At 35.2% G+C, this 288358-nt stretch overlaps 1 pseudogene; it reads right to left on the reverse strand.

Moving 5' to 3' along the window:
* Nucleotides 1-26126: 26126 nt before the first annotated feature.
* On the reverse strand, nt 26127-26725 carry LOC144303956 (glutathione S-transferase P pseudogene; annotated as a pseudogene).
* Between the last annotated feature and the right edge of the window lie 261633 nt (nt 26726-288358).

Here is a 288358-nt window from a genome sequence, read left to right on the forward strand (position 1 = left end):
GACACCCAACAATCACATTTAGTATTTTCACTCATGCTTTAAAAATTCACTTTTAAAAATTTTGTGAAGTTCTTCAGAATATTTGTGGGAAAGCAAGATAATATTTTATAGTCTCAAGTCCTAACCTAATTGAGCTTTTGGGTTTTTCACTAAGACATGGTTGGAGGAAACGGATGATAGGTTGTTGCTTTTCCATTTGGTTCTCATTTGAGATGTAATCAAGATAGCTGATAAAGAGTCCTATCTCCTGAGTCACAAAGACTTAAATTCTCTCCCAAACTAGCACATATTAACAACTATTTAACATTTGTGTGTGTTTCACTTTCTGTAAAATGAACATAAAAACACCTAATTTATATATGTTTTTGTAAAGATTAGATTAAATAATCAAATATGAAGTGATTAGAAGATTTGAGACAAAAAAAGACAAAAAACTAAATAATGATGGTGTTGATGATGATGATGGCTTTATGGATGAGAGTCAATCTTATTTTGTAATATATAAATAACATTGAATTTTTGGGTTCCTTATTGGTTGTGAAATATACTTATTATAATCTTTAATTACAAATGATATTAAGTAGCATTTATTAAGTACTTTATTTTTTAATGAGGTCACTTTATATCAGAGTTCTGGACTACCCACATTTTTGATCAAATGTTTATTGTTTAATTCTGGATTGTGGAAGATCACACATAGTTTCTGGCTGTCTAGGTAGAGGAGCCCTAAATAGCGTCAGATTAGCAGGAATCATAACATTTTAGTATTTTTAATAATTAAATTTAAGTGTTTCAATATTTTAACAATGCATATCAATTGAATTTCTGCTTCTTTACTATGGGATGGCAAGATTCCAGTTGGTATCTTGGGAATTGAAAAATTGAAATGAGTAGAGAAAATATCCAACCAATGATAATTAAAAAGAGGAAATATTTTTCAATCACTTTTGCCCATCTTTATTGGAAAGGAAAAAAATCTGTTGTTCATTATGACCTGAATGTTAGTGTTTCCCAAAAATTCATATTGTGAAATCCTAATTCCTGATGTGATGGTATTTGGAGATGGGACTTTTTGAGAGCAATTCTGTTTAGATAAAGTCATATAGATAGGGACCCCATGTTGGGATTACTTCTTACGATAAGTGGAAGAGACACCAGAGCTCTTTCTCCATCTCCCATAGGAGGACATGGCAAGAAGACAGACATCTTCAAGCTAGGAAGAGGCCCTGACCAGTAAACAAATGGGTTGGCACCTTGGCCTTGACCATCCAGTTTCCAGAATTGTGAGAAATAAATGTTGTTTAAGTCACCCAGTCTATTATGGGCTTGCTTGCTTTTTTCTTTCTTTCTTTCTCTTTCTTTCTTTCTTTCTTTCTTTCTTTCTTTCTTTCTTTCTTTCTTTCCTTTCTTTCTTTCCTTTCTTTCTTTCTTTCTTTTTCTTTTCTTTTCTTTCTTTTCTCTTTCTTTCTTTCTTTCTTTCTTTCTTTCTTTCTTTCTTTCTTTCTTCTTTCTTTCTTTCTTTCTTTCTTTCTTTCTTTCTTTCTTTCTTTCTTTCTTTCTTTCTTTCTTTCTTTCTTTCTTTCTTTCTTCTCTTTCTTCTTTCTTTCTTCTCTTTCTTATGGCACTCTGACTTGATTAAGACACAATGGTTCATTTGATGATGTGCTTTGTTTTTTTTTAAGAGCAGATCAGATCAGTTTCTCCAGTATCTGACTGTTTAATACATGGCCTGTACTTGACTGCAGGTGAGCAGCAATCATGAACTCACCACCTCAGTAACTAGGAAGGTGCACCTTTGTCTTTTCACTAAAGATAGTGCTGCCCTCACTGTTGTTGTTTAGAAATATAATTATTATTTATAAGTTGTATTTTGGCTATTTGTAGTATATGGCATCTGCTTCTGACTTTCTACAATTTCAATGCATAAGTCTAGACAGAGGTTATATGTTCATTACAAATTTGAACTTTTTTGTGTATTTTCCTTAAACCAAAGCCTTCTGTTCTTTCTTCAGTTAGAAGTTATAATGCTTTCAAAAATATCTTCTCCACTCATTTTGTCTTTTTCTGTTGGGATTTCCATTACACCTATGATAGCAAGAATTCCTAATTAATCAAGTGTTTTATGATATTGATATCAGTGAGCAATTGTTTTATCCCCTGAAACAACAACATCATACAAATAAAAATTATTCATTTAGAAATGAAAATAACTTCTTTAGGTTTAAATTTTAGGGCTAAAATTTTTATTTGCCTCATGTTGAAGAATCTGAATTGCTGGACTTGCATCTGAATAAGTAATAACCTGATTCAATAGAAATCAGTGACCAAAAATACTATAAATATTTTGAAAATCCTTAGTGCACTAATATCTGATATTCTATGAAAAAATAAGAATTGTGAACATGTTTTGAATGTAAATGGGACTTTTGTATTATTATTTTACAATATTTTCTGTAGTGGCTAGTAGATGTAAGGGTGGAGGGAGAAAAAGAAAGAGAGAAAGTCATATATATATGTGTGTGTGTATATATATATATGTACATACACATATATATGCAGATCACCACTATATTATTGAAGTTTAAGGAGACAGGCAATATATATATATGAGTGTGTGTAATATAAAATCTTTCTATTTTTTACTCTGAATGTTTATTATTTCTTTTCTATGATTCCCTCTAAGAATCTTTGTGCAATGTTGCCCTACATTTTCACAGCTAAGGCAGCCTCTTTGCCTCTCACAGCATGATTTCTAATACAAAGCTCAGAATCATGAGCTATATTCTGGTTTGACCCAGAAAGCTTTGACATTCAAAGTCAGAGTGGCCTGAATGGCTCAGTCAAGATTCAAGTCTAAATTAATTGGGAAATTTGATTATAATGACACTTGAGGGAAGAGATCATATATTGGACTTTTTTTATTAAAATGGTAGCTATATAATTTAAATGAATAATTGTTAATAAAATAGCTAAAACTAAAATGTGTTCAGATTAAATAAATGAAGTAACCTCTTCAGTCATCCTAGTGTTTCAGAAATAGAGCCAATTGCTTCTGGAATGAAATGGGCTTAAAATGACTGGAAGACAAAAAATATGAATGTGTAATCATAATTATTAGTATAGTGCTGAGATGAGTGCATATAGCTTTTAGTTTTATATGAATTGAAATAACTCAGATACAGAAGTATCATCAGCATGTATGGTGATATTTAGCACATGTGATTGCATTGAATTACATAGGCATCTTTTATTTCCTTCTTGGGATATTGCTAAGTATGCTGTTAAGAGTCCAACTTTGCTTCTTGTTCCAATAAAGCACATCGGGTCAAGAGATTTAAAGAATTAGCAAGAGGCAATTTTGTAGCTTTTGCAGTGGCCACCCTATGTTATAATTCAGTATCACAATAATCTACTTAATAATGTTTTGAAGACAAGTGATTTATTTGTAAAAACTGATGTAAACTTTCAAACTCCTCAAATTATATCTATCTGTTTTTATGTAAGAACATTATTCATTCATTTAATTATTTAACACACACAGAGATTCTAAATTAGTCATTGGATTTAAAGCTGACAAGACAGACATTCTCCCACTTTCCTCCACAAAACTCACTCTACTGACAGAACAAATTAACCTTCATTATGCAATTAAGAATTTGATTTCAGTTCTGTTAAATGCTACATATATGAAAATATTGCCATGAGAGTATATAATGGGGAGCTTTTCTTGAGGAAATGACAACTTAACTAAACTTTTGAGGAAGAATAAAAATTGAATCCGGAGAGACAGAAGTGTTTGAAAACCTGCAAAGTATAGGAAACTGACTATAAAGGAATCCTGAGGTGGTTAAGAATATAGAATGATGAAGATGATAAATCAAGGATCATGAGGCTAGTAAAGAGATAAGAGGTACATATGAGGCAGTGAGAATAACTGGTCCAGGTCATGCTGAAACTTGCAAGTTAATTTAAGGGTCTACTTATTATCTAAATTGCAATGGAGAATTAATGATGATCTTTAAGCAGGAGAGTGACGTACACTTTTCTTTGAAAAAATGTCACTTTCCTGTTGAAAATGGATCAAAAAAGGGCAAGAATAGATCTTAGAGGACTGCTTAGAAGAGTCTGCACTAGTCCAGGTGAGCCATGATGATAATTTGAACTAAGAAATGGAATGATCAGGGCTCTGGGACAATAACATATGAATGAAAAAGGAGAGGGGACGACCAATGATTATTCCTAGTTTTCTAGCTTAAGAAACTAATACTATGGTGATGGCTGTTAACTAGACTTTGTGGTTATCATTTTGCAATTTATACAAATATTGAATCATTATATTATATACCTGAAACTAATATATGTCAATTATACCTCAATAAAAAATAATCAATGTTTTTTTAAAATTTTGCATTAAAAAATTCCTAATACCATTTACTGAGATATAGAGTCCTGAAGGAGAACCAGATTAAATGGTTGGGGAAGATGATAAATTTAGATTCAGGCATGTCAAATTTGAGAGGCATCTTCAGGGATCCCTGGGTGGTTTGGCAGTTTGGCGCCTGCCTTTGGCCAGGGATGTGATCCTGGAGTCTTGGGATCGAGTCCTACATTGGGCTCACTGCGTGGAGCCTGCTTCTCCCTCTGCCTGTGTCTTTGCCTCTCTCTCTCTCTCTCTCCCTCTCTCTCTCTCTTTGTGTCTCTCATGAATAAGTAAATAAAATCTTAAAAAAAAAAAAAAACAAACCAGAGACCTCTTCACATCTGCTAAGATGACCAGAATAATAAAAAAAAAAAAATCATATAGTAAAAGTAGTGGTGAGGATGTGGAGAAATAGAATCTAGAATGGGAATATCTATAAAGGCAGAGAGTAGATTCGTGATTTTGGGGGGCTTAAAGAGTAGATGGGGAAATAGGTAGGTGATGGCTAAAGAGTATAAGGGATTAGATATTCTCAAATTAGATTGTAGTGCTGGTTGTTCATATATGTGAATATACTAAAATCTATTGAATTGTGCACTATAAATGAATAAATTGCATTATGTGAATTGTGTCTCAATAAAGCTCTTTAAGAAATTTGAGGGGTCTATCAGCTATTTGAACTCAGGGAAGAGGTCTTGCTAGGAGAAATGTATTTGGGATTTGTGAATACATTGTAACTGAGATTGAGGTACCTAGATGGTTCAGTGGTTGAGCATCTGCTTTGGCTCAGTTATTGATCCCGGGGTTCTGGGTTTGAGTCCCACATCAGGCTCCCCACAGGGAGACTGCTTCTCCCTCTACCTATGCCTCTCTCTCTGTGTCTCTCATGAATAAATAAATAAAATATTTTTAAAAAACAGATTGTAACTGAGATTGTGAGTAGAGATGAGAAAATTTGAAATTAGGATTAAATATGGCTAATAAATGTCCTTGTCAAAGTTCTAACATACATAGTTTGGGTCAACAACAGTGGGTCAGTAGAAAAGACTACAAAGGAGCAGTGAGACATGAAGTTTGAAAATAAGGTTGTGGGATTGTGGTTTCAAGGGCACCAATAGAGTGTGTGAAAGAATATGTGTGAACAGTTTGGAATGAAATTTAAGGTCAAGTAGAATATGGTATGAAAAATATCTATCAGATTGAGTGACTCAAAGTCATGATTACTTCAGTTAGGGCCATATTGTGCAGTGTCAGTGGAAAAAGCTTCAGGAAGCAACAACAACAAAAATTCACTGAGCCATGTGTGTAGGGGAGGATACGGTGATAATGACAGTAATTCTCTTTGCTGTAATAGGGAGTGATTTTAATTAGAAGGTAAGTCAGGATGAAGAGTATTATTATCTTTAAACTGGAAAAATGCCAGCATGGGAGCAGCCTGGGTAGCTTAGCAGTTTAGCACCGCCTTCAGCCTGGGGCATGATCCTGGGGACCTGAGATTGAGTCCCACATCGGGCTCCCTGCATGGAGCCTACTTCTCCCTCTGCCTATGTCTGCGCCTCTCTATGTCTGTGTCTCTCATGAATAAATAAATAATATCTTTTAAAAAAATGCCAGCATGGTTAAATGTGGATTGGAAAAATCCCATAAAGCTAAATATGAAGAAGATCCAGGATCTATAAAGGAATAATCAATATGAGAGGATTCCTGAGAAGGAAGATACATGATTTGGTTTAGATCACACATTAAGTTCTGATCTTAAATGATAATGCTTATACACTGGGAAAAAAAGACCTCTACATGTTGGTCATTGGTGAAATAGGGTTTGACTGAGCACTCACTATTTGGAAATTAGATTGATTAAAGAGCATTGCTACTAAATATCTGTCAGTGTTGGTACCTATTAGTTTCTTAGAACTTGATCTCATAAATACATAGATACATAAATAAAACATAATTAAAAATAAAAAATTCAACTTTGTAAGGGTCATCATTAAGGGAAAAATGGTAGAATACTTTCAAAAGAGGAGAGATATGAGGACTCTTGTAGGAAATAGATAGATAGATAGATAGATAGATAGATAGATAGATAGATGATGGATAGATAGAGAGTATATTATATGCACTTTATAAATACATTTTTGCTCTGAAATTATTTCTTTTATACATATATATTGAATGAATGACATACTAGATGGTGTTTTCTATTTTCCCAAGAAATTAATCAATAAAGCCTTTAATAATAAAGCTACTAATGCTATCCTTTATGAATATTACAGTAATTTACATCATAGTAAATGAAATTGACTCATAGCCCCCTTGTTCAACTCCACTTATGCAACTCTCAAGTTTTATTTGATTGTCAAAACTGTTTTTTTCTTTAAGATTTATTTATTTATTTGAGAAAGAGAGAGAGCATGCACAGAGGGGTGGAGGGAGATGGAGACAGAGAATCTCAAGCAGACTCCCTACTGAGTGTGGAGCCCAACATGGGGCTCAATCTTATGACCCTAAGATCATGACATAAGCCGAAATCAAGAGTTGTATGCTCAGCTGAGTCACCAAGGCACTGCTGATTGTCAAAACTTTTAAATGAATAATGAAAAGTTTCATTGTTTATGTATTTTTGTATAAAAAATTCAAAGTCTTCTCAATATAATAAACAAAAGAGCCAAAACCAGACAATCAGAGTTGTCATCCATGACAACTTATTCCACATCTATATCAGTTTCCAGTGGTCAGTGTCCCAGCAAAAAATTGTGACAAATCTGATAGCTTAAAACAACAGAAATCTATTCTCTAATGGTTCTGGACTTTAGAAATCTAACCTTAGGTCCGATGAGGTGAAAGTGTGGTGTTAAAAGGGTTGTACTTTTTCCAGAAGCTCTAGGAACAATCTGTTTCTTGCTTCTTCCAACTTCTGATTTTTACCTGCATCCCTTGTCTTATGGCCACATCACTCCAGTCACTATTTGCATGGTTACACTTACTCCTCCTCTTTTGTGTGTACCAAATTCCTCTCTCTCCCTCACATAACAACACTCTTCATGACATTTGTGATCCACAGAAAATCCAGACTAATCTTTTGAGAGACTACCATTAAAGGTAACCATCACAGGCCCCAGATAATAAGGTGTGATATCTTTGGGGGCACCATTTATTCAAGGAAATCATCTCCAATCTACACTTTTAATACGATATCTTAACTACTCTTCGTATTTTCAACCTCTCCCATTTCTGTCTTTGCCAGTCCACAATACGGCTTTCAAAACTGTATTCAAAAGCAACATCCTCATTGCTCTGAGAGAGTTTTGGTTTTTAATTCAAGTATAATATTTACACTCTTGGGTTAAGACTTAGTTTTAAGCATCAGAATAAAGTTTCAATATATTCTTTAACATCATAAAGCTCCTTTGGATTTGTGGTGTGGCCCCTGTTGGTTTAGACGCACCATCTTCTTTCATTGCGTTTTCCTTGCTTACTACTACAGGGAAAGCAAAATTTCTGTGGCTCTTTATTCTTGTCCATAAACTCTTCCTTCTGTTCAGAATGTTTTCCCACAAGTGATCCTCAGAGCACTTCTCTTATGTCTCCCTTATGCCTCATCAATTTCCCTTCAAACTATATACTTATCTGAATGTACCATAAAATTCCATCTTCCAAATACTTATAAAAGCTTAACTGGATTTGTTCCTTAAAAAAAAAAGGTAATAAATTTTATCATTTTAAGGATTTGCTTCAAAGGCAATTATAACGTTAGTTAGGAATATTTTATTTTAGAATAAAGTTCAGTATGGGGCACCTGGGTGGCTGGGTGGTTGAATGTCTGTCTTTGGTTCTGATTATGATCCTGGGGTCTTGGGATTGAGTCCATTTTTGGGCTCCCCACAGGGAGCCTTCTTCTTCCTCTGCCTATGTCTCTGCTTCTCTCTCTCTATGTGTCTCTCATGAATAAATAAACTGGGTCCTAAATAAATAAATAAATACATAAATAAAGTTCAGTATAACATATTAATAACAATGACACCACAATAAACCAAAAATCAGTGTTTAGTTTTTTTGTTTGTATAGCTTTTATTATTTGTAATGTTACATGCAATATATCATATTTATGACCTCATTTAATCTTCCTTCCTATATATGACATCTCCATTACATTGATGAGCAAACTTAAGAACTCTTAGGTAACAAACAAACAAACAAAAAACACCTCCCTCAGGTAATTGGTAGAAGAGGTGGTGTTTGAACACAGATAATCTGGTTCTAGAGCTTTCTCTCAAGTACTTCACTATGAAGATAAGAAACATTGTATTCATGCAGGCTCACATTCTGGACCATCAGGGCAGTACTGATTATTCCCAATATTGTAACTGAAACACATTCAATAAAGAGCCCTAAGAAAACTAATTATAGTTAAATATGATAGACTCTAAGTATTAGGATTTAATTTAATGTAATTAAATAGAATTTTAAGTAAATCTATACATTAATAGCTAATATTTGTATAGTTCTTCATACTTTATAAATAGGATCTCATATGATTGTCACCACAAATATGTAAGAGAAAGAAATCTTTTTGTTTACCAAGTTATAAATAAATGCATTAGACTCATTAAAGAGTTTAAGAAGTTGGACCACAATGGTTGGACACCAGAATCCTTCTCTTGCACAGTTTACTGCTTGACAGCTTTAGGAACTGTAACTACTCAACCTATTTAGAAATCCAGAAATTTCAGAAAAAATGTGAAGGAGAAACCACAATTCTTTTTTACCTTACTTCAGCTTCTTTTTTATGCTTCTGTTCAGCCTTGGATATAGGAAAGAAAAAAGCATTGGAGATGGTTCTACATTATGAGGGTAAAGGATAAGAAGAGCTCCCAAGGAACAGTGATCACATTTGGCCCAAGGGATACATAGACTGGTGCCTGCCTATCTCTTGTTTCATTTTCTTGCAGATTTTCACGTGAGAGGTTCATATAGTGCACAATTCCATGTACAAGTGAGGGAGAGCCCCTTTCATTTTTGATCTGCTAGCTAAGCCAGTTATTGCAATTCATATCCAAAAACTATGAGCAATCAAATGTTTAAGTGTTTCTCTTTGAAATTAACTCATATTATAGACCCTCCTGAAAGAGATTATTGCTGATGGCATTACCAATTCTCAAGAATGGGAATTTTCAAGCTATCTTTTTCATTAATGTGGGTAATAACATACAACTCTCACTTAAAATTTTCTCGATTTACTGAGAAAATGGAGAAAAGTATTTCTTTATTGACCTTTCTCTTTCACAGTTTAGAAAGACTCTTTCAAACACAGCTTGACCTTGAACTAAAATTAAAATATTATTTAAATAACATTGATTTTTTTATTTTTTATTTTTTTTAATAACATTGATTTTTATATATAAATGGATATTTAAAAATATTTTATAGGCTGCCATAACAAAGTTCCACAAAATGGATTAAAACAAGACACTATTGTCTCACAGTTCTGGAATCTAGAAGTCTGAAATCAAACTGTAGGTAGGGTTGATTTCTTCTGAGAGCTATAAGATTAGGATCTGTTCCAGGCCTCTCTCCTTGCTCCTGGATATCATCTTTGTGCTCACCTGCATTCTACCTGTATGTAAATCTGTTTCCAAATTTCCTCATTTTTTAGTGACCTAATTTTAAGTTGATTTCTTCTGCAAAGACCAAATCTTCAAAAAAGTTCACATTCTAAGGATTAGAAAGTAACACAATAATTTTGAAGAGACACAATTCAACCCACAGTACCCATTTATAATATTTTTCTATCCTGGCTTTCTATTCACATTTTTTTTTTTTTTTGCTTTTAGAGTTGGTGTTTATTGATGGAAAAATGCTTACACAGTTATGAATGAATAAAAGCTGCTATTGTTATTGCTGTCAATATGCTATTGTTGCTGCTGCCTTCTTTTTTGTATATTTTTTTTTATTGGAGTACGATTTGCCAACATATAGTATAACACCCAGTGCTCATCCCATCAAGTGCCCCCCACAGTGCCTGTTACCCAGTCACTCCATCCCCCTGCCCACCTCCCCTTCCACTACCCCCTGTTTATTTCCCAGAATTAGGGGTCTTTCATGCTCTGTCACCCTCTCCGATATTTCCCAATCATTTTCTTCCTTTCTCCTATAATCCCTTCAAAATTTCTTATATTCCCTGTATGAATGAAACCATATAATGTTTGTCCTTCTCTGATTGACTTACTTCACTCAGAGTAATACCCACTAGTTCTATCCATATTGAAGCAAATGGTGGGCATTCATCATTTCTAATGGCTGAGTATATATATATATATATATATGCCACATCTTCTTTATCCATTCATCTGTCAAAAGACATAGAGGCTCCTTCCACAGTTTGGCTATTGTGGATATTGCTGCTATAAACATTGGGGTGCAGGTGTCCAAGTCTTTCACTGCATCTGTATCTTTGGGGTAAATCCCCAGTAGTGCAATTGCTGGGTCATAGAGTAGCTCTATTTTTTTTTTTTTTAAGATTTTATTTATTTATTCATGAGACACACACACACAGAGATAGAGAGAGAGAGAGAGAGAGAGAGAGAGAGGCAAGACACAGGCAGAGGGAGAAGCAGGCTCCATGCAAGGAGCCCGACATCACACTCGATCCCGGGACTCCAGGTTTACGCCTCCAGCCGAAGGCAGGCACTAAACCGCTGAGCCACCCAGGGATCCAAGTAGCTCTATTTTTAACTCTTTGAGGAACCTCCATACAGTTTTCCAGAGTGGTTGTACCAGTTCACATTCCCACCAACAGTGCAAGACGGTTCCCCTTTCTCCACAGCCTCTCCAACATTTGTTGTTTCCTGTCTTGCTAATTTTCACCATTCTCACTGGTGTGAGGTGGTATCTCATTGTGGTTTTGATTTGCATTCCCCTGATAGCAAGTGGTGCAGAGCATTTTTTCATGTGCTTGTTGGCCATGTCTATGTCTTCCTGGGTGAAATTTCTGTTCACGTCTTCTGTCCATTTCATGATTGGATTGTTTGTTTCTTGGGTGTTGAGTTTAAGAAGTTCTTTATAGATCTTGGATACTAGCCCTTTATCTGATATGTCACTTGCAAATATCTTCTCCCATTCTGTAGGTTGCTTTTAGTTTTGTTGACTGCTTCTTTTGCTGTGCAGAAACTTTTTATCTTGATTAAGTCCCAATAGTTCATTTCTGTTTTTGTGTCCCTTGCCTTCGTGGATGTATCTTGCAAGAAGTTACTGTGGCCAAGTTTAAAAAGGGCGTTGCCTGTGTTCTCCTCTAGGATTTTGATGGATTCTTACCTCACATTTAGATCTTTCATCCATTTTGAGTTTATCTTTGTGTATGGTGAAAGAGAATGGTCTAGTTTCATTCTTCTGCACGTATCTGTCCAATTTCCCCAGCACCATTTATTGAAGAGACTGTCCTTTTTACAGTGGATAATCTTTCCTCCTTTGTCGGATATTAATTGACCATAGAATTGAGGACCCATTTCTGGGTCCTCTATTCTGTTCCATTGATCTATGTGTCTGTTTTTGTGCCAGTACCACACTGTCTTGATGATCACAGCTTTGTAGTACAACTTGAAATCCAGCATTGTGATGCCCCCAGCTGTGTTTTTTTTTTTTTTTTTCCAATATTCCCCTGGCTATTCAGGGTCTTATCTGTTTCCACACAAATCTTAAGATGATTTGTTTGAACTCTCTGAAGAAAGTCCATGGTATTTTGATAGGGATTGCATTGAATGTGTAAATTAACCTGGGTAGCATATACATTTTCACAATATTAATTCTTCCAATCCATGAGCATGGAATATTTTTCCATCTCCTTGTGTCTTTCTCAATTTCTTTCAGAAGTGTTCTGTAGTTTTTAGGGTATAGATCCTTTACCTCTTTGGTTAGGTTTTTCCCTAGGTATCTTATGCTTTTGGGTGCAATTATAAATGGGATTGATTCCTTGATTTCTCATTCTTCAGTCTCATTGTTAGTGTATAGAAATGCCACTGATTTCTGGGCATTGATTTTGTATCCTGCCATGCTACCAAATTGCTGTATGAGTTCTAGCAATCTTGGGATGGAGTCTTTTGGGTTTTCTATGTACAGTATCATGTCATCTGTGAAGAGGGAGACTTTGACTTCTTCTTTGCCAATTTGAATGCCTTTTATTTCTTGTTGTTGTCTGATTGCTGAGGCTAGGACTTCTAGTTCTATGTTGAATAGCAGTGGTGAGAGTAGACATCCCTGTCATGTTCTTGACCTTAGGGGAAAGGCTCTCAGTTTTTCCCCATTGAGAATGATATTTGCTGTGAGCTTTTCGTAGATGGCTTTTATGATGCTGAGGAATGTTCCCTCTATCCTTACACTCTGAAGAGCTTTGATCAGGAATGGATGCTGTATTTTGTCAAATGCTTTCTCTGCATCTATTGAGAGGATCGTATGGTTCTTGTTGATGTGATCTATCACATTGATTGTTTTATGAGTGTTGAACCAGCCTTGCATCCTGGGGATAAATCCTGCTTGGTCACGGTGAATAATCTTCTTAATGTACTGTTGGATCCTATTGGCCAGTAACTTGTTGAGAATTTTTGGATCTGTGTTCATCAGGGATATTGGTCTATAATTCTCCTTTTTGGTGGGGTCTTTGTCTGTTTTTTGGAATTAAGGTGATGCTGGCCTCATAAAATAAGTTTGGAAATATTCCATTCCTTTCTATCCTTCAGAACAGCTTTAGTAGAATAGGTATTATTTCTTCATTAAACGTTTGATAGAATTCCCCTGGGAAGCCATCTGGCCCAGATGTGACTTGGGACGTTTTTGATGACTGCTTCAATTTCCTCCCTGGTTATTAGCCAGTTCAGGTTTTCTATTTCTTCCTGTTCCAGTTTTGGTAGCTTGTGGTTTTCCAGAAATGCATCCATTTCTTCTAGACTGCCTAATTTATTGGTGTATAGCTGCTCATAATACGTTTTTAAAATTGTTTTATTTCCTTGTATAGGTTATGATCTCCTCTCTTTCATTCATTATTTTATTAATATGAGTCTTTTTCTTTTCTTTTTAATAAGGCTGGCTAATGGTTTATCATCTTATTAATTCTTTCAAAGAACCAACTTCTGGTTTTGTTCATCTGTTCTACAGTTCTTCTGGTCTCTATTTCATTGAGTTCTGCTCAAATCTTTATTAACTCTCTTCTTCTGCTTGGTGTAGGTTTTATTTGCTGTTCTTTCTCCAGTTCCTTTAGGTGTGAGATTAACTTGTGTATTTTGAGTTGTTTTTTTGTTTTTTTGTTTGTTTGTTTTTCAATTTTTTAAGGGATGCCTGTATTGCGATGTAATTCCCTCACAGGACTGCTTTTACTGTATCCCAAAGATTTTGAATGGCTGTATCTTCATTTTCATTAGTTTCTAAAAATATTTTTAATTCTTCTCTAATTTCCTGGTTGACCCATTCATCTTTTAGCAGGATGCTCTTTAACCTCCATGTGTTTGAGTTTCTTCCAAATTTCTTCCTGTGATTGAGTTCAAAGCATTGTAGTCTGAAAATATGCAGGGGACAATCTCCATCTTTGGTATTGGTTGAGAGCTGATTTGTGACCCAGTATGTGGTCTATTCTGGAGAAAGTTCCATGTGCACTTGAGAAGAATGTGTATTCAGTTGCATTCGGATTCAAAGTTCTGTATGTATCTGTGAAATCCATCTGGTCCAGTGTATCCTTTAAAGCTCTTGTTTCTTTGATGATGTTGTGCTTAGAATACCTGTCATTTGCAGAAAGTGCCTTGTTGAAGTATCCCACTGTTAGTGTATTATTATCTAAGTATGACTTTACCTTGGTTATTAATTTATATACTTAGCAGCTCCCACATTAGGGGCATAAATATTCATGATTGTTAGGTCTTCTTGTTGGATAGACCCTTTAAGTATGATATAGTGTCCCTCTTGATCTCTGACTACAGTCTTTGGGATAAACTTTAATTTATCTGATATGACAATTGCTACCCCAGCTTTCTTTTGAGGACCATTTGAATGGTAAATGGTTCTCCAACCTTTCATTTTTAGGCTGGAGGTGTCCTTAGGTCTCAAATGAGTCTCTTGTAAACAGCAAATAGATGAGTCTTGCTTTTTTATCCAGTCTGAAACCATGTGTCTTTTGATGGGATCATTTAGCACATTCACATTCAGATTAACTATTGAAAGATATGAATTTAGTGTACTCATAATACCTATTCAGTCCCTGTTTTTGTGGATTATTTCTTTGGGCTCCTCTTTCTTTTACAGGGTCCCACTTGATATTTCTTGCAGAGCTGATTTGGTGGTCACACATATTCTTTCAGTTTCTGCCTATCTTGGAAGCTCTTTATCTCTCCTATTCTGAATGAGAGCCTTGCTGGATAGAGTATTCTTGGCTGCATGTTCTTCTCATTTAGGACCCTGAATATATCCTGCCAGCCCTTTCTAGCCTGCCAGGTCTCTGTGGAGAGGTCTGCTGTTAATCTAATATTTCTACCCATATAATTTAAGGATCTCTTATCTCATGCTGCTTTAAGGATTTTCTCTTTATCTTTGGAATTTGCAAGTTTCACTATTAAATGTCGAGGTGTTGAACAGTTTTTATTGATTTGGGGGTAGGGGAACCTCTCTATCTCCTGGTTCTGAATGCCTGTTTCCCTCCCCAAATTAGGGAAGTTTTCAGCTATGATTTGTTCAAATATGCTTTCTGTCCCTTTGTGCCTCCCGGTGCTCTCTGGAACCCCAATTATACATAGATTTTTCCTTCTGAGGCTATCATTTATTTCCCTTAACCTTTCATAATGGTCTTTTGTTTTTCTTTTTTCCTCAACTTCCTTCCTTGCCATCAACTTTTCTTCTATGTCACTCACTATTTCTTCCACCTCATTAACCCTCATCATTAGGACCTCCAGTTTGGATTGCATCTCATTTAATTGATTTTTAATTTCGGCCTGATTAGATCTAAAATCTGCAGTCATGAAGTCTCTTGATTCCTTTATGCTTTTTTCCAGAGCCACCAGTAGCTTTACAATTGTGTTTCTGAATTGGCTTTCTGACATCAAATTGTAATCTAAATTCTGTAACACTTTGGCAGAGAGTATTGTTTCTCATTTTTTCTTTTGTTGTGAGTTCTTCCTTCTAGTCTTTTTGCTCAGTGCAGAGTGGCTGTATCAGCAGACTGAGTCAAGAATATCAATCAAGTAAATTTCACCCTAGATGATATTATGAGGTCAGAGACCAGAAATTGAAAACAAAAATCAGAACAAAATAAAACAAAAGGACCACTAAAGTGAAAAATAAATTTTAAAACAACGTAGTAAAAAATAAAATGCCAAGAATCTCAAAGAAGAGAGAGAAAAAAAGGAGAGAAAAAAAGCAAAAGTAAAGAGGGAAAAAAAAAGAAAAAAAAAGGAGAGAAAAGGGGGGGGCTGGGAGATGGTGGTGGTGACAAAGTTGTAGTGGAGGGAGAATGTAGTCTACTTGAGGCATTCTAGAGGGTTATCCTCTTGGTTCTGAGTATATTAAGTTCTGTATGTTAGAAGATGCTCAGTCCCAAATTAATATAAACCAGAAATATTTGTAGAAGGCCCCAACATTGACCACCAAAACATAAATGAGATAAAAGAGGGGGACAGAATGGTAATGAGGAATCTCAAAGAATGGACCAGCACGGTATTCCACTTGGTTCTGGGTGCATGCTGCTCATGTTTTAGAAGGTATTAACTTCTGCCATTGTAGAGCAAAATGAGGCAAAGAAAACAAAAAAAAAAAAGCAAAAATCCCATATCCAATATATCTCCCAAAATTAAGCTGCTTATGTTGAAGGGAATCTAGAAGTAGAAAATATATCTAGGACCTGTAATTGTAGAAATATGAAAGTCAAAAGGAAGAAACATAAAAATGAAGAGGTGGTAAAATATTGTAGTTAAGGTGGGAAGAGAAAAAAATATTGGGAATTTTTAGTCTGATATAAAAACGTGTTGTATTGGAAAAAAAGGGGAAAAAAGATGGGGGGTATCCTCTAGTTCTATATACTGTAAATCCCTCAACTTCCCCAGTGCTTTCCATTGCTGCCTGGTCAAGAACTTGCTCTTCCCCTGTCCTTACAGCGGGTCTTCTGGGGGAGGGGCCTGCTGTGCTGATTGTCAGGTGTGTGCTCCTGGGGGAGATGCCCTGCCCCCTGCCAGGTGCATCTTAATGCAATCAGAATCTATTAAAAACAGACAACATATATAATGTGAGTAAATTACTAAAATATAGCAAAATCAAAACCCACAGGAAATCAATATATATTATTACAACTAGAGGACATATTATAAGAGCAAAGAAAGATAAAAGGGTGAAACTTTTCCATGGATGTTGGGAATTTTGCTAAACATCAAATAAGCAATCTTTTTCTAACTGAGGGAAAAATACCAATGAGACTGAATATTCTTCTGATTATTCATCTCTCAGCTGGAAATATGATTCTTATAATTACCAGTTTGAGATGAAAAATTAAAGCATCTGTTTTAATGGTCCTCTCTCTTAGACGATTAGATTTATTAGCATGTTTCTGTTTCTATGTTTATGCTTTATTATACAAATAAATTTAAACCTATATGTTCCAGAGTCTTTTTAACTTTGTTGAAAATTCTGTTTTTAATGATATTCTGATGGCTTTGGAAGTTTTAATAACTTTCCTTGGATGTTTATATATAACACATTCTCTTAAAGATAATATATTTTTTCCTTTCACTACAGTCTATACTCAATCTCCAATTTTATCTGACATTTCATTCATTTTTTTTCAGAAAGGTTTACTGAGCACCTATTATATTCCAGATACTTATCCAGATACTAGATAAATAACAGTAAACAAAATTGAGAAAACATTTCTCTTTGTTGAGTTTCAGTTACCATTTGGGTAGACAGACCACATACAAATAGCTAGTGAACTAATTATGCAGCATATTGAGAGCTTTTACATACTATGGATAAAAATAAAACAAAGAAATTGGATTAAGAAGTGCTGGTTTGTGGAAGGGCAGTTTATAATTTAAAATAGATTCTCAGGGAAGTCATCATGAAGGCATTTGAACAAACATTTAAAAGAGCTAATAGAGCAAGTCATATGCAGATTTGGGGGTGTGAAAGAGAAAAGTGTCACTAGTGGTCAAAGGGTCCAACCTGTGCAAAGGTCCTGAGGCTGAGGAACAGCGTTGCAGCCACTGTATTTAGAGTGGAGCAGACAAAAGAAGGGAAATTAATGATGAATGATGAGATTGAGAGTTAATGGAGAAAATGCAGAGGAGTATAGATAGTTTTCAACTTCTGCATAATGTGAAGGAGTTTCTAAGTTATACTAGCTCAGGGAGATAAGCATCTCTCTTCAAATATAAAGATAGATTTCAATCATCTTTATCTCCTACTCCAGTTACCAACTTGCCACATTTAGCTAGCCCTTCAGAAAAGCCATTCCCAGGTAACAGAATCACAGAAAATGTTACAGAGAGTGCAGCAATAGGGAAATTAATTTCCTTAAATGTTATTATTTTATTGATTACATGACTGCAAAGATTATATACTTATTGCTGCCATTCTAACTGGCAGCAAGGGAAGAAAATTGCACATTTGAATTCTGAAGTTTGAATTATTGAGGCAAAAACTCCTGAAGTTTTGCAGCTTTTAGATCAGTTCTGGAACAATGATGTGACCAGAAGACATTTAAGACAATTAACATAAGGCAAAATTTTAAGAATGAGAAGCTTTATTAAGAATTGTCATATTCAGAAAAGACTTTCCTTTTTTTTCTTAGTGAGTTGTACTTTGTGGTTAATATCAAGACAGTATTATAGTTATATATTGATATTATTTATCATTTGTTATGTGTATGTTTAAGATAACTAGTACATTACATACAGTTTATTTCATAGATTTTTTGTTTTCAGTTTTAAACATATATTTTGTGGGTCTAATATGAAATCCCATAATGAAGAGAAACCTTTTGTATATTATTAAAAAGTACCTGCACAGTTTTAAACTAGTAACTGTGATCAGAGCAGCTGATCAGTCTGGAATAACTTTTGTGGAAAGGTTTTCAGCTAAGGATTCTTCTGTCTACACGGGTCTACTAGTGGTTACAAAGACAAAATAAACCTCACAATTTAACAAACAAAATCTTATTTGAAAAAAAAAAAAATCTTATTTGACAGATTTGCATCCTGAAAACTTTTGTAAGTAAAAATGCAATCTCTGAAGAGAGTGATGCTTTTCCTATCTTGGGGAGCAATTTTCAGGGGAGTTATTTTTCAAAGAGCTGGGATTCTACAAAGATACTTTCCTTCCCCCCCCAAATTGGTGAAGCAATAAAAGAGACTCAGGAAAATGTTTATTGAGTGGGTATTATTCTAGTAATGAGAACAGAATTACTTTTCCCAAATTGAGAAATCAGCCTGTAGTGAGTGCTTGAACCAATTAGGCCAGATAGGAAAGACCATGTGTAATACCTCATTATATTATGTATGTACTACTTGCTAAATTCAGCCTCTTTTAATCTTGTTAGTCAAAAATATCCTTCCCATTAGACAATTTATTTGTTATATCTAGTCAACTTTTTTATTGAAACACGAGTTAAATGCAAAGAGAGTGCCTTTTCAGCAAGATTTTAATGTAGTTTCTTGCAATGGAAGAATGAAAGCCACACACTTTACCTGCTACTGAGTACAATTAAAGTATAATTAGAATCTAATGGATTTGCTGAATCATTTAATGATGAATAACATGTAATTCTGCATACTGTAAAAGGTATCTAATTGATATACTCAATTTTAGTAGCCAAATGAATACACTAATATAAGGTAACATTTAAGGATTGTCATACAAACCAGTGAATAATATGATAGTTTCAAGACTGACTGCATATGCCTACATAATCTTTTTATTTATCCTCTTTAAGGTGGAAACTGTAGTTCCTAGAGTGGAAAGTAATATTGTCTACCATAGGATACCTTTGGTTTTACAATAAAAACATTCTAAATGCTAGGATGAAATGCTTATTAAAACAATTCAATATCTTCTTCATAAGGAGCTTGAAATTATTTGTAATTTTAGTTTGATTATATTTTATATTATCAATTGTGAAAATCATTTAACCACTATGGGTGGGTAAATTAAAAATATATAAAGTACACACAAATAAAACACTGTAGGTTGGGCAATTTTGCAATGTGAGACTATAAATATGCAAGACTACTTAGCAATGTTTCACTTGGTGATTAATTGAAAGAGCTGATGTTTTATGCTAGTGAACATGAAACAATGGAGTTGAAAGGAGAGAAATATTTGGAAACTTGTCCCTTCAATTTAATTATTAATATTATTTTATTGATATTTTTGCTATCAGAACTCAATTCATAGATTTGAAATATGTTCCAGATATAAGATGATCTGTGTGGAACTGTTGCTGTCTCAGGTGCTCAGTTGAAATTAAATAGACATATGGTCTCTCTATGAAACACTTCTCATGGATTGGATGATTCAATTTTTCAACATGTTCCTGACCTTTTCAGCATTTGACCTTCTGAGTAATGTTTGTGCCCATGATTTGAATCTACCCAGGATAGTTTTTTTTTTTTTAATTTTTATTTATTTATGATAGTCACACAGAGAGAGAGAGAGAGAGAGAGAGAGAGAGAGGCAGAGCATAGGCAGAGGGAGAAGCAGGCTCCCTGCACCGGGACCCCGACGTGGGATTCAATCCCGAGTCTCCAGGATCGTGCCCTGGGCCAAAGGCAGGCGCTAAACCGCTGCGCCACCTAGGGATCCCTACCCAGGATAGTTTTGCTTGTCATCACTCTATTGTGTTACAGACTTTGGATCCATGACCATATTTCTGATTTTATAATCCCAGGAACAAATACAACATTCAACTTAGTTGTTGCCAGGATGTTTTATCTTGATCAAGCCCCTGTAAGATGTATCTTAGTTCTTGTGATTGGTAACAGGGCAACAAATGGATCAAATAAGTTAACTCAGGCATATCCATGATGAATGGCCAATAGTTAGATCCATTAAGGGATGTGAAAACAAGCAAACAAACAAACCAGTAAACTAGAGATCTATTTTTTTCCTTAGCCATGATACCAATTTTAACAAAACAAAAACTTATCATCAAGAAATACTTGTGGTTTGACATCAGCAAATTGTAGTTTGGCTTTCTTCATGTGTTTACTTCATAAATACATTCTTGGTACATTTTATGATGGTGCCATGCTGGTTTCCAAATAGTGTGTCAAACTTCTGACCTAGGCAATATGGCCTAGATATGATTTTCTCAAGTCTTCCTCACAAAGTAGAAACTATAAATCCTGGAAACAATGTAAAAGACAACCAAGTGAGATTTTTAAATTGTATAAAGAGGAAGATAAGAATGGTTAGGTGCCATAGACTGGAGGAGGAACTGAGCACCAGAGTGCCTTCTAGGCCCAACTTTCCTGACTTCCAATTTAGCAAGAGAAGGCAACCCAGATAGGCTCGTTTCTGCCCTCCATCTCTTGGGAGTACTCTCAACAATGCCAAGGAAACATAATACCAAGAGATCACCTGGGAGTGCTGCTGATAACATAGCAGAGATATAAATACATACAATAGACTCTCATTTTTCTCATAAGTGTTATAAATCTTATTTGATAATTCCAACAAAAATATAGCAATTTCTGATACTTAGGACAATGATGTTTAAAATTGGGATCAGATTGCAAGTAAGATATCTACAGTCATTTGAAGTGGTAAAATATTATACCAGTGACAATACTATGTCAATCTACATGTGTATATTGTAATACACATAGAAACCATTAAAAATATATACAAGAGGCACACTCAAAGATACTATAAGTAAAACATGATAGAATTCCAAAAAATGTTCAAGTAACCTATAACAAGGTAAGAAAAGCAAAATGAATCAGTATTTTGTATCGTTTGGGTAAATATCCTTTGGGTAAACACTCTGATGTTTATAACAGTGTTATCAATAATAGCTAAATTATGGAAAGAGTTCAAATTTCCATTAATTGATGAATGAATAAAGAAGATATGGTATATATCTCTATCTCTAGCTAGCTAGCTATTATCTATCATCTTTATATGCAAACACATATACAAAGGAATATTACTCAGCTATCTAAAAGAATGAAACTTGCCATTTGCAATGATGTGAATGAAGCTGGAGTGTATTATACTAAATGAATTAAGTAAGGCAAAGAAAGATAAACACTGTATGATTTCACTCATATGTGGAATTTAAGAAAGAAAACAAGTGAACATAAGGGAAGGAAGGGGAAAAAAGAGAGGCAAGCAAACTATAAGAGACTCTTAACCAAAAAGAACAAACTAAAGGTTGATTGTGGGAAGGTGGGTTAAATCAGCAATGGGTATTAGGAAGGATACTTGTTGTGATGAGTATGGGTATTATAGGTAAGTGATGAATCGCTAATTTCTACTACTTAAACTAATGTCACACTATATGTTAACTAACTAGAATTTAAATAAAAATTTAAAACTAAACAAAACAAAAAAAGAAATGAAATGGAAGATCCAGAAACAAAGGAAAGAAAAAAAAACCCAAATTTTAAAATGATAGTCTTAAAGGTAATAAATCATTACCTTAAGTATAAATGGTCTAAATATACCAATGAAAAATAGAGATCAGCAGACTAAATTAAAAAAGGAAAAACAAAGAAAAAGGTCAAGGTCTAGCTCTGTGTTTTTTACAAAAAAAAAACACTTCAAATTCAACAGCGTTTGTAGATTGAAAATTAAATGATGGAAAATAATGCCAAATAAATATTAATAAAATAAGGGGGGATGGCTATATTATTTTCTGATAATGTAGAACTCAAAGGAAAACCAATTAGTACTGACAAAATGGTACATAATAAAAAATAAAATACCTGATCCAGTAGGAAGACATAGTGATCTTAAATTTATACACATCAAACACCAAACCTTTAAAATGTAGAATGCAAACTGATAGCTGATAGAACTGAAAGAAGAAACAAATAAGCCCACAATTTTATTTAAGTATTTCAACACCCTCACTCTAACAAACTATAGAACTATTAAACAGAAAATCAGCAGTGTTATAGAAGATCTAAGCAAGGCAATCCACCAAAAGGATCTAATTAACATATGTAGAAACACCATTCAACAAAAATGAAATATACATATTTTTCCTCAAGGTGACATTGAACTTTCACTAAGAAGACCCTATCTGGAGCAATAAAAAACCTGAAAAGCTTAAAAGAATTGATTTCACACAAACTATGTAAAATAAATCAATCTAGAAATCAGTGCATGATTTGCAAGACAACAGGTGCATACCTAAATGCATGGAAATTAAATCATAAACTTCTAACTTCAGAAAAACTCTCAAGGAAATAAGAATATATAGAACTAAATGAAAATGAAAATATTAAGTTATGTGGGATATAACTAAAGCCATGCTAAAGAGAAAATTTATGGCACAAAATCCTTACATTGAAAAAAGGAAAGGGTCTTAAATCAATTATAGTAAGTTCCTCCTTTAAGAAATAGGGAAAGTGGGTAGCCCAGGTGGCTCAGCGGTTTAGCGCTGCCTTCAGTCCAGGGTGTGATCCTGGAGACCCGGGATCAAGTTCCACGTCAGGCTCCCTGCATGGAGCCTGCCTCTCCCTCTACCTGTGTCTCTGCCATTCTCTCTCTCTCTCTGTGTCTCTCATGAGTAAATAAATAAAATCTTAAAACAAAAAAAAAAAAAAGAAAGAAATAGGGAAAGTAAAAGCAGAGTAAACCCAAGCAAGCAGAAGAAAGGAAGGAACAAGATAACAACAGAAATTGATGAAATTGAAATAGGAAATCAGGAGAAAAAATCAAATAAACAAAAACTGAAAAAATATTAGTAAGATTCATTAGCATCCTAGCAAGGCATACAAAAATAAAAAGAAAGAAGACACAAATCATCAATATCAGGAATTATAACAAGATTTCACTAGAGATACTGGTCTACAAAAGAATATTAAAAGTTAATAGTAGGGATAACTTTAGGCTAATAAATTCAACAACTTATAAAAAATGGGCCAATATTTCAAAATTCATAAACTACTAATACTCAAGCAAGATGAAATAGATAATTTAATTTTTTTTTTTTTTTAGATTTTATTTATTTATTCATGAGAGACACAGAGAGAGAGGCAGAGACAGGCTGAGGGAGAAGTAGGCTGCATGCAGGAAGCCTAATGTGGGACTCCATCCCCGGACTCCAGGATCATGCCCTGAGCCTAAGGCAGACGCTCAATGGCTGAGCCACCCAGGAATCCCTTAAATAATTTTTAATAATCATTAAAGAAATTGAGTTTCAAAAAAAAGAAAGAAATTGAGTTTCTAATGAAAATACTGAAAAAAAAAACCCAACCTCTGAGCCCAGATAACTTCATTAAGTCTACTAAATATTTATAACAGAATTAACACTGACTCTATACAATCTTTTCCATAAAATAGCAGAGAACATATCTGAACTCATTTCACGAGCTTATCTTTATCCTGATAGAAAAATCAGACAAAGGCAATATAAAATAAAGAAAAAGAAAGAATGAGAGAGAGAGAAGGAGGGAAGAAAGAAGGAGAGATAGAGAGAGAGGAAACCAACCTATCATCCCTCATAAACTTAGCCACAAAAATCGCCAACAAAATAAAAACAAATCCAGCAAAGTATAGAAGGACATATCCACCTTGATCAAGTAGAATTTATTGCAGGTATGCAAGCAAGACTAGCTTAAGATTTAAAGGTCAATGTAATTTACCATGTATCAGGCTAAACTGGAAAAAATCATATGATCATATAAATTGATAAAGGGAAATATTTGCCAAATCCAAAGTTTACTCATGATAAAAGAATGGTGCAAGCTAAGGATAAAAAGAACTACCTCAACTTGATAAGGAATATTTCCAAAGAATCTTCAAACTTAATGGTAAAAAGCTGAATACAAATACTGTGTGATTTCACTCATATGCAGAATTTGAGAAACAAAACTGATGAACATAGGGGAAGGGAAGTAAAAATAAAATAGGATTAAAACCGAGAAGGAGGCAAATCATAAGAAAGTCTTAACTAGAGAGAACAGAGTTGCTGGAGGGGAGGTGAATGGGGGATGGGGTAACTGGGTGATGGGCATTAAGGAGGGCACTTGATGTAATGAGCACTGGGTGCTGTATGAGACTGAAGAATCATTATATTCTACTCCAAAATTAAGAAAACACTATATATCAACTCACTTGAATTTGAAAGAAAAGGGAAAAAAAGAACAAAGCAAAATGCGGATTCTTATTCTTATTTGACATAGTCCTAAAAGTTCTACCCACTGTAACAAGTCAAGAAAAAAACATGAGAGACAAATAGATTGGAAACCAAAAACAAAATGTCCCTATCTGCAGATGGCGTGATTGTTTACATTTGAAATCCAAGGGATTTATAGAAATGCCTAGAACTAATACATGAGTTAAACAGGTTGCAGGATACAAATCAATATGTAATTATCAGGTTCACCTCTATATAACAGTAACACTGTGAGAACCAAAACTGAAAACACAACACCATTTATAATTGTTCCCTAAAATGAAATATTTATGTTTAAACTTAATAAAGCATATCCAGGGTCTGTAGGATTAAAATATAAATACATATTATAAAATATAAATCTTAAAAAATGATGAAAATAATCAAAGGAAACCTAAATAAATGGAGAGATATGCTATGCTCATGGTTCATAAAGCCCAACAGTTCTCCCCAAACTGATCCACAGAGTTAATGTAATTGCTATCAAAATCCACACAAAGTTTTTTGTAAATATAGGCAAGCTTATTCCAAAGGTTATATGGAAAGGGAAAGCATAGGTTCTGGCATCACTCAATCAATGTTGAAAAAAGAAGAATCACTCTACACAATATCAAGGCTTACTATTAAGTACAGCAATTAAAGTATAGTATTGTTGGAATGGTAGACACATACATCAATGAAACACAACAGAGAACCCAGAAACAAACCCACAGAAACATGCCCAACTGATTTTAAAAAGATGCAAAAGCAATTATTTGGAGGAAGTATAAACTTTTATTTTTTTAAATTTTTTTATTAATAATAAATTTATTTTTTATTGGTGTTCAATTTGCCAACATACAGAATAACACTCAGTGCTCATCCCGTCAAGTGCCCCCCTCAGCGCCCGTCACCCATTCACCCCCACCCCCCGCCCTCTTCCCCTTCCACCACCCCTTGTTCGTTTCCCAGAGTTAGGAGTCTTTATGTTCTGTCTCCCTTTCTGATATTTCCTACCCATTTCTTCTCCTTTCCCTTCTATTCCCTTTCACTACTATTCATATTCCCCAAATGAATGAGAACATATAATGTTTGTCCTTCTCCGATTGACTTATTAAACTTTTAAATGGACTTAATGAAGCAATTGGGCAATACGGCACTCATAAATTAAAAAAAAACAAAAACAAAAACCTGAACCTAAACCTCATATACTATGCCAAAAATTAAGTTGAAATAGATCATAAATTTATTTATTTATTTATTTATTTTATTTTATTTTTCTCATTTGAGAATTTTATTGGTCAAGGAGAAAGGAAGTCAGGCAGCCCCCCAGCTTCCCGCCCAGGGTTCCACAAGCTCTCACTGCTTCCTGTTGCCATTGATGCTCCAGGGACTCTGGAATGCCTTGAGCTTGGGTCTGGTGCTGAGACATGCCACATACTGAGAGCAGAGGGAAGGAGTCCAGGCAGCTGGGGCCAGGACCTGGTGAATCAGCAGGAAGTCCACAAAGGAGATCTGGTTGCCCACGATGAATGCCTGGCCCCCCTCATTCTGGGACAGAGCGTTTCAAAAGGCTTCAGGTAACCTGATAGTGCCTTCACATACTCCTCCTTTCCTGCCTCGTAGTTAGTGTAGATGAGGAGGATCTATTTGCAGTGGAGATCCTCTACAACATCGTTCACTACATCCAGCAAGGCTGCCTCCTGCTGGTCCTTCCTGTAGAGCCCAAGGGAGTGGCCCAGGTGTCCTAGGATGGCATTGGACTGGTACAGGGTGAGGTCTCCTTCCTGGAACTTGGGGAGCTGCCCATACAGACAGGAGACCTTGAGTGAGTCCTTCATCCCTGTCTCCATGGTCACCACCTCCTTCTTCCAGCTCTGGCCCTGGTCAGCCAGCAGCATGCGCATGGCCTCACAGTGCCCTCAAACAGGGAAGTAGATGGTGGTGTAGGGTGGCATGGGGGCAGCGCAGGTGGCGGTGGCAGTAGGAGTGGTAGCAGCAGCGGCAGCCTAAATAAATTTCAATGTAAAGCCAAAAGCTATAAAACTTAGAAAAACTCACAAAGGAGATTATCTTCAGAATGTTGGTATGGGCCAGTCGTTTTTAGACTTGACACCAAAGGTAAGACTGATAAAAGGAAAAATTGATAAATTAAACCTTATCAAAATTAATTTTTTGAGTGGTACATTTGTGGTGGGAATATAAGATGGTACAGCCATTCTGGAAATCAGTTTTGCAGTTTCCTAAATAAGTATACATGTAATTTCCATATGATCCAGTAACTGTTCTCTTGGGTATTTATTCCTGAGATATGGTTACTTATAATCATACAATATCTGTACATGAATGTTCACAACAACTTTATTTATGATTGCCAAAAACAGAACAACTCAGATGTCCTTTTTTTTTTTCAGATGTCCTTTACTGAATGAATAAACTGCTTCATCCATACCATGAAATACCAATCAGCAATAAAAAGGACTGCCCTAATTATACACTTAATAATTAAGGAACTATACAAAGTGAAAAAGCCCATCACAAAAGGCTATAATACTCTACACTTCAACCTAATGACATTGAAAAGGCAAAATTAAAGAAATGAAAAACTATTAGTGATTGCCAGAGATTAGGGGCAAGAGTGCATGTGTGTGTTTGTGGGGGGGGGGGGGGTAGTGTTAGAAGGTAGAGGATGGAAGAGTAAAGTATCCCCCCAACTGAGAAGGCACTTGGAGACCAGAAAAGGAATCAGGACACTGCTTCCAATTTATACAGAGTTTTATTCAGAGTAACTTACTGACATAGGGTGATCTGGTGGAGGATAATCCATGGCAGCTGCATACTTATTTTCCACAAAGTCCAGGCCTTTGTCCACAGATTTTATAGAGCAAGTGGCATTGTAATGAAATCAAAGTGTTCCCATATTCAAAATGTTTGCCTGCACTTAATTGGCAGCTTGCATTTAATTAGATCTTGTGGCACCATCTTTGCATTAGGAAGGGGAAAGACTTCATTATCTTTAACAAATTCATGGAACATGAAAACATGTCTCCCCACATCGCAACCTTGGCAGGCATTTCCAGGGTATGCATATTAATACCCAAGGCCTGGACACATAGCTCCAAGAGCTCACTGGGCAAACATGAACAAGATGGAAGGCCAAAGATGGAGTCAGTATTGTCAGCACTCCCGCAGGGAATGAATAGATGGATAGAGAGAGGAGGGCAGATGATAAGGGAAGTTCAGTATTAACAGGCCGCACGAGGAATTCTTTTGGTGATGCACAGTTCTGCATCTTGATTATAGTAATGAATTAACAACTGCACATTTAATAAAATTTACAGAATTAAATATACACATGCACACACATACAGGTAAATAAAACAAAAATGGGGCCATCTGAGTAGATCAGTATATTGTATCAATGTCAATATATTGATTATGTTGTACTGAAGTTTTACAAAGTGTTATAATTCACAAAACTCTATAAGGATAAATGAGACCATTCTGTATTATTTCTCAAAATTTCACATGAATCTATAATTTCTGTCAAAATAAAAAATAATTAAAAAATATATGTCAGCCCCTGAGAAGCTTATGGTCTAGAAAGGAACACAAGAAATGAATAATGCTATTATATACATAACATAAAGGAGAATGTATTACAAAAGTGTTGTGTAGAAAGAAATGTCTTCCGTCTATGTCAATTGAGTGATGATTTTTGAATGTCAGGAAAATTTTGCTATTTGGAAATTACAAATGGATTAGAAATACAGGTAGAGAAACATCTGAGGAAAATTGCGTTGGAGGTATAGTAACTTACGTAGATTATTAATTTGAGGTGAGTATCACAGACAAAGTAGTGGTCAAAATTAGGACTAAAGAAGAGAGAGGATATTAAAAATCAAGGTTTTCTCTTTTGCAATTTAGACAATGTTTAACTGTTAAATAATCATGAATGGATGAGTAAGACAATTTGCATGGTATTCTAGGAAGATTACATAGGCATAAATATGAAGGAAGAAAGAAATAAGAAGTGGGAATAGAGGGGGAGGAAAAAATAAGAAGTACCAACATATTTAAAAGCTATGGCATAGTCCATGGGTGTGCAGTGCATTCTCTAAAAGGGAGAATGGAAGGTGCATTGTGAGCTGTTGAGGTGGTGGAATCTGATCTGATAGGGGTTTTTATTGAGAGAAACAGAGAGGTAGGTCTTATAATTGACTCTGTGGTTTTAAATCTTAATGAATGATGAGAGTACTATCAGAAACAGGGGGTACAGAGTTTGGGGAAGAAAATAAGTTTCCTTATGATTGTGTGATTAAAATGCCTGCCATACATCCAGCTAGCATTGTCTATGGCAAGGTTTCTCAACCTTGGCATTATTGACATTCAAGCCACATTGTTCTTTGCTGGTGGGGCCTGTCATGTACATTACAGGATTGTTAATTGAATGAAGTTGAATGACCCATACATTCTAATAATAAGGTAATCAACTTTATGAAGTCATTCTAGATCAGGGAGGAGAAAAATGTATTTGCCAATTTTAATTAAAAATTCAAAAATTTCACCATAATGCAAATGTTTGGGACATTTCTATGACCTACCTTTAAGTTACATTACACAGAAGTATGCTCTTAATTTGATTTGGATATTTACTTTTTGAAAGCCCTTAAGACAAAGTAAGAATAATAATGGTACATTGCAAACAGTATTTATTCTAAGATTCTTTTTTTAAGTTTTACTTTGTCCAATACTTCTATTTTGATTTCTTTTAGTTATTATGAGGGAAAAATTTATTGTTTCTTCCCAAATGACAATTAATGTTTCTTGAATTCATTCTATTTAGGCTATCAAGGATTTGAAGTATCTATAACTTTAGAGTTATGGAGTCTGGAAATAAATTTCAAAAGAAAAAAAAAGGCGTCAATCAGCACTCAACGTTTTTAAGCTTCTGTAATTAAGGCAAAATAGTCCATGGGCTATTATAGATTTTAATAAATGAACTAAATTTTATAAAGTATGTTATAATGAATATTGGCCCATCTAAAATATTGAATTTGGGAACTTTTCTAAGGAGACAAAGGACTCAATCTGTTTTCATAGCCCCAGGTTTCCCTGTAGAACAATAGCCTCAACAGTTCTACAAACAAACAAACAAACAAACAAATATTATTTTTAAAGGAGAGGGAGTGGAAACTACTTAAACTAAAATTGGAGTTACATGGTGTAAATTAGCATATTAGCAATTCTGAGAAGTTTTACAATAAAATAATATGTTTAAGTTTGTTCAAATTACTGTGTTGAATTCTTTAAATACACTGCTAGGATTTTGCTGTACTAGTTCTATATATACATACGTGGTACCTAGTTTCATGTTATTTCTCCTATATCTCTTTACATAGAAATGGGGCCCTTTTTGGTCCTCAGTCAATGTTATGAATGATTCTTCATGATAACTGAAAGTAATTACCAAATGTGCTTGCCATTTTGTATTTTAATGTATCTGTTTGTATTTCCTAGATAGACAATGGACTTTTTAAGGGAAGGAGTTATTACTTCTTCACCTTTTATAATACCACCCTACCACAAAAAATGCATGTGGTCGAGTATTATTCAGACATAAGTATGTCTGCAGCTGTCATGTGGTATCCAGAACGCATCTCTACCTCACTAAAGAAAAGAACATTTTCAAGATCCTTTCATTTTTTTCAGTAGATTAGAAGATTGGTAGATTGAAGTATACAGTCTTCTATTCAAGTAAAAGACTAACAATGCCCAGATTACTTGATTAGTAAATGGTTGTGAAGAAAGCACAGATATATGTGTGCGTATGAGTGTATGTGTGAATGCCTGAGTGTGTATGTGTATGTGTAGTTTGTGTGTGTTTTCTTGGTGCTGTTATCTAGCATATTGCTCAATCTTGGCTGACATTATTTTCTTTTTAAGATTTTATCTATTTATTCATGAGAAACAGATAAAGAGAGAGAAAGAAAAAGAGAGAGAGAGAGAGGCAGAGACAGAGGCAGAGGAAGAAGCAGGCTCCATGCAGGGAGCCCGACGTGGGGCTCAATCCTGGGTCTCCAGGATCAGGCCCTGGGCTGAAGGAGGTGCTAAACTTCTGAGCCACCCGGACTGCCCTTATTTTCATTATTATATATATCAATGTTCTTACTATGTTTACCAGTGATTCCATACAAGGGCACAGAACTCTCTTCTACTACTAAAATATGCTAGTAGAAATTGAAGCTACCTAATACATTAGATTTGTATGTCTAATTTCTCAAAACTAAAGAAAACAAAAATATTTCAACTTTATGAGTCATTCTGAATTTCAACCTTAAAAAAAAAAAAAAAAAAAAAAAGAATATGACCACTAGAATAGCCTTTACTCCAAAAGAGAAAGTCTCCTTTAAAACACTTAGATGTACAAATGGGATGCTAGTTTATTGACTTCCATCTTGTTTTTTTTGATTTAATGAAATTTTTACTCAAAGAACAATATAAACTATTCATTTAAGAAAGAAAGGTACTATATTCTCTGGCAAGAAATTTAAGTATTAATGAACTTATTACCTTAGTGATCTACACATGAACACATATTTTCAGTGAGGTTATAAACTATAACATCTGAAGCTGGTGTTAACAGAGTAATTAATTGCTTTTAAAATACAGACTTTTGTATTTGTATCATGTTTTTGCATTTGCAGTTTTCATGTTACTTTAGTTGCAGTTTCATATTTATTTCTATAAACACATATTTCAAGTAATGGGTGGAAATTAAGGCAGCCAGATGGCTCAATGAACTATATGAAAGAATAGAAACTCAGAGATACAATTTCCCTACTTTGATTCTCTGTCATATAACCTCAGATATAAGATGGTGATCTCAGTTTTGTAGGTTCCTGTTAGGTAACTGTTATAAGTCCAGGATTTTCTAGGACATCATTGGAGTTATTTGATAAACATCACAGATAAAAATTATGTCTAATCTATATTCTGATGCAGAGTAAGCATGAATCTTATATAGGTCTATATGTAGAGGTCCAGGATCATCACGAACATCATCATTTAAACATCTCTATGTGATTTTAACTCCTCCACTCAGTCTTTAAAAAAAAAATATAAAACTGTACAGGTGCAGAAGCAGTTGGCAGCACCAGGTTGGCAAATTAGTAGGCCAAAAAGGGCAGGAGCAAGAAAGCATAATACATGGGTTTCTTAAAAGCAGTTTCCATCCATTAACAATGAGACAAACACAGATGCAAGCAGTTTCCATGGCAGATTCCATATAAAACTATAAAAAAGTGTCATTACTCTTGACACACATGGGGTGTCTTTAAAGTTCAAGGTTAGGGCTGTAATCCTACTTCAGTGCCTGATTATAGGCAAGTCTTATGTTTTCTGGGCTTCTGTTGCTTCCTCTCTAAAACAATTAAAAGAAAGCATGATTCAGAGGATTGGTGTGAGATTTTAATGAGATAACACACGTAATGCAGCTGGAATATAAATTCAAAGAATATTAATTCAGTGGATATATTTATGTGCTAGATACTGTGCTAGATACTGTGCTAGATGGTGAGACACAGTGTGGAATATCTGTGTAAAATGATTTTTTTAAGTAAAATAATTCCTGGCTTTCAGCTGGGCTTATAGCCTCCAGGAGAAAGATCACCTTTCCTTGTCTCTTGCTCCTTCTGCTAACCGGAATGAATGTTGATGATAGCTGGAGCTCAAGTAGCCATATTGAATCATTAAATGTATTACACATAATGAGAATGGTAAAGTAGCAAGATCAAAAGAACCCTGCTTCCCCAACTGCTGTGAAGCCACTGTGCCAGTCACAAGCTAACATAACATGAAAGTAGGGTATACCATGCAAGGAAAATACGCTATCATTTTTAAGTATTCTGGGTTTCCTTTCACTTGGCAATGCCCACTTTACCTGATGTTGTGAACCAGCTACTCTCTGTCTTCATAGAGCACATCCGGTGAAGGAAAAAAAGAAATAGAATAAAATTTATCTTGGCTATTTCTGAAGCCCCAGAGATCTGTGTGGTCTGGAGATCTGTATTAGATCCTGTGTTGATGGCTATAAAAGCATTTTTCAGGACTGGACACAAGACCCTTGGAATCCAATCATTTCAGAATAGGACCGCTGAGAATTTAAAGATTTCACAAGAGGCCAGTCTCAGGCACCAGAAACATGACTCTCTGCTGCCTCCCTTGGGTATCTGAGTTGGATGGGCTTTTGCAGTTAGTTCATCCCACAAAATGCAGTGGAGGCCGTCAGACAATCCAATGTGATGAAGGTTTAAAGAATGTAAGAACTGGCAATACTTGAAGCTGTGAGAAGTAGTTGCGGATCAAACTGTGTATTCTTTTAAGGAGCTTAAAAAGTAGGCAGAAATAAGTATGTTGATAAGTGATATAGTCAGAATGTTTCAATAACAGAGCACAGATACTGTGCAATGGGAAGAGTGTAGTTGGTTACGGGAAGCCGATAGAGAGGCAGTTCTTGTGCCTCCACAGCGCCACTTTTGATGGATCTCTTTCCCTTGATGTTATAAGGGTTGACCCCCTAACTGACTTCTAGAAGAAAACAATTGTATGGAAAGTAATAATTGGCTTTGCAGAAGATAATTACAGTTAGTTCTCAGAAGGAAAACAGGACCTAATAAATCCCAGACAGATTGTTCCAGTACAGCAGAAAAATATCCAATCCAGCAAACACAAGCTAGTAATCTTTCAATATAAAAAGAGTAATGAGAGAAGCAATTCAAATACTAGAAACTGGAAATGGAGAAAGCAATCACCAAATAAACATCCATCTCTGAACTTATATGGAAAGTCTTAAAAATGATCCAGGCTTCGTAAGACATGGGTTAGGTACTGATTTGCTCAGGTTTCAGGCAATCAACTTGATGATACAGATGACAGATTCCTGAATCCAGCCAAAGTCTTCCTGATGCTTGATTTTGTGCTCTAAGGGCCTGGGAAGAGAAAGCACGTTATCATTAATTTTTTTCTCTATTTTTTTTTAACTTATAAAATGATGACAGAAGTACACAAATATAAAAAAATAAATAAATAAAACAGCAGCAGCAAAGCACTGTTGAATTTAAGGTCTCCAATACATTTGCTTTTCCAACCTGATTTTGTGTCCATTCCCTGTCACTTACTCTCTTTTACCCTGGCCCTCTTTCAATTTTTCAAATATTCAAAACCCCCTTTCAATGCAGAACTTTGCCTGCACTGTTCAATTTGCCCAGGATGGTTCTTTCTCTAATTCTTTAGTTGTCCATACTACTCACTGAAGCTTTAGCTGACCTCCTTAGCTTTAGCTTACCTCTGTCCTCTAGTTTCCTATCTCTTATTTCTTATTTTCCCTTACTGCACCTGTTTGATTTCTTTTCACTCTTTATAGAACACAATACTCTGTTTTCCATTTGACTTTCTACCTTTCTTGGCACTCCGTATGCAGAAGTGAGCACAGTGTCAGCAGAGAGTAGTTATTGGTTGAAAAAAAATTGAGTAAAAAGTATTGCATTTGTCTTTTCCTTAGCTTTCCTGAAAAATACAAACTATAAAGTCATTTAGGATGCAGTGATTAAGGGGGCACTTGGGTGGCTCAGTTGGTTAGGTGTCTGCCTTCAGTTCAGGGACCCTGGGATCCAGCATCCATGTCCAGATCCCTGCTCAGCAGGAAGTTTATTCTCTCTCTTCCTCTGCCTGCTCTGCTCCTTCTGCTTGGGCTCTCTCTCTTTTTCTAAAAAAAAAAAGAAAGAAAGAAGAAAGAAAGAAAGAAAGAAAGAAAGAAAGAAAGAAAGAAAGAAAGAAGGAAAGAAAGGATATAGTGATTAAAAAGCACTTCTTAAGAAGAAAATTTTAGTTGTGTTGTCATTATGATGATTCTAAGGTGTATACGGAGTGGTCAGTAACCTTTTGATCATATTGATAATTTTAAAAGGGAGGGTTTTTTTTTTCCCTTAAAACAATCTCATTTGTAAGATTTTTTTCTGAAAAGAAAGTATTCTCTTTAATGAACTCTTACAAAGTAGTCTGTTTGCAGTTGAACACTTACTTCTAAGCTATTGAAGTAAATAATTTCTTTTCTTGCCTGACTTTGAATAAACCTGTAGGTATTTGAGTAAAATAATGTTCTGAAAATAACTTTCTGTTAAAATGAATTTTGTATGTTCACTCTCTATACACTAAGTGATTATCATGCAAGTTAAATAAATATTTCTAGTAATTGAGCAAATAAAGTCAGGTTCAAGGACAATTCAAGTAGTTGATAAATGTTATTAGAGAAATTAAAATGAGGAGCCCCTGGATGTCTCAATGGGTTAAGTGCCTGCCTTGGGCTCACATCATGATTTCAGGGTCCTGGGATGGAGCCCCACATTGGCTCTCTGCTCAGCAGGGAATCTGCTTCTCCTTCTCCCTCTGCCCCCCTCTCTGCTTATGCTCTCTCTCTCAAATAAATAAAAAACATTTTTAAAAAGAGAAAAATTAAAATGAGCATATAATATTTATAATTTTTAATTTTTCCCTATGTTCATGCCTAAAAATTAACAGATGATTATGTCAATAATTTCAAGGCTATCAGGGACTGATGTTTAACAAAGTTAATTGCACATAACGGATGTACTTTAGACAATGGTTTAGGTGTTGTAGGGGCCATGGTCAGTCCAGCACAAGGTGGGCCATTTTGGCATAAAATCACTTTTGTCTTAAAAACAATCAAAACCCATCTCTTTACCTACCCTTCGACTGCTTAAGAGAATTTAGGTAGAAGACCTGCTCCAAGAAATGAGCTATCATGATACATAACTACAAATTAGGTGCGGTAGGCAGGGAGGACCTTACCAATGTTCTCTCGCATCCATTATTTCTGAGTGGCCTAGAAAACATTTGTGTACCAAATATTTACTCTTTTTCATCTTCTTGTGTATTGAATCCCTTGCTTTAAAATTCTAGACCTTTTTCTCTTTCTCCTTAGGTCAAGAATGATATATGCACCTCATTTTGCTTGGCTATTTTTGGAATTTCTATATCTGTATAGATTACCCATATGTATGAAATTAAATTTGATTTTCTCTTGTTAATCTGTCCCATGTCAATTTGATTCTTAGTCCAGCTAGAAGGACCTTGAGGGGCAAAGGAAATTCTTGCTCCCTAACTGTCACATTAACTTCTAGTCATTCTATAGTATGACTTTAAAAGCTATTAAAAATAAGACAGATTTTGTGAGTCAGGAAGCACAAAATACACATTCCATGTTTAATTCACAGGAAAATATTTCATAAACCTTAAATAGAAAGCAAATACATTCTTTAACTATGCTATGGCCTGTACTAAGTATACTATAAATAAAGATGATAAATCTCCATACTGTAAAATTAGTGGGCTATGTGTTTGGCAAATAGAAAATTATTCAACAGATAATCAATAAAAATATATATTGCTTTTCTCAAAATATCTGCCTGCCTATAATACATACCCCTGAAAGCCTTAGTATTGTGCAGGTAACTGATTAACTATGATCTTCTCAAGTGACCTTAAGGAGATATCAAAAACAGGAAGACCCAGAAAACCAGTTAAGTGGAGGCATGCAAGCATTATTTTTGAATAATCAGATATGGTAGAAAATATAATGTATTGGAAAGACCTACGACTCTTTCATGTGTCTATGTGAAAGTCAATGAACCTTATTTTTTTATAACTGATCAAATTATACCTTGTGACACACATTTGGAAAACTGCCTGGAAGCATGTATACCCATACCCCCTTTTGGCATATAATCCCTTGTAAACCAAGTTTCAAACCAGTTCTTCAGAGCAATCTGATATATTGTCTCTATGCCATACTCCTTGGTAAGGCAATGAAAAAACTATTTATTATCCAGGTTTTGACTCTGGCCTTTTATTCAGTTGACAGTATTAGAAACTATAATACTTACTTTACAAAGAATAAATGGGTTGAAACATTTAACGTTTACATGTTAAGGAAAGCCTTTTTTTCAAAAGATTTTATTTATTTGAGAGACATAGGGGGCGGGGAGAGAGAGAGAGAGAGAGAGAGAGAGAGAGGAGTTGGGTGAGGGGCAGAGGGAGAAGCAGACTCCTGCTGGGCAGGGAGCCTGATAAGGGACTCCATCCTAGAACTCCAGGATCATGACCTGAGACGAAAGCAGCTGCTCAACCACTGAGCCATCCAGGCGCCCTAGGAAAGACTTTATAAATACAAATTACGTCATTAAAATCTGCAGTTTCATTCTAAATTAAAAACTGATATAGATGAGAATTTATTTTAAGAACTAAATACATGGTGATAAGTGTAATATAAATAAATAGCATAGAAAGGTATTCTAAGACTTATTTCTTGGGGACATCCTTTATAATTATGTCATCTGACATTCCACAAGATTCTTTACATCAGAATAATGGAATCATCTAGAGAATTAGATATTTCAAGAAATTACTACATTACCAGAAATGTTTTAGTAACACCCTTTCATGTTTCTTTGTCTTTAAAGATGGTGATTCATGCTAACTGCATGATTGAAAGAGGGACATTTTGTACCACAAAGTCTCTGGAAAGCAATGAGTCCTCTGGCATCCTTAACAACATGCTTTGTTTTGAAGATAATAAGGATATTACAAGCCATTTGGGTCTTTTGTCTAAAAATTCCCGCCAGAGGCTCCTGAAAGCCACTGCGGTTTTCAGGGAGGGCCTGATTCCTGCAGAGCCCAAGTCTGGTTTTGCTGCTGCATCAGCTGTTACTCATGCTTTTTGGGTCCTGTGTGCCACTCAGGGGGAAAATACTCGATATTATGAGAAATCCACTCACTTTTGGTGCTCTCCATTGGGGGGAAAGTTTTGATCAGCTTTTCAAACTAAGATTCTTTCCGAAATCCTGAGCAAGGTGACATACATTACCTTGCCATGCCCAGACCTGAGTAGAAGTGAAACAGAACTAATAACTGGCATATGGTAATGGTTGGAAAGACCACATTAAATGAATATGGTGAAATATGATACTTTTTAAATTTTCAGAAGACCGATAATGTTCCATCAGGAAAATTATAGTTGAGTGTTTTGCTTGAGGTGACAAAATTTAGTCTTTTGTAATGACCCATAATGGACAACTGGCTTGAACAAGGAATTCCTTTTTCTTAAACATGTCATTGCCCTGCAATTAGAACAAGATGATATATCAAGGGGAAAATATTTCAGTGACATTGCCTTACCTGTTGTAAATTTATCCAGTAGAGTTTATGACTGTAAAGCACATATTAAGAGCCAACAGAATTTTTTGAAGAACTGCTGGGGAATATAGACGAAAATTATCTGAATTCTGAGCCTAAAGTCTTGAAAGTAATCAGAAAAAAAATCCACACTATTGTTATAAAAATAGAAATACCTTGGTATAGATATAAGAATGGAATAGCCAATTATGTATTAGTTAAAGTTTTCAAAGCTGGCAGGAAAAATAAATAAGAAAGTGTTTTGCCATTTATGCATGTATGTATAAAAGCTTAGCTAAATAAGACTATACAAATTAACTGAACATCATCTAGGAGGTTCAAATACTTAAAAATACAGGAGAGAAGGATATAAGATAATTTTGGCAACATAGCTTTAAAAATTTTGTAATAAAAAATAGTACACATACAGAAGTGAGCATATAGTTTAATCAACTTTTTTATACCCAGCATCTAAGTTCAAAAATTATTAACACTTGGCCAATATTATTGCATCTATACCACTTCCCACATCATACACTCACCTGTTGCCATAAGCTTAATGACACTTTTATAGGATACTGTGACTTTAATGACTACCTTTGATTTTTTTTTTCTAGTACACAGGATAAGTTAGATACATATATATATGTATATATATACACACACACACATAATACATATATTATATACACACCCATTACTATGTACTCAATACTATCAGAAAAGATTTGCGTTAGAAAAACTTCAGTGTTTTGTTTTTTTAAAACGACAGTGTTTTAAAATAAGCCTTTTAAATTACTTTAAATACGTAGTAGTAAATAATAACATAATTATGTTCTTGACATAGCTTAAAATAGCTTCTTCTTTATGAGATTTGTGAACTTTTCTATTCTATTTTGAGCTTAAATGTTATATAGTCCTTCCTCTTACAAGCTTTCTGAGGAATACCTAATGGGATTATTCAGGTATATTTTAAGTCCAAGGACAAGAAAGCACACAATTTCAAATCCCAATTCAAGTCGCACAAAAGATTTCTGATTTTTCTAGCATTTCATAAGGCAGACAGAAGATAATGAGGATTCTGAATGTCAGGAAGATATTAACTGATTGATTTAAATAAGTTAATAAAACCATTATGCTATTCCAACCCCATTACTCCTTGTGATCCACACATTAATGTAACATATATTGCTGAAGACTGCAGATGGGTGAGCAGAAGATTGAAAAAAAAAAGTGAACCCATTAGCCAATCATTTGGCTTAGTTTATTAACATGAGAATTGTTTCTGATCAGGAAATAAAAATGAAGCACATGGTTTATTCAAGATAGTACTTGGTTCTTTGAAAAGCTCTAGAGCTATCTATAGAAATTATTCTTGTTTCTATGCATCTTGAGGTAATTTTATACCTGGAAGGGATTATTATGGTTGGATTAGCTTAAACTTTATAGTAAGTATTAGACATGTTTTACTTATATAGTTTAGATACAAATGTACTTGCAAGAACACAAATCATCAGTGTGATAAATTTTTCAGTAAATGAAAGGCACATTAGTGTGAACCTATTCAATGACAAGTGAAATTTTTCAATATGTAAATATTATTATCAACTTGCCATATAAAGCATTATAACTACCTTGCTGTTTTACAAGGAATCTTACAAATATAGAACAATCCCTTATTTTGTTATTAATACTAAAAATGCCAGTTGCATTGCCTTTAATGTATTAAAGTTAAAATGTTACTATTGTTTATAGTGGTTTCAAAACTCAGGCATTATTTAAGAAGAAGGGAAGTGGGTTTGGCAGGGAGAATTATTTCAGATGAGGGTCAACCAGAGAAAAACTGGTTCTAAAATTAGGCTTCAAGGAGAGAATGCCGGTGGGATTTACCCTGACGATATTAGAATTGTAACATCTCCGAAGGCCCTGGGAAAGTGTGGGTTTCCCTTTACTGCAGATGGCATCCTCTGCAGTCCTGGGATTTTTGAGAAAAACATTTCTTGGTTTAATTTCAACAGTATGCTAAGGAGAGATTAGTAGAGCAAAAAGAAATAAAATTAGGAAAAGATGAGGCTGCTAAAAAAGGTAGAGAAAGAAATAGAGGAATATAAAGCAGCATAGAGGAAAAAGAGCTAGTAAAAGAAACTTCTGATTTTGGCACTAACAAGCTATGTAACTTTGGAGGCATGATTTACTTTATCTGCACAAAATACCTCTGTTTCCCAAACTAACAGCTTCTCCTGAGGGTTCTACACAATTAGACCATTTGTGTAAAGTACCTGTACACAGTAGGTACCCATCAAATAGTAACTGTTTGCTATATGCCTATTCCAATGTTCAAAAACACTTTTGTATTCTTAACAATATATTTTTCTTTTAATATTTTGTTTATTTATTCATTTTAGAAAGGGAGAGTGAGTGAGTGAGAGAGAGAGAGAGCATGCACACAAGGGAAGGAGGAAAGGGAGAGGGAGAGAAAGAATCTCAAGCAGACTCTATGCTCATAAGGAGCCTCACTCAGGGCTTGATCTCATGACCCTGAGATCATGACCTGAGCTGAAATCAGGAGTTAGCTGATTAACCCACTGAGCTATCCAGATGCCTAACAATATCTTTGAGTTAACTAATGATAAAAGAAATAAATCCTGTTAATTTATAACAATTCATCACTATGAATTGTGTGTCTATGACACAGAGTAAAGAAACCTCATGGCTTTGAACTTTTAATATAGATACAATTTCATGTCTTGATTATATTAGCGGGACTCCAAAATTGACATCTGATTATTTAGATAATTACTCTCTATTGGAATTTGAGAATTCATGCATGCTCTTTGGATAGAATTTCTGAAGTAAGGAATTGCCAAGAACCTAAGTTCTTAAGCCTTTAGTGTGCTACCAGGAAATTACATAGAATATATCCTTTTTTTATAAATTGATGCCGAATCTCGTAATCCATGTAGATGCTCAACAATTACTATTTCAACCTTATAATCTTGAAATTTAGATGAGGGAGATGTTCTCTTCCCCATATACTTTGCATTCACACAGTTGGAGTCCTCAGTTACTATGGTAAGCACCACTCTAGAAGTACCTTCACAGGAAGTACAATATAAGATCACCCAGCCTCTCATCAGAATGATAAAAATGTCTCAGAACCAGCACGTACAGTACTGATCAAGCAATGAGAAAAATGCCTAGAATAATCTTATATCTTTAGGACCTTGCTCTGTGAATCTCTGGATTCATTGAGCAGTTTCAAGCTCTCTAAGAGGGATGAGTCTTTTAAGCAATGCCTCTGCTCTTTGTTTTACATCTGTGAGTGTTTTGTTTTCTTATTTTCTTACTGTGCTTTGTAAATTTATTTGAGCGAACACCACGGTACCTGGAGAGGAACCGTCTTTGAACTAGCTTGGTTTTAATAGTTATGCTCTCTCAAGTGTTTAAGCTATTCTGACTGGCTCTTGTGAGTTTCTTGGCAATAATATAGTTTGCTCCTGGAGTCTTCAGCACCAATGCTGCCTGCTGACAGAGCCACATGGCTGATTTTGGTTACTCTGGCCTGGCAGCATTGATATGTGAAGGGAAGAAGAGATATTAATGTGGCCTAATATGGCCCACTCAGCCTGTGTTTCTCTCAACATCTATTTAAAATGAAAATGTACCAGGATATTCAAGTGCATGTGGAAGGGGGAGATAAGATGTGTACAGGAAACATAAGGGATATGATCTCTAGGTTACTTCCAAATAAATGACTACTTTTTTACCTTAAACTGGAAGATATGCCATGATATGTTTATTGGGAAGTTCATGCTGAGGCATGAAATATGCTGAGGCATATTTTTCCTCAAAAGATCATAAAAGAGCTCCCCTGGGAATGGCAGAGTGAATTCTCGGAGAATTTCCGAAGGTTATACAGTAAAATCTGGGAAAGTGTCCTAATCACTGTCCTAATGACTCACCATATTCTTCCTTCCTTTCTCGTTGTTGTTAATGCTCATTTTATGTAAAAATCTCAACTGGAACTAACTAGGACATCTTTAGGGTAATGTGAGTTTCTAGGCAATAGTAATTTTCAATTAAAATTGCACAGTGTACCAGTGAATTGAAAGTCAGCTACAAGGACGATATATGATGGAGTTTTTGGTTTCTCTAATCAACCTCACACTGCATGCTTCTCTTAAAATTGGCAACAGGTTTCTGGTCTGCTCTTGGGTTTATGCCAAGGTGTTTGTAGAGGGGAGACAAAATCTCCCCAGGATTTAGGCTCAGGTCTCCTCAGGCTATCTAGAGGCCTGCGTAGTTCTAGATAAGAGAATAAAGCACTTCAAAGAGCTAGGAATTCATCAGCTGGTCTGGCTGCAAGCACGGTGTTGTCACTGAGCAATTCTGTTTCGGAAGCTCACTTACATTAACTGGAATGAAATGAGACAGGCTCATTTAATTCCTGTGTGTAAAAGGCTCTTGAAGCACAGTTTAAACCAGTTACTTTGTGATGTCATAAAGCGAAGGGGCTAATTGAGCTCATTGGAAAGGGAAGGCCCCTCCCTGCCCCTGCAAAGAGGGATTGGACTGGCCTTTGAAACAATTTCCTTATGTCTTATTCATACCTTTATAGTGTTACACTTTGTGCCATCCATTATCACATAACCAGAGTGTTTAACCTCTCTCTTGCATCAGTGCTATTTGTAATGGAGGAAGCTCTTTATGGAATACATGATAGTTTAATTGTTCTGTGAACCAATGGAACTTAAGGTCTTACTCTCATTCTCTTTATACTTCAGAAAGACATTTCTACATTTGAGCAACAGCATTAATTATCATATAAATAATTCCAGAAAACAGACTTTTCTTATGCTGATGGATTTTGACTAAGTACTCAAACACCAAGTAAATACAATAAACCAAAGTATTTCTTGGTTTTCAGGTTTCTAATCTAATTTCTAATAAAATTTCTAGTTTTATTTTCCCTAACAACTAATAAATAGGTGTGCATATATTTCCTTCATATGTTTCTATTGGAATTAATTATTCAATAACTTTTATGTAAAAACAACACTAAATCTCATTTTCAGATTTCAAGAATAAATTTGCACAAAATAGGTCTACTCATTATTAAAGTTTGAGAATTGTCTTGAATAAGTTTATTAACAAATGTTATCCATTTCCTAATTAAATGACTAGCCAATCAGAGTAATCAATGTATACTAATGATAAGGCTAAAAGTAAAGTCCCAAATGGGTTTAAATCTATGACTCTAAACTCAGGATCATCTGTTGTAATGATTAAACCATTTGCTCTCTGTATATCAGATACTAGCCCATTAGCTTAGTCAAAGATATCGAAAGCTTTTCTTCTACAGGCTGTTAGTAAAGCAAATAAAACATTTCTCTATGTTATTGACAAGCTCTTAATGGATTTATTCATTAGACACAGTGACCCTTCAACTAAGCTTTAGTCATGCAGAGACAAACATTAAGAGCATTTGAATATCTCTGGTGTTGATTAATATATGATCCTGCATGAAGGTTAAAGTTGTTCAATACATTCAAAATATATTTTGTGTCTGGATAACTCAATAATAACAATTTAATTGTGACTTCTTTAGTCGTTTTCGTGAAAAGAAAACTGAATTTAATAAAAAGCAAAATTGAAAATCTATAATGCTTTGCAATGTGGTGGGAATATTTTTCTTAAATATGGATTTAAATGGAGAAAGGTTTCTAAATAGGTGGTCGATACAGAAGGATTTAAATATGAAAGAGAACAGTGATTCAGTTACTTACTAATGTTCCACATTAATTGAGAGGGCATTGATAGATAATGCTGACCACCATAGATATTCTCTGTCTAGATGTTGACCTTAAATGAACTGATAGCACTGTTTGTAATACAAAAATTTAGAAATAGCCCAAATGTATATCAACAGGAGAGCGGGTTAAATGATCATCTGATCATACAGTGATATATGACAGTGACAAAAGAAAAAAATATACTATTACATACTAATTTGGAAGAATCTAAAAAATTTCTGTTGAAAGATAAAAGCAAAGTACACATTAATATACATAGTATGATCCCATGTCTATAAATGGTACAACCAGTTGAATTTAAGGAATATATTTTATAGAGATGCATATGAAAATGTTAAACTAAGTAGTACAACAAGATCATAATGGAAGATATGTCTAAAGCCCTTAAGTATATGCCAGCTATTTTAAAAAATACAGTATATATATTTTTACCATTATTATTTTTTCCAATTACAGATGGAAAATGGCATACAGAGAGACAATGACATACAGAGAGATGGCCCCCAGCCACATAGCTATAGAGTAGAAAATCCAGGATTTAAATCCAGCAGCCATGCTCAGGAGGTTGTGCTCATTCACTTTGTTCTACAGCTGAGGGAGAACGATTAACAGAAAATTCACTATAACATTTACTTCTTGGAAAGGTGACAGAAATGGGTATAGCATGCATTTGATTGAAAAGAACCGAGAGAGGGCTTCAAAGTAATGGTAATATTTCTGTTGGATGGCGGTTATACATACATTTTTTTCATTGTTTTTCTGTTTGTTTTGTTTTAAAGATTTTATTAATTTATTCATGAGAGATACAAAGAAGGAGGCAGAGACATAGGCAGAAGAAGCATGGTCTCTAATCAGAGCCTGCTGTAGGACTTAATCCCAGGACTCTGGCATCGCAACCTGAACCAAAGGCAGACACTCAACCACTGAGCCACCCAGGTACCTCCCTTTTTATTGTTTTTTAAACATACGCATATCTTATATACAGAGTTTATAGAATTTTTATAACTTTAGTTATGCTTATCTAATTTACAGTTAAAAATGCATACCTAAAAACCTTTCCACTTTCAGCTTAATTCATCAGAATTAATCGAAGTATTGTGGTAATAAACTTTTGACTATTTTACTACAAAAGAAATAAAGTGTTTAAAATCAATACATTTTGTAATCAAATTCTCCTGCTATTTGGGTTTTAATACATTTTGTAACCAAATTCTCCTGTCACTTGGGTTTTAATAGTGCATTTTTTTAACCCTGAAGGTTGATGAGAGGAAAATTACTAATGACAGATTTAATGCACGATAACATTGAAAGGAAGAAATGAAAAGACACATATTAACCTAATGCTTAGTATATGCCTGAAAACTAAGATCAGCACTTCACATATTGTTTCTCAGTTATTTCAAGTTAGTAGAAAAATCTGTAAGGTAAGAGTACGTAAAAAATGATATTAGCAGCAAATGTTAATTGAGCACTTAATATATTGCAGACATTTTGATTGGTGCTGGCATATATGGTATTTTATGTCACGCTTACATGAAACTGAGAGAGAGGTGTTTTATTATCTCTATTTTTTAAATTTTTTTAAATTTTTATTTATTTATTTTTATTATCTCTATTATTCGGATAAGAAAAGGAGGCTAGAATAGTTTAGGCAACATTTATTTTTACTCAATTATCAAGTTGCTGAGCTTAAGTTAAAGCCCAAAGAATCCTTATAATTCCACAGGCAATGCTCCTGATCACTATCCCCATGATTTTTTTTTAGTCTTTTTTATATGTAAATTTTGATCACATTAGAGTTGAAAGAATTTTACAATAAACACCTATCATTTTAATCTTCTTGGGCTGCCATAACAAAATACTGCAATGGCTGGCTTAAACAATGAAGTTTATTTTTTCACAGTTCTGGAGACTGGAAAGTCCAAAATCAAGTTTCAGTAGGGTTCAGTTTCTGGTGAGGTCTCTGTTCCCGGCTTGAAGACAACCATTTCTTTCACATGACCTCTTTCTGTATGTACATGAAAAGAATGAACACGTGTGCCACAGTGAGAGGCAGAGATGGGGAAGAGAGACAGAGAGAAAGAGAGAGACAGATACAGAGACAGAGAGACAGACAGAAAGACGGAGAGAACTGACTCATGTGATTATAGAGGCTGAGAAGTCCTCAGATGTGCAGTTGGCAAGCTGGTGATCCAGGAGAAACAGGGGGTAGTTCCGATCTGAGTTCAAAGGCATGAGTACCTGGAAATGTGATGGCATAAATTCTAATCCAAGGGCAGAAGAAGGCTGATGTCCCAGCTCAAAGAGTCAGGCAGGTTGAGTTCCCTTTTATTTAGTCCTTTGTTCCACTCAAGCTTTCAACTGATTGGATAAGGTCCACTCATATTAGGCAGAACAATCAATTTTACTGTTTCTCAATTCAAATGAAAATATCATCCAGAAACACTCACAGACACACTCTAAATAGTGTTTGACCACTTTTCTGGGCACTTTATAGCCCAGCCAAGTTGACATAAAATTAACCATCATCCCATTTATTCCAGCCCCATTGTTGAAAAGACTGCTAAAAATCAGATGACTATGTATAAATAGTTCTATTTCTGGGTGAAAGAAATACTTATTATATTTATGGATTCATTGAATTCAAGGTGCTGACTCTTGCTTCTTTCTTTTTTTTTTTTTTTTTTTTGCTTCTTTCAAAAAGCTCTTTAGTCTATTGAGGATAGTGAGAGCAGAAAGGGCCAATTGCCAAGTAAGACTCACAAAACTTACCCAAGGATCAAAACTGACTAATAATAAGTAAGAGGCTTGCACATTTTTAAAAAATAAGTGGACAGAAGGCAAATATTTTAGACTTCACAGGCCACACATGGTCTGTATCATACATTTTCTTTCCTTTCCTATGTTTTTCAAACAACTCTTTAGCATCTGGGCTATTGTTTGCTGATCCCTGATTTAAAGGAAACAGGTAATCACATATCGCCGAAAAATGAAGTCTGAAAACTTTTTATACAACACTTTAGGTCTGTATTTCCTTCGCTAAAATGCACTTCAACGTGGATTTAACATATAGGATAGCTGAGTTACCCATGCATGGCATTGCTCACACAAAGGGGACTAATTCATTTATTAAAAAGTCATCTCCATTTTATACTCTAATAATTATATAGCTGACACAAATGAATTTCAGCAGACGAAATGGAAAAATTACAACCTAGATAGAATACACATATCCTGCTAAAAGCATTTTAGTAAATATCACCAAGAGGTCTGGTGGTGTGTTTGCAAGTTGAGTTTGGAACATTTCCGTCTTTGTCCAGATTCTCTCCCCACTTGTGGCCAAAGTGGGAAGAATGAATTAAAGACTACCTACCATTCCTTGCTTTCTAGCAGGATTAAAGACAGTTGGTTATTGGTACTGAAAAGACCTGAGAATGGTTTCAAATGATAGAAATATAATGGAGATCAAATGAGAAATTATGAAAATGAGTAACACAAGATCTTTGAGAATCTATGGGTAGATAAGGTCTTAGCCTTGAGTTGGAGAAGGTTTATTTTTCTTCAGCAACTAGCTGAAGGGAGAGTGAGTATTTGTTTAAATATAAATATATTTATATTTAAATTTATATTTAAATGTAAAGGGATACTCTTGCATGCATAAAATGACAAAGGTATATTCATACTGGATAACCTTGACTGGAAAATAACCGTGGAATTTGTGTATCTGCTACAAAGGAAGAGGGAAGAATGAATATGGGACTTGAGAGAAGTAGAAAAGTTTGGAAGAAACACTCTAAGGGATGAGGTAAGCCACCAAGAAGCTAAAATAATTAGCGGTTGTGGTTGCTTTATACTAGTCATAAAGGAATGAATAATGATCACCTATTGTGATTTCATATATTCAAATACATTGTCTGAGAATTTCCAAAAAAAGGACAGATCAACTACATCTCCTGAAATCTAATATAGCCACATTTTCCTTCAGCACTGAAACAGATTGCTATTTGTTTTTAGAATTGAAATCTTGCATTTTGGGAATATGTTGCATGACAAGGATCTTTGACTAAAGTTCCTCATGTCATGTTTACTCCAGGGAAGAGACCTAGTTGGTAGAATGGCTAATGGAACCATCCATTCCATCTACCTTATTCTTTCTTTCTCAAGCAAAAACATTTCATTTTGAGTAAGTTAAATACCCAGGTAATGAGACTCTATGATTCACACAAAGACTGAAACTGATGATATTCTGATTTTACAGATGAGGAAATTCATGCTCAGATAATGTCAGTACCTTGAAAAAGGCCAAATTATTAACAAGTAGTAGAGCTGGCATTTCAGTCGAAGTTTCTTTGAATCTAAAGATTCTAAAGATCTTGTTTTGTTTTATTTTTTAAAAACCCTTGGCTAATATTTTGCAGCTTTTGAGTAAAAGATGAAAAAATAGAGATGACTTTGACTAGTGATTGATGAAGAGAACAAAGAGACTTAAAATGACATTGGTTTTTAGAGTGTTCAACACATTGATGAAATCACTTATTTTAGAATCCTAACTAGTTAGGGAAAAAAGGGAAGACTAAAGTGAACACATATAGGACAACTGGAAAGATCCAGAAACAAAGGGTCAGTAGTGTTCCATACATATAAATTGAACTAACTCATACTGTGTTTCCATGGGAAACTGACAAGAACAAACATGAAGTTGAACTATAGAATACCATGTAAGTGAAGGTCAGTTTTAGTTAGAAGGAGTTGAATAAAGTTCAGTTGTACTTGAAAAACTAGATTCACCCATGAGGGCAATTAGTGTTGTATATATTGGAGGCTGTGGAAGTGAGTCGTCATTTGGTGGCAAAGGACAGAAACATTTTAAAGCAAGTTTATGTGAGCTCGAGTTTTAGTAAAAGACTTATGAGGAACATCACATCCCCCTACTACAGAAATTATAGCCAAAGATCATGAAGACTAGAACTTCTGAAATGTTTGTCAATCATTTCACTACATAAATGTTTACGGATTTTGACATTTTCTACACACACACACACACACACACACACATTCTGGCAATGCAGTCACTAAATGAATAATATTTAATACTTTGAAAGTTATTTCTTTGAGATAGAATGAGATTTCTGATTGGTGGGATTTTACAAGTTGATTCAAATAAAAAGCTGTGAAACAACTTGTCATCCACAAAAAGGATTATAAGACATCTTCAAAGTGTTCTTTACTGACAGTTGTGTGGTAAAAGGGTGTAATGCTGAAATAATTAGCAATAGTTACAAATTAAAGAAAATCAGAGGGGATCAGTCCCTCTCTTCAGAATGTGTGGGAGACCACAATACACTGTGGATTTAGCATAGTTTTCAAAAAACACTCAAGGCTACTAAAGTGAGAAAGAGGTAAGAAATAACCTTAAATGCATCTTTTTAATATGACTTATCTGTTGGAGAGTTTTATTTCAGGCAGGCTGTGTAAAAAAATGAGAGAATACAGGGATGGGCTAGTATTATTGTTTTTTATTAATTTTTATTATTTTTTTTAGTGCATTTCCTGCCATGAAAGTGTTCTAAGAGAAACAGAAAATACATTTCTAGTTACAGTTGAGTGTATTTTCAGGAATGATTTTCAAAACTTGAAAGAAACTTCAAAGAGATGTAAATACAGTGCTCTGTGCTCTCCCAGCTCCCCTAAGGTCAGTTTCTTGGCACTGTTCTTTTCAGTCAAGACGATTGTCTTTGCCAGGACCAGTCTACTGGGAGACAATTGTGCGTTGGGCAGCTGCCTCTTCAGTGAGAGATGTGTCTCTTCTGCAAATCTTTTTCTTGTATCTTCTCAGGAATGAGAAAGCTGTCCTCTAGTTGTCACTCCATATGTTATGCCATATGCTAATTTGACACAAAGCTGTATTGCAGGCAAGTTTGTTTCTCCAGGACTGGACAGGACAATAAAGCCATGCAGACATGGGATCAATTTCAGACCCATGAAGTGGGGCCCACTGGCTATTTAAGCTGTAGTCATTAGGGGTGAAATGATGATTTGGAGCTGGTCAGTCAGTCTTATTTTGGGTCTAATCTCCGAAAGCAATCGATATGTTCTAGTGATAGATGCAACACTCACTTTCATAAAAATTCTTTGTTAGAATTCTGACTTCAAAGGAAAGACTCCCCTAATAAGAGGGAATAAGCTATGTTACACCTTTTTATAGGCAGATGTAATTTGATAATGACATTATCCAAAGGTCTGCTTCTCAGGCAAACTTGAGATGTTGCTGTGGAGTTGTTCTTTTCTGCATGGATGGGAAATGAATTTTTTAAATTAAAGATAAACAAGAATGCACTTCAGAAGTGTTTTGAGAAAATATCCTGTTTTTTAATCTTTATCCAACTATTTGTGGATGTGTAGCCACCTTGCGACAATAATGAATGATATTAAAGGAAACACAGAGAAGCAAATAAGGAAAAAAGTCAAATGAATAATTTTTCCTCCTTTAATGCCCCCACAAAATCATTAAAGCAATTGGAAGCAGAATGAGATTTTAAGAACAAGGACTCATGATGAGTTCCAAAAACATGTGATTGTCTCCAGTGAAAACAAAACAGACTTCATTATTTTAATCCCTGGGGAGAGTTTGAAGAAAATTGACCAAAAAATGATAGAAACAAAAAACAACGCAAAACTTTCCCCTTTCACTGTTAGGAATGTGAGAAAATGACTACATTTGATTTCATGGGATACTAATAGGATGGTGAAAGTTGTGACTATTCCTCTATATCTCACCATAATTTTCCTCAGAGAATTTCTATTGTGATGTATGTCCTGGAGCAGCTGGCAAATTTCTGTTGTGATGTATGTTCTGGAGCAGCTGGTCTCAGACACATCTGTACTTGCTCACTGTGTCAATCAGCCATTTGTAACAGGAACTAGGCATTGAAAGTCACATGTATGGTATACATATTAGAGGTAGTGGTGTTTAATTAAAGCAGGATGATGAGGATAATGATGATGATGTGTGTGATTTCCTTAAGTTGGGTGAGGGAAGTTGGCTGGGAAGGTTGTACATGGTTTTGTTGTACATGTTTTGCTGGTTTTGTTGTACATGTTTCTATTTAGGGACTATTCAGTCTTATAGATTCTGAAATTCAATTTTTCTGAGCTCTACTAGGGCTTATAGGCTTTGTGGATTCGATGCTGACGAAACTCTCAAGGGACCAGTGATAAACGGCAATGTCAATTTATTTACAGTGGAATATTTATCTGGCCTTCCATGGCTTCTCCAGTTTGTCCAGTGGGAATATTAGCAATCCTCACTGGGAAAATGTTTACCAGAATTAAGCTAGACTGCTCAATAATTTGGCCACCTAAGGGGAAGAAGTACAGTTTCAGAGTACTCTTAACCCATCCAAATAAGTCAGTGTCCTATATCACAAGTGCCATAGTTGAAATCTTTTAAATAAAATGCTGAGAAACCGAGGCATTTGAGTTTGGAGCCTCTCCTATCTTCCTTAACATCATCCATCCTTCTCATTTCTTGTTTGATCTATTTGTTCCTTTACCATTGGGTAATGCCTGGTTCAAAATGCCCTTTCCTTAACCATCCTTTGTCCTGTATCCCTTGGCACTGCAACACTGAACTCCTCTCACAAGATTCCTCAGAGCTGTATCTAAATGTTAGGGCAGAGCTAAAGCCATGGCCATGTGAATTCTGAGGTACACAGTACTAGCAACATCGCAGTCTTCTTCGGGGTGTCTTCAAAGAGATGGAATGAAGTCAGAGGATGAAATTTAAGGTCTTTCATGTGTAAATAACTTCTTGTGTTTAGAGAATGGGAGATTTTGCTCAGCAACATGGGACAGTAATGCTGTAGATATATAACTACAGGGGAAAGAGTGAAGGAATTGATCATTCTGGTCTACTCTGTTTGGGACAAACTATTATGAGTATTTTGTCCATTTCTAGCAGTCCCACTCATTCATTCATTTATGTATTCAAGCATTAAGCATATGGTGTATTCCAGTCAAAGCATTAGCTTTAAGTGATACAAAAGTTTAAAAAAAATAGCTTATGCCAAAGATCTCACAAGTTATGAGGAGGAAAGATAAAAATGGTATTACAAAAACCACCATAATCATCATAATAGTATCTACTCTTTATTTATTGGTACCTACTTAGTGTCATGATCTGTTCTCATTCCTTTTATAACTCTTTTAGCCTTATAACAACATATGCTACTATTAATACCATATAATATGAAGGATCTTTATCCCCATTTTACAAATGAATCACAGAAGCTAAGTAAATTGCCCAAGGTCACATAGCTTTTAATTGACAAATGTTGGGTGTTAATTCTTGCCTATCTAACTCTGAAGCTCATACTCTTATTCATAATATTAGACTTTTAGAAAAAAATTATAATAAAGTGCTATATAAAATATATGATAAGGAAAAGAAGGAGATGGTAAGGGTTCTTGTTCAGGAAATTTTCCAATCAGGAGTCATGACAGGAATTGAAGCTTTGAAATGCCTTAGGTCAGAAGATAAGACAAGGCAAAGAACAGGGGGAGAGAGAATTTAACCTCTTAAGAGAACCACAAATAGTTCTGTATTCCTGAACTTTAAGGAAAAGTAAAATAAAAAACTGAAGAGTTAGGCAAAAGACAGATTCTAGAAGTCTTGCATGTTTCCATAAGAGGCTTAAACTTTGTCCTGTTAGCAATTAGGAGACATTAAATAATTTTAAAGCAGGGAGACATACAGTATGGGTCTGAATTTATGTCAACATTAAAAATAAGATTATCCCTTACTTTCACAGTTGGAAAATATAAATATATAAATGCAAAAAATGTTTTAAATTATGTTTTTCCCACTCTTGATGAAGCTGGTATATTTTTATTAATTTAGAAACACATTTATATCCTATATTATGCTTGATAAATTAATTTAGAATCATTGCTTTATTTAACTGTATCATTTCTCAACTTTCTACTCAGTATCTGTGAGATTAATAGCAAATAGATCATTTGAGATGCTTTTTGAGTTGGCTAACTTACTTTTTCCTGAGCACATCACTTCTACAAAAGTTGTTTGGATATAATACATTGTGAATCCATATTTTAAGTTGTCATTGAAAATTATTTTCCAGCTACAAGACCCCAATTTCTTAAAGGAAAATATCTTATAAGCTAAGACTGAAAATACGGCTTAGTGTATATCTAGAATTTACACTTATTTATTGCATTTTTTTATGAATGGTCATAAACTCACTTATGTACAATTACATAGAACCCTTGTAAATGTTATATCAGAACTTCAGGAAATATTATTAAATTTACCTTTATTATTAATTCTACCTTTTATTCAGTATGTTTTATGTGCTCCACATTTTAAAGATTCCTCTATACACATTCTTTCACTATTAAAGCCAAGTCATTCTAGATTTAAGTGACATCTACTACAGACTCTGTCATATAGAATGTACTCAATGAATCTTTTATGATTGAACAAATAATTCTTCAGATATAGTTTCTAGTAAGAGTTATTTTCTCAAGTACTAATGTATGTTTAATTGCATGTTTTTTACTCACTTGTTATGTACCATCACAAGCTGGCATGAAGCAGGACACAGGACTTATATGTTTTGCAGCTCTAGAAAAATTTGGTTTTGCTAAATTTTTGTCAGACTTTAGAATTTGGATCATTTCATGAGTGTGACATGGTATTTCTGTATTGCTTTAATGCATTATTTCCTGCTTCCAGTAATACTGGGCATGTTTTTATCTTTATTGGCAATTTAGATTTTCATTTCTGTGAATATTCTTTTTTTTAAGATTTTATTTATTTGACAGAGTGAGAGAGAGTACAAGCAGAGGGAGCAGCAGGCAGAGGGAGAGGAAGAAGCAGTCTCCCCGCTGAGAAGGGAGGCCAATAAGGGTCTCAATCCCAGAACTCTGGGATCATGACCTAAGCCAGAGGCAGATAGATACCTAACTGACTAAGCCACTCAGGTGCAGTTATTTTTCTTTCATCATTTATCTGCAATAATGTTTCACATATTTTGGATTTAGATTCTTTGCCAGTTATGTGTTTGAAATATCACTGGCTGGGCTTTTTTTTTTAAACTTTGTTCACCATGTCTTGTATTGAAGAGGTGTTTCTACTTCAATGCAGCCAAAGATGCAGAATGTTATCCTTTGCAGATCCATCAACATTTCAATTAACTGGCCAATTACTAATCTTGTCATATGGATATAGATGGGTAGACAAAGTGAAAAAAGAAGCAAGTGCATTACAGATTGAGTGATGAAGAATTTCATATAAAGATGACTAAAGGGGGATAATACACTTAAATGGAGAAATCATGGGATTATTTAAATAGTTTTAAGGAAACAAGCCATGTAAGTGCAAGGCATTGTTAAACAAAAGGATAAAAAATGCTATACATCGTTCAGAGTGCACACATTAGTTACCCTTTTCGTTTTATATATTGAGTACCAGGGTTCTTGGTTGTTTAAATGTCAGATATTTTCTTTGATGTTCTTTGACATTTTCTATAAACCTAGAATCCATTTTTTTTTAACAGAACAAGCTTAGATTGTGAAATGTCACTTGCTATTACTTTCTTGAAATACATGACTGAATATAGAGTGTATCGCTGTGGTGGTTGGTATATGTAATACTGCAATGGGCACTTGCAAAACATCTTGCATGAAGAGCTAATTAAATTTCTTGGTAGCTAGATAAAAGTGGTGGCCTTTATTAAAATTCATTTCTTAACCAGAGAAAACTCAAAGAACAAAGAGTCTATTGATAGCTGGTAAAAACAAATCTGACAAAGATAAGCATATAAATACTGTTGTTACGTAAAATGAGGATGGTTTTTCTCATCTAGTCCCACTCCAAGAACAACTTTTTATCTATGTCATAGAATTCATAATACCTTTGTGTGATTTACCTCTTCTGATTCTCAAAGCTTTGTACAATTGGTTGTATAATAACCACTATCCCCATTATAGATCTAGGAAAACTGAAGCGCAAGAAGTTGAGTGACCTGGTCATAGTTAAGGTTCAGTTAGCTTTTAGCTGGGCACATGCAGAATTAGTACCCAGATTTGTTTTTAGTCTTTGTTTTTGTTTTGCTTTGTTTCATTTTTCCTTTTATCTTACTAGATCCCTAATCTGTATATTGGGTTCTTGATGCTCTAGATGAGCTATCCCTATATTCTTTTTTTTTTTTTAAGATTTTATTTATTCATTCATGAGAGACAGAGAGAGGCAGAGACATAGGCAGAGGGAGAAGCAGGCTCCCTGCGGGGAGCCTGATGCAGGACTGGATCCCAGGACCCCGGGATCACGACCTGAGCTGAAGGCAGACTCTCAACCCTGAGCCACCCAGGCATCCTAGCTTACCCCTATATTCAACATACCAGTCTGGTATAAATGCTAACACTGATTGGTGGAGAAATGCACAATGCTTTTAGAGCGTGTGTGCAAAATTCATTGCCATTATTTCTTTCAAATTGTGATGTCTAATCTTCCTCTACTGAAATATGGACAAGCTTTGGGTAATCACTTCTGACCAATAGAATATGGCAGAAGTAATGCTGCATGACTTCCAGGCTAGATTTAAAAAAAAGCCACATAGCTCCCTATTGTCTCTCTCCCTTATGACCATTGCTCTTGGAACCTATTGACCATGCTGTGAAGAAGCCAAGCAGCCACATGAAATGTACCAGTGGAGGAGTTCTGGCAACAGCCTTAGCAGAGGTCCGAGCCAATAGCCAGCATCAAATGCTGTGTCAGTGTGTAAAGGGACAGTGAACTGATTTCAGCCTCTGAACCTCTGAGTTGCTCAGGTTGATGCCAAGTATAGCACAGTTAAGCGGTCCCCACCAAACCCATCCCAGATCATAGATTTGTGAACAAAATAAAAGCTGTCGTTGTTTTAAGACATTAAGTTTTGAGGTGATTTGGGTACAGTGAATATAGCAAACAAGGATATGCACTCTAAATTTTGTTAACATTCCCTATATGCTGCCACTGTCCAAGGTGTTGTGGATGAAGGAGGAAGCAAAGAAGAAAGGAAAACAACATTTGCAGTTTGCACACTATGATCTAGGAACTGTGATTGTGGAAACTTGTGTATATTATCCTCAATAATTTTCAGAATAACCCACAAAGAAAGAATAATCATTATCTTCAATTAGCAGAAGAGAAACTGAGGAGGAGCAAGGTTAAGAGATTTACTTTGGATTATATAATCGGTTAATTGTAGAACTAAGGTACAAGCTTATTCTTTGGAACTCAGGGTTCTGTCACAAGGTAATTATAATGTGCTAGCTGAATCTGAGGATCCTAAATTTAAGTTAAGTTTATAACTAATCATTAAGTATTATAAGAAGTGCCATTACAAAGGTATATATGCACAATGCTTTAGGAACACAGATGATAGAATGATTCTTTATTCTGATCTCTTTTCCAGAATGAATGAAGATTTCTTCTTGTGTTTGCATACAAGCTAATAGGGTTTGGGAAGAGAAAGATTCCAAAGAGCACTCAGATTAGAAGGAGAAATATGACAAAGTCATAGAGATGCAAAGGACCTGGGGACAGGGAAAAAAAAAACAAACTAGAGTTTGGGAACACAGGAAATGGGAGGGGGAAGGAGGGATAGTGGGGGGCTGTGCGGGGGGGGGGGGGGGACTGGCGGCGGGAGGGGGGGGCTGGCAAAGCTTTATGAGATAAAGGAGCCAGGGAAAGAGTTGGGAAATACTTTATTTCTCAAGACAAGGCATTTGCATCTTATTCTAGAATTTAATAGGTAGCTGGGGATGTTTAAAACAGGGAAGTACTTAATCAAATCATTATTCTAAAAAGCCAGCTTTGGTTGATATGTGAAGATATTGTTTCAATGGTTAAAACCAGCTAGGAAACTAGTGGAATAATCTGTGTGAGAAATGAAGAGGCATTTAAATAAAGGGGAAGTAGTTGGAATGAAGAGGAAAGAAGTGATTCTACAAAGATATAATGATTTTGAATTACATTGAGTATGATTTGGATGATTGATTATTGATCCTGGGTTGGATGGATGGTCCTTGATTCCAAACAGAAGGTAGAATAAGGGGTTTTTGTATAAGTGGGAGATTGAGATCATGTTTCAAAATGTTGAATGAAGGAAATTTAGAAAAAATAGTCAATACAAAACTAAAAGTTTAAATCAGCCCAAAAGTCAAATTCGAAAGGTGTATATTTGGATGTTGGTGGAAGGAAAAGACAAGAAAAGAATGAAAATGAATGAAATTACCTAGTGAATACTAAAGGGTGAAGGCAGAGAATATGAATGTGGGGCAGGGACGATCAGATTACTACTTAGGGAGCTCATATTAGAAATGAGCCACTGGGATAGATGCTAGAGAGAAAAAGGAGAAACAAAAGAATGGCTTTTTGAAATCCAAGGAAAAGGAAGGAGTTTAAAGCAGGATATGACACAGACAATTTGAGTAGCATATATGTCAAAAAATAGCCATTGCCTTTAGCACGTAGGAAAAAATATGGAAGTTAAGTTGTAGAAGAAAGTGGGAATTTGAAGAGGCTGCACAAAGGTGGCCTTGAAACTGCAAAAAGGCAAAGATTAAAGAAAAAAGTCAAGACCAGGAAGTTGCTTTTGTTAGGCTCATGCAAATTAGCACATCTAAAACATAACCTGTTCCCTCTTTCTCACATTGTTAATCCTATTGTTTGAGCTTAAAAGAAGTAAGTATAAAACATGAGCAGATAATATCAAGAAGTCAGATGAAAATGAGGTTAAGGAAAAACAGGAAGTAAGGAAATTCTGACAACATATACAGATACCTCTTAAGAGTTTGCTGACGGGAGGAACAAAAATAGGGTGGTAGCTCATGAAAGATATGAGATCAAGAACTGTTTGAAATTAAAATTTATTTCTGCTAACAAGGGTGATATGACATTGTTTTTTAATATAAGTAAGTGCATATGTACATGTATACATATATATACGTATACACATATGTAACTTTATGTAAGTATATTTTATTTAGGGATATGTAAATGTCTTCCATAAACATACATGTATACTAATGTGCATTTAAAAACTGCATATAAATGTATATATGTATCTACATACAAGTATAGTATATACATATTGTCATAGACTGAATGTCTGTGTCCCACTCCCTCAAATTCACATATTGAAACCTAATTTCCAAGGGGATGGTACTTAAAGATGGAGCCTTTGGAGGCAATTATGTCATGAGGGCAGAGCCCTCTATGAATGGGATTAATTCCCTCATAAAAGAGACTCCAGACGATGTGAGGACGTAGTAAGAAGATTGGTATCTATGAACCATGAAGCTGGATCTCATTAGACATCATATCTGCCACTTTGAATTCCTAGCTTTCAGAACTGTGAAAAATATGAATTTGTCATTTAAACCACCCAATCTGTGATATTTTTGTTATAGCAGCCTAACGAGTTTAAGATCTGAATATACATATCAATATATATGTATATGTATGTATACATATATTAGATTTATTAGATACATTTATTAGATATTAGATATATTAGATATTTCTTAGATATATCTAATATATAGGATACATTAGATTAGAGTTATTGGGTGGAAATGGCACAATAGAGTGGGGCAATTGATATGAAACACAGAATAGAACATGCTGGAGTGAGAGTCTTGAATAGTTAACAGAGGACAGAATAGGTTATTCTGTATAAGTAGAGGACTGGGCTTTACCTAAGAGTAAAGACAATTCCTCCAGGTCCTCAGGAGGGAAAGAAGGACAGACTTATAAATGGCAGAGAGGCCTACAAATGTGGTGGCAGATGTGGAAGTTGTCTTCTGATGGCTCTATTTTCTCAGTGAACTTGAAATCAAGGTAATACCTGGAGTGAGAAAGGGAGAGACTTGTGTTAAAATTTTAAAAGAGAGGGCAGGCCGGGTGGCTCAGCGGTTTAGCGCCACCTTCAGTCCAGGGTGTGATCCTGGAGACCCCGAATCGAGTCCCACGTCAGGGTCCCTGCATGGAGCCTGATTCTCCCTCTGCCTGTCTCTCATGAATAAATAAATAAAATCTTAAAAAAAATTTTGAAAAGAGAGAAAAAGGAATAAAATAGTGAACTGGAAGAGTATGAGTGTGCATAGACTGGAGAATGTAGATAAATTACTGGGACTTGTCCCTCATTGGGACAAATCCTCTAAGAACAAGGACGTGCAAAGGAACATCTGGGAAAGGTTAGAATGTACAGGATTCTGTCATGATTGATGATAAATGTCAAAGAGTACTCTGGACTGATTTTAAGAGTTTGAATAGAAGATGTAGAGGCCTTATAGAATGAGAGTCCTGATGATAAGAAATGATCCAGAAATGTGAGGTTTCCAATGATACGTTATAGACTAAATTGTGTGTCCCCCAAAATTATGTGTTGAAGCCCCAACCCATAATGTGACTATATTGGACATGAGGCCATTACAGAAGTAATTAAGGATAAATGAGGTCATAAGGTTGGAGCTCTGATCCATTGCAATTAGTATCCTTATGACAAGGGACAACAGAGTGTTTACTCTCTTATTCTCATCCTCCAAGTGATGACACACCATGAAGGCAGCTGATTTTGGTGCCTACAAGCCTACACCTACAAGCCAGAAAGAGAGATCTCACCATAAACTGAATTGGCTGCCACCTTGGTCTTGGACTTCCTAGCCTTCAGAACTATGAGAAATAAATTTCTGTTGTTTAAGCCATCCACACCGCAATATTTTGTTGCAGCAGCCCAAGAAGACTAATGTATGATCTCTGAAGTAAATAGGAATGAAGAATAGGAGAGTTTCAGAAGGACCATCTCCATGCAAACTGCTTTGTGTATGTGTGTGTGTGTCGTTATAAGGAGTTCACTTAAAAAATATATTTATTTATTTATTAGAGAGCAAGAAAGAGAGAGTGTGTAGGAGCTTGGCATGGGACACAGAGGGACAATCAGACTCTTGGCTGAGCACGGAGCCTGATGAGGGCTCTATCCCAGGACACCAAGATCATGACCTGAGCAAAAGGCAGACACTTAACCAACTGAGCCACCCAGGCGCCCCTATAAAATATTCACTTTATTTTTATTTTTTTGTTGAAATATATTAGTTTCAGGAGTACAATACAGTGATCTGACAATTGTATATACATCACAAAATGCTGATCCTAGTAAGTGCAGTTACTTTACTATCTGTCACTACAGAAAGTTATTATAATATTATTGAATATATTCCCCATGCTGTACTTATCATCGACATGGCTTATTTATTTTATTTATTTTGAAATTTGATGTGTTCCTCTTAATCCCCTACACCTGTTTGTCTTATCACCTTCCTTACTCCCGCTCCCCTCTGGCTAGAACTAGTTTGTTCTCTGTATTTATGATGTTTATCCTTTCAGTTGTTGCTGTTCATTCACTTGTTCATTTGTTTTGTTTTTTAGATTCCACACACAGATGCAGAATGTGAATCCTGAGGCTGCAAGTACTGTGGGCAAGAGAGAGGCAGGGCTTTGTGAGAAGCCATGAGTCTTTGTTTCTCAGCTTATTTCTGCTCACGCTGCTATGAAGGCAGAAGAGAAAAGCAGATGTTATAGGTGCTCCCCTTATTTCTCGCTTGCACTCATGGTTGCTGTGGGTGCTAACCCAACAGATTTCTACTGCAAGGGCCTGTGACTCTGCTTGCAGGGTTCTTTGAGCTCTGGAAAGCTCTTGGCCCTGTAGGAATACATCAGAAATACTGGGATGTTTGTGTTCCTCGGAGTGTCTCTCAAGCACCAGCTGATAGGAGTTGGTGACTAAACCCTCCAACTTTTGTCTCTGTGTGAGGCACCTCTGCAGACTTCCCTGTGAAGTCTCCCAGAAGTTCCCTGTGGGATGGAGTTGAAGTTGTGCAAAATGATAACCCATTTGTTAATGCCTCCATACTGGCTTCCTCCCCTTTCCTGTCTTGTTTACCCACCCCCCTATGCTGCTGCCTGGGATCACTACTCAAACAAGCTATGTACACTCAGGTTCTGCTTCTGGAGAAGCACAAAGACACCATTTTATATTAATTTGTAAGTCATGGAAACTATTTTTATCAATCATCAATGAAAAGTTATAAAAATGATATCCCTTTTAATCTAGTTTTATCGTGTTTCCCATATTAGACTTGTAGGCACAGGATATTCTATAATTTCCTTCTTTGATTGGGGTACTAGGATTGGGATACTAGGAGTTTCTCATTATATGCTATAGTGTATGTCAGCAAATGAAAAAAGACAGTTATAAATCCAGTAAAAACAAATGCAAAAAGGAAAGTAAGTATAATGTAGAAGGCTACTTGTCCCAAAAGTAATTAATACTTAGTTATCACTATAGAAAATTAATCTCAATCTAATGAAAAGCTCCGTTATAATTGTAGGGCAAGGATGGGGAAATCGTGGAGATCCCCTATAAAATCTCCTGTAACACAGCTAACTTTCTAGTTTCTTTGATTGTTATTTAAAGCAATAAAGAGGGGACACCTGGGTGGCTCTGTGGTTGAGCGTCTACCTTGGGCCTAGGGCATGGTCCAGGAGTTCCTGGATCCAGTCCCACATCCAGCTCCCTGCAGGGAGCCTGCTTCTCCTTCTCTCTATGTCTCTATCTCTATCTGTGTCTCTCATGAATAAATAAATAAAATCTTTAAAAAAATAAAAAATAAAACGATAGAGAGGAACTCTTTAAAAAAAGGGTACTTACTGCCTGGCTGGTTAAGTTGGTAGACCATTTGGCTCTTGTTCTTGGGCTTGTGAGATGCATGCAGGGATTACTTTAAAAATAAAGAAAATTTAATGAGCGTGCTTGGGATCCCTGGGTGGCGCAGCGGTTTGGTGCCTGCCTTTGGCCCAGGGTGCTATCCTGGAGACCTGGGATCGAATCCCACGTTGGGCTCCCGGTGCATGGAGCCTGCTTCTCTCTCTGCCTGTGTCTCTGCCTCTCTCTCTCTCTCTCTCTCTCTGTGTGACTATCATAAATAAAAGAAATTTAAAAAAAATTAAAAAAATAAAGAAAATTAAAAAAAGATAAAGGTAGAATGATTATCTCTGAGGAGCAAAGCTGGGAGGACAATGAGCAAAAGGGATACAGTAATTAATTTTTTCTATCAACGTATTAGTGCTCTGATTTCTAGGTGTGTATATGTATTTATGAAACAATTGAAGTACATAATAAAGATTCCACTGTCATATATATTTGTAAACATTTGTACCATGCAGAGAAAGTGAAGTTCTTTCATAAGAATGTAGACTGGAAGAGAAAATGGGGGAGAAGGAGATAGAGAGGATAGTCTAGGGGGAAAAGGAGATCTGAAACAAGAATGCTTGTTCTCCTGGAGCTTTCTCATGATTATCATTTTTTCAGTTCTTATGTTTCCCAAAATTGATTATTCAATTCTGCAGTTGTTGAAGACCCATTTCTTAGATATCCAACTAGTTGATAGGTTCCTTCAGTCAAGGGCGATGTTTTTCTTTACTAAGAAGAGAAATCATCAGTCTTCCTTAGGTCCTTGACCTCTCTGACTATTACTCTATCTCCAATCTTCTTTCTTCTGCAAAGCAGTTCTACGACTCAGGGAAGAACTCTGACATTTTTCTACATTGTGTTGAAACAAGTGCACCTTTACTTTTTAAGGCTATCATTGATGTAGCTATTTCATTTTATTTTATTTTTTTTTTTTAAGATTTTATTTATTTATGATAGTCACACAGAGAGAGAGAGAGAGGCAGAGACACAGGCAGAGGGAGAAGCAGGCTCCATGCAGGGAGCCTGACGTGGGATTCGATCCCGGATCTCCAGGATCACGCCCTGGGCCAAAGGCAGGCGCCAAACCGCTGCGCCACCCAGGGATCCCTGATGTAGCTATTTCAAACTGCTCTTTTTCTCATGTAAGCAATTAAACCCAGCATTTTTTCTTTCTTTTTTATTTTTGAGCCACTTAATATCTCCCAGGTTTTAATGTCTCTTCTTCCTGCAAGCCTTCTTCCCCATTGTTGTCAGATGATGATAAGTGTGGGAAAACCTTTCATAGTAATCAAGAGAGATTACTGAAGTGCTAATGTCCTCTTACACTAATTAATGTGCTTAGCTTAAGACATACAAAACTCTACTTTCCATACTTAAGAAATGCTTCAAACATTGTCTACAAAGCAGAATTATTTAATAATAATTTTAGCAGATCTGCAGGCAGAATGTTCCCACCACCACTGAACACCAATGAAGGGTCAGGAAAGAAAGGAGAGATTTTTCTCTTTGCCTCTCTCTCCTTTCTTTTCTTCCTTCCTTCCTTCCTTCCTTCCTTCCTTCCTTCCTTCCTTCCTTCCTTTCTTCCTTTCTTCCCTTTCTCTATGTTTCTGCATTCAGGGCTAATATAAATGTCAGGCCTTCTAAATATATACGAGGAAAGTTAATATGTATTACAAATAAAATAACACTTCTGTAATAAATGAATGCAAAGGCAGTGAAAGAAACCATTTTTGTATCTAATTTATGCTTCCTTAAGTTTAAACAGGCATTTTTGGAGGAGAGTAGAAAGTTGCATTTGAAAAATGGATGTTTTTTGTAATGTTAATCCTGCATAAACCTAATTTTTCTTATGTAAACATTTCCTTTCTTTTTTTTATCATTTAACCATTTTAAGTATAAAATTAGCAGTCATTAAATACATTCACAACGTTGTGCAGCCATCACCACTATTAATTTCTAGAACTTTCTCATCATCCCACACAGAAACTCTGCATCAATTAAACAATAATTTGATTTTTTTCTGTCAAACTCTCAAAAATTCTAATATAAATATGTGGAATTTGAGAAATTTTGAATGCTATCTTCATGAAAAGAAAGCCATAAATATAATTTAATCAAAGAAAATATTCCCCTTTGGCAACTTTCAGAATTAAAACATATATTCTGGTAATACAGGAAAACTATATTCTGGTTTACATTTCTTATATCTTGATAAGAATTTTTCTTAATGGAAATAAGTTGGTTGTACTCTTTAGCTATCAGTTTTGCATTTTTTAAAAAAGATTTTATTTATTTATTCATGAGAGACACAGAGAGAGAGAGTGAGAGAGGCAGAGGCACAGGCAGAAGGAGAAGCAGGCTCCATACAGGGAGCCCAATGAGAGACTCGATTCCGGGACTCCAGGATCACACCCCGGGCCGTAGGCAGGCGCCAAACCTACTGAGCCACTCAGGGATCCCAAGAAGCAGGGTACATGCAGGGTGCCTGATGTGAGACTCAATCCTGGGACTCCAGGATCACGCCTTGGGCCAAAGGCAGGAGCTTAACCACTTAGCCACCAAGGCATCCCAGTTTTGCATTCTTGATAACAATTACCATTTCAATGGACAGAAGTCCTAGGCAGCCTTTTATCAACATTGTTCTTATGCCTATGGAGTAGATTTATTTTTCTCAATTGAGCTTTCAAGGTAGACTTTAAAAGATAAAACGGAACAAGTGGGTAGTATTCAAGAGGACACAGATGTGGAGTTGCAAAGACATTTACCTTATTTTCTAATTGGAAAGATAAGTCTCCAGTCAAGATGTGATTTAGAAAGATGTTTCCTCTGTCAGGCAATGCTGAGTGACATGTACAGTGATGTTTGAATCATATCCACTATTGCACAAGGACACTGCATTTTTAAATAATCTGTGAACGGCCATTTCCCCAAACAGAATAAGTTAACTATGTATATACTCAAAGCCAGATACAGGGGATAAGGGTTTTCAGACCTGATACTTCTTTCCATGGAGAGAGTTCACTTTTCCTGAGTCCTATCTGTACTTAATATCTATAAGGCCACTATAGCTACTCTGATCTTTATTAACTGAGAATGATTTTATGTTAGTAGATCACGTGATTGACTATTTCAAGGCAGCTAATGACAAGTGAGACCACTTAAACACCAAAATTATTCATATACATAAAGATGTTTAATATCCACATTTCATTTCGTTATTTTTCTTTGTGTGGAAAAACAAAATCCTGGCTTCTTTCTATCAGAAAAATCACAAATTATATTCAAGGTCAATAAATGATAAAGGAGAATTAGATGAAAGATTTCAGGTTTCCATATGAACCTGAATAGTAGATTTAAATTCTCATAGATGCAAATATCATAATATATATGCATAGTATATTTATAGTTATTTATACTTATGCCTTGTCTATATAAATATGTAATTAGTAATGGATATCTGTATAAACAAATATATTAATAATCTCTACATGGGAAGCTTTTGTGATTCTAAGAATTTTGTACTTGATATGTAGACTAGATGGTTCTGTAAGTTGTATTTAGTTATCTTTTAGAATCAGTGTTGTAATGGATGTCACTTTGAGTGCATTGAAAGAGGAGTCACAGGTAACATCTAACATGTTGTTTATATAATACTTTATGATTTATACTAAATATATTTAATGGCTGTTATGTAATTTATAATGTAACCTTGTCCATGTCAATAGTATTAGACACCTTGAACATGAATGCCATTAACTGAAAATAAAACACAATTGATTTTAATTCTTTCGGTTTTGCATTTTGAAAACCACAAAACACCTCTTGATTTTTGCAGTTCAACACATTAGCATCTATTGTGGTTGAATGAGTACATTTTCAATAAGAAACGATGAATTATGGAGCCTTTTCAGTGGTGACTTACAATAAGCAATAATTCATGAAATTTATATTCTTTACAATCTGTTTCCCTCCTGTGATATGTGAGTTGGTTGACATCTCCTACAGCCTGCTTAATCTTCTGTAAATATTTGCAAGTCTGAATTATTGGTATGGATTTTGATGCTACTCAAGAAGAAGAAAAAGACCTCAAATGACAAGGGGAAAATATATAAAAATTAATAGGAAAATAGGTCATTTTACCTTTTTAGTATACCTAATGCTTTGTATTTGAAAAGATATTTCTTGAATATAGATAACTAAGGGGTTTGTTTTTCTTTTTGCTCTTGTTTACTTTATCAAGCCTCTTAGAACCAAAAGAACTTTTAGAGAGAAAAAAATAACACTGCTGCCTTTAACATTTTCCAAATTATACAATCTGTAATGTCGTATAAGTTTTTGATCCTCATCCCTCCAGTGAATATAGTAGCATATTTTGATTTAATATTTGAGAAAATTGATGTACCATTTAACAAAAGTCAGATTTGTTTGTATAATGTAAATACTATTTTTTAAAGAGGAATAATTTCATTTCCCCTTTTGAGAAGAGCTCATTCACACTGATCCACCACCCAATCACAACGGATGGTTCCTTCCTGGTGCCAATATCCAGTTTAAATATCTTCATTAGTTATTACATGTAACTAATCAACAATTGCATGTTCCCAGGCCTGAGTTTTCTACTAAGAATGCCTTAAGAGCAAAGACTGTGTTTGTTAACTTTATCATACAAAACCTATATTCTTCAGCCTGTGGTATTGCAAATCCTCCTGATCAAGTTCCTGGCTTCCACCCTGCGCCTTTTTCAATTGGCTAAAAAGAAAGTCAGATCATGTTACTGTCTGCTCATACTCCATGCAATGGTTCCTCCTTAAGACTAAAAGCCACATTCCTTATCAAAAACCTTTTTAAAAACCTTTTTAAAAAACCTTTTTAATGTCACCCTGGTGCTGCTGTACTCTCATCTCCTATACCCTGTCTCTCATTTACTCTGTTCCAGCCACATGCTTCTTCCATCTATTTCTTGAATAAGTCCAGCATACTCTCACTGTGTGGACTTTGTATGGATTTTTCTTCTTCCCCCAAAACACTAATCCCAGGCATTCCTTTGGTTAACTGGTTACTTCAAAATTGTGCTCAGATGTCACATTTTCAGGGAGGCTCCTCTTGACCACCTCATGGACTTGCAATTTCACCCCTCACCTTCCTCCCTCTCCCCACCTCTCCTGGACAGTACTTGGATTCCTCAGCCACACTTTTCATCTTTTAACCATCATATTATAGGATTCATGCTCACCTGTTATTTCTGTTTCCCTTACCAGAACCAGGGTCTCGCAGCAAAGGAATTATTTTTTTCTTCTTTTTGGTCTGTTTTGTTTTCTGACATATTACCTTCACTGGTACACATTGAGTTTTCCCTAAATGTTTCTTCGCTGTCAGACCAGCAGAATAAATGGAAAGAAAAGGTCAAATAATGGTCTAAACTATATTAATTAACTAAAAGAGCTAGGAGTCAAAAACTCCAAGAAAAGTTTATATCCTTTACAAATATATCTGTAGTAGCATGAAAAGTCTAGTTTTGCATGTTCATAATCTTAATATTTATCTGGCATAATGTCTCTTCTTCCTAATTTGCAATTTTTACTTCTACAAGTTAAAAAGATTCTGTCATATGTGTTGTTTCTTCTCAAGGACAGCACAACCTCTCAGAGGAAAACTCAGGCCCCCGATGTAATACTGTTTTTGCCACATCAGAAAATTGTGGGGAAATAAATAACTCCGGTTTCATCATTATGATAGCTAATGGCTTCAGGGATGACCTGAAAGCAGACAATATGGTCGAAACGTCATCTCCATCTGTGTCTCTCCTGTCAAGGGAAATCGGTTTACATCATTTCTTATTTCTTCCTTGGTCCAAATGACAAGTAGCTCATGCAGTGTTCAGCCCTGAACTTCAATGACTGGTAGAAGATGATGGACTGTGAATTGATAAGCGAATCTAACTTTTCTTCAGAGCCACCAAACTCACAGAGGTACTCTGCCTCCATCAATTGTGCTCTACGTATCTGAGTATATGTGCACAGAAAACATGTGTGTGATCTTCTCTGGAAACCTGTCAGAATAGCTTGAAACATTGTTTTCATCATGATTCAGAAATGATTTGGAAAATAAGAAGACAGTACATAGATAGAAATGATGGATTAATGGGCTGTCATAAAGGCATTCTTTCATGAAAAGACTTTAAAGATTTTTCATAGAGCAGATGATTGCCACAGGAAAATTGTAGACAAAGCCAAACCTTATATAATTTGTATTCCATCCTTTGCTTCATTGTAAAATATCAGAAGATTTTCATGCTCTACTTCTGCAGTGAGATATGTGCCCTGAACTATCTTGAGATAAAATCATCATTATTACTAGTATCATCATCAGCAGAAATAGCTATGTAAGTCCTCAGTTGTAGATGGTGTTGTGAATGCTGCAGAATAGTGTGGCTCTGCAAACTTAAAAAGCTGCAATAAGACAAATGTATAAAATAGTACCTATGCATAATACAGAAAATAATAGTGCATGGGCACCTGTGTGACTCAGTGAGTTAAGTGTCTGCCTTCAGCATAGGTTATGATCTCAGGGTCCTGGGATTGAGTCCTGCATCTGGCTCCCTGCTCAGTGGGGAGTCTGCTTCTCCCTCTCCCTCTGCCTGCCCCCACTCATGCGCACATGGTCTCTCTTTCTCTCAAATAAATAAAATATTTATTTTTTGAAATATTTTATTTATTCATGAGAGACACAGAGAGAGAGGCAGAGACCTAGGCAGAGTTTGGAGAAGCAACTCCACCCCCCTCTCCACTCATCTCCTGGAGCCCCATGTGGGACTCCATCCCAGGACCTCAGGATCACGACCTGAGCTAAAGGCAGGCATTTCAAATAAACTCTTTAAAAACAAAAAGAAAATAATAGTGCAATCCTTACTTACAGATGGGTTGGAATGCAGAGTTAAGATTACTTTTTAAAGTATCTTTAATTTGTGTAGTAATATATTTGCATGGGGTTGATGATAACTGAAATCATAATAAAGTCAAAGTATCTAATAATGTCCAACATGCCTAATAATATCCATTTGTTCATATTATTCTGTGGATATATGATTTAAATTTGACTTCAATAGAGCAAATAAAATCCATGATCCAAAGAGAAAAAGGATGACAAGGGACTCTATTACAAAAAAATTATATTTATAAACTCCAATAGTCTTCATTTACATGTAGAAAAATATGGAGTAACAAATAACTTTTACAAAAGTGAATAGTTTGAGGGAATTTGAAGGTGGTGCGCCTGGGAAATACAATAAAGCACAGTGATCTTTGTTAAATACTATGATGTGGCTTTTATTCATATAAATTGCTAGATTAGTAGCCAAGTTGAGAAAGAGCACAGGTTTCTTATAACCCACTGAGGTGACTCAATTCCATATTTTGTATTATGTTAGTAGCAAAATATGATGTTAATTAAATTTTACTCTTAGAAATGAATCTCTGCAATAATCTTTACTGGGAGTTCCTATCCTATGGGCTTTGGATGCCACAGTGGCCATGAGCTGTGGTCATGAGGCCGAGAAGCCATATTACAACCAACATGGTCTTTGGAGTGAATAGGCAGGCATATCGTGACTGTTTTGATATGAGGTCCATGACCTGTTTTGACAATTCCTTACTTAAATACGGGAAATATAGACAAAAATATTTAATGATGTATCCCTGGTCACACTTCCAGTCAATGACAGAATACTTTTCAAATATTCATTAGACCAAATATCCTCAGATAAGTGTACACATTACTGGGTCTCTTAGCTAATGACAAAGGAGCTTTTAAGTATCTGGTGTTACCCATTGTCTTGGTCAGCTCAGGCTGCCTTAACAAAATACCATACACTGGATGGTTTAAACAGCATAAATGTATTTTCTCAGAACTGAAGGTTGGAAGTCTGAGATCAGGAGGCCAGCATCGTTGTGTTCTGGTGAGAGTGGTCTCCGGGCTTAAAGAGGGCTTTCTGGCTTTCTGGCTGTGTCCTAACAGGGAGAGGGAAGGCTATTTCTCTCTTCCTCTACTTGGAAAGACACAATGGTCCTTTTGGATTACGGCCTCATCCTTATGACCTAGCTTATCCTTAACCATCTTCTAAAGACCCTATACCAGGTACAGGGCATTTTGAGCTATGTCTTTAATATAAGAATTTTGGAGGACACAATTCAGTCCACAGTACCTCTTAACTTCTAGAGTTTTCATTACATTACTCTTCATACAAATTTAGTTAAACTCCATCTCACCAAATTTAGACAGCCACTTAGGTTAAATTTACATTTTCTTTCAGAGCTAAAACTAAGGTTTGCTTTAAACTATACTATTATGGAAGTGAAGGCATCAGATGGCCTTTTGTTTCGTTTTGTTTTGTTTTTTCCAGAGGTGGTCATGATTTTTATTTATAGCAATTTTTAAAACTATGGAAACCTATATCATGAATTTGTTTGGTAGCTGAAAATACATAAACCTGGCTATGTATTTTATATATACAGAAAATAATAGTGCAAATCCTAACTTATAGCTAGTTGGAAGACAGAATTAAGATTGATTTTTAAAGTATCTTTACTTTGTGTGGTAATATATTTGCATGAGGTTGATGATAACTGAAGTCATAATAAAGTCAAAGTCATAATAAAGTCATAATAAAGTCTAATAATGCAAAACATCTAATAGTGCCCAACATCCTTAAAAGTATTTATTCATTCATACCGTTCTGCTGATACATGATTTAAATTTGACTTCAACAGAGAAAATAAAAAAATGATTGAAATATATATACATATGTGTGTATACACACACACATATATATGGCTCTGCATATGGCTTTGCAAAAAGTCTTTGACTTGGGTCTTTATTTTTAGAGATAGTAGGTCTCTACAGAGATGGTGGTAGTACATTTTGATTTCTCTAGGTTAGCTATGAACACAAATCAGAAGATATTAATATTGAGATAGGAGAAGCAATTACTTTCCCATCCTGAATTAATACTGCTAGCATACATGAATCATGTTCTGAAACTGTATTTTGTAATGTTATTTCTGCTGAATAAAAAATTTAGAGTAAATTTGGTACTCTTGCTCTGTAGAAACGGCAAGAATTCTAATATATGGATTTCATTAGATGTGCATTCAGAATTCTTTTTATGCTGCAAACAATTGCTAGAAAACAATGCACCATGCTGTTTGCCAATGTAACTGAAAAATCTATGGAGGAACTATAAGAGCATAGGAGTTTGACCCATTTAACATGATGATATTAGGGCTTATGGATATAACATGATTGTGCTTGAGGTATTTTTAAATTGTTATAGAAAAATGGAAATTAAATAGGATAAGGACATTTGCATTGTAATTCTTAATAAAAACAATAATTATTGGAATGCTAATAAATGGATAGTAGAATTCAAAACAGAGCGAGTAAACTGTATAATGGCTGTTTAAAGCTTCTGTTAATATTCAAATACAAATCAAAATCCAGTAATAAAAGATAAAATAGCTAGGTTAGCTATGATAAACAAGGAACAATAGACATTGTTTTCCATTCAGCAGGGTTTGGCTTGTGATCAAAGGCAGCCTTGAAAGAAACAAGCTGAAGTGCAAGAAATTTCCAAACATATTTCAAAGATTATGTTTGTCTATCAAGGAATAGAATGTTGCTGTCAGAAGTTTGTCAAAATAAATACGGAAATACTATACCATTATTCTCTCTGTCTTCCTGGTACATTTTGACTGCCCATCAGTGGAAATAATTTTCCTATTTCCAGAAATAATGGAATGTATGCTTAATGTTTCTTGTATGCTTTCTTTACAGGTGTTGTCTGGCATAGAATATGTTCATAGAAATAGACTTGTTACTGCTTATTATTCTCTGGAAACGGACATTTTTCTGAATGCTTGCTCTTGTCATTCTTTCTGATATTCTCTTTGAATTCTCAGTTAAAAATTAGAAAACATTAAAAATTGCTACGTGGACACTTTTAAAAATGAGACATATATGTTATCAAATGCATCAATAAAGTTTATTTTCAGTGAAATATATTAAGAGATTTAAATAGACCCAAAGATATCCACTAAAAATGTAAAAAATATTTTCCGATAAATTACTAATAAAGCAGCTACAATTGTTTTAAAAAATAAATATGGGATACATATTTTTAAAAACTAAATAAATGTTTTCTGCATATATATTTATATTTGAGTTGTATATATACAATACTTTTTCCTTTCTTTCTCATTTTTTTCTCCTCTTTTTCGGTACTTAAAATTTTTGGATCAACGAAACTCCACAAAATTCATATAACTTCTTTATAGCAACATTTAGCAGTATCCCACAAGCTTTTTCTTCTTAAGTAAATTTAGTATCATTTTTAGCTCCTCAATAACCTTCCTCCCCCCTCCAAAAAAAAAAAAAAAATCTCATTTTAGTCTTAGTATGAAGTTTATCGACTACTCAAGAAAAATTTCTTCTTTCTCTGAAAAATTTCATTCTCAAATTTAAGTCAATTCAGGTATGAACATAGCTGCTTCATTGGTCATATGAACACAGCTATATTTCCAATAAGGGATTAGCCATCAGTTTTAAGAGGAACAGCAAATAGTACTGTATATATGCCTTTTGTATTAATCTAATAGATCTTAAGTGATTTTAAAAAATATCATAAGTTCAGGAAAGTCTGCAGGATTTGTTCACATTTAAGTATATCTAATTTATATTGATAATTTCAAGAAAACATCTCTTTCAGTGAGATTTTTTATTCTTATTTATTATTTTCCATTTTTCTTTATTGCAAATTTTGTTTAAAAACATATCTAAGGGGGATCCCTGGGTGGCGCAGCGGTTTAGCGCCTGCCTTTGGCCCAGGGCGCGATCCTGGAGTCACCGGATTGAATCCCACGTCCGGCTCCCGGCATGGAGCCTGCTTCTCCCTCCTCCTGTGTCTCTGCCTCTCTCTCTCTGTCTATCATAAATAAATAAATCTTAAAAAAAAAAAAAAAAAAAAACATATCTAAGGCAGCCCGGTTTGTGCTCAGCGGTTTAGTGCTGCCTTCGGCCCAGGGAGTGATCCTGGAGACCCGGGATCGAGTCCCACGTCGGGCCCCCGGCATGGAGCCTGCTTCTCCTTCTGCCTGTGTCTCTGCCTCTCTCTGTGTCTCTCATGAATAAATAAATTAAATTTAAAAAAAATGCTTAAAAAATCAGATTCTCTCCCTTTCCTTCTGCTCCTATTCCCTTCTCCTCCCCCCTCCAAAAACAAAACAAAACAAAACAAAGAAAACAAAAACAAAAACAAAAAACATATCTAACTTCCACTTCTGGGCCAGATGGAATAACAGAAACCAGATACATCCTCTTACCTGAAACAACCAAAAAACAAAATAAATGAAACAAAGGTTTGCAATTCAATTTCACTAGGCAATGGAGTACAGAGATTCACGAAACAAACCAGGTGAGCCATATGATTGCCCCAAATTGCTGTCTTGAAAGAGTTTTCAGGTTGTTGTTCAGGAAAAAGAAACCCCAGCAGAGCCTGGAATCACTATGAGGTGAAGGCAGAGCTGAGTGTGTGGGAAGACCAAGGCAAATGAAGTTCTCCACATAGAATACTGAAGAGGAGAGATGAGCAAAAGAGAACACTGGAGATTTTTAGAGGGTCTTTCTTGATTACTCAGCTGAATCCTGATGAAGACGTGTATGAGGAACAGACTTTAGGCAGGCAAGAACCATCTAAGAGGATAAGACATGACCTTGTGCAGCAGGTACACAAGGCCAGCAACAGTGCCTGTTCTCACCAGCCAGACTAAAAACACTTCACAGTTCATAGGGAATTGGATTGAGTCCTCAGAATAGACCAAATGCTGTTTTGCCCCACCTAAAAATACAAAAGCAAGAACCAGAGTATCGAACTCTTAAAAAGTATATTAATTGTATCCCGGAATGTGGGGTGGGGGGTAGGGGAGAGGATATTTATAGGAATACAAGGCTATTTATTTTAGTATTAAAATATCCAGTCAAAAAGGTACAATTTACGATGTTTAACATATAATACCCTGGCATGTAAAGGAACAGGGATATGATATCCATAATGAAAAAAATCAAAAGAGACCCATAATTGATAAAGATGTTAGAATTAGCTGAATTGGGTCAGTTACAATTAAGTAACAAAAAATTGTAACAATTATTTTATTTTATTTTTTAAAGATTTTATTTATTTATTCATGAGAGACACACAGAGGGAGGCAGAGACATAGGCAGAGGGAGAAGCAGGCTCCTTGCAGGGAGCCTGAAGTGGGACTCCATCCTGGACCCCGGGATCACACACTGAGCCAAAGGCAGATGCTCAACCACTGAGCCACCCAGGCGTCCCTGTAACAGCTATTTTAAAGATACTCCACATTTTTACAAAGTTAAGTGAGGACACAGAAGTAACAACATGACCCAAATTAAACTTCTAGAAGTGCAAACTATCATGCCTTGCATGAAAAACGCATGGATTGGGATTAGAAATAGAATAAATACTGCAAAATAAATGATTAGTGATCTTGAAGACATATCAGTAGGACCTTTCAAGATCCAAATGCAGAAATGACAATTAAAAAATAAACAGAGCACTGGTGAGTTGTGGGTGACTTTAAGTGGCCAAAAATGTGTAGCTGGAGTCCCCCGATGGGGGGTAGAGGTGGAGGAGGAGACAGAGCATTTGAAGAAATATTGGCTGAACATTTTCCAAATTTGATGACAACTATAAACCCATAGATCCAAGAAGCTCAACAAAAAACTACAGTAATAAGACTATATCATTGTCATAAAGGTAGACAAATAGATAAATTGAACAGACTAGAGACGAGCAGATTGCAAAAACTTATGATGACAGTTTTGGGAATAATGGTACATTTATTATCTCTATTTGTTTCATGGGTGTAGATAAAATTTCATGGGTATACGCATTTATCAAAATGCATCACAATTTATGCTTTTAGTATCTGCAAGTTATTTTATGTCAATTAGATCTTGCTAAAGTTGCTAAAAAATAAGATATATCCTCAAGTACAAAACACTTTTAATATAAGATTAGAATGCCTTCAGGTATAAAGAAAAACACTCTCATTGCTTTATGATTTAGTTCTCAAGAAGTTAAAATTCCTTTAAAAATATTTTCATATTTTAATTATGCCAGGTTTCACACATGGCAAATGGCCTATTCTTATTTTTTAGGCAATGTGCCATCAACAAAGAATTTATTGAGTATCCATGTTTTACACTGCCATGTGCAAAGACAATTGGAGTATGCATAAAAAAACATGAGATGTGCTTGCTGCTTCTGGTATCTAACAACTTAATTGTTACCTCCCTTATTACATGCACTATTATTATTTTGTATCCCTTTGTCCATATACATGTGTTTTTTATTCAATCAAATACCGGAAGGATGACATGTTCTAATTTAATTTAGTCTGTTAGAATAAGACCCTTACCTGGTCACTGAGACATTCTTAGTAGAACTTACTTCTATCAAAAAATATGACGTTTGTTATCAAAGGTGCTAATACCATATATTTTCAAGGTTGGTAAAATCTGTAGTTTGAAAATCATTCTTATTTTATTTATGTGACCCCTATAATCCTGAGTCCTTCTTCATTTCTATAATGATCTGTCAGTACCTTGACTTCCCATCATTGGAAGAATTTGATTTTCACATTTTCATTTTCTGATTTTAAAGAGAAATTTAAAAATAGTATACACATTAATAGTAAACTGAACAAGTGTGGTTTACATCTAAGTCAAAACCTAAATATGCAATAACAATCAAGCTCAGAAGAAGGAAAACACTAAATAGAGAGCTCTCGCTTTTTTCCAGGCTTTCCAATTTTCTATAGTAAATGACCCCCAAACTTACAAATATTTCTAACTCCTATGGGGATCGATTATGAATACATTTCTCTATAAGTATTAAGTATTTAATCCACAGTATGTCATTTGATTCATTTATTTCACTGAGAATGGGTTCATTCTGTGTTAAAATTATTTTACAACTTAAATATCATCTTTTCCAAAAGATATTTATCATCTCCAAAAAAGGATAACATTAATAATGAGGGATAATAAGAGAAAACACAATTTTTAAAAGTGAATGGCAGAAACTCTGGTTAGTGGGAAATTAAGATAAAAAGGAAAAACAGAGATGATAGCTCTTGTTTACAGAGTACTTTGGTATTTACCAAGCACTGTCACATATATTATCTCATTTAGTCTTCACAAGACAGCTATATGTTAAATCTGATTTAAGAGCAAGTTGTTTTTCAGAGAGTGAAGTAAATTTATTTATTTTTTTATTATTGACAAAGGATTTAGAGTGACAAGTAAAATGATTTGCTGAAACCTGACTAATCAGTGGCCAGCCTAGGATTTCAAGCCATGCTTTCTGACTCCAGTTCATTGTTTGAGGTTGACAAAGCACATTGAAATGTGTGCTTTGTATAATGCATCATTTCCCAATGATGAACCACAGCAGCTTGGGCTTTTGGTGCATTTAAGTATGTGAGAAAGTTGATGATCAAGGGCGCTACAAATCACCCAAAGAACACGTATAGCCTGATATGGCTCATTTGGACCCAGGGGAGACAGGATGTTAGTATAACTGGGAAAAGGATATAATCACAGAGGAGCCATCAACTCCATTGCACTCTGCATGACCTGAGTCCCTGAAGCTTCAGAAGATATTGCTTTATTTTCTACATGATGGTAAAATTTATTAGTGTCCAAATGTTAATTTCTTTCCTCTTCAAAATATGATTAGCAATATTTGATTAGCAATATATGACTATCATATATATTATTATAATATATAACATATATAATAAATAATTAATTAAAATTATATATATATATATATATATATATATATATATATATATATATATATACTAGCAATATATGACTACCATATTTGTCAAATCTATCTAATCACTGCAAATATTTACCATTGCCTTTCCTGGAGGACAGATTGTGGTCAAGTCACCAAGGCTAGAAAAAGAACAAATATCACTTAAAATGAGAATGAATGGTTTGTTAGAGAAATGAAACATTGTGATGGAAGTAGAGCCTTGCCCCCAGACACTGTGTGCCTCTTCAATTGAATTGTCCTAACTTTCCTCAAGAAATAGCAAGCATTCTGAATTTGAATTGATAATTTTTGCTTGCCTATATTTTTATGCCTTTTTTTGTAGATAAAGAATGTTTATGAATATCTCCTTTATTTTTTTATTTTTTTTAATTTTTTTAATTATTTATTTATTTATTTATGATAGTCACAGAGAGAGAGAGAGAGGCAGAGACATAGGCAGAGGGAGAAGCAGGCTCCATGCACCGGGAGCCTGACGTGGGATTCGATCCCGAGTCTCCAGGATCGCGCCCTGGGCCAAAGGCAGGCGCCAAACCGCTGCGCCACCCAGGGATCCAGAATATCTCCTTTAAAAGACAAATTTTCTAGGAAGAATAGGAAATGCAATGATTGGCTATTTTATCAAGCCATACATTTAAAAAATTTATTATAATACATGAAGGTAAAATTTGAAGTGAAAAAGGAAGTAAGATTACCTAACTTCAACCAAGAAGTTACATTTTAAGTTTATTCTTTTAGTTTTTAATGTTAAAAAATGTAGCTATTCACAAAATGATTATTATTTCTCTTTGGGGATATCATTTTAAAATTCACAACTTTACTGAAACAAGAATAATTAAATGTTAAACTTGTTGCAGATTTCATCAAATGTGCTGTTCTGCCCAAAATTCTGACAAAGCTCAAATCTTGACCTCTTCTAATGAGAGCTCATTTCTTTAGACAAGCTAACTTAATGATAAGCTCAAGATGAATCCAGGAAATACTCTTCAGCTGACCATTTATAAAAAAAAAAAAAGAAAAATGCTGCAGAAAAATTACTGCCTATACAAAACATTTTTTATTAAAATACTCTTGGCTTTTGAAAATGTTTAGTCCTCAAATAAATCCATAGGGTGCTTTAAAAAATGAAATTATAATGGTATATTCCATTTTCTTCAGTTGCTAGCACATGAATGCAATCATAAAACTATCTCTATATGGTCTTCACACTTTATATCTATGGGCTAAGCACTGATACTAATTGCACTTCAATAAAAATGGTTTATTTTTCATCTAATAATAATAATAACAGTAATTACACTGGGGAAAGACAAGGCAAAAATGCTCTTTGGATAGCCTAAATAAAACCAGACTCACTGGCTCAGTTGGTTAAGCAAATCCGTCTTCAGCTCCAGTAATGATCCCAGTGTGGGGGTAGAGAGCTGGAGCTAGCAGTAGGCAACCTGCTCCATGGGAGCCTGCTTTTCCCTCCCCCTCTGCCCCTATGAGCTTGTGTCTATGTCTCTGTCTCTCTTTCTCAAGTAAATAAATAAAATCTTGAAAATAAAAAGAAAGAAAACGCAGTACTTTAGAACGTGTTTTTCCAGCCAGGAATATGCAGAGCCATCACACCCAAAGAAAGCACAAAATGTATTCTTTTTTGGATCTGAGAGTGTAATGGTAAAAAGAATATAATCATTAGTTGTCCTAGATTTGTTCATATATATTGCAATCCTACAGAATTACACTGAGGAGTTCCTGAGAAACGTAAGGCCATGGTGTTTCAATATCATCACTAAATCTCTTACCATCCTATACATTTGTACAGAGTTATTTCTGTAAAAAAGATGAAGGTGGTATAAGATTATAATGCTATAGTGCTGTAATGACAAGCTAATAATTCTTTTTATTGATCTTAAAATTTTAAATTAAATTTTCAGGGAGAGGGAAGGACCTTGAACTATTGGGTTCAAGTAATTAATTACAAAATTTGAAAGCTAAAAAAAAAAATCTAAGGTTGATATCTAAAGATTTTATTTTTCTTCTTTGGTTTCAGCCAATCAGAAAATCTTATTGATCATTTCCCACATCCTAATGTAAATCATCCCTAAAGAGCTTAAAACAATCAAGCAGCAAAATCTTGGCAAAAGGAGCAAGGTGTGATATTAAGTATGATCCTGAAGTAAGTGCAGAGGAAAGGAATTTTGAGAGAGGGCAGAAGTATTTGGCAGGTAATAAACCAAATGGAATATCATGCCTCCACTATTCTTCTAACTCGATCATGTGGGTAAAGAAGAGGTGTGTACAATGGATGGGGTCGGGCTTTCCTTAATCACTATGGGGAGCAGGGAGGGGCAGGAGCACCTTAGAATTTTGCTTATAAAGGACACTTCTTCCTTTTCATATGTGATTTTTTCCTTGGCTGTCAGGATGCCTGAATCTCCCGGCTTGTCTCTGACTCACCAGACAGTCCTGCTCAGCTACTGCTCTTCTTTCTCTTCTTTCAGACCTCCAGTGCTAGTGTCCCAAGCCTCTGTCTTGGTTGGGCCTTCCCCTCTCCCCATTTACATTCAGTTCATCATCCACTAACTCATCTAATTCCATATCTTTAAATCATATGTATATGTTGCTGACACTCAATTTGTCTTTTATTTGTTGCCTCTCAACTCTCTCCCCTCAACTATAGACTCATATAAACTCATATATCCACCAATTTTCCTGCTTCTGTTACTCCTTATCCTAATTCAAACCATAGCATCACATTGCTTGATTTTCTAGTAGCTTGATTTTCTTGATTATGTAGTAGCTTTCTCTTTCTTTCTTTCTTTCTTTTTCTTTTTTAAATTTTTTATTTATATTCAATTAATTAATGTATAATTAATATTAGTTTCAGAGACACAGCTCAATGATTCATCAGTCTTATATAACACCCTGTGCTCATTACATCACATGCCCTCCTGAATGTCCATCACTCAGGTACCCCATCCCTCCACCCACCCTCCTCTCCAGCAACCCTCAGTTTGTTTCCTATGATTAAGAGTCTCTTATGGTTTGTCTCCCTCCCTGATTTCATCTTGTTTTATTTTCCCCCCTCTTTCCTTATGCTGTCTAACAGCTACCCTTGACTTGACTCCCATAGCCTACCCCCAGGGTTCGACTCTATATTCAACCTAAGAAGCCAGAGTGATTCTTTAAATGCATTAGTCAAATGATGCCTCTTTTCCATTCAAAATCCTATGGTGGTCTCCCATTTCACTCACTGTAGAAGCTAAATTCCTAATAAGAGCCTACACAGTCTAGGTCACCATTGCTTTTTCTGACTCCAGTGGATCCTACTCCTTCTCCTTTCTCACTTCATTCTAGAAGGATAGCCTCCATAGAGTTCTAGGGATATGTCAGGTAAGCTTTTGCTACCAGGCCTCTCCTCCAGCTCTCAGCCTGGAATTTTCTTCTGACAGATATTTTCTTGATCTTGGGCTAAATATTTTTCTTGAAAGATTTTATTTTGTTTTATGCATTTAGAGAGTGAACAGTGTGTGTGTTGGGGGCAGGACAGAAAGAGGGAGAAAAACAGAGAGAATCTCAAGCAGACTCCCCACTGAGCACAGAGCCAGAGGCAGGGCTTGATCCACAACTCTGAGATCATGACCTGAGTAAAAATCGAAAGTTGTTCACTCAACCGACTAAGGCACCCAGGCACCCATGGACTAAACCTTTCATCTTCTTCACATTTCCCCCAAGGTTTACCTTCCCTCAAAACTTGTCTTTATATCTTATTCAGTATTATAACCACCCCATCAATCCATTTGTTCTAATTATGTTTCCTAGCACTTTATCACCTTATACACAGCATAATTTACATCCAAATGATTAAGGTTTAACATCTGTCACCCACCACTAGAATGTAAGCCAACCAAAAAATGAGTATTTTTTTTCAGTGATGTCTAGGGACTGGAACAGTACCTTGCACATAGTAGACATCCATCAATATTAGTTAAATGAACAAAATTGGACAGAAAGAGGAAAGGTGGAACATCAGTTTATTTATAAAAGCTTTCCTACTTTAGCAAAGAAAACAAAGGGAGTATTGCAGAAGATTCTTATACACGAGGAATATCACAACTTCAGCATCTGTGTGGTTGCAGTTCTAGAAACAAAAATAGCTATACTAATTTTAATACAGTTGATAAAGACTGTGTAATTTGGAGAAAAGGTTAAATTTCCAAAGAATATATTTCAGGCAATTATAGAGATCAAGAATTTGCATCTCAGCCATAGGATCTAAGTGGAACACAGAAGTGGAAATGTGTGGAGAATAGAATGAGATAAAAACAGAAAGAAGCAGATAGAACATCACACTTCTCATGAAAAAGAAGAGCATATGTCTTAGACTGTAACAGAAATGGCTATAGCTAATCTCCAATAAAGGAGATACTACTAATTTATTTGAGAGGCAGTATATTCAGAGCTGTAATTTCTGGAATGGTTCTGCCTGGCCCAGCTTGTTATGAGCTCTGTGATCTCAGCCAGTCATTTTGCCTCTCTGTGTATTAGTGTTCTCATCTCTAATCTGAAGATAACAATAAAACCTGAACCTCATAGAGATGTCACTAAGATGAGAAGAGTCCATATGTGTGGAACACTTAGGATAGTATCTGGCACATAGAGAAAGTCATGTAACATTAATGATTAGCAGTAGCAGTAATAATTGCACATTGTCCTGATGCCTAATATAATGACATCCAAACCGGTAGCTCCTGGCATTCCTGTGCATAATTTTAGACAGACTCACATACTCAGTGGTAATCAAAAGTGATTCCCAAATATCCCAGTGAGAGATAGTGTCAGAGGAAGCATTGTGAACAAATAAACTTGAGAAACACTATAGACCAGATGCACAGCTTTTGGAGATTAATTTTTACAAAGATCTCCCTTGTCCCATACTAAAAAAAAAATCTAACTAATTCTGTTTAAACAATTTTCCTCAAGTATTTGCTTCTGGAAAATTTAGCTATAGAACATCTACTAACACTCTATGTTTAATAGGAAACTGGCACGTTTATTTTTGTAATCTATTGGTACCCTTAAAACTGACTTTCTTATACCTAATTCATAATCTTGTGGTATTACCTCGCTAACTGATAACTTTCTGGTTTTGTCAGTGTTGCTACCTAAATTATACAGAAGGGATCGATAATTACATCAATCTCTTCAATGTACTTTCATTATAAAATCAAGTGGAAATCAAAATATATTTATACAACAATATTTATAAATAAAAATCTGTGTTGCAATGATAAAAATATCCAATGACACTGACTCATTAAGACAAAACAGTGAGTTTGCACAAATGGCTAAATTTAACCTTCGATATTAATTCAAATACATATAGTCTGATCTACTTAAATATAAAAAAAAGAAGGGGTGCCTGGGTGGCTCAGTCAGTTAAGCATCTTCCTTTCAGCTCGGGTCATGATCCCAGGGTCCTGGGAGCCGTGTGTTGGGCTTCCTGCTGATCAGAGAGTTGGCTTCTCCCTCTCCCTCTGACCCTCTTCTCCACTTGTGCTCTCTGTCTCAAATAAATAAATAAAATCTTTAGAAAAAAAAGAAAGAAAAACAGAACAATAGCACGGTTTAGGGCATGCAACCCTTGAAATATATACTAAGATTCTGAGATGTAAAGAAAGGGGTTTTTAAAGTGTTCAGGAAAGACAGTACTTCTACATGACAGATTTTCATCATATTTAAAATAAAAATTATAGCATCCATAATTTGGCCTCCATTGAAGGTATCTGACCATACATTCCACTACTCTCCTCTTCTGTTACTCTGGTTCAGTCACCCCGGCTAGCTCACTGTGCCTAGAATGTACTGGACTTTCTCCCACCCTGAAGCCTTAGAACATATCCATATCCCAATATCCTCACAGGTCACTCCCCTGTGTGTGTCTCTGCTCAAGTGACCTCTTCCTAGTGCAGCCTTCTCTTGGACCCCGGCACTTCCATTTGCCCATTTTTTTGCACATCCTTCAATGTTTGATACATAATAAGCTAATAAAAATTGAACATATGAAGAGCATTTTTCAAATGAGACTAATTTCATCCATGTCATATTTGATAAATTCCCTCTTTTTAAAATGCTATATAAACTCTAGTTTCTCTAGTGTTCCTTGGATTCTATTCATATGCCTATAAAAGGTCACATTTTCTCCAAAGCTCAGCTTTTGAAAATAGTAAAAACGTTGAAATACATTTTACAACAAAAACAACATTTTTTCTTTCAAATCAGTAAAGAGCATAGGGGAAGTGAAATAACCGAATAGTGTTCATAATTAAGTACCTTAATTTTCCTTGTACATTTGACTTAAGTTCATTAATACCATAAAAATGTTTCTGGTGTAAGTCTTATTTAATTGCATTATAAATTTAAGGTTTTTACATGCATGCATCACAACTTTTTTTTCCCCCAAAAATATAGTTATAGTCACAGGACTGGGAGTCTGTTCTTTTAATGCCCCAGTCCTGATTTCAAGGAAATGCAGTGCTTTGTTTTTTTGCATTCTGCTAGGAGACCACAGGGAACCATAGTTGTATAAAGAAGAAGATCAATTAAGAGACAGATGATTCTTTCTGATATTTTGGGAACATGGTCTCTACACGATTTTTAATTCTGTTTTTAATCAGTCTTCAGAGAACATTCCATTTAGATTTATTTTTGTGGCAGCCATGAAAATGTGCCACTCAGATCTCCTGCTGTGAAGAGTATAATGGACTGACTGTTGGTCCCAGCTGCTGCCTGTCTGGATCCACCATTTCATTTCTTGCCAAGTTCTGCTTCCCATGGCTTGGTGCCAACCAGTGACAAAATATGCACTGGTACTAATGCAGGCTTATCAAGTGAGATGCAGGACTCTAGCAAATGACTTTGGCTGGAAGGGTCCCTATTGGTTAGGCCAAAGTTTTCTTCTAACTCTGCTGGCGTCTCAGACTCTTCCTATCCAATCCTCCTTCCTTCCCTCTCTCATTTCACAGGCATCAGACCTGCACTGCAGTATGAAGTCTTCCTGAGTTTTCTCTTATTTAGTTCCCAGTAAATGTTTTGTACACTTAATCCTCTCTTGGCATTTCCTTCTTGGCAGACCCAAACTAATGCACATCTCAAGTAAAGTTGATACTTGTCACAGAAAGATGGCTAAGTAAAAGGAGAGTGAAAATATGGGACGATAAGAAGATAGGTATAATATTTTGTCAAGGTGATTCAACACTTTCATATTATTATTGGTTCATTCAATTATTCATTCATTCAACTTTTCTTGAATGACTACAATATATTGGAAAGCTTTGACAGACTTAGGATGAAAAATTAAAGTCTTACACTTAACTGTATTTTCCTTTCTGGCATTAATATAATTCTTCCCCATTCTTACAATATGATTTATCAATACTATCTCTCTGAACATGTTGTATCTCATTTCCACATACCTCAGGCCAAATTGTTCCTCTGCTTGAAAGATGTCTTTATACTCTCTGCTGCCCACTTCAATGTGTTATCATTCCTAGCCTTTGCCTGGCTCACAGATACCTTCCTATTCAGTTTCTAGGTCTATGCTCAGATTCCATCTGCCCTGTGAAGATTTCTGTGATGCTTTAAAAGTGGATTCAAATGATCCTGGGATTGCCAAGCATCTAGTATTTAAAACAGCAGTCCAGTAGAAGGTAATCATTAAACACTAAAAAAAACCCTGTAAATTGGAATATGGTTGTTTTCACATCATGCCTCTTTGTTGTTATTGTTCCACAATTTTTTTTAAATAAAATATGTTTAAACATATTCTTGAAACTACTGATCTCTGGTTCTCTACACTCCTGATGCACTTAATGAAAAAAGGAGATACAACTTAGTGAGGGAGGTATATACATGCACAGGTATTTTTAATGCATTTAGATAAATTATTTTTATAATTTTTATTTATTTATTCATAAGAGACACAGAGAAAGAGGCAGATACATAGGCAGAGGGAGAAGAAGACTCCCTGCAGGGAACCCAATGTGGGACTCCATCTTATGACCCAGGGATCATGCCCTGAGCTGAAGGCAGACGCTCAACCAATGAGCCACCCAGGCGTCCCGCATTTAGACAAATTCTTTAATGGAATATAAAGGTTTTTTTTTTGTTTGCAACAGTAAGCACAACATCTCAAGAAAAGACATCTCAGGGTCTTAGCAGCCTAATATCTCCCTCAGAGATCACTGAAGTTCAAGTTATATGAGTTTCTTTCTCCTCAAACATCTCTTATTATTTCAGTGATCTTTGATTTATCTTAAGAAACTGCTATAATGAATTGGGTAAATTAAATTAGAAGTATTCATTGCACACCTGGGTAGCTCATTTGATTAAGTCTCCAACTCTTGATTTCAGCTGAGGTTATGATCTCAGGGTCCTGAGATTGAGTCCTACATGGGACTCCATGCTGGGCATGGAGCCTTCTTAAGATTCTCTCTCTTCCTCTCACCCTCTCCTTCTCACTTGGCCCTTCCTCCCACTCATGTGTGCATGCCCTCTCTCTCTCAATACAATAAAATAACATTAAATAGAAGCATTTGTGAAAAGAAAGGGTATATTTGTTTAAAGTTTGCATAGATTTTTTTTTGTGTATTCATTTTCTAACCATTTCTAATAATGTTGAGGTAGAGTTCTTTATTTGCTTTGCAAGTGAAGAGGGAATCCTACACTTTTTAATATTACTATTTATATTTGAGATGGAGAGTCACATGTTTTATATTTAAAAAAATGTATAAGCCAAGACGATATCTTCCCCATAAAATGGAACTTGTTAAGGATTCAACAAATATTATGAGTCAACAAATCTTCTATTTATGATGTGCCACTTTTCCAAATTCTAGGGTATATTTTATAAGATTTTTGAAGGGAAGCATCAATATTATAAATTTAGAATGTTCTTTTTTCTCCTTCTGAATGAATAGTTTTTGTTTTAGTTATTGATGTCAGCTTATTTTCTAGACACCAAAAATAAATGTAATTAGTGTATTATATATTTGAGTTATATGCAAATAACTCAAATAATTTGAATTATATACAAATAAGGCTTCTTTACTGTACATGTGGCATAGTCATCTTAACATTACTTTTTTTTTAATTGGAAAGAATGGATGAATCACTTAAATAACGTTTTTCTGACCTTCTTCAAGGAATAAGGGCTGCTTGGTATTTTAGTAAGTATTGAGTAGAATTATAAAACTAGAGAAGTCCGAAAAGGGTGCAGAAGAGCTGCAGCATATATTGTTCTCTCCATATTCAGACCCTATTTTTCCTGTTATTCATTTATCTACTTACATACTTTTAAAGATTTTATTTATTTATTTGAAAGTGAGAGAGAGAGAGAGCACCAGCAGAGGGGCAGTGGCAGGGGAAGAAACAGATTCCCCGCTGAGCACTGAGCTGACCTAGGGCTCTATCCCAGGACCCAGAGATAATGACCTGAGTGAAAGGCAGGCAGTAACCGACTGAGCCTCCCAAGCACCCCCTTAGTTTTCCCTTTAAAACAAATAAAATGGCTGTGATGATGGGGAAGCCACATCTAAGGAAGATCATTAGGGTTAACATCCAAGGCGTGAGCCACTGAAATGGCTGCTGAGCTGCTGTGCGTGAGGCTTCTGGAAAAGTGCTCTCGAAACTTTCCCACCTTTTGCTCTGGGACATCTCATTCAGATCCAGCTGACAAGCCTACTGGTATTTAGGCCTGTGACAAATCTGATTTATTTGGGTGTTCCTCCTCTGCTTCCATAAAGGAATTGCTGATGTGGTGACATATTAGTCATCGCGCCTCTAGAGCAGTTTCTTCTGGTAGTGGAACCTCTGTTCAGCAGGACTATAAATTTATTTCAGAACCAATGTCATGTTTCTGTTCTATGTGAAGACTCTGTTAGGTCCTCTGTCAAGCAAATCCCCCGACATCCATTTTCTCAAAGTCAAGATGTCTGGCTAGACAACAATTTAGTTAATTAAGGAGAACACTTCACAAAACGCTGATGGAGTGAGAGAGGAGGGGGCCTGGGCTTGCAACTTTATAATTTCAGTGAAATTAGAATTGAAATGTATCATTAAGTACGATTGCCCCTAATAACATCTAAAGCAATGTTCTCCATTCTTTTCTCCCTTAAAATCTAATTACTGTACAACCAGCATTGCCTTCTCTGTAGTAACTTCTAAGGAACAGTTTTATTTGTGGAGGTATTTTACTCTCCCAGTCAGAAGCCAGGAATTGGCTTTAGACCACTGGGAGTTAAATGATCAATGACTAGATTTTTTTTTTTTTTCTTTGAGTCTCATCCTTTTTTCTTCCTGCCATTAATTCAACTGTATCTTGCAACAAATTCCTGCTATGCTTGCTGGTGTCGGTTCTATAGAATCCTTCTTTTCCTTTTATCCTCCCCTACCCCTCCAGACCAATGGAAATTTTATTCTTAAATTTTCTTGGCAGCATTGTAAACTAAAAATACTAAAGAAAAGTTGTATTAACACCAAAATAAACACTTTGCTTGCTTTTTGCAGCTGGTTGATTCTAGCACACCAAATTATGATTACTGTTAAATTAACACATTCTAGTTATGTTTGGCAATGCTTTATTTTTTCCCATCCTACTCAACTATTTATTCTTATTTTAAAGGAATTTGTAAATTTAAAATTGAGCAAGTTGTCTCAGTTGTGTGAAATTTAGAGTATTCTCTCTTTCTCTTTTTTTCTTACAGTGAGAATACGTCTAAGCTTCTTTACAATGGGAAAATTTTTATGCACATTATAATGATCATATTGTCTTCATTTTGGCAAATATCCATTAGCTATGAATACTGAAGGAAATCATCCTGTGCCACTTTTTATATTTAATTCAATCATAGGAGTTTCCCTTTGGCTAATAATTATCAATATTTTATTCACATTGTTAAAATAGTAATTTTAAATATTTTATTTTAATTAGAAGTTTTAAAACAGGTATTTCATCCTAATAGTAGTAATTTGTTCTTGTGCATAAATGGACCTGCAAAGCATGCATTATAGTATTTGACCTATAATAAATACTAAATATATTTTAGAAGTTATTAAAATCATTTTATAATACAGATGCCTCCTGCCTTTGTTAACAATTATCAATATTTTGATTCTTCTAATCAAAAGTGAATATTTTCCAGCCTCACATGGGTATAAATAACTATGACTGATTCAAACAGAAATGGATAGATTTACCTCAGTCATCAGGCTTACAAAGTATACCTTAGCTGCTTGACTTGCTTTGCTCCAAGGTTAACAATTATAATTATAAATTTAGTAAAACTGATCCCTATGCTTTCTTATAATCTTTTCATACCTAACTAAATTATTTGCTGCAGACTTTATAATAAAAACAATGGTGTTATTTGAAAACAAACACATGTTATAAAATGGATAATGTACAAGTTAAAAATTTGTGGAATGAGAATTCTTGTTGCTCAGCATTCTTGTCACCATTTGGTATTGTCTGATTAAAAAAACATTTTAGCCTTTCTAATAGGTATGTAATGGCATCTCACTGAGGTTTAAATGTGCATTTCCTAAGAACTAATGATCTTGAGTGTCTTTTTATATGCTTGTTTGCCATTCTTTGATCTTCTTTTGCGATGCCTGCTCACACCTTTTGCTCATTTTTAAACTGGATTGTTGGTTTCCTTAATGTGGAGCTTCAAGTATTCTTTTTATAGTCTGGATATATATTTTTGCAAAATTTTTCTCCCAGGTTGTGGGTTGTGATTTTGTTCTCTTAAGAGTACCATTTCCATAGCAAAATATTTTAGTTTGGTAAAGTCAAATTTATTCTATTTTTTTATTATATGGAACATAACTTTAGTGTCACATATAAAAACTCATCATTAGAGCTAAGGTTACATCTATTTTTCTCTAGTGTTTTCTTTTAGATATTTTACATTTTCATGTTTTACATTTATGGCTATGATACATTTCAAGTCCTTTTTGTATAAGGTGTAAAGTATGAATCAAGTCTCTTTTTTTGTATAGAAACATCTAAATGTTTGTTCAAAATACTGTCCTTTCTTCACTGAGTTGATTTTGGAACTTTGACAAAAACCAATTGATCATGTCTGTAGTCAATTTCTGAACTTTCTGTTCCATTGAACTATCTTTCTTTACAGTAAGTCTTAAAAATCATATAATGGGAGTTTTCTGTTTGTTTGTTTTTTTTTCCAAGAATTATTTTGGCTTTTCTAGTTACTTTGATGTTCCATGTAGAAATGACAGTTTGGATTTTGAATGGGATTTTATTGTATCTACACATTAAATTGGGGATAATTGTCATCCTATCAATATTGAGTCTTCCAATCTATGAATATTCTATATCTTTCTATTTCTTTCTTCAAGATTGCATATTGTTTGGCTTCATTAATTTGATCCTCTGAAAAGCTAAAACTATAGGAATGAAAAATAGCTTATTAACTATCAAGAGTTAGTGTGGGAGTAGAAGTTGGCTACATATGATCAGCACAAGTGAATTTTTGAGGTGTTGAACTGTGTTGTAAGAAAGTTTGGTGGTGAACATATGACTATATGCATGTATGAAAGCCCATAGAACTGTACACTGCAAAATGAGAACTTTTATGTATTTAAATTTAAAGAAAATCTATCAGGATGTTGGAGAATCCCAGGGCATAATGCAGACTTTGACAATAAACTTAATTTCAAATGAATGGCATAATTTCACTGAAAAAAATGGGGGAAAAGAAACTGAAATAGGTGCCATTGGAAAAGAGTGTTTTGAGTAGAAACTGGAAGACTAAAAATTGAACTGTACAGTTCTTCCTCAACTTATGATAGGGTTGCATCATGATAAACCTGTCATAATTTGAAGATATTTTTAGTCAAAATATGTTCAATACACCTAAGCTAACGAACATCTGCACTTAGCCTAGCCTACATTAAACATACTCAGAACACTTAAATTAGCCTACAGGTGAACAAAACCATCCAACACAAAGCCTATTTTGTAATAAAGTATTGACTATCTCATGTAATTTATTTGACTACTATACTGGAAATGAAAAACAGAGGGTTGTAAGTGTATCAGTTATTAACTCTCCTGATCACGCGGCTGACTTGGAGCTGTGACCACTGTCACCGCCCCACATCAGAAGGGTACCCTACAGCATATCACCAACCCAGGGAAAGATCCAGATTCAAAATTCAAAGTATAGTTTCTACTGCATGTGTATTGCTTTTTCACCATCATAAAGTTGAAAAATCATAAGTTGAACCATCGTAAGTTGGGGACCATTGGTACACAAGAAACACTATACTGTAGTTGATAAATTTATTTTCATGTGTCTGTGAATTAGCATTTCTGAATCAACTTTATATGTTCATTAGGTTTGAACAAATACATAGATGAACTGTAGATAATGGGATCCAGGTTTCTTACTGTCAGAGGTAGATTGACAAAGATGAAAAAGAGGAAGGCAGGGATAAATTTTGTGGTGCTGAACTAGAGCTGGAGACTCAAGTGTGAACATATGCTTATTGTAATGTAAATCCTGATAGGTGAAATAAGAAATACAGCTATGTATTTCCTAACTCTACCCATTGAAAGGGACTAGCATCAGTGAAACCTCAATAAAAAAGGGCACACTTATCTTAGTTTCTAAGCACTTAGATCTTTGTTTCTAAATATCAGTCCCTAATAGCACTCAGATCTTAGTTTCTAAATATCAGCCTCTAATAAAGGAAAGCAGAGGTCACTGGAGAAATAACTCATTATAAAATATGAGCCACAAAGCATCTTGCAGTATCCATAAGTAAGGAAGTTAAAAAAAAATTAAAAGATGAGCCATATCAAAAGGATACAGGAATTAACTTGAAAGTGTTTCCAGTAGTTAAGAGTAGAACAATTTGAGCAAAAATAATGATAGTAACAGAGTCTAACCTAAGGATAACATAAATGTCCACAAGTCCATACTGAAATACGTGAGTGATTGAATAAATAAATAAATGAGGGAGGAGGGACAAATATTCCCTTCAGAAAAATTGAAAATAGTAAATATGGGAGGAATGAAGAAAATAGAAAATCACAGGTGAATGCAGGAATTAGAGAATCAGAAAGAAGAGACTGGGTACTTACATATCCACAAAGTATTTCCCACAAAATAATTACTGAAGTGCTTTGAACATATGTCCACAAATCTTTGATACTCCTCCTTCCAGGAAATGGAGCTTAATTCGGCTGCCCTTAAGTGTGGGATGGACTTAGTAATGCAATTCCTAGAAATAAGGTATAGAGAGGGAAAAATAGTAACTTTATGGGGAGAAACCTGGCACACAACAGTATCACCAAGTGACCAAGGTAAAATCATCAGTGATAGCCAGTATTGATGGCATATACCCCCAATATGGGGTGATGAGAAGGAAATTTTACCTCTGTTATAGTCTTCTCTAATATCTTTACTATCAATATCTTCATGGGAAGCATCCCACAATACACATGAAGGTATTCTACAAAGTACCTGATAAGTATTCTTCAAAAGTGTCAAGGTTATTGGAAACAAAGGATGACTGAGAAACTGTCCCAGAATGAAGAAGACTAAGGAAACAGAAGACTAAGTACAGTGTAATATCCTGGTTTGGCTTCCTGAACAGAAAATTAACATAAGTGGAAAAACATTTGAATTTGAATAAAGTCTAGTTTAATTGGTATTTTTTTACCAATGTTAATTTCTTAGTTTGGGTAAATACACACCATAGTTGTATAAAATGTTATCATTAGGGGAATTTAGCTGAAAGTATGGGAGAATGTTCAGTATTGTCTTTATAGTGTTTTGTTTTTGTTTTTTTTTTTTTTTTACAAATCTAAAATGACTTCAAAATGAAAAGTCTACAAAGTATTTATGGAATTATTTTCTGAATAGTCACAATTGCTAGTCTGCCATTAGAGAATGGCTAGGGAAGTTTTTCTCCCAGATTTAGTTCTGGGTTTCTGATTCTATTGCCCCATCAGTCTTGCACAATCTGCTCCACTGTTTCTGCATCCCATTCCCCAAGTTTTATGGTGATTCCTCTCAGAATTATCGTTTCTCCATGTTAGAGATACTTTTTAAAAAATGCAAATAGTTTCTTTACTCATTTTTGCTGATGTTTTGTAAAGTAGATATTGTGTGTACTCATTTTTGCTGATGTTTTGTAAAGTAGATATTGTGTGTGTAGATATCAAAATTCAGAGAGAAAAGCCAGTAGATACAATGCAATTTTTGGAGTTCTGAAATGGGCACCATGCATGTGCATTAGGGATTGTGTTTGCAAAGACATTGAGGCCTGGGAGGATGTGGTACATTTTCCAAGTTTCAGGTAGTCTGATAAGCATGAAGTGTAGGTGTGTGTAAATGTGTGGGCAGAGATGTGACTGTGAAAATGGGATGGGCCAGATCTTGAGGAATCTGGAAGCCAAATTCTCTAATAAGGTTTTAATAAGGTATGAGAAGGCTTCCAAGGATTTAAGCAATAGGTTAAGAAATCAAAGACATATGTTAGAAAAGTTCTTCTCACAGTATAAGGAATAATTTGTAGAGGGCTGATTCCAGAGAGCTAAAACACATGGTTTATACTGAATAATTAAATGAAAGGTTGAAATTTTAAATGACCTAAGGGTCCTTTACCTAATTTTTATATGGCCAGGACTTGTCTGAAGGCAATTGCTAAAGAAATCATCATTTTTTAATATACTAATATGAAATTTAGTACATCAGTAGTGCATAAACAAAACAGAAAGATAAACACAAACCAAAAATATGTCAGACATATAGTCCAAGCTAATATTTATACTTTTCTTTTTAAAATATTTTATTTATTTATTCATGAGAGACACAGAGAGGGGCAGAGACACAGGCAGAGGGAGATGCAGACTCCATGAAAGGAGCCCGATGTGGGACTGGAATCTGGGAATCTGGGATCACATCCTGAGCCAAAAGCAGGCGCTCAACCGCTGAGCCACCCAGGTGTCCCTATTTCTACTTTTCTTTTTTCTTTTTTTAATATTTATTTATTTATTTTTTATGATAGTCACAGAGAGAGAGAGAGAGGCAGAGACACAGGCAGAGGGAGAAGCAGGCTCCATGCACCGGGAGCCCGACGTGGGATTTGATCCCGGGTCTCCAGGATCACGCCCTGGGCCAAAGGCAGGCGCCAAACCGCTGCGCCACCCAGGGATCCCCTCTACTTTTCTTAAGATTCATGAAACTATTTGACTTTATCAAAGGAAAAATTAGCAAAGATAATGAACTGGATGTCATAGGTTGCATTGTGCCACTCCAAAATTTATGCTTTGTAGCCGTTTCACCCAATACCTCAGAATGTGACCTTATTTGAAAATAAGGTCCTCGCAGAGATAGTCAAGTTAAGATGAGATTATTAGAGTGAGCCCTCATCCAATTAATTAATGTACTTACAAAAAAAGAATATTTGGACACAGAGATCCATGTGTGGAAGGAAGATAATGTGAAGACACTGGGTGAATACCAAGTACAGATTGGACCTATGATGCCACAAACTCAAGAACTAAGCAGAAGCTAAAGGAAAGATTTGGAGTCAATCCTTCCCTGTTGTCTTCAGAGGGAATATGACCCTATTGATATATTGACCTTGGACTTCTGGCTTCCAGAACTGCAAGATGATAAATTTCTGTTGTTTAAGCTACACAGTTTATAGTATTTTGCTATGTCAGCCCTAGCAAATTAATACACTGAGCTCACAAAAAAAGCAATACGAATAACAACTAAGATATGAAAACATATTCTACTATACTTGCCAATGAAGAAATTCAAATTCAGAAAGTAAAATATAATTTTTAGTGATGAAAATTTTTAAAAATAATGGTGAAAGAATGTTAAAATTGGCACTCTCATACTACCCATGGAAGTGCAAATAATTAGACTTAAATACATGTAAAGATACACCTAATGTATTATGGCACTTAACACAGTGATTGGTATATTGTAAGAACAGAAGTGATAGTTACAATGAATGGCGTAATTATAGATCTGTATTAAAATTATACATACTATATAATGATAGCAATAGCAATAAAGTAACTCTGGATAGGAACTTGGCAAAATGCACCAAAGGTCTTAATATATATACTCTGATCTATCAATTTCACTCCTAGAAATGTATTCCCTTTCTGTATTTAATAATACCCTCACTCTGCCAAGGAGAAAAAAATAATGAGATGATATGAATGAAATAAAAATGCAGGGTGATAGAGAAGGACTAGAGAATGTTTGGGGTGAGGAGCATGAAAAGTAAAATTATTCACCTTGTCAGAAAAGTCTTTCTTTCTTTCTTTTTTTTTTTTTTGAAGTGACATTTGAGCAGTTACCTGAATGAGAAGCAGCAGTCAGCCACAGGATTTGTGCAGAAAGAAGGACCTCCAGTTAGAACAAGGAGCCAGAGGAGGGGTAGACTATTTTGTATTATTGTAAGTGATTTAGGAAGACTGAAAGAATTGCACAGATATGTCATGGTGTCCTAATACACACTTACATGCATATCCATGTACACACATGCTAATGGAAAGGGCTCTATCCAATCTCCTTTGAAGATAGGAACTTGCTTGAGTTCTGCAAAGCAGATTGAGCAGAGCAATTAACTTTATCGAAAGAAATTCACAGAGCTATCACAAAAGATATGATTTTTAAGTTCTGTTTCAAGGAATTAGTAGGAATTACCCAAGCGAAGATGGAAGAAGCTATTCCATTCAGGAAACTACAAGAATTGGTGTGTTTGAGGAATGGAAAGAAGAGAAAAGTGTCTGGAAGGAGATTGTGCAGAGGAAGTAAACAGAGATTGGGGTGGCTAATTATCTGAGATCAGCTTGTGAAGGATTTTATATGTGCTGATAATAAAATATTGTAAATGGGGGCAGGGATATTATATGGACATTACTTTCTAGTCAGAATGGTTTTTAATATACTTTTATAATTAAATTCCCAACACAGGTTCTAAACATAATATTGCCATGTATTGCTCCAGGACAATCTCTGATACAACATTCCCTTTTCCATCAGAAAGTAATAATATGTTATATTTCAAATAAAAGAGGGGAAGCACAAATCACTGGGATGAGATATTTTAGGTATTTTTAAAAAATAGCCCAAATAACTACACTTAGAGATAAAAATATTATTGCTTCATTTTTGTAAATTACAATGCCCTTCCAACAACCCTACTTTAAAAAATTCTGTTTTTACTATTAGTTCTTAGGATGATCATTATTAATATACTCTAATAACCATGAGGTCTTTTTTGACATGTATGCCAATATCCTCCTTTTGCTTAAAATTTAAATCTAATGTAACAATGATACTAGTAAGGGCAAACATTTATATAGTATTTAGTAATTGACAGTCATTGTTTTATGCACTTTTCATTAATCTTAATTTTATGCTCCTCAGAAATTCTATGAGGTAGCAACTCTCATCATCATCATCATAGCATCATCTTATAAATAAAGAAACAGAAGCAGAAAGAAGAAACTGGTATGAAGCAGATAGGTGAAAAAGCAGGATAAAATCCAAAAATATTTTATATTTATTGAAAAAAAGAAAGATTACTGCTTTGCATAATTGAATAGATTTTTGAATGAAAAACTGTAGAAAATGCAATTATTTGTTAGTGCATTTCCCAGAACATCTAACCTGACCTAGGTCTCATTTGAATTGAATGCCTGAAATATTATTGAATTAAAACAAATAAAATTTTTATAATTGCTTTCTTCTTTCCAGAAAATTGGGATAGTAATTCTTTAATATAATAGAAGTGTAATAGTATAATAGAAGAAAAATGCATAAATTCATAGGTTTTTTTGTATTAATTAATCAACAATCCATATATAGAGTTGAAAAGCATCATATAGCAATAATTCCATCACCAGTGCTGTCAATTATATGACATTTGGAAGTCCAGAGCTTACTCTCTCTAAGTGCTGGGAAGAGACTCCTTTGGAGAAGTAAGGTCTTCCCTCCTTTCTTCATTCTACTGGAGCTCTTTTGAGTGTACTTTATTACCAACAAATCAAACAAAGAAGTATTAATAAGGTGTTTATTAATACTTTGGAAACTTTAACAGATACGAAGAAGTAAAAATATGATTCTTTAGGTCTTAGGGAGGTGAAAAGCACACATGGACATAAAACATGTTATTTTAGTAGACTTTGCAGATTACTTAATTTATGGGAGGGCTGGGTTAGGACATTCTACGTAATTGCTCCTAGGAAACATTTCAATGACCATCTTTGCATACCCTAACCCCAAACATTGATGGATCCCATATTTAGTTAAGAGTATCATGATTTGGGACGCCTGGGTGGCTCAGGCGTTGAGGACCAGTCTTTGGCTCAGGGCGTGATCTGGTGTCCAGGGATGGAATCCCACATCCGGCTCTCTGAAAGGAGCCTGCTTCTCTCTCTGCCTGTGTCTCTGCCTGTCTCTTTGTGTCTCTCATGAATAAATAAATAAAATCTTTTAAAAAGGAGTATCACAATTCTGCCTCTTTTTCTTACTGAATTTCTTCATGTCAAATTTATTTCATTCATCTGGAAACTTGTGTCAAGGCAATTTGCTGGAAGAATAAAGCATTGTGACTGGCATTGGAAAACTCGCCAGTGAGGGATTTTCTCCTCTTTTCTGCAAAACTTTCTAGGCCCTATGTATTGTCTTAATTCTAAGCTTATTCCTCTCCATCTTGTACCTTTACTTCCCCTTCTTTCTCTTCTTTTATTCACAGAAAATCATCAAAATTATTCTGTTAGGTACTGTCAACAAGTGGTCTTCCCTGGGTTTCTGCAGCCAACATTGATAGAAGCATCAGTGTTTAGTAAAAATACCTGAACTAGGAAGCAGGGATTCATGGATTGGAGAGGCTTTGTAAGAAGCATTAAATAAGTCTCCTTTTACCAAAGGCTAAGTTAATACAAAGGAAGTCCTGGAAAGCTTAAGTGGTTTTTGATGGTGCTTTCTTTAGAAGATGGAGAGAGAGAACAGAACCAATGATGTAGCATCTTACGCAAAATGCACTTAAGATCAGATCTCTTTATTATTACTCAGCAAATCTTCCCAATCTTGAAGACATTATCTGGAAGATCTATGGTCCATTGAAAATTTAATTTACGCAATCTCCAACAAAATGCCCAAGGGGAGGAGAAATATGTTTTATTATTTTTATTTTTTTAAAGATTTATTTATTCATTTATTCATGACAGACACACACACAGAGAGAGAGAGAGGCAGAGACACAGGAGGAGGGAGAAGCAGGCTCCTTGCTGGGAGCCTGACGCAGGACTCGATCCCGGGACTCCAGGATCACGCCCTGGGCCAAAGGCAAGCGCTAAACCGCTGTGCCACCCAGGGATCCCTGAGAAATATGTTTTAATATTTTAAGAAGAAATATTTTTAGAAAGAATATTATTAAGTTTAATATTTAATAATCAAAACTGAGGTACTTACAGAAATGTCTATGATAATATAGTTGAAGAAAAATAACTTTATATCAGGGATAATACGTGAAACATTATTATAACCTATTCTGCAGAGAAACCAGATTATTTCATGGCAAAGAATTTTGTCAGATTTCATATAGCATAAAAAGTGGTATTCCTTATCTGAAGGGAGAGGAATAAGTTGGAGATTTGCAAACATTTACCCAAATGGAACAAAAAATTGAAATGACTTAAGGACCAGTAATGGGCAATGATTTTTTTCAAAATTTCTGGATAGATTTGTATCTTCATAAAAATTTATATTTTCCTTGAAGTCACATTCACCATAATGGAATGGTGTATGTATAAAAGGTATCAATAGTTCTACCTCCAAAATTGAACAATCTATTCATCTCAGTGCCAATGTAAACTAATGAACTCTATGCCCTGCCATGCAGCTAGAAAAAAACTTTATTAATCATTTCTGCTCTCTGATTGTCCCCCATGTGACAACTCTGATTAAAGTTCCTTTTCTCCTACTTTCTCCCCCAGAGCAGGGTTCAGCCCAGGTTCTTTGGCACTCAATTTTCTTTACTATAAAATGTTTCCTCTGTATGCATGAAATCTTGTTGTCAAGACTCTCGTTAATTTTACTGTCCTTTAAACTCCGTGTATGTCTTGCCTACTGTCTATCATACTTTTTGATCCACTTTATTTTGTGACATTTTCTCATCCTCACTATACACCTTGATTGTCGTTCTAATGGAAATAGAAGCTTTCACAACATCAAACTTGGAAACATGTATTTAGGCTGTTGGGTTGTCTGTTGTGGCCTCTGCTTGAGAGTATATTGTGTCTGTAGCACGCGGTGCTAATCTAATCATCGTTTAAAACATGTTGCTTTTAAAAGGTTTACTGCAGGGTGACAGCAGTACTCCTATTCCTTAACATATTGAAAAACATAAAAATGTAGGCTCTTTTTTTCAAAGTCAGTATTCTTAGTTACAATTCTAGTTGTTCATTTAAGTGTTTAGAAATTTGAGATTATTTAGTAGTAATGAAAAATAAATCTCGAGTTCTTTGCTGATTGAACAATTTGCCAGTGGTGCAAGGAATATGTGGAGAATCCATGACTATTTCTCTCCTAGCCAGCGCTTCACTGAGAAAGCTTTTTAAGAATGCCAAGCACAGATTTTAGCCTCATTTCAACTTTAAAATCGCAAGCTGTACTGACAGCTGAGTCATTCATCTCTTCCATGCAAAGTGAAGAAAAAATTGGAAATATGATTATTTTATAATAGTGAATGTTCTATTTAAGTCTCAAACATGGGACACATATTTTATCCCACTGCGCTGCCACATAAGGAAACATTCTACCTTCTGCCTCCATCTCAAAACTCCTGTCTTGTCATTACAATCTATCACATATTTCTTCTGATATATTGGTTGGGGACATGCTTTCTATAAATCCATGAAGTCTAGACTTGCCATGTTTTGTGCCATGGACAACTCCCTGGCAGCAGAGTCACACTTCAAAAATGTCAGACCCTAATGAGAAAGTGAAAACCACTAGTGGCTGCTGCTCTTTATAGTCCTCTCCCAATGGCAGGCACCAGAGCCACAGCAGTTGCAGCATCTTTGGCCGTGGTGTCAGAGGTAATGGCGTGTAATGATTTTAGTAAGAAGCACGTCTTATAAGTATAGAATACTTTCAAAATGCATCATCTGCCTTGAAACAAATCTGTTAGGTAGAAGGGGCAAGATTTTTTTATCTTCATTTTTTAGACAAAGAAGCAAACACAAATATTATTAAGGGTACACCTAAATAGGTAATTTGCTCATGACTTACAAGGTCATAAAAGTCCCTCTTGTACATCAGTTAGTTGTAAAGCTCCATCTTTGATTAATAACATCTTTTCAGAGGATTGAGAATGAGAGGAGAAAGTTTTACATTAGTTGCATGCATCGATTGTAAGTGAATTCCAATTCTGGAAATGTTTAAATGCATAGCAGATCATCAAGGAGCTGCTGTGTGGTGGCTGGTGCTACAACTGTCACTAGATTGTAAGGATTCTCACTTTGTCTGGCTTCCTTTGCTTCTTAAAATTAGCCAGAAATAAAACCAATATTACAAATGAATAACAAAATGAATCAAAGTCCTACTCTTTTCATTTAAAAATAAGATTGAAGAATGAAAACTTTTGAAAAATATTTCAAAGTAAGGTTTTAGCCACCTTGTATTTCTTCTTTATATTGGGTGGCTTATGTGATAATAACCTGGAGCCTAAATAGAAAAGGATGGCTATGATAAAAGTTTTCATGAGTTCATGCATGGCTCTTAATATTATAAATTGGTAAAAAGTATCTGAATTAGATGCATTAATTTTTTTTAAGTTGAGATACTGTGATTGATAATAGTGACTGATATTCAATACACAAGATTGTTCTTAGCTAAAGGATATTTATGTAAAACACATTTTCTTAGGGAGTTTTCAGTTTATTAAATGCAACTAATCCCATTGATTAAGTGCCTACTATGAGCTAGGCTTTGCTTCTCAGTGTCTTCATTTGATTCTCTGAAAAATTTCCTAAAGTTGAGGTTTGAGAGTTAAAGTTATTGGTCTAAGAATAAAAGGTAAAATGTTAGTTATTGGCAAAACTAAGATTTGATTTCAGAAACTTCTTTCAAAAGATACGTTCTTCATCTTATTCAGCGAAGATTTTTTTCAGAGTGTATATATTTTACAGAATTGAATTGTTAAGGAAATAGAGATATTACAGAACGACAATCTTAGAATAGGGATTTTAAGAAATTGCTTGAATTGCGATTTTTACATTTAAAATATTCTATAGAAAAAGTGGGAAATAGAATGCTGAAAGTAGAATTAATGGTTTGGGAAATCAAATGGCAAAATTCCCCCAGAACACAAAAGAACCGTGTGAAGAATTGGAAATGGCCTGAGCTATAAAATAACAAAACAAATGGGGAATAAATCCAGGGAGTCTATTTGAACAATAGGTATTTGGAAGGCAACAAAAAAAGCCATTAGAAAAAACACAAACTACGAATAGTTACTCACTATTGGCTGAAAAAGAACTGAGTTTCTAGTCATGCCCAATGAGTACCAAGTGTGATTAATGAAAAAAGATAACACACCCATAGCTAGCCTGGTGATATTTTCTCCACATCAAGGATAAACTGAAAAAATATATGAACTTCTTGGGAGTGAAAGTCAATTTTGTATCATGGATCTCATCTGCATCAATGAAGTATAGAAGACTGCACAGTTCTCTGAGCCAAGAACTTATTCACTATACTAACTTCTTTGCTTCTTTACCAAGAAAAAGATAAAGAAAATAAAAAAAAATTTAAAACAAAGAAAGACAAGAGAGGAAAGTAAGCCAGTCAGTAGTTACTTACACATACACATACATTCACACACAAACACACACTCACAGATGGATTACATACTCTCTGAGACAATTATAAAGGATATATACATTCTGAGAAATTACTCAAGAAAATACTATAGTTGAATGAAAATCACATAGTAATATCTCAAAATATAAGTCAGGTTAATCAAGAAATAAATCCAGTAGAATTCATAGTTCATCCAATATACTCAGGAAATTTAGACAAAAAGAAATATAAAAGCCCAACAAATTTGTGAATAGATGTTCACTCTCACTAGCAGGTTGTTTTTTTGTTTGTTTGTTTGTTTTTGTTTTTTAAGCAGGTTGTTTCATAGGCAGACGAGCCTGAACACGGGTTCCCACATTGAACGGGCCCCTTTGCTTGGGGTCTAGTTCTCTGCGGCCATCATCTTAGAATTCTTAGTAATTTTATTTTTGAATTTGGGCTTTGAAAATGAACTCTGAGGGGACATTTGGAGCATGTGTTTTGGCTCATGTGAGATCTAGCCTCTTCCCACCTTCCTGCGTCCTTCCTTCTGGGATGGCTTCTTCTCCTTCCTGTAGGGGAAAGAAAGCACCGTGTATGGCTGAGGAAGGCCTCCATCTTACTGATGCCCTGTAAAGGCAGTCATCCAAAGCAGGGCACCAAAAGAGATGGTTCAGGCACATGCCCCAGGTGACCCTAGATGACTTTACTACCTGTTCAGAGAGTTACCCACCTGTAACCAAGTGTATACAGGGGCAAAGGCTTTAATCCCTTGGAAATCCTCCACCGCTGTGGGTTGCAGGGCTGGGCTGGGAGAAGGGGAGACCACTTTCTGGATCTGGGCTGAGGCTCTGCATTTTCATTTTGTACTGGGCTCAACATGTTACATAGTTGGTTCTCCTCACTAGTAGTCAGGGTAAGGGATTTAAAACAACTAAATACCATGTATTCTCATCAGATTGACCAAAAAATGAAATGGTAACTTTCAATGACATAAGTGGAGTGAGGAAATAGGTGAGACTTTGGAACATCTATGGTACTTTTTATTCAAATTTTTATATTTGAAATTAAAATCCTTATACATTCACTTCTATGAATTCAAAGGTATAATGTTTCTTGGATTAACCTATTCTTTTCTTGTTTCGGTCTTTCAGTAAAGGTAGACAAGTTTGCCAGTTATGCTACTCATTATTATCAGAGAGCCACCGCTTACATTGTAAAATATTATCCAGTAATGATTATTGTTGTTATAGTTATTATCTAGGACATGAGAGCACACAAAATAGAAATACTGCCTGTCTTCCATCCTATTCTGAGCCTAATATCATATGTATCACCTGGCAAATTTTTAAGTTTGGATTACCATGTACATTTTGACATCAAATTTATTTTTTATTTTATTTTTAAAAAGATTTTAATTTATTTATTCATGAGATACATAGAGAGAGGCAGAGACACAGGCAGAGGGAGAAGCAGGCTCAGGGAGCCTGATGCGGGATTCCATCCCAGGGCCCCAGAACCACAACCTGAGTCAAAGGCACAAGACGTTCAACCACTGAGCCACCCAGGTGCCCCTTGATATCGCATTTAAAAGAATACAAACACACACAGAAGACAGAACACTATTTAATTGCCCACCTTCCTGTGCCTTTGTAGCAAATCACACACCACACAATGACCTGAGCTATAAAATAACACAAAGTTATAAAAGTATGGGAGCGGGATCCCTGGGTGGCTCAGCAGTTTAGCACCTGCCTTGGGCCCAGGGCGTGATTTTGGGGTCCCGAGATCGAGTCCCACGTCGGGCTCCCTGCATGGGGCCTGTTTCTCCCTCTGCCTGTGTCTCTGCCTCTCTCTCTCTGTGTCTCTCATGAATAAATAAAAAAAATCTTAAAAAAAAAGAAAGTGTGGGAGCAAGGATGTCTTCAGACAGTGATGCAGGGTACAAAATTTTCAAGCATGTTTATAGTCATAAAGATTCTGTGTGGCTTTCTCTCCTCCCTGTTATGACATTCCTGATAAAAGTTAATATAACTCAAAGTTCCTTCTACTTTATTTCAGGTGCAATACTTAAGAATGTTTTCAAAGAAAACTAAACTTCTATAACTTCTATATACTTAGAAATAATATTTATACAAAGACATTACTTCCCTTTACATATCTAGCCTTATCTGAGAAGGCAGGGGGCTTATGAACTTCCTCGTGTGTGTGTGTGTGTGTGTGTGTGTGTGTGTGCGTGTGTGTGTGTGTGTTGAGCTACAGTCTCCTAACATGGGATTTTGTAGAGGAAATATTTTTTTGATATCCCTTCTTTCTGTTAGATGTGTAAGTCACTATTCCACATTGCGTTCTATTAATCTCAGTGAGTCATCACATTTCTTCACTTGCCCTGAATTCTTGTCCCTCTTTCCTCCATTAGGTATTAACTGGAACCTGCCTTATAATTCTGAGCACTTAAAGGAGCATAGTTAATCTTCTCTGGATCTAAATGCAAATGACAAAGCATGTGGTACTATCCTTTTAGCACTCCATTTATTCCATTGTAATTTCTGATGAAAGAAAAAATCCACAGTTCATTTAATTAATGTACTAAAAGCAGGAAAAGTTCTCCACACACATACAAAAATCTAAAGTTGTTACCAAACTATATTTAAGTTAAAGAAAAGAAGTCTTGGGATATTCAATTTTCCAAAAAAATATCTGTAAGAGATGACAGCTACCTATACCATTCAGCTGTTGTCAGTTCTGGACTATTAAATGCCTTTTATTTTTTACTTATTTGTTTATTCATGAGACACCCAGAGAGAGAGGCAGAGACATAGACAGAGGGAGAAGCAGGCTCTGTGTGGGGAGTCTGATACAGTCTTGATCCCAGGACTCCAGGATCATGACATGAGCCAAAGGCAGAAGCTCAACCACTGAGTCATTCAGGTGCCCCAGGTAAATGTCTTTTAAAATTAACAGTTGGGCAGCCTGGGTGGCTCAGCCGGTTTAGCGCCTGCTTTTGGCCCAGGGCGTGATCCTGGAGTCTGGGGATCCAGTCCCACATCGGGCTCCCTGCATGGAGCCTGCTTCTCCCTCTGCCTGTGTCTCTGCCTCTCTCTCTCTCTGTCTCTCATGAATAAATAAAATCTTAAAAAAATAAAATTAACAGTTAAAAGCAATTAATGTAACATTCTTTCTTTCTCCTCTTATACTTTCCCCATTCTTCTTTCTTCCACTACCCCTTCTCTTGATAATTTGTATTTTCTAGTCTCTGAAATAAAATATTCTTGAGGTTATACACAATGTGATTATCAGGTGAACTCCAGTAAATTTGCTAGTTAACAGATATGTAACAGTGTATTGATATTCTAAGCTACTGTATACCGACCTCATATTTAGAACCCAGTTGTTTACCTAAGGTTCTAGGCATTATAATAGTGTTCATCTCATCTACAAAATTTTGGGGGTCAAGTAATTTTTAGCTATAATCCTTTGTCCAATTTAAAAGAATTGTCAGATATTTGTGAATTTTAATATGTGTAAGTTTAGTGGAAAATACTTAAAGCATTAACATACATAGTAACGTCTTCATTTTCAAAATAATTTCTCCAACATAATTCTGTAAAGACTAACGCTAAGGTTATAATGTAATTTTTTTCATATTATCAGATGTACTGACGAAAAAAAGATGTATGATATCCAGTCTTTAAGGAACACACTTAGTACTTTAAAGAATCTATAATCACATGAAATTACTATGACCAGATGTTTGCCATTTAAGGTTTTCACTATGAGGTAAAATTATAATGTTTCATCCATAATTTCCATGAGTTTGAAGTGTTTCATAAAATAATATAATATTAAAATAATATTTGTGTTGCTAAAGGGAATAAAATAACAAAATTAAAAATGGGTGAGCTATAAGGAATCATTCTAAAACATTTTTTTTTTTAATTTTTTATTTATTTATTTATGATAGTCACAGAGAGAGAGAGAGAGGCAGAGACACAGGCAGAGGGAGAAGCAGGCTCCATGCACCGGGAGCCCGACGTGGGATTCGATCCCGGGTCTCCAGGATCGCGCCCTGGGCCAAAGGCAGGCGCCAAACCGCTGCGCCACCCAGGGATCCCATTCTAGACAGCATCTAGAGCAGGTCCTTGGGCTCTCTGAACTGTAAAATGTTATCACTCCTTTACTCTAAATTTTCTTCTTTAGTTTTAATAGAAAAATTATTTTTTTTGAAAAATTATTTTTTAAAAAGTTTACTTATTTTATTTCTGCACTTACTTGGGCCATCTCATATATTCTCAGTGAAAAGTACTGTTACAGATACTGAATTTAAGAATATGAATGAATTATTCTGTTAACTAATTCATTGCAAAAGCTAGTTGGAAAAACAAATTGTCTTGTCCAAAAATTTCTTGAATGGATAGAATAGCCTTTCTAATAATATAAGTAATTTCATTTATCTCTGATTATTAACCCAATAAACATATCACTCACACTGAATATCCATTAAGTACTAGGAAAATGTGAGCTACTTTCTTATTTGTAGAAAACAACTTGAAGTCATAAAGCCTTAAGAGTTTCTATGTGTCCTTGATAGTCAGCTAGTAAAATCAGATGATTCAATATAAGTGGATCCATGTCACTGGGTTTTGTATTAATAAGAATAGAAAGGAAAAGAGGTAAGGGAAAGAAATTATTCAAAAAATACTTCTACAAAAGAAAGGTCTGTGTCAAGGAGCCTTGGCAGCGAATCAACAAGAAATCTATGAGGGCTCGTTGTGTCAAGGCTTTCCTGATTCAGTAGTTCATATAAATTCATGTATTCATTCATTCAACAGCTACTTACTGAACGCCTATTTTGTGATAGGTACCATGCCCTCATGCCCTCTACTCCCCTACACACAACCTCCCCCTGAGTCCCAGAAATCCATTGTCTTATGCAATTTTCACCTAGACAAATTTATTCTGACAATCTCATTGCATTTATTTCACTCAGGTTCAACATGTTTGGGTTTCATTTTTATTAGTTATAGAAGATATATTTAAAATTAAAACAAAACAAAGCAAAAGCCTATATATTTGAAGTCCCCTGGGGAGAAAGCAGCATCATTGGTAGGAAAATGAGAAAGGATTACGCACACTCCAAGACACAAAAGGGCCCTTGGAGATATAAAGAATGTTATGAAAATGTAAGGCCATCTTTGAATATTTTTGGTTATTGATTTTTGGTTGTTGAAAATCAATTACTAGAAAAAAAAATAACTCTACCTTGAGATTATTTTGCACTTCTGCTACATCTAATTGTTAACAGTTATTCTCTATCAACATATTACTTTCTTAAATTGAAAAAAGAAAAGGAAGAATGTTATCAAAATTTTGTATTCTAAAAGATTTAAACTATCCATATCTCTTTTAAAACTTTATTTTGCTAAGGTTAAATGCATCTAAAATTAATCATTGTTAAACCTGGATTAAATCTGAAAACATAATGAATCAGAAATACAATAACAAAAAAAATGGCATTATTGGACATTTGCAGTGTGCTAGGGACTAATCTTTGTATTTTAGACAAACTATCTCATTTGTTTTTTTCAAAATTCCTATGAGGCTATTTTATTATTGACCCCATTCTACAGGTGAGAAAACTGATACTTTAAAGATCCAGTGATGTTACACAGCTGTCACACATTATGGATCCAGGACAAAATCTACATATATCTGACTTTAAAGTCTTCTCTCTTTCCTAATCACTGTTTCCACCCTGCTCTGTTTATTTTACAAGCCCAAATCTAAAAGGTAAGTGTCAATTATATTCACTAAGATCTCCATATCCATATTGATTGTTAATTATTTAAAAATAATATTAAAAGATCTTTTGTTGTGGGGTTCTATTGAAGGCTCATGAGATCAATCGTCTCAGTCAATAAAACCAAAAGACAACCAACAAAATGGGAGAAGATATTTGCAAATGCCTTATCAGATAAGGGGCTAGTATCCCAAATCTATAAATAACTTATCAAACTCAACACCCAAAGAACAAATAACCCAATCAAGAAATGGGCAGAAGGCATGAACAGACATTTCTTCAAAGACATACAAATGACCAACAAACACATGAGAAAAAAATGCTCATCATCTTTTGGGATTAGGGAGATACAATTCAAAACCATAATGAGATGTCACCTCATACCAGTTAAAATGGTTGAATTTAGTAAGTAAGGAAACAACTGATGTTGGTGAGGATGTGAAGGGGTAACCCTCTTACACTGTTGGTGGGAATGGAAGTTGTTGCAGCCACTCTGGAAAACAGTGTGGAGTTTTCTCAAAAGGTGAAAATAGAGCTACTCTATGACCCAGCAATTGTACTAGATATTTACCCCAAAGATACAAATGTAGTGATTTGAAGGGGCACATGCAGCTCAATGTTTATAGCAGTAATGTTCAAAATAGTCAAACTATGGAGAGAGCCCAGGTGTCCTTTGACAGATGAATGGATGAAGAAGATTTGATAAATATATTTACATATATATAAACATAAATATATATACATATATAATGGAATATGTATGTATGTAATGGAATATTACTCAGCCATCAAAAGAGAAATATTGCCATTTGCAACTACGTGGATGGATCTAGAAGGTATTATGCTAAGCAAAATAAGTCAACCAAGGAAAGACAATTATCATCTGATTTCCCTCATAGGTGGGATTTAAGAAACAAAACAGAGGAGCATAGGGGAAAAGAGGGAAAAATAAAACAAGACAAAATAGGAGAGGGAGACAATCCATAAGAGATGCTTAATCATAGGACACAAACTGAGGGTTGCTGGAGAAGAGAAGGGTAGGAGGATGGGGCAACTGGGTGATGGACATTAAGGAGGACATGTGAATAATGAGCATTGGATGTTATACAAGACTGATGAATCACTGAGCTCTACCTCTGAAACCAATAGTACATTATATGCTAATTAATTGAATTTAAATAAAAACTAGTAAAAAAAGAACACCAAAAATGATCCATAAAGAACAAATTAATGTTCTTATTATTCATCAGGATAATTTCTACTCTTTGAAGAGAAAAGAAAGATAAATCATGGCCTTCAGAGGAAATATTTACAAATCATACATCTCATAAAAGACTTGCTGCCAGGATACATAAGGAATTCTCAAAATACAATACCAAAAGTTAAAAATATAAGCAAAATATTTTAACAGTTTACTTCATCAAAAAACATTTATGGATGGCAAATGAGTACAGAAAAAGATGCTCAACACTATTAGTCTTAGGAACATTCAAATTGAAACCACTACAAATCAGACTTCTTTTTCTGGAAAAATAGAGAGGATATATTTTTCCCTATTCCTCCTACTAAATACAGATGAAACTCCTGGACATTATATACAAGACAAGATAAAAAGGTTCAGACAGGTGATGGGAAATCTGACAGAAACCCCCACTCCCCTGGGCCTGAGGAAAGACATGGCAGTGAGTGCCCTGGAATTTCTCTTTACCTCACATATCTCAGACTGACCCCAGAAAGGCTAGTAACCCACAGACACCAATGGGGACAGACAAAATTGCCCAAAATATTTTTTATCTCCAGTCAAAATAACAGAAAGTAGGCATGCTGGAAAACAGAAAATTTTTAGACACTAACTGGATTATTCCAATCAAAAGTCTTTGAATAGTCAGGAAAAATATCACTCAGAAATGCACAGGAAATCAAGACATTTTGTGACAGAGGAAAACTAAGAAAATGTGTCACCACCAGATCCACTCTGAAAAAATTACTAAAGGGAATTAAATGATAACAGAAGGAATCTTGGACCATCAGGAAGAATGAATAAAAGAAAGAATAAAACTATCAGTAGGTCTAATGGACTTCCTTTGACTCTAGTGTTTCTAAATTGTTTGATATTTGAAGCAAAATTATTGATTGAAGCAAATAATAACATCCATGTGATCCTCAAAAAAGAGAGAGCAAGAGCAAGAGAGCACAATCATCTCAACAAAAAAGACAAGGCTAGTATTGGCCTCACCGAGGAGAGTGAGATACGCTGGTCAGGCACAGTCTGTTTGAGCACAGGTGACTTTGGGTCACATAAATAATGTTTCCAGTGAATTATGGAGCTCAAGGATTGTTGGAGTTTAGGGGCAGTAGTGGGTTGAAAACTGTTTGAGGCTGTTCTTAACTGGCTTCACAATGATGTTTTATGGAATGCCTGCTTTGTGTCTGTAGAGCTGAATTGCAGAATGGAATTACTCGGCTTGGAAGTTGTTGTCAATCAAGTGAATGGATTTTAACCTGGTTTTGATAGCAAGTTGTTGCTATGAGCACAAGCAACAATTTTTCCTAGGAGTATATATTTACTTATCTACTTATTTACGAGAGACACAGAGACACAGGCAGAAGCAGAGGGAGAAGCAGGCTCCATGCGGGGAGCCTGATGTGGGACTCGATCCTGCGTCTCCAGGATCACACCCTGGGCTGAAGGCAGACGCTTAACCGCTGAGCCACCCAGGCGTCCCAGGAATGAGAGTCTTAAGCAAACTCCACACTGAGCACAGAGCCTGATGCAGTTCTCCATCCCAGGACCCTGAGATTATGACTTGAGTTGACACCAAGTCAGTCCCTTAACCCATTGAGCCAACCAGGCACCCCGAGGACTTCTTTTTATAAAAGAATAGAAATCCTTTCTCCTCTGTACTACCTAAAATAAATACATAAATCAATAAATAGCATATCTTATAGATATAAAAATGGTGTATATATCCTTTGAGAATACATTTATTCAAAAGTATTTTGTTGGTTGTTCAACATCTTTTCCAAGTCAGCTCTTGTTGTATGCTGTTATAAATACTTTATGACTTTTCTCTTAAAATTTGGGTAAAGAATGCATTACGGTAGACCACTTAAAATGTGTCTCTATATGAAAGAGTAATATTTAATAGTAAAATTGACATGTCTTACTGAAAATGTCTTATTTGCATCAAATGAAGTTATTTCAGTAGCATTAAACTGATAAGTAAAATAACAAAATAAATGGAATAATAAGGAATGTAATAAGTAGGTAAAATAATTCTCATTCAAGAAATTCTTCTTGCAAAAGTTTTAACCAGTGTCCTTGTTTGTCTTCACTAGACATTTTTCCATCATCTTTTCTATAGGTCTTTCACTCATGTACATTTAAAATAATTTCTGACAGTAACACGGTCATAAAAAAGTGAAAGAGTGAATATGCATTTTCATATACACACATTTTATTGTTTGAGATGAAGCTCCTGGAGTCAGACTGTCTGTATCCAAATCTGGCTCCACTTTTTCCCGTACACATGACCTTGGGCACTTTACTTGATCACTTCTTTCTTGCAAATTGCCTCTTTAACAAAATGGAGAGAGTTTCAGAATCTACCTCATGGGATTACTATGAGGAATAAGTAAGGTAATTGTACCTGGTAAAAGATAGTCTCCTGGAGGTGTTAGTTGCTAACATTACCATTATTGCCATTTTATTACTGTTCTGATTTTATACAAATTAAATTCTTAAAAGATTCAATGTCATTTTTGATTTTATAATTTATACAACATGTATTTGTTAAGCAGATACTATATGTGTGCATAGCACTAAGGCAAATACAAGGAAAATAATTACACTGAAAATTAATATTATGTTTTGTTTGCCCTTAAGAAACCAATTGGTACGGCATAAGGTAGGCATTCGGTTTTATATTCTTTTAGATGGACAGCCATTTTGTGTCAGAACCATTTGTTTCATGTATGCCCAAATCCTCTGTATTTGGTTAGAGTGTCTTTATATTATATTCTGACATCATGTAAACAAGGTTTCTTTCTCCTGATTCTTCTCTCAAAATTACTTCAGTAGTCTCAAGTAGTATTTATTTAAAATAAGAAATACATTATAGTTGTAGAAGAACAGTTCTAAATGTCAATTCCCTCCTAACATCACTTTTGAGATTCCAGTTGGGTCTACAGAAATATCATCTTTTGGAGAGTTGACATATATATGGCAAAAATCTTTTTATATGAGAGATATATGGTCTTCCCATGTATTCAGATAATATTTTATGACCTCTGATAGGAATAAATCATTTGTTTCATCTAGGTCTTTTGTCTCTTTAACTTTATCTTAAAACTTTAAAGTTCATATGTTTTATTTGTATTAAATATTTAATTAAAATTAAATTGTATTCCTTTTCTAGGAATAATGCTACTACTACTAATAAAGAAACAGCCTGTGTAAAATATACTGCTAAACTTTGATACTTGAAAGGAAGCAAGATGGAGATTTTAATTAATGAATTAATTTTACAGAAATACTAGTTGATTTAAATCATAGTCTTATTTGAACAGTTACAATGCAGAATCAAGTTTAACTCATTCAACTGAATCAACTATTAACTATAGTTGAGTCACATTTGTTCAGTCACATTATATAGATCTAGTGGTTATTTTTACATGTCAATTTTCTTCTCTTATTGGATTTTTAGAAAGATTTTATTTATTTATTTGACAGAGAGGCAGAGAGAGACAGAGGGAGAAGGAGAAGCAGACATCCCACTGAGCAGGGAGCCCAATGCAGGCCTTGATCCCAGGACCCTGATATCATGACCTGAGCTGAAGGCAGATGCTAAACTGACAGCCACCCAGGCACCCTTGTTATCAGATTTTTAAACCTAGGACTCTCTAAAGATAGGGAAATAAGACAAATTGCTTCTCAAATGTTTTGTACTTTAGATATTCCACAATGGTGCCATGTACTAATTACTCTCACAATTTTCTGAGATGACCTAAAATTAATTAAATAAACATAGAGTGCTTGGTACTATATGCAAAGCTCTGTGCTATGTCCTGGCAGTTTATAGATATGAATAAGCCAGACATGGTCTCTGCCTTCAAAAATCTGAGAGTCTATAGCAGAGAATGGTGCTCTTTCCAAAATGCCAGTAAAGCCTTCTATCTCTATGCATTTAACTGGCTTCTGAATTGGTTAAAATTTCGTTTTGTCTAATCAACTGATGGTAATATTAAATGAAAATAAAACTACCACACGTGAATAATGACAAGCTTAGGTCACAGATAAAAATCTGTGAGGCCAGGACCATGTGTTTGATCATCATGATTAATTTATTTTATTATTTTCCATGATTGTAGACTAAGTACCTAAAACTACACAATTGTTGCAAGGAGGATTATGGCAGATATTGTGACTGTTTCCCCATTCCTGTAAAATCTTTTTCAAGTTGACCAGTAGCATTATCTTTATCTACAGAGGGCAAGACCTTGTCAATAAATAAATGTTTTCTTTGAAATGTATTGCCACGAAACAATTCATTTCTTATGGTTAGGGTATAGGCCACGTTAATATTTATCTCTGATCTCATCATTTTACAATACCTATTGCAGGTAAATTCTGAAGGAAATTTAATATCTCTTTTCAACATAACAATAAGCAACCTTCCTTGATAGAATTAGGACTACAGTCTCCAACTTTGCTTTTCCAATGATGTATTTTACTACAAAACTAAATGTTACATCAACATAAAGGCAGTGATTTAATTTAAAAAATATATTTGCATTTACCAGGCAATCAATAGCCTCAATTATGATAGATTAGTTCAGGTAATAAATCAAGTATCTCTAAAAAATAGTTACATGCCATCATTTTTATGTGTGAATATAATAGTAAAAGTATTTTATAAAAAATCGATTTTCAAAATTTGATATAGAAATTGACAAAAAATACCATAGGGTAAACATTTTATTAATAAATACCATATAACTTTTAGAAATGTAATAGAAGATCAAAGATTTCATTGGTGATTTTATACCTACTATTCTATATAATATGGCTCATTTAATAGAAATCTGTTACTCTATTGAGTTTCTGTTTTCTTTCCCTCTCAAAATCTCTCCTGAGTTCCACCATCTGTTTTTAAAAGAGCAATATACCTGTCTACCCTCCAGCTATTTTGCTTGTGACTCTAGCAATCAGATGAAACATTCAGTAACTTGACAGAAATAGCAGCTTTTTCTGTTCTGCACCCCCTCCCCACAAGCAGCATTTAAACTCCCTACATGTGAGAGTAGAAAGCCTGTTTTCTTAGGCTTTGGCATGGCAACCTAATAGCAATTCACTGAAATGCCTTTAAATTAATGGATGGATGAGATAGAGGCAATCTTATTTATTTAAGTTCCTTTCTAAATAAGAAAAAAATCATTGGTTTTTAGTTCACAATATAAATTTTAATTCTACTTTGATTACATATGTTTACTGTAAAAGGAATCCAAAACAATTTTATAAATAATTTTTGATTAAAAATATTCTTCATTTTTTAAAAAAAGAAAAAATATTCCTCATTATAGAAATTTGAAAAAACAAAAACTGAAAAGGTGTGATGGTTAAAAATTTAAGGTGACCTTCCAACTATCCCTGTTTCTCGTGAAATTCTCTGAGTGTGGGTGGAGCCCTTAAATATGATGTGATATAATTCCCATAATTATCACCTGAGCCTTTCAAAGCAGAGTAGTTTTGTCCAATATAGGCAAAAGGGCAAGTCAGAGAGATTAGAAGCAAGAGAAAGATTCCATACTGTGGCTGGCTTTGAAGATGTGGGCTCTGTGGTAAAGATCAAGAACAACATCCAGAAGCTGAGAGAAATGTCTAGGGGTAACCAACAAGAAAACAAAATCTTACAAATGCAAGCAAGTGGATTCTACTAACAACTCATAAGAATCCCCTTCCCCAGATCCTCTGGATAAGAATGCAGCATGGCTAACAGACTTGGGGCTTGTAAGATTCTAAGTAGAAAACTCACCTTTCCTGGCCAGATTTAATTTTAAATGGTTGCCTAACATTTTGACTGACAGTTTGCATAAACCATTTACCTGCTATCAGGCATTTAGGTTGTTTAGGGTGTATAAGTTTTAAATTGAGTGTAGTCTCTGTAGGAAGACTATTTAAATTTGTATTTCAGTAACATTACAGGCTTGCTGTGTGATTATGAAAGTTACTTAGCATTTCTGTGCTTCGGTTTCCACAAATGTGAATGGGTCTAACAATAGTACATATTTTATAGGGTTACTGTGTATATTAAATGAATTAATACATATAAAATACTTAGAATTCCTGAAATATAGGAAGGGCTCCAATAAATGCTAATTTTTTATATCATATCCCCAATTTTTTGCTTATACAACAGTTATGACACACACCTAGATTAGAATTGTAGTGGAAAATAATTAAATCACTGAATCAAATTATTGTACATAATAAGCATTGTACATAAAATTATTTTCTACTGTAAAATAGTTTGTAAATTATAAACTCTAGAGAAACTTGCAGATGGTGAAAAAATCTTTTTGTTTTCTTTTTAATTGGAGGGAAAATACACAAAAATGGCAAGTAGTTACCTCATCCTATGCTCTTAAAACTTCTGTAATATTTGAGTTCATGCTTTACTCAAATTGAGAACCAATATTGAACTATATATTTCCATGGTTCAAAGAACTTCTGAACTTATTTACCTATTATGAATTATTTTGAATTATTATTACAAACCATTAGAAGAAAGGAGAAATATATTGAACAATGTAAAAAAAATACATTGGCACATATGCTGGTATAAAATCATGAACCAATAGATATGGCCAAGTAGAAATACAAATACAAATCCTCTTGGGAATAAGAAAGAGCATTCACTATCTTTGCATACCTATATTAGTGACAACAGTGATTCTCACTAGGATCTTTTTTAAATGTAGAAATGTAGATTTTGATTCAGCAGTCCTGAAGTGGGATCCAAACTTCTGCATTTGTTAAAAAGGGCCCAAGTAAAAAAAAAAAAAAAAAAAAAAAAAAAGGGGCCCAAGTAAAACACAAGTCATTGACTTACAGACCAGAATCTGAAGACAGTTACCTCTTTTTTTTTTTTTTTTTTTTTTTTTTTTTTTTTTTTTTTTTGAAGACAGTTACCTCTAAAGCATTACTATCAACCATCAAAACTGTAGGTTCACATGGTCCATTTGTTATGGGCTGAGGTCTTTAAAAAAAAAAAAAAAAAAGATTTTATGTTTTTATTTGACAGAAACGGAGACAGAGAAGAGACAGAGAGAGAGTACAAGCAGGGGAAATGGGAGAGCAAGAGGCTGGCTCCCCGCTGAGCAGGGAGCCCCAAGTGGGGTTCAATCCCAAACCTTGGGATCATGACCTGAGCTGAAGGCAGATGCCTAACTGACTGAGCCACCCAGGCACCCCAGGCTGAGAGCTTTAAAGTTTGTTTCCCTATGAGTTTGCCCAAATTTCTTAGAAATAGAGAATAAACATTCGAGTATCCATTTATAAATATAATTTACAATAACTCTCAAATCACCATTTTTAAATTAGTTTTAACTGTAGAGTAGTGTAGTTTCCATGATTAATATGAAAACCCTTGTTTATCAGAATTCAACTCTTGCACCTCGCTCAAAGATGACATGAGGGGTATAGGCAAGGTTACCTAGAGAATGTCTTTACTACAGATAAACCACTTAATAAATTCAATAGTCCAAGGACACTCAAAAAACAATATTGACTTAGAGCCCATTGGTAATTCTTGGGCCACAGCCAGTTATACTGGAGAACCTGCTGTAGAGGCATATTTGCACTGGCTTTGCTTTTAAACCTATTTTATTTACAGCATAAATTGAAATTACTAGGCAGTAATAAGCTTTATCTTTTTAATTTCCTTCTTTTAAGTTCCCGTCATGATTTTAGTCTCTAAAAGCTTTTCCTTTTGTTTGATTAATTAAGCAAATTTATACACCCATTTACAAGGCATTTCCCCAAGTGTTACCGGAAAAACTGAGCATACATTTTGTACTCCATGTAAAGAAGGCTGGAATTATAAAGGATCCATCTAAATGATACATAAAATTTCCCCTTTACAATTAATATGCACACAAAGAAAACGGCAGCTAGCAGGTTAGCACTGATTTGAGTGCTTTCCCTGGATCCATCATTTTCTCAAAACCAAGCTCTGGCGGATCCTGCTCTTAGATAATTAAACAAAGCTCCTGTTAGGTTTAATTTGATTACATGAACTAAGTATTTTCACTTTGTCTCTAGTCTGATGACAACTTGTATAAGGAAATGGAAAGTAAGGTAAATTCAGTTTGCTGCAATTTAACTTTATGAACAAAGGAAAATCACATCTGCAGTTTCTTGTTATTGGAATGTACTTCTTTTGGCTTCCTAGCTGGCCCCAGTTTGGGTAGGAAAGGTGCCTGAGTTTGAATGGTTTAATGTTGTTTGTCAGTTCATGGGTAGAGATTTTTTGCTGTTGTTGACAAAGCAATGAGACAATAGGTAAAAGTGGCTCCTTCATTCTTTTTAAAAATTTTTTTAGAAAGATTTTATTCATTTATTCATGAAAGACGGGGGAGGGGGGGCATAGACACAGGCAGAGGGAGAAGCAGGCTCCATGCAGGGAGCCCAAAGTGGGACTCGATTCTGGGACTCCAGGATCACACATCCTGGGCCGAAGGCAGGCGCTAAACTGCTGAGCCACCCAGGGGCCCCTCCTTCATTCTTAATCATAAAAGAGTAAAAAATCCAAAAGTTTAGGGAAAGAAAGTTAAGATATTATCATGTGGACCAGGAAAATATGAACCAAAAATTCATGCAGTTTCTGCAACCATTCCCTTTCTTCATGGTCATTTTTTTTTCTTTCTTTCTTTTAGTGTATAGGATCCCTTGCTGTTCCACAAAGGTATAACGCTAACGGGGGGGGGGGGGGGGATAAAACAAAAACATGACTTAGCTCTCTCTTCAGTGTGTGGTTCTCTCTAAAAGAATTGGACCCAAACTTAGATTTCGACTTTTATTTACTCTGCTCTCATAGACAAAACTCAGGGAAATGACCATGGATATCATCTGGGGATTTTAACCTATAGGTGGATTAGGGAACAGAACGATGCCATGTATGCCTTAGAATGCACTAAGGTGTATGTTGGAAGAACCTGACTTAAAATTTTCATAGAAAAATGGCTGTCACTTCCAAACTTGCAGCATTAGCTAATCTGTATATTTAGAAGAGGAAGCAGCTAAGAAGCTCTGGAAAGAAGAAGGAATTTAGAGACACTGACCAGGCAATGCTGTCCTGCCTGGGTATTCCTTCTGCCCCAAGAATCTCCACCAATTACCATCACCACCTGCATGCTGCCTGCGGATTTCCACATCATACAAATGCATTCTAGTTTTTTCCTTGACAAGAGATCCTCTTTCCAATGTGAAGATACACTTTGGAAGGAAAAAGGAGTCATTGGTCCTTGCACTTAATGAAGTGATTTTGTTCATTTAGGTGTCCATCTCCAAACATCAGAGATTGGTCACATCCATTAGGTGAAAGTTTAACTTCACATGGTCTAGAGACCTGTCTAGAGATGCTATTAGAAAATCAAGCACTCTTCAATGGGGCAAATATTCAGGATTTATATAGCTTTGGGGAATGCAGAACCAGGAAATTTCCAAACCAATATGTTCCTATTTCAAAATTGTGCCTAAAATTTCTCCTAGAGTAGGAAGGAGACAGACTACAACCCTTTCTCCCTTCTTTTTCTCTTTCCTCCTCTTTCTGTGCCTTTGACCTCTACTTAGACTAAAACCAGAGAATTATAGTTCTAGTTACTTATGGGTTCGATAGGCATCAGCTACCTGTACTAAAAATCTAACTCTACATATAATGTTTCCTTGGAATTATGTTTCGCCTAAGGGTTATCCAGGTTATGGTGGAGTCTGAAGTATGCAGATGTTTGATGCTCCCTCTTAAAGAAAGAGAATGAAAATACATAATTAGGTACAAAGTGTATATCTATTTAAAATAAAAATCAAATCACAACACACTATTAGAGGCTTGTAGATGCAGGTCCTTTTATTTTCTACCAAGTTTTTTAGGAAATTTATCAGAATCATTTTCATAAGAAGGTATCCTGATTGATGTCTCTTCCCCACTTAGAACCCTCCACAAATAATCACAACTACCAGAGACCCAGGGAAGTGAGGGGCCCTGAAGCTTGAGCTTCTTTAGCTTGATGCTAGATCCGCCTGTTTATCTCATCCATATCCTTTCAGAATGAACTCATTTTCATCTCTTTTAATAGAATAAAAGGATAGACAACTTCGGAGGCATAGATTATAGGGGTATTTATTTTTGAGAAGTCTGAGCTTATATAATACTAGTACCGTTAATTGCTCTATATATTTTTTAAATGTCCATATATGCTAAGAAAAAATATTTAGTATCATTACCATAGTATTTCAATTATTCTGAAGTATTGAAATACTTACCATTCTACATTCATTAGATTGCTTACCATGTTTATCTAGTATAGGTATAATTATCTCTATAGAGTAGAAAAGGTAAATATGATATAACACTTGTCTGTAATTAAACATATGTCCAATCCAGCTATGTTCCTTCATTGTCTTAATATAGTTTGGAAATTTGGGAGATGCACATGACTGTTCATTTTTCTCAAGACCTTTCCAACATCTCAAAACTACATTAGTAATTTGAGAAATAAAACCTCTAATATCACATATCACATATAGTATTTTAGTGGCAAGTTTTTCACACTTCATCATTGAACCAGGATCCTGTCACCCTGTGAAAAGATAGCAAAATTGCCTCTACTGGTGAGATTTGTAAATTGGAGCCGAGTGTGAAGGTAACATGATGAGAAAAGCACATTAACCAACCCAGAGTTCAATACAAGATTAACACTTCAGCCTAGATGTGTATGAGAGGTTGCTAACACAAACCAAAGATTCAGAATTTAAGACAAGGAGCTTTCGATTCCTCAGTTCCATCGTTAAAAACAATTTCTGATGAAAAGGATAACCTGTCTTGCATCTGAATTCAAGATAATTTTTTCATGGATTTCAAAATAGAATGTGAACCCGATTCATCAAGCTACTCCAGGGGGCTGGGTCTCCATTTATGAAACAAAGATTAGAGTTAAGGTGAGGCACAGGAAGGTTATCACCTGGAGGAGCCGAGAAGAACGTGGCCTTCACCCTCCATGTATGTGACCCAATCCATGCCTTCATTATTGAGCACTCTCAGAGATTTCAACTGCAGACAAGCTTCCCCCAATTCTCCTATGTCCAGGTTAGCTGTAATGGCTCCCAACGTAAGGTTCTTTATTCACCTAGCAGTTCTTTCTTCCGTGAAAAAAAAAAAAAATCAATCTATATACCATACTTTTCTTTTGCCACCTCCAAGCCTTGTTCCCTCTTCTCTCTTGGTGTGTGTGTGTGTTTTTTTTTTTTTAAGATTTTATTTATTTATTCATGAGAGACACACACAGAAAGAGAGAGAGAGGTAGAGACACACAGATGGAACAGCAGGCTCCATGCAGGGAGCCTGACCTGGGATTCAATCCTGGGTCTCCAGAACCATGCCCTGGACTGAAGGCAGGCACTAAACCGCTGAGCCCCCCCGGGCTGCCCTCTCTTGGTGTTTCTAATGATCATGCAATTCGCAGTAGTTGAAACTTTTTTTCTATTTATTGCAGGTTAGATGCTGTGCTGAAAGCTTTATATTTATAATCTGATTTCAATTCTTCCGTACCTCTATGATTTTAGTACTGGTTTTACCCCATTTTTCAGATGTGGAAGTTATCTGCCTTTTCTTTTGCCTTGTTCTGAATCTGTGCCTCTATGTAGATATATTCCTCTCCATTAAACATAGGCAAATCCTTTTCCTCTTTTCTTTCTTTACCAAAGTTATATGCTCCTGTTTCTTACTTCACCATGAAGTAAGATACCTTCAACTCTAACTCTTCTCCAGGCTACCTACTTATTTTTCCCCTCTTTGGGGAAATATATATATATATATATATATATATATATATATTAGAAATATATATATTATATATTATATTATATATATATATATATATTAGAATATAATATATATATATTAGAAATATATATATTATATATTATATTATATATATATATTAGAATAGCCATTTCTATATATCTTCCATCACCAGTTCTTAAACTCTGTTGCACTTTGACCAACTGAATCTGGTTCAAGGCCCACTCTATAAGATTACCTATCACTACTGCTAAGTCAAATGGTTCTTGTTTAGTTCCAAGATCATTAACTTCTCTATGTGAAATAATATCTCAACTTTAACATGGTTAAAAATGTAGATTCTTGAACTAGAAATCTCATAGTTATCTGTACTTCTCCACTGCCTGTAATAGGCTTTTTATTGTTGTGTAACAAGCTGAGTTGTCTAAATGTTGGCACATTTATTATTTCACATTTCCTGTGAATCTAGAATCTGAAAATGGCTAACCTAGGTCCCTTGTTTGGGTTCTTATGATGTGGTAATGAAGGTGTCAGCCAGGGCCTCATGTCACATTTGAAGCTCAGTGGGGGGAAGATTCATTTGAAACTCACATACATTGTCGGGAGAATTCAGTTCCTTGAGGCTGTAGGACCAAGGGCTGGAATTTCTTCCCAGCACACCTTGTAACTTTAACTAATCAGTAGTATCTGATGAGAAAGCCAATCTGTATTGATAATAACATTACTATTATTTAGCTAATATTTATAAAGCCTTTTATATGTGCCAGGGCAGCTCTAAATTCTTTTGTTTTAACATGTTTAATCATCTCAGAAATCCTATTGACATAAAATAATATTCTTTCCTCTACATTATAGATGTAAAAATTGGTACAGGAGTAAGTTAAGAGAATTGCCCAAATTCATATAATTAATAAATAATAGAACCAGAATAATTCTTTTGAGTGAAGAATCCACATTTATGACCACTCCATCATAACAAATTTCTTATGTAAAGAATGTATTCTTTTTTGAATTTGGAAAAGTGGAAGGAAGGCTTAGAAGACAGTTAACTATTTAGTTTTACACTGAAACTAGAATTCATTAAGCAAATATTTCATTTTATTTCATTTCTAATGCTACTAAACTTTATATCATTAATAAAATCTAGCCAGTCATTAATGCTGAGAAGTACTATGTCTTTCCCTCACGCATTTGAATACACCAATCTTAGGGAAGATGATTCAGTCAAGAATAGATCCATACTTAAGATAAAAGAAATGGGTATAGCCAAGAGTCACCCAGAACACAGATTGGTACCATTGTTATGAAAATTCTGCTTATTCAGATAGAGACTGAGGAGCCCTTTTGGATTCCCTCACTAAGTTACTAATGTTAGGGACTGTCTGTTGTCAACTGATGTTCCATCAGTATTCCTTAACCTTGTGTCCACTTTGTGTCACATTCACTTTGTTGGAGATGTCTGGACACTTGAGAATATCATGCTTTGAGACCAAGAATGAGATATACCAGTGAAGATCAGCTATTGATGTCACTACTTTGATCACTGAAGTAAAGGAAACAGGTTTTCAGTAAATAGACCACTCATTCAAGAGTATGGCTATCCTATGTGTTACCTTAAATTGTCAACACCAAGTGAAAATGCTTCAGACTCTAGATCAACTAGCGGTGCAATGCACATAACTTCATAAGCTTCAATTTTCTCATTTGCAAAAAGGAAGTGAAGAATACTTAATTCAAATTAAATGTTAGCTTATTAAAAATTAGGTAAGTTAATATTTTTTTAAAGGTCCAGATCCTGGCAGCTCTGGTGGCTCAGCAGTTTAGCTCCGCCTTCAGCCCAGGGTGTGATCCTGGAGACCAGGGATCAAGGCCCGCACTGGGCTCTCTGCATGGAACCTGCTTCTCCTTCTGCCTGTGTCTCTGTCTCTCTCTCTCCTTGTCTCTCATGAAAAAATAAATAAAATCTATAAATAAATAAATAAATAAATAAATAAATAAATAAATAATAAAAGTCCAGATCCTGGTATCCTGACATTGAGTAAAAGTTTAATACATACTATATATTAATATTAGCCTTGTAGTATGGTTTGATAATTAAATAAACTTTTATATGCCTAACATGCTTAGTGCTTAGCTTGGTAAATTATATTTATTATTACATAATGTGGCTTAATTAGTAATTATTATTATAATTACCATATTATAAGAAACTTCTATTAGTGCTTGCTTTATAAAGGCCAAATTATATACAATCCATGCAAAAAGGCATACCCTTGGAAGATCTTAGAAAATAAAGACTCTGTGTGGGGTACCGTATATATTTGTGGAAACTTTGGTACCTTATAAAGATTGAGAAGCAACCTGAATGTTTATTACAGGATTTCAGCATGGAGATGGGACACAGAGAGGCCTTCATGGCAGTGAATTTTTCCTTAAAAAGCAATAATTAAATAAAATGTGAGGTCTCATATTTTCTATTTTAGTGGAGTATTGGAAGTTTCAGAAATCAACTCTGTAATCCAAAATCTTTAGTATTGAATATAATTTGGCACCAACTGATAGGAGTTTTATGAATAAAGTTAAACATCAATTAGGATACTGTATGATCCCATTTAATGACAGGGATATATGGAAGAGGATATCCACCACCAAGGGCATTATACTCGTATTACTAGTTGATACTCTAATAAGTTTTATACTAGAAAACAAAGGAAATTATTTCAATCTGAAAAAACTTATTATCTAGCAGATGTTGCAACATACAAAGTGGCTATTCTTAGTGATGTCTTGATATAGCTAACTAGTTAAGATGGATACCAAATCAAGAATCCAGCCAAAAACTACACAAGTTGATTGGTGTTATTTCATTTTCCATGAGTTTTGGAGATGAATATTAGTTTCTAGTCTATGTCTTAGAATGAAACATGAACATATTTTCTAGCTTACTTTTAGTTGTAATATTTGTTAGGCTCCCACTCACCCAAGGCAAATTTCACCAAAAACATTGAAGACAATTGAATGACTTCCTGTTATTCCTCTGATGACAGATAGAATGAGCTTAGGGGTAGAAAGGGGATAAAGTAAACGCATGGGTAAACCAAATTGGGCCCTCTTTTAGTAAGTCAGAGTTGACTGAACATCAGTCTGATAAACACAGTTGGTTCCATAAATCCTCAGAGTAGTTAAAGCATTTTATCACAGCTTATTAGGCTGTGATAAAATGTATAGTTCAGGAGATGTCCTCATATATTTTGGAAATTACCAGCACCCATTTATATGGAACCTGTACTACTAGTTTTAATTAACTGAAATCATCTGCTCGGAATTATGCTCTCAATTTAGCTCACATTTCAATCTCCATAAATTCTTCCTCAGTACTTTACTCTGTAGAATGCAAATGGGTCTGTGCCAATTCCCAGGAATGTCTAATGGCATCAGGCAATGGCTTGTTGTAGAGCATTCAGCAATCCTACAGTATAGGAGGATGCTATATGAAATAGCTTTGTTCTGCTGATCTAACCTGAAAAGTAAATAAAATTTTCTTTTACATCGAATTTATCACCTCTTGTTGCCAAAGAGTGGCAATATTTGAATCAAAGATAGTTGACTTGGCCAATGGAAATATATTTTCTCCATATAAGTCATAAATTGATATTTGGTTATTTTTTATAAAATTGTGAAATTGATATTATTCTACTTAAAATATTGAATGTTTTTCTACAATACCGTATTTGATGCATTTATCTATATAGAAAGAAAATATCTTTAATGTGCATAGTTTTTGCCATATCAACCTTTTTACTCTTCATTTGCTTATGCCTTCTTTTGCAAAATTTAAAATAAAATATTATTAAGAAATCTTAACATTTAAGGTGTTGCTATATGAAAAAACAGAACAAGTATATTATATTATATATGGAAATGATACTTATCAACTTTTTTATAAGTTTTAAAATGCATAGTATCCAGCTTTCAAAGGAATGAAGTAGGCTGGGGTGAACTAGGATGCTAAAAGTATTAAAAAGAAAAAGAACTTAAAAAAATTTACTGAATAAGGTGTACAAGTGATGGCAAAGTAGCTATTTGCTTCTTTCTTTACTGCATGCCCTGTCTAGTAGCTCTTCTGTGAGATATATACATGTAAGGTGTAGGAAGGAGATTTTTTTCTCTTCTCCCCTTCTAGGATCTTTGGCTGGCCTAGTACTTAAATTGACACAAAACACATGAGCAGAAGAAAAACAGATTTCAATTTCACACATTCAGAAGCTCATTAGAAATATAAGATACCCTGAAGTAATCAAATCAGGCAGCTTTTAAACTTTTTAAGCAAAGAAACAATTACTTGTGAAGAAATGGCAAAAGGGTTTGGCTTGGGATAGCAAATTAATGAAGAAATAACAAAATTTGTTTATACAACCTTCTTGGCCCTGAATTCCCTAACTCTGGCAATAAGATGCAGGGAAAGCACCCTTTGTGTGGGGAATTTATTCCCTGCTTTCAATGGGATAAAAGATGGTCAGAGTATCCTTCTTGTGCTGGCTGTTTCTAAAATAATTTTAAATTAAAGTAACATGGCAGAGTGGCATATTTTGGGGCAGCTTGCCCTATCAAAGGTTTTGGTTTTAATTTTACAGACTGGGAAAGCCAGAGTTTAATAGACTTTAATTGACTTGTTTCTGCATGAATATCATGTTTCTTTTGTGACTGTCACCATTCCAAGGCTAGTTCTCTACAAACAGTAGGTGCTTAATAAATATTGCTGGTTAACTGTGTAATTAAATTGGTGGTACATATTCCTATTGCCTGTGCTTCTTGGAAATAGACTGAAGGAATACAATGAACTAATTTGCATCACATGGGTGAGCACAGAGAGTGTTTAATTCAGTTTAATGTTCTTTCCAAATCGTTCAATATTTCCTTGAATTGAGTCTCTTCCCATGATCATTCAGAATGAGTAAGATACTCTCTGGGAATAAAGTGCTCATCCATGTGATGAAAATTAACTCCTTCAGAGCACCAGGGAGTTAATGGTAAATTATTTCTTCTATGGTACAAAAATGAATCAAATTGCCAATTAATCATTTCCCAGGGTATGCCAAACTACAGACTGCAATTTTTGAAAATGTCTTAGGAAGGTAATCTGTGCCTTCTTTCTAGACTGTCATCTTGATGGGACTTAAGGGTCTTTCCCTTCCTTGGTGCTTTTTGCTTCACACTCATCTAGACCACTTTTTAAGTGTGTGTGTGGGGTGTGTGTGGGTATGATGGAGAGTGTGAATATCTTGTGGATAGGCATACTGACCAGTAGCATCAATTGGTTGCCTACTTGATAGTTTTCCCTTCCTGGCATGCTGCAAGAGCCCTGATTTCATTTCAACATTCAAAATTTTTCAATGTCAAAATCAGAACCCTGATTTTGGGCATCAGGTAACCTAATGGCTTGAGCAAGTCATGGTGGTCTCATTCCTTTTCTTGGGGATTAGTCAATATTTGATTAGTCTTTATTATCAGAGTGACCTACTGTGCTCAGAGAATATTCCTAGGAATGAGGACTACAAGAACTATTTGACAATTCTGTTGGGACTAGATTAAAAGAAAATAGAAACAAAATGGCATACTCCAGAACAAACAAGCATATTCTAGGATATAAACTTAGTTGGAGTAAAAAAAGGAGACAGGAGAGTATAAAAGAAAGAAAAAATGTGTAAATAGGTTTTTCTGTATTGAAGCCATTTTATATTTCAATAGCATGTGAAATAATGTGTACTCTGAGTTGTCATTCAAAGATCACAAATCCACTTTTAGATAAGTAGTCCTATAGCTAAATATTAGGAAAGAGCAATGTCATAATGATATTTCAAATGGAAGAGAAATGCATTTCATAGTCCTAAGAATAGTAAAACATTCATCTGAACATCTGGTCATTACAGATGAAAAATCAGGTGTTTGCAATGTGCATTATTACATTAAAAGTCAAGGGGAAGTAGTGATTGAGAACAAAAGACTCACTTGTATGCTTTTTTACAGTCTTAGAGTCATTTAGACAGTGAATTAATGTTAGTTGACACTTAAGCATACTTTTGGTTTGTGATAAGGCCAAGTGAACAGCCCTATGGAGTGTTCACGGACTGTACTCCTGTTCATCTTGCATACAAAATGGAATTGCATTCACATCTTACTTTTATCTATTTGTGAAAAAAGGAATAACAGTAATGTCCTGTTCTTTCTTTAAAACAATCCCATATTTCTTTGCTTCTGGCTGTGTGAAATACTATTATAGTTGAAGAAAAATTTGCATAATGCTTTTGAAGGGCTTAATAGCTATAATAATTTTCATCTACTATGGAATATGTTTACAATATATAAAAAAAACTGAAAAATTTTATTGTGAGAGGATTATTAAGGAGTGTCATCTAATCAGCAGAATAATGGTAATACTTGGGTAGATGACTCTGAAAGGTTTATGTTTTGCAAATAGGTTTTAGATTTTCCTTGACTGATTTGACCAATGACTCTTTTTGGAAAGATGACTTAAAAATGAGGTGTTTTTTTGAATGATTTATCTTAGCATTGGTTTGTTGTCTTCAGTATGGTACCTGTTCTAGTCTTAGTGATTTTAACTCATACTGTATAAGAGAATCTCTGTAGAGAGTATCACTTTCTCTTTTTATTCTGCGTTTGATCTGTCAGGATTATGGTCTCACTCCAGAGTTCTAGGTAACTACTAGGGATAAAAGGTTAACATGGAGATCTCTCTGGCATATTTTGCCAGTATTATATAAACCTACAAGCTGATTCTTCTAGAAAATTTTAATTGGTGAATTTCAAAATTTTATATTAGTCAAAGTAATTAAATCCTTTTATGAGAAAATTAATTTCCTTTTTCCAGTAATTTGTATATTAGACTTTTCTGATTATCTTCCTTCTAGATCTAACTGCTTTTAGGGAACACAGTTTTGCATTTATATATGAAATGGTTTGTTAGCTAACTGTGTAACCTTTCTGTTATTGGCCCTATTTTCTTCATATATAAAATCAAAATAGGAAGAATATGACAGAATTATTGTGATGACAGATGAGATACCATATGTGAAAGTGATTAGGACACCATATACATATACATATACATGGTACAGTATGTAATCAGTAATATTTATTTTAAATTGATGAGATATTCCTAAATCTTTCACAAATCAACTCTACTTACTCATTTACAATTAGTTCTTTCCATTCCAACCATCAGTAAAAATGTTGGCATTTTTTTCCCATTTTTTTAAGCATCTCAGAACTTTTTGGAGGAATTAATGAATAAAGAATATACATAACATGTACCTAAGATAGACATGTATTTATTATTTTGAAGAATAGTTCACCCCCCCCAAAAAAACTTTAAAAGTCATTTAAAGACCTTTATTCGGTTTTGCTGTAAATGACTCTACCCCCCAAAAAGATTTAAAAGATGTTGTGTATTGATTTTAGAAGCTGTTGAATTTTGTGAGCAATTGTGTTTGTAGTCAGTGTGTAAATAAACACCACGTCAGAATTCTATATTGTACATGTAAAATGCAGACTTTATCGTTTATCCACACATGAAAGTGTGCAGAATTCAATGCCACAGAATATAGAAGGCACACACATCCCATAATAAGTAACGCTACAACCCAAAAACCTAATAAATGATTCATTGTAAGCGGTCTTGATTAGTGACAAGTTTGCAAAAGGGACATGTTTCCTATCCAATGCCATAAAAGCTTCTACCTAAGTAAAATTATTTTAATGAATTTTTACATACTTTATCCTTTTCTCTTTTCTTTTCCCTTTATTTATTTAGATGCATTGCCACATATTTTATGGAGGTATTGATTCTTTCTAGAAATAATGCTTAGACATTTTAAATAGCAAGTCTAGTTAAGACTTTAAATGCATTGACATAAGAAGTTCCAAATCTACTTGCTGTATACCTTGTAGGATCATTGCTGTCCCTTCTGGTCGTTTGCATTTGGCAGCAACAAGACAAATGTTGCCATAAAAGGATGCTCCGTGTAGCACACCACCCATTTCAATGAATGTAGTATGTGTTTATTTGAAATAAAGATCTCCTTGGTTTCTTGTTCTATGCTATGATGACTCTGAAAAAGCAACTGTATTTCTCTTGAGGTGCAGTCTTACTTCAAAGAGGATTGAAGTGGCTTTTGAAAATATGACTTGTAAGATATCTTTGGGAGAAATAGGGCTGTGCAAATAAAATTACATAAGAAATATAATTTCAGGAAATAAGCTACTTTATTGTATGGAATAATGCTTGCACAGTAATATATACAACTTATACATGTGTTTAGACATGATTTTTCATGTGTTTTTTAATAAATAACTCAACTGTCTCCATGCAATATATATAAATATAACATAAAAGTTATCTCAAAGACTTGTGTGTCTCATTAATGCCTATTGCTCTCATTGCCCTAAACAGTGCCTGGAATATTGTAGCACTTTATTAATATTGTTGGAATAAATGAATAAATGAACTTTCATAGTAGATCCAGGGCTATCCATTTTAGGGGAAAAATAAATGTTTTCAGATTGAAATTGCCTACATAAATGTGTGTATTTGCCAAACGAGTATGTTAATTGTTGAAACAAGGGAAAAAGTATAAGAATTTTTTTCTTAACTTCCTACTTAAGGGCAGGCCAAACATGGGTTTCCTTTAAGAGAAAATTCTCTGCATTGACCAAACCAAAGGTCTCAAACTTTAGACTGCATAAAAATTATCTGGAAATTTATTTCTTCATATATATGTATGCATATATATTTTACTTCTAACTGTAAATGATTTGACAAAAATGAAACAAATATCTGTTTATCCATTCCCAGCTTAAGATACAGTTGGTCACTTTGAGGCCCCTTTGTGGCACACCATATGGCATCCCTAACAGATGTAATGATTATCTGGAGCTCTGTGTTCATCATCACCACTGATTTCTGTATGATTTATCTAGTATGAATGCACATGGTAGGCAATCAATATTTACTGAATGAGTGCACAAAGGTGCATATATACATTATTACTTAGATTTTCCAGTTTTGATCTTATATTAAACCATCCATATGTGTTTTGATTCAGTAGATGTGGGATGGAGTTCAGGAACCTGCAATCTAAAGGTGATTCTGAGGAAGGTGGACTCTGGGCCACTTTAACAAATACTGCATCAATCAATCTATTTATTTGTAGATTTAGGAATAGAAACATAATGATAGGAATGGGGATGTAGATAATTCTAGGACATCAGTCTTCTCTCTGTTTTAACAAAGACTGCCAGTTTGTGAGACCATGTGGTTTACGGTGTTTAAAACACAAGTTCTCTGCTGTACTAGCCTCCTCACATTCCACATTGGTAGGAACTATATGTACTAGTCAAATCATGTGATTCCTACATGAATTCAAATATTATTTATTCTTTAAGTCAATATAAATCAGTATAATTATAAACTCAGAACGGGCAGTCACTATAAACTGTTGGGCATATCCATTAATTTAGTCAGCAAATATTTGTCTCCCTACTGTGTTACGTATCACTGAACATAACAGACTGAAATCCCTGCCATTATGGAGCATACATTATCATGGGGAGAGAAAAACCAATACACAAAATATATATGTAAATTATACACTGTGTTAAAAATGATGATTAGTGTTATTTGGAAAAATTAATTAGGGACAGAATATAGAAGCACAGTGGTAGTGATATGGAGTTATTATTTTAAATGTGGCAGAGGGTATTTAGAAAAGTTCTCACTAAGATGAAATGTTTACAATAACCAGAATGAAATGAGAAAATATATATAATTCTTCTAGTACATATGCAAATATACATGAATGTCTTTCTTTAAGTAATTTGATGGAAACCACATACACTACTCCCCTGCAGTTAGAAGAAGGAGAGACACAGATTTTCTTCTTTCCAAATGACATCAATTGCATTATCAGAAATCAGAAGCTTCTTAAGCAGCCAAACAAGTTGGATGTGACTCCCAGAGACTCTCAATGTCCTAGCAGCTAGGATAAAACTAAATTTGCATTTGGTATAGTCTAACTTTACTTTATGAACTACAGTAAATAAATCCATCAAGGGTCCCTTAGAAGTATATTTTACAGCTTAGGAGCTCAAAATGAGGCAGTGCTACTCACAATCATATGTTCTTGAGAAGTCAATTGAGATTTCAGCTCTTCCAAAAATGACCTCAGTTGGACCCTTCCCAAGCTGAATGGTGCAGATCTCCCTGAGACTAAATCCTGGTTGGCAGAGGAATAGCCTCCTTGCTCCCTTGTTCATGGCAAATTTTGTTATTAAGTCACTACGATTTTTGCCACAGATGGAGAGACTAGCTCAAAATTCTTCTTAAGTTAGAATACTGGGCAGTCAGTATCAATCTAGCTGAGATGGCTTTTAAAATAAAAGAAATATCTTCAGTCAATGGGGAATAAGGTGTTTTTTAAAAATTGATTCTATCTGTAGGTCCCCTACTGTTCACCTCCATGTGGACAAAAGATGATCCTCCAAGTGGGCAATAATAAAATTCAACTCCTTCATTTCCATAACAGAATGTAAACTTGCTGCCAGACCATCTGGTATCTTTTCAATCAACATAGATGTGTGTGTGTGCCAGGTATTAGCCCCAGAACTCAATCTTGCCATAGCTATTATTTACCTCCAGGCAAAATACAGTTGAGGCAAATGCTTCTCACCAATATGGATCTAAAAGACACGGTACCAACTCATTTATTTAGGTAAATTCAAGTTACAGCACTAAGAAACAATGTACTTGGGCTTGCTTCTCCTTAGCATGATTTGTTGCAATTCATTTTCTCCACAGTTTTCCAATTTCACCGATATATGTCATAGCTGAATGATGACATGTCCCAACTTTTCTGCAGATATTAAATACCTTGCTATTCAGTACTTTTTATGTATGATACATTATTTCTAAGGTTAAAGACTAGAAAATGTTTATTTCCCCTGAAAGCTAATTCTTTTCCTTTTAAATGACAAGAAGACATGTTATTTCAGTTTGCCTCTTACCTTGGCAGCAACAAATTTCAAACTTAAATTTAATTTTAAGTTTCAGTGAAAGTCTCCTTCACATTTTGTGATTTAGTTCTCACTTTTGCTGCTGGCTACTTGTCTCTACATATAAATATATTATTTTTTAAAAAGGGTGTTATTTACTTATTTGAAAGAGAGAGAGGGTGAGAGAGCACAAGCAGGGGGAACAGCAGAGGAAGAGGGAGAAACAGGCTTCCTGCTGAGCAGGGAGCCTGATGCTGGACTCCATCCCAGGACCTCCAGTCATGACCTGAGCCAAAGGCAGATGCTCAACTGACTGAGTCACCCAGGAGCCTCTTGTCTTCAAGTATTGAAGTATTTTCTTCAAGTATTGTGTGAAAAATGTGAGTTTTATTTCAGATATCTCCAATATATATAGAAGAAGGCATATGTGTATTTAAAAATTAAGAAGTCCAGATAGACTTTGCTTTGTGAATACCTGTAAAGGGTACCATCGTAATGGGTATGTGGTGCTCTTGTTTCTATTTTCTTGTCTAGGCTGCTGTAGACAAAATAATCCTGTGACTGCTGCCAGTGCATAGGTCTGTCCCTCCTTAAGGATTGCCCTTAACATCTGGACATTACCTCGCCTCAAGCTCAGTCCTTCCTAGAGGAGGGCTCCTAGTCAATCACAGGTTGCTGCAAGGATATAAAAGGCTCTACCATGTATTTCAGTTGGGAGCAGATGATGGCACATTTTAGCTTCAGAACTCCACGTGCAGTCAGATGAGTCCTCACTTGCAACCTCGTGGCAAATCAGCTTTTCTCTCTGCTCTATCCTGTCCAGTAAACTTCTCACAGGGGAATCCCCCAAGTATGGCTAATAAACCTAGACACAAGTCTACATCTCAAAGACTCTCTCCAGGAAGCCCAACCTAAGTTTCCATCTCAATCAATTTCTTTCACTTCCATTTTTTGTTTTGTTTTGTTTTTTAAAGACACAAAAAGCCTTTCCTAGACAATGACAAGCCTAAATGCAAAACTGATGAGTTAACTCAGATGGTGAATGGTATGAGTTTTTGAGTTCAGTATGCTGTTTTACCACTTAGTCAAGTAGTACTGTGGACCCATTAAATGAGCTTAACCAAGGTGTTACCCATAATTTCTATCAATCTATTAATCTTTTCAAAGCAATTTTCAGGATTTATATAGGATGTTAGCAGACACTAGAAATCATTGTAACCATTTTGTTTGTTTTGGCTAGCCCTTTAAAGCCAAACTATGACTGGCTATTGAATATGAGAAGATGGACAGTGACTACTATAAATTTTTTATAAAATTGTAGAAAAAGATTTTCTGAACACATATAAAATTCTTCTGTTAATATAATGTATATGTGATAGCATTATATTAATCTTTGAGACAGGAAAACTGATTATAAATTTAAGAAATTACACTTTTGTTATATTTCTAATCCCACAGCAATCTTTAAAGTGACAACTTAGCCATTAATTATTGTTTACAATTGATGAGTAAAATTATTCATCCTAAATGGACTTTGCATGTTTTAGCAAAATGTGGCGTTAAAACAAATTTATCTAAGATGAACAATGTATTCATGTCACAAGGGATATTATGCTATTCCTACCATTCATTTTGAGAGGAAAAATTTTAAAGAAAATAATTTTGAGACTTAAAGTTTAAAGATATATATTTTTTCAATTACTAGTGTTTGAGATATTTGCTCAGTTTATGCATCAATTTTTAAAAATATCGTTTACAAACATTCTTGACAAATATTGAATAGTTGGCAAAAATTGGTACAATTCTACTAACATACTTTTATCCAAGAAATAATCTTCGAAATGAATGTAAAAGTTATTTATCTTTATTATTTCACCATACACGTCAGGTTGCTGGCAACTTCAATATGCCTCTGACTATAATATCTTTAAACAATCACATTTCCTTCCTTTATTACTTTTATTAGTCAATTAATATAAGTCCCTTATAGAAATAATGGCAAATAAAGATAAACAATATTTATTTATCAAACTATCCTGAAATGGAATTGCATTAAACATATTTTTTTTAAATCTTATGGTGAAATATTTGACATACACAGAAGACATGTGTGAAAAAATGATAGAATTGTGCCCTTCAGATTTTTTTGAACAATGAAACCAAACAGATATAACTGAAGCTTCTGTATGTTGCCTTTCTTGTTTTTCTTCTTTCCTTTCCTTCCCAGTGTTAATCATTAGTCTAAAGATGGTGTCTGTCTTGCTTGCTTATGTTTACTACATATCTGTAAATGATATGTGGTGACATTTTGCATATTTTTATGTTTTGCACCAGTGCTTTCATATTATTAGCATCATTATACAACTTTCTTTTTTTTTTTTTTTTTTTTACTTTTTTTTTTTTTTCATTATACAACTTTCTGTCTTGTACTGTTTTATTTTGGGATTTTATTTCTTTAAGTGCATGTAATACCTACTGCATTTAACCTAACATTAACTGTGTTCCATTGTATAAATATGCTACCATTTAACCGTTTTCCTAGGATAGTTTCTTGTATCTGTCTTGTCATTGTTGTTTGGAGTCTGTGTGTTTAACAAATAATAGTATAGATCCTTTTGTATAAGGTATACATGTGCAAAATTTTCTCTTGAAACATTGGGTAAATACCAAGAAGAACAGTTACAGAAGATAGATTCTGCCTTTTATTAGATAATATAAAATTAAGAAACAGGTTTTTCTGTATTTATATAACCAAAGTAAGATTATAAAACTACTGGTTTCCTAATACGTATTTCTTATAGAATCTCAAAGGCATGCATTTTGTATTTCTGGTTTCTTCTATTCTTCTAAACATAACATTTCTTCTATTTCTGATTCTTAAAAAATGTTTATACACCTGCTATGACTTTATCTTTCCCTTATTATTGACTATCATTCCAACATTAGTTTTATTTATTTTGTATTTGTTTACTTTTATGTAGTGACTCATTCTGATTGGGAAATGTTCTTTGTGTCTCTTCTTTCTCTCTTTTTCTGCCTTCTCTTTCTCCTCTTTCATCTCCCCTTCCCACGGTCGTCCCCTTGTGCCTCCCCCCATTTTCTCTACTCTCTTTCTCTCTGGATCAGCCTTAGATTGCAGTTCTACAGTTTTCACCTTCCAGGATTGTCATTCAAAAACTAGTTTTTATATTTCCACTCAGGGATGACATCAGAGAAACCAGTCACCTAGCAAAAGGATTGACTCAATTTTCTCAACTTTATCATTTCTATTCTTCTGCCTGCACTTCCACCCCAAGGCATACCCTTTTATTTAACTTGATACCCCAGGCAGCCACTGGAAGATGTTACTGTCTCTCTCTCTTTCTCTCTTTCTCTATTTTCCTGACTCCTTTTAAAGTGGAAGAACCTTAAACAGATCTCGGTTTCAAGCACTAAGCCTTGCTTTGGTCCTCTTATCTCGCTCAGGACACTTTCATTTCCTTTATCTCAACATGAACTAGGACCCAGTAAAACCAGAGCTTCAGGCTTGCTCACTACTTGAGATTTCTGTTTTGGTATATGCAAATATTTCTCTTCTTTTTGAGCTCAATGATTTTATTTTTAAGATTGTATTTATTTATTTTAGAGAGAGAGAAAGAGAGAGCACAAGCGGGGGAGTGGCAGGCAGAGCCCCAATGTGGGGCTCAATCCCAGTACCTTGGAATAATGATCTCTGCTGAAGGCAGACATTTAACTGACTGAGCCACCCAGGTGCTCCCAGTGATATCTTTTTAACTTTCTATTTTATAATTTCCCTATTATTGCTAAGCTTTGGCGTAGGAGGTGAAAGAGAAGAAAAATTATACATTTACAACACTATCTTTATTTTACATGATTTTGATACCTGTTTTTCAGTTTATATGTCATAAATACACACATTTCAATATACCTACAATTGTATTACTTTTTAGGTGACTCTGTAATTGACCTTCGTATAGATGTACCATATTCTATTTATTTAAATAATTCACCATACACTGATATTTATTATTTCTTTCCACGTTTTTGTTACTATAAAACACTGCAGTGAAGACTTTGTAATATACATCTTTTATACATTTGTTCTATTCTTTTCTTAAGACAAATTCCTAGAGGTAGAATTTGTAGATTAAGGAGGCATACCTTTGGGGGCACCTGGGTGGCTCAGTCATTTCACCATCTGACTCTTGGTTTTGGCTCAGGTCATGATCTCAGAGTCATGGGATCTAGCCCCAGGTGGAGCCCTGCACTCAGTGGGGACTCTGCTTGAGATTTTCTCTCTCCTTCTGCCTCTGCCTCTCTCAACGTACTTTCTTTCTCTCTCTCTCTCTCTAAAATAAATGAATAAATCTTAAAAAAATAAAGTTGCATATCTTTGATATTGGAAAATAAAATGTAGAAAAAGTTTTCATAAGCACTGTTTTATCTTTAAAACTGGAAAGTAAAATTTAGAAAAAACTCATTTCCTTATAACTAAATCATTATTTGTCATTCAACCTCAGGAAAAAAAAATCTGCTGTTATCAGGATCAATTAATCAATTAATAAAGTTTTGCTCAGCACTGCATTATATTTTATGCATAAGAAAATAGTTTTTGAACTTCTAGATTTCTAGGATTTCTTTATGTTCTCAAAAGTAATTGAGAGCACCAAAGTACTGTTTTTAATGTGGATAATATCCAGCAATATTTATTATATTAAAAATGAAAACTGAGAGGTTTTTAAATTATTTACATACTAATTCATTTCAAAATAAAATAAACAATTGCATTGTATATTAATATAAATAACATTTTCTGAAATAAAATTTCTATTTTCCAAAATAAAAAATAATTAACATTAAAAGCAGCCTTGCTGTATATATAATTATCTAAAATCTTTAATATCTAACTTACTAGAAAACATCTGGATTCTCATAACTGTTTCTGCATTCAGTCTGTTGTGAAATTTTGGTTGAAAAATGTGAAGAAATCTAGCCTTTCACAATATAGAGTTGAAAAAGGAAAAGTGTGTTTCTAGCTTTTTCCAATTAACTGGGTACTCTATTGCTATACTAAACTCAACATGTGGTAGTTCTTAAATGTAAGTTGCAGTCTGAAACCTGAAACCAAATGAACGAAACAATTTGTTGTGTTAAATCTATTGTTTTATTTTCACTTTGAACAGATTTTGGAATATCAACTACAGGTCATTTAAGGAAGACTGCATATCTTGCAAATGTTGACACACTGGATTATGATAACAACAACAATAACAACAAAAAAATCACATTTGTTACTATCACACCAATTCATAGGAAAAATCTTTAGTATCAGAAAGTTGTCAAACTCACATTCCTGGATACAAGTGCTCCAAAATTATAATTTATACTCCAAATTTCAAATTTTGGCAAACATTTGAAAAAACAAAAATTGACCAAAAAATACTATCAGTTGTTCTCTGTAAAGTTATGACTCATTTTCTTTTCTTTCTTTTTTAAGATTTTATTTATTTATTCATGAAAGGCACACAAAGAGAGTCAGAGACATAGACAGAGGGAGAAGCAGGCTCCCTATGGGGAACCTGATGCAGGACTCGATCCCAGGACAACAGGACCATGACCTGACCCAAAGGCAGATGATCAAATACTAAGCCACCCAGGCATCCCATGGGCTCATTTTCAAAAAATATTTCTGTTAAATTTCCAGGTTTGAGTAGCTATAGTTTATGAGTTCTTTCAAATGAAAACATTATTCCAAGAAAAGATAGCTAGATTTTAGTTTGAAATTCTAACAGTTGCATGTGTGCTTTTCCATGAGATAACCAATGTATTTCAGTATGCAGAAGTGCTTTATGTGTACTTTCCCTTTCATCATACAGCATGAAAGATAATCACTGAGCCAAGATATGGAGAATGTATTGAAAAACAGTCACAAGACCTTGGGAAGACCAGTTAGAAAGCTTTTGCTGTAATCTGGGCAGAACATGATAGCTTTGAGCAGGAAAAGAGAACAATTTTGAGAGATCTTCAGAAGTTAAACTTGTCAAGATTTGGATGTTTGGCTATGAGATTGTGGGAGAGGGCCATGTCAAGGATGATTCTCTCATTTCTGGCTTTGGCAGTTAGGTAAGTGGTGGTGCTCCTGAGATAAAAAATATGGGATAGTGAGTGAGTTTGGGAGAGGTGAGGGAAAGGGAGATGTGATGAGTTCGTAGAGAAGGAAAAAATTTTCCTCAACCCTCTTAGGGTCTCTGGATGGGTCTGAAAATCAAACTGCCAAAGACAAAGACAGTTTATTAAAGAAATTGCAGATTAACAGATTATTTGACATGGGAAACTTCAGAAGGAAGTAAAGACCCAAAAAACAGAACTATATACTTTTGTGCTAGGTTTGAAGAGTGAGCAGTTATGGAAGAATATGACAGGTCAAGGAGTATGGGGTATGTCAACACTAAAAATAAAATGGTCAATTATTTTACCAGAAAAAAAATGAATTTATTTGGGAATAGCAGAAAATTGTTATTTGGAACAAGCAAACTATGGCAAACCATAGACAAGTCTGAGGAGACAAAGGGAAGGTCAGCTTTTATGGGGTTTTAAGAAAAAATTGGTGAATGTTGTTCTTAACAAAGTTCACTGGAGAAAAACAAGAATTTGAGGTTGTGGGGCTGCCAGTGCTGGTTAGAGTGTTATGGCAGAGGCAGGGAGCGATCTTCCTTCTTTTTCTTAAAAGTTAGAGATAAAATCCCTATGGGAAAATATCCTCCCTTGTCAAAATAATTCTTAACTTCCTTCTTCCTGCTGGTTACTTACACAGGCTGCAGTGAGTGGTACAAGCTTGAGAGCGACCCCTTCAGGGTTTCTTGAAGCCGTTTCCAATGAGGTTTCCTTTACTCATTTTCAAAGGTAATTGTAGTATATGGGAAGGTTTAGCAAAGCCTATTAGGATTCTTCTTGGCAGGGATCCCTAGGTGGCGCAGCGGTTTGGCGCCTGCCTTCGGCCTAGGGCGCGATCCTGGAGACCCGGGATCGAATCCCACATCGGGCTCCCAGTGCATGGAGCCTGCTTCTCCCTCTGCCTGTGTCTCTGCCTCTCTCTCTCTCTCTCTCTCTGTGACTATCATAAGTAAATAAAAATTAAAAAAAAAAAAAAATCTCAGAACTCCATCCCAACACCTTTAAAAAAAAAAAAAAAAAAGGATTCTTCTTGGCATTCCTTTGCCTTCAGAGATGAGTGCTTCTTTCTTCCAAATGTAAGGAGGGCACATCTCACATGAGGATTATATGGCCTGTTTCAGGGAAGAATGGTGAGATAGAAAGATGATATATATATGTACTTTATAAAAATACAGTAGTCAAGACTGTAAATTTAATATGATTAGTAATTTAATATAAATAATGATTGTAATGCTTCAATATCCTTAACTAAAAATGGATTTTTTACCCTTGTGAATGCATGACAGTGGAGAATATCATGGCTTAAGCTAATATAGTTCAATGGCACTACCTTGATTCAAGATAAGGAAACAACAGTTTTACCCACTATTGCCTTTTACCATTGGTGTAGATGTCAACCAATGAAAAACTCAAATAGCATCTTGGCATTATTATAAAAATAGTTTGATATCACAGGCACTTGAAATTGCCTCAGGAATCCGCAAGAATTTGTAAACCACACTCTGAGAACAACACTTGGAAAAGTTACCATTGTAAATGAAATAATTAAGAAAATAACATCTTTTATATAAACATTTCAAATGCAAACTCCTATCATTCTTCTTAAAAACCATTCTATACCACCTTCTCTAGGTGAATGGTTTTCTTACACACGAAAGGTTTTGTAGTTCTTCAGAAATACACATATGGCATTCCATGTTAGATCACTAATAAATGCCTGCCAGTTTGGATGCAAGCTTATGTTTAGTTCAATTTACATATGTGCATGCTCCTTTGTCTTCCTTGACTGAAGATGTGGATTTTGTGTTTGGACTAAGGATAACTTATACCTCAGCTAATAGGAATTCTAATTCTATCTTAATGAATGACAACTTCAGTAATTTGTTTTGAAAGTTGCACTCAGCCAATGCTTAATATAGGGTATAAATTATTTGAGATGTGTTGAGTCAGACTTTCCCAATGTTTACGTAACAAGGAACTTCTGAAAATAGTGTTTTTGTTTTTAGTTAAAACTTTAACTAGTTTATTTAACTAGTTTATTAGTTTATTTAACTAGTTAAAATATTAATATAGATTCCAAGATGTCTGATTTAGGATTGGCTGCTAGGAGAATCTGACTCAGCTAATTCCATAATGAATGGAAGGGAGTTGTGAGCAACACAATGGTGTGAGAATGGGGCATTGATGTCATAATGAAGAACACTGAAGTGGTAATAGACAGCTAATTTACCTATCTTGGAAAGAAATAACCAGGCATTGGTTTCTCCACCATTCCCACCACTCCCTAAAAAAACCAAATCCATGAATGGTGGAAAATAGCCAGGGAGTTCACAATCACCATTGCTTCCCATGGCTTTCCTCCCTATGCTTTGTTGTCATTTCCAGAAAGCTTCAGTTCTTTTCTATTTCAGTGACTATGGCTATTAAACTACTTTGGTTACAAACACCAGAAACATACCCTGTTTTCTTTATTCCTAAAAAAATAAATTTATTGGAAGGATGTTCACTAAAATAGTAGAAAGTAAATGAATTATGATGCTTACAAGAGGTATGTTACCTCTTTAGTCAAAATTCCAATAATTCAGGGGCACCTCGGTGGCTCAGTGGTTGAGCGTCTGTCTTTGACTCAGGTCATGATCCCAGGGTCCTGGGATCGAGTCCCATATCAGGCACCCTGCAGGGACCCTGCTTCTCCCTCTGCCTCTGACTCTGCCTCTCTCTCTGTGTCTCTCATGAATAAATCAATAAAATCTTTAAAAATCCCAATAATTTAAAATAATGTTCCTAATACATAATGTAGAAGATTAGGTACAATTTTTAAGTAGTCATCAGATCTGCATTCTTGATGGAACCTATTCTTGGAGCATTCTACATTGTTATTTCTTTTCCACAATAACTGCTGGAACACATATTTTGAAAAACAACTGACAAAACAAACAAGCTGATGATTGAGCAAGTTGTCATTTCAACTATTGACAGTGCTTTGTGATTCTGGCATTATGAAGCATCCCACTATTTATAAGTTAGTCATTATCTCCACACTATAAATAAAGCTGTAGAGTTCAGATTAATAAGCAGTAATTGACTATGTTCTTTGACCAAGATAAAGTGCCAGAAACTGAGAGAATATAGCTCCTGGGAAAAAAGCAGCTCTGAGTTCTGTTAGGGAGAGGGGTGTACGAAGTGAACTCTAATGTGAGGTAGTTTGTGACAAATACTATAATGTGGATTTAAGTATGTTTGATGTGTGATCAGAGGAAGAAAGAATTATCCAAACTCTGGGAAGAGCAGATGAATTCTTCATATAAATGCTACACTTTGGGGAAAGACTGTATTTTGACAGCAGAGAATGATGAGGTAAACATTCCAAGCACAAGAACAAACTTAAGTAGCCACCAATACCTGCTCATGTGGTCATATTCTGGAAATATGCAGCAGTCTGGGGATGCTGGGGTATAGGTCATGCAAAGGCATTAGGAAATGGTGTAAAGAAAAAATTAATAATAACAAAAAGGGAGGAGCACATTCAAGCGGATTCTAAATTTTTTTTTCTCCATTTCTGTCTTTCTGCTCAGAGTCTCAAGTCCAAGTAAATTGCTCTTTCTCCATAGATCCAATACAGATTCTGGAGAGATAAATTTGATTGGTTCATTCGTAGGATCTTTTTCAATGGAAGAGTGTGGTAGCTAAAAGCAGGAATAGTGCTAACTGACTATCTGGTGGTTGGTTTTTTTAAGTTTCAACAAACATTGATTATTTTATATGAGCCAGACACTGAGTTGAGTGCTAAAGGGTACAATGGTGAAGAAAATAGAAATGATTCTTGTCCATAATGAACACACAGTTCATTTGAAGAAATGGATATTAAATAACATAGAAATATTTAATTGTAAATCGTGATAAATACTCTGATGGAAAACCTAAGAGTATGACTAAAGGAAATTTCAGATATTCCTGATTTATATCAGAAGTCAAGTTGGGGGGCATCCCGGGTGGCTCAGCGGTTTAGCACAGCCTTCAGCCCAGGGCCTGATCCTGGAGACCAGTGATCGAGTTCCACGTCAGGCTTCCTGCATAGAGCCTGCTTCTCCCTCTGCCTGTGTCTCTGCCTCTCTCTCTCTCTCTGTCTCTCTCTGTCTCTCATGAATAAATAAAATCTTTAAAAAAAAAAAGAAGTCAAGTTGGTATAGTATTTGCCTTTCTCTTAAATATGAATAATTTCTAGATTACATTACTGTTTGTACATATGGTTTCTCTCTCTTAATAGCAATGAAATGTTTAAGAAAGAGTGAACTTTGAAGTATGCACTTTGTTTAAAATTCTGCCTCTGGTAGTTATTACCTAATTATAGTTATCTGATCCTGTTTTTCCATAAGGACAATAATTCCCAACTTATTTTTTTTTATTTTTTTATTTTTTTTATTATTTTTTTTTAATAATTCCCAACTTATAAGGTTGTCTTTAAAATTAGAATTAGTATATGTAAAAGCCAAGAGATGAAACTGCTCATATTAATTAATAATAAAAAACTATCACCACCACCATGGACTTGCAATGAATTTTTAAAATAATACAAGTTATCATTTAGAAAACACACTTAAAATTGTTACCAGCTAAAATATTTATGAGCTAATAATGGATCGTTGACCATGTTAGGGTTTAAGGTTGATATTTAATCAAATACCCTTTCTCTCTTGCCCTGCCTCTATCCCCTACAGTTGAGAACTAGTTGAAAAATAAACAGAGTCACATACCTCTAAATATCAGCTATATTTCTGCAAGTGCTAAAATGGAAAACATGACTAGAATCTAGAGCCAAATTGGTTCCCAATTATTACCTGTACCAACCCCCCTAATCTAGATTTTAGAGAGATTCATATGAAGGAAAATTTGGGTGTGTAAAGTAGGCAAACACTACTGAAATAGTGAGAAGTGTCATCATTCTATCTTGTCTTTGAAATCTGGTAAGAGAGGCCTAGTGAAAATGTTTCCAGACATTAGAACTTAGGCTTCCTGACCAAAGTGTGTTTCTCAAGTGGAAACAGACACAGCAGTAAGTACCTACCAGTCCAGAGGTGATGCTTCTCTTAATAATGGACATAATGAGACTGAGATGCACATGTTCAGTTCCCTCTCCCAAGTCAGAAGTGTCACCATCACCTGGATCACATGATGCCAGGCAAATAGACTTTTCCAAAAGATCCATTGAGTGCAATAACAATGTGGGCAATCTAGACCAGGATGATTAAATTATCTGGGCTGAAACATGAATAAGAAAGAGGATATCAAGTACAGATCTTACCAACTTAACACTTTTGCCAAATGCCATCCTTCACTGTGTTTTCTTTTATTATTTTTTTTAAAGATTTTATTTATTTATTCATGAGAGACACAGAGACAGAGGCAGAGACACAGGCAGAGGGAGAAGTAGGCTCCCTGCAGATAACCTGTTGTGGGACTTGATCCCGGGACGGGGATCACACCCTGAGCCAAAGGCAGAGGCTCAACCACTGAGCCACGCAGGTGTCCCCTTCACTGTGTTGTTTTAAAATAAGTGATCTTGGGGTAGAATGGGTGACATAGTCAGTTGAGCATGGTCCCTTGTTTTCAGCTCAGGTTATGATTTCCGGGTCGTGTCCAACTCTGCACTCAGCACAGAGTCTGCTTGAGACTTTCTCCCTCTCCCTATGTCCCTACCAGCCTCAAACACATAGATAAATCCTTAAAAATAAATAAGTTACTTAAGTAATAAAATAAAATAAAATAAAATAAAATAAAATAAAATAAAAAGTGTTCTTGCCACTTTGATTCATGACCTGTTAGCCTCCAATCTATGCAAGTTTTTTTCTTATTAATCACTTTTGCACTATAGTATACTTTGCCTATAAGGTTATGTCTATTTGCAAAACCATTTCCTAGGACTGTGATAGACTTATTTAATTAATTTGAAAAACTATGAAAATAGTGTTCTTAGTACAAATATTTCAGAAATAAATAATAATTTTGACAGTTATATAGTTACTAGTTCAGTATTTTGATCTCTTGACATAAAACACATAGATAGTCCTAAATGAGTACGGAAAGTTTATTTTTATTTTATTTGACTATTCATGTATTTTGGTACATAGATATATTTGTCCTTATTTAATTGGAAATAAACATACTGATGATAGACAAATTGAGAAAGAGAGAGAGAAAATGTGTGTGTGTGTGTGTGTGTTTACAAAAAGAAAATAGACATCATATAGACACCTTAGTTATGGCAGCAAAATAGAATTATTTTTTAAAGATGTATTTATTTATTCATGAGAGATAGAAAGAGAGAGAGGCAGAGGCATAGGCAGAGGGAGAAGCAGGCTCTCTGCAGGAGCCTGATGTGGGACTCGATCCCTGATTCGGGGATCACGACCTGAACCAAAGGCAGCCGCCCAACCACTGAGCCACCCAAGCATCCCTACAAAATAGAATTAATCAATAGTAGATTAGAATCATAGAAAGGATTGCCTTCTTATTTATTTTATTTTTTTTTAGATTAGGAAATTGTGACCCTGAGAAAAACGGCATGAGATCCCAGACAACTCAACCCCCAGTCCTGGGATTTATCTGGGTGATTACACACATCCTTACCAATCTGCCCCCTGCCATGTCTCACAATTTCCTGTCACAGAGCTTGAGATTACCTTGCTGAATTCCTTCATTAAACTGGGGCATTGAAACATGTTGTTGAAATCCAAATATTGAATACAAATAATGTTTCAAAATGATTTTATCAAATTGTATATCTATACTCTTTGAAGAATGAATTTAGTAGAGAATGAATCTCAAGAACATCTCAATGGTGAGAGAATAATGGAAAGCCTTAGACACAAGGATGTTCTGAAGAATATCAATTTCTGCTCAGAAATGAAAAGTATAAGAATTACGGAGTGCTACATGGTTATAGAGAGGACATGAAGGCATTGAATGCACAATTCACATATTTAACAATCTCATTATAAAATCAGACTTACTCAGACTTAATACTTTAGAGTCTGAATCATACAATCTTGATCCTATAATTTACTATATAAATCTTGTCTTTCCAAGCTTCCAAGTGCACCTAGAGTAGGAAGTGGTTTTCTGAATTTGTAGCTGATGTGAATCTCCCAGCTGGCCGACTCAGAAGTACTACTATTCCTACCTTTCTTTTTCTAAATCTGAAGTAAAATGGACTCTTCCCATAATCTCACCAAACTAGCAAAAACTCTATTCTCAGAATTTCTCAAAATATTCTCTTTTCCATTTTCACACTAAATTCAGGAGTTCAGCGGTGTTTAGAAAATAGATGAAGTGTCTCTAATCACAAGGCCATTTTGTTCATCTCTCTGCAAAATGGCTTCTAAATCCACTTCCTCCCAGTCCCTGACCCCTGCTGCTTTTTCCTGACTACCTTTCAGCTTTCCTGAAAGTCTTTCACTCCTCCTCACTGTGTCCTTTAAAGGTATCCTTTTACAGATACTTAAGCTCTTTCTTCAAAGACTTTAGAATCCAAGGATAAAAGGAAAAACCTATTGTCTTTAACAACTTCTGATTTCCATTTACGATATCATCTCTGAGTCAAGGGCATACATGCCTGAACCAGGAAGAAAAGAAAACATCCGTGGAGACCATGGCCAAAGTTTTTGCCTCCCTCATGCACACTACGAATTCCACTTCTCTGTTGTTTTCTGTTTTCAAGGCCACTTAGATATTTAATCTAAATTTTATCTGTATAAATATGATGGTAGTAGGAAAGAAGAGCACAGTACAACGGGCACTGTGGTCCTCTAGTCTGCAAAGCATAAAACAGCCCCATGTGAAATCTATTTTAGGTTTTGCAATTTATAGAGAAGTTAGCATGCATTTCTGACAAGGGTCCTTTGAGGTGTCCAGGATTTCTATCTTTCTTTTAATTAGACTATGCTCTAGTAGCATTTTCAAACCCCTTTTGTACCTAGTGGTAATATTTGTGTGTAAGGGTATTAGTTCTAACTCCAAGGTTTCCGACACATCAAGTGATAAAGTAACATAATCCTTCACCAGAAACCTCTGGTTCATTTTACCTCAATGACTGTTTTTCCTATGCAGACATCAATTTCTTTTTACCTCCCATCTCCCAAGAAACCAGCTGATTTAATTAGATTTTCCTGGTCTGTCCAGTCATGGTGAGCCCTACAACCAGTAATAGGACTTAGACATTAATAGCGTAGGTAGGATATAATCTGTAATAGGGGCTCCCTTCATTCTTGAACATCTCCTATTCAGCTTTTATATTAATGCATAATTAAATAGCTGTCTCTTTAAAGCCTTTACTTATATCAAAGCTATATCTCCAGTACACCTCATTTTCCCTGAGAGAGAGAGAGAGAGTCCCTACAGTATTCACTTTTTAATGTATCTATTAAAAATGCAACACAGGAATTGAAAATGTGCCTAAATCGTTTAGTAACCTCTTTTGACATTTTCATTACGTCTCCTATTACTGGAATCAAAATGAGAATAAGATTATTTCAGAAGTCTTAAGGAAGCCCTCCTGGCAGTTTATGCACTGTGACATGCAGTGTGCAATTTCATATTGTTCAATATACAGTGCTTTTTTCAAAAACAGGATATAATACAGGCAACTTTGTATTCTTTTTCCCTGTGGACCTGGCTCCTGAATATATTGGGGAATCAGCTTTTCACCAGTGTCTATGGGAACTAAGCACCTTTTGCTGACGATATTATTGAGAGGATTCAAACATGAAATGGGAGGCTAAACTTAGTATCATTAAGACCCTTTTTAATTTTAATACTTTATAATTGGCCAATGGCTACACAAGTAGCAGGCAGCATTTTGGGAGGAGTTTCCCTTTTCCACCTGTCCTTATGAAGTAGATGCATAAGTCAGAATGAGTATAAAGCAAGGAACTCCTAAAATGTTCGCCTTTCCTACCAACAGCCAGATGATATTTTTCTCCTAGATGTTAGAAGAGGCTCATTCTCATGGCCATGGGCCTCTAGCATTAGTGGCCAACAGCCAAATAATAACTGTTTACAGAACTCTTATTATGTGCCAGGCATAGCATTTAGCGTTTTACTTGCATTCTCTAACTTAAATTTCAGAATAATCCTGTGATTTTAACGCTGTTAGTATCCCTTTTGACAAAAACAAAAGCCTTACTTACGCTATTTCTTACTAATGTCAGCATAGAAATAGTCCAGGTTGGAGGTTCCCTGGGTGGCTCAGCGCTTGAGCGCCTGCCTTCTGCCCAGGGCATGGTCCTGGAGTCCTGGGATCGAGTCCCACATCGGGCTCCCTGCGTGGAGCCTGCTTCTCCCTCTGCCTATGTCTCTCCCTCTCTCTTTCTGTGTCTCTCATGAAAAATAAATAATTTTTTTTTTAAAGAAATAGTCCGGGTTGGAGGGTGCATAACGCAAGTCAAAGAATTTTTTTTCCCCCTATGGCATCAGTATGGAGGAGAAGCAAGTTTTTTTATCTTGTGGATAAGTGCATGGGACAGGCAGTCTGTGTTCAGCTGGTAAGTAGTTCAGTCACTTGCACTCTTATTCATTTATGGATTCATTCATTCGCCAATATTTAATCATGTCTTCCAAGAATTAGGCATTGTGCTAATTGATAGAGATAACAAAGAATAAGACAGACATAGATTGTGCCAGGTGAAGTGTAAAAAGTAAACGAGAGGCTGACATATCTTCTAAATTAATGATGGGGAGTTGGGTACTTGGAGGGAGTAGTTCTGGGCTGCCTAGTCAGAGACCGTATCATAATAATTATTATTACATTTACTTGTTAGGAACTTCTCAGGGTTATTTAGCAAATAATTGATGTAAGAAGCACAGTCCTTAATATTGCAGGGAAAATTTAATCCTTCTATGATGTGACTCCTGGGTCTTGCCCAAATCATCTGGCTAAGGCTCTAGCCTTCCCAGATAGCATGGTTGCTTAGGGAGTGGCTGACAGGATACCTTTAGCCCACTGGGCTACATCTCTTCTCCATATGTCAGTTTTGTAATGAAGCTGTCAGCCAGGGTGATTTATCTTTGTATCATGTGGTCCTTTAAGAATTTCTTTCTTGGATAATTGAATGTCACTCATCCAGGGAAGCTCCTACTTCCTGCATTAGGATGTCAGGGGATGCATGGCAATCAAGAACTGGATGGCCACATATGGCATTGCACTATACATTATAGGAGTGGCTCTGCATGGCTGATTCTCTTGCAGAGAAGAGCAGAGCAGCCTACCAGCTGGAGACCCCAGAGGACTGCGGAATATGCTGAAAACTTCTGATACTTTACCTCACTAACTGTAAATGCAAAATTATAAAAGTAAATGTTGAGACATGCCAAAACAGCTACTTTTACAGTATCCTTGCTGCTTGACATGCCTTAGGCTCAATGGACTGAAAAAAACAAATAGGACTTTGAAAGGAAAAAAGACCCTGCACTGGTGACATGGCACTGATTGCTAATCCTGTTTTGTTTGACATACTTGGGTGTCTCCTAATATTCAAAGTACTCTTCTGAAATTAAGTTCAGGCGATGTGTGTAAATCAGTATTTTATTTAAAGAAAATTTCGGGGAGGAGAGTGAATTAACAGGGATAATCTCTGGATGGTGGGATTATGATAGTTTTCTTTTTTTTTTTTGATTATGATAGTTTTAATGTTATTTTTGGTTTATTTATAGTTTTAACTTTTTAAAAATATGTTTGAATTACTTTTGTAACATAAGTAAAATTAGTTTAAATTTTTAATATTCTTTGTCATCCAAAAAATTGAAAAGAAAGCATGTTATCTAAATGAAATAACTAGTGTCATAAATGCCCTAATGGGATAAATATTCTAACTATGGAATATGTCATATTAACTAATATTAATTAGTTACATTTTCACTTATCTTTAGATCACAAGTTGGAAAAAATGCAGTGATCTATCAAAAGGAGCATAAACTGATTTTTTTAAATAAACCATACAGTAATGAATTTGTTACCTGCTTTGGCATTTCCCCTTATAACATACCTCTGCTTGTTAACATATTCAAGTTCTTCTTTATGGAATAAATTTGGTATGCAAGTTCTGGGGTGTCTATTCATTAGCATCCTCCTGCTGCTCACATTTTATTAATGAAACATCCCATCACCCCCCTACTGGCAGACACTTAATTCCTTCCCAGAATCCATCTGCCTTTCATGGGCTTCAGAATCCAAGTTTCTTTGCAAAATCATCTCTAACAAAGCTTTAATTTCATGGGTCAATTAAGTAACAGAGACTGTTAGCTATTTCTCAGTATCAGAAGCTCTGAAAGTAGGTTTTCGTTGTGATTATTATTCACATGCTTGGGGGATGGGTGATTAAGGATTTCGGGTGCTCCTTGTCAACTTGGCCATTCAAGTTCTAAATCCATATCGGGCAATCGTGGCTCCTTTCATCTGTCCATTTTGCTGTCCTTTCTTCTCCCTCTGCCTTCTTTCCTTTTTTCCTCTTAATAATACAAATGTCTTTATTGGCCCATTTATAGGTTCGTTGTATCTACATCAGGCAGCTTTTGTCAATCAAACAATCCAAGGAAACTTCAAAAAGGACCATTTATAGATGTTACATGGAAAGGATTTCAATGTTATTAAATTTGAGAATCTAGAATTCTGAGAAAATATACACCTGTACTCAGACGAAGTTCTTTTTAAAGTTGTCCAGTCTTCTGTGCCGAGTAAGATATATAAACACATATATGTATATATAAATATATAAATATACATATATTATATATAAGATGTGCATACACACATATATGCATATACATGATATGTACATATACAAATGTGTCTGCATTTATATACATATATGTATACATATCAGTATTTTTTACATTTGTAAATGTCAAGGGATTACAAAAAGAGAACAGGTTAGCCTCTACTTCTTCGTTCCTACTTTTCATGTGAGACACATTACATTTACTATCAGTTAAATGAAAATTAACTCTAGCTTAATCCTGGAATCCTTCCTTTCCCTTCTCCATAGTTACGACTTCAGTTATTTTATATAAATCATACCTTTAGATACTAAGTATACAGTGATGATCCCATACTTGTATCTGTAGTGTGGATCTCTTTTCTGAACTCCAAACTCATAAATCCAATTGCCAAATTGACATCTCCATTAAATATCAAAAGGTCACAGACTAACCATGTCCAAAGTTATCTCCATCCATATTGCCCTATAGCCTTGCCTTCTCAATTAATGGCAACTTCATCCTTCTGGTTATTTATGCCAATATCTTTGATGTCATCCTGGTTTTCTCTTTGATTTTTGTTTTGTTTTGTTTTGTTTTTTTAAGCCCCTGTATCTAATCACCAAGAAATTCTATTAATCAGACTCAAAATATATCAGAATCTAGTCATTATTTATGACCATTATTTATTTCACCTGATTCAAGAAACAATAATCTTTCATCACCACTATTTTGGCAAAAGCCTGAGATTGGATTCCTCACTACCAGTCTTGCTTTTCTACTGTCTGTAGTCTATTCTTGACCTAGCAGCCACAGTGATCCTCTTAAAATAAGACACATAACATGTTATTTCTGCTCAAATCTCTCCCCTAGTTCTCAGTGTCCTTCAGAGTTAAAGTAAAATGTTTATGTGATCTAAGGCCCAACTGCCTCTCAGATCTTGCCCCCTATTACCCTTCCTTTGTCTGCAAGCTACACCAGCCACCCTGAACTCCAGACTGTTTTTTAAACTTTTGGCCCTTGTCTCTTCTCTATGTCTAGAATGCATTTCCTCCATATACCTACACGGCTGCCCTTCCCTCCCTTAGCTTCTTTGTGTCTTTGTGCAAAGATAAAAGGCTGCAAGCCATCATGGTGAAGGGCATGGAGCTCAGAGGCAAGCCACCTGCACTTAGGAGATGGCTCTGATACTTTCCAGCTTTGTGGATCTTGGGCTAGTTGTTAACCTTTCCTTCAGTTTCATTTTCTATGAGTTGGGACAAATAATAGTACCTACTTCATAGAGTAATCATGAAGATTAAATGAGTTAATATTTGAAAAACACTTTGCCTGGAAGGTAGTGTTATATTAAGTGTTTTTCATAAACAATAAAAACGTCATCTTAATGGGGCCTTCCCTAACCCTCTATTGAAAATTTTAAACCATTTAACCCTGTCATTCACCATATTTCTTTTTGTTTTGTTTACTCTTTTATACCTACTATGCTAATATACCTTTTATACCTATTAATACTTTTATATCTCCTAATAATTGACTCGTTTATTTCACTATCTGCCATTTTTAATAGATTCCAAGCTCCATGAAAACACTGAATTCCACTAATAATTAGTTAAACCAGTGAATGGAATATAGTAGATGCTCAAGAGCTATTTGTGGAAGAAAAATGAAGTCAGTGATATGATGCTAACTTTAAATTAACCTAGAAAGTCAGTTGATGCATGAATCTTTCACTTTGGATTTTGAGAGCCCTTTAGGATACATCATGGTGTAATTTGAAATACAGCCAGTTATATTGTTTGGGTTTTTATTCTATCAGAATAGGGTCATTGGCTCTCTCTAGAGTGGCATTTTGGTGATGTCACCTTAACTATGAAACCTTGCTAGAGATAAATTGCTAATATAACTTGCAGGCAGAGAAGTCAGATTAATGTTATTTGGCTGCATTCTAAATGTCATTGTTTTTATTTCAAAAGGCCAGGAAATAACATTTAAAATATTTGTATCACCACTATTGAGCATCAATGCATTTAGAAGAAACCAGAATCTGAAACTATCTCTATCAGATTTTTACTGTTTTAGAAAAAAAAAAAAAAAAAAACATTATGAAGTATACTTTGGCACTCAGGTGTTTCACTATATTTCACTAATATTTTGTTTAAAATATTTAGTGAAAAAATAATAAAATAAAATATTTAGTGAAAAAAAACACCCTTTGAATAAATCTTGTGACTTATGAAAAATCTACTTTTCCCCATAGAAACGAGAATCAACATGATTCCTAAGGGCTGTAATGATAAAGATAAGTGAATAAATAATTATAATTATAAAATAATTATAATTATAAATTGTAATTATAAATATATATGTTCTGCTGCCTTTGCTCCCTGAAAAAGGATTAAGATGACTAAACAATTAGGGATTAATGATTAATTAATAGTATTCATTTTCTTGGGGTGCCTTGGTGGCTCAGTCAGTTAAGAGTCTGCCTTTGGTATAGTTCATGATCTCGGGTTCCTGGGATCAAGCACTGCATCAATTTATCTGCTAAGCAGGAAGTCTGTTTCTCCCTTTCCTTCTGTACTCTCATTCCCTCTCTTGATTTCTCTCAAATAAATAAATAAAATCTTAAAAAATAATAAATAAATAATATTTATTATCTTTCCATCAAAAACTCTCTAAGGCAGTATGTGTGATTAAACAGAATGGGAAAATATTTTTCCCTAAATTTAAGTTTCAATATTTTGTTGATATTGGTGATGGGTTAGAAATGAAACATTTTGAATAGTTCCAGAAACACACCAGGAATTGGCAACATCTCTTCCAGAGAACTCATTTAATAAATATTTGTATCTGATGTGTTTCAAAGAGCTTAAATGAAGATTATATTTCACATGTTTATTTTAGAAGAAACATTAACCTGTAGGGGGTTAGGAATATTTAGATACTTGAATTATAGGTATAACTGATGAACGATGTAATCACAACAGAGAGAAACATTGTAATCATTCCGATCTGACAAGTAAGTTTATTGTTAAATGATGCTATGAACTTTTTAGTTGTGAGTTTTTAAAAAGTTCTGGGCAGAAATGTATAGTTAAAAGATTAATATTTCAAGAGATAGAAAAGATTAGACTACAGAAAATGTTTGCAAACCATATATCTGATAAGGAACTTTTATTTAGATATATAAAAGATTTTTGAAATTCAGTAACAAAAACCCCCAAACAACCCAATGAAAAATTTGGCCATCAGTTAAACACTTGTTCAAAGAGAATACAAATAGAGCAAATAAACACATGGAAAAAAAATTCTTAGTATCATTAATCATTAGGGGAATGCAAGCTGATATCACAATTAAATACTGCCTTCCACAGATTGAATGTCTACAATTCAAAGACTGACTACAAGAACTATTGCAGGTATTTGAATCGATTGCAATGCTTATAAATTACTGATTGGTGTGTAAAACATATCACTTGAAAAATAGTTTTGCAATGTCTTAGAAAGTCAAAGATACAATTACCACACACCTAGTCATTTCACTAAGTAACAAAGATAAATGAAAGCATATTTTCATAAAAAGAATTTTATGTGAAAGCTCTGAACAGCTTTATCTGTGATACCCCAAGCTTAAAACAATCCAAATGTTCATCTAGATAACCAAGTTATATACATCGACACATCGAATTCCTACTTAGAAATCAAAAGAATGAACTACTGTTAGATACATGTAACAACATAAATTTCAAATAATGATGCTGAATAAAAGAAGCTCAACAACAAAAACCATATACAGTATGTTTCTATTTTTATAAAATTCTATAAAGTGGAAACTAATCGCTAGAGACAGAAAGCAAATGAGCTGGTGCTTGTGGCTGATAGAGTAGGGGAAGGATGAAGTGAGGAGTAAAATGAGTCACAAGGAGACTTTGAGGTAGGGATAGATATTTGCTGTCTTGATCATGTTCATCGTCTTTCAGGTGTATACAAATGTCAGAACTTGTTAAATTGTGTACTCTATTTTTTTAAAAAAGATTTTATTTATTTATTTGACTGAGAGAGAGAAAGCACAAACAGGAGGAGTAGCAGGTAGAAGGAGAGGAAGAACAGGCTCTCTGGTGAGCAGAGACTCCTAGGTGGGGATGGATCCTAGTACCCTGGGATCATGGCCTGAGCAGAAAGCAGACACTTAACCAGCTGAGCCACTCAGGTGATCCTAAATTGTATACTTTAAATACACATTGTTGGATGCCAATTATATTGTATGGCTGTTTAAACACAAATACACACATACACACACATTGAGAAGAAAGAAGTGAATGTTCCGTTCCCATGATTATCATCGACAAATCTATGCCTTAATCAATCTCTATCACAAACTCTGCAATCAGAACTGTGCTGGATCAGCAAGAGGCAGGAGGCTCAGATCATGCCCTGGATGGAGAAGGGCATCTGTTAGCAAGATGTGTCCTAAGGTATTGGAAAACCCTATTAGAGATTATTTTCTGGGTCTGGGAACACTAAAAAATGTTCCCATAAACATGCCTCTTTGTTTTATACCACTTTGGCTTAGGAAAGTTTTAATAGGAAGTCTCTGCTTTCAGATAGCAGGGGAAACTCATATTGGTTATTAACTATCTTGGTCTAGGCAGTGGAAAAAGTCATGTTTTCCATAGTACTTCTTTTATAGGAGTATATTGTCTGTTAAAAAAAATCCTAGTTACAATATTTATAGACAAAGCTTTTTTTGTAATCTTAGGAACAAGGTAAAAAATTATAATTTTGTTAATGTCCCCTAATCCTGAAAGTTTAAAAATGTGCTAGATATTATAATATGCAACTGCAGTTTAAAAACTCAATTCAGGGATGCCTGGGTGGCTGAGCGGTTGAGCATCTGCCTTCAGCTCAGGGAGTGATCCCAGGGTCCCAGATAGAGTCCCACATCTGGCTACTGAGGGGAGCCTGCTTCTCCCTCTGTGTACATCTTTGCCTCTCTCTCTGAGTCTCTCATGAATCAATAAATAAAATCTTAAAAAAAAAAAACAAAGCAGAATATCCTATATGCTTTTACTTTATAAGAGAAAGAATCAAGTTTAAATATACTAGTATCTTTATCCAAGTTTGGATGTTTATTTATAAATCTAAACCAAGAAAAGAAGACCAAAAATTTCTGATAAGTAGAAGAAAGTGAAAATTATCAATACATATACTGATTCTAATATTAGGCTATTGTCTTAAATTTGCTGAATGCAGAGTAGTATGAGATTGTGGAATTCCTGGGGGCAGCAATCTCATAGAACCTCAAAATTATCATGGGTTTTACCTCCAGAAATCCCACCAGGTCTTCATGAAGAACACTCAGGAGAGACCCTCTCATGTTTCTGGCAGCAAGAAGTGAAGAGTACTCATTGCAGAAATATCCCCACAGAGTTCTCTATAACACATCTCTGTTCTCCAGGAAAATAAGTACAAGATCCTTGTCCTAGAGGAACTAAAGACATTCTTCTCTCCCAGACCCCTCTAGCTTTCCTATCTCACCTAAAGGTTGTGCGTGGAGGAGAGACTATGTCACTAGAGAAAAACTTGTGGAAATTAAAGACCAGAGACACAGACCCATTACTTACAGACTGAGACATAACCTTAAGATATTCGAATGCTTCCTGATCATCTAAACTTTACTACCATAGCAACAGGGCTCCAGCAAAATAGCAGTGGATTATAGCTGAAAGAGCTAAAGGAAACAGACTCTCTGGGAGAAGAAGTACTTAGAGAAGCCCAAAGTGAAGCAGGGAGGCAACAAACAAACAAACAAACAAACCCACTAGAGGAATACAACGTTTCTGGCACCTGTGGTTACAGCAAACATTAATCACAGCCCAACTCCTAGCCAGATTAACACAAATCCTCACAATAAAGCCCTATTTATCTCATTACCTATTAGCTAATACACATCCAGCTTTCAACAACAACAAAAAAATTACAAGACATGTTGAAAGACAGGATGAAAGTCTGAAGAGACAAAGCAAGCATTGGAATCAGAACTAGATAGGACCCAGACATTGGAATCAGAAGAACCTAGACAGAAACATTGTCTTTCACAAAAATTACTCCAAATGGATTATAGATTTAAATGTAATGTGCAAAACTAAAACTTCTAGAAGAAAGTTAATGTGATTTGTTTTCAACTAGCGATGAGTTTTTAGATACAATATCAAAAGCACAATCAATAAAAAAAGTAAGGACTTCATTATTCCAAATAAGTTGGACCTCATTAAAATTTTTAAATTCTTCTCTAAGAAAGGCACTGTAACAGACTGTGTGAAAATATTGGAAAAGAAAACCCACATACATGATAAATAATTTGTATCCAGAATATACAAAGAACTCTCAAACTCAACAATAATTAAATAATGGACAAAAAATCTGAATAGACAACTCACCAAGGAAGATGCAAATGGCAACCATACACAAAGATGCTTAATGTTATATTTCATCAGGGAATTAGAAAACAAAACAAAAACAAAGTAATACTTCGCATCTATTAGAATGGCTAAATTCCAAAAACCTATCAATGCCATTTGCTGGCAAGGATGCAGAGCAACAGGAATTCTTGAATCTTTGTTTTTCAGAATGCAAAACATAGGCAGTCACTTTGGAGACAATCTGACTGTGTTCTGCAAAGCTAAACAGTTCCTTAAAGCGCCATCTCTCTTACCATCAGCCTTATTCATATTATATTTGTCCAACTGAAATGAAATATTATGTTCTACATGTGAATATTTAGAGAAGCTTCATTCATAATCTCCAAAGACTGGAAGCAACCAAAGTGTCCTTCGAAAGGTGAATGGATAAACTGTGCGCCCACAATGGAATATTTTGCAGTGATAAAAAGCAATGACTGTCAAGCCATAAATAGTCATGGATGAGTCTTAAGAACAAACTTGTTTTTCTTTAAAGATTTTATTTATTTATTCTTGAGAGCCACACACAGAGAAGCAAAGACATAGGCAGAAGGAGAAGCAGGCTCCATGCAGGGAGCCTGATGTGGGACTTGATCCTGGGACTCCAGGATCACGCTGCAGGCCGAAGACAGGCGCTCAACTGCTGAGCCACCCAGGCATCCCTTAAAAACAAACTTGTAAGAGAAAAAAGTCAATATAAAAATATGACACAGACTTGTACCAATTACGTGAAATTCTGTCAAAGAAATAACTATAGAGATAGTAAAAAGATCAGTATTTGTCAGGAGCTTGTGGGTGGGATGGACAGAGGTTGAATAGGTGAAGCACAAAAGACCTTTTAGGGCGTGAAACTGTTATGCTTTTGCAATGGTAGATACAGGACACTATGCATTTGTCAAAGCTCATAGAAATTGGCAGCACAATGAGTGTATTTTTATATATGCAATTTTAAAATAAAATCATTTAGGAGGTCACTGGATCCTAGGATGGATTATAGAAGGTGACAAAACAACCGAACTATATTGTAAATGTCTGATCCAACCTCACTGAAGTGAATGGAAGAAGGAAAGTGCTGACCTCTGTAAGTTCGGGAATGGTTGATATCTCTAAGACTAAAGGCAAAAGAAACCGTATGTAAACGTTGTATCCTAATTAGTAAAGTTGTTTCCCACAGGGTAAGCGATCACAATTCTGATACTGATGCTCATGTATACCGGAATTAAAAATTAAATAAATGAATTGTGGATAAATAAAACAGGTTTCTCATCGTTGGAGTGGGAGGTTACAGATTCAAGGGTAGGAAGACAGAATTATCCATGTGGTAATGGCTTAGAGATAGGCATACAGAAAATACACAAGATGAACTGCAAAATGAATCTTGCAGTTCCAGAAAGGAAGCACTAAGAAAAAAAAGATAGGATAATGGTGGTGTGTCAAAGAGATACAGGAGCCAACTGAAAGAGCTCTCAGTGGTCAGAGCTGGAAAAAGGTAACAAAATAAATGAATATTGGATTATAAATCAATGTATAAAAGAAATATTCATGAGTTCACAGTGATATAAATAAATGACTAAATAAATAAATAAATAAATAAATAAATAAATAAATAAATGATTAAATGAATAGATAGGAGAGAATAGACAAACTTTCTGTGTGGAAGAATTCCAAATAAGTTATGCAGATACTCATCCCTCAATTAAGTAAAGCTTAACTCCCTACTTCTCAAGTATAGATTTCAAATACTAATACTAATACTTATACTTCCTTCCAAAAACTATAATGTGGAATGGAAGAAAAAGAACTTGAGAGTGGATAAATCTGACACATATCACCTCAATCAAGTGATCGAAGTCAGCATCTACAGTGATATATCATGTTGATAGCATTAACCTGGATGTATTATCATGAAAATGGCATGTGATCTAGAGGGCCTTTCTTCAAAAAAAAAAAAAAAAAATAGTAACCCCAATCCAAACATAATAAAAATGAACAAATCCCAAAGTAAGGATGTTCTACAAAAATATGAACAGTGTTTTTCAAAATTTTCAAGTAATGTTTGAGAAATTGTCACCACCAAGAGGAACCTAAAGAGACATGACTTTTTTTTTTTTTAAGAAAGCATCTTTCATAGGTTTATTTGTCCGTTACTTTAAGTTAATTGAGAAAAAGAAACCTTTTAAATTTACAAGCTAACAGTTTGTCAAGCAATACAAATTCTTTTGTTTACCTCAAAATGTAATACTAATTTCATAGTAAACAATGGACAGAATTCTTTAGTACACAGATATATGAAAAAAAGTGGACAAAAACCTCGTGCCAGCATCAAAAATGCAACAAAAACTTTTTTTTTTTCTTTTTACAATCTCTGGGTTCTGTAACAAAGAAAAAGAAAAAGTGACATTCTTTTTTTTTACAGTTTGGTAGCTTCATGAAACAGAGACTTTGACCTGGAAATAAAGCCCTTTTTTTTGTCTACACACATTCTTGAGCACATTTTAATTTTTTTTTTTTCACAGCTTTTAATTTGGCTTATTGGCAGCATGGAGAGAAGAGAACACATCTACACGGAGGACTAGTGTATGTGGTATCTGGATGGGATACTGTCCTGGATGAGATAGAAAAAGGCTATTAGGTAAAAACTAAGAATATCTGAATATAATTAAAACTTCAATTAAAAATAATGGATCAGGGAACCTGGGTGGCTCAGCAGTTGAGCATCTCTCTTTGGCTCAGGGCGTGATGCTGGGTCTGGGTATCGAGTCCCGCTTTCGGCTACCTGCAAGGAGCCTGCTTCTCCCTCTGCCTATGTCTCTGCCTCTCTCTGTGTGTCTCTCATGAATAAATAAATAAAATCTTTTAAAAAATAATGGATCAATAATTGATTGTTAATGTAACAAATGCATCATATTAAGTAAGACGTTAATAATAAGAGAAAACTGGATATGGGGTATATGGGAACTGTTGGACTACTTCACAATGATTCTGTAAACTTAAAATTGTTCTAAAATAAAAAGCTTATTTAAAAGCATAAATGATAGAAATACATGTTTACACATCACACAACTCATTTCTATTGATATATAATTAATATATAATATTATATTTGTCTCAGGTATACAACACAACGATTCACACCATATCTTTATATATTGTGAAAAGATCACCATGGTAATTCTAGTTAACACCTATCATCATACATAATTAAAATTTTTTCCTGTGATAAGAACTTTGAAGGTGTACTTTCTTTGTGACTTTTAAATATATGATACATTTTTGGGGCATCTGGGTGGCTCGGTCGGTTGACTGTCTGCCTTCAGCTTAGGTCATGATCCCAGTGTCCTGGAATCAAGCCCTGCATCTGGCTCCCTGCTCAGTGGGGAGCCTGCTTTTCCTTTCCTTCCACTCCTACTACCTCTCTATCTCTGTCACTATCTCTATCTCTCTCTCTAATAAATAAATAAAATCTTTAAAAAAAACAACCCAAATATACAATACAGTTTTATTAACTATAGTCACTACACTGTCCATTACATTCCATGACTTATTTATTTTACATTTGTAAATATGTATCTTTTAATCACTTTCACCCGTTTTTCCTACTTGCACCCCCCACTTCTGGCAATCACCACCAATCTGTTCACTGTGTGAGTTCATTTTGTTTCTTTGTTTACTGGTTTTGTTTTTAGATTCCACATATAAGTTAGATTGTACAGTCTAGATTAATCCATATTGTTGTAAAGAGCAAGAGTTCCTTCAATCTATGGATGAATGATATTTCATTGTGTGTGTATGAGTGTTTATTTATATTTATATATAAAATACATTTTATTTATTCATGCATAAAATACATTTTATTTATCCATGGACACTAAAGTTATTTCCATATCTTGGAATTTTCAGTTATTGTAAATAATGCAAGTATGAAATGGGGATTCATATATCTTTTTGAATTAGTGTTTTCATTTTCTTTTTGGGAGGTAGGGGGGAGGGGAAGAGAGAGAAGGAGAGAGAGAATCCTAAGCAGGCTTCAAACCCAGCAGGGATCCCAATGCGAGGATGGATCTCACAACCCTGACATCATTACCTGAGCTGAACTAAAGAGTCAAACAGTTTAGTTTAACCCACACAGGTGTCCCTGTTGTTTTGTTTTGTTTATAAATACCAAGAAATGAAATTGTTGGATCATATTGTAGCCCTATTTTTAACTCTTTGTTAAAGAGTTATAATGTTTGTGACTCTACAAGACTATAAACCAGAAAATTATTCTACTCCATGTTAGTCAACCAAATGTCTCCTTCAATTTCCATCAATGAGATTAAGGAAAAAGGTTTGATTCCTAATAAAAGAAATTAGAAATAAATTCTTTGTTTCCTTCTTATTAGGAATAAACTTAGGAATCTTGTGACCTCATTATATGACTCAAGATACTTACTAGCAGTAGAAAAATATAGTGACCAATTACAACATTTTTGATAGCCTGGTTGAGTTTATCTCAGTAGTGGTAGGTCCCAGGAATGGACTTTGAAGTATAAGGAAAGAATGATCAATGTGATTGTCATTGTTGCATTACTCTCTGCCTTTATCTGAACTAGCTTCTTAAATCTGTGTCTATGTTTCCCACCTAAAGTCTCAGGTGCATTTCAGTTTTGGGGTTTACCCCACCTAAATCACAAAGTGTGTCAATGCCTTATCCCCCTTCCCAAGATTTAGAGTTAAGTCATTATCCTGGACCCAATATCTTGAAGGTTTACACTGAGTTCTTGTGGAACCCAAGTCACATTTCTGTCCTTCCTCAAACCTCTAATATTGACTCTGTTCATGTAATGGGGTTTCTATATTAGTTTATTCTCTAATAGCTTAAATTCATAATTTAATAATGACACAACTCATAATTAATTTAACTTAATTTAGTGTCTCATAAGTTAATTTAATTGGTACATTTCTCAGTATCAATCACCCCACTCTATTATAAAGGAGTCCTGCTCTTAAACTCAGCTCACTAAGAATTTTTCTTTTCCTATGTACTATTAGTGTTTTTCCAATGAAGAGAAAGCTGATGCAGGCATAGAATATGAGACTGTATATCTATGAACAAGTTTAGATTCTGTTTCTCTTATCTGGTATCATCTCAACTTCAAAATTATAACAGTTATTGTTAAGGTTTCTATTTTTTTAAATTTTAACTATATCCCAGAAATTCTCCACAATTCAATGTAAGAAAATTGTATCTATATAAAATATACACATATTTTAAATAGCCATATTTATTTATCTATAAATATATAAAATTTTATTTATATATAAAGTTTATGTGTTCTAATGTTAATTCAACAGAACAAATAGTATAAATTTGTAATAAGATGACATAGCATCTAATATATACTGGCACTATTGGGGGTTTTGGCAGTAAGAAAAGAAAAAATTAGAAAAGACAGCAAGGAAAAGGAGATGGTGCACTATAATTATGAAATGTTTGTTATGTTTTAGAAATAAGTGTTGGATCCACCCTCTAGGCAATTTTGAAAATATCTGCATCTCTGTAGGAGCAGATATCTTTCATTTACCATCTTCATTATTTCAAAATGTGTTTTCATAGCACTTGGTAAAGATCTTTTGTCAGCTTAAATACTATCACAACATTCAAGAAAAATAAGTCAATTTTTATCTTGATTTCTTTCATATTTTTAAATTTGTTGAAACTTCAACAATATATGGGTAATGTAACTTTTTTGCTACCTTTTCCCTTTAAATCTTGAATAGAGACCCAGGTTAATACCTTTAATGCAAAGCTGAGAGCAGACTAAACTACTTAAATAGGTAACATTTAAAATTATTCACTAAAATCTAGAGGTGTTTGCTTTTCAGTCCTGGGCCAATAAGGCCATATAATAAATAGTATGGCCTACTGAATGCTTTCACACTCAGATCACCTCACCTTGTTTTTGGTGTATATGCAGTTCCGGGAGAGGTATTTCTATCTTTAAATGTTGATGAGTTGATGATATGATATGTTACTATTCGGGAAATTAATTGAGTCTTCATTTCTTGAGCTATAAATATAAGTTTAGTGTGCCTTTGTCATTTAGCTAGTGACATAGCTATTACATAACTACGTAAAAACCAATAAACCAATAATACTGACCATTAATATTATTGCCAAAAAGCAGCCATTGAAATATCTATATCAATATATGTGAAGGGAAGAAAAATTATACAGAACTGCTTATATTATATAATCTCAAATACAATAAAAACATACAGAAAAAGACTAGAAATTTCCTAGTTGTATAATTTGTTTAAATATTATGGATGACATTTTACTTCATATTTGTCTATACTTTATCTTTCCTCTTTGTAAGAAAGATACACTGTTCTTATGATCAGAAATAAATTGATAAATAAATTAAATACAAAAAATCATTATCATCTACCAAGGGATGTGCAAATCCCAGCCTCTCCTTCTGGTGCCCATCCACCTGTTATCCTTTGGTATATACATACATACATACATTAGCTCAGGTAAACCCTCATAATAACCTTACTTGGTTAAACAGAGATTATTCTCCCAATTTATAACAAAGAATACAGAGATCAGGTAAATAATAAGACTAACCCAAGTTGCCACAATTGGAAAGTGGGAAAATAGGGAAAATTCCAGTTTCTCAGACTCCTATTCAGGAGGAGGTACAATGCTTGCCATTGTACCATATTGCTCTGTTTCCAGTCTTGAACCTTATTAACATAAATAGTGCAACATCTGAGGATCACATTTTTAGAAGCGGTGCTTCTAAATGCATGAATGTTCTTCAAACACTGGATGTAATTACTTGTTTCTAACATAGCACTTTATCTGGACCTTCCCTTTGTTCTTAGTCTACTGAAAAATAAGCTCTATATGAACAGATTATCTGTCTTTTCATCTTTTTATTTATGCATCAAATACAAATTGAACATCTAATGTTGTTACATGCATTTCTAAGAGATCGATGGAAATGCTGAATGAGATCGAAAAGCTCACTGCTCTTGTTTTATGCACCCAGTAAGTTAATTTTAGACCAAACATTTCTGGAATAAGAGCGTTGTATAAATAAGGAAGCTTGGGTTAATGAAGTAATTTATTTGGGTAGCAAGGGAAAGTGAGGAAGGGACATTAAGATTGAGAACTGAATGGGGAGAGGAGCCTGCTATACAAAAAGGCGCGGTGAAAAACCTGAGAATTCTAAGACCATGAGGCAGAAGAGAGCTTGGCAACTAAATGAAAAGGAAGGAAGCAAATGTTTCTGGAGTACAGTAAGCATGGAAGGAGCAGTCCAAGAAATATCTAAGATTGTACCATTGATGCTTGTAATGAATTTGCAAAATCACTGGGCCATTTTATGCAGGGAAATAGCATAAATGGAAATAAGTTTTATAATGGTAACTGTGTGAAGACTAGGTTTTAGGATGTTAGGGTAGAAGCAGGGAGACCAATTAAGAAGTCATGAAAATAGTCTTAAAACAAGGTGATGGTGTCTTGAATTAGAGTTATAATGTAGAGAAAAGGAAATGAACACATAAAAATATTTATCAAAGGACTTGCTGATAAATTCAACAATGTAAGAAACACTTGTTGGAGAGGATGTAGAGAAAGGGGAAACCTCCTGCACTGTTGGTAGGAATGCAAATTGGTGCAGCCACTGTAGAAAACAGCATGGATGTTCCTCAAAAAAGTTAAAAATAGAACTACTCTATGATACAGCAATCACACTATTAAGTATATATACAAAGAATACAAAAATACCAATTCAAATGAATACAGGAGCCCTGATGTTTATAGCAACATTATCTACAACAGCCAAATTATGGAAACTGCCCAAGTGTTCATTTACTGACGAATGGATAAAGAAGATGTGATATATATCTTTATTATGGAATATTATTCAGCTATAAAAAAGAAAGAAATCTTGTCATTTGCAATGACATAGATGGAGCTAGAGTGTAATACTAAGCAAAGTAAGTCAATCAGCAAAAGACAAATATCATATGATTTCACTCAAGTGAAATTTAAGAAACAAAATAAATGAGCAAAGGGCAAAAAAGAGAATGAGACAAATCAAGAAACAGATTTGTAACTACAGAGGGCAAACACGGTTACGAGTGGAGGAATGGGTGAAATAGGTGCTAGATTACAGACTGCACTTGTGATGAGCAGCTGGTAATGTATGGAAGTGTTGAATCACTATCTCGTATACCTAAACTAATATAACATTTTATGTTAACTAATTGGAATTTAAATTAAAACTTAAAAAAAGGACTTGCTGATAACCTGAAATGTTTGGAGTACATAAAAGGAAGACGTCAAGAAAGACTTTGGGGATTTTATTTGAATAATTGAGGATGTGATCTGACATTCTCTGAACTCGAGAAGACTAATGAAGAGATAGTTTGGGAATGGAGGGAGGAATCAAGACCTTATTTCCAGATACATTCTGTTTCAGAAGACTAGTAGAATATCAGTGTGAAGACATAAATTCTTTTTTTTTTTTTTTTAAGATTTTATTCACGAGAGATACAGAGAGAGAGAGAAGCACAGACACAGGGAGAAACAGGCTCCATGCAGAGAGCCTGACGTGGGACTTGATCCCGGGTCTCCAGGATCACACCCTAGGCTGAAAGCACCAAGCCGCTGAGCCACCAGGGCTGTAGTCAAATAAAATGGGGTTTAGAAGAGCTTTAGAGGATGTATAGGAATTCCTGTCTTGAGGACATGGGTCATATATTTAAAGCCATAGCCTTGGATGAGTCAGCCATGGAGGGGGTGGAAAGAGAGAAGACAAAAGCCCGGAGTTCAGAAATATGTAGCAATTGGAGAATACTGAAACCTGGCCCATATGCTCTGAGAAAAGTAACAAGGAAGGAGAAGACAACTGTGTAAAATATTGTTGAGAATCTAAATAAATGACGATGGAGAAGTATGGACAGAAACAAAATTGGAGTGATTTTAATAGTGGATAAAAGGCTTTTTGATTCAAAGTGACACACTGAGTAAAAGATGGACATGTATTTCCTGAGATAATTAATATTATAGAATATAATTTTAATGATATAAGCCCATAATAATCCAGAGACAATGTAAGGATCATTAACAGGGGAGGAAGAAATTCAATTAATTTTTGGATGCTTATTAGCAAAAGAAAATGTTTGGTAATGTTGCAGAATGTAGTCTTCCAAACTGGATGAAGTGAGAAGCCTGTAGCAGGAGATGACCTGCCTAAGCCATACACTTGGATTACCAAGGCACAAGGTGGTGATTAAAAGAGAAATTTGAACCACATGCTGTTAAATCAGCAATCCTAAAGAGAGTGAAAAAAAAAAAAAAAAAAAAAAGAGAAAGCTTTTCAATGTTGAACAATAGCAGAACTTTGAACAGTGGGTGAGCACTTTGAATTGCTTGACAAACTTAAAATTAGCAATAAGGATGTCAGAAGTAAGATGAGCCAATCAAAGCAACAATTGGTGACATCATTTGTAGCCATTGGGAGAATGTGGGGAAATGATGCTAAACAGGGGAAGAGTTTCAATGTAAATGAAACTCTCATTTTATTAAATAAAGGTGTTTTCTGATATCACTTCAGAATATTTACCTTGAGTAACCAACATTCTAATTATTTTCTTCCAACTGGGTTGTAGAAATAAATGCACTTGTAATATATAGAAAAAATGTTAAAATGTCTTTGGCTAGATGAATAGGTCACATTTTTCAATGCTGGCAAAAAAAATATAAGGACAATAACAATAAACATGGGATCACAAATTAGCAGAAATCTTTGAGCCTCTGAACTATTTTTCCTACTGGTAATTGTAAAGTTAAAATGAAATATTATATATATATTTTTGATTCATGTAAAGATTCCTAAGAATTTTACTATATTTTCCTATTTAATACAAGCAGAAGGAAAAACCAGCTATTCCCATAACAATATGTAAATTTGCTAATGGAATATTCTCTAATAGTTTCTTAAGATTTCTGATTCCTTAGTAATTTTTAAAACTTACTTTTAAACTTAATTTAGTATAGGATATCAGATAGCATTACCTAAGAGAAAAAAAAACACAGTACGAGCAAAGTTACATTATTAGCCAAAGTGAATATACAATTTGTTGTCTACATTTTTCTTTTCATGGGGAAATGGGAAGACAGTACCCACAGTTAAAGGAAATAGCTAACTACTATTTTTCTCATACATAAATGGAAACAAAGGTATTTTTCTATTTCCTATGAAATTTAGAGGAATGGAATCATCAAAGAATTTCTTGAGATCTTTACATTTTATTTAGCTGATTTCCATTGAGAAGGTAACATATATAAACTAAGTTTGCTCTTATTAACTTTTAATTTTTAATCTAATTGTGAATTACACATTGTGGATCTGGATGAATGTTTAAAAAGATTTTCTTTCCTCGGATAAGATTGCTTATGTTAGTGTATAAGCAAAATAATGCTCATGCCTCGACAAGGCTATTCTGATCTAGCAGTTTAGTCTCATCACCAGACTTATAAAATTGTCAAATGGTAATAATCAGGTACCACTCAAAGATTTTCTCAAACAACTGAACCAAATCAAAGTTTCTCTTTATAAATGGGCCCTGATGATCCACCTTTAGGTATTTCTGGTATCTGTGGTTGTTGAAATTTCTTCTTTCAGTTCTTGGATCTTATTTACCAATGTGGGCTAGGCCAAGTGGTTATGAGAAGACTGGCAGCTGGAAACAGAGCCTGAACTGTAAGCCTGAACTGAGAAAAAGTTAAGAAGAGTTAAGTTGAATTTGTATATTTATTCTCTGAAGCCCTGAAACCTCTCGATTTTAAATATCAAATAAATACCCTTACTTTAGATTTCCCACGTGCTTGAAGATTGAAAATAGTGCTCCACATCGGGAATCTGATTTTCATGTCACCCTGTCAAATAGCTGTTTCCTTCAGCTATAAAAGTGCTGGCAGTCCTAGGAGCACCATGCCTAAGTTTAATTGACTTCAAAGGACAACCATTCAATGAAATGAAACCCTGTGCTGGAAGGAGATTGTCCCAGGGCAAATCAATAAGGTCATTTTGGGGGGCTCTGCATTTGAGAGGGAGTTTCTTCTAGTACATTCTGTCATATGTGTCCAAAAGCTTTTCACTTTGTGAAGTCTAAGTCCATAGTCACTGCTTTCTTCCTTTGTATAGCTGTAATTGAGGTGGATTATTCAAAGATATTGTCAGCTCAATTTAAGTGAAATTTACCAAAACCGAGTTTAAGTAGGAATTTCTTTAAAATGATTGATTTCAAAAATGTTTATGTTGTGATAAAAGCAATGTGCATTCTTAATAAGTTTGGAGTAAGCCATTATAAAATGCTGATTTGCTCTTCCCCTGTATTAGGCTATATTTTCTAAGGTAAAGCATCTCATATTAATGTATTTCCAATTTACATCATGACAAAATCTGTTATGCTTGATTTCTTGTTCTGACGGAGCTTTAATATTTAAATAGTTGTAGATGAATCAATGGTTCAAACTATTTGGTTGCAAAAAAGACATAAATTCTTAAGTATAAGGTTAGTTAGCTATGAAGTGATATGGAGAATGCAAAGTCTGGCAGTTGGTATAGACTCATTAGGAGGTATGCTAGTGGTAATCACTCTCTAAATATAATCTATATTCTTACTCAAGAGATTTTTATTGACGTATACTATTTCAACAAAAGACCTTAGTATGTGGTCATCATATCTATTTATAAGACCTTTAAAGAAAGAAAACTTCCAAGTCATTCTCAAACATCCTTGCAGTTCCTCAAAGACAAATTATTCCTCTAAGATAGTGAGATTTCTTTAAAGGAATGTCACAATGAAATGTTCCTTGTAGTGAAAATGGTACTTTCTACTTTATTTTTTTTTATTTTTTTTTATGTTTATTTATTTATGATAGTCACAGAGAGAGAAAGAGAGAGGGGCAGAGACACAGGCAGAGGGAGAAGCAGGCTCCATGCACCGGAAGCCCGATGTGGGATTCGATCCCGGGTCTCCAGGATCGCGCCCTGGGCCAAAGGCAGGCGCCAAACCCCTGCGCCACCCAGGGATCCCTACTTTCTACTTTAGATATAGTGTTTTGCCCTTGAAGCCTGGGTCTTAGTTATAAAATAATGACCAGTTCGGCAGTAAGGATATGTTCCTGGTATCACTTAAACTTTCCCCTGCTTTCGTGGCATGCTCAGTTTCTTGAAACAAATGAATTATTGGAAGATCATTATATTAAACACTTGAGAGGTGGTGTGGTCCCTGGTGACTTACAAATCTCATATGTTTTTTTTATTTTTTATTTTTTTTTATTTTAGAGAGAGGGAGAACATGAGTGGGGGTTGTGAGACTCCCACTGAGCAGTGAGCCCAACACAGGGCTTGATCCTAGGACCCTGATCATGACCTGAACCGAAGTCAGATGATTAACCGACTGAGCCATGCAGGTGACCCCAAATCTCATGGGTTTTTGAATAATTTGACTACTGGCTTTGTGAAGAAGACCTCGTCATTGCCTATGTGACTGGATATACGGAATGCTTTCTTTTAGCAATCATATCAAATTTGGTTTTGTCTTCTAAAAAAACAAAAACAACAATTCCTATGATTACTAGATTTTAATGCTATATTTAAAGTTGTATCAGACTTAAAGAGGAAGAGCAACCTCTGTCCCTCCTCATAAAATGCCCATTGTCATCAAGGTGGGATGACTCTCTTCCTACAAGGGAAATTGTGGTCTCATTTCTATCCATTTGGTTCCCATGCACAGACAGCCCTGTCCATGGCATGAAACATCTAGGCTCTGTTCACTAAATCTCTCATTTCTCCAACCTTGTGAGCTGATACTTGCATGTATTGATTCAGTCCAGGTGGCATTGTCTCCCCCAACCAGGTCAATGGCTCTCCTATATGTAAGGCATAGAGAGGGTATTTGGTTGCTAGGGCTGCTACAACAAAGTACCACAGACTAGGTAGCTTAAAAACCATAGAAATTTAGTGTCTCACAGTTTGTGGGGCTAGAAGTCTAAAATCAAGATGTTGACAGGAAACCCTCTGAAACTGCATAGAATCCTTTTTTGCCTCTTCCTGGCTTCTTGTGGTGGCTGATAATCCTTGGTGTTCATTGGCTCACAGCTACATTAGTCCAATCTCTACCTGTAATCACAGGATCATCTTCACATTATCTTCCCTCTGTAGTGTGTCTGTCTAAATTTCTCTTTTTTTATAAGGACACCAGTTGTGTTATATTAGGGTTCACCCTACTTACCTCATCTTAACTTGATTAAATCTTCAAAGACTATTCCACATAAAGTCAAGTTTTGACTTACTGGGGATTGAGATTAAAATATATTTTCTTGTGTACGATACAGTTCAACCCATAACAGAGAATAAAGTTTACTTATTTTAAAAATATTTTCAGAAGTGAGGAATATATTCCCAGACATAAATAGAAGGTTTGTTGGTTTGGTTTGTTTATTTGTTTTTGTTTTTTGTTTGTTTGTTTGTTTGTTTGTTTTGGTAGTGACACTTTCGTGTCTTTACTTTGCATTATTTACATTCTTCTAACTCCACATTGTTTAGGTTTGACAAATAATGAGAATGCTAGTCATTGTCTGAAGATAAACCATGGATTATTGAATTCCAAGCACAACGTTTGTCACGAAATCAACGAGACACCTGCTAGTTGCTCCATCCCTGGGGACATTTAAAGAGTACAGGTAATCAAAAACAGTCAGGCTTTGAGATTTCTTTCCACATCATTTTCTTTATATATACCTCAAACACTCCATCTTTAAAGTATGTTTCTTCCTTAGCCATTTCACCTCTGCCTTCTGTGCTTCCTTTTACCTGGTCCCAGAGCTTTGGATTGTGTTGATTCATTCCTGGAAACAACAAAAAACATTTTACTTTACAATGGCATTTCTCAAAGAACGGGTGTGTTGTTTTTCCTTCCATTGGTCCATTTCTACTTCACTGATATCTGAACATATTTTGCTGTTATCAAACAGTACCTGTGCACAGAGTAATGTTTTCACGTGCCGTGAAAGTCATTTTACCTAGAAGTGTCATTGATTTACTTGTGGCAATATAGGATTCCTTGATTAAGAGTTTGACAAATCCCCATTGAAGCTCCATAATAAATCAATCTTTTACTGGAAAAGCCTGAGAGAGGGGGGTAAGTGAAGATGCTATACATTAATACCTGGAGGAGAGTTACTAACCTCTATTCTCTGGTGATCAATCACTTTGGCTGGGTTGTGCTGACAATGTCTGGAGGTCATCTGGTTAATGAGACAGCACTGGGAGAGTCCTTTCCAGGATTACATTTTATCAGTCAATCATTAACACCCATATTAGACACCAAGATCCATTTGCTACTTTTAAGAGAAAATCTTGTGAAATATACCCAGAGCAGATTAATGATTATAAATGGATTATATAAAAACAATTAAGAAAAATATGCCAATGCTCTTAGAGTGTCTCCATTAGGAAGAATAACACAAATTACCACTAAGTTGTTTTTTTATGAACCCAAGAGTCTTTCTTGAATGCACAATTTTATTGTGCCAAAGGACAGGAAAATAACAATTAAAGTGATTATATCACTTTAAAAAATGGATCAGTGGTGGAGATATCAACATTTTATTGAGACTGTACACATCCTTGCTCAAATGTTGGTATCCAGAACATGGATGTTTGGAAATTACCATCACAGGAACATGTGTACTAAAGAAACATGAAAAATGAACTTAAAAAAGAAAATGATTCATATTTCATGAATCATAATTTTGGCTATTAGCTACAGAGATGAGTCAAAATACATACTTCTCTTCTTTCTTTTGAGGAAACAAAGGAAAGATGAAGTTGGGCCCAAGGCTCATTTAGATTTTGTTTTCAATCTCTGATAAATATAGCAAATTACTTCATTTAATTACTGTCATATAAATGGCAGACATCATTGATCTTTACATCCTCAGCAACTAGTAAGTAGACACTCAAAAATTTTTTTAATAGTTTGATTTTTATTATAATTTTAATCTCATAGAAAGAGAAATTTTCAGTACAGGCCTTTCTAAAGAAGAAAACAATCTTTACTATTTTTACCCAATATTATCCATTTTTCTGTGACACTGAAATATAAGTATATATCCTATATAATCGCACATTTTATATAACTGACTTAGGGTTATGAAAAGCATTGAGCTATCAATATGTGAGTTTTTATCATAGCTGTCCACTAATTTTAATTTTTTTCTTCTCAAAGTACTTGGATGGCATATCTAATTGAAGGATTTCTTGCGTATTATATTTATATGTTTAAAAATCTACTGTGTTACCCCATTATAATTTAAGTTTCCATAGACTGTTGATACTATCACATTCATTTAAACAAAAGTGATTTGGAAATAATAATTCATAATTTATGATAATATTTATTGTGTAACAAAATGGTTTATATAACTTTGGCAACCTTTACTATACTTAAAATATTTTTAGATATGCTTCTGTTTTAGTAATACTATTTAGTTACAATTAAAGTCATGAATAAAACTTAAGCTGTATAACTTTGAGATCTTAAGAGAAGGATTTTTTAAAGATTTTCTTTCTTTCTTTCTTTCTTTCTTTCTTTCTTTCTTTCTTTCTTTCTTTCTTTCTTTCTTTCTTTCTTTCTTTCTTTCTTTCTTTCTTTCTTTCTTCTTTCTTTCTCCTTCCTTCCTTCCTTCCTTCCTTCCTTCCTTCCTTCCTTCCTTCCTTCCTCCCTCCCTCCCTCCCTCCCTCCCTCCCTCCCTCTTTCTTTCTTTCTTTCTTTCTTTCTTTCTTTCTTTCTTTCTTATGGAGAGTAAGAGCAGGGAGATGGAGAGGGACCCAGGGAGAGAGCGAAGTAGACCCCCACTGAGCAGGGAGTGCAAGGCCCAGGATCTTGGATTATGACCTGTGCTGAAGGCAGATGCTTAACCACCTGAGCCACCACCCAGGCTCCCTGAGAAGCCTTTTGAAAATTTCTACTTGTAGATAGAGTGAATTATTTTATATTTATTAAGCTGGTTATTTTTATGCTTATTTTAAATTTCTGTAGACAGAGCTTATAATTCTATGTCATATCATCCCTATAGCAGGTTCTATTTGTCCAAAGGTATCAACACCAGTAACAACAATCACGGTTTCTTCAGCCATGTGATGTTGGCAGTCCTCCATCAAGTGATAGACTTAAATTAACTTTGTCTTGCATCTGGTATGGCCTTCCTAACTCACTTGTTATCAGTAGAATGTGGAGAAAATGACACCACATATTTTTCAAGACTAGGTCAGAGGAACCCTTATGGCTCTAGCCTTAGTCTATTGGAACCCTGACTTTCAATATATTCCCCCTTGGGATGCTCCCTCTCAGAATATACTTGGTATGCTTTGAAAAACTTCAGTCATGTGGAGGGCTGTAGGTATTACATCAACAGGTCTCAGATGAGCCAATTTCCATGTTATCCCTGAACAGGCATCAGCCATGTGAGTAAAGAAGCCTCCCAATGACACGGGTCCCATTATCTGAGACATGCCCAGGTGTTTTGGTCTGCAGCTAAGGTCCCAAACACTATGAAGCAGAGATTAGCCAACCAACTGAACTCATGACCCACAGAATCCATTTTTGTATAATACCACTAATTTTGTGTGGTTTATTACATATTGTTAGAGAATTGGAATATTCTCTCAATAAATCTATAACTGATATTCTCATATACCTACTTCTGTAAAACATTAAGTTCAGTTTACTGGATTATTTCTATAGTCATTTTTGAATTTTTATAATATATTAAAAGCAAAGTGTTGGCTACAAACCATTGCACATTACATGTAAAAAAACTTAAAATGGAAAATATAGTGCTGTGTCATTATGACTATGTGATATAAAATAAATTTCACATAGATGAACTAATTCTCTAGTCAGAATATATAATCTTATTCTTTTAGAAAAATTATACTAAATATGCAATCTGAAGTCATTTAAAACTTTAAGCTATCTAACTTTATAAGTAGCATATTATTTTATTGAAAGTAACAGCTTTATATTTATTTATATATTCTGTCTTTTGATTTTTCTATATTTATTTTCTAGTTTATCCACTTAGTTACATAAAGACTGATGTACTTAATGCATTATTGAGGTTTTCTCAAATAAACTAAAGCTTTTCTGACAACTGTATTTCAGTAGTGTTTCCATTAATTCAGAGATGACCAGAGTAAGTTTTATTTTTAAATATGGATGCTATAGATTGTGAGAAATATGAGCATGTAATTATTTTCATTCCAAATACTTATCAATCTGGGCAGAAAACAATAAGAAGAAGAAACATTTAAATTCTGCAGATTATTATCCAGGCATCTTTCCAAGTATTTTGCAATCTTTACAGGGTATCTATAAAAGTAGAGATACTATAATTTTATCCTCATTTTTACAGAGGAGGAAACTGAGGCATACTTTATCTCAATTCACTCAGCCAATAAGTGTTAGAGCTGGGATTTAAACACAAGCCAGCTGGCTCTAGAGATTGTGCTTTTAAGCTCTGTGCTCCATTTACTCTATTGGAGTAGAAAAACAAAGCAAAGAATGAGTAGGTTAGAACTTAATGATTATCCCAGCCAAAATGCATTTATGTTTGGAGATTCTCTTGCAATCGTGCTAGATCTTATATTATGCCATAGCTTAAAAATTCAACAGTTGAATTGATTTAAGGTAAAAAACAAAACAAAACAAAAACAAACAACAAAAAAAACTGAAGCCAGTGCAGTTTTTTCTTTGTTTATATAAAAGAAAATAGAGAAATTCCCTTTTGTATTTCTGACTTTATATAAACCCTATTCAATATAGGGAAGAATAGAATTAATGTTATGTTATAAGGGACAAAGCAATTCAGGAGAAAGGCATCCATGTCAATATGTATCCAAATGAGGGGCAGCTGTGCTTTGAAAACCTGTACATGTAGCACCATGACCTGCCTGATAGACACCAATTCAATGTCTGAGAGTATGCGCACCTGAACTTCTTTCTAACTGGTCCCACTCCACGTGCACTTCACCTTGTACACATAGCTTCAGTAATTACTGCTTTGTCAACATGTAAAATCTTCATGAAAAGGTTTAAAATAATTGCAATCTGTTAATAGGACTTCTCTGTATCTTTTCACTGCCTGTGCCAATAGCATTTTCTATAGTTAATCTTATATCTTTAATGGACAGTATAAAATGCTATATTCAGAAAAATGATCACTTTTACTCTTCAGTTTTTTAAAACTCTGAATTTGTAGCTAATTCCCGCAACTTCAGGAGAAAGGAAATGACTAATGCCATTAAATCAAAGCCCTATCTTTAAAGCTAATTATGTGAGGCCAAGGTATGAATATCATTATTAATATCATCACTCCATCAATCTGGTTAAAGATTTTTAAAAATGTATTTGGTGATTACAGATTTCTCTCTCTACATCTCTCAGCCCCTCCCCCAAATTCTGCAGTTTCTTCTATCCTCTTCCCATATCGCCAACTCCTAATTTCCTGAAAATCTCTTTTTGTAGAGATCAGTAAGACTTGATTAGATCATTTCAGTAATGCTTTGATTTCCAGAAGTCATAATTGACTCCGGAATTTATTAACCACACCAAACCTCCAGAAGTAGACATCATGTTCAGCGGTGTAGTATTTGATTCAAGCTTACTTAAGTACATGTTTGCCCTTCACTCCCTCTCTCCCTCTCCTCTTTTCCTGAGTGCTGGTGGGGCATGAAATAAGTTAGCTTTAACGCCCTTTGCCTCTTCCAGAATCCAATGTGCTATTCTTGGAGTGTCACCTGCACAAAATTCAATCAATTATAAGAATATTAAATATCCATCTTTCTTTCTTCTTAATTTTTCATGTGTTTTCTTTTTTACCATTGTTATTTTAAGCCAGTCTGTGTTAAAACAGAAAAGGCCCTTGATAGATGGTTGCAGAATATGATGGCTGGAACTTTTCCATAGCCAATGCTGGAAAGGTTTTTATTTGTTAACAGAGATCTTGTGGGAGGAGGTTATGCTAAATAAAGTTATCTAAGACTTGGTCCCCTGGAACATTCAATCTGGAGATACATTCAGAGAATGAGATTAATAGGAAGCAGAGTTGAAATGGGGCAGAAAGAGGAGGATTTGGAGAGAATAGTGAACACTTTTGTGTTGGATCTCTCACTGTACTTTTTGGTTACTTAAGATGGGAAGTTTTACAAACTAGATTCATAGTTGGGAATTGCATGTGATTCTCAATTACTTATAGCAATAAATACTCGATGTCTTTGAAGGAGAAAGCACTCAGTGCTTATGTGCTAAAAGGATGAGAGGAATAGGTAATTATATCTTATTGATAAAACTATAAAATATACCTGTGATGCATTTTTCAACAATGATTTACTAATTTGGTTTCAACTTACTCTAGAAAGAATTTGTATAAATTAAAATTCAAAATGCATAAAATTAGAAAGCTAAAAATAGATAATTAAGGAATAATATATTATATAATAATAAAAGCAAGATAAAAGATAAACACACTAAAATGAGTATCATTAGGACCTCTCATTTGACAACAAAATTTGGCTCTAAATTCTCAAAATGTCAAGGCAAAGCAAGAAACAGATTCAGTGCCATATTCTTATAGCTTTTTAGAGAAATGCATTTTTTACTGATAAGGTATGGGCAGTTTCTCCCATGGAGGAGAAGCACTTTGAGGATATCTATGACACCACGAATAATGTCCCCAAGATAGAAACAATGTCCAGGTTCAAGATACAACCTAGTAAATAAATGTAGGAAAGCACTACGTGCAACTCCTGTAGTGGATTTTTAGATCTGTCTCTACTCTCTAACAAACCTAAGCTAATTGCTAGAGTTTTCACAATGTGTTCATAATTACTTCATCAAGCTTTTATAGAAATTTACAATATTGTCGTAAACCAGAAAGAGTTCTAAGGATTTGGGTTTGAGAGCTGACCTTGTGTTGGGCGACAAATAGAAGGGGAACAATTCAGGCAGGACCTCTGCCCAGGCCCTACTTTTGTTTATTTACCTGTTTCCTGTCTCACTTACATTTCCTGACCTCTGTTATCCGACCTGCAGTCACTGGAGTATTTGTTGATCCACATTTCTACCATAGGCCTCTTCCTCGAATATATTTCTGATCTTTTTTGGTCACAAGTTCATAGCTTATATCTGCACTTTGCTGCATCTGTGCAGAATCCTGGCATTTCCTAACCTCTCTGACATTTGATGATTGTAAAGTATGGAAGCAGAAATAAGGAAGAAAGGAAGAGAAAAAGGAAACAAAGTCTGAGGCAAAGTGGGTACAGGAGAGAAGTAGAGGAGTCCTCTTGTCATTCAATTAGTTCACTCCACCCAGGCTGACCTGGGAGCCTAAAGGAAGGAGGTTTAGATTGTCATGCTCAATTCCTCTCAGTTATTTTGGAAGCTGAGTTAGCCTTATTCATCTCTGAAAATCTATCACAAATGCATATAATTTTTCATTAAGCTCATATGATTTCCAGAATTAATATTACTACATATATTCCTTAATAAATTTTGCTTAAATTCTGTAAGTTGTCCCAACTAAGTAATCACATTTAATGATAAAATTCTATTCAGAAGAATTTGCTTTGAAGGGAAGAATGACAAAAATAAAATAAGTAGACTACCACTGTAACGATGAAAGTGATGGACTTAAGGAGGACATAATAAAAATATCCAACAATTTAAATTGTTTTAAAAGTAATGATAAAGCAGTTTGACTGATGGGAGAGTATTTCTGTCATGAAGAAGACAGAAATACTTTTTCTAAATGTACTGATCAGACTGTGCATTCCCTCTTGATTTGCATCTTTGATGCTCCTCTTTCATTAACTACCCAAACCAAATTAATCAGGAAATCCCCTTAGCTCTACTCTCAGAATGCATCTTGACTACGACCTCTTCTTAACATCCCCTCTTTGATTTCCTTATTTAGAACTACCATTTTCTCTTGCCTGAGATATAGTAGTAATCTCTAAAATTATCTCCCTCCTGTTCTTGACTCCAGACAGTCTATTCTCCATACAACAAACAGGGAGATTATCTTAAAATACAGTGTTATCGTGTGACTCTCTATTCTATGAAGTTCAATGATCCTCCAGCTCCTGTAACATCTGTCCCACACCCACTGTCCCTCTAAACTCAACTTCTACAACTTCTCTTGATCACAGTACTCCAGCCATGCTGACCTACTTGATGTTCCTTGAAGACACCAAATATGTCTCAACTAAGGACAATTTCAACTCTTCTTCCTTTACCTATATTACCACTTCCCCCAGAGTCACAAAGATTTTCCTCCAAATTCCTTCAGATACATGCTTAACATCACCTTATCAGGGAGAACTGTGTTGCCCTTTCTAACCCCATCACTGTCATTCCTCTTTACTCTATTTATTTTCCTTTTGTTTTTTCCTATATTTTTTAAGTATGATAACATCAAACATATTAAAAAATGTAAAAATATATATGTAGAGTTTAAAGAGGCAAGTAAAATAAATACCCATGTACCCACCCCCAACAGAAGAGATAGAAGTTTATCAACACATGTGAAGCACTGAAGCACCCTTCACAGATTGAGTCTACTTTGTACCACATCCTCTTCCCTGCCATCCTCAAGAGAAGTAACTAGGATTCTGATTTTAGTTCCTTGCTTTTATTTTAAATAGATTTATCCCAAATGTATGTATACCTTACCCAAATGATAGAGTATCTATTCTGTTTTCTATAAAAGAAATAATACTTTTATGTAACTTATGCTTTTTGGCTCAATAAAGTGCTTTTTTATTCATGATTCATCCATGTTGATGCATATGGCTACAGTAGATTAAATTATATTACTTAAACCATTATATGAATATCTATCTGAGTTATAAGAATTCTGAAAGGTCTGTGATTTTATCCTTCTTGTATGCTAATCAGTTTGTTTGTCACTGTTTCATGAGTCCTGCTAGAAGACACAGAACTCCTAGAGCAGAGACTAAGAATTTTATTATGCATGCATAGTCAGAAGCAGGAGCATAAGCATATTTTCCCAGTACCCTGAGCCTCAGTTTCCACAGAATGACAAGAAAAGGGCCAGGTGACACCCACATGGACAGTAGATTGTGTTACAGGGAAGAAACCCTGAGATTATGAAATACAAATCTTTTATGATGGATAATTAGCTATACAAGGAGACATCATTGTTCTGGGCAGTAAAAAGGCCTGCCTTTTCCCCTGGTGGGAGGCAACATGTCTTTATTCCATGGCTGTAAGCACACCGGTCTTCTATAGTAGAGGGAAACATTATATATAACAATGTTTCTGGCTATACCAGCCTTCTTGAAAAGAAAGTCCAAGACAAAGAGTAGTCAGTGCTTCCCTCACAAAATGTATAGAAACATAAAAAAATTTCTCAAAAATTTTCTCCTGGGTATAAGCATAGCATGGTTATTTATTCTATACTTGCTAGATGTTTGATTGGTTTCCAGATTTTTGTACTATAAACAACACTGCTGAAAATATTCTTAAAATGTGTTCTGGTTCATATGTGCAAGAGTTTTCAAGGATATAATTCTAAGAGGGAGTTGCTGGCCTATGCCTTCACCAGTAGTGCATAATCATTTTCATTGCATTTCATCCTCAATAATTCTTTATATTGCCAAACTTCTAATTTTAGCAATCCTGTGGGCTAAATCATATCTTAATTTAGTTTTAGTTTTTGATCTCTTAGCACTTGTTGATCATCTTCTTTGTTTTTGCTTCTAATAAAATCCTATCCACTTTTTGGCCTATTTTTATATTGAGATATCTTTTTCTTGTTCATTAATAAGTTTCTTTATGTGTTACAGATACTACTTTGTCAATTTTATGTTTGCAGATGTCTTCCGTTTTGGGTAGTCTTTTTAATATCATTATGATATATTTTGAAAAACATAGTCTTATGTGTTTATTTTCAATATAATTGAAATTCTTACTTTTCTTTATGATATTGCTTTATTATTCACTTCAGAATTCTACTTCTATTGAGATCATAAAAATTCATATTGATGATATTATTTGTTTGCTTTTTTCATCTTATACTTAGGATAAATTAGGTTCTGGAATCTGAGAATTTGTGTCTTTTATTCTAGTAAAAATCTGAGTCATTATTATTTTGATTACTGCTTCTTTTTCATTTTTCTACTTCCTTATTTAGGTATTTAGCAACTATTAATTGAATATCTATGTTATTCTAATCTCAAGCATTTGCTAACTCTTCTTTTTCCTCAGAGCTTCTTAAACTCATTTTTATATTTGTCATCTCTATTTGAGTTGTATTCAAGTTAATTTATTCATATCTACTTGTTCACTAATTCTTATGAAATGTAATATGCCTTCTATGTTGTCCATTGAGTCTTCACTGAACTTTTTAAGTTTTGAAAGCTTGATTTGAATCTTTTTAGTTGACAGTACTACTTATTTTTATTTATTTAAGCATCTTAACAGTAGAAAGTTTTGTCTAAATCTTACAGCTTCAAAACATTTGATTTTATTGAACTTCACTCTGTACTTTACTGACTTTTTAGTTTTTTTTTCTTTTTTTTTATGTACATTGTAGTGTGAGCTCTTTTCTATTGTACTTTATCTGTAGAAACTATTTGTCATCTGGCTGCAAGTGTCTTTTCCTTGGATTTCTATACTTATATAGAACACCTAGGAGTAAAAAAAAAACAATCCCCCCCCCATAAGCCAAAAACTAACGAACCAACCAACCAAACAAAAAACAACTGAAGAAATATTTTATTTTTTTAAAGACTTTATTTATTTATTCATGAGAGACAGAGACAAAGGCAGAGGGAGAAGCAGGCTCCTTGCAGATATAGTAGTAATCTACTACTACGTGGGACTACGTGGGACTCAATCCCTGGTCTCCAGTATAACACCCTGGGCTGAAGGCGGCGCTAAACTGCTGGGCCACTGGGTCTGCCCTGAAGAAAGATTTTAAATTAAACTTTGGCATTTGGTAGGAAATGGTTAGGGATACAATATATGAATTCTGACCCATGTAAGTGCAGAAATATCATGACAGGGTGTTGTTTTGTTTTGCCTTGCCTTGTCTTATCTTTCTTTATATTCTGCCTAGAGCTAGAAATAACAGTAATATTTTTCATACTCATATGTATGCAGTTTTTTTTTTCCCTAGTGGAAAGGAAAGGTTACTTTCAACAATCTTAAGTTTTCTACAGGTGTTATGACTTGTTAAATTAACATTTGTTAAGTGAAGTAGAGGGTGCCAGATAGTGAGCCAGGGTTCAACAATAGACTACAAAAGAAATAGAAACAGAGAAGTTTATTACTCACAGATCCTGAGGGAGGTACACAGCATGCCTCAAGGGCTGCATGAAGTCAATGCCAGATGTAGGCAGAAAGAAAGATAGAAACTGGGGCACATGACTTTATTAGGGCTTTTGGGTGGAGTGGTTTGGAGTTCCTGGGTAAAGGCTAGGTATGTCAATTCAAACCAAGACCAGGGTTTTGCTAAGCAGCACAAGGGTCTTACCAAAGGTCACATAAGGAGAAGGATCTGGGAGATGGGGAAACTGTTCATATCAAGGCCCATTGGGGAAGTCATAGGAGGAACTTACATTTGCTTGTGACTCTAGGGACTGTTATCTAGGGAATGAACTTGAATGAGTGGCTAGTGTCAATTAAAGGTCCTTCCAGGTCTCTTGACCAGAGAAAATGAATGCTGAGGCAGCAAACCATGGAGTAGCTTAGCTAAACTCTTGGCAATCCTTCTTATGATGCCTCAGCATCAGGAATAGCATTCATTTGAGCAGCAGATATATTAAAGGACCTAAGTAATGCTTTCTGAAGCCATTATAAAGAACATTCAATCAAGTGAACAATGATGAAGATGATGATGAATAGATTCACTAGTGTTTGAAATTGTTTTTAACCATTTCCCCATTGGATATGGAGAGCCATGAGAATAACTCAAGGACCTCAGGATATGTGGGTATTTGTTTAAATATTTTAGCTATATCATACATGGTCTGTATCCTGGCAAGCAATCTGGATACTGACCAAGGATGAAGTAAAGATGCTTCGGATCACAAAGTCATTTACCTCTTCATCTAAGGTGGGGTGGGGAATTGGCCTGTGTGACACAGTGGCAGTAGATCTTGGGGTCGCTGTGCAGATTTCATTTCCTAATGTGATTGGCATCCACCAGGCAGAGGGCCTCCTTTCTTCTCTCTGAGATGCACAAAGTTCTGCTAATGAGTCCTGGAGCTATAATTTCAAACTCCTGCAAGATTTTCTATCAATTTGGCTTAATCAGATGGGCTTTATAACCCAAATAACAAGGCAAAACTTGTGGCCTGAGATTCATAGCTGGTATTGAGCCATCATTTGGACCAAGAAAATCTGCACAGTCATGACCGCTGAGCAATTTAGGAGGAGTTTGTCATCTGGAATCTCTCTTATAAGAGGGTCATATTGTACAATCTTCCCTCTAGTGGGTCAATCAGTTTGTGGAAGATGGTAAGATAATAAAAAAAATCAAAATGGTAAAAGGAACATTTACCTGGTAAATGGATATGAAAGACATTCTTTCTAATGTCAAAGGAGTGGGACTTTCCTGTAAGAACTAGCAAGGAGCCTTTGGAGAAGACTTCTGGTGGTGTGGGGCATTTAGAGACCTGAAGATTGGGAATTAAGCAATATTAGAGCCTAGGATAAAACTTCTGTCCATTAAGAGAGCCACTTACAGTTTAAAAGCCTGATGATAAGCATGTCTTTGAGTAAGGTGACTGTGCCTCTCTGTAAGTCCAGCTGCTTGGGGCCAGTAAGCCAGATGAAAATTCCACAATATTCCATTCTCTAGAACCCATGACAGAACAGCTTGAGTAGTGAATGGGTACCTTGATATGAATCTATAATATCTGGTAGGCCAGAGGGAGTGAGCACATACCTGGTTAAAAAGGAAATTACATGGTGGGAAGCACTGTTTCTGGAGGGAGCAGCCAGCATAAGCCCAGTAAAGGTATTGACTCTGGTGGGTACACATCTAGTAGTTCTAGAGAATGAATGCACCAGTGGTTTGATAAAACCAATTTTCCCTACCAGTAGGTTCTGTCCTCAGGGGCACGTTTCCATGTGGAGTCTTCCAGAGTTTTACTGTGGAGTAAAGGAGGCAATTTTTACCACTTAGGCTAGAGCTAGGGGGAAGGGAGAGGCCACACTGCATGCCAAATCTGAGTGTTGTCACTCCTCCAGGGCCTGATGTGAGTCTACACTGCTATTGAGTATGGCATCTCCAGAGAAATAGTGATGTCTGGGGCTGTATCTGGTATTCTGGAGGTGGCTCATGTAGAACCTTAGAATAGGTGTGCAATTTGGGTAAGGAATCTACAGTATTGTAATGTGTTTCTGTTTTTTTTTTCGCATGTGTATGCAAAGATAGGAGTGACTAAGGTCACTACCCGTGAATTAGCGATTTGTTTACAAATGGAGATTTCCTGAGATGCTTTCCCTGAATCATGAGATTACTCTTTAGACATTGTCTAGACCAGACTAAGAACCCCTTGGCTGAACCTCGACAAGATTGAGTCCTTCATCCAAGGCAGGATGAAGGCTAGTTTGTGAAGTTATAGAGGCTGTGAGCCCATTAATACCTTTCTTTCTAAAAGGGCCTGTAGGTTGTCAAGATTTGGCCCTCAAGTGGCATGTATCAGGCTGCTGTCTGGGGTAGGCATTGCTCCAGAACTTCCATGGGCAACCAGGTGGAGTCAGAGTTTGTCCAGAGACTCCATGAGACACAATCAGGCAGCTCCAGTACTTTCAGTGACGAGTCTAAACCCAGAAAAGCAGACATTCTGTATGGCAGTTTGTTGGGGTATTCCCCAATGGAAAGAGACTGATTTGCCTGTAATGGCATAAATAGGTCTAAGTAGAATGGATAAATGTGCAATGTGTTGTCTGCAAAAAAGGGAAATGACCTAATATGTGCTGTGCCTGTTGTAATCTAGTGGCAGGGTGCATTGTGAGGAATTAAACAGTAAGAGGAGATTTGTAGCCCTCTGCTGACCACACTATACCAAGGTATATACACACTATATCAAGGTAACTTGATAGCAGTACTGGTCCCTGGAACTTATGCAGGGCTATGGCCCATTCTCTATGCTGAAAATGTTATTAGGTGTCAGTCTTCCCAGATGGCATCCTCAGAGAGTTTCCATAACAGGAGTTCATCTATATAATGCCAAAGGCAGCAGTGGGTTAGGTGCATTTAGATCTTGTCAGCACAGGGTATGTGCAGTAGCATGGTCAGTCTAGCAAAGATAGACTGGGTGCCCTTGAAATTGAAAGTAAATTGAGTTTATGAGGCTTCAGTTATTGGGACTTAGTAAAACAAATTGCCTAAATCTAGAACAGCAAAGTAGGTACCCTGAGCCTTTTGGATATCATCCGTCATCTGTAGTACTGGGAATGGGAACTTGAATGGTGGGAAACTACATTTTATTTTTGATAGTCAATTGTTAGTTTCCACTCATAGTGGCTAGTTTTAACACTGGTCAGATAAGGCCTAAAGACCCTGATGCCAAACATGTCTCTAAAGGTGGACTGAAAGCCCTCTGTACCTTGCTTCAGCAGGTATTGTGGTGTGTTTACTCTTTTTAATAAACAAGACAGTTGAACAGGTTTCCATTTGGCATCTCCCCTGAGAAAGGCCACAAATTTGGGTTTGTTTCATCAAACATGTCACTAAGTAGGGCATCCATATCTATAATAGGAAAAGAGAGAACCAGGAGAGCTACTATCACTGGCAATTGCTAGAAATGTGGTGCGGATAGACACATCTAGCTTAATTTGTACTTCCTTTATAGTTTTACCTGCTATGTCTCTTTCTTCAAGAGCTTAGAGGAGATCCCTGGAATTACCATGACTTGGACTCCTGAATGTAATAGAGTCCGGAATAGCTGGGAGTTGTCTGTGTTATAGTGGACTATCAGAGTTGTAAGTGGATGATTATCCCTGGAAGGTATAGGACAAGCTCTGGGGAGCTGCCAAGTCCCTAGGGTAATGCTTTAGAGGCTACTTAGCTATAGGTCAGGGAAGTTGTTTAGAGCTGAAGAGGCCACTGAGATTGGGCTATATAGTAAGGTAAATATTTATATTAAAGAGAGGAGCTGGCATCAAGCTTGTCCAGATATCAAATCACTGGAGACATCCAATTGGTAGAGCTGTTTTGAATCATCCAGTCATTGTTTCCTGATGGGTTTGGCATGGGGACACCAGGACCAGGAGGTATGTTGTGGGCCTAATACCTGAAGGCTGACTTTGCAGTTGCAGTCTTGGTTCTATAAAATCTGGGAGTTCCAGTGAGCCACCATGTTTATTATCTTCAGGACTATCCCTACCATGTCTATTCCTATTAAGTGAAAAGTGTGGCCCTGTAATTTGGTGGTGGGGGCATTTTTTGTAAGAAGAATTCTATGGATTCGGGTCAATTGGGACCTCTGGGCCAAACTGTTAAAATCTAAACAAGCAAGGAAAGAGATTCTCTCTATTTATCTTTAGGGCTAGTGCCTTTGGTTTTGGATTCTCCTTCATTTCTGGAAGCCTAGATCATGGCATTGGGATTATCCACAGAGGCAGCTCTTGCTTTAATTCTGATTTATTTAGTGATTTCAGTGTTGGGCAGCTTTTCATATGTGAAGGATCAGGGTCACCCATGTCTCCCAAGAATTTGGCCCTCAAGCTCCAGGGGTCTTTTAAAAGGTGATGCCCTGGAAGGGTTTGGAAATACCAACATGTTGCCTCATTTGTGGTCTCATGTAGCAGCTCAGAGCCAGTGCTCAACACTCTCAACAAGCAATGGGCCCGTTTCCCTTTCTCCTGACATACAACATCTTTTAAAATAGTTTCACTTTCTAGGTGTTCCAAGTTTTCAGTTTCTAATTCTCTATTACCTCCTTTGATTTGACCCTATGAATTGTCACTGGAAAGATCTGAGGTAGATGACCTCAGTAGCTGGATTCATAGGCAGCTGCTTCCTTCACCAGGGTGTTCTGATCTACTTCACTAGGATACGGATCAGCCTTTTTCCTGTGCAATGGCAGAGAATCATTAGGGCCTGCCCCTGGATCCTGAGAGTATAGAACCAGTGCCTTGGTCTGTTGGTATGCTGCCCTGTTGAGCAGCACCACATCCTCTGCTATGGGCAGTTTATATTTAATCAGGAGCATGCTGACTACCTTGCATGTTTTCGGTGACATTGGCATGAGGTGCTTAGGCCATTTATATCAGGCAACTGGATCTTGTGCCACTATACACCAAGGGAGAGACCATAGGAATAGAGGATAAGGTGGGACAGCAGCAATATACCTTTGGCCTCATCCATACTTGCCTGAGCAAGGAGCCAGTAATGCCTTGGTAACGAGCCAGGCTGACCATGGCTTACCTTAGGAGTCCCTGACAAGAGTATCCTGGTGCCTCCCACAACACAAAGGTCAGAGAAGGGGAGTCTCCCTCTCCTTCTTTTAAGGACACTGCTCAATACCATTCTCCATTGCCCACATTTAGGCTAAGGGTGGCACTCCTGTGTCCTAGCCATTAATTAACTCAACAGTACCTTGTGAAAATCTTAGCCAATTCTACTAGCTGGCAGTGGGGTCTGTGTTTAGAGTCAGGAAATGCACCCACTAGGGGGATTTATCCTCCAGATGGTATGAATAGGGAGAAGACATATGCATGGCACCTCAAATGAGCTCTGATGAGCAGTGCTCCAAAGTTTCAGAAGACTTTATTTTGCTCTGGAGCTTCCACTTGGAATGGGAAGCTAAGGAAGCACTCTATAGCATAAAGCAATGCCTGGAAGCAGAAGACCACTCATGATAGAATTACCTTCAGGGAGAGCAAGTTAGTCAGCCATTTGCAGCTACAAGGCATCCCCTCCACTTCACTGCAATCACCACTTTACCACTCTGTAGGTGGCAATTGTTATGACTTTGTTAATTAAACATTTTTAAGTGGAGCACGAGGTGCCCAATGGGGAGCTAGAGTTCAACAACAGATCATTAGAGAAACTGAAATGGAGAATTGTATTACTCATAGGTTCTAGAGAAAATACACAGCAGACCTCTGAGGAGTCAAATGAGGTAGTCAAGGTAGGATGTAAGCAAAGAGAGACAGAACCTTGGGTGCATGCCTTTATTAGTGTCCATGGATGGAATGGTTTGGGGTTTCCAGGCTAAGAACATATTTGTCAATTCAAACCAAAACACAGGTGTTAAGCTCCACAGGGGCTTTATCTAATGGGGCTACAAGAGGAAGGCTGTGGGAGGCTGGAGCCATGTGAGGGAATCCTATTAGGAAGTCTAGATTTATCCTCCATCCCTAGTATTCTTGATCTTTTAAAACCCAGACTCTAAAACAACTGAAAGCCTGTATACCCCTTCAGCTATATTGTTTCTCTATCTTGTAGATCTGATATCACAGGATTTTCCTAATGCTCATGGCAACTCAAAAGTTCATTAAAACATTTTTTTTTTAAGTTTTATAAGTTGATGGGCGGGCGCCTGGGTGGCTTAACCAGTTGAGTGTCTGACTTTTGATTTTGGCTCAGGTCATGATCTCAGGATTGCGGGATCAAGCCCCATGTCAGGCTCCCCAAAGGGCTCCAAGCTCCTTGGGGAATCTGCTTCTCATCCTCCCTCTCCTATCCCCCAGCATCAGCTTATGCACACAGGTACTCTCTCTCTCTCTCTCTCTCAAATAAATAAATAAATAAATCTTTATTTTTCTTAAGTTATCCTATACTGAGAAGAATTTCCATGAATATTTTAACAGAAGTTCTTAATTTTTCTCTGTAACATGGAAGTGATCTGACACTATTTGTTTATGTTTTATGCATTTGCGCCATATTGTAAGCTTTATTAGAATATATTTATATTGACCTATGTCCATATATATGTTTCTGATAATAACAGTCTCTGTCATATGGCATTTGCTCAGTCAGTATTTGTTCATTTGAATGCATCTTTCCTTCTCCACCAATCTTTTCTGAATTACTTAATTTATTTATTATTAAAGATTTTATTTATTCATGAGAGACACACAGAGAGAGGCAGAGACATAGGTAGAGGGAGAAGCAGCCTCCTTGCAGGGAGCCCGATACAGGGCTCAATCCCAGGACCCCAGGATCAAGATCTGAGCCAAAGGCAGACACTCAACCACTAAGCTACCCAGCCATTCCTCCACCAATATTTTAATTTTCAGGAGCCTCCAATGGAGGTTTACCCCTCTAAAACTTATCTTCCACACAGTTTCCAGAGTGATCTTTTGAAAATATACACTTACTTATATCTTACCATTAATAAAACTTTTCACATCTTCATTACCCACAGGATAATTTCCAAATTCCTTAGCTTATTATAGGATGTCTCTTAAAATTTAACTCATTATTATCTTTTTAATTGTCAGACTCCTTGACCCTCAATTTATACTCTAGTCCAATAGAAATAGCTGTAGTTCACAATGAGATATAACCTCACAGCTGTCAGAATGGCTAAAATCAACAATATGTGTTGGCTAGGATGTGGAGAAAAAGGAATCTTATTGTTGGGAGGAATGCAAATTCCTCCCAGCAATTGTGGAAAATAGTATGGAGTTTCCTCAAAAATTAAGAATACACCTACTTACCAATCAGGAATCCAGGAATCACACTACTGGGTATTTACCCTCAAAATACGAAAACACTAATCCAAAGGGATACATCCGTCCCTATGTTCACTGAATCATTATCTACAATAGCCAAAGTATGGTAGCAGCCCATGTGCCCATCCATAGATGAATAGTTAATTAACATTTGGTGTGTGTGTGTGTATCTGTGTATAATGAAATATTATTCAGCCATAAAAATAAAGGAAATATTGTCACTTGCAACAACATAGAGCTAGATAGTATAATGCCAAGCAAAATAAGTTCATCAGAGAAAGACAAATACCATATGATCTCACTCATATATGAAATTTAGGAAGCAAAACAAATGAGTAAAAGATTAAAAAGAGAGAGAGAGAGATATTGAGACAAGCCAAGAAACAGACTCTCAACTATAGAGAATACACTGATGGTTACCAGAGAGGAGGTGGGGGAGGATGGGGAAAATTGAGGATGGGGATTAAGGAGGTCACGTGTCCTAATGCGATAAAATAAAATGACAGTGGCAGTTCTAGCACAGAATGCAGCCCATCTGTTCATTGGTTTTCCATGTTATTTTAGCCACTCTTCTTCATTTGCCAAACTCCTATTTATCCTCCGTATCTGTCTTCATAAGTGAATTCCATTGTGTGTATTATTTTCAGACAGCTCTTTCCTTTAAAGTACTTTCTTCTTGCTGCTAGTTCTTTGCACTGTAATACTGTGTTCTAAGTCTTATCATCCTAAAAGGTGTTTGTTATCTTTATTATCAGAAATATTGTCTTTGCATCCCTCTAGTTTTTAAAAGTAGTGTTATCTTTTTAGTTCTTTTTTTATAGTTTATACACCTGTCTTTTTTTTGTCTTTCATTATTTGCACTTCCTTTCAACATATCTGCAGAGTATACAATATGTTTTGGTTAAATAAGCAATTGATAGGTTCCTGCTTTGACAGCCTGCATTTTGCCTTTTCTCCCCACCTAAAGGACTACAGAAATTGTCCTTCTTAAGGATAATACAATAGGACCTGCCTTGTAAATCCATGGGAAATTCTGCATCTCCTTAATCTCACCCAGTGCTTGTCATTGTGCACCAACCCCCTGCATTAATCATGTGTTTCTGATATTTTGACATCTCAAAACTTGCTGACCCTGGAGGGACTCTCCTTGGAGGAGAGTGCCTTTCATATGCAAACTACTCAATCAAGAACCCTTATTCCCCAATAGCCTCGTTTTTTAGGTTAGTTTTATAGGTCAGCCTTCTTTTCTGGCAACTAATCATCCCAGGGCAAGATACCAGTCAGCTAGGAGAAGCCTAGAGCCCCAGAGCTGAAATTATTAAAACCTGAAATTATTAAAACTAGGAAATTCTAAGCCTGCCTCTTGGCCTCATTCATTCTTTCCCATCATAGGAATCACCATAGGCTTGTGTCCCTGTTTCCCCCTGGCTCCCTCTGTCTCCAGACTGATGCTGGTGCTCCCTTGTGGCCATGCCTCTGTGTGGCTGACCTCCTCAGGGGAATAGCTAAACATTACCTTTTCAGTGGCAATTGTCAATTGATCTGTTGGCCTCACTGCACCTGAATAATGATAAAACTTACCTTTTTTCTACTGTGGCAGAGGAATCACCTGATTTTCTGGAATTATTTCCTTTTTACTAAATTCAAGACTGGTTATATAATATACCAGGCCCCTTGCAAAAATGCATGGCCTCATTTTCAAAGAGGACAAATGTGTCATTAAAGGTACTACAATGTAAGGCTTTTTCTTTTAAAATAATTTACTACTTCTCAAACATATTAGGAGTAATAATTATACACGAATAACAGCATAAAAATTAAAGTTGCAAAAATGTTTTCATAAATATACACAAATAATAATGCTTTGTTAATGTGATATCTTGATTCGTCATAGGATTTTACTGACTCACTTTTTTTGCAAATTCATTTATTAGGTCATCAAAGGCGAGTTTATTTTTAATTGATATAATTAAAAATGATGTCAGGTTTTTCCTGACAAATGTAAGGTCTCAATGTTTCAATGTTAAAGCTCAAGATATTAAATAATGTTTAATACTTTCTAATTTGGGGAAAGATCTCTTCTATTGGTATGACTGTTACTGAAGCTATTAAATCTGTTTTGTAGGCTGTTGTAACACTGGAATATATTTTTAAAATATTTTATTTATTCAAAAGAGACAGCGAGAGAGAGAGAGGGGTGCGCACATGAGCAAGGGGAGGAGCAGAGGCAGAGGGACAAGCAGATTCCCTGCTGAGCAGGGAGCCTGACCTGGGGCTCCCTCCCAAGACCCTGAGCTGAAGGTAGTCGCTTAATGGTCTGAGCCATTTGGGCGTCCACTTTTAAATGAAATTTATATAATGGCTTTTTATGTTTCTTCTAATATTTCCTGTCACTTGTGGAAGTTGTAAAAGAAACAAAAGTGGCTCCAAAATTTGTATACAACTCAAGATACCTAATTATTCATTCTACCACTGTATTTTCCATTATAAGAAAAAAATTAAAATTGGCATCCTTTTTAATAATTTGTTCATTTGAAGCTTCATATGCAGTTTTCTTTTTCATTGAATGTGGCAAATCTTTAAATTTAATATCTATTCCTAAGCCTGTGGACATTTGTTTTGCAATGTTGCAGTTCTCACAATCACAGATTCTAAACACTGAAAATTTTAATATCACCCTAATATGCTTTACTGCAATGACTGTGTATACACTTTATTTTGTAATAATTTACCCGACAAAGTTTGCTACTTGAGCACCACCAGTTCCTGTTCTGGGGCTCTGGCCAGAGAGTTAAAAATTGTGCATATACCAAGGACTGGGGGTCACAGATTGGCAGGCAAGTCAGCCTCCCAAGGGCATGTGAGACACTGTGGAGCCTTCTCTGTCTTTAGTGTGGGCCTCTGCTGCTGCTGCTGCTGCTGCTGCTGCTGCTGTCTCTCTGGGTGCATGGCCCCGGCCTGCAGCTTTGGCCTTGAAAGTTTGTTGTAGTCAGCTAGACTCAGTGTACCTCGGCCGTCCATATTTGTCAGCCCTGAACCTACTCTTGTGTGCACTAAAATTAAGCCTATCTCACCTGTTCGTGCACATGCTGTTTTCTTATCAGACTTGACTTACAAAACACAAGTTCAAAGATATAAAAAAATAGTAATGTCAAAATCAGGATATGAGAGCATTAAAACCGTCACAGGCTCCTTCTGCAAGTGGGGTTCTTTTTTTCCCATGTAGATCTCTCTGTGTCTCTCTCTGTCTCTGTCTCTCTCTCTCTCTACACACACACACACACACACACACACACACACACACACACCGGTCCTGATTGCATCATCTCTATGTCACTTAACTGATTCTTGTTCTTTACTTTCCATGTTGCATAAACACTTCCAAGAATTTAATTGTTTACTCTCACTCAGCTCTTTATTCTCCAGAAGAAATAAGTCATCCTAATAATAGATTTTAATAATTACCTATAATTTTTAACCCTTAACTTTGGTCTCTTGCTCTCTTGCTCTCTCAATATCTCCATGGCCTCTGTGGCTGATAGTATACTTTGACTCAGATGGCTCACTCCAGAAACTTCCATGGTTCTGTATGCTTTTAAAAAGTCATTATCTTCCCAGAAAAATTGGCTTCTTTTTGTGTCTCTCTAAATCCTATAAATAATGTTGCTATTCTTTAAGTGATCCAGGCTCCAAGCTGAGTGTCAACTCTTACTTTCTCTTTATATACCATCATTTCTTTCTGTATCATTTCCTTCTATGTTTGGCATTCATCATCTCCCTTCTATATTATTATAACAGCTTTCCAAGTGAACTCCCTGCTCTGGCAGTCCTTCCTTTCTTCAATCTATCTTATATAGGAACAGCTGAGCAAGCTACCTCAAACCTTCTTTTAATGGTGTTACTTTTTTTCCCACCACCTCAAACCTACATTTAAAGTCCATAAGCCAGGGATCCCTGGGTGGCGCAGCGGTTTAGCGCCTGCCTTTGGCCCAGGGCGCGATCCTGGAGACCCGGGATCGAATCCCACATCAGGCTCCCGGTGCATGGAGCCTGCTTCTCCCTCTCCCTGTGTCTCTGCCTCTCTCTCTCTCTCTCTCTCCCTCTGTGACTATCATAAATAAATAAATAAAAATAAAGTAAAGTCCATAAGCCAGGTGGAGCCACCCGCCTGGGTGGCTCAGTGGTTGAGTGCCCACCCTCGGCCCAGGGCCTGATCCTGGAGACCCCGGATTGAGTCCCACATCATGCTGCCTGCATGGAGCCTACTTCTCCCTCTGCCTATGTCTCTGCCTCTCTCTCTGTGTGTGTCTCTCATGAATAAATAAATAAAATCTTTAAAAAATAAAGTCCATAATCCAAAATGAAATATAAATTTCTCTATTATTACTATGCTCACCATGATCTAGAAGGTTAAGCTAAACTTCACAACAAGAACTGCTATTCTTAGATAGAATAAGCTATTATTCTCTTTATCTATAATTCCGTATCATCTCACCTCAGTTACATATGTTCATACACACATAATTATGCTCCAATATTTTCTATTTTACATTAACTTTATCTATTGTATCTGTTGCTCTGGCAACAAAGAAAACTTTGACTTCTGAGACCAACCACCATTTCCTCCTTTCCTTTTTTTGGTATGTCTTATCTTTCCAGCTAGATAAGAACTAAAATTAAGAACATTGGGTGGAGTTAAGCAGTCCTTTTCCTTAGAGATTCTCTTTGTTAAATAAGAATGCAAATATATGGTTTATGAGCTCAACTGAAAAGTTGATCGCGATCTGCAGTGGGGGATCAGGGATGGACAGATAATTCTGAAAACCTAGGCACCCGTTACAGAAGCCAGAGTTAAAGGAAGAAGCCCAGGACTCTAGAGCATGACCGCAAAAGCTTGGCATAGGCCGGAGCATGCAGGCGGGGCTAGATTGCTGTGTCACTGTGAAATGCCCATTGTAACCCTCCCTCACATCAATCCATCACACACACCTGTGGTCTGTCTACATTCCCCTGGAATAATTGCACACTAGGAAGAAAAGGATGACTGAAAAAAATCTGGGCAGCTCCTGGCACTGCCTTTCACAGACTTGCACATAGAAATAGGATTGTGGATTTAGTTAAAAGACAAAAGCAAAAATAAAGCAGGACTCCGGATTAAATTTTAATTTCAGGTGAACAACGAATGCTTATTTTAGTCTAAGTGTCTTCCAAATATTGTGTATGTATACATATACATATGCGTACATAATATGGATACATATCAAGTACATATGTATATGCAACACGTGTTATGTATATATGATATGTATATAGTATATTGTTTATGCTATGATTACTCTATTAAGTTTGAACTTTAGATAAACAAAACCATAGGTTTGCATATGCCTCAAATGTAGCATGAGTTATTTCCATAATAAAAAAATGAAATTCAGATTGAATTGGCATCCTGCATTTTACCTGTCATCATGGCAGAGGAAACAATGGTGTTTCCTTACTGGTGGAAGAGAGAAGTGGATGGCAACTGGCTGCCCTGCAGAGCATCACCTGCAAGCCACCCAGCAGAGCCACCAGGGTGATGGCCATACAGCTCCAGAAGAGGCTGTAATTACATGTAGGTAACATCTCATGGCCTACCCACCCAGGCCCCAAGCAAGGTGAGGGCAGAAGGATTACAAAAAACAGCTAAGGACTTCTGACACACTGCCTCCTTCCCCACCATGATAACCCTAGTCTGGAAGTCAAAAATGAAACCACAGGGCTAATTTCTGCTTTGAGTGAACTGTTAGCTTCTTGTCAAAGAGAAACAACTGAAAATGAGAGCAAATAGTAGCTATTTTTTTCAGAACAATCACTTGCCTTTGGGACTGTGGGAAAGCAGGTGTGGAGTTGGGAGAGCTTTATATGAAAAAAAATGGATGGCTTCAGAGATGCTCTGATGGGAAGCTTTCAGATGGGGGAGCTGGAGGCAGACTAATTAGAAACAGGGCACTTTATGTAATTAGTTTGGAGAGATTGTTTTATTTTCTCTACTGGACCTGAGTTGAAAACAGTGCCAAAAATGGGAAGCTGGAAGTCACTGACCAAGTCCTTGTTGTTCTAAGCCAATTGCTATAGGAATTGTGTGGCTTCTTGGACCAGTGGCTGCTATTTATGGGTCAGAATTCCTTTGCACATGTGGTCTGATCATTTCTGTTTATTTAGTCTCCTCAATGTGTATGTCCTATAAATAAAATTAGACAATTTATTTCAAGTTCTTTGGCAGTGTCCAGCATAGCACAGCACTCCGTAAAGCATTGCTATTATCAACACTGGTAATAGTAGTTACTGTGTTAGATTTGTATTCTTTTTTAAAAAGATTTTATTTATTTGTTTGAAAGAGAGATTGAGAGCATGGGGGCAGAGCAGAGGGATAGGAGAAGCAGGCTCCACGCTGAGCTGGGATTCCCACACAGGGCTTGATCCCAGGACTCTAGAATCCTGACTTGAGTCAAGGGTAGATGCTTAACGGACAGAGCCAGACCCTATTAGGTTTATTATATTCTGAACATACCGAGAAAGAACACTATGAAACCTGGAAACAAGAAGTCTGGTAAGTTTTCTTCCCCTGGTTTTGACAAGAGAGTATGTCAAATAAGGCTTGTATTGACTCATAGGAAATTGTCTTTTTTTGTAGGTCAACAATTTTAACAGATCCACTACCAAATATTAATTAAATATTATTTAGCTGATGGTATGTATATAAACCTACATGATAACCCATACATTTACCTTAAAATCTTTATCATTAATATTCTCACTTTTATACAGCCAAAGCTCATTATTTCATTCAGATGTCCAAGTTTTTTTTTTTTTTTTTTTTTTCAGATGTCCAAGTTTTAGAAGCAAAGTATGAATAATTGCAGAGGGAGCAATAATTACATGGAATGTTTATCAGGATTGTTTTAAAAAAGAGTAAGTCAATAAACATAAATAAAGGTTATTTACATCACCCTAATATGCCCAGAACTTAGAACATTTGTAAAGAAGCAAAATATTTGAAATCAATCACTTGCCTGCTGTGGCATTTTGCAGAATGTATTCAGAGAGCAGTGTTGCATAAAAGAATTAAGGATTTGTAACTTTAAGAGAGTGAGTTCATATGCTTTCTGCTAAGCTCAAGATCTGCTTGGAGAAATCTGCCCTCCAGATCTAGCTTGCTTACTTTCTGTAATATCCTAATATGAAGTGAGCCCAGTGATAGCCTACTTAATGATTTACGTATAATCACTCATATTATTTGGTAATGTTGCTTTTATTTTTTTATTTTTAATGTATTTTATTAAATGTATTTATTTATTTATTATAGTCACACACACACACACACACACACACACACACACACACACACACACAGACATAGGCAGAGGGAGAAGCAGGCTCCATGCACCGGGAGCCCGACGTGGGACTCGATCCCGGGTCTCCAGGATCGCGCCCTGGGCCAAAGGCAGGCGCCAAACCGCTGCGCCACCCAGGGATCCCTAATGTTGTTTTTAGACCTATTTTTATGCAAATGAGGATATGGCAAAACCACCCTTCAATAAGCCTAATGGCATTGTTCACATTGTATGTCTAATTTTTTATCCACTCCCCCTTCACACAATAGCTAAATTGAATGGGGTGGAGAGCTGCAAACTTTATTTTAAAAAGTTATGTAAACGTTAGTTGAGAGATGATATGGAACCACTAACAAGTCATGATTTCTACTGTATTTTCCAGGTGAACAAAAAATGAAGACTAAGTCTATTGGCTCTGAAATGAAACAAGCAATATAGGTTCCTTTTGCCTGCCATCATCATTCTCTATATTAATGATGAAAATTGCCAAAGGGGATCAATTCAACCCATTATTTTTACACACAGGTAAGATATAATGAATACTCAAACTGTCTTGCCACTCATCTTTGTAAGAAAACTTTTCCTTTCTATCAGCTTTAAACAGGTACACTAATGGTGACTAAACCTGAATGTAAGTGGTGCTTTATTTTAAAACTACAAAAGAGAATTCCATGGGGTAAAAGTATGTCCATTATGCAATACTTCAGAAATTTCTTCTTCATAATTAAGCTTTGTTATTCTAAAAATGAGGGCATATTTTGCATATGGTAAGTTCACTCTCAGTCTTCTATGTTTCCATATGTAAAAAGATTTGTAAACTTTCCCACCCCAATTCCTCAAAGATGTTTCTTTAAAGACTACTGGCTTAACAGAATTATTTGGCATGAGTACAAATATTATTGAGCTTTTATTAAAGTGTCTTTTACACTGCAGAATTTTTATGTAATCAGGAAAGAAGCCAACACATATAGACTAATAAATAACTTAATGTCTTACAATGGATATCTGCTGTGTTTGCACATAATCAGAATTATTATCTGGCCAGCAGATGGGTGCTTAGCCAGTTGGATAAAACCTCTATTTGAATAGTCTTTGGGAAAAAAAAAAAAGTCTGAATATCAGAGAATTTTTTTTCTTTCGTCATCTATTTCCCATTAAATAACTGAAACAACTTGGTATCTACTTACAAAGATTCAAATTCACTTAAAGCATACTAATTAAGGAGTAGTTATAATACCTTTTATCTCTTTCCATTTACTCTTCTTCAATTTTACAATTACAAAAATAACACTGAAGGCAGTGAATATAAAACTAACTGCAGAACTTCTCAGGAAAATCTTCCAGGCATTTAGCAGCCTTTAGCCATATGGGTTTTACATGTGCAGATCCAAAATGGCTCTTATCCATATACATTTATGGAGAATTTTTTTTAAAGAAAATATATTTGGGTGATATTGAGGACAAGTGTTAGCAACTATGAAACTGAGTTTTCCATAGGCCATATATCATCTGTTTGTAAACCACTTGGTATGGGCTGGCCTTTTTTGTGATTAACTCGTGTTAGTTCTTAAACTATTATCAGTAGCAGTTCTAAATACCAAAAAATTGAGTTTTTAATTTTTGGGTTTGTATCTTAAATTCAAACACACTATAAAAATATTTTTAGAAAAAATTACTGTTTCTTGTTAGAATCATTTCGCTGACAGCATGGTGGCTCTGCCAGACTGACTGGGATCCTCCTTTAGCTAACTTTATCTGTGAACCTATTCCCAGGGTCTGAGTATCCCTGTGGCCTTTAGAAGATGGCCTATGGGTTTGAAGTTGCCATGTGCACTCAGGGGCAGTCGGTTCCTGAGAGTTCACTTTTCACTGATGAAAGTGGGTGAGAAGGCAATGGCTGATTGGCCCTGTACAACGAATGAATACTAGTAAGTAAAATGGATAAAAAGAAATCCTTGGTTCAGAGATTTAAATAAATTTGATCATTTTGATTCTTTTCTTTCTTCCTTGAAAGAATGAATTGTTACTGTTCATGACTATAATTTCTTAGAAACCATACAACCTACCACTTGATGCTCTGAAGTGAGTTTTAAATGTGGGGGAGAGGGAGGAGCATGAGGTACATAGAGAAATTTTACCATATTGGGCAAATCTTTGTTTCTATCATTCTACTGTTGCACAGTAGCCGTTCATGGTCTCTGAGACCAAATGTAGTAATCACTGAAAAATCTCTTGGGATAGGGGGATCCCTGGGTGGCTCAGCAGTTTGGCGCCTGCCTTTGGCCCAGGGCGCGATCCTGGGGTCCAGGAATCGAGTCCCGCGTTGGGCTCCTGGCATGGAGCCTGCTTCTCCCTCTTCCTGTGTCTCTGCCTCTCTCTCTCTATGTCTATCATAAATAAATAACTAAATAAATCTTAAAAAAAAAATCTCTTGGGATAGGTGATGATGCAAAAGGTAACTTGAGTAGCTCAGTGTAAAGGGAGCAAGAATGGCAAAATGATGGTCTATAAACACTCGAATAATGGCAATGCAGATAAGGCAAATGAAAATATTAAAATTGCATTTTTCGATTTTAAAGCTTTAATTTCAACTTTAGGTGAAACATATTTGTACTGAAACTATTTCTTCTGCTATTATGATGAGCACTGATTCTTTTATACTGCAAAATCACATTCAGCTTCATATGAGGATCTAGTAACATAAAAAACACAATAAAACACACAAACATAATCCTAAGAACTTTGCATTCCTGTGCTATATGGTTATTTGTGCATGAAAAGTAGAATCTTTTATTTTTTTCCTAAGAATGTGTTTCATTTTAAAAGAAAACAACACTTTTGAATAACTATGCATGAGGTTTTCAACGATTAAATGGTCTGTCATAATTCTTGACTCTAGTCAGTAAGATACAATAATTAATGAATAAGTTAGTTGCTTTTAATGTTCCACAGTTTAGTGATATACAACTTACAGTGTCTCAGAATCTTTTAGAGTTATGCCTAGATGAGCAGGCGTCTGATATATTGCTTCTTTGGTAAGAGTATAATAGCCAAAGAACAATTACTAGCTTTGTGAAGATGGCATTTTATCAATGGAACTTCCATTAAGTTAGCCTTCCATCTTGTTAATGTCATGCTCTTTTTTCAGGACCTTGACATCATTATAGTGTGTCACTATACGGGGAAAAATGTACTTTTTAAGTGCCATAGATATAAATGTGTATTCCTGTCTCTGGTAAATTAGCATTCGAAGCTTTCTTGTGACAGTCATTTTAAGGACTACATAGGAATAATACAGATATAAAAAGTGTATCACCTTTATAAGAAAAAATACAAGCTGCCCAAGTTGCGTTAACATTCACTTTTTACATATGGCATCACCCAAAAAGTAGTTTTTAAAGGGGTTTTCATAGTATAGTCAGCATTCTGCTTCACTTGCCTTAATGGGAAAGCTTAATGTGAATTAAGTTGAATATTCATAAAGATGGCATTTAAATATCTCTTCTCTGTATACAGAGTCATCTTACTGGCTAGAAATTAAATGCTTTAAAACAACAAAATGTTCATTCCTATTAGGTGATTTGATTCTTATTGTATCATGTGGGGAGAGCACGTATCAGGAAGTATAAATATAGTAAAATTAACAGTTATCTTAAATAAGTATAAAATATTATTGAAAGTGGCTATGACTGCATAATGCCAAAAGGAAACATTAAAAATTGAAAATTTCAGGCAAACAGCCAGAATTTTGATTGATTGGACTACAAGTAACTGATCTGATAGATTACTTTTTCTTCCAAGTAACTGCCCAGTTGTGAGATGAAGCTGACCAAATCTGTCAACTCTGTAGGTGGTATCTTATTGAATTGGGAAAAATATCAATGCATTCTTAATAAATCTGCATGAAAAACTCTTTACTAAATAACCGCATACTGTAACTCTGGTCATAAGGTGATACCTCTTGCTGTCTTTAAAACAGTTAAAAATATTCTTCTACCCATTTGAAGATAAAAATTACAGAAAAAAAAGTCTTTTCCACTTAAAAACAAAAACTTCTTGTCATTTTGTATGCAGCATATTCCTGTCAAGTTTTTTACTAGTGTCTTCTTTAGTTGTCAATGAGCGTGTTATATCTTCCTACACTCAAGATATGTCTCAGATTTTCTTTTTTTTAATTTTTATTTATTTATGATAGTCACAGAGAGAGAGAGAGAGAGAGAGAGAGAGAGAGAGAGGCAGAGACATAGGCAGAGGGAGAAGCAGGCTCCATGCACCGGGAGCCCAACGTGGGATTCGATCCCGGGTCTCCAGGATCGCGCCCTGGGCCAAAGGCAGGCGCTAAACCGCTGCGCCACCCAGGGATCCCTGTCTCAGATTTTCTATTAGCTTTTAATGTACTAGCCAAGAGTATAAATGAGATCAAACCCCAGTATTCCCAAGCAATGAAGGAAGAATTTTTCATAAGGAGGAGGGCTATCTAGGCTTCACAGTCCAAACTATTGTTCCAAAGCTTCCTCTACCTTTGAGGGTTATCTTAGATATTAACTACTGCTAGGCAGGATTATTGGACCAGGAGGTTAATCTCTGGTGGATGCCGGACACCCCAAACCAAGTAGAGTAATGATCCTCTAATGTTTTAACTAAAAGAAAACACAGAACCCTTCTCTTAATTCCCTGTAACACAGCTGAGACGAAACTAGAAGATACAAGCACAGCTTTGGTACAGATTCATATATCATTAAAGAGAAATACAAAGGTAAAGGGTTTATTTTTTAGACTTAATAATTCCCAGTTAAGGACTCTGATTGGAATGCCCACTTTTTACCACCCCTTCACTCTGGTGTAATCCAAAGCTGGAGATGCCATCTCAACTGTATCACCCATGCCTACTATCAAGTGTACCTACATTTTGAATTTCTGAATACAGAGATAATTGAATTGAATCGAACAGCATCATCATCAACAACAAAAAGGAATATTTCCCACCTATTTCTTCCAAAGGTTAGCTTTCTGTAGCTTCCTTTAATGTTAAAAAAGACTAACATTTGAATACAAAGGAAAATATCTAACATCTTCACAAGAGATATGCTCATATACTTGTTGGAAAGTTTTGTTTTAAAGCTTTTCTAATCTTCTGAGTACATTTTTTTTTCTTTTCTCCTTTTCTATTGTGACTGACTTTTCAAAAGAATAGTTTTTGTTGCTAATTCCACTGCCTTGTACATCAGGACTGTTTACAATCAGTTGTCTACTACTACATAACTTGAAACTGGCCATCTAATCACAAAATCAAGTGATTCTTTCTTCATTTAAAACTTTATCGATCTATCTGTGACTATCCACACAGCTGTTTTCTTAAAACTGTGTCATCCCATAGCTCTAATGAACATATACTATTCTTTATTCACAGCCTACTCCTCTCACTTTTTCTTTATTGACTCTCCCTGATTCTCCACTGCCCAAACAGTTGTGTTACAAGAGTCAAGGCCATGCTTCTTTTCATCTCTACTGGTCTCTCTTTGGCAGTCCCAGAGTTACAACATCCTATATTTGTGAGTACTTCTGAAATTTGAACCTTGAGATCTCTTGACTTATCCTGTCTACAACCTTTATTGTCCATTGTGATATCTAGCTGGACATCCTAATAGACTCTTCAAACATGTCATGTTTTGAACAATCTACACTTTATTCTTCAAAACAATCGTTTTTTTCTAATTTCTTCTTTTATCTGGCTTATGATAATTTTATTTTTCCCAATTGTCTAGTCTCCACATGTTAATAAAATAACATTTTATTTCCCTCTACTCTTCGCTTTCCATGTTTAATCATTTTCCAAATCATTTTTTTTCTCTGAATCATATTTTGATGTTGTCCTTTTCTATCAATTCCCTTTTTCCCTATTCAAGATGTTTTTCTTTTCCTCTCTGGCCTTAACATTCTTTTTTTAATCCTTTTTTGGTTATCAAAATAATTTTTATTCATAGTAAAAAATAAACCACAATGGAATTTGAATTTTCTTCAGCATGAATATGCCATTCCCTTTTTACCAGTTTTATGTGTGTCATTACAAAATCATCATTTATGCATGCAATCGTATTTCCAAATCATCTTCAAAGTACTTGAAACAACATACTGTCTAGCAATGTACGAAGATGTGATTTCATCACAGTTTTCCTAAACCTTGTGCTATCATTCCTTAATATTTGCCAATCTGTTCTCTTATTGTTGTTCTATTTTACATTTTATTCATGAATAAGATTGAGCATCTATTCATATAAGTAATTTGTATTGCTTTTTTCTGTGAAATGCCTGTACATATTTTTAAAAAAACATTTTATTTATTTATGAGAGACATACAGAAAGAGAGAGAGGCAGAGACACACAGGCAGAGGGAGAAGCAGGCTCCATGCAGGGAGCCTGATGTGGGACTCCATCCTGGCAATCCAGGATCACACTGCGAGCCAAAGGCAGACGCTCAACCGCTAAACCACCCATGTATCCCTATACATACTTTTTATTTGTTTTTGTTTTGTTTCTTTTTTTTTTTCCCTTCTTGTCTCACTGCTTCAAGGCTCTTTTGGCTTCTAGGATGATTATAAATTGTTTCTGGATTAATTTTACCAATTCACATCTTTAGAATAATTGCCAATTAGAATACTTTAAACTATTGTTGATTTTTAAACTGAATAGAATTTAAGCCCCTTAGTCTAGTGTACTAGTCAAGGTTTTTGGGTATGAGTATTAGGAACCAGAAATTTAAATGATTTTTGCAGAAATGCATTTTATTAGAAGGATATTGAGAAACTCACAGTTTATGGTAAGACTTGAGAACCGTATCTAAAGATCATGCATTTTGGGAAAGAAAATACTTAAAATTATGCTACCAACCCATTTCATTAAAGATAACCAGTAATGTTGCTCTGATATTACCAATAGATAGAGTCAACGGATCTATGCTCATGGCCAACTTTGGAAAATAAGTGAAGCTGATCCCATTACTACTGATAAGGGAGCAGAAGGCAAGCTGAGATCAAAACACAAGCTGACACCCCACTATGTTTGATATTCCTCAGGTACTCTTGGCTGCCTTAAAACTAAGGGAAGGAAAAACAAATGGTTAACTAATAGAGATCACAGTCTTGCAAGACTGGAGTCTCCATCAGTTTACAAATGTCTTGGTGATTTACAAGGAAAAAACATTCCTATCGATAGCCTAACTTTCAGAAACCCTTAGACTCAATTTGCTAAAATCACCCTTGCGTCCATACTGATGTGGGAAGCAAAGTAAATAAAATAAAATTTCCTTATAACCTGTAGCCCCATGACAAACACTTGAGTCAGGCAGGTATTCCTTGCTCTGGTTAACTACCAACTGTCTTATATGTTAATGCCTCACTAGAGGGAAAAACAACCTTAGCTTGACAATAGCAAGGCCTCCAGTATACTGAGAGTCTTCTTTAGTGTAGTATATCAAATTCCTTTTGGACACCTCCCTTTTTCCTTGCCCCCAACAACTCTCAAGTATAAAATCAGCCATTCCTCACAACCCCAGTACAGCAGCTCTTTTGGCCCATGGGTCCTGTCCCTGTGTTTTAATAAAATCAACCTTTTTGCGCTAAAGATGTCTCAAGAATTCTTTCTTGGCCATAGGCTCTGGACCTAACATTGCAAAACTACATCACTATGATACCTAGCTGGTCATCCATTTCATATTAAGAAACTGGGATATGCATATCTGATTGCCCTACATCCTGTGCTAAACCCTACATTCAAGAGAAATGTGGGGAGGAATCATCTGACATTTTCTGCTTCTATAGTTGAATATGTGCTTTGCTTCACAAATCAGTGGATTTCCCAAGGATAGGAAGGGTTTCAAAAGCTGAACTCAATGTAGAGTATCAGATATCTACTAGAGTAGCAATTAATTTCCTCTCTGATTTTCCCTTGCTTTTTTATTTTTTATTTATTTATTTTTTTACATGAGGCTTGAATTCACCGACACAGGGATCAAGAGCTGTGTGGAGATCAGATGCTTAACCAACTAGCCACCCAGGCACCCTTTCTCTCACTTTTATTTATTTATTTATTTATTTTTAAAGATTTTATTTATTTGTTCATGAGAGACACAGAGACAGACAGAGATAGACAGAGACAGAGAGAGATAGAGACATAGGCAGGGAGCCCAATGTGGTACTCTATCCCAGAACCCCAGGATCATGCCCTGGGCTGAAGGCAGATGCCCAACTGCTGAGCCACTCAGGCGTCCCATACCTCACTTTTAAAAAGCTATTTGTTTTATTATTAACCTAGCCTGTGATCAGGTCATCTTGACATATGATTCCTAATACATACATACAGCCTGAACTTCTTGCATTTCTCCTTTTGCTTATTCTGCTCTTTCTACCTGATTGCTTACTTTTGATATTTTACTCTTAAAAAAAAAATCTACTTCAAGTATCTCTCTCTCTCTCTCTCTCTCTTTTTTTTTATTTTATTTTGAGGCTTCTCTAATACTTGCTGTTCTTCTGAACTGTCAGACAATTTGATTTATCCAAACAATAAGATACATCACATTCTACCTTAACTGGAAATTATTCTAGTATATGTCATCTTATCCCATTATTATATAAGCACCAATTTTTCTAGGGACAATGCCTTTACATTTTTCAATGCATTCAACTATTCAGAAGATTTAAATATCAACCTAAAGAATTCACCAGAAATAGAGTTCTAATTGCTTATTATTCATTCATCCACTCAGCAAACCTGTATTGGATACCTAATCTCTATGCCAGCATTTTGCTCAGAGCTACAGATATAATGACAAACCACACTGACAATACTTTATAGATTTTAGAAACCCAAAACCAAACTCCAGCAATAGCAAAGCATACAAGATACAGGTAAACAAAACTTCAATAAAACTAATGTTTGAAATATGTTATGAATTCAAAATCATTTCATATGTAAAGAGTAATTTGGAGGAACACAAGAAAGGAAGTGGTTTAATTAGTTAGAATGTTTAATCAACATGTAAATGAAAGATGACAACTGCAAGGATGAAGATTGCAGCCGTGGAGATGGAAAGAAGTACAAAGTATTCAAAATAGAAGCTGAGAAAGAATTCACAGGACTTGATAGTGATTTGGATATTGTAATATGAAAAAAAAAAAAAAAAAAAGACCAAGGACTAAACGTCTCTGTATTTTGCAGGTACTATTTTTTTTCCACCAGTGCTTCCATCTTCTTGACCTTCCATCACATCTGCCTGACTCACTTCCCCCATGTTGGACAATCTTTTGTCTCCCTAGGGTATTGGATATCATAAGAGATCATTGTACTGGGGACACTACAAATCCATAATTTTCAATCCAAATTTCAATCCTATAATAATAGAGACATATTAGGAGCTAGAAACCATGTTTTGGACAGGGAGAACGTAATACAAAGTATTATTAACTATGATTAGGGAGCAATTATAAAGGGCAAAGAGCACTCTAGAAACTCTCTTAAGGCTGAAGTAGCAAAACCAAGGAAGGAACATATTTGGGATTTCCCATCACAAGGCTGGGGACTCAGAACTCACTGGAGAAGGTGTGGATCCAGCAACGTGCTGGATGATAGAGAACTGTATTGGGTTGCCCCAGGCCGGTATTTGTCCACAGTAACTGGGCAAGTGGGAAATATCTTTTATGATGTGGAGAGTAAAGGTAGAAGAAGGCAGGGAACCATGGCCCAAGGTGGAAGTACCTCTTGAGAGCCCAAGTAGGCTGAGACTGGCACAGCTGAGAAGGATACAGATGTGCAGAGAATGGCAGCTGGGACTGGCAATCAGGAAACAATTTTCTAAGGTGCAGATGAAATAAGACTGGCAGATTTATGTACAGAGGGATTCTGGACCCTGACAACCCTCACACTGGCTGGATGGCACAAGGTTAGGGTAATTCACTGTCTGCACAAGTGGCCCACTTTGATCTGGTCACCAAGATACTGGAGCTGAGGACTCAAGCTCCCTGACATATTGCACATTCTGGCACACAGCTGGGGGTCAACATCACTGGATGATCTTCTCCCTTGCTAAGGTAACCATGCAAAAGAAGAGAAAGAAACAAAAGAAAGAAAATCATAACCAGGAAGAAAACCTCTTTTTGCAGTGTCCCTCTGGTGACCCTTACTATCAATTTTTAAAGTTGTACTTGCAACAAAAAAGAGATGCCTGTGAGCACAAGCTCCATTTCACTGTGAGAGTAATCAAAGTGGATTATAAGTATTATAATACTTAGAGGTAGCACTTCAGAGAAACAGGTTTTTAAGCTCAAGAACTTATCATCCACATGTAAATAACTAATATGTTACAGAATTGGGATTTAAACTCTTGTATGATTTCAAAAACATCCATGGGGAATGTAGATAGGTACATTAATAAATTAAAATCCAACATAGCTGAGAACCCCCAACAATGGCTGAACAAAATGTCATGGAATCATTGCAGGCAGCAACTTAATCCACTGACAGAGATTACATTATCATAAAGTCTTGAGAAATGGAATTGTGTTAAAACTAATTTGGACGTTTTTCACTACCATATATTGCTATTTACATGGAGCCCAGTATTTGGAAAACTGCCAATTATAAAAAAAAAATGATTGTTTTGCCTGTGCTGCTAAAGTGAAAAATAATACATATTTATGTCTACTTTTGTCCTAGGGATAAGATTTTGCTGCATACTTGCATACTCTTCATTCCTGAATTTGTCAAAGAATATTTGCTCATTATATGATAAACTGGTTTTTAAAAATAGCTGAATTTTATAACTGTCTTTCATCTATATTTTTGTCTTTACTTTTGTTGTTATTTAAAAAGCAGAAAATTCATTTAATAAAAATTTCAAACTATACAGAATTATAGAACACATATGGTGAAGGAATTTTTAACAGTTATGTGTGTATCTCTTCAAATAGTTCCTTTGCCAAATATGTGAGATTCCATCATAATCACTATATTTGTAAAATGTTTAAATCTTATAAAGATAATTACATATTTCATACAGTCCTAGTGGGAATATATGGTATTACAATTACTTTGGAGAATTGGTAGAAGTTATCTAGTAAAGCACATGTATACTTCGTAACTCCATGGTAGCTCAACTCTTTAGCATATGTCCTGGGGAAATTCTTGCAAGTATTTATCAGGCAACATTGAACTGTCTATCTAGTTTGTTCCACAAGCATAGTTTAATTATAATAAAATCAAAGAAACCATTGTCTACACACACACAAAAAGGATGGATAAATAAGTTGTGCTATATTCATGGAATGGGATTCTATATAGCAGTGCAAAAACGAATGGACTGCATTTATCCCCATAAACTTGTACTAAATTCACAAACTGAACAAAATAAGTTGTAGAATATAAAATATGTTTACATTTATACAGTTCCAAGATATACAAATTCAAACACTATATTACTTGGGGATATGCTCATTTGAGGAGAAATACTAAGAAGTAAGACTATCACAATCTCAGAAGTCAGGATAGTGTTTAACTCTAGGATGTGAAAGAGTCAGTAGTTTTCTCCCAATATACTACAAGCATTTTTTTTTTTTTAATTTGGGAGAAAGTCCACATGTGTTTATTATTTTATTTTATTTTATTTTATTTTATTTTATTTTATTTTATTTTAAGATTTTATTTATTGGGATCCCTGGATGGTGCAGCAGTTTGGCGCCTGCCTTTGGCCCAGGGCGCGATCCTGGAGACGTGGGATCAAATCCCATGTTGGGCTCCCGGTGCATGGAGCCTGCTTCTCCCTCTGCCTGTGTCTCTGCCTCTCTCTCTCTCTCCCTGTGTGACTATCATAAATAAATAAAAATAAAAAAAAAAAGATTTTATTTATTTATTCATGAGAGACACAGAGAGAGAGAGAGGCAGAGACACAGGCAGATGGAGAATCAGGCTCCATGCAGGGAGCCCGATGTGGGACTGGATCCCAGGTCTCTAGGATCACACCCTGGGCTGAAGGCGGTGCTCAACCATTGGGCCACCTGGGCTGCCCGTGTTTATTATTTTAAAAATATTTTTAATTTTAGTGTAGTAAAATGGATTAGCTCTAAGAAGGTAGCAAAGGGAAATTAGTGGATGGTGAGGAGATATCATGAGCTGTATTGTATCTTTATTATGTTGTTGGTTACATAACTCCATATATTTCTTTAAATATAAAATTGTACACCAGAGGGTGCCTAGATGGCTCAGTCGAGTGTCCAACTTGGTTTTGGATCAGGTCATGATGTTGGGAAGGTGGAAATCAAACCCCACATTGAGCTCCATGCTAAATGAGGAGTCTGCTTGAGAGTCTCTCTCTCCCTCTCCTTATGCCCCTCCTCCTGCTGCTACTCTCTCTCTCTCTCTCTCTCAAATAAATAAATCAAACTTAAAATAAAATTATGCAAGAATTCTTACAAATGACACCATAATTTTAATTTACAAAAGGAAAAGAAAGAATACATTAGAATTTATCAAAATTAAACGTTTTGCTCTGTTAAAAATACTAATGTAAAAATGAAAAGACAAGCTACAGAGTGGGAGAAAATATTTGTAAAACCCATATATTACAATGACTTCCATCCTGAGCATATAAAGAATTCTCAAAATGATGTTAAGAAAACAAAATATCAAAAATAGGCAAAAATAATTGAACAGATGCTTCACCATAGAGTATATGTATGATAAATAAGATAGTAAGAATATGCTCAGTATCATTAGTCATTATATAAATACAAAATTAAATCTATGACAAATCACTATACACTCCGGTAGGACTGAAGTTAAAGATAAAACAGTGCTGATACTACAAAGTGTTAGTGAGGATGTAGAACACTTGAAATTCTCATGTGATGGTGAAAGGCAAAATGGTACAGCCACTCCAGAGAAGTTTGGCAGTTTCTTCTGTAGTCAAGCAAATACCTGCCATATGACTCTATAAACCTATTCCCGGTATTACCCTAGAGAAATTAACTTTTTTTTTCTTACACAAAATTCTGTACATGAATGCTTAGAGCAGCTGTTTTTATAATCCCTAAAAACTGGCAACAAACCAACTATCTTAACAGATAAATGGATAAACAAAATGTAATACATCATCAAATAGACTAGCACTTGGTAATAAAAAGAAACAATGTTTGCCAGGTGTGGGATTGGGAAAAGGGTGTGATTTTAAAGGGATAGCATGAAGATTTTGAGGGGTGATGAAATTGTTCTGTACTCTGATTTTCAAAGTGGTTTCATGATTGTATAATCGTATTAAAATTTATAAAACTTTATACTACCTGTCAGTTTTACTGTATAATACTTAAAAAAAAATTAGAGCCACAAAATATTTTCATGGACTAATTCCCTGGACTCTACTCATTTCTTCTCCTACTTAACTTCTCAACCAAAGATGCTGTTATTGACAAATCCATTTTCACACCTTCTATTCCCTTAGATTACAACAGCGCACTGTTGGGTTTTCCTCTCATCTGTGCTTAAATGTAGTTTGTAGATTCATGCTTCACTTCCCCAATATAAAATGCCAGAGTTTTTTCAGAATTCAGTACTATGTTTAGATTCCTTTCACTAAACACTATCATAGTCTTCTCTGCCTTTGCATATCATTGAAAATAATGGCAATTTTCAATTTTGTATTTGGAGTGAGACTTGATCCTCCATACTGTACAGACCCATTCAACTACTGAGTTGTTTCACAGGCGCCACCTCACATCATATGTTCATACTGAAATTATAAAACTCCCCCACTCCCTAAACAAAAGCCTTGTTCTTTCTAATCTATGATTTCCTGTATCAATGAATTATCCCTCCCATTCTGTTGTATAAGTCAGAACTGAGGAGTAACCCCAGAAATTTCTTCTTACTTTACCACTCATATATAGGGAACCAATAAGTGATACTGAGTATTTTTCCAAATGCTTCCTGAAAGCCTTCACTTATTTCCAGCAACACCATCACCTCTCAACTACACAACTTCAGTAAGTTGCTGCTTCTTCTTCTTCTTCTTCTTCTTCTTCTTCTTCTTCTTCTTCCTTCCCCTCCCTCCTCCATCCTCCTCTTCCTGCTGCTGCTTTTTCTTCTTGTTCTTGTTCTTCTTCAACTTCTTAGGGAACAGGCATAACTAATTTATTTTATTTTTTATTGCTGAATATTATTTATACTGTAATTTATTAATTTACCTGTTGATGGACACTTAGGTTATTTCTAGTTTGGGGCTATTACAAATAAAGTTGCTATGAACATTCATTATTTGTATAGACATATCCTTTCATTTATTCTGGGTAAATAGCAAGAATGAAATGTCTGCATCATTTGACATATTTACATTTTTAAGAAACTGAAGAGCTGTTTTCAGAGTATTTTTATGATTTTACATTCCCACTAGCAGTATTTCAGAGTTCTAGATCTTCTATATCCTGGTCAACACGTTCTGTACAGGCAGATTTCTATTCTTACCATTCCAATGGATGTGATTTTTCATTGTGGTACCCTCTCCCTCCCTCATTTTTTTTTTAAACTGGGGTAAGTTTTTCTATTTTGGCAAAAATCATCATTGGGGTTCTGATGAGGATCTCACTGAATCTGTAAATCACTTTGGGTACTAGTGATATCATAACAATATTAAGTGTTCCACTGTATGAACACAGAATTATTGAGTGTTTTTTTGTCATGAAGGGGTGTTGAAACTTTTCAAATCCTTTTGTGCATTAAGTATGACGGTCATATGGTTTTTCCCCCCTCATTCTCTTAACATGTTATGTGATATTAAACAATTTTGGTGCATTGAACCACACTTGCATTCCAAGATTAAGCCCACTTGGTCATGTAGTATAATACTTTTAATAAGCTTTCAAGTTTGATTTCCTAGTATTCTTGTATCTTTTCTCATCTTGCATCTTTTCTTGAATATGTATAGTAATTTTCTAATTATTCCAATATATACACTTGTATTTGAATATCCTAGTCTTTGATGTCTGGTTCCCAGGGAAAAAAGAGAGTAAGTGAAGTGTGGATGAAGGACGATACCCCTTTAAGTCCCTTGAAGATCACATTAGCTCCAGGGGGAGAGCTTGTATTAATAGAAGGAAGCACAACAAGAATGGTTGCCCACTTCTTGGTCTGCATTTCTCTGATCAGAAGCAGCAATGAACACTGAGACCAAAGGTCCCCAATATTTGTAGGACGGGATCTTTTCACCCACCTTGACTATCACAAGGTGTGTGCTGGTTCATCCAGGAACAGGTGCATAGGTGGGGATGGGTAGCTACTGCTGTGCTAAGATCTGAAAATGACCAAAATTAACCACAATTTACGGTACAAGCTTTGCCCCATAATGCCTCCTCCTTAAAATCCTTTACTGGTTACCAATGTATATAAGGGTAAGGATAAAATTCCATAAATCCTTGCTTTAGTTAAGAGTCCATCTTGTTAGCTTCATCTCATGCCACTTTTCTGATTTCTTTTTGCTTTTCTAGCCAAATCTGCCTTCTTTTTGTATCCAAATATATCAGTGCTATTTCCCATGTGACTTTGCATATGTTTCAACCGTTTTTCCAAAAGTCTCTTCTCCAGGTTCATTTACTTAGTTAATATCTACTCATTCTTAAAGTCCAGCTAAAATGTCCATTTTTCAGGGAATTTTTCCTGACACATCACTTTTTCATGAGGCATGAAACATGGACAAATGCTATTAGGGCTGCCTCTTATTTTCTTCATACAGCTTATCTTGCTTTAAATTACACATTTATGAGATTAATTATTATATATTCCCCCTTTGGATTGTAAATTCCAGAATAACAAAAGCCATATCCATATTTGCTTTTTTGCAATAACTTTAGGGTCTGGAATAGTGTATGGAACATAATTGTCTTTCAGCCAGCTCATTCAAATATCCCATTTTTTCTGTCATGAGACAACTACTGTGTGGGGGACTGATTTCCCCATTTCTATTTTAATCTGAAGTTAGTCATGTAAGGGACTCCTATCTTGATCTCTCCCAACTTTCTCATTTGGCGAAAGTCACTGCAACATCTAACACTGCTCCTTTTCTTCTAACCTTTTATTTAACAGGTCATCTTTGCTGTGTGTTGGGGTCTGCCACATTTTGGGGACTTTCACCACTGACTCAACCATTGCATGCCTTAGATCCAGGTCCAACATCTCTGTCATATCGTTTGGGTTTAGCTGGAATGAACTTTTCCTTCATGTGTGGTTACTCCCAATGTGATTGGCCCTTCTCTAACTCGCTTCTTATTTTTTTTTTTCTTGTAAAGTGTTCTCTAGGCTTCTGGCATGTATATGGATATACCACCTCATTTTAATTATTAATGCATAGTTGTTCCTATTTTCTTATATCCGGGGTAAGGAAGTTAAAGCATCACCTCTTCTTGCCATCTGGAAACAGATGCGTGTGTGTTTATGTAGGTGTGTGTATATGTGTATGTAGGGGATGGATTACTACTGTGTCACTTCTTAGTTTTCACCTGTTAGAAGTTAAATGTCAATGAAATGAAGTATGAAAATATCACTCTTCAGCTTTTTAGTTCTTAACTATTTTTGCTTTTGTTCATACTTGAGTAACTCATAAGTTGCAAAAGCTTTCCATGCTAGTGAAGGACAAAATAGGAAGGAGTTGTCCTTTCCACTTCACAGCCCTTCAGGATTGAAACCTGGGTGTGTCAGGTGCTTTTAAAAAGCCCTAATACCAGAAACACGTCCCTCCCACCTTCAAAATCTGTTTTCTAATTCAGGAGCGTCCTTATAGTCATTCAAATAGTCCAATGCATAGTGATATCTTATTAATATTCAGTAAACATGTTACTTTTCTTGCTCAGATACAATGTCTCTGAATCAATGACTCCCCACTGACAAGAAGATAATTTCTAGACTCTTGATATGTTTATATATAATCTCTCCTGTCAAAACCAAACATTCATTGCCCACAAAATACTACAACTGATATGCACTATGAAGAAGATTTCCTCTTACCATACCCTCTGGGGCTGACCATCACTGCCTACCAAAATCTGTGATGTGATCTGATGTCCTGAATTTTCTCATGATCTCAAAATAATGTTTCTGTCTTCTGAATGCCTACTGTGTTCACCACATTTTTTTTTGCGATTAATCACTCATTTTTTATTGTTTCCGCCTTTAGTGGTGCTTTCATTCTCATTTCTACATATTGCTGTTATGTAAGTTTTGTACTTATGCCTTAAATTTCCAAATGAATGGATCTTCAGCATTTTAAAAGCAGAAATTGCTTCTGTTTCTTTGTATCCTCAAATGTACTCACTACAGTGCCTTTCCTATTATATGTGCTCATAAATATTTTTATTTGATTTGATTTTACTGAAGTTGTTCCAAACTATGCAACTGTGTTCTGCACAATAATTGCTGCTTTTTCAAAATAAGCCATGTCATCTTTTGAGCACAGTATGAAAAGTAATAACTGAATTGAGGCATTAGACAATTATGGCAGAAAGATAAGACAAGTAATAGCTGGGTGGGGGGCAGGAGGAGTGAGTATAGAACAAAAAGAAAAAATAAAACAGAATACCAAAGTAGGTCATTTATTTTTTCATCATTTCTTGTCAATCAACAGAAAAGACTATTCTGGTTTGAAGAAACCATAAATGGGACAGAAGGGAGTCAAACTTTCTGATGTAAAGGAAAGAAATAAAGAAAAGAATATGGAGACATGGCTTTTGGCTTTTGCTTTTAAAGTTTGACTCTGAATTTTCATCATTAATGATATCGTGGGTTTCTTGGACCAATTCCTAAATTGAAGTTAGTAGTAAGGATGTCATCAATCTATCTGTCTGTTACTGGCAGATTCAACACAAATGAATAAAACAGACAACCTCTCAGAAACTGAAGTGAATGATAAAACTTGGAACTTTCTGAAATAAGACTCGAGGAAATTTTTTTTTTGAGTTTTATATTAATATATTCTCACTATTTTTTGACATACAATCCATTTCTACCTCTCCCTTATGTCTTCGTCCTACAGCGTATGAAAGAAACATCATGCAATTTCATTCAAAAATTATATTGGTTTCCATTCTCAAAGAAACAAAATGCTGTATTTTAAAGGCAGTCCTTCCAATAGCCTGCTGCTTTACAAAAACAAAAACAAAACAAGACAAAACAAAATAAAGAGCAATGGGACCAATACCAAGAGTAGCCAGCATACGTTATAAAGTAAAATGTATATGGCTAAAAACAACATGTTTCAGTATGACAAATTTAAAATATTCCAATATATTCCTTGACATTTTCAGTCATAATGTTCTTTTTTCAGTTACAATAATTTAATCTCTTTAAACATGCCTTTTTCCTTTCCTTTGATTCATTCTAACTGAATGAATTGAGATTAGTTTCTATTGTAAGCTGGAATATTAAATAGTTATGTTAGCAGCTGATTAAAATAGTAGATTTCTTCAATAAAAGTAGAACTGAATAGCTGAAAAAATATAAAGTTGTGATCTTTTTGAATTATTAATATGGTGCTATTTTAATGAGCATCACAAAGAACCTTCCTATCTGAAGGCACATGGAAGCCAAAAGACCTTATGCTTTCCTACTATGATGTTTTGCATCATTTCTCCTTTGTGAACTTTTCTTAATTTTCCCAAAACAACTCCCTACACACACACACACACACACACACACACATACATACACACTCACTGCCTAATCCTTATTATTTGCTCTCTCAGCTTGAAAAAGGTATTTAAAGTAACACCCTGTTGCTTCAGGGTCTATGAGTGGATATGAGGCACAAAACAGAACATGTCCTTGTCCATTTGCACTCATACCTTCAACCTCAGAGCCAGTGTTACATTTCTAATTTTATAATACTAGGAATAAAGTGTCCAATGTCCATTGATTCTTCAAAGCCACATGTCTGTAACAGTCTCTCTGACCACTGTCTTGACTCTCTATGAACAGCAGACATCTGGGTGATATGGATTGTGTGTACATACTGCCCTAAGACAGCTGCTAGAAATAAATGCAAAGAAGGCAGTAGAGAGATGCAAAGGGGTCCATCAACACCATCAGTGGCGAGAACCATTATTTTGCCCTCCTGTTTTCCAGGATATAATTATAGGGTAAGTATGACCCATAAAGTTTTATTGATCACCACATTGCTTTCTTATGAGCACTAATTATCTCTGAAAAAATTACAGTCCAGCAATCAAACTCCCCAGAGAGATTGGGTGGTATTTTTGTTTGTTTGTTTGTTTTTGTTTTTTTTTTAAGATTTTGTTTATTTATTCATGAGAGAAACACAGAGAGAGAGAGGCAGAGACACTGGCAGAGGGAGAAGCAGGCTCCATGCACGAAGCCTGACACGGGACTTGATTCTGGGTCTCCAAGATCACACCCTGGGCTGAAGGCGGCACTAAACCGCTGAGCCGCCTGGGCTGCCCTGGGTGGTATTTTTGAATGGTGGTATTTTTGAAGTGTCCTTAAGGACACTTCATTGAAAATTTTATATTCCTAGTTTTTATTTTTTCGGCTATCACTATCTATGTCTCATAAGTTGAACATGACCAATCTTAATAAGTCACTAGGTTTTTATTTTCTTGAACCTTTCCCTCTTTTGCTTTCTGTTTTTTTTTTTTTTCTTATAAAAGTCTGCATTGTACAGAACCAACTACAGCATTCCCTCCCTACAGCCTTCACCACCCTTCCAATGTGGAATAATAAAATTGCAGTTTAAAATATAAATAATATAGGATTGTGGTCTTTCCATTATTCTGGAAATGAAATGATGTTAATTTGAGCATTTCTGAAGTCAAGATCCAGGTATGAGACACATAGTATCAGTCTATGAAAAAGAAATATGTTCTCTGCTTCAAATACAGTTTAGATATTATTAAACTATAATAATATTCAAACCCTTGAATGAGATGAGTAAAACAAAATTATTTTGTAGTCAAAAATCATTCGAATTTATTATATTCTTCTCTATAGGAGTGTATATTCTTGAAGAAAGAAGGTGTATTCAGAACCCAGTTTTGAGAGTCATATCTACAAATCAGGTCCTAGACAAAATAACTATCTTCAGCTAATTTCAGCAGATCACTGACCTTCTTTTAAACTAAATTTTTTTTCTAGGTAACACCTGTCAGGTGACTTGAGCTTGAATTTGATACTCCACTTCTACCATCCTCTTCCTATTGATTATATCTGTGATATTCTTTATTCTTAATTCTTTCTTGTTATCTGAATATTGCTGATCCTATAAAAATTCATAGATGGAAACGTAAAAAAGGCACTCCAAATCGATGGATACTTTTGGAGTGTCCCATTGCAGAGCAGTTTTGAGGATGCAAATGATAACTCTAAGTGGTCCCTGTCCCTGAGAAATCCAACGGAAGAGTTACAAAAAAAGCTCTTTCAGTACATCATGCTTTACGAATTAATAAAGACATGCACAGGATTCTCTGAAAGCTCAGAATAAAGGTCTCTGACTCAGCCTGAAGAGTTAAAACAGAAATGTTCTATGGTCTGTTTCAAATAACAACTGAGAATTAAGCATGGGAAAGACAAAATGGGTTTGTTCTGGGCATAGAGAATATCATAAGCAATAATGATTGAAGACATAGGAGACACTTGCAGGAGACAATAAGTTGCTAGAACAATTCTGAAAGACTGATCCCTGGACCTGTACTGTCAGCATCCTGAGAAATTGTTAAAAATGTAAATTCTTAGGCTGCACCTCATTCCCACTGAGTGGGTCCTAGCCATCTGTGTTTGAATGAACCCTCTGGGAATTTTGACATGCACTAAAGTTTAAGAACTGAGATAGAAATCAAGTAATATCCAAAATGTGGCTTGATACTGTTTGTTGTAAGGAGTCTCGGAATGATATTATCAATGGGTGTCACATAACTAGATTTGAGGTTTCAAGAGACAAATGTGGTGGCAATGCAAAAAATACTATCGTTTGCAGATTGATTTTAGTCTAACTTTATAATAGAGATCCATTCCTCTGACTGAGTTTGCTTCAACTGGCTCAAGTGAGTATCAAGCATGATCCCCATGGCAGGAAGCTATTGCTTAACTATAACACAATATTACTAGTACTGCTTATCATGTTATGAGAAAAATTCAAAGAACAGATGAGCATAAAATAAAACCTTTACAACATATCTATGGATTAACAATATAATTTCAAGAATGTATCCACCATGAAAAATATGTTAGACTTTACCTGAGCTAGTGACTCAGAACTTGAAGCACTGTTGTTCTATAAAGTTAACACAACGTATGGTCACCAAGGTGATTTTGAAGAATATAATTCCTAAAATGATTTTCTACATGGTATAGTGTTGTGGTTTTGCCACAGTTTATAATATTCAAATGCGGTCAGTACTGATTTCTGAGAGTTTATTTATTTTATTTTTTCATAATAAATTTATTTTTTATTGGTGTTCAATTTGCCAACATACAGAGTAACACCCAGTGCTCATCCTGTCAAGTGCCCCGCTCAGTGCCCGTGACCCATTCACCCCCACCCCCTGCCCTCCTCCCCTTCCACCACCCCTAGTTCGTTTCCCAGAGTTAGCAGTCTTTACGTTCTGTCTCCCTTTCTGATATTTCCCACACATTTCTTCTCCCTTCCCTTATATTCCCTTTCACTATTATTTATATTCCCCAAATGAATGAGAACATACACTGTTTGTCCTTCTCCGATTGACTTACTTCACTCAGCATAATACCCTCCAGTTCCATCCACGTTGAAGCAAATGGTGGGTATTTGTCATTTCTAATGGCTGAGTATTCCATTCTATACCTAAACCACATCTTCTTTATCCATTCATCTTTCGATGGACACCGAGGCTCCTTCCACAGTTTGGCTATTGTGGACATTGCTGCTAGAAACATCAGGGTGCAGGTGTCCCGGTGTTTCATTGCATCTGTATCTTTGGGGTAAATCCCCAAGACTGCAATTGCTGGATCGTAGGGCAGGTCTATTTTTAACTCTTTGAGGAACCTCCACACAGTTTTCCAGAGTGGCTGCACCAGTTCACATTCCCACCAACAGTGTAAGAGGGTTCCCTTTTCTCCGCATCCTCTCCAACATTTGTTGTTTCCTGCCTTGTTAATTTTCCCCATTCTCACTGGTGTGAGGTGGGATCTCATTGTGATTTTGATTTGTATTTCCCTGAGGGCAAGTGATGCGGAGCATTTTCTCATGTGCATGTTGGCCACGTCTATGTCTTCCTCTGTGAGATTTCTCTTCATGTCTTTGGCCCATTTCATGATTGGATTGTTTGTTTCTTTGGTGTTGAGTTTAAGAAGTTCTTTATAGATCTTGGATACTAGCCCTTTATCTGATAGGTCATTTGCAAATACCTTCTCCCATTCTGTAGGTTGTCTTTTAGTTTTGTTGACTGTATCCTTTGCTGTGCAAAAGCTTCTTATCTTGATGAAGTCCCAATAGTTCATTTTTGCTTTTGTTTCTTTTGCCTTCGTGGATGTATCTTGCAAGAAGTTACTATGGCCGAGTTCAAAAAGGGTGTTGCCTGTGTTCTCCTCTAGGATCTTGATGGAATCTTGTCTCACATTTAGATCTTTCATCCATTTTGAGTTTATCTTTGTGTATGGTGCAAGAGAGTGGTCTAGTTTCATTCTTCTGCATGTGGATGTCCAATTTTCCCAGCACCATTTATTGAAGAGACTGTCTTTCTTCCAATGGATAGTCTTTCCTCCTTTATCGAATATTAGTTGACTATAAAGTTCAGGGCCCACTTCTGGGTTCTCTATTCTGTTCCATTGATCCACGTGTCTGTTTTTGTGCCATACCACACTGTCTTGATGACCACACCTTTGTAGTACAACCTGAAATCTGGCATTGTGATGCCCCCAGATATAGTTTTCTTTTTTAAAATTGCCCTGCTTATTCGGGGTCTTTTCTGATTCCACACAAATCTTAAAATAATTTCTTCTAACTCTCTGAAGAAAGTCCATGGTATTTTGATAGGGATTGCATTAAACGTGTAAATTGCCCTGGGTAACATTGACATTTTCACAATATTAATTCTTCCAATCCATGAGCGTGGAATATTTTTCCATCTCTTTGTGTCTTCCTCAATTTCTTTCAGAAGTGTTCTATAGTTTATATTGAGGATTGTTAAGTCCTCTTGTTGGATTGATCCTTTAAGTATGATATAGTGTCCCTCTTCATCTCTCACTACAGTCTTCATGGTAAATTTTAGTTTATCTGATATAAGGATGGCTACGCCTGCTTTCTTTTGAGGACCATTTGAATGGTAAATGGTTCTCCAACCTTTTATTTTCAGGTTGTAGGTGTCCTTCTGTCTAAAATGAGTCTCTTGTAGACAGCAAATAGATGGGTCCTGCTTTTTTATCCAGTCTGAAACCCTGCGCCTTTTGATAGGGTCATTAAGCCTGTTCACGTTCAGAGTTACTATTGAAAGACATGAGTTTAGTGTCACCATGATATCTATTCAGTCCTTGTTTTTGTGGATTGTTCCACTGAACTTCTTCTTAAAGGGGAATTTTAAGAGTCCCTCTTAAAATTTCTTGCAGAGCTGGTTTGGAGGTCACATATTCTTTCAGTTCCTGCCTGTCTTGGAAGCTCTTTATCTCTCCTTCCATTTTGAATGAGAGCCTTGCCGGATAGAGTATTCTTGAGTGCATGTTCTTCTCATTTAGGACCCTGAATATATCCTGCCAGCCCTTTCTGGCCTGCCAGGTCTCTGTGGAGAGGTCTGCTGTTACCCTAATTCTCCTTCCCATAAAAGTCAGGGATTTCTTGTCTCTTGCTGCTTTAAGGATCTTCTCTTTATCTTTGGAATTTGCAAGCTTCACTATTAAATGGCGAGGTGTTGAACGGTTTTTATTGATTTTAGGGGGGATCTCTCTATTTCCTCGATCTGAATGCCTGTTTCCCTTCCCAGATTAGGAAAGTTTTCAGCTAGGATTTGTTCAAATACATATTCTGGCCCTCTGTCCCTTTCAGTGCCCTCGGGAACCCCAATTAAACGTAGGTTTTTCTTCCTCAGGCCGTCGTTTATTTCCCTTAATCTGTCTTCATGGTCTTTTAATTGTTTGTCTCTTTTTTCCTCAGTTTCCCTCTTTGCCATCAACTTGTCTTCTATGTCACTTACTTGTTCTTCCACCTCGTTAACCCTCGTCGTTAGGACTTCTAGTTTGGATTGCATCTCATTCAATTGATTTTTAATTTCTTCCTGATTGGACCTAAATTCTGTAGTCATGAAGTCTCTTCAGTCCTTTATGCTTTTTTCTAGAGCCACCAGTAGCCGTATAATAGTGCTTCTGAATTGGCTTTCTGACATTGAATTGTAATCCAGATTTTGTAACTCTGTGGGAGAGAGGACTGTTTCTGATTCTTTCTTTTGAGGTGAGGTCTTCCTTCTAGTCATTTTGCTCAGTGCGGAATGGCCAAAAACAATTTGTATTGGGAAAAGGAGAAAAAGAGAGGAGAGAAAGATGGAAAGAAAAGAGAAAAAGAAAACAGAAAAAAGGAAGAAAAAAAAGAAGAAAAAGAGAAAGAAAAAGAAAGAAAGGGAAAAAAAGGATGGGGGAAGCAAACAGAAATAAAAAAAGCAAAAAAAAAAAAAAAAAAAAAAAAAAAAAAAAAAAAAAAAAAAAAAAAAAAAAAAAAAAAAACCACGGGGGTGTACCTTCTGCTTCTGTATATTTTAAGTCCCCTGACTTCCCCTGGAACTTGTCCGTCTCGCTGGTCTTCTGGGGGAGGGGCCTGTTGTGCTGATTTTCAGGTGTTAGCACTTGGGGGAGCTGCTCTTCCCCCTGCCTGGTGCAGGGCTCAGTGGGGTTGTTTACCCCGTGAGGCCCCAGGAGGAACAACCGCAGTGGCGGGGCCAGCTCTGCAGCCCTGGAGTCAGCCCCCGCAGTAGCCCCGGAGCTCTCCGTGTGCAGGGCCTGGAGGCTCCGGGCGGGGCCACTGATCTGCTCAGCTCGGGGCAGGAGCGTCCTTGGGGTCCTGGGCCCTCCCGGCCTCTGCCTGTCCCGGGGGAGGCCGGATCCTGGGCTGTGTCCCGGCGCCCTGTGCTCCGGGGCCTGCGCTGGTGGATTCGCGCTCCCGCCCCGCAGCCCCCTCCGCGGAGCCGCCGCCCGAGCCCCCCGAGCTGCTCCCGCCCCGCAGCCCCCTCCCCGGAGCCGCCCCCGAGCCCCCCCAGCTGCTCCCGCCCCGCAGCCCCCTCCGCGGAGCCGCCCCCGAGCCCCCCGAGCTGCTCCCGCCCCGCAGCCCCCTCCGCGGAGCCGCCCCCGAGCCCCCCCCCCGCCCCCGCAGCCCCCTCCGCGGAGCCGCCCCCGAGCCCCCCGAGCTGCTCCGGGTCCCCCGTGCGCGCTGCAGCCCTTAGGGAGCTCGGCGCACTCTCCCGGGGCGCAGGTGTCTGTTAGTGTCCCCGGGAGCCCGAGGGCATCCCCGCCCTCCTGGGTCCTGCTCCAACTCCCCGCGAGCCCCTTTCCCCCGGGGTGGTCGGTGCAGCTCCTGCTCCTCCGGGACGGAGCTTTCCTTTCCTGGGGACACTCGCCCCGGCCTCAGCCCGGCTCCTCGCGGGGCCCCTCCCCCTTGGAGGCCTTTTGTGTCTTTATGTCTTTTTCCCCGTCTTCCTACCTGGATAGAAGCGCCAACTCTTCTCCCTGTAGCGTTCCAGCTGGTCTCTCTTTAAATCTCAGGCCGAATTCGTAGTTTTTCAGGATGGTTTGAAGGTTATCTAGGTAATTTGGTGGGGACAGGTGACTTGGGGACCCTAGTCTTCTGCCATCTTGCCCCTCCTCCCCCGATTTCTGAGAGTTTATAGAGAAAACCAGTAAGTCATAGTACAATGCAGCAGGAGGAGGAAAAAAAAAAATTTGTTTTAAATCCAAATTAAAAAAGAAATAATTTTCTGTTATTTTCTTTACAGATAAAGTGATGCATATTTAATATGAAAAGCATAATTTGTGAAGTCAGTTTCTAATCCTCTGTTAGTATTCAATGAAAATGTCCCTCTTATGAATTCCCTTCATGGTTTATATCTAAGATTATTCTTCCTGTTTATCCTAAATATAAATACACCTCTGACTAATGTAAATAAGATTTTGGTCTCTATTAGCTTATGTTTCAATGCCAGTAATTACTTAGTCAGCTCTGTCATCTAAATTTTTGCTGGTGTGTTGGAAATCAAGCCACACTGGAAAATACAAATGAGTAAAAACTGGTATCAAGCTAGCTCTGCCAGTTTTTGCATAATTTTATTTGCTTCCCCAAAAGTCACTTTCAGATACTTATTTGTTAAAACTAACAAAATGATTCCCATTTTGATGTCTGTTCTGAACCTTCCCTTAGCCTGGAGTCTGGGTCTGTCAAAGAACCTAGTGTGCCATTGTTAAATCAGTTTCAACTATTAAAAAGCGAATAATTTATAAAGTGACTTATTTGTACAATTGAATTTTCTATTTTAGTCTTTGGTTATTTGATATATACAACAAGCCAAATAACAATATTTATTAGGCATTCTCTATAATTAAAGTATCGGTGAGTTTTCAGAGGTTATGTAACTATGTGGCCGATATTTCTCTGAAAAACAATTATTCATATTTATTTTTTACAATCACTCAACATTCCTCATTATGATTCATAAGGGGTTATATTAAAGACCTATATATACAATGGAGCCATCACAATAGAACATTACAATGCAATATTGTCTTATGTTTTAAATAACATAATGATAATAAGGCATAGCAGAAGGCCAGTAGGGTGGGTATGAATATTATTTCATTTAATTCTCACAGTCATACTGAGAATTAAGTATGTTGCTATTTTGTAAATGAAATCACTGTGACTCTGATATTTTAATCAACTTGCTCTAAGTCTGGCTTAAGCCCAGGTTGTCATTTTTCTATAGGCCAGTACTCACTTCATCTTGCCACAACTGAATATTCTATATAGTTCAAATGTCATGCTTTTCTACTGTAATGTCAAATTTAACAAAACTTTCAACCAGATGTCTCCAACACTGCAGCATGTTTATAAGGTTTTTCCACAGAGGGATCAGCATTGTACTGAAGTGATGTGATGCCGTTTACTAGAGAGCTCTACATTTACAAGAGCAATTCTAGGCATGAAACCATTATTTAGAGATCTGTCTAGTTTTACCTTTGAATCTAAAACAATCGCTTAAAGATGGAAATACGTTGTGAAAACATATTCCTTAATTCTCAGGGTATATAGTAAGTTCTACTGCTGGGTCAAATACAGTATGCATAGAAATCAACACACTCCTATAGAAAAAATAATCCATGACCTCTCATTCCAATCTATAATTTTCTATCCCTACTAACCAGTTTCCCAATCTCATCTTCAGGTAATGACAATTTACTCTTTTTCTCTCTTTATTTATGTCTTTCTCTAAATATCTATATACTTCTCTCTCTCTCTCTCTCTCTCTCTCTCTCTCTCTCTATATATATATATATATATATATATATATATATACACTATATGTATAATTTATTTACTTAGTCCTAGAACATTTTTGCTTATTTCTGCTTAGCAAAAAGCAGCAAAAGTTTTGTAGTCAGATAAGTCCAGGATAAATCCCAAACTCTTATAACTATAGTGGTAATATAATTTTTGGTGCATGAAAGGACTGAGCCTCGGTTTATTCATTTAGAAAGCCAAGACAATAATGCCCATGTGCAGTATTGTGAAAGTTGGAAATATATGTATGAAATGAACAGAGTGCCTATTAAATGGTAGGTAAATAATCAATGATGGTCATAAGAAAGCAGCCACTATTATTTTATTGTCATAAGGAGATCGTTATTTGACATCACTTCCGAGGATCAATTTCTCTTTGCCATAGAGCTGTCCAATGTGACTTTGTGCTGCCCTTGTCACATACCATGCACCTGCTCTTCCTCTAGTCATGCCCCGTGAAAGACCATGTTAATGTTCCAGTTTCCTAAACAAGCTCATTTACAAAGTGGGTTGCAGCAGGAGGAGCAGAGCGATGGGGAGGAGACAAAGCACAGATTTATACCTGCAGTGCCAGCACCTTAGGGGTATCCTAAGGAGCATTTCTGCTGATTCCAGAATGTGCAGCTGACCTGGTAATATGAGAAGTCAGTGAGTGAGATTTGTCAGAAAGAAAGAGGCCCCAAATTAGCAGGTCAAGGTTTCTCAGCATAATATCCAAGAAAGTATGGAAGAGAATGTCTATGCTTACTTGCTGTGTCTAAATAGGGACTTAACTCCTTACATGGTATAGCTAATACAGCAGAACAGTAAAGCAACAGCAACAAAAGATGGTGTTGCTTTACAGAGGGTATGTAAAAGATAGTCCATGACAGCAATTAAAGTTGAAGAAAAAGCTCCCAAAGCAGAAGAGCCCTTACCAATTATTGACTCATAAATCAGGAACAGGGCCACGCCTCACTTAAAGCATGAGGAGGGAGGCACAGAAATAGTAATTTGCAACAAGGTGGACAGTAGCAAAGTTAAAAAAAAATAACACTACAAGTGATGTAGCTATGAGGAGTTTCTTTTTTGTGGGCAAGTTTCTGATGCTGTAATGAGGGGCTTGCCATAAACATCTACCACATTCCCTGGACTGTAGTCCTGATCGGTCTTGGGGCAGAGCTTGTGTAAAATGGGTGACTCTAGCTCAGGAGTTTTATGATCAGTCACTTCACCTTCACAGAAAAGAAAATTAGCAAATCCTAGAGGATTCCTATATGATTCCCAAAGGAATCCCTTTCTCAATAGCCACAGGTATACAAGGAGCCATTCAGGACAGATGCTGACTTACCTCTTTGGTTTTAGGGGGTAAAAAAAAGGATCCATACACATTTCACAGAATATAAAAACAATAAAAATTGTCCATGGGATATAAATTATCTTAGAAAGCATTTACTATATTTCTGGTCTATATCTTAAACACTCCTTCTAATACCTCATTCTGTTTTCCACTCAGTAACGAAGTAATCATATCTGCTGGCTAACTCAGAACACACTACAAAATCATCACAATAGGGTTTTTCATTGGGATTACATTTCAGTCCATTCTTCTATATCGTGAGAGAAATTGGTACCTGGACAATTTCTTACAGTGTCAGGATCATAAGCAAACTTATGTACTCATAGACATCTTGTTCCTGGAGAACAAACAAAACACTGTTTTTCTCTGCCCTCCAACCTGCCAATGCCCTTCAGCACATTTGATGTAACTGTGATTCTTTTATGGAGACTGTTGTGACAGTATGACAGTAGGGCATTCTCTGCATACCTTTGTCCTGCTTCTATCCTGCTCCAGGCAGTTTTTTGGAAGAGCTGTAACAATTGGCCACCAGTTCTTCACTGCCAGTAACATTTCTTCATACATCAACTGATTTGGTCTGTAAAGTAAATGTGTGATGTAGGCAGGGCAGCTTTCTGTATCCTCATTTAGGGGATAAGAAAATACAATTTTATATAAAGAGCAAAACTAATTTGCTCAAGATTACACAGCCTGGAAGTGATGGAATTAAAACTAGAGCTTAGGTTTTCTGTTTCTATCCCAGCTTCCTCTTTCGTGGTTTATTGCCACCCACAACTGTGCTACTTTTCACACAACATACAAAGTAAAAGTAGAATATTTTAAAGTCCTAACTAGTTTGAAGTTACATTAAAGCCATAGAAATTGAATGTGTAAAATTGCAGTGTTAATTGTTTAATTTAGTTAGCACGTGCACAGAGAGTTGGGGAAAAGAGAAATTTAAACAACTATTTTTTTCAATAAATATGTGTTTTTTAGTAACTGTGGAGTCATTAAGAAGAGGCTATTTTACAAAGTCTTATAAAATAAGAAAGAAAATTGAAATGAATCAAAAGGAAGGAAAGGAGAAAAGAAATAAAAGATGAAATACTAGAGGAAGAAAGAAAGAAGAAGAAAGAAAGAAAGAAAGAAAGAAAGAAAGAAAGAAAGAAAGAAAAAAAGAAAGAAAGAGAAAGAGAGAAAGAAAGAAAAAAGAGAAAGAAACAATTGCTGAATATTTACTATGACATATTCTTTCATATACAGCATCATATCCATTGGTAGAGCTACCTCAGAAAAGGACTGGTTGAAGTCAAGAGGTAAGGGGGGCGGGGGGCATCCCAGCCAAGTTGATTATTTTTGGCTTGGTGTAGGTGGTTATGAGTGTGAAATGTATGGAGTTCATTAAGGAGATTGCCTCACTGGGATAGGAGATTCAGGATAATAATTATTAAGAAACAAGTTTGAATTACTTAGAATAAAATTTTGCTTATAGATAAGTTCCTCAAAATTTAGGAGAAAATGTTTTTTGTACCAGAGAGGGACATATTCTTTCTTTCTTCTACCAACACCTTATTTTAAGAAGGGACAATAATAATTCCTTTCTCACACTCTCACCACTTGATTGAAGTTGACCATATTCCCTATTCTGTTCTAAGGATGGAGCACATTACCTATATATGCTCAGTGAGAATATTTCATGGTCCAGAATTTTTGAAGGATGATTTTATATTCCAAGCTCTGAAAATCAGACTCAATTTTGAGACTTTTCCTTAATAAACTGTTAAATCAGTGAGTTACAACCTCCTAGAAAACCTTCTCACAAGGGTTGCTAAATTCACAGAATGTTAGTCAGGGATTAATTCTGAATATACATATATATCATCTCATGGTGAAATCATTCCTTAGAAAGAAGCTAAAACAGAAGAAAGCCAAACCGGAGGTGAAGGACACAGTTTCCTGATGACATGATCTGAGCATGTGAACCATGCTATACCTTAAATTATGCCCAGACTCTTTAGTTTTGTGAGCTAATGAATCTTCAGCTCTCACTTTAAAGAAAAAGCAAAGAAACTAAGTTTCTGTGTGTAACCAAAGGGTTAGGATAATGTAAATTCAGACTTTATATTCTAAGGGCATGAAGAAAGGGAGATTTTATGGGTCGGAGGAATTGATAAAAACATTGTAGTGTGCCTTTTCTGTGTTGTTTGCAAATTTATCAGAAGTAGATAAACAGTTTAATATTTTTGAAATACTTTCTACTTGACATGATGAAGATGTAGATATTCATAATAAAATTGAAGTAGTAAGGTCAAATCTGAACAATGTTTGGAGATGAACTGGCGATAAAGCTAAAGAGAGAAGGAAAATGTGAAGGTTTCTATACAAGAAATTTAGAAGAATTGGGCTGTGGGGGGCTCAATCAGTTAGCGTCTGACTCGATTTTAGCTCATGTCATGATCTCAGGGTTGAGACATTGAGCCCAGAGTCAGGCTCTGTACTAAACGTGGAGCCTGCTTAGGATGCCCTCTCTCTTCTCCCTCTCCCTTTCTCCCTTTATAAAGAGAAAAAAAAAAAAAAAGAAGAAGAAAGAAATTTGGAAGAATAATATTATACTGAAAGATGAGGGAGTTATTAAATAGAATAAAATTATTTTGGTAAATAATATCTTTAAATTTCTTCAAAATTTATAAATTCCTACTAGAAAATTATATTTCATTCACTAATTATAAATTTTCACATCCAGGATTTAAAATATTTCATTCATTGCCTAACTCCTTCATTGTGTTGTCCAGCTTTATGCTTCTTGTAAAACAAAATAGGCCAGATGAGTCAATTATAATTCTCCTTTTTTATTATTTAAAAGTGTATATAGCATTTTCGATGAGAATGAATACAAGTTATATGTAATTTTTGAGTCACAACAAAAAACAACCATTGAACTTGATAAACAGACACTTCCCAGTCTCCTAGCAACACATTGCATTTCTCTCCCTAATCCTCTTCCCTCTTTGCCCCCATTCCTCCACCCACATAACGAAGATCTGCAGTCTTCCCATACATCCTGAACCTCCCATATGCCTGCTGGGTCATTTACTACTTCTTGTAATGCATCCTTTAGAAGTTGTTTTAGGAAACATAGTAAATTATCCCAACTTTTGTTCATTAAAAAATTTCTTATTTAATCCTTGTACTTGAAATATCCTTGGGGGTTGGATTCCTACCTGACAATTTCTCTTGTCCCAGAAATTTGAGCATATTTTGTTACTCCTGTCTAGCTTACTTAATTTTAAATGTAGAGCTCAGGATCAGACTAAACTTCTTTCACCTATTTGTAGGGATCCTTTTTACCCTGACTGTATTATAAAATCCTATTTTCTCTCAGTTTCAGTTTTACCCAGCTTTGAATTGTTTGCAACTTTGATTTTTTCATAAATAACGTAGCTGATTTTTCTCTAAATTAAGTTAATGAAGCTAATTTTAATACTTGTGTGAAAGATGTTCACTTTCTCCTCTCCTATTTCCCACTCTCTAAAATATTAATAGTGTAAGTTTGATTACTTAAATATACACATACATATGTTTGTGCATATATGTATTTATTTGGCTTATTCATCACATTCTTATACTGTGTGACACTTAATCAGCACATGATATTTTAACTTACCCTATTATTCATTCAATATTAAAGAGTTCCATTCCCATATTTTAAATTTTAATTCATACTTAAGTTAGCTGAAGTTGTCTTGGAGGACTACTTTCAAGAAAGTTAGGCAGATTTTCCTGTGTTTTCACCTATTAGTTTCAACTTACTTGAATATCCGGTCTTTTGTCGAGAATTTTCTTTCCTGAAAATGCCCATAGTGTTTAATCATCTTCTGCATTTCTGAAACAGAGTAGAAGTCTGAGGCTGTGGTTTATGGACAAACTTATATTTATGCATGGAGGAATATGAATTATTTTTAAAGGTTTTGTTTACTTATTCATGAAAGATACATAGAGAGACAGGCAGAGGCATAGGTAGAGGGAGAAGCAGGCTCCCTGCAGGGAGCCTGATGCAGGACTCAATCTCAGGACCCTGGGATGGGTTAGGGTCCTATCCCAGGACAACCTGAGCCAAAGGCAGATACTCAACCAGTGAGCCACCCAGGTGCCCCAGAATATGAATTTTTATTCTTGAAATTAGGATAGAAAATATGAGATTGTTGAAAAATTAGGAAAATAAACAAGGCAGAGGTGAGATAATGGAGAATATTATTTGACTTGACACACTAAAGATATAAGAATTTATCCTTTAGGTGATAAGGCATTATTATTTTAATCCTTTTTAGTACTACCAGTAGCATTGTTTTTTTGTTTGTTTGTTTGTGGGTTTTTTTTTTTTTTTAGCATTGTTATTAGTATCAGAATACCAGGTTTATGTGGGAAATTCTCCAATTTGGCATCCTGTCTGCATCAGTTAGCTATCACCATGTAGCAAATCACACTGGAGGCTTTAACACACACACATGCATACATATGCACACTTTTCTTTAGCTCATAAATCTGTAGTTCAGAAACTTGTGTGTTGTTGGTTTGATTTGGTTTGGTCTGGAATTGACGAATCTGTTTTACTCATTCCTCTATCTGTGGTCAGCAAGTAAGTCTGCAATAGCTGGGTAATTTATAATGGCCTCAGATGTTACCACAGGGACAACTGGGCCTTCTCTCCAGGTGGCTTGTTATTGTTCAGGCTAGCTGGAGCTTGTTCACATAGTGACAGGGTTCCAATAGAAGCAACAGGGCAAGATCCAATTTTCAAGCACTTTTTTTTTATCAGTTTGCAATATTTTTACTACTGTTCCTATAACAAAGGAAATCATAGGACTATGCTCAGAGTCACAGTACAAAATGAACTTCTAAGGAATCCTATTACAGGGAAACATGAACTAACTGGAGGTGTTACTGTGTCAATCCATTACATTGACCTGCATGGACTCTGAAATGCTGGGAACCTGAATACGTCATTGAAGAATTCCTTCAGGGAGAGTAGGTAGGTATTCATCACCAATGTTCATTTAAGCTACTCTGGTTCTCTGCTGCCACCTCTGACCTAAGAATACACCCCCTTTAAAAAATCTATTTTTTTCTTTTCTTTTAAAAGATGTATTCATTTATTTGAGGAGGGTGGGAGCAGAAGGAAAGAATCTTTAAATAGACTCTTGGCTAAGAACAGAGCCCCAAGCAGACCTCAGTCTCACGACCAGGAGATCAGGTCCTGAGCAGAAACCAAGAGTCAGATGCTCAACTGACTGAGCCACCCAGGTGCTCCTATTTTTGCTCTTGATTCATGTTGCTGGAAATAAAAGATCTTATTATCTTTTAGATTTGTATTTTGGCAGAAACCCTGAAACATTTGATATATAAGAAAATTTCAATGAAAAAAGAAACCTCGAGCTCTTTATGTATTACATCTGTACCATTTTTATTATTTAGTTCAAATAAGTTTCATTTGGCAAATTTTGAAAATATCATAGCTACTGTCTTAAAACGTCATTATATATGTAGATTTTTAACACTGCGAACTGAAAGTAGAAATTGCAATGGGAAATTATAATAAAAGTAATACTGATTTCAGCCTGATTCCTATATGCCCCATATACTGCTGCCTCCTTCCCACAAATCTTCCTCCTTCATCAGGAAACTAAATGAGGCATCAGCTTGAACAATTTAAGATGCTGGGTTTTGCAGTATAAGTAAATATTTATTAAAACATATTGTTTAATTATATATTAATATTTATTTATAGTAATATTCTTTTAATTATAATCTTGTTTCTGTTTGCATTATTTTGATTTTTGTTGTTCAATATCAGGTAATAAAGCATTCTTTTTTATTTTTTTAATGATTTATTTATTTATCTGAGAGAGAGAGTGCAGTGGGAAGGGGCAGAGGGAGTGGGAGAGAGAATCTTAAGCGGACTCCCTGCTGAGTGCAGAGCCTGATGGTCTATCTCATGATAGCCTGGGGTCTATCTCATGACCCCATCCATGATTATGACCTGAGCCAAAAGCAAGACTAGGATGTTTAGCCAGACTGTGCCACCCAGGTCCCCCAAAACATTATTTTTCTTATATAAATTTAGATGGGAAAGTTCTAATTTAACTTACAGAAAGACAGTATTATTCCTTAAGTATGATTTTATATCTTGTGTATTTTTAAAATGCCATTTGGTGACCTTATGAGTGGTTTATTAGTATACCCACCCAGCAGTCCTTGCCTTTCCCCCCACTGATGAGTGTTTCTCAAACCTGAGTTAAAAGTTAGACTTTTATTTTGTAAAAAATTAAAAAGTCATTTATAACAATGATTTCTATTGAGATGACTTATTTTTAAAAAGATCTGTACAAAATTGAAATTAGTTCTCCAGTTGCCTTACAGCCTCCTGAAAAGAAAATTAGCCTAATGAGTAAGAATTAGTATGAGAAGTTTCAGAACATGTGTAATACTCTACAGTAAGGGGACCTGCCTGGAGTCAGCTCCTCAGGCAGTTGCTCTCAGGGCAGGGAACTGTTCTCTCTTTATTATCTTTTGCATAGATTACCTCAGGGGCTTTTAGCATTCAGTCTTTCTCCTTCCTTTTCCCTTGTGCTCCTAATAATTTGCTGTGGGTATTTTCCGCAGGACACACAACTGCTGCTGCTAATGAGAACCATTCTCCTATTTTCTCCCTGCCACGCACTGCGAATGAACTGTCTAGAGCTGGGGTACGGAGTGGAAAACCTTACCAGGAGGCTGTAAGTGGGAGAATGATGATAGAGGAAGAAACCTGGGTAAGTGAGGCACAAGCAAAATATGATTAGCACAGCCTGTTATCCGTCAGACCTCAGGGAAGAAAATGTTTCTCACCTCTCGCTAGCTCTGCTGCCTTGGACCAGGTGGCTGCTGTTTATGCCACATCCAGCACAGGGCCAGGCCTCCCGAAAGCACACCTTAATTAGTTCTAGTTGACTGATTCAAATGAGCTGGAAGGTTAGATCAGGCCTCCTGCTTCATATTCTGTGTTTTATATTGGAGACAGAACGGATTATAATCTTTAAGTGGAATTTCTTGGGGCCTTTGTGAAAACCAAGAGTCTCTTGAATTTGCTCTTGTCAACCAAATTAGAGATTAACTACCTTAATTGGCAACAAGAGTTTAAGAAATGTCTGCATTTAAAGATTATGGGATGACTGTTCGATAATACACTTACTGTGACCAGAGCAACAAAGCACTGTGGGGGGACTTCAAAGCAAGTAGAAGACAAATTCCGCCCCTCAAGGTATGTTGGTCCACGTCGGACAGACTTCAAGGAGCATTTTCAACAGTACAAGATACAGGCTTGACATTATGAGGCAAGGCTTTTATAACTACAGAAATAGTGAGATGAAAACAATAAAATATCACAACTTCTTTGAGCTACACACATATATGTCTTTGAGTTAGATATTTTATGAATAAGTCTCTTCCTAGTTCACTACTGAACAGTTTTTATCAGAAAAGGGGACATAAAATTCATGAAGATGATCATTGTAGTAGAGGGTATTCTCTTTCATTAATTAATCCTAAGAAGTATTAAAAAACTTTAAAAAAATCTCCCCAGTGATCTACTTACCTCTCATATTACTCATTCTCTTTAATCATATCCCTGATAATAAGTTGTCTAAACCAGGAACCCTATGATTACACTTGATTTCTCCTTTACTCTTAAATCCTGTCAATCGGAAACTGGATTACCAGTCCAGCCATCTCTGTACGTTCAAACTCCCCTGGCAACCACCTCCTTCACTCCATTCCCATTGTCTTATTTTCAGCCTCTTCATGCAGTACGTGGACAATTGGTATGGTCTTCCTGCATCTGACCTCTTGCTCTTACAGTCCATTTTCTACTCTGCTGTGATGGTGATCTTTAAAAAAAATTTCTGATGAATCCCCATTGCTTATAGAAAGAAGCCTACCTTCTATAGAAAGAAGTCATGGCAAATGAGGACTGAGGACTGAGGACTGAGGACTGAGGGAATCCTACCATTTATACTGGCTCTGTACTATGATAATATTCTGAGAGAGACATTGTTATACAATTTTTCAAGATTAGACAAACTGCCTTACCAAAGACACACAGTAAATAAGAGAAAGGTTGATGTTTGTTTAGCTCTATCCACCTGACTGTGAAGCAAGGCTCTGGCCTACCTTCATTGCCTCACCGTACTGACATCCACTGGTATCACGTTGGAATCTTACTGCCTCTTGTTGATGGCACAAACTTCCTGCTAATCTGGTTCATCCCTATCCCTCTTTCAAAATTGAGATCGAGTGCATCTTCAGTTCTTCTGTTTCCTCTGAAATTCTCCCTACAACAAAAGACTATTTAATTGGGTGCTTGCATTCCTATAGCATTTTATATATCCCTCTCTTGAGGGATTTTTAGATTATATCAGTTATTTGGTTATTTACTCTTCTCAACCATTAGACTACACGTCCTCTGAGACCTGAGACTACATGTTATTCTTTTCTAACATCCACGGTATCTACCATAAGTTGTATTTCATAGTAAGACTTCCATAAATATATATTGGATTAAAGTGAAGTTGCAAAGAATTATAGAATGATCACATTGAAAATGTCTTATGTTAGAAGTTTGACAAAAGCATTTCCTGTGAATTGCATGTTGGAATTTTGTTTCTTTTTTATTTGCAGAATCTTTAGTACATAGTAAATGCAGATCTAAATATATTTATTATCTATGTAGAGATCCACAAATACCCCTACTCATGTGTATTCATGTATATATTAAAATATATTATAAACTATATAATATAGTTGTGTATATAATGCATATCTATTTTTTAAGGAAACTGGCTTAAGCAAGGTTCTGAATTATGAATTAAGAAATACTATTTCTTCTTCTTTATCTGACTTAGAAAGCAATGGTCTCTTCAGAAAAGATCCTTCTACTAAAGGCAAAGATGGTCTGTTGTGAGGGTCTTCCAGAATGGAACTTATTCCTGAGGACTGGCTGGTCAGTAAGTGTAGGTCCCCTTAAAACCTACCAAATAGGGCATCTGGTTGAGCATCTGCCTTTGGCTCGGGTTGTGATCCTGGGGTCCTGGGATTGAGTCCCACATCGGCCTTTTTGCAGGGACCTGCTTCTCCCTTTGCCTGTGTCTCTCATGAATAAATAAATAAAATCCTTAAAAAAAAAAAGAAGGAAGTTAGTGCTAGAATAAAATTTGTCTGTTCTGTAGAACATAGGATAGAAGGAAGAAATCATTTTTAAATTAATAAGAAGACTTAAAGAATAAAATACTCCCTGGAAATACTTTTTCTATATACAGAAAGCTTTAAATTATACACCCTTGGCAGAGAGACAGGCATTCTATAAAATTCAATTGATGCTAGCAAATGATTAGACATCATTTACTTTTTTATATTATAATCCTAAGAAAGGACAGATTCATGATCTCTTCTGTTTAATAATTGCTTTGGTCTGAGTTCATTTATGGCATCATTTACCAAACAGACATGCATAAAAAATAATTATTAGTTCTCAAGAAAATTCTTCAATAGATTGTGTATTGGTGCCATTAATAGAAGGTGTATTTCTCAAAATGTATGAAGATGTCTCCATGCAATTCAGTCAAGCACAAATTTATCTAGTGATATGAATGAGGCAACAGAATTGGTATGTCAGCATTTTGGATATAATTGAAAAGTCAGATTGCCATTATCTCTATGCTAAATAGCATACTTATATTATCCCCTAGATTACAGACAGCCATACACCTAATTATTTTATTTTTGGCATGTATTGTAGAGGAACTCTTACTTGAATAATAGAATGAAACAAATGTTTTTATTTGTTTTACCACCCTTTCCTGACCTGCTTGAAAATCATTAACTTCCTAGAAATTGGAACAAAGAATTAATGGATATTGGCATAAAGTATACTTTAAGTACTATTGCTGATGCTTTGCATTTTCCTCCCTAAAAGGAAACTTTGTGGCTTAGTAAATAAATATTCCATAGAAGAAAATGTTGCAAATTGAAAATATGCTCATTTGCCTGAAACATGATTGGGCTAAATGATTTTCAGTAGGTAGAGAAAGTCATAATTCGGTTTTGCTGATGTTTTCTTTTAGGAGAGACATCTGTAGCTAATCAGGACTAGTAAGAACAAAGAATGAGTAAGGTAAGTAGACCACATTATTGAGCACTTACAATCTCTTTTTATCCTCACAGCAACCCTATGGGTAGGGTCTTTTCTCTATATTTTATTGAAGAGCAAACTAAAGTTGAGCCAGGATTATAGAATACATTGATGGAGGGGATAGGGTAGGGCCAGGGCCAGACCTGACCTGCTCTATCTTTTGCACCTAATTACCACAGTAAATAACTAAAACACAATTCAAATTTATTAGCTCTGAAATTGCCATTCTCATGGAAATGACTTTGTTTACTTGGACTTTTTGCTGTTGTTGTTAGGTAAGTCTGGGAAAGACAGAGTGAAACTTTTACAAATCCAAGGAAGTTCTACAAGGAGAGATTAGGATTTGGGGATAATTTTTGGATTTTATTTATTTGTGGTATTCTATTTATCCATAGAAAAATAATGTCATTTAAAAATATGTTATGTATTTATTTATTTGAGAGAGAAAAAGACGGAGCACTTGTTCATGAATGCAAATAGGGAGAAGGGAAGAGAGAGAGGGAGAGAATCTCAAGCAGTATCCATGCTCAGTGATAGCCTGACATAGGGCTCAGTCTCATGACTTTGAGATCATGACCTGAGCCCAAACCAAGGATCAGACACTTAATTGACTGAGTCACCCATGTGCCCCAATGTCATTGTTTTTAATAAAACAAGGATGATTAGTAATTTTTTCAAGGTTCCACTTCTTTTAATAAAATCCTCTCCAAAATAAAAGTAGTAGATAAAGTCAATTCCATGTTTTGAATATAGTCACTCAAATTATCACTGATATTTCACTTAGAATTTCTTTTTTTTTTTCACTTAGAATTTCATAAGCATAGCTATCATTCAACTTCTCTGCCACCTACTGATTACACATATCCAAGTAAATAAACAATGACGGAGCAGCAGTACATATGAGGTGGTGAGACTGATGTTGTGAGATACACGATATATGCCATCAAAATACTGCCAATCAAGTAAAGGGAATAAATCATAAGTCTTAATATCTCTCAAAGAAGGTAGAATATGAGGAATTCAGGAATGTAAAGTATAGTGATGGGTCACAAAATATCAGTGGAAGCTTTTAGGGAAGAAACAGCTTTTCCCGGGTGTTGGTTGGTAGGTAGACAATATTTGAACAGAGAAAAGAGTAAGTGAGAAAGAAATAGGGCACTCCAGAAGGAAAGAAAATCCTGAGAAAAAGCACAGTAGTAGTGCAAAAAGAGTATATTTCTTATAATCTAATGCCATTCTCCTGAAGAACGTGAATGAGATTGATCAAAGGGACCACATTGTGGGAGGCTTTTGGACATCCTCTTAGGGGATTTGGATTTAATCACTTACTTTGAAAGAGATTCAGCAAACAACTCATATATTCTTCCAAGTTCTTAACTGGAATCAGTCTGTAATGTAACCTAAAATGATGGGTAGTTTTATTCAATTTTTATATGAGAGTTGTAGTGTTAAAAATCACAAGAGATCTGTAACATTAAGTGAGACTATTTATTTCCTTGTCAGAGATCCGCAGCTGTTTAGACTGCAGTAATACAGTGGCCTTTGGTCTCAAGAGACAAACTCCAGCCATCAGAAAGAAATACTTCCTTTTGTTAGAAAGCTAAATCTGTTTTCCTTTGTAAATTGCCATTGCAGGGATAGTTACAGGCATGTCTTAAACCGACCTATTTTCACCCTTAAATATGGTTCACTTAAATAAATAATATGAGGAATAAGAAATAAAATGAGATTTTCTGTCAATTATTCTGTAGCTCAAAATGACAATTATCGGGATCCCTGGGTGGCGCAGCGGTTTGGCGCCTGCCTTTGGCCCAGGGCACGATCCTGGAGACTCAGGATCGAATCCCACGTCGGGCTCCTGGTGCATGGAGCCTGCTTCTCCCTCTGCCTGTCTCTCCCTCTCTCTGTGTGACTATCATAAATAAATAAAAATTTAAAAAAAAAATGACAATTATCAGTGACCATGATAGACTATACTAAACTTTTGAGAAATAAACTGTCTTTATGCTAAATATTCTCTGTGATAAAGCAATGTGTACTTTATAAATGATATTTATAAGAAAAGGATATACATGTGTATAATGTATTTAGTGAAAAAGTTCTAAAAGTGTACTGATAGCATGTTCTACAAAGATATATAAAAATGTAAAGAAATTCTTGAAGGACTTTTGTTAGCATATTAGTTTTCTGTGTGAATGTTAATCCTATTTCTATATTCAATGTTACTTTCCTAATTTTAAGACATCAACCCAACTGATTCCAAAAAAGTTTGCAGTATATTCTCAATAAAAAGGTGTTGCCACTTTTTGAAGAAATTCACCAAGATATCCTTTGCTCCATCCTACCACCCCTCCCTATCTTAAAAGTCTCCAAAAACAAAACAAATTATATGAAAGTATTATATATGTAAGACTTTGTACCTTTTCCTGTAAGTATTTAAGAAATGTGAATGTTCTCTCATATTAAACTTAAAGTCATAGGCCTCTACATCCCTTGTCATGAGAATAAGACACAGATGCACATAGCATTACCTACCACCTTGCTGTAGTGTAAATATAAAATAGGGTATACTGAGGGAAATTTTATGAGCAAAGAACTATCAGATCACAATATCCATAAGCTCTAAGGAGCCTGAGACCAGCTATGGTTGGACTGGATGTATCACAGAAAATTCTCCAGATGAGAGAACTTCCTGTTAAAACAAAACAAAACAAAACAAAACAAAACAAAACAAAACAACCAACAGGCAGAGAACATTGCCACTAATGTGGAATAGGAACTTTCTTGGTAAGAAAAGAAAAAAAAAATGTCTTGATAAAAAGACTGCATCCTCAGTGTGCAGTGTTTGTTACCAGCCAGTTCTTCATCGAACTGCCCTAGATGGACTGATCCAAGGGATTTTTACCTTCTTGCTCATTATCAATAGTGAAAGAATGGGACCTTCAAGGTTATTTAATTTGTTTCTTGTCATTTGTTGAATGTAGCTTGGTCAAATCCCATTTCTACATAGCTGACTAAGTAATTAGTACAGTTAAGTGATGTAACATCTGATAGTTCAGGTAGGAAAAACAGCTCAATGATGATTTAGTAGAAAGCCAGAAACTGGGATGTAGTTGAGAGTAGATAATATATAAATAGTATTACCTATTATTTCTAGCTTAAATGGCCTTATATTTCACTGTAATTTAAGAGGTGAAATAGATACATGTGGAAACATTTCAATAATCATGATGCTTCACAAATCCAAAATGAGTTGTAGAAATAATCATTGCTGTGTATTTATTCCTTTAACAATTTTACAATGCATTTGATGACCAAATAAGCACTCGCTAGTCCAATAAAATTATAAAAAATAACTTTTCATGATTTTAGGAAGGTTAATATGGAGTCTGTGGAATTTCACTTGAAATTTATTTTTTTAATTTTTCCTCTTTTGCCCTGTTCAATATCAAATTGCAAAAAAAAAAAAAAAAAAAAAAAAAAAAGAAGATAAAATTAACAGCTAAGAGTGTGAGAGAGGGACTTCTTTTTTACAACACATGTTCAGAGTTTTAACAGCTTTACTTAGTAATTAGCCTTCCAATTGCTATTTATATTTTATTTTTCATAAGGCAACATGTATTCATCTTACAAGCAATGGGTGATATTTAGACTAAGATATTTTGGCACAGTATTAAGTAATTAGTCATTCCCGTAGATATTGCCCTTTTACTTTTAGGTTCTACAACATGACATTACACATGTAGAATAAAAAGGGCTATTTGGAATAATCCCAAAATGCTCCATAGTAATTGAGAAAGTTAATTGTTAATGTATTTTGGAATTGTCACATATCTATATAATCATTGACATCTTAAACTTATACACTCAGATTAGGAAGGGTGTATCCCATGCTCAAGCATGCAACAGTTTTTTTTGGAATCTCAACAGGTAAATTTTTTACATACTTCATGAAAAATAAAGCAATATTATATGTGCTTCAAACACAGCCTATATTCAATCAAAATTGTTTCTTAAAATTTTGGCTATTCATTCAATATATTTTTTTAAAAAGACAAGCAGATGGAAATTTTAACAGGGCATTTCTTGAAGCACTTTTTAGTGTTTGATAATTATATACCTATATTACTTTCTTAAACCTCATGATCCTAGGTTATTTTCTTCGTGTTATTTTTGTATTTTTCCCTTACTGACATTTAACTTTATTGCATAGTGATAATCCTCCAAGTACTTAAATATTATTTTAATAAATAATGATAAAATCAAGCATGATATGCTGTTCTTACCCCAAACTTTGGACTCAGAAACTGAAGTCAAGAAGTTTCAGTAAATTCTCCAGAATTACACAGCTGTAGTTAGGAGCCCATTCTTATGTCCCCATTCCACTTATCTTAGGGGAAAATGTGATATTGAGAGAGGGTTAAAATTACATTATTATTGATTTTTTCTTTTCATTGACTTGTATGGCCTTAATTAGATTTGGACTTTTGTTTAAAAAAAAAATGCATAGGACTAACCTTTGGAATATGGGTTGTCCTTTACAGTTATACAACAGCTTTGATAACTCAATTTCCCTTATAGGCACTCTTCACATCACTTAGATAAATAATAAAAACCTTATGATCTGTTCAGTATATCATTTCCCACAGGTGCTGGAAACTTTCAAGCCAGAGAGAAGCATTTGAGGTTGTTTATATTCAGACAAAGCTCATCTGACTATTTGCAGTTAGTCACAATGTAAGTGGGATACCAAGGGAAAAAACAAAACAAAACAAAACAAGAACCAGAATACTGAATTTCATAGATGACTAACTTGGAATTTTATCAATTAATAAACAAATATTTTTAAATTAGAGTTCTTTATTGTTTGGCTGAATATTAATTAGTAGCCCCATTGATGGATTAGGAATAAGGAGGTTGGATATGCAGAAAAGTAAACAAACCTTGTCTCACTAAAACCACACTCATCATAACATTGCATCTAGAGCTGCATGCTCCAGGAAGGGGGAGATAAGGTTGAGATGACGAACAGGAGAAATAAAAGATATTGACGAGCATTTATTAAAATCTACGGTGTGCTTACTACTTCACATGCCCTATTTAATTTAGACTTCCAACAACTCTTATTATATAATCCACTCAAGAAATGAAGGATTGAAAGCTAATAGAAGTTAAGTAAATAACTCAAGTTCAGTCATATGAATGTGAGCAGAGAAATTTAAATTGACAGAATAGAAAAGCAATAATAATAAAAAAGCAATAATAATAAGGTGAGATAGATCACAGATTGATTGGTTGATTGCTTTTGCTTTGATTTGTTCTACTTTCTCTGATACTTTTAAGCTTGGTGATTCCTTACTAGATTTTTTGATGCTCAAGTAAATGAGTAAATATATGTTGTAAACATTTCTGAAGTAATCAATTAATTTATTTCCATTTCAACCTCCTTGATTTCAGACTTTGCAAATTAAAATAGAAATTTTAATAAGTGAGGATTTACAAATGTGTTGGTAACTGAGAAATTTAACTGTTACAAATGTAAATCTATAAAGTGAGACCCATTGTAATTACATAATTTGCAAATTTAGCAAAACATAAACTAGGAGTCTTGAAAGCTAAGAATAGGTGGTTATAAGAAAACATTCAATATACTCAATTTTTAAAAATTTCATGAAGAAGGTAGCAGTTCACAAATTATTTATTAATTAAAGGAAACACTTCAGAGGGGGGTTTTCCAGACTTTTGTACTTCTGTGAAAGAAGGCTTATGGTTGGGTAGGAAGATAATGAGTTGGCAATTATATATTAGATGGTGATCATTAAAAGATGAGTAAGGATGTTTCTTATCTGTTTTTTAAGGTGTGAATTAATAACAAGATGATTTTTGCCCATTTGGCTGTCTGGGAATTACTGTTTTGGGAATAGATTTTCAGGTTCAGTATATCGTTTTTGGGAATTAGTCCCAGAATGATATATGATCAGACCCAGCATCTTTATCTTTCTGTTTTTTCCTTAAACATAAACTTATTTCTGAAATACAAGATATAGAAACAAACAACAAAGTCACATACTAAAATATGTAAGTAGATCTGAGGAAGGATCAGCTTCTGTTTGCTGGCTACACATGGTTTGTTGGCACTGCAGACAAACCACATGGACAGAATCCCAGGGCCCCTGTGGAATAGACTGGCATGAGCATAGGTTGTTGATAATCATGCCTGACATGTGCTTCCAGGTATTTGGCAACTAAAAATACTGTGTGCATCACTTAGCCAGTCACACTCAGGATTCAGGGCAGGCATGGAAGGAAGAAACTAAGACTTGGAAAAGTTTTAAACTTCAAGAAATTACCTAATATTTACATCTTTAGCAAAATCAAATACTTTTTTAAATTAATCAGTAGACATTGGCTTTTGGTTTCATCACCCCACCCCTTTAATTGGCTTTGTTATTTCATTTCTAAGGAAACTAAAACATAGGTGCTCTTTATCTGCTGCCAAGATCTATACTCTGAAGAATTAGGCAGCAATTCCTAGTGACATGTTGTAAATTTTGATCCTATAATTGAGTTGTTCTTTTTTTTTTTTTAACTGGCAAGAGTTTGCTACAGATAAGTAAATGAATGAATGAATGAATAGATGGATGAACGAATAAATAAAATAACAAATGAAGCTGTGATTATTATAACCCTTGCTTCAGATCATGTCAACCAGTACTTTCTGAGGTGTATGCTGGGAAATTTTATTACAGTTCTCATAGATGGATTTCTTCTCCTTTTTGTGTTTCAAGGTAAAATCATTTTTTAATAACATTCTCTGTCATTAACTTTCAGGCAAACCACAATTTTCTTTTCTATAAACAACTAGTGTCAAGTACACTTTTGATTGCATGAAGTATTAATTGCCTTTTCAATGTATTCTAGCAATGTTATGTAAGTACGCTTAGATTCTTAGTACTAGACACATCACAAAATTTTTCTGGAGGCAATAAAACTATTTCTTGTAAAACAATATTCTCTTACAATATTGAAAGGAGCGTATGAAAAATTCAGGAGTTAATCATCAAAGATGTATGTCTATAAGTTTAAAAAAAGTAGTTCAAATATTCTTGAAAATCATCACTCACTCTGCCAAAAAAGAAAAGCCATCTTATTGAGCACCGTCGGTTACATATTAGTCTAGCTAAAAGCTTTATCAGGTTTCTGCTTTTCCAGATTGCTGAGAGTAATGTAAAAGGGGTATTTTTATTGCTTCAAGACATATGTAGTCAGTCAATAATTTTTCATTATTATCTTAGGCCAATAATGTGGGTAATATCTCCTATAGAGTTTTACATTGATTACATTTAAGAACTGGAGACATTCTGTGAAAAGCATTTATCTCATATAGAAGTAGCACAAGTTTTGCTGGGTATACATCATCTATATAAAAAAGGTCACATTTAGAAGTCTAACTTTACAAGATCACTTAGCAGGGTAGAAGTTGATGTTCTAAACAATTTGTGGGAGTTTTTAAACTTTTCACTTAATTGTCTTTTCTTTTAAAAAAAGAAATCTGTCTCATGGAAAACATCCAGAGACCAATGTGAGAAAATGAAAAGGATGAAATTATCCAGACAGTTATGTTCTAAGATATCTAATCTTAACATTATGTTTGCAACATCAAAATTGTTGAGGGTATCTGTATGTATTTCTTTTAAAATTTAATAAAATTAGAATAATAGTTCATCTGCTGTCTTTAGCTTAATTTATCTCAATTATATAAAATTAATAAATGTATTTCTGTTATGCCATTTTACATGCTCTATAAAGTTCCATCTTAAGGATTTACCTTAATCATTCAAACCTCGATCTTATTATGTGATTATTATTAATATTATCCTCTATATGAAATAATGTTACATTAAATATCCTTGCAGCAAAAGGTTTGTGTGTATCCTTAATAATTTTCCTAGGATTATTAATAAAAGTGGAGTTGCTGAACATTAATAGTTCATACCCATACATCCCAGATACTGTTCTAAATATTTTACATCTCTTATCTTCAAATGAAGTGTACTATTATTATCCTTATATTAAAAACTAGGTCCCTAGGGCATATCGAGTTTAAGTAACTTGGTCAAGTGAGAATGGGGAAAACTAACAAGGCAGGAAACCACAAATGTTGGAGAGGATGCAGAGAAAAGGGAACCCTCTTACACTGTTGGTGGGAATGTGAACTGGTGCAGTCACTCTGGAAAACTGTGTGGAGGTTCCTCAAAGAGTTAAAAATAGATCTGCCCTACAACCCAGCAATTGCACTGTTGGGGATTTATCCCAAAGATTCAGATGCAATGAAACGCCGGGACACCTGCACCCCGATGTTTCTAGCAGCAATGTCCACAATAGCCAAACTGTGGAAGGAGCCTCGGTGTCCATCGGAAGATGAATGGATAAAGAAGATGTGGTTTATGTATACAATGGAATATTACTCAGCCATTAGAAACGACAAATACCCACCATTTGCTTCGACGTGGATGGAACTGGAGGGTATTATGCTGAGTGAAATGAGTCAGTCGGAGAAGAACAAACATTATATTGTCTCATTCATTTGGGGAATATAAAAAATAGTGAAAGGGAATATAAGGGAAGGGAGAAGAAATGTGTGGGAAATATCAGAAAGGGAGACAGAACATGAAGACTGCTAACTCTGGGAAACGAACTAGGGGTGGTAGAAGGGGAGGAGGGCAGGGGGTGGGGGTGAATGGGTGACGGGCACTGGGGGGGGCACTTGACGGGATGAGCACTGGGTGTTATTCTGTATGTTGGTAAATTGAACACCAATAAAAATAAATTTATTAAAAAAAAATAAGTAACTTGGTCAAGTTTATAGGTGGCCCCAGTCTGTGCTCTGTAGCACGTCAAAGTGTGTATAAATACCTTACTCAATTAGTTAATATTACTAGATTGTTCCCAAGCTCCAACAGAACAGTTGATCTTAATTAGTAATGGATATATATTACCTTTCTATGAAGTTTGCTTTGATTAATTAAGAATTCACAAAATGTGGGATCCCTGGGTGGCTCAGTGGTTTGGTGCCTGCCTTCGGCCCAGGGTGTGATCCTGGAGTCCTGGGATGGAGCCTGCATGGAGCCTGCAGAACCTGGCAGAGGGAGAGAGAGCCTGAGAACCCTCTGCCTGTGTCTCTTCCCGCCCCCCTCTGTGTCTCTCATGAATGAATGAATGAATGAATAAATAAATAAATAAATAAATAAATAAATAAATAAAATCTTAAAAAAAAGAATTCACAAAATGCTATTATGCTAATGTGGTTCTACTAGCTGAATAGGAGTGAAGTTGACTATTGATAATCTACCACATTAAAGTTTGTTAGACTTTTTAAAAATATTTTATTTATTTATTTGAAAGAAAGAGCGCATACAAGTAGGGGGGAAGAGTAGAGGGAGAGAGAGAGAAAAAGACTCCGCTAAGAAGGAAGCTCGATGTGAGGCTGGATTCCAGGACCCTGAGATCATGGCCTGAGCCAAAGGCAGATGCTTAACCAACTGAACCACCCAGGTGTCCCTAAAGTTTATTAGACTTAACAGTCCAGGAGCATCTGGGGCATCTGGGTGGCTCAGCTGGTTAAGCGACTGACTTTTGACTTGGGGGCAGGTTATGATCTCAGGGTTGTAAGATTGAGCCCCACATCTTGTTTCACACTGGGCTTGGAGTGTGCTTAAGATTCTCTCTCTCTCTCTTCCTCTGCCCCTTCTCCTACCTCTCACTCTCTCTCAGTCTCTAAAAAACAAACAAACGAATAAAACAAAGGCAGTCCATCAGCATGTTTCCATTTCCAGTTCAATGAGGAATTGAATTTAAAGTTTCAATGAATACTTTCCTGGTGTTACTGAAAGATCCATTCTAGGTTGTAAAGCTATAGCATAGTTAGGCTCATATGATTCTTGCAGAATTTTTCATTCTAGCCTGCTCTTGTAATTTCACATCGACCGAACTCAAGGATGTGCACACATACATCACACTGTGTACTTCAACCTGTCTAATTATCAATTACTTAATTAACGTGAAATGAATGCCCCAAAGAGGTGTATTATATTGAGCTTGCTCCATTAACCTTGAATTTCTGGCCTAATTTTTTGGAGTTTTTGGAGAGAAGATGGAAAGAAGCATATCGGTCTAATTTCATATAACTTGTAATCAATATTAGAGATTCCTGCATAGAATAAATACCAAGGTGCCAAGGCAAAACTGGGTTGATATTAATATATACACTTCAGTCATCTGCTTGGAGAAAGATCTAAAAGCACAAGCTCATTCACTAGCCTTTTGTGATTTGAAATCACTCCAGAATCTATCATTTACAATAGCCAGTAATTTCACGTTCTGGTATCATTAGATTAGAGTATTTGACACCACTAACATTTTCAAACACTTTATTGCAAGAACCTTATTCTAGTAATTTGAGAAGTTGAACTAAGAAAACACCAAATATTTCACAGATGGAAAGAAAAGAAGAAAATTAAAAAAAAAAAAAAAACACTCAAGTTATTTTTTAAAAAAATGCTACAGTATTGTTTTCAGAAAAGCAAACAAAAAGCAAAAAAAAAACCTCTCCCTGTAGCAAAACTATACTTCTTCACATAGATGTTACTTTACTGATTACTTTATTAATTAATTAATTAATAAGATTTTATTTATTTATTCACAAGAGATACACACACACACAGACGCAGAGACACACAAGGAGAGGGAGAAACAGGCTCCCGTACAGGAAGCGCGACACCAGACTCGATCCCGGGTCACCAGGATCACACCCTGGGCTGAAGTCTGCGCTAAACCGCTGAGCCACCCGGGCTGCCCACTGGATTACTTTAAAAGGAGTTATTTATCTTTTCCTTAGAATGTAATTTGATTTTATTCTGAGGATTTTGTATGTGGATAAATCCAGATTCATGTATCATTTAAGAACTTTGATATTAAAAAAAAGGAACTTTGATATTTTAGAATGATAATTCTATGAAGTTATGAAACTCACTCTTCCAAAAGTAAGTTGGCATTCTTTTAAGTGTAATTAAATTTCAGTTATTGTCATACTTTATACTTTTTGTTGAGTCATCAGACTATTTTTTTTTTCATCAGACTATTTTTAAAGTTTTTTCATCCCCTAAATGAAATTGGAAAAAAATGAAAAAAATAGATCATTTTGCATTTCTTTTCCTGCATAAAAATTAAACAGTGGTACAATGAATTTTATGAGAGTTCTTTGGAAGAGCAAATACTAATAACAGGAACACAATGATCATATTATATATTTTAAGTCTACTGAGTATTCAAATTACAAAAAAGAAAAGTTAAGATAGGTGTAAAAATGTTGATTCAATTAGTGCAGGAAGCCTTTTGATTGTTATCCATAAGTTATAAAGCAAATGTTTTTCTTTTCTTCTTCTTTTTTTTTTTTTTTTGCTGATCAGTTTACATGCTAAATCATAATTCAAATCATTCTTCACTTTGGTAAGCCAGCTGTACCTTGGTTCCACAGATCCCCATTTTAATTGGAATGAGTGCTATGTTTAATCTTTGCAAATCTATGTGGGAGGTAGTCAGATCAGAATGGTGAATCTGAATTGACCTGTATATCTGGCACTGCTGTTGCCCTGCTTCGATCCCCTTTGGGAGCGGACGCACCCAATCTCTGTTGCTGTGAGTGCTGGCTGCTAGTAGTTCACAGCTGCTTCTTCCCCTGAATTTTGCCCTCTGCTAATGGGAACTACTTGGCACAGAAATAGGAAATTATGTTTCCCTTGTACCTCCCAGGCAGCCGGTGACCAATGCCTTACCCATAAGGGTGAAAAAAAGGGGCTGTGACCTTGCTTCGAGTGGTACAACTAAATGATCTCATTCCCACTCCAGGACTCCTGTGAAGTGCACTTAAGGCCAGACTTTACCTGCACAGACATCTGTACCTAGTTTTTCCCTGACCTTCTCTGCTTTCCTCACTTGCTGCAGGTGTCATCAAGACTACTTCTCCAATACATGACTTACACAAGAAATCTGTTTCTCAAATTCTGCTTGTAGTGAATTTGGTATAAGATAATCTGGTATTTTCACTGGAAAATGAAGAAAAATGATGCTTTTTAAGTGTAAATTGAGGAAGTTCCAGATGATTCTAATTTTGCACATTTATTTAAAATGAAAATTTTAGGGACACCTAAGTGGCTCAGAGGTTGAGCATCTGCTTTGGGCTCAAGGCTGATCCTGTGGTCCAGGATCAAGTCCCATGTCAGGCTCCTTGATGGGAGCCTGCTTTCCCCTCTGCTTCTCCCTCTGCCTATGTCTCTGTCTCTCTCACTCTCTCTGTATCTCATGAATAAATAAATTAAAAAAAATATATTTAAAAAAATAAAATAAAATGAAAAATTTTAAAGACTGGGTTCAGGGTATTGGTTTATTTCTTAGTCCTAGTCTGTTTATATTTAAAATCAAGGTTGTTGCCTATTGAAAGTAATATGAAATCACTTCCATAACATGCTTTCACAAAAGTTGCAATTTTACCTTTAAAACAAGGTTTATTCTTTTCCCACCATAAGAGTAAGGGAATTTAACAATATGAAAAAAGATTGTCAACTTTTTGTAGAACGTGTACAGTTTAGTCGATGCAATCAACAATGAATATGAAGAAAACCCAAATCTTTCCGTAAGCATGCTGGGTTCCTTAGCATTTTTCTCTGCTTAAATGATATTGACAGTTACCCTTATTGAAGAGGAAGTAAGTATGTGCTTGGAGCCTTGTAGACAACCATTCATCATTCTCTCATGCAAAAGAGAGAACCCCTGTGCCAGCACACAAAATCCAATGGCAGCTACAGTAGCAGAAAATCAATAGACTGTATTAGAAAATTCAGAGGCTAATCAGATCCCAATCTCCAGGCGTGATGAACTCCAAGAGAAGCATTGCTTTAGGACATAACTCAATTCTCTGAACACCACAGACTGTAGCTTAATTCGAGCATTTAGGGGGAAAATGAGGGTCTTTAAAATATACTTTTTTTTTTCTTTACTGCCTCCCAGAGAAGCTTCAGTGCAGTATTGTAATGAATAATGATAACATACATTCTTAAAAACTGATGTTAGCTCTGTCATTATGCCCAAATAGAATGAGAGCCCATGCTGTGTGAAGCAATGAGATGTCATTAGTAAGCAGCATCTCTGCTAAAAGGAGGACGCATATTGTTACTTGTTAAACACACTATTAATATCTGTAAAGGTAAATGACAATCGGTTCTTTACTTTCCTAAGCAGTTGCATATTTTAACTGATGCTGAACTCTAAGTGAAAATACATACCCAAATCAAAATTTATTGTGTGACAAATTTCAAATAAGTTGAAATTGACACTGTAGAATAACAAAATGGGTAGGAAATATCAGAAAGGGAGACAGAACATAAAAACTCCTAACTCTGGGAAACGAACTAGGGCTGGTGGAAAGGGAGGAGGGCGGGGGGTGGGGGTGACTGGGTGGCGGGCACTGAGGGAGGCACTTGACGGGATGAGCACTGGGTGTTATTCTGTATGTTGGCAAATTGAAAACCAATAAAAAATAAATTTATTATTAAAAAAATACGTGTAGGTTAAATTATTAAAAAATACCAAGCCTTCCACAATACCTGAATATTTTGTACTGGTATGATATTTTCCCCCTTGAGGACTCAAAGCACTCTGGAATAATGCATCATATGGGAGTTTTTATTAATTTTCTCTAGAATAAGAATACATTCTTAATTTGGGTATTTGTATTTATTTTTTGCCACCATGGAATTATAGATTTACGCAAGATTGTACCATTGAGAAGTATATTAGTATCTATCTATCTTTTATATGTATGAAATTTTTAGTCATCGAAAGTCTCCCAAGAATAACTTTGTTTTTGTTTTTTTTTTTGATAAATTTATCATATCTCAACATGATTCTGGATTGTATATAAAAAAATTCCTATTTCACTACTAAAGGGATTTTTATGTTTTAAATGACCCTCTGAATTTATCTTAGGCTAACAACTTGAATTTAAAGATTGTATAAATATTTGCATTTATTGTAATAGATGAAATGTCAAGGTCAATTTGAATCTAATAATACCAGCAAAATGAAGTAACATCATGAAAAATGAAGCTCTGTTTGGAAACAAAAGCTAATTAAGAGTTTTTTAATGCCCCAGAGAGAGAAGTGTATGGAGAGTAGTCATAGTTGGTTTAAGATTGGCAACTCTGTCGGATGTGACAGCACATTCAGCTCGTCCCATGCAGACACAATCAGGCATCTGGGATGATAATTATTAGACTTTAGAACACTTCTTGGAAACTGTCCATGCATTAGGGTGCTTACAAAAGCATGCCTTCTGGAATTACCATAGTTTTATTAATAAATTAATAAATGCTTTATCAATATCACTTTACCTTTGAGTTATAGCTATTTTGACATGCAAAAGAAGAGTTCTGCAGATTGAAAGAAACACTTTTACAAAATATAAGTCCTTTTGGTTTCCTTTTAGAAAAAAATATTGTTATTTGTAATGTCAGTATTTAAAATTCTAAATACACTACTTCCATTGAATAATACTAGTGAAGAAACTATCATAAATAAAATGAATGAAAGGATCTAATTTTAGTACAAACCAAAATATTTTACCTTTTTTTACTATTTAACAATTTTGAGATGCCTTCTTTTTAAAGGTTTTTAAATAAATGTTCATATATACTAGTATATATAGAATATCCTAGTATAATATTCACTTAAAAATGTTATTTCATATGTATTTTTTAAGGTGAACAAGAAAAGACTAATTTGAAGCTTCAGTGGATAGTTTTCTGAATAGATTATTGTATACATTGAAAATATTTGAGTCTGTATTCTTTTCTGAGAGTTAATGTGATTTATTATTTATCAAGACATAGAACAGGTCCTGGCACTCTGTAACCTTGAGTAAGTCACTTCAGTGTGTTCATGTAGAATCTTAAAACATTTTATTGAGTGTAAATAATTTACCAGACATAAGTCTTACAGAATAAAACACAATTTTACAAACACATTTATATGCTACAATATGAAGATATTTTCTCAAACTTTCATCCAACACTATTCTCCCAAAATCACATAAAGTCCTTGTCCCATAGTTTTTAGCAAAGACACAGTCTTATTATAGTCTCTATTGTTTTAAGTTCTACGAGTCTTCAAATATAGCCAATATATTATTGAAAAATCTTTTAGATAGTAGTAATGGAAACCAAATTTAAACATAGTGGAAAATTGGCTGGCTCATATAACTGGGAAATCCATAGTCTATGGTTTTGGGCACTACTGGCTTCATGAAATCAATGGTGTCAAGGCCATGTTTCTTTCATGCTGAAACATTCCATCCATGTGATTGATGAAAAGCCTCCTGGCAGAACCAGATTCACTTCCTAATAGCTTATCAGTGCCAGTGTGAATGGTACATTCCATTGCAATGAGGCTATGTCCCTGGAATAATTCCAGTCTAATTTTGTTATGAATATTTGTTGAGTAAATGAACCTTCTTCCCTTCCCTGTATCGGTTACTAGAGCATAGAGTTACAAAACTCTGGTTTGCCACACCTGCATAATGGCCCCAAAAGCATGAATGGGGAGTGGCAGAGTCAGCTCCTTTTGAAAACAAGAAGTTCCAAGAAGATGAAAGGTTACGCTATGTCTTCTTGTTCCTAGATCTATAACTAGATTGGACTAGTATAGAATGTGCCTATAACTAGACTTAATCATTAGAAAGTCCAAAGGATAAAGTACAAAGTGTGACCCATGGAAAAAACTGCATGATTATTTTTAATACATACCTACTGAAATCTGGGTAATATGTATAGGAATGGATTTTAAAGGTGTGGGATAATGGTGGAAAGAACATAAAATTAGATCAGGCCAAATGTATTGATACAGTCCCACTAAGCAAAGATTCTGGAGTCAGTGTTTGACTGAAGATGTTAGAAAGGGCTCTAACAATTGTTTTGCTTGTTGAAACATGGATCCTAATGCACTGATTCTACATGAAGATGAAGTTTCAGAATTGTCTTAGTATACCATAAAGGAGGATGTCCAAATGCTTAGAGAGATTATAACGTTAGAGTCTCTTTATCAGGTTAAGAACTGCTCAGTCATCTCAGGAGGGTCCATAAGACATACCTTTCATGATAAATATGATGACCACAATTTTGAGAGGAGCCCCAGCATCCCTAAAGAGTATGATGGTCATTCTTCTATGCAGGTTAGAAATTTCAATTGGGAATGCTGCCATCAAATGGGGTCCTTAAATGCACAGAGATAATGGAATGCCAGGATGGCAGGAGCCAAGTACTGGCACTTGGTTACAAAGACAAGGTAATTATGGCTAGAGAAAAATTATCCATGAATAACTGATTTTTCTGCATATTGCTGATTCTCTTAGCAAAGGCATTTAAAGAAAAGCTAAGAATATTTCTATAAGAAAGTATTTATTTCATATTAGTAAACTTAAAGACCTCTGTCTCTCCAGAGATATTTCAAAGTAATAATAATAATTAAAAAAATCCTTCCTCACCTCACTAGAGACATTTGTTTACATTTCAGAGTAAGACTAAGGTAACTCTCTCTCTCTCTGGAAGGTAGGACAGTCAGGTCACCAACAGACCTAATAAGTTTAGAGTTTCCTAATTTTTAAGTTTCTCTCCTATGACCTAGGCCTCTCTCTTGCAGGTAGTATATGCTCCCTATTGTGTCACCCTATGAAAATAGACGTTTGAGTAATCAGGGTTCAAATGTTGTTTTAGTTCCCGCTTTTACTGTGAGTAATAAATTTACATTATTTGCCTATGATCCATGGATCTAATGCCTTTTTATTTCTTCTCTTGGTGTGTGTTTGTGTGCGTGTGTGCATGTGCGTGTGTGTGCATGTGTGTGCGTATGCATGTAAAATCAGACTAACTTGTAAATTTATAAGCATAGTAAAAGCTCAAATCCTTCACAGTGTCTGACTTATCATTTGATATCCATAATAAATTTTAATGAGGAAAACTATTTTTATAAATATAAAATACAAAAGAAAAAGGCTTGATAAAATATTTTTGCTAGTGAAAAGGATTTTTAAGGGCATTCTGAGTAACCTTCTTAGATAAGTAAATCAGAAGCCCTGATAAATAGGATATGTGATTATATTCATCAGAATAAGGTATTGGTTACAAAAATTTGACAAAAAGGTCTGCCTTATGATGGTTATTCAATTTAGGTGAATTAATTAATGATAATTTCTTGTACATACATCGTGTGCATAAAGACATAGCATGACAACATGATATTTGTCTCCAGGGAATCTTCAGTAGTGGTAAAGAGTTAAAACTATCTCCCATGAACAAAGGAAGCTAATACATCTAAATTTCAAGTTTCGGTGTGTGTATGCTGATTTTGAAATTTCAGAAAAATAGGAATTACTATGGGATGGAGTAGGAGAGAAATACTTCATCTAGCAAAGAGATTTAATGATATTTAAAGATTTTAAGATTCAGTTTTAACTGAATTAAAATTTTAATTTCTTCTTTGTAGCTAAATATTTTACAATAACTTTTATTAAAAGTTAACATGTCTCTGGTAGCATTATCCCATTTCACATAATTATTTCTAGCTTAAGCCTACAAAAACATGCTGTGGAGTAGCAGGTAGATTTTGTGTGCATTTTAAACATTATGTATGAGGCTTGAGCAGAGCTGATTTAGACCCTGGAAGATGTAGATTTTTCAAGATGAGGCAGTTCAGGCTAAAAATTCTTCAATAGATTCCCATTATACTTACATTAAATCCAATTCCCTTAACAAAATCTGCAGGGCATCTGTGTGATTTGTCCCCTGCTTATTTTTCCAGTCTCATCTAATGCAATTCTCATATTGCTCATTAAGTTTCAGCCAAACTAGCCTTTGGACTATTCCAAGACAATATTAAATTCTCTCACTTCAACCCATTTGCATTTGTTGTTCTTTTTGCCTGGAAAGCTCTTTCCCTGGCTTCCATTAGAGTAGATTTACCTCATTCATTAAGTCTCTAATTGCACTTCTGCTGATCTTCCAGACCATAGACATTGTTTTCATCAGTTTTGGAACATTCTCAGAGATATTATCTTTAAATATTGTGTCTTTCATATTTTTTCTTTAATTCTTTTCTAGTGCAAAATTATCTAGAAGATAATTTTCTCTTATCATCCCTATTGTATGTTTCATATATGTCTTTGGGAATTTGGGATAATTATCCTAGTTTCCTTATTGATAAGTTGCATCTAAACTTTTCTTTATTTCTCCATTGAATTTTTAAATTTTAATAAATATTTTGATTTCTAGAATTTCTATTTCTTTTTTTAAAAAGATTGTATTTATTTTATTTGACACAGAGAGAAAGCATAAGTAGGAGGAGCTGTAGAGGGAGGGAGAGAAGCAGACTCCCCATTGAGCAGGGAGCCTGACATGGGGCTTGATCCCAAGACCCTGAGATCATGACCTGAGCCACCCTGGATTTGTGACCTAAGCAGAAAGCAGATGCTTAACAGACTGAGCCATTCAGGTGTCTCCAGAATATCTACTTCTTTACAAATCTATGTTTGTGGTACTCTATTCTGTCATTATGCTTTTTCGTTTCTCTTTTACTTTTTAAATAATTTTATACATATTTTATAATTCATTCATTTATAGTCTGTTAGTTAAACTACTTTAGTAGGAATCTCATTTTTGGTGTCTGCTGACTCACTCATGTTTTAAATTGTTTTCAAAGTTTTGATTCTATTGTTTAGATGGTGAGATTAAGTTGCATCTTTCAGGCAGCCCCGGTGGTGCAGCGGTTTAGCGCCGCCTGCAGCCTGGGGTGTGATCCTGGAGACCTGGGATGGAGTCCCAGCCGGGCTCCCTGCATGGAGCCTGCTTCTCTCTCTGCCTGTGTCTCTGCCTCTCTTTCACTCTCTCTGAATAAATAAATACATCTTAAAAAAGAAAAAAAGTTGCATCTTGTTTGAGCCCTACATGGGGAGTGTTGGGTACTGTTAGCTATAGAAATATCCTATAGATAAGCTTTAACTTACTTCTTCAGATTCAGCATATGAGAGAGTGCAAATTTGCTTTCCATTTGGAATCAGAATTTTTCAGGGGAAATCTTTTCTCCATACACAATGCCACGAACAGCCAAGTTTTCCTTGAATCAATGGATAGATTTTCCAGTCTACTTTCTGCAGAAAGGGCTGATTTAGAGGCCCAACATGAAGTATAAAATTCAAGTTTCTCTTCTAGCTCATCGCCTCACATGAGCCCATAACCACATTGCTTATCATCCTTTAGGCATTAGCATACTTTGCCAGTAAGTTCCATTATCCAGCCCTTACTTCTCTAAGCAGACAAAATATTAGCTCATAGGTTTAATATTCTGGCTAGAGTTTCCATTATTGCTTACTAGATTTATTAGTGCAAAGGTCCCATATTAACATATTCAATCAAGTTTTATAGCCAGGATTTGCCACCCTCTCGATATTCCCTATTTTTAAAGATCTTATTTGTTTGTTTGTTTGTTTGTTTGTTTGTTTATTTACTTATTTATGAGAGAGAGAGAACTTGACAGAGGGAGGGGCAGATGGAGAGGGAGAGAGAGAATCCCAAGTGGACTCCCTGCTGAGCACAGCACAGGGTGATCTGAGAATAATAAGATCATGACTTGAGTTGAAATCAAGAGTTGGATATGAACTGACTGAGCCACCCATGTGCACCCCACTATTTTCTATCTTAACATCATGTATTCTTTCTCTAAAAAATAGCATTTTCCATAATTTGTAATTACACTTTAATTTTTTTTCTTAATCTTGAATGAAGGGAAAAACCCTATATTATACACTGCTAGGAGTTTGGTGTTTAGAGTATAGCTTAAACACAAAGTAAAGGTTTACTAAATAAGTAATCATAATTACCAGATATACGTAACAAAGAGTAGCACATTACTCCAAAGAAAGAAAATATTCTGTATAAATAAAAAATAAAATAAAAGTTTTGTATCTGGGATGGCCAAGTAAGCACCTAACAAACTGATCATCCCACAAATAAAACCTTTGAACTTTGGAAAAATCTCTGGTATGGTGAAAAAAGAAAGGCTGTCACACTATGGAGGGAATTTTAATATGGAAAAATGGAACACTGTCAAATGAGTTTCCAAAACTTATGGCCGGTAACCTGAGAGTAGACCATGGTTAGGGCATATAAAAACTCCAGTAGAGAAAATCTATAATAAAAATGGCAAAATTCATTTCAGGAATATAACAGAATGCATAGCCTCCTTAACAACACATTCATAACATCTGGCCCAAAATAAAATCACTTGATACACGAATGATGAAGAAGATTGACCCATTCTTTAGAGAAAAAAAAAAAAGAGAGAGAGAGATAGTCAATAGGTACTAATCCCAGGATATTAGAAATAGCAATAGTGATTTACCAGCAGCTAATATGCCTATGATAAATTAGACTTTAAAAATGTGAATTTGATGAAATAAACAATAATAACTTCAGCAGTGAATTAAAACTATAAGAAAAACTAGAGATGAAAGAACTGAAAAATGTCAATCAAATGGACTTAGAATTGAATAAAAAATAGTGAGCTTGAAAATAAATGAATAAAAACTATTTCATTTGAAGATCATAGAGAATGAAAAGATTGGGGAAAAATGAGGATAAGCTTAGATTGTTCAATTAATATAAATAAACACTGACATATATATAATTGGAAACCAAAGAGAGAAAGAGGACATATAATGAGTCAGGAAAAACAGTTTGAAGAAATAATGGATGAAATTTTTCACATTTGGCTGATTTACACATTTGAAAAAATAAGAAAATCAAAAATTCCCAAACTGGATCAAAGTTAAGAATAACAAGTCTAGGGGTGCCTTGGTGCCTCAGTAGGTTAAGAGTTTGCCTTTGGCTCAGGTCATGATTCTAGGGTCCTGGAATCCCACAGTCCCGGGATCAAGCCCCACATCTGGCTCCCTCATCAGTGGGGAATCTGCTTTTCCCCTTGTCCCTCCCCCACGCAAGTGTTTTCTCTCAAATACGTAAATAAAATCTTAAAAAAAAAAAAAAAAAGAATAACGGGCCTAGAACATCATAGTAAAACTACTTAAAACCAGTAATAAATAAAAATATTGGTAGTATCCAGAAACAAATTATGCATTACATCCAGGGAAAAATGATTCCAATGGTAGCTGACTTCCCAAAAAACCACAGGGCCAAATGAAAAATGCGTAATAATTTTAAATGCCAAATGGAAAAAAATATTAACCTAGCATCCTAACTCCATTGAAAGGAAATATCCTTCAAGAATAATGGTTGAATATATTCTTAGATAAAAGTAACTAAGAGAAAGAATCACCAGCATACTACACTACTAAAATGTTAAATGAAGCTGTAAAACTTACCACAATTAATAAAAGATGAAAATAAGTCTATGACTATAAAATAAATTGATTTTATTTTAAAAAATCACCCCATAAAGAGAAACCCAGGCCCAGAAGATTCTGTTGTGAATTATATTTAAAAAATCAATTTTGTATAAAAAATAATTCATAAAATAGAGAATGAAAGAACACTTTCCACTTTGTTTATAAAATCAGCATCACTTTCATACCAATTCATGTTAGTTATATCCCACAAAAGGAAAATACAGACAATATCATTTATGAACCCAGAAGCAAAGATCTGTATAAAACATTAGAAAATTAGATCCAGTATTACATACAAAAAATAATATACCATGACCAAATAGGGTTTATCTGTGGAATGCAAGATTGCTTTAACATATAAGCATTAAATAATGCTTCATCATAACAGAATAAAGAAAAACTCCACAATAATTTTAATAGAAGCAGAGTAAATTTTGACAAAATAAAATTTCTACTCATAAAACACTCAACAAAGCTAAAAACAGCAGGTAACTCTTTCATCCCATAAAAGGCATCAATGAAAAATTTACAGTTAACGTTATACTTAATTAAATATATTTTCTCTAAGACTGGAAACAAGGTAAGGATGTTTGGTCTTATCACTTCTTTTCAATATTTAACTATAAGTACTAGAAAGGCAAGAAGGAAAAGGCAAGAAAAGAAATAAACCCATAAAGTTTGGAAAGAAAAGTAAAGTAATTTCTATTTAAAGATGTCTTGATTGTATTCATTTAAAAAATCAAAATTTCAATAAAATAACTATTAAAACTAATAACTGGTTTTAATCGAATGTCATCAGATATAAAGTTAAACATCTAAAAGTAAATCATAATATATAAACTGGCAACAATCTTTTATTTTTTTATTTTTTTTATTTTTTATTTTTTATTTTTTGGCAACAATCTTTTAAAATGAAATTTAAAAACTATTCTTGCCATTACACTAAATATAAAAATTTATAAGTTAAACAAATGATGCACAAAAATTCTATTGCTTGCAACAATGAAAAAGACCTGAACAAATGAAGAGATATATACCAGGTTCATTAATTGAAAGATACATTGTTGTCAATTCTTCACCAATTAATCTATGCTTTTATTGCAGTCATAATTATAATACTAATAGAGTTTTTTAATTTTTTAGAAAGAAATGGACAAGCTAATTCTAAAATTTATGTGAAAATGAATAAAGACTCTCCAAAGAAGTCTTGAATAGCAAGAACTAAGTTGGATAACTTATACTACTTAACTTTTTAACTTACTATACAGGTATGATAATCAAAACTGTGTGTTTTCCAAATAGAATAACAGAAAAAAATAGGCAATACAGAAATTGAGACCCACTTACATGGTCAGGTGATTTTCATTATAGACACTAAAGCAATCTAATGCGAAATGGGATGTCTCTTCAACAACTTGTGCTGGATTATCTATCTATCTATCATCTATCTATCTATCTATCTATCTATCATCATCCATCTACCTATAAAAGGAACTTAATTCTCTGCCTCTCACCACATGCAAAAATTAATTAAAGATCAATCATAGAACTAAAACTAAAAGCTATCTTTATATCATTTTTAGAGGGAAACACGGAGACTATCTCTATGCTTCAGGGATATACAATTATTTTTTAAATAAAACCCTGGAAATTTAAAAAATTAGTCAAGTAAATTTAGATTAGTTTTTAATAACTGCATCAAATATAAAACATTCCACTCATCAAAACACACTGTTGGTAAAATGAGAGGAAAACCTTTCAATAGATTAAAAGAAATATTTGTGAAACATATATCCTGGCTTCCAGAATATATAAAGAATTCCTACAGCTCAGTAATAAAAACATAAACAACCTCACTAAAAACTGGCAAAATGACTTAAGATTGTTCACGAAAGAAGATATACAAATAGCCAATATGCATGAAAATGCACAGCATTTTCAACCATTGGAGAAATGAACATTAAGTCACTAGTACACATTGATTAGAAGAGCAATAATTAAAATAACTTATAATACCAAGTTTTGATGGGGATATGGAATAACCAGAAGTTTCATATACTCTTGGTGGGTAGGTAAAGTGCAACACTTTTTGGAAAATGATCTAGTACCTTCCTACAAAACTAAATATACACATACTCTATGACCAGCATTTTCAATACTAGATGAAACATATAGCCTAGAGCAAGATTTGTAATGCTGAATGCCATAGCATTATTTTCTATTGTTCTATTTGTTGATGTTGAATAACTTGTATTTTGAATAGCATTATTCATAGTGGCCAAAAACTTGAAAGAATCCATGTGTTATTTAAAAGGTGAATGATAAACAAACTAAGAACTATTCACACAAACAAATATTACTGAGCAACAAAATTAATGAATTATTGGAGCACACAATGACACGATCGATTCTCAAAACCATAATGCTGAATGAAAGGGGCCTTACACAAAGAGTATATATTGTATAATCCTATTTATAAGAGGTTTTAGAAGAGTCAAATGTTAACTATAACAGATAAAATCAGAACAGTGAAGTACTCAGAGAAGATAGAAATTGACTGTGAAGTGATATCAAGGAATTTTCTACAGTGATTGGAATGTTCTATACCTTAAAATTTTGATGTATACACATTTGTCAAAACTCCGCCAATATAAAACAGAGATGTATGCATTTCATTGTATGTAAGTTTTATACGCAAGGCAAATATCCATAAAAATTTTTTAACTAGTCAATGATATTCAGGCTAACCTGTTTAGGGAGAAGTGTACAGATGTCTATAATTTATTTTAAAGTACATCCAAAAAAAGATTCTATTTTGCATGAACAGAGCCAGAAATATATGGACAGACAGTTGATAAAATAAGAATAGTGAATGCTATTGAAGTCAGAAGTACGTCATGGGTATATGGGTATTCACTGTAAAATTCTTTCAGCTTGCATATATATATATTTTTTTCATCAGCATCTTCAATGCCTTTAATTTCTGTCCCCAGCAATCACCAACCAAGCGGGCAGAAACTTTCATTCAATGTGTGCTGTACCCATTCTATGTGGATCAGACATACCTGAAACAGGAAGAGAATTTCACACTCATAGCCAAAAAGATCTCACTAGCCTTTGAAGATGGGTGTTAAGGGACATGATGTGGTTGTACAATGTCCTAAAATTTGGCCCTCAAGTCAACCATGAGTGTGATAGACACAACCTGCGGGGCCCATAAACACACCAGGGTGGGATGTGGCACTAACGTTCTTATAGCAGCAGCTCCCTAGAAGCCACACGGAAGGTTGCCAGCTGCCCACTGTGCCTCAGAGGGCAGAGGCCACCCCTGCGGTCCCAGAGTCTATCACAGAAGAGGGTGATGAGCATGACTTGGGTGAATGTTCTATCTGTCCTTGATAACTGACATGTAGGTGGTACTCCAAACAATATAAAGAATATTTGTTGACTGAATAAATACATAAGCTCACTTTCCCCCTACCATTAGGCTAAATTTTCTATTCGTGTTTTATACATACACTGTAACAAATAAAAAATAATATATGCATAATCTATAGGAATTCTGGATGTAATAGACCATTTGATAAATGCCTAAAATATATAATTAGGTTCAGAAACAAAATATATCTCACAATTAAGTATCGGATATCTAGGCTTAACATCCTGATATTCATTTGAAGAATTTAGAACCTATACCACACGGTTCAACAAAAATAAGAGCCCCGAAAGTTTGGAACTAGTCACCTAAATAAAAAACTGTAGAAGAAAACAGATTAAGGAGAGGTAAAGCAGAAATATTATGAACTAAGGAAAGTCCTCTTTACACTTAAGGCTGATGGGATAAAAGATGGAGATAATATGACATCCAAGATCCTTGGCTGCCTGCTTCGAATCTTAGAGAAGGGTCCACCCAGTAGAAAAGACAGCTTCCCATCAGAAGCAGGGACCAAAGAAAAAGGGACTTTCCAAGGGAAATGGAACCATGAAGAAGGTGCAGCCACCATCACACTGCACTATATTCCACTTAAATCAGCCCAAATCAGGATAAATACCAAAGATCTCTTCTCTTGTTCTCCCATGTCCTGTGAGTGCTTTTGATCTGCCTGCTTCAAGGCAGTTTTAAAAATGTAACCTGTAAGGGTTAGTTCTCTCTAGAACAAGAAGAGCACAGAAATGTTAAAGATAGATTTGAGAAGAAACAGGCAAATGATTGGTTCACCTACTAACTAATCTGATTAGTCTGAGTTGGACATTCTTTGGAATAAACATTACATGTAAGTGAACCGTTCAAACATCCTCATTTTTTATTCCTTTTATCAAGGATACATAAAAAGCATTCCGGTCGGTATTCTTCTTCCCTATTATATACATACCCGAGTGGAGTTCAGTCTTGTAATTCTCTCCCCTATGGCAATGTGGACCTCTCTAGACCCAGCTCTCCCTGAGGCACACACGAGTGAAGAAGATTCCAAGGTGCAGGTTCACTTATGATGGAGATGCCATTTCAGACTCTGATCCAAGGTTTTCCCTTGTTGTTCATTACAGCATGTAAAAGGGAGCCTTACATTTGGTATTTTAAGTTACTTGTGCAAATTAATAAAATTGCTATTTGCTTTTCGTTTGGCTAGAAATCATCATGTTTATATCCCTCAGCCAGAACCCTGATGTGGAAGAGAAAGGAGTGCTTGGCCTTGAATCCCAAATAGTAAGCTCTAAATAAATGGTAGCTGTTGTTGTTGTTGTTGGACCAACATACTATAGCAGATTTTGAACAAGGAGAGTCAAATGAAGATAATACATATAATTCTTCTATTTTTCTAAAATTTCAAATTTTATATTTTCATTAAACCATGTATGTAAAGGGAGTCTCTGCAACATTATCATTAAACAAAATAACTTGGGAATAATGACACCTGTTCAATTTTTAAGACTAAAATCTTCTGATATTATCTTGGATTAGGGATGTTTATTTGCTCTGTGATACTTCTCAAAGAGAAAGAGTGGAGGTTATTTTGAGAAACAAAATTAATGGCAAAGGATACCATAGAAACTGCACATAGCAACAAGGGAAAATGGTGACTGAACAATGCTGAAAAATATAGAGAGATGAAAGCAAAGATCATGCATAAAGAATACTTACACAATGCCATTGTCAGAGTGAAGTTACGAACATGAGAAACTAACATGAAGTGATTAAAAGACAATTTAAATTTAATTCAGGGTAAAAGATATAGGTCCAGAAAAAACTGCTATTTCTGCTCCCAATATTAGTAAGTGTTTATGTTCCTCCCAAGGTAGGAAGAATTTCTGGTGAAATTGTTTAGAGATCTAAGCCATCACCAGGTCATATTTTACTACTCAGAAGCTGACCTACCCACGTTACTTCTCTCCATGTGACCAGGACTCAGAGCAGTTAACCTTGACAAGCATTATTTTACTTTTCCATTTCTTCTCTGCATGCAGCACAAGTGAATCAGTCGAGCCAGAGACAGTTATATCCAAACAAATTCTCCTGCTAGTCTCTAAATATTAGACAATATTTTAGGCAGACCCTAACTCCCTGATATTATTTTGATTTCTTTTGGCACACACATTTCAATACTCTGATTCTTTCGGTTTTGCTGCTTTATGGCAATGTTGTAATCATGCATGCATAAACATTTTTCGGAGTTGGCTTTAAATCAATCCTTTTAATCCTCTAAATCTCTTCATCTGATGTGATGGATTAACTAATAATGTATTTGTGTCACATCAAAATTACTTTCAATTGTGGAAAAGTAATTTGAAGTTAATTCTCTAACACAGTTAGTGGATCTACTCAATGCACACAGAAAAACTCAAGATGAAACTAAATGTATATTTTAAATGTTTTTTTTCTAGGTATATGTTTTTAAAAGCCTAAATTTAGAACTCACTTATCTAAGTTGAATGTGTAAGAGACTGCCAAACTGACTACTAAAACCAGTTTCTCTTCTTATACACAGAGCTAGACTACCTTTCCCAGCTTCTTTTGTGGTTAGGTGTGGCCATGTGACCATATGACAGACAAGAGAATGTGGGTAAAATAATGTGTGTCACTTATAATTCTGTCCATAAAACCTTCCCACATATGAGACACTGAGATTATTTCCTTTTTCAGACAGCTGAAAGACCACACCTGTGGCAAACTTGAGTGCCTTGTGTTGAAGTATCATAATGAGCCATAATATGGAATAAGCTAGAATTCTTGTGCCACTACTTGATGAAGAATTATTCATTTTAAATTTCATTTGCCATACCAATAGATATATTTTATAATTGTCAAAATAGGCTACTGGATTTGAAGGTTTATTGGTCATCACAGCAGTACTTTAATGAAGGTAATATAATAAAAGTAACATAAATCAAAATGTGTTTTTATAAGTTCCCTGCAATGTTAAAGTCCTCATGTATCTTAAGGGAAAGAGGGGAAAGAGCTCAACTAGGTGTCATTCCAATCAATGTCCTCTTTGGAAGGCCATTTCCCACGCCACTTGTGCATGTATAGTATCAGATTTTGCTATGAGCTCTTTTTTCCAAGAATATATGCATATTAAACTAGGGGTGCCTGGGTGGCTGAGACGGTTAAGTATCTGCCTTCGGCTTGGATCCTGATCCCAGAGTCCTGAGATCCGGCCCACATTGGGCTCCCTGCTCAACAGCAAGTCTGCTTCTCCCTCTCCCTCTGTTGTTCCCCTGCTTGTGCTCTCTCTCTCTCTCTGCCAAATAAATAAATAAAATCTTTTAAAAAATAAAAAAAGAAACACAAAATAGATTTTTTTTTTAAATATTAAACTGCCTTACAAGATACAGGATCTCTCTCTAGGGCTGAGGATAAATTAGATTGCTGTCCAGGATAATAAAAATAATGTCCCTATTGGAGGCAAAGAGTCAACAGCTCCTTTAAAAGATTAGAGATAGCCTAGTTCTGGACTTCCACAGGTGAGAAATAAGCTACTTATGTCTAATATTCAAAAGGGCCCATCTCTTTCTTACTTGGAGAGCAAAGGGAACCAATGAGAAAATGAAGCTCCTACTGCCTGCTGTACCATAAGATCTTTTATCTCTGACCCAGGAGTCTGCTGGCATGTATTCAGCATGATATGTTAACTCCTTAGCTTGCAAGTAGGATAAAATCTCACAGCCTTCCCAGTTTTTGACAGCCCTCTCTGGATGTGTGTGTGTGTGTGTGTGTGTGTGTGTGTGTGTACACGTGCATGTAAGTGCATTTAGATGCTATGTTTCTAGGTCTATCTATTCTAAATCATACTTTTTTTTTCTTTCTTGCTCCTTCTTGTTTACTCCACCAACTGCTATCTCTTGCTCCTGCCACAAGTACATACAGATTTATTGAGTTTCCTTTAGAGAAGTGTAGTAGAAACAGATATTAGGAACAACAATCACATGTACTTAATAATAGTAGAAACAAAAAAAATAATGGTGATAATAGCATTGATGATTATAAATTAGAAGACTTTGTACATGACAGTCATTATAAATACTTATCATATTTAAACTCATTTAATACAACACCACTAGAAGTAGTACTACTGTTATCCCCTTGTACAGATAGATGCCTGTAAACACTTATTTTGGATTTTTATGGAACTGTGTATAAGAGTTGTGCTATAGAACAGTGTCTTAAAACATTTGAGCTGCTATAACAAAACATGAGAGACTGAGTGGCTTATAAATAACAGAAATTTCTCAGTTTTTGTAGGCTGGAAGTTCCAGATCAAGTCACCTGCATAGTTGTATTCTGGTGAGAGCTCTCTTCCTGGTTCACAGATAGCACATTCTCTCTGTGTTGTCACATAGTGGGAGAGTTGAGGCATCTCTGTGGAGTCTTTTTGTAAGAGCACTAACCCCATTCACGAGGGCAGAGGCCCCCAAAAACCCGATCTCCTATTGCCATCAACTTTCAGGTTTAGAATCAAACTTACAAATTTTGGGGCACACATTCAGACCACATCAACCAGCCTTGATGCACTGGGCAGCACCAGACACTGCCATAGTCCAGACATTCAGTTGCCATAACTTACCACAACCACTAAACAACTTCAGAACTTAGATGTCACCTCAGATAAAGAAAAGGATAAGAAAAAGCAGTGTGCATTGATGTGCTTTTATTTTTTTATTTTTAATTTTTTTTGAAGATTTTATTTATTTATTCATGAGAAACACAGAAGGAGAGAGAGGCAGAGACACAGGCAGAGGGAGAAGCAGGCTCCATGCAGGAAGCCCGACATGGGACTCGATTCTGGGTCTCCAGGATCACACCCTGGGCCGAAGACTTTTAAAATCTGTAGTCATCTGAAGTGACTGGGAAGTCACAGGATTAGGAAAAAAATAAGAATTTCTAAAACTTATTTTTTTTTAAATGGGAGCTAGTGATAAAGTGCAATTATCATGGCTTGTAATGGTTATTACTAGAATTAGGATAGAACTGCAACTGCTGTAGAATTCCTAAATACCAGATCTACAAAAGACAGGATGATTAAGAGTATCAATTATACAGTCAAAAAAGAAACCTACTTTCTATGTGACTCAATATAGGTAAGAAAAGAGAGGCAGTCATTTTGATCAATTTGTTAAATCTTCTCTATATTTTATTTGAAAAAACACAGACATTGAATACTATAGAATTCCGTTTTACCAGTTATACTTTCATAGCTTAGCAAATTCCAGAAGACATAGAGATTAGTATTTTTCCCCTCTGTATCCAACAGCCTTTTGATTCATGTTTTAGGATCCCTAGAAAGTGGCAGGCACACATATTTTCTCTGAGGTTGCTTTCTGTCTCTCAACTGGCCACAGTAGGATCAATCATGCAGTGATGGTTTCGATCAGAAGGCCCCCGGAGCTCTCCCTTAAATACCGTTCCCCATATCTGAGTCTTCCTAAATAAAATATGGAGAAGACAAATTGACTAAAACAGTTGCCTTTCTAGCTGTACCTGGACTGAGCCACTAGAAAGTAGGCTTTCTTCTTTACTGATTAATCAATACTTCTGGTCCGCCTGTCTCTTATAGATCTGGTATTCAAGAAGTTTACTATAGTGTCTATCTTAACTTTAATTTTCATCATAACAATGACAAGTCAAATTAGTGAGGATTTAAGTTACCACTGATTTTCAGCCAAATGATTTCAACTTAATTTATAAAATTTCTTACTAATTAGAATTCAAATTACTGAGCCTAGATGATTTAGATCCCAAAAATGTAGTTCATTCCAAAAGTTTACATTAGGTTGCAGATTTCTGATTTCCATTTAATCTAAATTAATCATGATACACTGAGATCCACCAGAGCTATTAGAGTGAAGACAATGGTACATTGAAAAATGAGTTCATACTTTCTAAGGGATGAAGGAGAGGATGCTCTCCTTTTCACTGAATTGTTATATTAAACAATCAAACATTTAAGAATATTCAAGCTTTGAGAAAAGAATACTTTCAAAGATAATCACAACATTAATCAGAACTCTACCTTTTAAGAGTGAAAAAGAAATACCATGCAAATTACATTATAAATACTTGAGAATTTTACACAGTTGATTAGATTCTTACTTTGCTATTTGAAAAGAATGGAGATCTACAGGCTTAAAGTTCTGTGGCTGTGAGTATGTGTGTATTTCTGCGTGTGTAGTATATATCTGTATTTTTTAGTTAAATAGGTTATTGCAGTGATTTTCTTAGAATATCACCTGTTCCATTTGAGCAGCCACTGGGGTGAAACCTGAAAGGATTCAGGAGGTGAGGCTTCATCTATCCCCTTAAACCAGAAAAAAATAAGTCCATCTAGATTATGAAAATACTCTAAAATTTGTTTTGTAAAAAATATGCCCTGGACCCTAGAAATAAACCGACATGAATAGTCAACTGATCTTTTTTCATAGAAGCCAACACAGCAAAAATGGAGTAAAGACAGTCTCTTCAACAAATGGGACTGGGTCAATTGGACTTTCACATGTAAAAAAATAATAAGTCTGGGCATAGACCTTATACCCTTCACAAAAATTAACCCCAAATGGATTACAGGTTTAAATGTAAAATGCAAAACTATAAAGCTCCCAGAAGATGACAAAAGAGAGAAATCTAGATGACTTGAGGATATTTAGAGCAGTGAAAATATTCTGAATTATTCTATAATGGTAGACATATATCATTATACATTTGTGAAAATACACAGAATGCACAACATCAAGGGTGAACTCTAATGTAAACTATGTACCTGGGTTATAATGGTGTGCCAATGCAGGTTCATGAATTGTAGCATACCACTCTGGTGAGGAATGTTGATAATGGAAGAGGTTGTATATGTATATGCTCAATTTTGCTGTGAGCCCAGAAGTGGTCTAAAATATAAAGTCTATTACTATGTATATGCCTTACAGAAGAGAAGTCTGGAAAAAAGTAGTTTTTGTAGTTAAACCTCTGCAATGAGGGTCATGCAAATCTAATTGTGCACGCTCTGTTCCATCAAAGTGTTTGTTCACTTCAAACCTAATCATTAAGGCTACAAAGCCTTTCACACTATTCAGACTATGTATTGTTAATTTGCTAAACGCCTTTTGATTTAGAGCTTACAAATCAAAGTTACAGAATGCAAAAACTTCTTGAATAATGTCATAGGATCTTCAGTAATCTAAAGAGATACCAAAGAAAAAATACAAAATTCTATTATATTCTAATCCTCACAATAATGATTGTGTGGGAGGAGTCAGGCAATGCCTCAAGAAAAAGATAAGAGAGTCAAAGGAAAACTTTAGTCAATTCTGGTGCAAAAAATTTTGTTTGGTGAGGGGAGCATCTGATGGAAGTAACTATCCATAGTAAATAAACAGAAAAAAAGATATACAGGTTCTACAAAAATTGAATGTAGATAAATACCCTGTGGGTAGCCACAGAAGTGATAGAAAAAATGGAATAAAAGTAGAACATACAAACACAGTAATGCAAATAAAACTGAAAAAATTCTATTCTAGAAGAAGACATATCTTAAAAGATAGAAGAAATTTTCTAGAAAGTAATCATTTATTATCTCTTGGAAATTAAAGATATGCAATTGACAAAGTAAGTTATAAAAGGTCAGGTATAAAGAGTACAGAATGAATTGACATCATTTCATCATTTTCATTTGATAAAATAAAAGGAAACTTGCATAGAAAATATAAGGCAACCAAAAAATCAGAAGTTACAATAGGATACAACAGTGATAAGGCCTGTAGGAAAATGTGGCAGAGCTTACAGAGAGAAAGGATACTATTTAGTGTCAGGAGTTAGCGGAGCAATGTTTATAGAGTATGAAGGAAAATACTGAGAATTCTAAATTGCGTACCCAGGATGCTGTGGTTTGTTTGTTTGTTTGTTTGTTTATTTATTTATTTATTTATTTATTTATGATTGCATTTATTTATTCATGAGAGATGCAGAAAAGCAGAGACACAAGCAGGCTCCAGGCAGGGAGCCCTATGTGGGACTCAATCCTGGGACTCCAGGATCACACCCTGAGCTGAAGGCAGATGCTCAACTGTGCACCCAATCAGGTGTCCCATGTTCTTTATTTATAAAGACATGAGGAATATCTGTGCAGTATGCAGTAAATCAGGAAATACGGTTCTTCATTAATATTATGGATATTCACAAGATGAATAGAAAGGAATAGTTCATTTATGCAGAGAACAATATTTAAGGGGTTTTTGATACAGTTCCCAACATTCAAAAAATCAGGTAATTAATTTAAGCTAAATACACTCATTCCAGTTTTCCTCCCAGTAAAATCCCAAAAGTAGGAATGGGACCTCCAAGAACCCTGGAGGAAAAGTATGCTAATGGCTTCTATGAAAAGTGTCTCTACACCTAAGAGGGAATCAAGAAACAAACTTCCTCTTCTTCACTTAGCTATTTTCTTCTTTTTTTTGTTTAGTGTCTTGGATGTGGCATCTATAGTTTCTCTAACTACCTGCTCTCAGTCTTGAGGCTAAAAGAAACACTACTTTTGATAACATTACTGAGACTGATGTTTATTGCAATGTTCTTGGATCCTGTCTCATCTGTAGGTTTCTAATTATGGAAGACATATTTCCTAAATCTTTAAGGCAATTTAAGTGATATTTTTCAAAATTTCACTTCCAAGATCATCCTACCTGGTATCTTATGGTCTGAAAGGACTGATAGAGATAAAGACATTCAGTCTGATAAAGGCTTAACTAAATTATGATGATTGTACTGAGAAAGGGATAATATAGTTTATTTTCTGAAAATATAATTAATGTAAAAGATAATAAGTGCTATTGGCTATTTTCAGTGATTACGATAAAAATCCCTGAATATTTTAGTTACATTAAGTATGAGGAAAGAGAGGTTGAAGAAAGTGTTCATTAATTTATCAATTTTAGCACCTTCTACATCAGGGGATCAGATGATTTTCCCTCCCTGAAATTAATAAAATAGGAAAGGAATTTAAGTTAGGAAAAAACATATTCCTGAGAGAACAGTTTCTAACTTCTATGAGACAACAAACAGACCACATAGCAAAAAGCAGGACACACACACACAAAGGAAAGAAAATAAGGAAGTATCAACAAAATATCTGATAAGGTGATGGAAATAAGACTGAACAAATGCTCTATGAAAGGCAGATGACTCTGACCTGCCAGGTCCTTGCATGGTCTTGGGCAAAACACTTAACCTATTGAGCTACAGTTTACTATTGTTCCTTATTTTACAAATGGGAATGATAGTAACATTGTCTGCCTTACTTTCTGGTGGGCACTAAATGAGTTAAGGCATATTCTGTTGATGGCAGCACATGGCACATAGGTAAGCATTAGAAAAAAGTTAGTTTTATTGTTGTGGTATGATTATTCACAAAAATAAAATAATGATTATGGTTTGTTCTTGGATGACAAGCCTCAATATTATAAAGCTGCCCATTTTCACTAAACACTTTATTCAATATCATTACAGTTGAAATCTTAAAATACTATTTTTTATACTTAATAAGTCTTAGATCTATTTCTGGTCTCTATACATCTGTGTCAGATTATTATTTTTTTAAGATTTTATTTGTTCATGAGAGAAACAGAGAGAGAGGCAGAGACATAAACAGAGGGAGAAACAGTCTCCATGAAGAGAGCTTGATGTGGGACTTGATCTGGGGACTCCAGGACCATGCCTTGAGCCGAAGGCAGATGCTCAACCAATGAGACACCCAAGCGTCCCAAATGTGTCAGACTGTCTTAATTATCATTAATATTATTAATATTATTATTAATTATTATTAATATTATATTAAGATTATTATTATGTAGATTTTTTTTTTCAACAGAAGCAGTTGGGTCACTAGTTTGTCATTTGAAAAAGAATTCTCTTACCTAGATTACAGCAATACCTGTCTAACCTGTCTCCCTACTTCCACCTCACTGGCCTTTGGCTTATTCCTAACAGAGGCAGATCCATCTCTCTTTTGTCAAAACTCTCCACTGTCATCCCGTCTCATTTAGAGTACACATCCTATAGAATTCTATGATTTGGTCCCTTTTTCTTCTGTGCATTATCCTGTCCTCGATAATCAGCTCCTGCTCACTGGTGTCCTGGCTGTACCTCAAACATGTTAGGCCAAACATCAGAGCCCTTACACTTATACTGTTTGCATGAAAAAGCTTCTCTCAAAATCCAAAGCAGCTGTACCCACACCTCTTTCAGGTTTTGTACACTCATGCTGAGTGCGTTAAAGGAAAAACCCTCCTAAATAATTGTTGCTTGTCTCAGCAATGCATATTAATTTAAAAATAAAATAAATTTAAGAAAATGTGTTTAGCTTAGTCTTTGGTAGAATATTTACTTGAAATGGGAAGTTGGTTTAGACTATTTTAGGGGCATTGATGTGGCAGCCTAATTAACTTAGGAGAGTATTTTCTCTTATTTTCCTGAGATTTTTTTGAAGCACTCCTGGTAATATATTAGATGTTTGCATGTAAGACTGACATCTCTAGTTTTTCTGTGGCCTTGACATATAGAGATAAATAAATCAACTGAAACAAAAGCCTAACTTAATAATGATGATATTTACATTTACAAGTGGATGATATATTTGTTTCCTGAAAGAATGTCATACAATTTAAATACCTATAAACAAGTACATTTATGCTTCCATATATATTGCAAAATGATCACCACAGTTAGTCTAATCACCATCCACTACCACACAAAGCTACAAAAAAGTTTTTCTTCTTGTGATGAGAACATTTAAGATTTAATTTCTTAGCAACTTTGGATTTTGCAATAAAATACTGACTACAACATCATGTTCTATATCTTAATTGTTTCTTTATTTTATAACCTGAAGTTTGTATCTCTTGATCCCCTTCATTTTGCCCAGTCCCCATCCCCACTGAGCCAGGAGCCCGACAGTAAGCTTGATCCCAGGACCCTGAGATCATGACCTGAGCCAAAGACAGATGCATAACCGACTGAGCCACCCAGGTGCCCCACAGAGGTTGTTTCTATATCTTGGCTATTGTATATGATGCTGCAATGAACACGAGAAAGCATAGTATTTCCATTTTCTTCAGAAAAATACCCATAATGGAATTGCTGGTAATTTCTATTTTTAATTTTTTGAAGAATCTCCATACTACTTTTAAAGATATTTATTTGAGAGAGAGAGAGAGACAGAGAGTGAAAGAGAGAAAGAGAGAGAGAGAGAGAGAGAGAAGATGGGGAGACAAGAGGGACAGGGACAAGCAGACTCTGTGCTGAGCTCAGAGCCTGACTTGGGGCTCAGTCTCACAACCCCGATATCATGACCTGAGCTGAAATCAAGAGTTGGATGCTTAACCGACTGAGCCACCCAGGTGTCCCCTCTATACTATTTTTAATGGTGGCTGCACAAATTTACATTCCCAGCAAAAATGTAGAGTGTTTCTTTTTCTCCACACCCTTGCCAGCACTTGTTATTTCTTGTCCTTTTAATAACAGACATTCTAACAGGTTTGAGGTGGTATCGCATGGTAGCTTTGATTTGCATTTCCCCTGAAGATCTATAACATTGAGCATTTTTTCATGTGTCTGGTGATCATCTGTACGTCTTCTATGGAAAAATGTCTATTAAGATCCAATGTCCATTTTTAATTGGATTTATTTTATTGTTGTGAGCTATACGAGTTTTTTATATGTTTTGGATATTCATCTCCAAGGAGATTTAAGATTTGTAAATCCCATTCAGTAGGTTTCCTTTTTACTTTATTGGCAATTTCCTCCACTGTGCAATAGCTTCTTGGTTTAATAGAGTCCCATTTGATTATTTTTGCTTTTGTTTCCATTATCTTTGAAGTAATATCTAAAAAATGCTTTAATAGCAATGATTTAAAAATTTGTATAGCAATGCAAGCAGCTGATAGTTTTGCTACTGTTTATAATTTTGGCATGATAAAGACTAAGTTTTCCATTAATTTTGTTTTGTGGGTGTATGACTTTTACTCATTTCTGACAGTGAAATTTTAGTTCCTCAGACCCACTGTTTATCATATTGACAAAATACAGAGAATGATACAAAGAATTGCATGACTACAGGTATAAAGAAAGTCAAAATTGTAAAATGAATATACATTTTTTCTCAGCTGTTTTCTTTTAAGCTTATGTGTAGAAGAGAATATGGATAGTTCACTACTATATATGAAATTCCTTAGGGTCCTTTCAGTGGTTTCAGGGGAAATTTTAATGGAAAGAGTAGTTTTCAGCTAAAATGTTAGCATATCCGAAAATACAATATTTTTTATAAAATATATTGGAAATGGAGGAGATTTTATTAACAGATTCGCTGTCCTTTTAGCACCATCTCTGCTTTAACTTTTAGTACAATTAGCCAGCTGCATGCCATCTTCACAGGGGCCTGATTGGACAACTAATGCTTTGATATACCTGCTGCTAATACCACAGTGTAGATAAAACTAGTTGATTGTAAATCCAGAAGTTCTAGCCAGAAAGCCTTCACAAAGGTTTTGTTTTACTGGCTTGAGATCTTGGCCTTTTTCTGATGTTTCAGCTTCACAGAAGCTGATAACTTGTACATATCCAGAGCAAAAATTCAGAAGCCAAACAGGAAATCTCTATCGAATGTGGTATAAGCAGTGCAGTTCAGAGGGAACATGGGCAAGGTAAAGCATTGTCATTTCCTGCAGGATCCGAAAAGTTGGCTTGCATGAATCCAATGAATTAATCAGTTCATTTGCTTTTGTTTTCTGTTATTATTGTTTTATTGTTTTGTTTTTTGAGCACCTACTAATTGCCATGAGGACATAGCGGTTAACAAAACTAAGAAGGCTCTGCCCTCTAGTGGAAAGACGTACAATAAACAAGCAAAATGATGAATGCAAATTATGTTAAGTGCTGACTTTTCGATGAAGGTTCTGGGCTAGAATCTTTCAAGATCACATTCTGGAAAAACAAGGCTTTCTCTATTTACTTATTTCTTAAGAGACTCGAGTATTAATAAATGTTCTTTAAATGCTAAATCCAGAACACATCATTGGCTATTCAGTGTCCTGCATAGCTATCAATTAAAAAAAAAAAAAAAAAGAGTTAAACAGATAGGTTGAGTCAAATATAGAATAACTAGAAATTTTATTTCTTTCAAAATACCAAGAAGTTTTTGAAGCTTACCCTTTAATGTAAGGTGGTACTAAATAAATAGTTAAATAAATTAAACCAATGAATCAATTTAGAAAACATGTAATAGTATTTGCTACCATCTCAGAAAGAATAAATTAACAAATTCCAGTTAGGCTTATGTCTTTAAATTTTACATGATGAAGGGATTTTTTGTATCTAAAATGAATACTTGAACAAACTATATTTTACTGAAGCAGTTGTGTACTTAGAGCATTCATCATTTTAATAGCACATTTAAAAGGAAAATAATTTGAATACTCTGAGTTCAAAGTGTTTATGATTTGTGTTTAGATAAAGTAATAATTAGCTCTACCTGAGGGATATACCTATACACAATGTAATGAGTTACTTCTATCCAATATTCCCCAGGTGTCAATACCAATGAGTGCACATACTCTCTTTTAACAAATTGAAAAATATCCCTATAACAACACTGTCCAACTTTGAATTTGCATAAAAATTGTACTTGTTTGATTAAAGCTATATAAAAAATTATATATGATGCATAAATATTGGATGTGATCACTAATAGCATTCTCCCATTATTTGGTTTAAATTTATATTCCCAAAAATAATTTATAATGTTTATATTTTTATTTTGAAAAATCTAAAGAATGTTATAGAGCAAGAAATGTATAGAATTTGAGATTCATAAAGACAGAAAATTTAAACAACTAAGCTTCTAACTTGCTTATATGAAAATGTGAGTGATTTTACTTTCAAAGAAATAGTATGTTTTATAGGTATATTTTTTATTTTGCTTTGGATGCTGTTTACCAGTTAGCGTCTATACCATGTGTTAGAAGAAATATATAGCATGACTTGGACAATAAGTGGCAAGTAGAAGTCTACTAGATTTAATTATTCATTGTTTGGACCTTCTTGGAGAGCTCAACTGCTTAAACAACTTAATAGGAGAAACAGACATGAAATGGTAGAATGATTTTTATACTTTTTTTTTTCTCACCCAGAAAAGGAGAAAACAAAATTATCTCATTTTCAGTCCACTGCTCATACATCTTAAGGCTTGGAGCTAGGGACAAGGATTGAGAGAGACTCCAACAAAAAGAAATTCATTTGAGTTTTGGGGTAGAAGTGGTCAATTTGGAAGGAAGAAAGAAATGAGATTCTCCTAGACATTCTTTCTGATGTAACCATCTAGGACTCTTTGCAGTTCCTAAGCTAACATCCAAGTCGTACTGCTCCCTTCTACTTTCTGATGCCAGGGATTTATTCATCTGTTTTCCTTTCAGCTGTAATCATCCACAGCTTCCTTCTTTATTTCTTTCCTTCCTTCCTTCCTTCCTTCCTTCCTTCCTTCCTTCCTTCCTTCCTAAGGCTTTATTTTTAAGTAGTCTCAACACCCAATGTGGGGCTTGACCTTACAACCCCGAGATCAAGAATCACATACTACTGACTGATCCAGCCAGGTGCCCCTCACCTGCAGCTTTAACTGTGATTCTTTTGCTCTGGCTTACTGGGGAAGAAAATGAAATTTGAACCAAGTCTCCTACTCCCAAAGCTCACAGTTTTGGTTGAGGTCATCACATGCAATACACTCTCTTACATGGTCCAAACTTAACAAACAAAAAGCTATATTGTTCAGAAATGTTAACAATCATTAAATCTTGCTTTTTATTAAAGAAGAAGTTGGCTCTACAAACAAGGGCAAAGCAAGCCATGGAAATAGGAGGGGCCTAATGGAAAGTCAATGAGTTTGTAGACCACAACCCCAGTTTTGTCTGAGAATGTGAGAGAATAGATGTTAGAGGGCAGCCTGGGTGGCTCAACGGTTTAGCGCCGCCTTCAGCCCAGGGTGTGATCCTGGAGACTCGGATGGAGTCCCGCATCAGGCTCCCTGCATGGAGCCCTACTTCTCCCTCTGCCTGTGTCTCGGCCTCTCTCTCTCTCTCTCTCTCTCTCCCCCACTCTCTCTCTTTCTCTGAGTCTCTCATGAATAAATAAATAAAATCTAAAAAAAAAAAGAAAAAAAAAAAAAGATGTTAGAAACCCACTGGTTGCAGGCAGCCCCGGTGGATCAGGGGGTTAGCGCCACCTTCAGCCCAGGGTGTGATCCTGGAGACGTGAGATCGAGTCCAGTGTCAGGCTCCCTGCATGGAGCCTGCTTCTCCCTCTGCCTGTGTCTCTGCCTCTCTCTCTCTCTCTCTCTGTGTCTCGTGAATAAATAAACAAAATCTTAAAAAAAAAAAGAAAGAAATCCACTAGTTGCAAACTATTTGTAAAATTTTCTCAACACCTAGTAGAGTTAATAATTTCCTTATATTTAAAGGTTAAGATTGATTGAAACACTTTTTTGTTACTATAGAGCAATAACAGTATACAATAAATTCAGAAAACTTTAGATATTTTCATAAGATAGATTCTTAGTTGTGAGTTATTAGTTCAGAAGTTTTGGGTTGTTTATGTCATTTGATGGATATATGCATCCAAGATTTTTCCAAAAAATATCACATATAACACAAGCAAGCTTTTAACATATTCAATTTACAGCATTCTCGGCATAGTGATTATTTTAAAGTAGAAACATTTCCATTAACTTGGTAAGGAAAATTAGCTAAGAGTTCTCCACCCTTTACACATACACACACTTAAAATTCTGGAATAAATTTAAAGAAATGTGTGGAGTGTTATTTCATAGTTTTAAAGCAAAATTTTTAAAATAATGATAATAACTTTGATTTTCTAAATAAAACATGGTCTAAGTTTAATGAAAGGATTTGGATAGAGTAGCTGTCTATGCTTGGTTTCCTTAACTTTCTATTTCCAGTGTTTCCTAGGTTAAATAGTGTTGTTCTTGTTTTTTTTTTTTTTTTAAGATTTTACTTATTTATTCATGAGAGAGACACACATACACAGAGAGAGAGAGAGAGAGAGAGAGAGAGGCAGAGACACAAGCAGAGGGAGAAGCAGGCTCCATGCAGGAAGGCCAACGTGGGACTTGATCCGGGGTCTCCAAGATCATGCCCTGAGCTGAAGGTGGCGCTAAACCGCTGGGCCACCCAGCCTGCCCATAAATAATGGATTCTTAAACAGAAAAGCATACCATCAATGCTGCAGTAGCCACTTAATATATTCTTAAATACTCAACTATATAAATAATGTAAAAAAAAAACATTGTAATTCTTTTGTAAGTTATTTTGAGAGTTCTGTGTATGTGTATGTTTGTGTGTTTAATTTTAATTGAGGTCTTATATCATCTAATTGGGGTGTGACACCTTTTTTTTTGTCATATTCTATTGGCTAGAAGCAAGTGCCAGCTTTTATCACGCTCAAAAGAGAGCATATTATAAAAGAGCCTGCATGATTGATTTAAGGTCATCTCAGCATTTTGACTACCGTACTAGACAATATGACTGCATTTAACTGCCCTGGGATTTATCAAGCTAACTGTTGAGTACTCCCCTATGCCTGAGTCCTGAGCTGATTCTCTTAACCATTCTCCTACAACTGTCTTACCAGAACTAAGGATCTAGTTAGCGTACGTAAAATGACTTTCTAAATATCATTAGTTGACTATTTTTTTTTCATAAACTAGTCTTTTTAATAAGAAAAATAATTTCCAAACTATATGGAGTATTTTCTAATTTATAAGGCATTTTTATATATTATTATTTTACTTCAAGAATTCAGTAAAGTTTTAGTGATATCAGTTCATAAATAAAGATACTTTTGCTCAGAAGCTAAGCAGTCATCTGCCCAATTTAGTATAGCTTTTCTAAAAAAGATTTTATTTATTATTCATTTATTTATTCATGGACACAAAGATAGAGAGAAAGAGAGAGAGAGAGAGAGAGGCAGAGACACAGGCAGAGGAAGAAGCAGGCTCCCTGCAGGAAGACCGATGTGGAACAGATCCCAGGATCCCGGGATCACGCCCTGAGCTGAGGCTGATGCTCAACCAGTGAGATTTAGTATACGTCCAGATTTAGTATAGCTTTGACTGAAGCCTTATGATTTTGACCTGATGATTTTTGGATTATTCTCAAATTAGAATGACCAGACAGTGGCTTCCATGAGTTCTTCATTGGTTCCGGTCATCAGTTCAATTATTGCTCAGTTTGATTTGATTTGCCAAGCGCAAAAAGCAAAATAAAACTACTTCTTTGACTTGTTAGAACTGTGAAAGTTTACACCCATGCACCTGACTTTTTAAAAAAAAGAGGATTTGAAGAAAAGTATAAAATAAAGATTATATAGTTTATTAGAAAAAGTAGCAGCTGAGCATAAACCACAAGTCAAGATATAAAAGTTAAATAGATAAGAAAACTATGCTAGAAACAAATGTCAGCAATAAAAGAGGGAGAAGAAAAAAGTTTTACTTAAATTTAGAAGAAAAATTGCTGACTTCACTTCAAGATGATATCAACTTGAAATTTGCTGGCTGTGACTTATAAATACTAGAAGCCACATTTTTAAAGTTATAAATTATGCGAAGAAATGCTCCATTCCTTGCCTGAAGGTCTAAGACTATTGTTAGCTCACATTTATCCTTCACCACTACATTTTTAAAAACCTTCATTTTAAAAAAGTGCGTTTAATTACAAAGGATGAATTATTTTATGATGAAATATATCATTTAGACTGAGTTATACTCTAGTATCAAAAAAACATCTTTATAATCTAATAATTATCATAATGGAAAATGTATAATTTACCTTATTCCTTACATGGAAAGTATGAGTAGTCATAGGAAAAAGGTTGAGAAATTAGAGGCAAGTAAAAATGAATAGAGCTTTTAATAAATTATAATTATGAAACACACCTGAGTATCCATTCCTTTATTAAAGTTGTCATTAGAATAAAGAGAACTATACACTTAGCTAATTTTGAGCATTAAACAGGATTTCAACATTAAATATCCCACCATACAGTAAAATCCTTTTTTTGAATTTCACAAAGCAAAGATGTAATTTTGTTCATTAAATAAATAATTGAAATAAGAAATTGTGGAAGATGCCAAGCCTTATAGCATTATTATTATTTTTAGATTTTTATTTATTTATTCATGAGAGACACAGAGAGACAGGCAGAGACACAGGCAGAGGGAGAAGCAGGCTCCGTGCAGGGAGCCTGATGTGGGACTTGATCCTGGAACTTCGGGATGATGCCTCCTGCCGAAAGCCGGCGCCAAATCACTGAGCCACCCAGGGATCCCAGCCTTATAACTTTAAATCCAAGAAATCATAAGTGAATGTCATCTAAGATTCTATTTAATCGGTGATTCATCTCTCTACAATGCACAAGTGGATGCAGTTGATAGATTTAACAAACAAATCGTTCTATGTTCTATTTTGCTGTAATAGGAAGATACTGATCCCTGTGAAAAAGATAGGATGAATTACGTCCTTTTCTTACAGCTATTAACAATTTCCCAAATATTTTCTCAATTTATGAATATTCCACCCATTTGAGAAAAGTTTTACCAAGGCATCTCCAGAGATTAGATATTATGAAAAGTAACTGGCAATAGTAAAGTCTAAATGACAAGCCTAGGGGACAACTGAGCCGCTTTCCCTTTAAAAACTTTTCCAAAAGCCCACCTCATTGACATCTACATTCTTTTTACTGCTGAGAAGTGTATCACATCGTGTTCTTATCTGAAAGGAAGGCAATCATGGTAAATATTTTAACAGGGCACACTGGCAACTGTTCCCATCCCCCACCAAAAAAAAAAGTAGTTTTTATTTGCAAAGTAGAAAAAAAATGAATATTGGGTGAGTGACTAACAATGTCTGCCACTCCTATGGATGTGCACATATGTTTCATGGGACTGTATGACTGGAGATAAATGGGCAAAGACATACAGCAATCTGCTCAGATTGATTACACCACAGAGGTGGGAATGGAGGTTAGAAGACATTGTTAACTTTTACACCATTTGTGTACCCTTTCACTTATTACAATGAGAACACATGATCTTTTTATTTCAAATGAAATGAAAAGGAATAAATGAAAACAATTGGATGAAAACGTATCACAAAAAAAACCCTGAAAAACAATAGCTAATTTCCTTTAAGTTGCAGTAAGCCCTACAGTAGAATAACCTATTAAATTTCATATTCTATTAAAAATGTTAAACTGGTCATAATCACCAGACTAAAGATAGATATAGTAAACTGGGGAAATTTCTTGGGATCTGGATAAGGAGCAGAAGGGAGAAATGAGAAATATTAATTTCATTTAATATGCTTGCAAACATTAAAAAATGCAGATGTAGATATACAATTTACTATATAAATAATGAAGACTACATTGATAACATTCAGGAAAATGGGTATGAAGGAGGAAACCGAGCTCCAAAGGATAAGTCATATTTGGAGATGGTGAGTGGTTCAGCTGACAACATGTAGTGAAGGCATGGGAGGTAGCCCCAGAAAAGTAGGTGGCAGCTCATTATGGAAGAATGTTGAATGACACAGGTACAAGAGTTTAAATTGATCTTGTAGTTAGCAGAGATTTATGTCAAAATTGAGACAGGGCTGGAATAATGAAAGTCCAATTTTAAAGAAAACAACTGGAGAAAAGGTACAAGAACAGGAAGCAGATAGCGAGGTGATAATTTAGTCTTATTGTGGTACAAATAATGGCTGAATATTTAGGGTGATGCTGCTGCATTTATTGACATGCTTTCTTTGAAAGTGATATTTACATTTTATTTTATTATTATTATTTTTTAAATGGTACTTTTAACACAGGAATTGTGATGGACAGAATTTCAGAAGACTAAAAAATCTTGGTTTCCTATGAAAGCTGCAACTATCTCAGTATGGTGAATGCAGAGTGGAGAAGGGAAAAAGACCACACTCATGTAGAACCCACCTACTATAGTCATAGTAGCAAGATCCTGTCGTTGTGCATAAGACTGAGGATTGCATTTTATGGGCAAAAAGAAGCCACTGAAATTCCTTAAGAGAAGGCTTAATAAAAGTTGCTCTAAAACCATGCAAATAATGAGGTTATAAGAAGTACACATAGACCAATGGAGCAATTCTCCTGAATCCCAGAGGAAGATGGTCAGAGTCTGAACTAAACAGGTGACAGTAGTACTAGAGAGAAGGCAGATATAACTTGTATCAAGCAAGCAAAATCAAGAGACTCTTCTTGTTATCGAGATTGAAAAATTACTAGTATCATTCACTTCATTGGATAGAGAAAATGTGTATTAATAGTGAGTTTTACTTGATTTAAAACAGCCACTTTTTTTCCAGTTTTGTAAACTACATTTAGGTGTCATGAAACAAATGTGTGAAGAAATCTGAATTATAAGTAATGAACATATTGGATAACACATTTCACCATAGACACATTGTACTTAAGAACATCATTTCACACCATAAAACTGATCAATATGCTTATTCAAGTTAAAACTTTAACTCAAAAAGTATCTCTAAACTTTCTGAATAATGCATAATTTATGTGACTCTATTGTAAGGACGTATGTGGGGGTGCATATGTTGGCATTTAATATTTTATTTGACCACATGTTTAAAAGTTAAGTATAATATTAACACCTTAGGATTTTTAAAACACCATTAAGTCATAACCAAGACAGTCTTGGCTATCTTGTGGTAATAGCCAACTGTGAATCTCAATGGCTTTAAACACCTGAAAAAAAAAAAAGTAAAGGTATATTCTAAGGCTATAAATTCATCCCAGATTTTCCTCATATGAGACACAGATAAATGGAACTTCCTTTATCTGGAATATACCTGGTCGCTATGGCAGAGGAAGGCAATATACTACGCATTGTCTCTTAATGGCCTCTACTTGAAAGTTACACGTATTCTTTGCAGTATATTACATTTGAAAAAGCAAGAAGTGAGAACACTTTTAACTTCCATATAGGGATATATAATCTTACCGTGTGCCAGGAAAAACTGGAGTTAAAGGTCAGCCAAACTAATATATAACACTATAATACATTCATTTCCCTCTCAATTAGAAGATATTTTGATAAGCAAAAGAAGAAAAGAAAATCTAAGTGGAATAAAGTTTCCCTCTATGTACTTAACATTAGCACATTTGGGATAAGTACACTCGCTATCTGAGATTTCCCTTGACTTTATAGAAATTTTAGTTAAGGTAGAAATATGGAAAGAATAGAACTTATATCTCATATCAAAAGTATTTTAAAAACACAGACTTTAGTCCTAGTTGCTAATGAGCTCTCACACAAGCCAAGCCATTTGTATGTTCTATATAATGGACCAGCATATACCACATTTTAATATCTTTATATTGTAAGGAGAAAATTTTTCCCCCAAAACTAAATTTAAAACAGAATCTGAACAAAGATCATTTTTAAAGATCTTATTTATTTATTCATGAGGGACACAGAGAGAGAGAGAAAGAGAGAGGTAGAGACACAGGCAGAGGGAGAAGCAGGCTCCATGCAGGGAGCCTGACGTGGGACTCGATCCCGGGTATCCAGGATCTGGCTCTGGGCTGAAGGCGGCGCTAAACCGCTGAGCCACGTGGGCTGCCCTGAACAAAGATTTTTATATAGCACTATCTGAAGTAGTTATTTTTGAAGATTTAGTTACTATGCTTTCATGAATGTCTAGAATTAGAATGATTGGTGAGAAACAAAACTTTACATAATGTGCTACAGCATACCAAAAGGCATCTGCCTAAGTTTATTTTATTCAGGCCACGAGTAAAGAAAATTACAAAGAAAATAAAAACATGCATTATCTTTTCCTTTCAGCTAATGTGTATCCTGTATCCTCTTCCAAAAGACAGATGCATTTGTTAGTGTCAAGACATTTAAAGCCTCAAATATTATTTATGTAATGATATTAATAATAGCAACCATATGCTGAGTACTTTCTGGCTATAAGGCATGATATAACAGGTATTTTACATTTGCATGTTCTTTAATGTGTATAGAACATCCCAGAGTTAAATGTCACACTTTAGGTTTTTATAACAGCTTGTATACATATATACACGCGCATGCACATATACATTCATCATTCAAAATATCCAATTCAGCATTTTTCAGTGTTTAAACAAAATTGTGCAATCATCATCACTAATTTTAAGTCATTATCATCACACCCAAAAGAAACCCCACACCTATTATATGAATAATATGCTCCATCTTATGGCCTTAACAATTTGTTTATACATTTATCTGCGATGGACATTTGCACTGGTTTCACTTTTCAGCTTTGATGTTGCTGATATGAGCATCTGTGTTTAAATTTTTGTGTCAACATATGTTCCTCATATACACCTACAAATGGAATTGCTAGAAGATTTGGTAACACTGTATTTAACTTTTTGAGGAATGAACAACTTTCTTTTATGTTGGCAACACCAATTTAGATTCCCATTAGTAATGTCTGAGTATAATCTCCTCAGTACTTATTAATGTCTGTCCTCCTGATTATATCCATCCTAGTAGGAATGAATCGGTATCTCATTTTTATTTGCATTGCATTTCAGAAATTAACATATTTTATATGCTTATTGGCCTTTTATATGTTTTATTTGAGAAAAGTCTATTCAACTTCTCTGGCTATTATTTAAATTGAGTTTTCTTTTTATTATTGAGTTATAAGTGTTTTTTTTACTTATTTTGGATACAAGTTCTGCATTACATTTGTAGTTTGCAAAAAATTCTTCTCTATTTGTAGGTTGTATTTTTGTTTATTGAAGGTATTCCTTGAAACACTAATTTTTCTTTTTCTTTTTTAATTATTTTTTTAATTTATTTTTTATTAGAGTTCAATTTGCCAACATATAGCATAACACCCAGTGCTCATCCCATCAAGTGTCCTCCTAGGTGCCTGTCACCCAGTCACCCCATCCCCCACACACCTCCCTTTCCACCACCCCTTGTTCGTTTCCCAGAGTTAAGAGTCTCTCATATTCTGTCTCCCTCTATGATATTTCCCACTTATTTCTTTTTCCTTTCCCCTTTATTCCCTTTCACTATTTTTTATATTCCCCATATGAATGAGACCATATAATGATTGTCCTTCTCTGATTGACTTACATCACTCAGCATCATACCCTTCAGTTCCATCCACGTTGAAGCAAATGGTGGGTATTTGTCATTTCTAATGGCTGAGTAATATTCCATTGTATACATAGGACACATCTTCTTTATCCATTCATCTTTAGATGGACACTGAGGCTCCTTCCACAGTTTGGCTATTGAAACACTAATTTTTCATTTAACAAAGTTCAGTTTATTTATTTCTTCTTTTTTGCTTATGTTTTTGCTGGCATATCTAAGAAATCAATGCCTAATCCAGAGAAAAGAAGATTTGCTCCTATGTTCCTTCCAAGGGCATTTTAGTTTTAGCTTTTACATTGAAATCTATGAATACTTTGTGGTAGAATTTTGTATATGGCTGAGTTATGGGTCCAACACCGTTCTCTTGTATGGGGATATACAGTTGTCCTGGCACAATTGTGAAAATTACCATTCTTCCAGGGTGTCTGGCTGGCTCAGGCAGTAGAGCATGTGACCCTTGGTCTCAGGGTTGTGAGTCCAAGCCCCACACTAGAGGCAGAATTCACCTAAAAAAAAAAAAAAGACTATTCTTTCCCCATTTAATTGTCATGGCACCCTTCATAGGTCACATTCCACTTTTACATAGGAGCAAATGGGGACTAAGAGAGTAAGTATAATGTCAAAAATAATATATATATATATAATTTATATATGATAGAGACTTACTTTCAAGCCTGAACTGTCTGACTCCAAAGTCTTTCCAGTATACTAGAAGCTCCTAAGCTCTGGATCCTGGGGCTAGGGATGGCCACAGTATACTTTGAGTTTTTACAACATCTATAAATCTATATATCCATCATTTAAGGTCTGTATCCTTAATGTTTTGAAGATCTCACCTGTCATAATATAGGGAATTTATGACAGTTTTTGACACTCAAGGGGAAAAATATATGTATACATGGATATTCATATATTCATATATGAATACACATACAGTTAATGCTTTGTAGTTTATATTACATATAGTGTATACACAATTATTTTCTGTGTGTGAAAACTGCTTTTATATTGTGTTATACTATACTACTACTGTTTTGTTTTTTAAAACTAATATTTAGGAATTTCATTGCATTTTATAGACTGAGACATTTGCCATTTACCATATATATATATATCCCGGACAACCTTACTCTAATTTGCAGTACTCTCAAATGAAAGAGAACATGTTGGGAGACCTTTCATAGACACGTGTTTCAATGAAATGTTATAAATACTTTTAATAATTTGAGTTCATGAAATAAATGGATATTACTGGAATTAGAACAATAAATGGTCTATTTTTTTTAAGATTTTACTTATTTATTCATGAAAGACACAGAGAGAGGCAACGAAATAGGCAGAGGGAGAAGCAGGCTCCCTGTGGCGGGGTGGTGAGGGAAGCCTGTTGAGGGACTTGATCTCAGGACCCTGGGATCATGCCCTGAAACAAAGGCAGACACTCTACAACTGAGCCACCCAGGTGTCCCACAATAACTGATACTTTCATTATAAAGTATATATATATTCTTTTACTTCAGAGGTGACTAATTCCTTCAAAATATCCAGAAGTCATTTAACTCAGGAACATATTTGTATATATTGGAGGAACTAATTTAAGGTGCATGGTTCCAGGATCCTTAAACTCAAATGTCGAGAATAAGAAAATTACAAATTATCATACTTCTTAGTAGAAAGCCAAGCTCTTGAGATAAAACTCTAAGAAAATTTGTTAAAAATAAAAATATAAATATATTTTACTGAAGTTTGAAAAGGTATTTAAATGAAAACTAACAAAACTAATGATTTCTGTATTTGCGGTACGAAGGGTAAGGGATAGAAGAAAAAAGTTACTGATATAATATAAATGATATTAACGTTTTCTATTTTAAATGCTCCTACTCCATTTATTTGGAACCTGACAAGAATGGTATTTAGAAAGCAGGTTTATGTTTTATATGGTCCATTGACTTTTCCATCCTACAGTTAAGTTTTGTGTTTTTTTTTGTTTTGTCTTTACAGTTAAGTTTAAAGTTGTACTCTCCCACACCACCTTGTCCGCCTTCTCTCTCATTCTTCTTTCTCTCCCTCAGTCTTAGGTCAGCTCTCTATCCTCACTTTGAACCTCACACTCCCAGGTGTAAATTTACAATAATATTCTTCACTCAACATTGTTGTGAATATCAATGTGATTAATAGAAATGAAAATGATTTGAAAACTGTGTATAGCTACCCAAATGGAATTTTTATGACATCAATGACTATCTCAAAGTATCTGGTCCACGTATTTTTGAATTATATTTTTTTTTACCTTGTTTGTCTGGTTCACTGCTATCCAATTGCTTTTAACAGTTACTTGTACCAAGTAGAAATTCGACAAATGAGAAAATTCTATGGGTACTATTTCTCTTGTTGCTGTTGGAGTTGTTATTATTACTAGATAAAAACATACAAGTGAAAAAAAAACATACAAATGATCAGTTATGCACAGACTTTTGGGTCAATTGTGTTATCATACATTTCAATGTCAGCATATTGACATTTTATACATTACAAAATGAAAAATAAATGGAGGAAAATTAAGATTTTTATGTATGCTTTTAATGAAGTAGCTCCTAATGAACCCAAGTACCGAAAAGTATGCTCATAATAGATATATTCATAATTTGAATGTTTGATTATGTTCATTAAATCATTTGGTGGAAAGCTCTGTTACCATTCTTGTTTTCATCATTGATTTCAGGAGCAATAAATCAACTTAACAATACTCATTTTTACCCACTTGGAGGTCTACACTAGCTCCTGAATCAGCAGGTGACCCATTAATTTAAGAGACTCATTAAACATAATCAATATGACTTCAGTGCTTTTACTAGCTCTAGAATTTTAATATTCAATGTCTCAAGATTATGAATTTCATTTAACCCATATTTACTGGTAGATTATACATTTTATCTTAAGGTAAGGACAGATTTTAATACACTCATTTAAACTATATTAAAGGTATCATTCTTAACTTGATTTCACAACTTATTTAGCAATTTACATTATGCAAATGGTTATAGGGTATAGGAAATAATAGCTATTAATTTTATAATTTAAAGATATTTTCTAATATAAAATCCAATAAGCCACAAAGATAATAAATGGTGAATAATGAAAATAATTTCTCCTAACTCTTCTAAAAACTAAAATATGTCAAAACAATAAAAGAAAATCCTTGAGTTTTCAGCATTAACATCAACTAAATACATTAAATGAAATAAAATTCATATATAAAAGCTAACATAAAATGTTAACACTAAAAAAGAGAGCCCTAAGAAAAAAATCAGAATAATGGCTAATGTAACAGTTTAAATGAACTGACAGAAAAAGCTACAGGTATTAGCTTCATTAACCCTATGCTTTGGAAATATTTAAGTCATTTTAGGCTTTAAGGATAGTATGATAAAATTTCTGAGGAAGGGTATGGATCTTTAAGCTACCAATTAAAAAACAATTACCCAAAGAATAATATTCAGAGTGGCTCCAGCGTTAAAACTCTCCCTGTCTAACAGGGTGGAGTGAAAAATTTAATGTCTGATAAAGAGACCTGGTTCTGTCCTGGTCCTTCTGCAATTTCAAATTGTGTCACCTTAGTTTTTTATCATATGCTGATTTTTGTCTGAGACTCATTCTTTACCAAGTTTAGCAGTCATTTTTCTCATACAAGGAAATTTATGCACATTTTTTACATAAAATTTGACTTAAATCCCAAATGCCTGAGTTTGCAATTGCATCAGACATTAGGAGTTTTCATCAACTCGGGAATAATAAGAAGAAAGGAAGAAAACCTTACTTTTTGTGCTACTTGAAATAATCCCTTTGTGCAGAAATAAGTGATGTTGTATATTTAGTGTGTAGCTCCAGCAAATCGGGTTACCTTTGAAATTTATGTTAGTTACAGTACTAAAACCATGGCACTCTGTGAAGACATCATAGCTGAAAATACTGGTACTTTTTCATACTGGCTTACTCCTTTCAACGTATTTTTCTTTATATAATTTCTTTATATAATTAATTATAATTAATTTTATAAAATGGTATTATATTATAAAATATGGTATCCAATGTTTACACACATTATTTTAATATTTACTGTATATTATCAGTAGTTTCTACCGTGTTAGGTGCTGGCATTTAGATTATGTTAGCATTATAAGATGTATGTAAACTTTCATGTTTTGGACTACTTTAAATGACAATTGAATTATCACTTTGTTAGAGGTTAATTAGAACTGAATTCCAAAACCACCTGGAACTCTTGCAATTTTAAGTAGTTGGTCTTTAATTTGATTCTTGATTCCTTTACAATTTTTGATGTGTTCTACTTCTTTATGGGTGAATTTTGACCTACTAGTTCTATATAATGCTACAAATTTCCTTGCAATTTTGAAGTTTCTTAAAATATTTTTATAATCACTTTCAACTTTTATTCTATTTTCTGTCCCATTACCAATTATACCTTTACCTTGTCTTTTGATTTTAGTCAAGGCAGGTGAGAGTTTGTATCTTTTTTTGTACTTCTCAAAAAAAATTGTTTTATACATTTAAAAATTTTTATCTTTTGTTAGCTTTTTTTATTAATTCCAGTGAGACAAATGCAGAATAAATTGTACCATAATCATTACTCGGAATATGCTGCTTTTAAAGATATTGAATTAAATGTAAAATTGTTGACATATACTTAGATGCATATGTATATGTCCATAATGTTATTAAATGATGAAAGCAAGTGAAGAATGCTGAGGAAAAATTAAGGCTATTGTTAATGAGTACCTTTTGAATAACTTTGAAAATCTTGATTACCTTTTGAATATACACATGAAGATTATTAACTTTGTACATTTATACTTGTATCTTATAATAGTCCCAAGACACTTTTACCACAAAAGAAATATGAAAAGCTGTTGCCAGTAAGTAAAGTTTTGTTGTTCTATGAAGGCTTGTGTTTGCTTATAATCCATTCCATTAATCTCCAATAAAACTAGAAGGATGAAAAAATACAAAAATTTCAAGGATTCTCTAGTTTTTGAAGCAGTAGATACACAATCCTCAGCTGAATGGGTCCAAGGTTCTGGGACATAAGGAACCTCTTATCTCCACATCTCAGTGACATATGGTTCCTTCCATAGCCACATCTTTTTACATGCTATTTCTCTTGACAGACATTCTCTTAACTTCAATGTGCTCCCATGTCCTAGATCTCACTTTCACCATATGATTTTCAGGGGCTGGTTTCTATCAACAAATAGCATGGTTTCTTAGTTTTTCAGATTTGAATCAATTGACCTGCATGTCATAAATCACAAAACAGCTTATGAATTGTTTCCTCTACATTCCATGGTCTGGTCTTCTGTGGCTGAGGATGTAAATTTCCTGTTCATTGCAAAGAAGCAGTGGGCAATGATTTCCCCAGAACTGTGTTCCCCAAATAGTTGGTATGAATTTGTAGCTCCAATAAATGGCCTATTATAAACACTTTGCAAATGACTGAAACAGAATGAAATGAAAGCAGTGTTTAAGGACTTAATACCAATTGTAGTCATGAGATTGAAGAAGATATGTATTTGGAAAAAGAATTATGTTAAGAGCCATTGCGATAAATTGATGTTCTAAGTGATCCCAAATTCTTAAGAATCAAGAAAAAAGAGGACTTTTTTTTTTTTTTCAAAAGACATACAAAGGTCAACAAAATTCTAGGTAACTTAGGTGTCCTAGGAGAGAAAAAAAGTATGCTGTTCTATCCAAAACTTAAACCAGTCCTAGGACCAAAGCCCCAGATTTTGAGCTGTAACAGAACTCAAGTCACTGGATATATGTTTTGTGAATTATTTTAGTTAGTTGTAAGACTTTAGGTCATTAATGTCTTTGAGTAAGATATTTACCTTTATTTCTATTTCTTACCCTATGTTCATATAAATATCTAGCTATTTTTACTGCAAAAATACCGACCCAATACCCACAATACTAAAAAATTTACCCATAAGGGCAAACTATTCAAGCCATGATTTTATGTTCCTTGCCTCCTCTTTCCTGTGCTTAGTTCCATAATTTGCTATCTCAAGCTCTTTTCATCATATGTTGGGGAGAATGAGCAGTAGAAAGTTGTTAAGGCTCTGAATACAAGTCTCTAGAGTTGCTTCCTGATTCTCCCTTAAGTAACTATGTGAACTTGGGCAAATCTCTGTGGCCTTCATTGCCTCAGTTTTCTCAATTATACAAAGGAAATAATAGCACCTTATCCTAGGAGTATAATACATTTTAAATGAATTCGTTAAAGCAAACTTTATAGAACGTTTTGAAATCAATACAAAGCTCAGTAAATGCCCAGTGCTTTATAGCAGAAATCTTTAAATCTGATATGCTTTTTCCTGACCCGTGCCTGAAATTTTGAGTTTCTTTTTTTAAATAACTCCAGTGTAGTTAACGTACAGTGTTATATTAGTTTCAGGTGTACAATACAGTGATGCAACAATTCTACACATAATTCAGTGTTCATTATAAATGAACTCTTAATCCCCTTCACCTACCACCTATACTCCTACCTACCTCCTTTCCAGTGACTATCAGTTCACTCTAGTTGAGTCTGTTTTCTTTTCTTTTCTTTCTCTCTCTCTCTCTCTTTCTTTCTGGTTTGCCTTTTTTTCTCTGTTCATTTGTTTTTATTTTCTTCTTAAATTCTATAATGAGTGAAATAATATGATACTGAAAATAAGGGGTAATTTTATTGGTATACTTGCTATATGAAGCTTAAGAATGTAAATTGATCATCAAATCACTAAGTCTTATTCTATTATAGCTTCTGGATTTCATGCTCATCCCCATCCCAAGATTAAAAAACATTAAAAATATAGTTTCTTCTACTACTTACATGTATTTTGTGCATTTAGCTTATTAAACCATCTAGGATTAATTTTGTTTATGGTGTCAGCCATATGATCCAAATTTAACTTTTCCCAAGTGGATGACAAATTCTTGAGGTTCTTGTTCTAAAGAAATTTGAAGAGTTACATCTCAAGAAGTCATTAAAAACACATGCAACCACACATTTACCTCCCC

The sequence above is a fragment of the Canis aureus genome, chromosome 33 (genome assembly GCF_053574225.1).
Source record: "Canis aureus isolate CA01 chromosome 33, VMU_Caureus_v.1.0, whole genome shotgun sequence".
Classification (NCBI taxonomy): Eukaryota; Metazoa; Chordata; class Mammalia; order Carnivora; family Canidae; genus Canis; species Canis aureus.